The following is a 221032-nucleotide window of genomic DNA, read 5'->3' on the forward strand; positions in this document are numbered from 1 at the left end:
TCGCCGATTTTCACTGCTAAAATATGATTGCAGCCATCGAATGATGTTAGAGCCGAAGTCTCTACATGTATATTCTGAAGGATGACAAAAAACAAATGTCCTTGCGCGCCGCGCGACTTGTGTGCTTTTCGATAGAGAACAAAGGGCTAAACTGTCATTCCATTTGCTTACGTAGGTTTCGCAATCCGTGTTCCGATACTTCAATTCCTAGTAAGAAAGAACGAAACTATTTGTTTACTTGATTTTAGATGGTTTCCGAACCTTTTTCTACTGGAAATAGCAAATGAGACGCTAAAATTACCCGCAGATTTGTCTTAGTCGCGAAAATCAGTTAATTTCACGAAAAATGTGCAAGGGCGTAACTTCATAATTCACTCAGGAAGCATAAAAGTTAAAAAAATCGAAAAAGGGCGAAACTCTTTTTATTCAGTGGATATAGCAGGAAAGTGGAATAATTTGCATGCATTTCAAAGATAATCCAACAGTTCATCGACTAATCAATAATTGATCTGAAAATATACGATAATTTCTAAATGGGATTTTAAACCGAAGTCGAAACATTCATCGATGTTATTCTCCATTTGCTGTCAATGTTAGATTCACCTTTCTTTGAAAAACAACTGAAATATTGTGCACAAAAAGCTGGAAAATCCGGGAGCGGTACATTTGCAAGCTGACCAAAGTGTTGAAGATGCCGAAACATCAGTTTTTTTGAGTGTTCAAAACCTAGAAGGAAATTCGGTGTGGAAAGGAATTAGTAGACCTACGTAAAAAAGAATCAGGGATCAACTAATTAGTAAGATGTTCAGGTGCATTGAAGCAAAGACACAATATTAACAAGATATCCAGCTCTCACATTTACCGAACAAATCATTGGCAACATCCTTTTTTTGCGAGCATGTCGCCCTCAGGTGAGTCCGTATCGAATCTCGTACATAGAAGTAAGGGAGAGAAATGTCAAATTCGTGCGCGCCAAAATAGCAGCACTGTGCCTCCATACAATTGACATGATAGGTTGAATGTGATGCCGTGCGATGGCGTTGCTGAACTGAAGATTAAGATCGCTCCAAGCTGACAGGGTCTGATTGAAGTCAACCAAGGTCCTTCGATCCGAGATGTAGATGGAAGGTACAACGCCAACTTTTAAACAATGGGTCGTATCTCAAGTAACATTTTTAATATTAATAAATACTTGTAGCTGTCTTCAATGCTGAGCTGAGCTGAAGTAGATCGCCCGTAGTTGCACTTCGTGATTGATCGAATGAGTGGAAATGTACAATGAACCAAAAAAAAATGAAACTTGGGAGAAGCAAATCATTTTCACTGTACATACCCACTCATTCCTAACTTTTTATTAAATGATCAATAACGACGCTGGCTACGACCAAAGGCTGTGCTACTGAGGGAAAGGAAGGAATGTTAGTCCGATACTCGTTGTTTCTAGAGACCGCGGGTACCACTGTATCTCCACGAGCATCACGGGATAGGAGATTTGTTAGTAGGGAGGGAAAAAGATCCGGATATGTTTTGGTAAACAATGTGATCTCAACAAAACCTGATTCTTGATACTCAGGAGAAAAATAATTAGTAAAAAAAATCTTTAAGGAACGATCTCACCAGTATCCCTTTTCTCCTGCTCGCGCTACTGTAAGCAACGGCCACTGAAAGAATAGAATAAAAACACTCGCGAATGGGTCCGCTGCAGACCAACCCTAGACCTTCAGTCTGAATGATACGGTCGACTTGTGAACTTTCACATATTCCATAGAAATCCGACAACATCAACAATGACAAGCAGACGGCGCTTCGATCGGTTAACAGGTTAACATCGTTGAATTTTGGGGCGGCAAATTCACAGTACCCGTCGTTTGAGCATCTTTTGTTTCGCGGAGCAATATTATTCAATAAATAGAACTCTCACTACTAAACACATACTTGTCACACCTGCATTATCACTCAAAATAACTATTTCAACCAAATTTTTACCTATACGTATCAAACAACACATTGAACTTATACTTTTTTGAGAGCAGCACCAGGACACCGCATCGCACTCCCAGTGATGCCAACTCTCCTCCACTTGTAGCTGTCTTTAATGCTACATAAAAAATCTTGCATTAAAACTTTAAACTCGACGAAAGTTTACTGACTGTCGAAATTGACACCAGCGGAGAAACTCAGAGACGCATATTGTCAGGAAATCATGCTTATTTTGGACTTCACAGGACGCTTCGATCGAGCAAAGATAGCCGTCGCCCAAAGTTTCAGCAAAACTGATTAGACCGGATATTCTCTACGGGCACGAATCCTGGACAATGCTTGTGCACGATCAACGTACACTGGGTGTTTTCGAGCGGAAAGTGTTGCGAACCATCAATGTCGGAGTACGGATGGATGACGAATGAGTTGCTGGGAGGACAAACCCTCATCTAAACGGCCAAGGTCGAGCGTTTACGGTAGGCTTTGGTATGGTATGATATTCCACGCAAGTTACGGAAATAAGTGTTTTCGGATATGAACAAGAAAATACACAAAATTATTCATTTATTTGTTTTGAACTAATTACATATGGTATTTATTAGACTATGATGTTTGTATGTATTTAGTACGAAAGTTAGATATCTGGAGCATATCTCAGAAAAAAGTCTTGTAGAACTGAACTAATAACGCAAAGCAGTAATCCTATTGAAGAAATTAATGTCATTTTCACCTGAAAAAGAAACTAACCAAGTTTTTAACCTAGATTATTTGAAACCATTTCTAGGTTAGAACCGATGGTTTGGAAATTGGCTCGGGCATGAACTTGATCTTTATATTAGGAAACTCAGTTTTGCAACAACAAAAAATCAAAGTAACCAATCCGAGCTCGTTTCTGGGTCCTCTCAAGCGAATACGTCATTGGTAGTATATTTGAATATTGCACCAGAAAAATTACGTAGCGATAAGGGTTTAAACTAAATATTGATGCATCGGAAAACTAAAGTGAAACCGCTTATATGCTAACGATAGCCCATTATCAAGAAGTGCACAGCTTATAAACTTTGGGATTTGAAAACATCAACTTTCTTCGGCTATACGCGATCTAGAGTTTGGAAACGCCTTACAAGCTGCGCTACATATTTACAGTACTTCTACGTGTTGATAAACGAGGCAAGATGTGCCACGATAAATTTCACCCCACGCTCGCAGTTTATTACAATATGGAGTAAATTTGTAACGCTTGATTTTTTTTTCTAAGGAACAGCCTGTCAATATCTACGCGGACAAACGCTCAGAAGTACACGTTTCCTTAAGCCTATTTAATTCGAATATTGCGCTTCCAGCAAAGCGAACAGAGGACCTTTTGCAGGTGCGATAGGAGCCGGTCTTCGAGTGTCGATTCATCTCGAGTGAGAGCCCGAGAAGGCTTTGGCTACGAAAAATCCAACGATGGTCACTGCTGCTATACCTAGGCCGGCCTTCCACCAGAGAAGCGGATCGCTGGAGATGAGTCCGAATTGCTTTAAGTGACTGAAAGTATACGGAAAGCTTGTGAGAGTCCAGAAATTGTTTGATATACACTCAGACAAAATGAGTAGTGAAAATCACAACGCAAATCTGATGATGCATCAAAAATCACCATTTCGAAAAACTAATATTAAAAATATACTTCTATTATAATGTTTATAATTTTGCAATATACATCTCATCTATCAATATTATAGTTTTCTTACGAGCAGCTTATGAATCGCACATTATATGAGAGAAGTTATGTTTGTCATAGAAATTTCGCACAATGTTCCATAAAAATTCGTATAAATTTCATAACGCTTTTTATTGTAATTCCAATTTCCGTGATTTCATAGGACGGTCTTATGATTCGCATACGATAGTCTTGTGGCGGAAAACCAAACGATATCATTATGAAATTTCATATATTTTTTGCCTGAGTATAGATAATTTTATCTCAATAAACAAATTCTCAGAAGATTCATTTTCCTCAGAATGAATCATTTCTCTGGAAAGTACTTTGACGAAGTCTAACCTTATAGTGTTCTAGTATGTTCCAATGCATTCCTAGAGCATTCTAGCATAAATCAGATAAACATAGATTTCCCATTGTACGGAAATACTAACAGCGCTTCTAGTGAGAAACGGCTGTACTTTTTTCTATCAGCTACTGTGGTTGTTTTTAATGCGCAGGCAACTTTGTACATGCATTTTAGGAGCATTTTTAGTTTAATGCTGAGATTCGTATTCCAATGGAATAGAATGTCAAATAAGTTTTAGGAATCGATTATCGGTTCTTAGAAGCGTCGAATTGTTGAAATTTTTCTATGCTAATCAAGTTTGAGTGCATTTTGCATTTCTGTTATTGAATATTATCGAATACTGGTTCAGTGCAAACGGCGCACAAACAAAATTGTTGAACTAGTTATCTCACTAGTATCTCGTGAACACGGTGCCAACTAAATCGATACTCTCTTTAAATACTTTATCATTACACGTTTACAGTAAAACAGGCGGGACTGAAGAGAGTAAAATAATCGCTCGGCCGTCGAGCTGCACAACGTGTGAATTAAATCTGTACTGACAATAACAATTAAGGCCATCGTCCAGGTACCATGCGCGGGTGGTTTTAGGAAATTTTCGATAGAAATTTTGAAAAATTTGCCAAAACCAAAAACATACAGATCTTTGAAAAGCTTTTATCTATCTGCAGGGCAAAAATGGCTGAAAAATTCGGAGGATTTTCCGAGTCTTACCAAAAATATCTCTGAAAATGAGTGTTTTTGTGATCTTTCACAATTATCTAGAAAAATAATGCGATGATATATATATATATATATATATATATATATATATATATATATATATATATATATATATATATATATATATATATATATATATATATATATATATATTTTTTTTTTTTTTTCAAATAAACCTTCTGATGGCTACAAAGATTACATTTGGACACATTTTTGGAAAACAGAATATCAACGAATTTCAAAAATTTCAACAAAATCGGTTATATGAAATTAGTTGATTTTCCATGAAAAGCGTGAAAAGGTTCTCCAAAAATGTGTCGGAATGTGATCCTTGTAGCCAGCATCAGGTTTATTTGAAAAATAAAGATTTCATACCATCGAATTATTTTTTCAAATAATTGTGAAAAATCACAAAAAAAAACTAATTTTTTCAGAGATATTTTTGATAAGACTAGGGAAATCCTCCGAATTTTGCAGCCCTACAGATAAATAATAGCTTTTCAAAATTTCCATCGAAAATTTCCTAAAACCACCCGCGCGCAAGGTACTTGGACGATGGCCTTGACTGAATGAAAAGGTTCTTTTTAAATACTGCGTTGTAAACTATACGTTTACACCTAATAAGGCGGTAAAAATGGTAGTAAAACAGTATGAGAACAACGAATAATTATTTAGGAGCGATTTCAAATTCATAGCAGAACCGAATTGCTAAATTTCTTCCATGTTCACCAAATTCGTGTGCATTTTTCTTGAATGCGAAGTTTCTCATGCTGAGCTATGTTGTTATTTTCGAGAAAACTCGAGATATTCGCGATCAAAACTTATCATTAATGTCGTTTTTCACTAAAAAAACACTGGTGGCGTGGATTGCTCTGGTTTTGTACTTTCGAGCAGAAATGCAACATTCTGACGGTGTTTCATTGCCATTTTTGCTCGAAAGTGCAAAACCAGAGCAATCCACGTCACCAGTGTTTTTTAATGAAAAACGGCATAAGACTAATAGCGTTTTCGTTTTTGAACCTACACAAGGGCGACTCTGACTCCGAGTAAATCGAGCACGTGGTACGCGCCCTAAACAACTCATAAAAAAAAGAAACAAACTCGCATGGATGTCGTTTTCAGAGCGAAACTACGCGATTGGACCCCAGGTTGCTAAAACCAACATCTCAAAATTTGTTTGGGCGACTCTGAGTCAGCTCTCGGGCTGCTCTGATTAATGAACGAAAACGTATTACGCAAGAAAAAAATTAATTCATAGTGAAATGTATGTTTAAAAAATAAAAACGTTGATCACTAGAACTAGAAGTGAATTTTTTTTTATTTTTTTTTATATCATTTATTTTACCCCGTCTTCAACCATTTTTGTCGTTCCCCGGGGATAATCTAGAAGTGAAATGAAAATATCAGAGAGCATAAATTTTGATCCATAGAATCCATGGTCGTACATTCAAATTTGTCCTGAAATAAATCAGTGTCCACCACAAGTTCGGATAAAAGGGACTGATTTGATTTAAGCAGCTTTTGAAGTTCATGAGTAAATTTCTGAGCAGTCAGTTTTTCAAGTAATTATCAACACATGAAAGTTCGCTCGACGCAACCGAACAAACTTTTAAGCTACTTCCCCAGCTTCTATAAAGCAAGAAAGTTCACGCGGAACTTGCTCTGTAATTCAAACTGTCAACATTTACCACGAGTTTCCAAAAGCAGTGAGAACTTGTACTTTCAGGTTCTCAAAAGTTCCGCGTGTACTTTTAAGTACAAGCAGCAAGAAAGTGGACGTTTTATGTAATTGTGGAACTGTTTGCTTGGGGTTCCGCTATTTAGCGTTCAATGTTTAAATTTAATTTCTAAAAAAAAATAACTCTATGTCACAATTAGTCACAAAATTAGAAACCCCCCCTAAAAATTACTTAACCATTTTAATCACTACCTCCTCCTACTTCAGTAACTTTTTTAATTTTGTTGGTGTAATGGTGCCTTCTACATCATTGGGAACACTAAACATTTTGTATAGCATAATAAAACAGTCAATAAAATTAAAATTTTCGATTTAAATTTGTTAGAATCCATGTTAGAATTCATTTCTGAAAACATTTCTCGATGAGAAATTGTTTCGTTTTGTTCTGTCGTGAAGTACAATTTGTTTTAATCTTCGTTCGTTACCGAAACAACATGTCGTTACAATGCTCCAGCTTCAGATGCCGTTGATACTATAGTTTATATATATTTGGTTTTCTAAGGTATTCTGACGTCAATGTTGTTGGTTCATCAGCTACTGCAATTGAAAGCCTGTTTCAATTCACCTGTTGTTACATGTAAAATACTGTGAAATTCTTTGGAGAATTTATATTTACATTAAAGACTCTTAAATTGAAATTCATGTATTGAACCGAACTGAAAATTAATGAGAATTAGCTACAATTTAAGAACATGTTGGGTATCGAAAACCAAAGTAGTTAATGGTACATTGGTTAGTCGTCAGCAAAACAAGAACAGGGCATAATTTCAGATCTTACTCGAATGGAAATTTTCTAGCCAATCGCACTCACAAACTCACGAGTCGCTTTGAAGTTTTTCTTAAGGAACAACAATTTTGCCTAGAACAGTATGAAGAAAGTTATTGTATAGAAAAGGAAGCTTGGAAATCTTTTCCTCAGTTTTCTCAATGGCCTATACCTTCTTATGTGACATTCGGCTAGAACACAAGGATTTCGCCTAATACGCTTGTCACAAACAATTATCAGCTGACCACATACATACTGTTATGACTACATGTCATTGGTTAACTGCTGCTGTAGCTGTTGCACTTTGCATTAGACTACCTAGAGAAAACGAACCTACTACTAGAGATATGTACACATGGAAATAAAGAACACGTATCATAAAGTGCTAAGTGTTTTATTGTTAAAGGCATAACAATTTGGCGACGAGGATGGCCAAATAACAGAAAAATAGTTCAGAAAGTATGATTCTGCCGAAAAACAGTGTAAAACCCACGAAAAGAATTCTTAAATGAAGAAAAATTTAATTTTCACTTCGATGAACGCCGACTATAAAAGCTAGGAAGCAGAGCTGCCAGTGTTCAAATGTAGTGTCGAACAGAATGAGGTGGTAAACCCATTGGAATCGAACTAAACACAGAAAAAAGCAGTTGCGAACAAAACAATCATTGTAGAAGTGCGCGAAACAGACGATTCTGTCTGGAGAGTTTAAGTGAAATCATTGAAAAGTGAAAATGGAGGTGAATTCGATGAAACCGTTTGACATCAGTGACATCTCGTCGATTGGCAACCGGTGGACCAAATGGAAGCGATCATTGGAACTGTTCATGGAAGTAAACAATGTCGTTTTGCCAACGCGGAAGAAGGTATTCTTGCTTCACTATGCTGGTTCGGATGTTCAGGACATCTTTTACAGCCTTCCTGGACATGATGCTGATTTACCGCTAGGTGTAAATGCATACAATCATGCGGTTCGTTTATTGGATGCCTACTTTGCACCGCTAACATCCATTCCATATGAGCGCCATTTGTTCCGCCAAATTCGTCAGCAAGAAAATGAAACGTTCGATAAATTTGTCTCTCGCTTACGTGAACAAGGTGGCATATGTGACTATGGAGCGTGTTTGGAGCTGCGCATAACTGAACAGATTTTTGACAATTGTTTTCTTAGAAGTCTCCGTGAATCTATTTTAAAGAAGAAGTTGCTAACACTTAATGAGATTATCGATGAAGCACGATTGTTGGAAACCCTAAACAAAAATCGTGAGACCGTCCAACAAACTCAAATTGACGTTAATCGAGTGAAGGAAGGAGAAAATAGCGGATCATGCTTTCGATGTGGCATGTCCGGGCATTTTGCAAGCAATCCGAAATGTCCTGCCAAGAACAAAATATGTGAGAGGTGTAAAATCGTCGGACATTTCAAAAAGATGTGTCGTACTAAAGAAGCGAAATACAAGAAGAAGGAAAAATTCAAGAAAAAAATTAGGCAGTTGGACGAAACCGATTCTGAAGACGACGAAGACCAAACTGAAGTTGAAGGTGGTCAATCATCGGATGAAAGCGAATGCACACATCAAGCAAATCAAGTGCAAACAATACGGAAACACATCTTTGCAATCCATTCAGACAAAAGTGTGAAGATCAATTGTGCCGTAGGTGGGGTAAAGCTTTCGTGGATTGTGGACTCAGGTGCTGGAGTGAATGTAATCAACGAGGCAAGCTGGAAATTTAAAAAAAAACACCAGTGCAAGGTTAGCTATGAGTCAACGGACGTACGGAAGAAACTTGTTGCGTACGGTGATCACAAATTGAAAGTGAAAGGCGTTTTCAAGGCAGATTTCTCGACAAAGTTTAAAACAATCCATGATGAAATATACGTAATCCAAGGAGCTGGTAGCAACCTGCTGGGCAGAAAAACGGCCATGGAACTCGGAATTTTGGAAATAAAATCAGATCTGGCAGAAATAAAATCGAAACCTGTGAGGCCACTCGGAAAATTTAAAGATTTGGAGGTAAAGTTAAACATCAACAAAAAAATACAGCCAGTTCATCAATCCTGTCGGCGTACCCCGATCCCATTACAGGGATTGGTGGAAAATGAATTAAAGAACTTGATGGACCAAGATGTCATCGAATTAGCTCCATCGAAGGTGTCATGGGTTTCTCCGCTCGTAGTTAGACCTAAAAACGGCGGAAAGGAAGTACGTATTTGTGTAGATATGAGATCGGCAAACAAAGCAATCATTCCTGATTGTCACCCCCTACCTACTTTTGACGGAATAATGCCTTACCTGAATGGATGTCGGGTATTCTCGAAGCTTGATCTTCGGAAGGCATTTCACCAAATCGAACTGTCACCGGAATCCCGGGAAATAACAACATTTGTGACTCATTCAGCTTTTTATCGTTACAAAAGACTGATGTTCGGGATGAATTGTGCCTCCGAAATATTTCAACGCGAAATGGAGCGCATTCTCAAAGGTTTGAAAGGAGTACGAAACTTTATTGACGATGTGCTGATTTACGGAAGAACGGTACAAGAACATGATCGTCATCTTGCAGCAGTTCGTCGTAGATTCGCGGAACACGGAATTGAGTTGAACGAGGAAAAGTGTCAGATTAGAAAGAAGAGTGTTACATTCATGGGTCACGAGCTATCCCCCGAAGGTATCTTACCGATGGAAGACAAACTCGGCGCTATTCGAAGGTTCCGGAAACCGGACAATATATCGGAAATGCGTTCATTTCTGGGACTCGTTACATATGTAGGAAAATTCATTCCCAACCTATCAGCCATAACTGCGCCACTACGACAAATGATCAAGAAAGGAACAAAGTACGAATGGTCGACGGATAAAACAAGGGCATTCGAAAAAGTGAAGGCAGCTATATCGGACCCCCAACATCTGGGGTATTACAACCCAAATAATTCAACATTAGTGATCACAGATGCAAGCAGTGTAGCAGTAGGTGCAGTATTGGTGCAGCTGGAGAAAGGTATTCCCCGAGCAATTTCCTATGCCAGCAAGAGTTTGAGTCCAACAGAGAAACGTTACTTTCCTCTCGAACGGGAGGCTCTAGCAATCGTTTGGGCTTTGGAGAAATTCGAAGTTTACCTCAGAGGATTGAAGTTTACCCTCGTTACGGATCATCAACCGCTAGAAACATTATTCGGAGAGAAGTCAGTCCCGAGTGCCAGAATCGAACGATGGGTCCTCAAACTGCAATCTTTCAGGTTCTCAATAGTCTACGTACCAGGGAAACTAAACATTGCTGACCCCTTGTCGAGACTGTGCCGTGATATTCCCAGCAAAAGTTTCGACAAAGGCGTGGATGAAATGCTGTGCTCAATTGTGGAATCTGGACGTCCTGCAGCTATAACGATGACGGACATAATCCAAGCTTCGGAGATAGACAATGAAATTTTACATGTCAAGAGAGCACTGTATTCCGAAAGATGGACACAAGAATTGCAGAAATACAAAGCTTTCAAAAACGAACTGAGCTGCATACGTGATGTTCTGTTGCGAGTAAATAAAATCGTTGTTCCAGTAAAACTAAGAAGCAGAGTTCTGGAATTGGGACATACTGGACATCCAGGATGTGGAAAAATGAAGCGAAGAATTCGTGCATCCCTCTGGTGGCCGGGCGTAGATTCGGAAGTTGAAAAATTCTGTAAATCATGTTTGGAGTGTCAGGCCGTAGGCAGAAATCCTGTTCCAGAACCACTTCACATACGAAATTTGCCATCCAAACCGTGGAGTTATCTGTGTGCAGATATAGTGGGACCTTTGCCCTGTGGTAAATCTATTCTCGTGGTGATAGACTACTACAGTCGCTATCAAGTAGTTGAGGTCGTCACGAAAGTAACATCATCAGAACTCATCAAGCGGTTTCGCAGAATCTTTACTGAATTGGGACGACCGGATGTCTTGGCCACGGATAACGCAACTTATTTTAGCAGCACCGAATTCAAGGATTGTTTCGTAGATATGGGTGTCAAACTAACAAAGACCACACCCTATTGGCCGAGAGCAAACGGAGAGGTGGAGAGGCGAAATAGATCTCTGTTAAAAATCTTACGGATCAGTAACATGAAACATACCAACTGGATGGACGATCTACAAGATTATCTATACATGTATTCTGCTACACCACACTCAATCACAGGAGTTTCGCCAGCCGAGTTGATGTTTGGGAGACGGTTCAAGGATGTTTTTCCACATTTCGATGAAGACAAACTACTCGACGATGAAATTCGTGATCGCGATAAACTTGCAAAGCAGTATAGTAAGGATTATTACGATGATAGAAATTCAGCTAAGGAATTGAACGTGGAGGTGGGTAGCAGTGTCCTGATGAAGAATATGATACGGGAAAACAAACTGACTCCACTTTTTGATCCCACACCGGCGGAGGTAATCGACGTCCAGGGTAATGCTGCCACGATCCGAACACCTGAAGGGCAAGAATATCGTAGAAATTGTGCACATCTGAAACTAATACCAATGGAATTGAACGCGGAAAATTCAAAGAATCAAGCAGAGAACCACGATCAACTTCAGAAGGAGAGAGTAGCAGAAGGAGACAGCCTTCCTACGATGTCTACACGTTCCAGAAGAACGACGAAGAAACCGAAGCGGTATGACGATTACTCATTGGATTAGTATCAGATTATGGAAGTTGAAGGAATGAAATGTTTTGTTTTATGAGTAAAGAGGAATTGTTATGACTACATGTCATTGGTTAACTGCTGCTGTAGCTGTTGCACTTTGCATTAGACTACCTAGAGAAAACGAACCTACTACTAGAGATATGTACACATGGAAATAAAGAACACGTATCATAAAGTGCTAAGTGTTTTATTGTTAAAGGCATAACACATACTATTACCAAAAACTTGTACACAAAAGCATAGCGAAAAATTGAAAAAAACCCTCAATCCTACCGCTTTTCCTCCGGTCCAAGTAACTTCAGTACTTCTTAGAGAGCCATCAACAGCAATGAAACTAACGTAGAACAAGTTACGCCAGTTCAAGCTAATAACAAACAGCAATAACGATGTTCCCGCTAACAACAGCGACGGGGTGCAATCAGTGAATCATTACTTTCCCTTCATTCGCTGGATAACATCTCTTCAAAAAAGAAGATAATGCAATCCAGCTTTAAAAAATAATCTCATTATATAACGGTCACGTTATATTTAGGATCAAATAAATAAAAAAAACGGGCATTTCTAGTCATTCCGAAGTTTCGGAAATCTTAGACAGATTTGAATCAATTCAATAGCAGTAATTATGCTACCCCACATACTTCCTTTCATTTTAATATAAGTTTGTTAAAATCAGTCCGGTCATCTGCGGGAAATCAATATGAGTTCTTTACTACACACTTGGCAAATTTCGCAGAATCCGATAATTTTGTACCGAACATTCAACAGCTGAACGCTCGGTAATAAGTTCGGTAATTGAATTGATTACCGATCGTGCGGTAATTGCTGAACTGTCAAACAACTACCGTAAACTGTAAACCAAATGGATCTAACTGATTGTTCGGTAATTTTTTGTTTTGTTTTATTTTCCTTTGGTTAAAATTCTTTTATTTTCGGATTTTAGAAAACTACACATATTCACAAAAACGAATGAAGAAATTTCCAACCTGCTATGGTTTTATTCCACGAAAAAAGGATCAAATGTTCCGGCTGACCGGAATTATGAGCACCTTCCAAAACACTGCACAATCCGTCGAGTCCACCAGAAATTACCCTTGAACGATTTGTGTAGGCAGCAAGTGGACAAGTGACACAAAATTATTTTCTGCCTATAAGGAAACAAAAAGTTTTTAGTGGTTCTAATGTTTTAAAAACTTTAGCACCTGTACCTCAATCCAGTCGATGAACTCTACAAGATTGTTTTCGTTTGATTAATAAAAAGACACTTACTGAAAATTTGATCAACTGTTTGACAGTTAGTCTTCACGACAATCAGTATTTACAGAAGTTCGGTTATTGGAAGATTATTTTACCATAAGGACCAGGCGCGTACACAGGGGGGGGGTTTAGGGGTTCAAACCCTCCCCCCTCCCCCCGAAACAAAAAATTATAACCCATGGGAAACAGGATTTTTTCCGGATACTGGTAACAAACTTAAAGCATGACATAATTTATGTATGACACCTAGTAAATGTTTTCTGCCAGAAGATTTCATCTTCCAAACGTTACTCAGGGGGATGACATATCTGGAAAGGAGTTCTGGACTGTGGTTTCATAAGAAATCATCTAAAACCTGTAAGAAAACCATGCTGGAGCTAGGGCGTTATTTTAAAACTATAACATTAGATGGGTATGTAATGAACTTCTAAGCAGCCATCCATCAAATGATATTCTTGTGTTCGTTCGAAGCGTTATAACAAAAATCACACTACATATAGGTACATTACACCTTAGAAATATGTTTACAAAGCAAAAGCCAACTAAATAGCCCATCTAATGTATAAGCATGCCTCTAACCTGATTAGTAGAAGCTTTTTATCCCTTAAAAATAATTATAAGTGCTACTAACGAATTGATTAATAAAACCACCAAAAACCTCAAAGATCTTTTGTTAGTAGGAGACAGCAATATATACTAATACAGTATGGATGATGTGTCACACTATGCACGGTTGTTAAATACAATCTTGTTACAGTACAAAAAAAACTTACGTTTGCTCCCATAGTTGTACCAATCTATGTTTATAGAAAAGAATCCACGCGGCTTGAAAACGACTAGGGTAAAGAAAAAAAGTGCGCTTAGACAATTGACGCTACTGTAGACTAAACACTAAATACAGGTTTTTACTACTGGACCGTTAGAAATCTAACGATCGTTGAATCTACAGTACAAACAAATTTGAAAAAAAAAACTGTCAAATCGTGTCAAACCACGAAGGAAGCATCTTTCGCTCTAGGAAGGTATAGATTAATTTTATTCCGTGTATATTTTTTGTTTATTGCCTGGGTGAGTGAGTATGAAAGTTCGTAGTGGAAAATTACACAAGTACCCTGAATGTGTATGGAAAAATCCTGAGCATTACATTTGGTAGTAAAGGTGTATTTTGTGTGTGGGATAACTATCATTATGATCATCGAACTGTCCAAGTCACTTTTAGTGTTTTGTTCAGTAATCTTGGACCAGATCGACGACAATCTAGAACCAGAGCGACGACATATCCGTAATGTTGGCAACAACTCAAAACATTTATTCCGAGATGTTGGTAGTTGCGTTAGCTTTACATTGCATTCGATAGGTCGTTTGTTGGTTTGGAACGATATTGTCCAAATGTGGAACGTTGCTGCTCAAAGCCGTCGTCATTCTAGTTTTAGGCCCTTCAGCGTGATGTGGACAGCCTACTAAAAGTACCAATCATCGAGTGGTGGATAAATTTGCACGGATTACACTTTTCTTCTTCCTTAAGGATCAAGCGTAAACCAAGTTAACTTGTGTTGGTAATTTGTGTATTGCATACATTTTATTTGGTACGTATGCCATAGATCTATGTGCTCATATATGCAGTGCACCGAGTTTATCAAAGTGGATTGCACGAGAGTTTCAAACAATCTTTTTTAGCAATAATTTATTCTCAAATGAATGTTAAGCTTGACTTTTTGGATGAAATATCAGTTTTGATCAATTTTCCACCAACGTTTGATGGAAAATTGCTTACATTTTATGAATGTAGATATTAATTCCCTAATAAAAAAGTTAGCAACACTGCTTCAATGCATTTGCATTAGATTGCACTACACATAATAAACAAAACTTAATATTTTCTGTTACAAAAGCAGTTTTCCGGAAAAATAAATAGTTTTACGACAACATTCCATATCCATTGCCTTTCGTGTGTTAAATTAAAGGTTTCTTCATTACGGGTTTACTTATAGAAGGTACGTAAATCTTTATATTGCAATAATTTCTGCAAGAGGAAATCCATATAGGAATGTGTTTGTTGCTAATCAAATGTGTCAGTGGAAGTAAGCTGAAACTGAAATTATTTTTCTCGAGCAATTTTAAGGAAAACGGAAGTGTTTTAGACTAAGATTTTCGCTTTTCTGGAATTGCAATTTAAAACAGTATGAACCGATTGGTTTATTTTTCAACCATATGGAAGATTTATTGAGTAAAATCAGGAAAAGAAGCGCCGGAATTTGTTTTTACGCACACATTGTTGGCATTACTCGTAGGCTTGCAAAGAGTCTTGCTCCTTAAACCATTGTTTCGTGTTGAAACTGCGCTTTGAAGTCACAATCGCTGTTGCTAAAGAGCGTGTTTCGGAGGATCCGGAATTGTCGAATCGCCTGCGCGCATCTCAATTAAACCTCTGCCCGGCAAGCAAAGGAAAATTTTTGCGAAAAGACATTGCTCTACATCGTTCACATATAGCGTCGAATACTCGCTTAGTTGGCATTAGATAAGTTGATCGAAGATCCGCTTTTGTCGTGAATACGACTTACTTTACTATGGGGTGCCTTTTCAAAATTAGCCATATGGAAGAATGGGCAGAACTTAATCGTGAATATCTCGACTTGTATTAATGGTAGCAACATAATTCTTTCACCATTTCATCAAAAATATGATCAGGAATTTAGAATAATATTTTGAACAGTGTGAGATAACCACAAACAACTCAAAAATTAAGTTTTCTCAAAATTTCAAAATAATGCGGAAAACTCTTTACTTTCGCTTGGGTTTTTCGCGCAAGGACGACGATTTTGAGGTAGTCAGGCACATATCTTCAACTGAATGCGTATAAAAGGGGAACCGTGGTGAAAATCGATCATTTCTTTTCGTGCGTTCGATGGGAGCAGACGTCGTGGGAGTTAAACCTTCAACCAGCAGCGACGGAGAGGGCGCCTTTTGCGTGGTTAAAACCTCAAACGCTCAGGTAGCAACTTTCATTCGCTTGCTGGCCTTCAAGGCGAGCAGACTGCCATCGCGAGAGTTAAACCATCAACCAGCAGCGACGGAGAGAGCGCCTTTTGCGTGGTTAAAACCTCAAACGCTCAGGTAGCAACTTACATTCGCTTGCTGGCCTTCAAGGCGAGCAGACTGCCATCGCGAGAGTTAAACCATCAACCAGCAGCGACGGAGAGAGCGCCTTTTGCGTGGTTAAAACCTCAAACGCTCAGGTAGCAACTTTCATTCGCTTGCTGGCCTTCAAGGCGAGCAGACTGCCATCGCGAGAGTTAAACCATCAACCAGCAGCGACGGAGAGAGCGCCTTTTGCGTGGTTAAAACCTCAAACGCTCAGGTAGCAACTTTCATTCGCTTGCTGGCCTTCAAGGCGAGCAGACTGCCATCGCGAGAGTTAAACCATCAACCAGCAGCGACGGAGAGAGCGCCTTTTGCGTGGTTAAAACCTCAAACGCTCAGGTAGCAACTTTCATTCGCTTGCTGGCCTTCAAGGCGAGCAGACTGCCATCACGAGAGTTAAACCATCAACCAGCAGCGACGGAGAGAGCGCCTTTTGCGTGGTTAAAACCTCAAACGCTCAGGTAGCAACTTTCATTCGCTTGCTGGCCTTCAAGGCGAGCAGACTGCCATCGCGAGAGTTAAACCATCAACCAGCAGCGACGGAGAGAGCGCCTTTTGCGTGGTTAAAACCTCAAACGCTCAGGTAGCAACTTTCATTCGCTTGCTGGCCTTCAAGGCGAGCAGACTGCCATCACGAGAGTTAAACCATCAACCAGCAGCGACGGAGAGAGCGCCTTTTGCGTGGTTAAAACCTCAAACGCTCAGGTAGCAACTTTCATTCGCTTGCTGGCCTTCAAGGCGAGCAGACTGCCATCGCGAGAGTTAAACCATCAACCAGCAGCGACGGAGAGAGCGCCTTTTGCGTGGTTAAAAGCACAAACGCTCAGGTAGCAACTTTCATTCGCTTGCTGGCCTTCAAGGCGAGCAGACTGCCATCGCGAGAGTTAAACCATCAACCAGCAGCGACGGAGAGAGCGCCTTTTGCGTGGTTAAAACCTCAAACGCTCAGGTAGCAACTTTCATTCGCTTGCTGGCCTTCAAGGCGAGCAGACTGCCATCACGAGAGTTAAACCATCAACCAGCAGCGACGGAGAGAGCGCCTTTTGCGTGGTTAAAACCTTAAACGCTCAGGTAGCAACTTTCATTCGCTTGCTGGCCTTCAAGGCGAGCAGACTGCCATCACGAGAGTTAAACCATCAACCAGCAGCGACGGAGAGAGCGCCTTTTGCGTGGTTAAAACCTCAAACGCTCAGGTAGCAACTTTCATTCGCTTGCTGGCCTTCAAGGCGAGCAGACTGCCATCGCGAGAGTTAAACCATCAACCAGCAGCGACGGAGAGAGCGCCTTTTGCGTGGTTAAAACCTCAAACGCTCAGGTAGCAACTTTCATTCGCTTGCTGGCCTTCAAGGCGAGCAGACTGCCATCGCGAGAGTTAAACCATCAACCAGCAGCGACGGAGAGAGCGCCTTTTGCGTGGTTAAAAGCACAAACGCTCAGGTAGCAACTTTCATTCGCTTGCTGGCCTTCAAGGCGAGCAGACTGCCATCGCGAGAGTTAAACCATCAACCAGCAGCGACGGAGAGAGCGCCTTCTGCGTGGTTAAAACCTCAAACGCTCAGGTAGCAACCTTCATTCGCTTGCTGGCCTTCAAGGCGAGCAGACTGCCATCACGAGAGTTAAACCATCAGCGACGGAGAGAGCACCTGCCATCATTTGGTTTTCGGTAATCATAACGAGAAGTTCAATTTTCAGATTGTAGTTCCGCAATATAGGTTTAGAATTCAGAGCCTGCGTGCTGAAACTGGATTCTGGAACTGTATTCCGGAACTAATTTGAGTTTCGAAATTGCATTTCTAGAATTGAAACTGGATTCTGAGTCTGTTATTGATTCTAAATTTAGTTCTTGAACTCAGGATCCAGTTATTTATTCCAGACTTCTTCTATTCGGTTCTTTTTAGAACCATAATGATACTCCTAAAGAATTATGCGGAAATTTACTTTACTGTACTCTATAAAACCCATTCTGGTAGTCATGGCGAAAAATCGTCTTCATGTTTTAGAGCTTAGTTCTGGAATATGGGTTTAGAATTCAGAGTCTGCGTGCTGAACTAACTAAAATCGTCACCATTTTTTATTATAAAGAACTATACTGCTTATTTCATAGTATTTAAGTGCGTTTCAGAATGTTTAATGTAACTAATCTGTAATTTAGTCTAGGCGCATCGTTTAAATTTCTAGTAATGGAAGAGGGGAAAGTTGCACAATTCAAACAATCGATGAACTACCAATTCGAATTCGGAAGCATAAATAAATCGTGTCATATTCGTATTCACGACATCCAGTTATGTCTCTGACATTACACACCCGTACTTTTTTACCGCAAAGTTGTATTTACCGACGAAGCGTATTTTGGGCTCAATAGGTTTGTAAACAAACAAAATTGCCGTTTTTTTTTTAGCGAGAGCAATCCTGAAATTATATTCAGATAGTAGTTGTCTTGAATGGATTTGTAGCTTTTTAACAAAGGGACGGTCTCAACGGTCGCAAAAATAGAGTTTTGATGTCGATTATGTCGTTTTGGGTTTGTAGATTTTACTTAAAGAAACTATCAAAATGCTGCCGGGTTTCATTTCTGACATTCAGAAGGATCAAACTGTAGAATTCTCTACGACATTAAACACTGTTCGGAACATTTTTCTCGAACACGATGCGGCAAAATAATAGCTAACGTTCGTTTGGTATAAATTTCGCATAGCGAAAAGTGCGCAAACCTTCGATTTGCAAAGAAGCAATCTTATTAGCTCTTTAGATACCATATAGAGCCATTAAAACGGCTGATTTTGTATAAGTTTCTCAATTGTTGTCCACTTTTCGTTTCATTTTTCTCCAATGCAAACGACTGTCAGCAAGATTATGCAATCACTTTTGTTTGAAGCGGGTTTGAGTCGGGTTCGGGTTAAAAATTGCAAATTTTATTTATTTTAAAAAATGAAATGAAAGGTTTATGTCGACAAGAAAACATTTGTGGCTCTTTTAAAACATATATATTTCGTAAATTGTAGTTTTTGACTTTACTGAGCCATTTTTATTATTTATCCGTATCTGTTCCGGAGAAGAAACGAGATCAAAAAACGCTAGAAAATATATCGAAATAGTAGTCTTCAATAAGACTAAAAGTTGATATGCCTCTAGCCTCGAGTGTTGGGAATTGAAAATCTTCGACAGTGGCTTGTTTATTTATTTATTGTAAAATGTGGTCTAATATTACGTAATGATTAATTCTAATATTACGTAAGGGGGACGGGTATAGCGTGATGGGTAAGTCGATGCCTATCACGCAGCCCACCTGGGTTCGATCCCCAACCCCGCACATAGGGTCAGAAAGCTTTTCTGGCCCGAAGAGGTGAATGACCTTAAGGTTAAAACCTCTATAATTGATACAAAAAAAAAAATATTACGTAAGAAATTGGCCCTTGTTTTATGCCGTGAAAGATTGAAGTCGAACTCGGACGACACTCAATTGAATGAACGTTGTAAGCCGATAATCGCACCGTTGATCCCGTAGTTAGTGCGGCGTAAAGGAAGTCGAAGAAATGCGTTGTTGCGAAGAGCTCGAGGACGAACATTTATGTTGACTTCACGGAGCAAAGTGGGGCAGTCGATCCTATCGTTCAAAACATCTGCTATCATTAAAGCACGCGTTAGCTCCCGTCTTACTTGCAGTGTTTCTAGGCCAATTAGCAATCCGCGACTTTCATAGCTCGGTAGTTGATGAAGATTGGTCCAAGGTAAACGGCGAAGAGCGAATCGAACGATTCTACGTTGAATCGACACTGTACCGTTGAATAACTGTACCACTTGTATCCACTTGTACTTGCAGAATTCCGTGTCCGAACCCGGCGAAAGACCATAGTAAGGTTAAAACCGGGTATAAATAAACTTTAAATTAATAATAATAAATTCCGTGTCCGAGACGCGAGCAAACAACCGAAACACAAGAGCTGCGCTACGAGCGAGGACGAAGCATACGACTAGCTTGAGTTTGTCTTTGAGAAGACCATGATTTGGCAAGCGATTCGCAGTTGTGGCCTGAAAACGAAATCATTCATCTTCGACGAGGACATGCCAAGTTTACATCGCGAATGTTAAAAAAAGTGTGTTGACATTTATCTGCAAGCAGATTTTGTTCCCAAGCTGACGAATCCTCCAAATTACCCGCAATTTCTACCAATCCAAAATACGATTTCAAAGCAGTGATTTCGAAGAATCGGTGAGGCAGTCAAGGGCATCCACCAATTGCGGGCCAAAGTGGAAGAAATAAGCGTGAAGAAATAATAGGTAGGTAGATCTTTGCTCGATCGAAAGTGCTATTGGAGGTTCTCTACTTTTTGGACACATCACAGATTATTCCTTGTCTTGTAAGGTGAACCATTCACCACATTACACTTCGTCTTTGACTCATTCGTGCGTAGCAGTTTATGTCGGACTGCTAGTGCATTCTGACGGCTCAATATAAACCGCTAGGCAGACGAAAAGTTAATGCTGCTTGCAAAACTTTTTCATTCTATTACACCGAAGTGTAATGTCTAAACTGACGTCTCAGCCGAAACAAGTTTCGGCTTGCTAACCGTACAGATTGTGTTAGTTTGAAGCAGGGGTGCAAATAAGCAAATTTGTTGATTCACAGTAAATAAAAATAGTCAGTATCTTTTCATATCACATATTTATTGTAGATATTATGATGAATTTTGATACGAATGATTTTTGATAAGATAAATTTTGGCTTTACTTAGAACTTGAAAATGTCTTCATCGTTATCAGTATCACTGTCTGATTCGGAATGAACATTTCAACAAAGTTAGGTTCGTTTTAACTTCATTGTGTTTAATAAACAGAGTTTGAAGCTCAAATGGCTGTCACTTACGGTTCCGGAAATATAATGGTATAAGTGACGTAAACGTCAAAACTGATTACCGTTCAATTTTCTCGGATATGGATTATCCGATATCAATAATTTTAGGCTCGCTAGGTGAGTTTATTTCGTCGGTCGCATCAAAATTGCATGCTTCGTGATGTATTTGAATTTTATCCAGTAATACAGTCGTGGTGGAGTAATATCATCAATACAAACAGCTGATAATATGGATATACGTACTGTGATGAATAATAAGTATAATGATAAGAAAAACATGTCCAATCACAAAGCGTGCTACATAGCTGATTAATATTACCCTATTTAGCTTGAATATCATACACATAAGTAACATTGAACTGCATCAATATTAACGAAGACTCAATACGGACGGCAATTGTAGCAATGAAAGCCTCAAATTCTCCAGGCCCTGGCGGAATACCGGCAGTTATTCTTAAAAAGTGCTCGCGTGGAGTAATCGCTACCCTCTGCAAATTATTTCGAATGTCTCTCGCTACAGAAGTTTTACCCAATTTATGGAAAGCTTCCTTTATGTTCCCAGTCCACAAGAAAGGCGATAAAAAGGATAAAAACAACTAACGCGGTATCACTTCCCTTAGCGCTATACCAAAGCTGATTGATGCAATGTTAAACGGTTTACAAACGGACGTTATCTATACAGATCTTTCCTCCGCTTTCGATATAATCAACCACGACATCACGGCTGCTAAATTGGACAGACTTGAATTCAGTTCGAACATTCTTCGTTGGTTGCAGTCGTAACTTAGGAATCGTCGTTTAGCAGTTAAAATTGACGATCATACTTCCGGAGAGTTCCTCGCACCATTCGGAATACCACACACACTTTGAAAATTTCGCAGTATTCGGTAATTTTTTACCGAATTTTCAACAGCTGAACGTTCGGTAATCAGTTCGGTAATTGAATTGATTACCGATCGTTCGGTAATTGCTGAACTGTCAAACAACTACCGTACACTGTAAACCAAATGGATCTAACAGATTGTTCGGTAATTTTTGTTTGTTTGTTTTCCTTTGGTTAAAATTCTGGATTTTCAAATTTCAAAAAACAACACATATTCACAAAAACGAATGGAGAAAATGGTTTTATTCGACGAGAAATTTTAAAAGTGTCAGATGTTCCGACTGACCGGAATTATGAGCGCCTTCCAACACACAGCACAATCCATCGAGTTCAACAAAAATTACCCTTGAACGATTTGTGTTGGCAGCAAGTGGACAAGTGATTCAAAATTATTTTCTGCCTATAAGTAAACAAAAAGCTGTTAGTGGCTCTAATGTCTTAAAAACTTTTATCACCTGTACCTCAATCCATTCGATGAACCCTTGAACATTTTTTTCGTTTGGTTAATGAAAAGACACTCACTGAATATTTTAATAACTGTTTGACAGTTAATTTCATGACAATCAGTTTTCACAGAAGTTCGGTTATTGGAAGATAACTTTACCAAACGGACAGTATGATTTTTACCGTATTTGGCGACTATTCAGGTTTACCGTATCAATTGTATATCTAATACAGAATTCTGTAATGAAAATTTACGTTAAACTGATCGTTCGGTGAACATTTGCATAATTGTTGTAAAATAAAACCCATGTACCGAAATATCGGTTATTTCTATAGATTACCGAAAGATCTCGTCAAAAATATTACCGAACAAAGGAATTAAATCTTAGTGTGCAGGGAAGTCATCTCGGACCGTTAATATTTTTACTGTTCAATGATGTCAATTTTGCCTTGGAAGGTCCTCGTTATCGTTTGCTGATGATGTCAAGATCTATCACATCATCCGCAACTTAGAAGACGCAGCCTTTCTCCAGCGGCAATTGTCAATTATCGCAGATTGGTGTAAAATTAACCGTATGATTGAAAATCCAGACAAGTGCTCGGCCATTACGTTTACGAGGAGAAAATGCCATTGCATGTAGAATACTTTCTGGATGGATCCTTGATTGGAAGATCGACGCTAAGGATCTTGGCGTCCATCTCGATGAACAACTTACATTCAAGCATCACATCAGTTACATTGTAGCTAAAGCTTCCCGTAGCATAGGATTCTTAACGAGAATTACTAAGCACTTTACAGACATATACTGTCTAAAATCGCTTTACTGCTCGCTTGTTCGCTGAACTCTCGAATATTGCTCGGCAGTTTGGAACCCATGCTAACTGAACGGTGCTCATAGAATTGAGGGAATACAGCGGAGATTTGTTCGCTTCGCTCTTCGCCTATTGCCGTGGACCAATCCTCATCAACTGCCTAGTTATGAAAGTCGCGGGTTATTAATCGGTCTCGACACATTACAAGTGCGACGAGAATTACCACGCGCTTTGATAATAGCAGATATATTCAACGGTAGGATCGACTGTTTTGCTCAACGAAGTTAATATTAATGTGCGACCCAGAGCTCTCCGCAACAGTGCTTTTCTTCGACTTCCTATACGACGTACCAACTATGGCACAAACGGTTCTATTATTGGTTTACAGAGATCGTTCAACCGTGTTTCATCTGGGTATGATTTTAATGTGTCACGAAGCAGAATACGTACAAATTTTCTGAATATTATTAGGAATTATCATTAGGACCAAACTGTGTCTGTTGATTGTAAATAAATAAATAAACAGGAGTGCAGGATTTTGCTACGCTAAGCAAACCCACCATTCAAACGCTACGCCGAATGTTGCGCTTCTGTTACTGATATAAATCAAATTCATGTCAAATAGCGTTCTATTGGTTTTAAATTTAATAGTACATAAACATCATCATCAGCATCAACCAGCTGGAAGTAAAAGAAAGTCTTTTGTCGTTATAATCACTAAAGTAAAGTAAAGTAAAGTTCAAGAATTCAAGGATATTTTACATAAGCGGGTACCGCTTTCTAATTAGATGCAAAAATTTGAAAAAATGATGCTTAAACTGTTCGAAGATTCTTAGCAAAACGTTCTATCAAATGAGCCTAAAAATCAAACTCGCCATATTTTTTTATACATTCCCGATTCTGTTTATATATTCCACATAGAAGGTAATTTGAAATGTATGTTTGGGATCAGCTTGGAGGTTTATAACCTTTTTGTGTTCATTTATATCAGGTTGCAAAAGTCTGTATATCCGAAAAAAATCTGCAGTTGCCAAGTATGTCTTTATTTCTGTATAAAGTATGATACGCTAAACTGACTTGGCGAATTTCAAAAGTCTGTAAATTTTGACGAAAGTCGGCGAAAAACTAGATTTTCAAAAGTCTGCACAACAAAAAATGTCTGTCTGATTTACAGACATATCTGCAGATCTGGCATCTCTGATTTATAAGCCAGTTTTATTTTTTTTGTTGAGTTTTTCTTGATCCGGAGAGATGAATAACCAGGTCTCATAATTCTGGAATTGCAGAATCGGATCTGAATGAAATTCAATTATTAATATTATTTTTTTAAATCTAAGTTCGTGAAAATCGATCCTTATCCGTTACATTTTGCAGTTATAGACCGCTATAATTTTAGATTTTTACATCGTGATTCAAATGCGGCCTAATACACATATTCAAGTTAACATGAATTGACCTTAATGGCACAATAATTTCCAAAGCTTTTCATCAAAACATCTTTATGTGTGATACTGTTTGAAACATAGTAGATTTCAAAAAGTGATTGAGCGTTATATGAACGGCTGATAAGTGCAACTTATCGTTGAAACCCCCCCAATAATTCTTTTGAATACGAAACCCGAATTAATTTTGTGTGTACCAGAACCGGACTTAAACTTTCCAGAGCAGAAAACATTTAAAGCCTTTTTTAGTGCAAGAACCGGGCAAAAAACTTTAAATGGGATAACCGGATAAAATCTTAGTCGGTACTTTCAGAGCAAATGTGTTGATTTTTGTATGGAAACTTTCTACGTGTTTCCCTCGGCTGAGGGATTCATTCAACATATTGAATGTTATGTACCTAATACCTAACAGATTCAAAGTCGTTTGCTGTATTAATTAAACGTATGCACAACGAGTTCGATAATATATGTCTATTAAAATATTTTTCGGAATCAAAATTCATTAAAGTGTAAAAAAAATACTCCAATTTCTACTATATTTAATACTAGATCATATTTGAACGGTTTTTATGTATGACCACGCAAACAATTTTAAATGAATTTTAAAGTGGTGTTGAGCAAGATCGCACCAGGATTTTCATGAATTAGACAAAAAACTTTAGAATGATTTAATAGCTACAGATACTTTTTCCCGCTTTTGAAAACCTAATTTTCAACAATTGTGCGATACGTCAAAGAAAAAAATTAAACAAGTCTCAGAAAACACAACTGCCAAAAAATGTAGGGTTTAATAGTCTTTCAAAATTGTACAAATGTTATACTGTGGGGACTTATCGGAGAGTTAATTAACACAGGTTGCGACGCCTTTTCTATGGTCTGCTTACTTTCAGCGCGTATACATAAGGTCTGCTGCTACTCTGTGTAATCCACAATTTAAAAAATAATCGCAATTCTAGTTTTGTTTTTTTTTTAATTCACGGTATTCGGTTTTTTGATTCACAATCGGAACTCTGGATTCACATTTTCGTGCGCAAAATGGGCTTACTTTCACCTCTGGTTTGAAGGGAGGGGAAAATATTTTTTTATCCTCAAATTTACGCTAGGTGCACATACCCGACGAAACGTACAGCCAAATCAAAATGGGTATGTGCACTTAGCATCATAATCAAATAAAAATTTCTGGGTAAAACTGTTTTTCTCCTTCAAATCACCGAGTCATGTTGCCAGAATGTCGGATAACAACCCGGTTAAAATGACCCTGGACAATGATCCGACTGGTATAAGATGAAAAGGCATGCAGGATCGATCAAGTTGATCTGAGAGCTCTTCACTGCTACCGAGGCTTGGAGCGAATAGATATGAATCGGATTGAATGGAGACGCCTCCAATATTTCAGTAGAGAGCCGCGTGCCCTACGACGCAAGGGGATAGACCATGTAATATTTTGTAGTTTGATCGATCAGTCAAATAAATGGGAAATATTATTCTCTAGAACCACCAACAACTTAGACTTTGTTGATTACATATTTAACGGCAGCACAACTGGTAAATGTTACGTATCAGCAAACGTTCTAAATTCTATCATACCCACTATCACCCAGGTCAATTCCAATACCAGGCCAGGAGAGCGTGACACACGTGCAAACAAATACTAACAAATAAACTCCTACTAATAAAAAATCTAATGTCGAAACCAAACATTTTTTGCTGATTCCTTTCATTACTTACGGGAATGCCGCCATCGTTGCCAATTTTGTATAGATATCTCTTTTGTTGTGCTTCACACTGAAGTACTGTGGTGAGAGTAGCTTATATTTGTAACAGAAGTCCGGTGCCTGCAACAGATACTCCTGTCTAATTTCCTCTGTGTCAGCCTTGGCGCCCACGACCAATACGGGAATTTTGCTCTCGGCAAAGTATTTGATGTATATCCGAGCGATGTACTCAAAAGATTTAGGATCGCTTATGTCGTAAACCAAACAGGCCACATCGCAGTTGACTTCGCTGGGTTGCAACGGATCCAGTACCTGCCGGACATCTATGTCCCGAAGAACCAGATACTTTTCCTGGCCGTACACCTGAACAGTGTTAATAGCGAACTGGTTAGAGCCGCGTATCTCTTTATCCGTAAGTTTCTGGGGAAAAAATAAAATGAATCTATTATGTATTACTCTAGAAACAAATGAAGACCTACTCTCATATCATCAGCTAAGAATGCTCGACAGAAGGCGGTTTTGCCTGATCCCTTAGGGCCAATCACGTGGCACATATAGACTGATCGACTGTTTTGTTTCTTCGCAAGATCAATCCTTCGTTCCCTCGTGATATGTATTGCAGCCAATTGCGATTCATTTTCGTGCACGTTGAATCCTAAGTACGCCAAATACTCGAGCGTCCTGTTCAGATCAACCAAGGTCATCAAAGTCCAGCGACACATCCACCCATGCAGTGTTGGCCATCCATTCTCATTGGTTGGAACCGTTCGCTTGATATCTGTCGAAAAAGGAGGACAAGGGCAAGCACTGAAAACTATTCGGAACTCTTCCGGTGACAAAGCACCATCGCCATCACGGTCGCTTCTCTCGAAAAGCGATATCAGAAACTGCTGTCCCCGATGGGATAGTTCTGTACTGCTTCCGGGAGGAATTTTTACTGTCGGATTCAGATAATCTCGGCTTATTTCAAGGCTTTCATTGTAACCAAAACGTCGCAACACCGCCCACGTAGTCTCGTTTCTCCCCCGTTGGATGAATAAGCAGTGCAGAAAAAGGAAGCCCTTGAGCGTGACAGAATCGTTTCGAATGCCATCAGGTGTGTTTTTCATTAATACGGCTTTAACTTCATCCAGCACTTGCGGCTGAAGCGGAGCGTTGAAACAACGGCGCTGGAAGTGATTCAACTCGTAGTCATTGAGTAAACCGTCGCCGTCTATGTCGCATACTTTGAATATCCGTATCAATGCTTTTTTGCATGGTTCAGTAAGCTGGAATGAAGTCTTTATCAAAATAAACACATTACAAAGACCACGATGACTTACGTCTTGATCTTCCATAATATAGAGGGGTGCTGTTGGATGTAGAACTGCCTTCTGTGCATAGTAAAACATTTCCGATATATTATGAAGCGTTTTAGCTGAGCACTCGACACAGCTTTCCACCTCAGGAAAATCTTCCATAATAGATAACACATGCTAAAAATTAACAAGAGGAAAATTTGTTCAATTTCATATTGCCAATAACAGCCTTCACTTACATCAATGGTCGAGTAGTCGATCAGGTCGATTTTGTTTCCCACAAGTACAACAGGTTTCCGCTGATCTCCGGAGAACTCCCGAATCACAGGTAACCAATGCGAGGTGATGCGATCCAGCGATTCATCGCATTCTACTGAGTAGACTATGCAAACAACGTGCGCCTTTTGTATTTCTTCCGAGAGCACTTCATCAGATTGCTCGGTAGCTGATTTGAATTCCCAAAATTAAAAAAACGAAAATCGTATTTATAAAAAAATTTAATCTTCCAGTCCCAGGTTGTAAATAGAACCACAAACTTACCACAATAGTCTACGATGTTGGTCGGAACCTGTTCCGGTGTGACATCCGCCGGGATGGTAATTTCTTCCGCTTTGGTTGGAACATCTTCCGGAAATTCTTCACTGACAAGTGATAGAATCAGCGATGTTTTGCCGACACCTTGATCGCCAACCAGCAGTATACGGACGTGTCGTCTGTGCGACGAAGACCACGCCACCATGTCGGTACTCTGAGTCTCTACGTTGTCTTTAAAAAATTTGTACTTACATTTATAGCCGAAACGACAGAATACATGAAATGTGCGAGTTATTTCTGCGATAAGATAATGAGTGAGAATGGAAAAAAACTTACACAATCGATAGTCGATCTTTTCTTACCACTAGCAAAGGTTTAGACATAAGACCTTTCTTCGATTAAAAACAATCAACTAGACTGACTCCCACGATCTTGTTTAGCGTCTATCCGTTGGGGGTCAATATTTGGTATCAGTGGTCTCACAGTAAAAAATCTACATACAATACTTTTTACCGTTTTCTTCTTGTATCTACATAGCGGATTTGTGATTTTCCATTGAGAAATGAATTTTCGTGACAGTGTTTGCCCTTTATGACCGGATCGAAATACTTCTTGATTATAACACTATTTATATTACGGAATATATTTGCAGAGTACGCACGAGCTCAACAATGCCGAAAGTGCCGGGACATAAGTTTAACTCCCCCACCGAGATTACTTGTTACTAATCCGTTTCTGCGCTTTCTCACTCTAGACTCTAGTTTGTTATGCTCGAGGTAACTGACTGGACACGACTCGAAGTTATGAAACCTTCTTCGCTGTCTTCATTCTGAAAACGCAATGAATGAAAAAAGGGAGGACAAGGAAGAAAGCAAAGAAATATTTGACATTTTTCCCTGGTATATCCCATGCAGCAAAAAAACACTCTACACGAAACAGAATTCATAATATAGATTTTAAAATTAAAATCGTACACACTGAAAATACTTTCACTGTAGAAAAATTATTTTTGTAAGTTTAGCCTGTTACGTCGTTTTCGATTGATGCCAATCCTAATCCAATTTCCACCCTTGTTACTGTTGAACCGTTTGTTTGAAGCCAGTTTCGAACCTTCGTCCGTCGCCATTGAACTAAAATTTGGGTTAGTCGCGAACCTTATTTTTGAAAGTACCTATAACCTATAACGGATGACTTCTCATCCGTAATGTTGGCAACAATTCAAAACATTTAATCCGAAATGTTGGCAGTGTCGTTATCATTGTAATTGATAGGTCGTTTGCTCGTTTGGAACTGAAAGCTGTCATTCCAAACGATCGGCTGTCGTCTCTCTGGTTAAATGCACTCTATAGTCCAATCCACGTGCGAATGTGTTGGTGTGGCTATTCTCAGCAGTTGAAAGGTTAATGCTAGTGTGAGTATGTCGAAATAACCCAGTGAATTTTGTCGAGCCGCATCGTGTCAATTATTGAAGACATATATGCAATAAAAAACACTGTAATGCCAAGAGAACAGTTGAGAACGACATAAAATCGTTCATGAAACTCTATATCACGTAATGGAACTGTCTTCTACTTGGTTCATTAGTTCATAGCTTACGAAATTCTGTATGCATTTTTCGCAGTGTATGATTATGAGTCAAAAATGTTTTACCTCAGTGTAAAATTGAACCCACAACAAACTTTGACTTCGGTTCGCACACATTCTAATTTCGTATATGAATAGATCTGCGCACTCTGCATTGGTGTGAGTAACTGAGACGTCAAATTGCTCAATTATATGCTCGGTCAGATCGGCATAATGCGGATAGCCTTTTATCAAAGACATCATATTAACAAAATATCCAGTACTCGCATTTCCCGAACAAAACATTGGCAACATCCTTTTTTGCAAGCATGGCGCCCGCATCGAATCTCATATACATATAAGTAGGGAAAAGAAATGTCAAATTCGTGCGCGCCAAAATAGCAGCACTGCGCACCCATACAATTGACATGATATGTTGAATGTGACGCCGTGTGATGGCGTTGCTGAACTGAAGATTGATGTCGCTCCAAGCTGACAGGGGCTTCTATCCTTGTACCGTGTTTGTTCACACCAGCGTTCACACCATATCTGCGTAAATCTCCGTACACTGAAATAAAAATCTTTTTTATATTCATTAGATTCGTCATATGAATCGTATGCATCGTATAACTCATTGAAGCCATATGGAAATTTATATTTTTTATTAAGAATGTACATGATGTCTAAATTAGTGTAACAATAATGAATTGATAAGCATATCACATACAATTTATATGAAAACTCGATAGAACTTATCCCATTTCATCATGTATGTGGTGAGTCCTCGATATTCATCAGCTGCTTCAGGCAGTTCACCTGGGATTTCTGCATCATAAAGCAATTTATAATCGCAGACACGTTAGCTCTTTCAACTCCTATTAAGGATATATTTACGAATCATGAAATAATAAGGTATGTTGCATTTTTTTTCATTACTGACTAGTAAAATGATTTATTTTTATTTAATAGCTTTGGCATCACACTTCTTTACCGTTAATATCAGAAAGTGCTTCCAGGGATTCACCAGTAGTAAAGCTCGAATCCTGAAAGAACAGCGCGATAACAGAAAATCACCGATAGACGTAAGTGTAAAAACGAAATTATTTTGAAATGATAAAAATAAATAACAAAGTTTTTATAATAATGCAACTATCTTTTATTGCAGCTTTTAATTCCTCTTAATATAATAAGCCCATTGTTTTTAACAATATTGCATATTCGCATCACTTGTTTAATGCAATAGTAATCATTTGATCTATATATTACTGGTATATGGAACTATAATGGCATGCATTAAAGGCTATTTATAAATGTTATACAACAAGCCGTATGTTTTACATGAATCTATCTATATAAATTCTGATTGAATACAATATGCACTTCATAAATTGTCCCAATATATGTTGTGTGATTATCTAATAGTTGTTATAGGGGGTGCTAATACATTTTATTGAGTCTGGAAATTCCATTTGCTATATGAAATTCTTATGAAAATAACTTCAAGAAAAGTATTATGTTTTATATGATTATCTTATATGTTTGACATGATATTGATACACCATGTAATTTTCATTGGAATTTCCAATAGTGCAAATATATTAGAATATCATATAATGTGAAAATGAGAATTTAGCTCAGTGTAGATTTACATAAAAGTACACACGACAGACGTATGTGAAGTAAAATTACAATTTGATGTTGTTTTCATATAAACATATTTCAACATATAGTTTATGGAAATCACTCTAATGCTAGTTCCATTGCTTCTACAGTCAGCTAAAATGCGTTGTTTTTACTGATTGTGACATGTTTTCTAATTGAATATGTATTTCAAATATGAATATTTACTTAACACAATTTCTACATATGTTCAAATCATCTTTCTCAAGTGGAAATTTATATGAAAAGTATTTATATGAAAACCACTTGATTTGAAAAGTCGTGATTCAATTTATATCTATATGTAAAATAAAGAGACATTCATTCAAAATTCATATAGAATCTGGCGTCATAAACATTTCTTATCATTTTGAAGTGGATGTCAAATTAATGTACCATGAATTATCTAGAAAATCGAAGGAAACAATTAATTTTTCTGGGGAGCGTCTAACACTTTCGAAAAATCAGATTTTTTCTTTGTAATTGGCCATAATAAAACAATTCAAGAATGTTTTGTCAAATTTTCAAGTCAATCGAAGCAAAACTCTTGGACATGTGAACCGATCTTTTGCCTCTTCGCAGTACGAGATAAGGCTATAACTTCCATAGTTTTTTTCTGGGCCAAAATGCACCCTCATAAAGCTTCTTTTTTAACCCTTTCACGACCATAAGATGTCCAGGACGAAATATGTCAGTACAACACAATATTTTAGTTATTTTTGGTGGGAAGTAAGAGAATCACCCCTATTCTGTATTTCGATCGAATCGGATTTTGTCGAACGAATGTAAAAATTTGCATTCTCTTATTCGATCGAGTGATGGTTTTGTGTGTAAAACTCAAATCGATCGAACTACAGAATGCCAAATTTTGAATTCGATCGAAACAATCCGATTCGAACGAAATACAAAATCGGGGTGAATATCATCAGAAGAACATAGCAGGGTGCATAAGTTTTCTTTAATTTCATGGAGAATATTTTCCCTATGATCCTCAGAAATAAATAAACGTCGAGTTGGGCTTATTATATCGTAAATTAAATTAAAATTTAATGATTTATTGCCTTTCATTATCAGAATAGTAAAATAATTAGTTAGTTATGGTATTCTACAAAACGATTTCGTGTACTTGTTTAGCACAAGTGGACGTTGCACATAACACATTTATTATGTGTTCTATTTTCTATACGTCGTGGAAGAAATACTTTCCAGATGTAGGTTTGAAACGATATCATTGACGATTATTCAGTTGAATTGCAGTTTTCAATAGGGCGTATAAGCAAGTGACAGTTTCTCTTTAATCACTCTCTCTTTCGATTATTGTGATGCGATTGAAAAGATTTTCTTTGATTCTATTCTGTTTGAAAGTCGAAAGTTTCGGGTATCATTTCATGCAAAGAGTTGAATGATAAACGTGAAAACCGCTTGGTAATTAATAGAAGAGTAAGTAAACAAAGAGAAACTGTCATTTGCTTATACGCCCTTTTGAAAAATTAACCGAGATTTGTCAATCCCGCATGTACATACAAAAAACGAATCTTAAGACGAGGTAAATGAGATTGAAATATGGGTATGTTTGGAAGTGAAAAAGCAATGTTATTGGCAATAACATTTTTTAAAATTAGTATATTTGGAGGGGAGTGACTTATTGCCTTTTATATGTACTTTTTATTGAAAAAATAAAATCAAGACGCTAAAAATGTAGAACCGATTCAAAACGGTTCTGCCAAGCTTGTATGGCAAGAATCCGACAGAAACAGAACCGTTTATAACAGCTAGACGAAATTCTGTGCCGGAAACGGTTGTTGCATTGTTGCCAGACTTTTGCCGAAATACTGGCAGAATTCCGGCAAAAAGGCTGGCAGACATAGCCAGCCGCCTGGGGGGAAATCTGCCCGCCGCGTACAAGTGGGCTTCCGCTAGGTCTAGGTTCAGGTTCATATCTAAGTGCAGGATCAGAAATTCAGGACTTTTATTCTGATTCTGGATTATGGAACTGATTTTAAGACCTTGGTTCTGGATCTGCATTCTGGGCCCGGGTTTAGGAACTGAATTCTAAGCTAGGATTGTAGAACTGAACTCTGGACTTTGGTATTGAATTATTTACCAGCATTCTGGAATTGACTTCTAGATCTAGATTCTGGATCTGAATTTTGGAACTGAACTTTGAACGTGGATTCTAGAACTTCCACTCCAAAATCAAAGTTTTGAATTCAATTCCACAATGCTGTTCATTTAGTTTCAAATATTAATTCCATAATTCAGTTTCAGAATACGGGTTCAGATTTCAGTTACAACATTAACATCAATATATCAGCTCCAAAATTCAGTTTCATCATCAATGTCCAGAATTAAGTCCAGTTCCAGAATTAATGTTTATAATACAAAACCTGAATCGTAGAAATAAATTCTGGACCTGGATTCCGAAAATTAATTTGGAACCTGGGGTTCTGGGTTTGGATTCCTGGCGCTGGGTTCGTCATTAGCTGGAGCAGGCGTATCTCTTTGTACAAGGGTGGCAGATGATGGTTTCATTGATGAAGGCGTTTCATAGTGGTTAAGCTCTGTCTCATAAGTACTACGTCGTTTGAGGCTGGTGTAACAAGAAGATCCATTGTCTTTGGATGTTTGTTTCCACTTTTGTTAATTAGATTTGCTAATTTCGAACTTGTTCTATTGTTAAAAACTTAATATTGTTCCTTGTTTCTGTCGTTTCGGCCGTGAGTGTATTATTGATTTTCTCGGACGAGGTATGAAGGTGAACTGTAGTTACATTCATTTGCTCGAGTTAATTTCATTGGTATTTTTTGTCAAGTAACAACTAACAAAATATAAAATTCAAAGACGGATAGAAATTCTAGATAGAATCAGTTATAAATTTAGATAGGCAAAGCTAGACTAGGCAGGCTCAAGATCTAGTTCTTATATTATCTGTGCAGTTCAGCAGTACTGTTTACAAACAAGCTTAAACAAAAATCGAAGAACACATTTCATACAATCATCTTTACACTTTGCAACTAGTCACTTTTATTCAACAAATCTCAAAAACGTAAATGCTCTCATCCAATTTGTCAACAGACAAACAAAAAAAACTCTGTTTACAAACAGTACTGCTGAACTGTCAAAATGTGTTCATACGATTGAGGTTAGCTGTGACGGTAAAAAACCTAATTACGCGATCTGGTTTGTTTGGATTTCAGGACCAAGAAATAAATGGTAAAAATAGAAGCAATGTGATGATATTCAATGAAAAAAACCAAATATTTATAATTATGATTATGATGGTAAGGGTGGCACACTTGCCCCTCTGGCAGTATTGCTCCACCTTACCCTATTGTGTCTGTTGGTAGACAACTCTCGGTTGATTTTTCAAAAGGCCGTAAGAGCAAGTGACAGTTTCTTTTTGTTTACTTCCTCTTTCGATTATTGTGATGTGATTAAAAAGATTTTCTTGGATTTCACAGTTCTGTTTGAAAGTCGAAAGTTTCGGGTATCATTTTATACAAAGAGATGAGTGATAAACGTGGAAACTTCTTGGCAATTGTTAGAAGAGAAAGTAAACAAAGAGAAACCACAGACTAACAGACAGGACACTCAAATTTGATTCTTCAATCATTTTAACGGTCATTTCGAATATTCCATTATTTGGGACAGTACTCACATGTGTCATGATGGCGCCACGTTACCCTATCAAAAACATCATGTCTGTCATCTAGACTGTCTTTATTTTTTTCATTTACCAACAGAGTTGCCATTCATACAGAATTACCTGTAATGTATTGATTTGTATACGTCCATGCGAATTTCATGCAGGATACAGATTTAATACATATTGCCAAAGATAAACTGAAGATTACAATGTTCCATACGTTTCATTGAAAAATGTTGGGTCAGTAATCGTGAACCAGTTGGTTCAGTAATAATGTAATTTTATTGACCCTCCGTTAACAAGCGTCGACTAGTTCCGACAAAATGCCATGGAAACAATACAAGTTAGAAAGGAAGCACACATATGTTTACATTCAGCATATAATGATTTCTTGCCAAAACTGATGCTTCATGGGATGAGGCTATAACAAACTAAATAAATTCTAGACAATGGTTCTAAGTAGTTTTCACTTTCTTATTCTAAGAATCACTGATATAAAGCGAAATTTCTCAATATCGTTCATACTGTAACTTGATATTTTTCCAAACATAAACAATCATTGTCATAGTTACGACGCATCTAGTGATCAGACACTTGTTGTTTTGCTTCAAAATACTCAAATTGACAGTGAACCGAGCTCATCGAGGGGTCCTATTCAAATGATACCTAAGAAATCGCAGACTACTCTATCTTGAGTTTATCTTTGATATTGCCTAACATACATAATTGCGCCTACTTCTCATCCTCCAACTCAATAAAAAATCGAACCCGTTTTGTTACAATATTTACTTGTTTCTGGTCTGCCGCCACTTAATTTCGGGTGAAAACTACCAACACAATAAAAAATAGTCTAGATGAACAAATTTGAGTCGAATAAATGGTTACCCTCCAACATCAAGAAAAAGTTAAATATATTATCAACGTAATCCAATAAATCATTGTGACGATTCATTTTCAAATATTTTGATGAAATCAGGCATTCCTGCAAGCAGCTGATCGGTGTTGACAAACGAGGGGAAACCAACTAGTAAAAAAACTTTTACATAACACAAGGGGTGTACAGATAGTAAATAGTTCGCGCAGTACAATATAGGTGGAACTAGTGCATCACGAAAAATAATTTTTATTAGAATTTACTCATACTGTCATGTCTGTTAGTCTGTGGAGAAACTGTCACTTGCTTATACGGCCTTCTGAAAAATCAACCGAGAACTATCAGTGTTTTGTACACGTTGAATTTAATGCGACTAAGGCTGTGAACCATTTCGTGGGTAATTTTAACTTTTGGTTGAAATCTAACACTCGAGTGGTTATTTTATTGTTGTCAAAAATAACTCTGCTCGAAAGCATGGTTATTTTTGACAGATAGATGTTTATTTTTCGACACTGAAAAAAATCTTGCAAAGAAAATTCTAATATCAATTCTTTAGTCGAAATTATTTCCAGTGCAAAATGAACCCAAATAACTTTCCATCCGTCAAACTTTGAAATGGGCCGCAGTTTCAGTTAAATTTAACTACTCGACACAAAATAACCACTTAAGTGTTAGATTTTAACCAAAAGTTAAAATTAACCGCGAAATGGTTCACAGCCTAAGTATTTGATAAATGCAGAAATAATGCTAAGCAATAATAAAAATGTCCAATCGCAATTTATTATTTACATATATATGCTTCATAACTTTCATTTTTGTGTCTATTTGAACTCCCAAATATTACGCTGGTTGGCTCAATTTAATCGTTCGTTTAATTTTTATTTCCGAATCCTTTGTTTCTTAATAAATTGTTAAAGCTTCTAACTCGGCGTTTTTACACTGAATAATCTCGTTCATATTTCCACCTCCCAATATAAAGCACAACCGACGGCAAACAGTTTCAGCTACCGAGACAATTTCTCATATCATTTATGTACAAAATGAACAACAGTGGACCAAAAACACTTCCTTGAGACAGACAAAACCATTTATTCGAACACTTGAGAAAGAATTGCCAATTTTAGTCATTTATCTATTTGACAGATCGCTCTCAATTCACTGCAACACAATTCTTCGTAATCCGATACTTTTTGCATTTTCGCTCTGTCAATTGTCAACAAAAATGCTATTTCAAAAACAAACAAAAATGCAGCGGTGCATTGTCTGGTTACCAATTATAAAGAATTATTAGCTCGTTGTGTTGCAAATGAAAACGCCTCCAGTTATAAAATCGAAGATCCAAATTTGTCGAACTGGGCTATTGAGGACAGGGACATGGATGTGATAAATAACATTGAAACCAGTCGTCCACAGTTGTGACGATTTGTGAGTCAATTAAAACTCTTAAGCCACGCAATATTTCCCCGGTTCAGTGTATTTTATTTTCTTATTTTTCTTCTTTCGCGATTGTGTTCTTCTGAAAATTTTTCTCACCTCATTTTTTTTGTTGTTGTCAATTTTCATAAATAAATTCACATCATACACTATTTTCGCCTTTTTGGTTGCTTTCTTTTCAATTTGCATATTAAATTCGCGCGCTTTGCAGTTGCTGATAAGCTGACTTCTCCATTGTTTTCATAGTTAAATGACTATTTGTATGTAACTGACCGCTACCTTTCTCTTTCGTACCTTTGCCCGTTGTGTTACACTTCGGTGCCACGATCACGCAACCAGGTATGCATTGCATTAATGTACTCTATCCGGAAGTAGGATATTTGCGCTCTGAAGTTGCTTTATATACCGATTAAAAAAAGCCTACTAGTCAGCGTTTTGTCGAGTCTTATTTTCTGTTAAAAATGGCTGCACTGCTATTTTCATGCAGATGATGACTTGGATTAGACATTATTAGTAATTACACGAGAATAAGTTTTGCTTCTGATCCGACTGAGACGATTGACTATGATGATTGATTAGAGGTTCATTGTTTTTTTTTCGTTATATGAATTCCCTAAGGTTTGTCAATTTTGTGAATGGCTATTGTATACGAATTCCTAAAGAAATAGAATTCTAAGCACAACAAACAAACCTCAAGCGCAGTTTTAATTTCATAATCCTTACTTGTTTACAAAAAAACAATAAAGATCATTTCCTTTTCCTGTTGTCTATTTACTCTCTTCAATGGCATGATTAAGTGTACGTATGTCAGTGGTTTATTCCATTTAATTGTTGGTTTTTATGTAATTACATAGCAATTCATTTGATATTTTTGTCGCATTTCAATAATGAACAAAACAGAAATTATGCTTACTTGGTAGAAGTACTTTCAAGACAATTGTATCCTGCGGTTTTATTACTCAGTAGCCTCGTACGATTCGATCGTCTCACTAGGACACAGCTCGCCTTCCGGAACAATGGAAGTTCTTAAGTTTATAGACCGATGCGTCGGATGCATCGAAAACACGACATTACTGTCTCCGTGATCCAGCGTTGGCTCAGGACACAGGTCGGTGGCATCTTCGTCTGCTGTAGCAGCTTCTAATGCTTCGAGTTCCTCGTCGTGTTGTTCGCGAGCTTCTTCTGCGTCGTCCAAGCTGGCAAACAGGGCCGCATCTAAGCTATTTACACTGATACCGGATGTTTCCATAATGACCGGCATCGTGACTAGTAGCGAATCCGTATCCGCTACTTTCCAGCCACGTTCCAAACCTGTGAAGAAAAAAATGGTCAATTAATATCCCATTGCATCAACGTACGCAAGTCACTGGTCCATCGCGACACCTTACTGCTTTTTTTTAAAGTAAAATTCAGACAAAATTCTTCTAGCATCGCCGTATGTTGAAAGTTTTGCATGCAACAAATTTCTCAGGGGTTTTGTGAACATGATAGAGAATCAACAGAGACACACAAAAACGTCAAAACCATAAATACACTTAACAAAGGTGAACCAGAACCAAATTGAGTAGTAAAAAAAAGAGACGAAATTTAAAAAATATAAATATAAACGTGTATATTTCTTCTGCATGTCTTTCTTTTCGTCTATCGCTATTTTGTCGTATTTTCTGTATTTCATTATATTGAAAACAAGCTTTTTACAACTTTTCTCTGGCCTGATATGCATAGTGATCGCCAATATGTAGACAGTTTTACTTATTCTCACACTATTATTGGTCGTAGTTAATCTCTGGGTATCGCTTCATGTAGCTCTCTAATATTTAATTTTCGTGTCGATAACATTCATAGCTACTCGATCGATGTATGGGGCGCACCACCAAGCGACAGCAATGTGTTAGGATCATTTCACTCGGGATTTTGCAGATGGTCAACATATTATAGTATGCGTTACCATCCGGCCGGTGCTGATAGTATGTTCTCAATCACTGGTTTTATGTGCGCTGCGCTGCTGTGTCGATCTAGACAGTATAAACATTATGGTTTCGCTGGCAGTACTACTAGCTATTGCAGATGGCTGAGCCGGAGTCAATTAGAACACAACTGGAAAAAATCGTACAGGAACAGGAACCGATAAAAAAAGATACACAGAATAGACAAAAGAAAAACATGGGCGCAACGGACGACAACGAAAATTACAAAAAAAAAATTGGTGACAAAACACACGACAACTATTCGAGTGACAGGTTTTCTAGTAGTAGAAGGAAGGATTACTAACTGGCCGAATTTACAGGAACATGATGGTGAAGATGATTGCTGTGGGACGCTACCGTATCCGAGCCAGACATGCCACTGCCATCGGAGGCCACTAGCCGCTCGCCGGCTTGGGCGGCTGCCGATTGCATTTTTGCCGCTGCACCCAGCAGCTGCTGCTGTTTATTCCGAAGAGTGTCCTCGATCATTGTTGCTAGCTTTTCACGATCCGTCTATAGCAAAAATAAATAAAAAAAAGCAGAAAAACAAATTATTCAAATGTTTCATCCAAATTAACTGGTTCGTCGTACTTCATGAATAAATCCTAAATGTACTAGTTCATGCGAAAGCGCGACGGCAGAATCATCCGGTGAAATAGGACATGTTAACTGTCGGTTCATCTTATCTTCCATCCTTAATAGTATTGTCATCTGCAAAGAAAAGTGAAAATTATTTAATGTTTTTTTTTTCCAAATAATTGATGAAATGTATGTTAGTTATTGCGAGTCCTTATATACGAGATGGAAAATGATCCATGTTCAATGCCTCTAATAAAGACTGTACCCGAAAATAGAGTTACAGAGGTAGTTTGGCCAAATTTGGGATATATTTTATTTTGGCCTACTTTGTAAAAATATCCACCAAATGTTGTAATATCTTCGAAAAACCCTTCCGCAATAGGTAATTTAATGTGATTAGCCACAGAGAAAAATAATTACAAAAAATTCATTTTAAGTCGGATATTATTGAAGTCCTCGAAGTAAACACATATTTGCTATGGTTTTGCAAAGTTGGTTTATTAAAATTCCACTCCTAGGATAAATGCCGCACCTTGAACCTAACCTGTGCAACACTTGAGCCATCTTTCTTTCACATTTTCATACACTCTATCTTGAATTCTTGTTTTTGTAGACCTTCCTTGTTTTCCGGGACACATTCATCAGAACTTTTCTATCGGGTGAAGTTAAAGTGAGTTTGACGGATTTGCCTCCTTCGGTACAAAAATAATATCGTTGGCCAGGTTCGCTTAATGGAACGATGTCAAATCCGACCCAAACGGAGTATTCCCATCGTGGGACCGCAGAAATGGTGCCGTAGGGATACAAAATTCTTTCTGTCTCGCGAAATACTTCAATTTTCACTGCATGAGCACGATACGATTTGCTCACTAGTTGAAAGTTTCACTGCAAGTCCGAACCCATTTCGATAACAAACATTGCACTCTAGACTAGTTTTTCCCAAAGTTTCGTCAATTTTCTCCATGCAATAAAAAGTCTTGCACAAAAGAAAGTGTTGCATTTTGTCGAGTACAATCTTAATCAGAGCAAAATCAGAACTGGTATGGAAACTTCGTTGGATTGACGAAAATATGACGAAAAAATCAAAGCTGCTCATCAATCCGACAATATTTTCTCTTTAGAGAGAAACTGTTAAATCAAGTTATCAAGCCGAATGGATTGATGGTGTTGACAATACTTTGGATTGACAATAATATTGTCACGTGTAAGGACCGCTTATGACAAGACGAAACCAAACTAACGTCTTCAGGGAGCATCAGCGGAATTTCAATTCTCATTTTTTCATCGATGTATTGAAAATCTGTGACGCTTGGCTGTAAAGAGTGGCTAAAATATGGCTCTTTGGAAACCAAAACTACTATAAATTCGAGCACCAACAGGTAAAAGTCATTGTGAAATCTTTTTCTGTCATTTTCCATTCTCAAAGCTTCGGTTGAATATCGACACTGCACACTATAGGATTTTCACTGAAAACCACAAATTACTGAAAGGGTAAATGAAAGAAAGTACACAATTTTGAAACTAGAGCATGCTTCATTTAGAATTGGAAACAAACTTTTGCTCATATTGTGGCGCACTTGGTGGACGGATTTGGAAGTTCTTGGCGCCCACGTGTCGGGAATTTTGTCAGCTTCACGTATGATTTTTGACATTCCGCAAATCGACTGTACTTTGTAAACAATCAACATGGAAGCCGAAAGAAGGGAAAAAATTGTGCACAGTTATTTTAAAAATCCATTGTGGTCTGCATCTAGGCTAGCTAAAAAGGTGAAATTGCCCAGAAATACCGTATGGCGCGTTATCAAACGATATAAGGAAACATTGACGACGATTCGGAAACCTCAAGCCATTCGTCGGAGATGAACTGTCGACCGGAAACTGCGTGATAAGATTTTGAAGACGATTAAGAGGAACCCTAATCTGTCGGACCGTGATTTGGCCAGAAAATTCGGTGCTGCCCATAGTACCGGAGAACTCAACTCCGGGAAGGAATCAAGTCGTATCGAGCTAGCAAACAGCGAAATCGGACCATAAAACAGAATAGTGTGATCAAAATTCGTGCTTCGAAACTATATGACCAGGTGCTGACCAAGTTCAACTGGTGTCTTCTGCAGCTGTTTGGCAAAAAAAACGAAAGTTTTCGTTACAAATAAGACAATGACATCGGAACTATACCAAAAAGAGTGTCTCCAAAAACGAATTTTGCCGTTCATTCGATCCCACGACCATCCCGTAATGTTTTGGCCAGATTTGGCAAGCTGTCATTACAGCAAAGTCGTTCAAGAATGGTATGCAGAGAAAGGGGTCCAGTTTGTTCCGAAAAACCTTAACCCACCCAACTGCCCCCAGTCCCGTCCTATTGAGAAATACTGGGCAATCATGAAGAGGAGATTCAAGGCAAAGGGAAAGGTTGTAAAAGACATCAATCAGATGACGACCTGGTGAAATGAGATAGCTAAAACGATGGACGAAGAAGGTGTGCGCCGCCTAATGAGCCGTGTTACAGGAAAAATTCGAGAATAACGAGAATGACGAATAATTTTATCCGTATTTTTTCTTAAAAGTTTGAAGAAAACGCTACATTTGTATAAAAAAGATCTTGAATTCAATAATAAATAACTGAAATACAGGCAATTGTCTTTGTTCCAATTCTATTTGAAGCAAGCTTTACTGTCCCGCCTATGTCATTGACTGCACATGGATTTCGTTCTCATAGTTTGCAAGCGAAGCTGAGAGTGACAGAAATTTCTTGTCATTTTCGACTATTTTGAGTCAATGAAAATGACTTATATGAGCTCTAAACAGAATGATGAGAGCTGTTTGTTTGGAATGACAGCTTTGTTCTAAACGAACAAACGACCTGTCAAATAAAATATGAAGCTAACGGAACTGCCAACAATTCGGAAGAAATGTTTTGAATTGTTGGTACTCTAATTTATATTACTGCCATCCGATTTGATTACCAGTGATCATTGAATTTGCACCAGTCGTACAGATGATTAGACAATTGTTTTCATCTTCAAAGCATCATAAAACATTCTCACTCAAATGACTTTTTAATAGGAACTGAATTTCTTAACATTTTCCATACCTTTGAACATTTTTATAAATATAAATAATAGAATAGCTCAAACATCGAAAAATTTTCCGAAGCGCAGAGGGCCTAGTTTCATATATACAAATATTCCAATTATTGACTTATCTAATAATTTCCGAAAATTCGTATTAATTACATAATGGCACACGGGTCGTTTGGCTTAACGCAGTGAGATACAAATATATTAGTTGAGTATTTCTTTCGGCATCTGTGCCGCCGATGTGCCAATTGATCTGTTGAGGGTTTCAAAAAATATTAAGCCGATAATTATGAATTTTCCAAATTATTTTTTGTATTTTATGCTAATCGATTTGATGCACTATACAAACAGCTAATATACACAACGATAACAACGGCATGAAACTGGTTATTTGGCATACCACAGCGAGGACAAGGGCACTTTGGCACCTTATGCCAAACGGCTATTCTATCAAACGACTTTATATTACACTAAGGTCTCTTTTTACACGGTGGTTACGTACCGTGATAAAAAAATCCGTGTAAAAGAAAACCGTGTTAATTGCGGAAACCGTGCAAAAAAACCGCGTGGAAAATTTAACGTAAAAATTTCAAAAACCGTATATTTGATTATTTGTTTGTTTTGTTTTGGATAAAATGTAACTTTTGATAATTTGAAGGGGAAAAAATGCTTATTTTTTAATTCCCAAATTTATACAAGGTGCACATAACTGTGAAAATTTAACTGTTGTTTCACAATAAAAACGGAAATCTAAATAAACAGCCAGAGGTTACGAGAAGGGTCCAGTCATACTTGATAAAACACATTGGATGATAAATTTAAATTAGAACACTTAGAAAACGCGTTGTACGACAAGAAAATTAATCCAAATGGCTCATGTCTTCTGTATAATGTCAGAAAAACGATAATACTTTCAAATTAGAACGTTCGACTAAAGAAGTGCTATTAATACCACCAATACACTTTCACTACAAATCAAGCTTGAGAATCAGTTCTTTTCAATTCCGAAGGTGCGATGTGTAGTAAACACTAACGATCTTAACAGTCATTTTCAACTAAACTGAGTGGGAACACATGGGTATTGGATGAAGATCTGTGCACGCAGAGACAGAATTAAAGGGGATGAATATAAATCAAATTAGAAAAGGTATTACTAAGTGTAACGCTCGTATATTTTTTTACGAAAAACAGTACATTTGGCGTAAAAATCAAGGAAATACAGTACATCGACTTTCAAAATACAGTACATTTTACAGTACACTTTTTTCTAAAAATAGTGAATACAAAACAAAAGCAAATAAATTTGATCAGCGTCTTACGAGGAAAACAGATTGAAAAAATGACATGCGAATACAACTATGTAATGAAAACCGCGAAAAAGCCATCACAGAGATGGGACTCGAACCCGTAGCAAGCCAAATACGGGTAAATCGTTTTACCTATTGAACTATCCTGCATGTGAGACACACATAAAAACAGCCTAAATGAACATAAGAACCGAGCATGTTCAGCTGTGCTCGGCCCCTACGGCGTTCATTTCTCAATAACAATCCCTCCGCTAGGTGTTTCAGCCCTCAATTAGTCCGTTTTTTAGTATGTTTCACATGCAGGATAGCTTAATTGGCAAAAGGATTTAGGAGGATAGGAACTATTTTCGGGTTCGAATACCGTCTCTACGGTTGCTTTTTCGCGGTTTTCATTACACAGTTGTATTCGCATATCATGTGAAACTTATTCAATACGGCTCTACGTCTTAACAAGACTAAACAAATCGTTCAAAGCAAGTTCATAAACTCAATTATTTTTATTTCCTTTTTGGGGCATTTTAAAATTCTTCAAAAACTAAAAAATGTGCGAAAGTAATAACAACATTTTTTGAGAAGCGGATGTTTTTGATAATGATTTTGATTTAAAGTATATTTTCATTTTGGTTGAGACATTTTTCTTTATCTTTAATCATCAAAGTTTCGCTTGATTGTTGTGACGCGCTCTGAACAATTATGAATGAAAAAAAATGTGTGTATTGTTGTTGTGTTCTCATTTACATTCGCTACGTGTTGATCGAAATTCGATGCGTTGAAGATTCAAAATTCTGTATTAAACTTTAGTGTGCAAAATACAGTACAAATTAAAATACAGTAGATTTGAGGGTAGAAAACAGTACACAGTATTTGAGTCGAAAATACAGTGCAATACTGTAAAATACAGTACGGATACGAGCGTTAATTATGTGTCATGCTGAAGCAACTTATTTCGTCGGCGTAAATCATAATACCACTAGAGCTATATCATTCAAATGGGTATGAAATACTGTACTGCTCGATATGATGAAGAGTTGAAGTAAATTTGACTAGTTCTTCAACGCTCCGAAATTCTCGATGATATCAATGACGATGCTGACATCATACACCACAACTGAGCGGAAAAGACGTTGTCGTGTAATTTACGACAGGGGTTCAAGATCTGAAGACTAATTCATCATTTTATGGAACGACAGTCAATACTCCCGTGAATTGTTGAATGAATGATTTTAGTTAACTTTCAAACTTTAAATTAACTCTCATAATCGTTTTCTTACAGACAACCTGTTCCTTTTTTTTTTAAATTTTTCCAAAAAAAAACAAATGACAGTTCTTTTTAAACTCTCATGAGAAACCGTGTTAATTGCGAAAAACGTGTAAATAAAAACCGTGTTAATTCCGGAATCCGTGTAAAAAAAGCCGTGTATAAAAAAACCGTGTAAAAAGAGACCTTAGTGTATACCAATTGACCATATGCCTAATGATCAAATACCAAATGACCTTCGGCGAAATGGGGCATAACCGTTTTAAAAATTAGTTAACTCATTTTTTGGGGCATAACATGTTTTAAAAATTAGTTACCTCATGGTATTTGTATTTGTATCTCACAGAGTTAATGCATATACAACAAACCACAGATTGTTAAATTCCGTTCACTTTTAATTTAATTTTATTTGTGTTTTTAGTTTGAAGGTTTTGGCCAATATTTCCGGTACTTCTGGAACCGAAAAAACCGGTTCATTTTTCCATCAACTAGCAAAACCTATAAATGGGAAGTTTTCTGCGAGTTTCGAAGAGTTCTTGTACGTCACCTTATAGTTTCACTTATCTTCGTATAATATCGGAAGCGGAAGTCGGATCTGGATAAAATTGAACAGCCATCCATGGGACTATAAGACCTTTAGTTTAAATTTAAATTAATGAAAATCGGTTAATCATATCTGAGAAAACAAAGGGAGTTTGAAGTGTTCAATCACTATTTTCGTTTCAGTTTTCGTGTGTTTTGGATCATCATTTTAAATATCGGTTTAAAATTTCGTATACTAATTACACTATGATGCAGGAACTAAAAATCAATTCTGAACAATATTTCACAGCCACCTATGGAACTAAACTCAAATCTTTTTTATATGAGGTAATATCTACCGCATAAAAAATCGCTTTAAATCGCATAAACCTGAAAATTCGTACAAAAAACGCTAGCTGAGAAAGTTCGCTTAAAAAACTCGTGTTGTCTCTAAACAAAAAATTTTCCTTTTGAAAGTATCGACTTTGGGACTGAGTTTTCCGAAATCCATAAATGCAATGAAGTCAATGGGTAAATTTTGAGAATTTCAAAATCAAAATTTTTTTGAAGCCATAATTTTTAGAAATGCATGAAAGTCGAGATCTGCTGTTGTCTTGAGAAAGTCCCAGGGAGTCGGCTTGAATTTTGTTTTGAATAACACTAGATCTCGACGTTTCGTGCATTCCTAAGATGGAAGAAGAAAAAAAATTAAATTTTCTTAAAAGATACTATTTCCGGTACCTCTAGAACCGGAAATCGGACACTGGTATAGACGAAGTTAGATTAACTGATCAACAACCAACAAGAACAGTTAATTTGAAGAATTAATTAATCAGTTTTCAGAATCTTTTTTCACATTTTTAATTACACTGTTGAATTTAAAAATTTTACTCTAATCACCCTGTAAGTCGAACCTGGATAAATTTCAGGAATATTCTATGGAATCCTAAAACTTTTTACTACAATTGAATCTTAGTTCATGAAAATCTCTTCAGTCATTTCGTCCTCCGTACCAATGAGAAATGTCGTTTGCATGGACCGTGTTGCGAATTGAATTTACAATGGGACTAATATTTCGAAATTTCCTCTCATTTGGGTACATTTGGCGGCATAAACATTTGAAATTTTAACTTTTGATTGTTTCTTTCAATCAGCAAGATGCAAAATTTGTCATTGATATTGGTAAAACTCAGTTTCGAAAAATACGTGCGAAACTACAGGCGCTTAAGTTTAACAAATTCTCACACAAAGCATGTTTTAGAAAAAAACGACACTAGGGAACAACTGAGAAGTTGAAACTAGTTTCGTTCGGGACGTCAGTTTTGATATTACACTAAGTTGTAATATCAAAGAAGTGTTTTGCAAATAGCATTAACTTTACGTCTGCCTAACGGTTTATGTTGAACCGTCAGGTCGGAGGTAGCAGTTCAACATAAACTGCTACGCACTGATGAGTCTAAGACGAAACGTAAAATCAAATGAACTGAGAATGTTTTCAATGATTGAGCGCAGAGGGCTTTTGACACACGTTGTTTTGCAAATCAAATAAAATAACAATTGTTCCACTATATTCCTGAATACTTGTGGTAAATCTTGTATGTAATATGTCCGAGGTACATACCCGGATTCACATTCCTGTTCGGTATTATTGATCAGTTGACATTGGCATGCAGATTATAAGTCGGAGTTGAAATACGATTAGAGCAAAATCACTCTAAATTCTTGATCTATTCTGAAATAATCTCACCTGATCTAGCACAATCCATCCCTGGAACCCACTAATACCATACACTCCCTTTCAAATTTTCTAAACTCGATAGTCCCGTGCAATCCCTCATAGACGTTTCAGCACCCGCTGAATCTTATTTGAGTTCAGGAAAACTTTAGAGAGATTTCCCCCTAGGCCTTCAATCAAGTATCTTTATACTTTATTTAATTGAGAATTTATATGTTTTCTCTGATATTCAAGCCCAAAAAGTCTTTGCTTCAGCAACTTCAATTCATTGAGTTGATATGAGTTGGACATTACAAGCATTGTAAACATCAGTTTCCTGAAAAAGTGAATAGAGAACTTCTATTCAACTTGTCGTTTTAACACAAAACCCAATAAATTTACGTTCCTATGGATGCACATGAAAGAAGCGTAGCATTTCACTTAAATTTTTAATTAAATCAGATAAAATGAATCATATCCCTAGCTTCACCGTTAATTTAGCGTGTTCATAGATGCAATGTTCTGTCATATCCCAAGTAATTACGGCTCGTTTGAATTTACGTCAAGTTTAAATTTTATTTTTTTGTAAAAGTATAATTGACGATACGACCTCCCACTCGAATATAAAAACTGTTTCATGAATTTAACTAATCCTCAGTAACTAGAAATGTCAAAACGAAATCTTTTTAAAATAAAATGAAACGGGGTACTCAAACAGATAAACCATTGTTTTACGAAAAATCAGTAACACAGTTGAAGGATTCGAAAGAAATATAAATAGAACAAATTTAACAAGCACAAAATATCCTTGGAAATATCTTTATCTACGGTTTAGTTTAAGAGTTTGCTAACCAATGTGGACATGATCTTTCTCTAATATTAGACTTTTGATGCATGAATGAACAAAGCTGATTACCTGATTTGCATGAAAAATCAGCATTTGCTGCCGCATTGGAACAAGTCGAGTATAAGTCTCTAGGACTTAAACGATGAAAGGCCACTTGTTCCATAAAGATTAATTAGGAGTTACGGTAACTGTTATTTCTTAAAACAACAATATTTCTTACAGCGTTGCCAGTTTCGAACACTTTTCATATAGTTTCATTTTGACATTACAACTTACTTAAGCGGAGCTCAATTTGCGCAAAGAGGAAAGAACTTCATTGAACACTTAAAAAAACCTTAAACAAACGAAAAATTTTTCAGATTTTCTGTGCAATTTTACTTTAAAGTATTCTTTCCAGTTTCAAAATCATCTATGAGGAGCGGAATCAGGAATCAGAACAAATTGGCTCAAATGGCACGTTCCCCTTGATATTTGGAGATTTGTGCTTATTTTACTCTCAAGTATTCTTTCCAGTTTCAAAATCATCTATGAGGAGCGGAACAGTAATCGTATATATTTATTTTAAACCAATTAAGGTTTCGCAAAAAAAAAACAAAATTCGAAGCAAACTTAATTGTGATAAATTAAAATTACGAAAGGTTATTAGTGATTTTAGTTCTTTCAAAAAGGTCTAGTTTTTGGAAGAATGATCAACAAAAAAAAAACGCGAAGCATTCGTTCCGCAGAGCTTGAAAATTGTTATCTTGCTGATTTGTTGTCCTCCTATGTGGTGTTACCCCTCAAAGGTCAACAGAAACTATTTAGAAAACAATCATTGCATTGTTGAAAACATTAGAGCAGTTGGTTTACATCTACTTACAATATAAAACGAAAGTACTATTGATAGAGGGCGATGTGTCTCCGGATCTTGACTCTCTGTCGATTTATTAATTTGTTCGTTACGACGTAGATCACCATGAACTTATGTCGTTTTCGCTTGAGAAAACTGAAAATGACCCAGAGTAGTTTCATCAAACAAACACTTTTCACGAAACTGTATTGGGTTCGCACTTAGCAACGTGGGTTTAAGCAAACCTGATATAAAACCAGATTCGAAACTCACTCTATTTTCAGTTCAACATCGTTGAAACTAGGTTCGAAACTAACTTCAAACAAACAGTTTGACAGCAGTTAGAGTGGAAACTAGGTTAGGTTTGGCATTGAACGAAAAAGACATTATATTACCTTTCATCGCACTGGAAGACTGATGAATGAAATGGCCGAAAGAAAAATTTCATTCATCAGGCTTTTTCTGTTTTGGTTTCCTGTTCCTGTGATCGAATTTTAGTTTCGTGCAGAAATCAGACTTATTCCAATTAGCATGCATGTGAGAACAACACCATCTAAATCATCAAGTCAAATGAAACTATGCCTACATAAAACGTTGGTCAATCAGTCTGACAGATAGATGGAGTCATTAATATAAAAAACCCTTCTAGCGTTCTATAGAGACATTCTTTCGACGTCATTTGTCAATACTTTAGGACATTTGGTTAATTAGAGTGTTACTTACTGAGCTTTCAGTGATGCTACTTTTGGAAAATTTGGAACAATGGAGAAAAAAGCATTTCGTGTGTTGATAAAACAGTTTTCAATGAAAAAAGGACTCAGCAAGAAAATAAATAATTTCATTGGTGATTAAACGTGACCGTGCAATACATCGATGATGCACCACGCTCTGGTCGTCCAAATAAGACTGTTGTTCCGGAAATCGTCATAAAAGGTCATTCCATCGTTATGGAATATCGAAAAGAGAAGTTGCTTCAAAAAGTTAACATCGTAAAGATATAAAAAGGAAGTGAATTTACCATTTTGCATGTGTACATGAAAATTGTTTTTGCAAAGTAAGTGCCGCGTTTTCTCACAGTTGATAAAAAACAACTTGCCGTTATTATGGCAAATTTCCATGATTTGAAAATCGAATTGCTATCGCATCCACTATATTTGACAGTTTTTGCCCCTAGCGACTGTTTTCTGTTTTCATTAAAAAAAAAAACGCTTGCTGGAAATAGATTTGCATCGAATGATGGCATCGCTGCATTAGTGTTTTCAATAATCGTGGCATAAAAATGGTGTGGAAATATTGGAACGCCGCAGGAGCAGAGATAATACATTGATGAATCAAAATGAAAATCGGCGAATGTTGTTTTCTTTGTCAGACCGGGATCTTTATGACCGACGTGTTACGTATTGTGGTGCTCTTCTTACCTGAACATACCAATGTTCAATGTTCTGTTTTCAATTATAAAACACATTAATTGCAAACCAACCGTTATAGTTATTTTATTTGGAATATTTTCCATAGCTTTCTAAATATTGTTGTATGTATTTGTAGATGCATTGCCAGACGAATTGATTACATTTGGTGTTGAGTCATTTTTGCAATTTTCCGAAAGTATCGAAACACTGCTCAGAAAGTGTTTGGCCCATCGATGCAAAGAGATAGTAATCGGATGGGGCCAGGTCTGATGAGTAAGCCGCATGTCCAATCACTTCCTACTGGAAACTTCGGGTCAATTTTTCGCAATTTTTCGACAAAAATCGTTCAATTGTTATTGGTAGCGAACGCTGTTAACAGTTTCACCATGCTTCAGAAGCTCGAAGTAGATCCCACTGGTTTGCTCCCATAACACTTACAGCATGATCTTCCGACGATATCGATGCTTCACCTGGAGCGTTCAGGGTTTAAAATAAATGCAGGAAAGACTTTTTTTGTACAGTTAATATCACTTCCGGTTCTCAATTTGTCTCCGGTCAGTTTATGCTGCACTTTCCACACTCCTGAACCATTTCTATGGCTTCTAGGCGTTTGGAAATTACTTGCTATTGAACTCCAAGGACCAAGCTGTCGTTGCGTTTGCGTGTCGTCTTCACCCAATAATGCTTGCTGGAAACCATGAAATAATCTCCCTTTGTCGGAGCGTTGTTAAGTTAAGTTGCGATCACTCAAATTCAAAAACTAGAACAATATGTCCAAATTTGAGTATGGATTTGAGTAAAATTTGCTCAGGCCATGAGTTCTCTAGCATTTATTCATACAATAGAGTAAGCGGTGAGTGTTCAAACATTTGAGTGAAATAAATACTTCTAGCAGTTCAGTGCGTTTTCTTTACCGGAATATTCTTATCGAATTTAAGGATGCAAGGATATGTCGTTTTACATTGACATTTCTAGATCTGGTTTTTGAACCCATCAATCATAGATGTTTTCATAGAAATTTTGTGGTTTCAATTATGCTAAGTGAGAAGTACAACATAAGGATATCAGCATCGTTCAATTTCGACTCCAAACCAGTCAAAAGGAAACGGTTTGAATCACTTTTCTGGGCTTTCCATTTACAAGAAAGAAGAATGAATAATATTGAAAATAATATTTTTTCCATATTTTGAGTAAAAATACTCAAATTTTGAAAGCTTCGTCTCTTAACTCAAAAATGAGTAGATAGATGGTAATTCAAGAGTAGAGTACGTGCACTTTTTATGAATTTGAGTAGTGTGTCACTCAATTTTAAGTTATGTTGAGTGAATCGCCTTCTTTAAATTTTTGAAACGCCGTTTCACATGTTCGAATTTTTACAGCACTGTAGAACAAAAAAATAACAATGCTCACAATTTGATTCATAGGCTTATCTTTGTCGCGTGGTGAAAACTGATTGAAAGATTTAATTTTGACATATTATTTCTTTAACTTATATCAAATCATTTTAAATCACCAACAAAGGTCAATAGATTTCACGCGGAACTTGATTGTTTATTATGTTCACTTTATTATTTACCGAGAAAACTGGTTAATTTGTTTTTGTGTTGATTTGGCAGCCGGCTACCGAGAAAAATTGTTATCAAACAAACAAGTATCTATGTTATCTTTGTTATTAACATTGTAATATCAACGGATCTTCGCAATAGTTGGATTTTATCATTTAATTTATAAGCGTAAAAGACAAGCAATAACATGGAAGAAAATATATCAAATTAAACTTTTCTCAGAATCTATCCGGAAAATGATAAGTTGGATGAAGTTTAATGAAGAGATAATTTAGTTACATAGAGTAATCAGATGTGAAACGTTGAAAAATTCTGATAACTGAAGAGAAAAAAACACTCCTACAATTGGCGCCTTTTACGACATGGAATCAGGAACCAAGTAGATCTATTCTTGGTTTATTTTTTTCCGCCGGATTCCACACGGCATCTAGGCTGGTACTGTTCGGAGAAAGATAATAGGTTCTATCAATCTCCTAGTGGACCCCAGCCCCTCGTACATTACGATGCGAAACTTTTCTCTTGAAAAACTATGCAGCAAATTCGTAGCCTAAAGGAAATTGGCCATGGAAAAAAATATTCTTCAGCTGACATTATTAGAAACCTTTTCAGGTCTGGGTTCAAAGATACGACCACTGTGATTGCTTGTGAGACCAGTTGTTTATCCTCTGTATAACATGGCCAGAAATTCATTGATTCATTCATTGATTGATTAAACTTTCGGAACGTGATGAATACTAACATTAGCAATACTTACAAATAATTCACAATTTTCTTCTCGCGGCTTAACACTACATATCATATTCACAACTCTCCTAGTTTCAATATCTAACGGCTCTGGTGTGGCGGATTTCACCGATTCAGCAGTCTCGGGCGATATTGCTCGTGGTCGGGAAGCGGGTGGTTTTTGTGCCGAGAAGGCAGTCAGTGGATAAATGCCATATCTACGAGAGAGACAAGGTGAGGAAATTATCTGAGGGATTTTCGGCACATGTTACTTACTTCACATCCTCTACGAACTTCTCCAGCTTTTCCGTTCCAGGGACATCGCCCAGGTGGAACTCGATCGCCCGCACCTCTGCGTACACGATGTCCGATTTGTTCAGCTTCTGTAACATTTCGTCGTAGTTTGCTGGTGTTAGATTCCGATGATGGCCAGAAAAGGTACGCACGCGGCACGCGTAGAGTAGAACGTTGAAGCACCAGCCGCGGTCAACGACAGATTGTGTGTGAGCCATTCGTTGGCAGGTACGGATCACAGTAATCGATCAATCGTATGAAGATAATAATTTTCATCCGTTTAATAACAAAGAATGATGGAGGTGCCGTGTGTGAGAAAAGAGTCAAGTTGAGATTAATATTGATGAAGCAAGCAAATAAGTGCATTAATTTCTGTTTTATTGTACTTCCTAGTTTGGTCCGGTACAGGCAGCGAACTAAAATTGCAAAAACTGGACTAAAATTGTTTCCTATGCTATTCGATTCTTCGGTTGAAACTGAATTGTGGCTTGCGAGTAGTATAAGGAAATTGTCAGCTAATATAGTTGATAGTTTTCAATACTAGAACGCTCAACAAAGCCAGCGCGTCTATAATTTTTTCTACTCTTTGTTGTTTGTTTCATTAGTTTCCCAATGTCTAAAACGTCATTCAGCTGTTAAAAAAACAGATCCCCTTGCCGTCGCACAACTAAAGTAATTTGTCGGACTGCCTGATCCGTATCGGAACGTAGTAGTAGTGTTCTATTTGGGATTTTTCAACAACTTACATGAGGTGTTCACCAGACAGTGGGCGGCGAGCAGCTTCAGTGGATGCACCTCGAACAGTAGCGTGTGAAATAGTAATTCCCTAGCGGTAGGCCTTTTGGCAGGGTCTTGACTGAGGCACTTGATGATGAAGTCTTTCTGCTGGGCATCTTCAAGACTCTCGACAGTGCGTTTGATTTGCTCTTCTGTGACTAGCGTACCCGAATCTCCGTTCCCTTGGATTTCCAGTGCCGCCATCTCCAGCGCGCAAATGCCAAACGAGTAGATATCGATGGCGGTCGTCGATGCGGCTGCTACAGAGGGACAACAAATGAAGGAAAGTACAATATAAACGGCTGTCCGGTCGGTGCCCTTCGGGGAACCAGTTACTTACATCCATACTCTGGTGCTAAAAAATGCATATTTTTCATATTTTCCCTACACGTTTTTACATGATGATGAATGGCATCTGGAGCTACACTACCAATTTTAACTAGACCATTATGTTGAATAAATATTGTATCACAGGTTAAGTTGCCGTGAATTACTGGCGGCGAACAGGAATGCAAATAACTGCAGTAGGAGTGAAAAAGTAGCAAAGCGAGAGAAAAGAACATTATAAAGGCGGACATTGTGATTGCGGTGTGATTTTCCAGGCTAATGACTTACCTAAGTGCTGATAAAATTTGAGTACACCACCGCTTCCATGCTTGCAGTGGCAGTTTCTTAACGTTTTTCTTGGTACGTTTGAGAAACTGTTTCAGGGAACCAGAGGACATATATTCCGTTATAAATATTACCTGAAAGATCGATGAAAGTCAGCATGATGGAGTTGAAAGAAAAAAAAAAACCTCGTCCATTACGTTGACGAACTTACCCTAGGCTTATCGTTATGCGTATCCGTCCAATAACGATGAAATTTGACTATATTTGGATGCTCTAACTGAGTTAGGTTTTCGAATACTAGTTGTATTTTTTCTTCTTGAGATTTGAAATTTTTCCTCTCGGAAAACTGTACTTCGTTCCAGACCACTTCGACACCTTCCTCGGTGTCCATCGCCAGATGTGCACAGTCGATGCCAGGGACATCGCGTTGTTCGACCTGTGGAAATATGAGAGAGAAGAAAAAAAGTTGAGTAAAGTTGAAACATTGTTAAATTAAAATATTTATTGGTAGCCCTCATGAGCTTCAATGAAATCGTTGTAACATTCAAAATATTACATTTTCCAGCTTCCATCACAGCTAACGAGAAACAGCCCGATGGAAAAAATAGACGGGTCAATCAACGACAAAATGAAAATTTGCCAAAAATTTGTCACCCAGAGAAAGGACTCGATTCTACAACCTACTTACTGTAGAAATGCTCTACCAACTAAGCTGCTCGGGTGGATGTGTGAACACATTCCGTTTGTACGCGACGGTTTAAGCTCATACTTTATGGTTGCCTTCTGGGAGAACTCATTTCACAACTCAGTTTATGTCGAAACACTGCTAATGCCATCTCGCAATTCAATATAAAATACTAAGCAGACGTAAAGTTATTGCTATTAATAAGACACCAATGTCTTTTCTGACGCGCTGAAAGAACGAAACAAATTGACAACTTTCAGGTCGTGTATAAATAAATCGGCTATCCATGAGGTATCTAAACTTCTAAATTACTACAATGACTACAACTAGTATCTGTAGGGTCGTAGCACTAGACATGTTCTTCACACTGTACACAAATCGATGATGAGGTCTATTAATGCAGGAGGAATTGGGCATCGGAATATAGTAATAGTCTCGTCCTCATGCGCACCTCGGCACAACCGGATAATTCAAGAAATTAGCTGTATGCCTATCCGCATTCAATAATTTTTCAAATTTACAATTTATTTGATAAAGCCAGGTCGGATTGTACAGATTGTGTCAAAAGGAGAAGGAATTATTCAGTTCAGCTCTGAGATTTGTTGTTCTCTGTTACGTTTGGCTCTGTGAGAACTTGTATGCACACCTTCAGGAGAGGCTTCAGTGGCTTATGCTTATGGCAGTTGAAAACCAATTGCTGTCTCAGTTGCAACGTGGAAGCGGTTTTATTGATGAAGGTATTGACAGATTTGATCGACGTGCAGACAAACAATTTCGTCACGAGACGCCACTGGTAATAGCAGTGATGTGTGTAGAATGGTTATATATACTTTTTTGTTGAAAAAAGAATTTGGAATAAATACAATAAATTTTCTCGCTTTTTCCAGGATATAGGAGTCCTGTTGGATTCTGAACTTAGTTTCAAGGATCACGTCAAATGCATTTTCTCTAAGGCTTCCAAGACACTTGGTTCCATTTTTCGTGTCACAAAGAACATGTTGTCACAAAGCTTATATTGCCTAAAAGCACTGTAACATATTGCGCACTGGTTCGTTCTATTTTGGAATACGCTTCTGACGTCTGGGTTTGCTATTATCTAATTTTTTTCGCTCCACTCTTCTTAGTCTACGATCTCGACCTGTTATCCGTTCGCCGAGATCTCTTCCAGGGCAATTTTCGTGGCAGATTTGTTATAATCTCGAATTGATTGTCATGAATTTTTACACAAACTGAATCTAGATATCTATTCTCGAAATCTTCGAACTCTTCAATTCCCGAGAAATCAATCCGCTCGCACTAGTTACGGCTATAATGAATCTTTTTCCGGTGTGTGTCGTCTATTCAATCAATGTACTCGTAAATTTGGTTTTTTCCTATCTCGCAACATGACAAAAAGTTAGTTTTTGAACTCAATTTCAAACAGTTTAGCTCAAGAAATAGTTTTAGTACTTATTATAAGTACTTAAAAACATCAATCTACATGTTTCAGTTCGCTCGTACATCTCATCCAAGTCAGTCGATAAAACAAAACCGCTTACGTTCGGGACAGAAGATACCAAGTACAGTATTGTGTAGTGAACAATAGAACGACCTCGAAAATGAGTGAACCAAACGAACAAAAGCTACCGCCGACACGAAAGAATACAATTGTTATTAACTTCAGGCAGTGCAAAATTCGACCTTCGATACGAGAACTTGAAGGTTTGTTTAAGGAGCAAATGCATCGTGACATTAAACGTGTGCATTTACTTCAATGCAATAAGACCAATAATGTTGTTTACATCCAGTTTTATAAAGAGTTGGATGCAATTCAATTTGCAAAAGACAATAACAATGTGCACTATGTGGATCACGAGAACATTAAGTACAACATTCCAGTATATGGAAGATAGTGCTATAGAAGTGCGTGTGCATGATCTTCCCTCAAGCGTCATCGATACGGAGAGATTCTCTCTATGGACAAATTTTTTCCCCGGTATTTTAAAGAAGAATTTTTTCCCCGTTATTTTAAATGGTGTACGTTTATTACGCATACACTTGAAGAAGCCTATATCTTCTTATGTGATTTTCGGTCAAGATACAAGAATTCCGTGCAAATCACTTGTTACCTATGACAATCAGATGGCCACATGCCAATATTGCCAAAAAGCTGTTCACCACGGTAAGCCATGTGATAAACTGGACAAGGAAACAACTACCTCAAAGGACAACGGTGCTCCCTTCACACCAACCCCAACCAACCCCAGTACACCTATAGCAGCCATCAACAACAATGAAGCATCCCCTTCAACGAAACCATCAGTATCCCCTATAAAACAAAGTACACCAGCTGCAGTTAACAACTTACCCTCCAACCAATGTTTGATTTAATGCTTTCTTAGAAAGTCTGCTCCCATTAGACGAAATTAACTCGATCTTTATGATGTCACTAATCATTTTGCTTTCGTAATTTTGAAGCCAATTACAAAGATCTTTTGCTGCTGCTGCTGTACATGAGACTTCTTTATCATTTCATAATGACAATTGGAGTTTTAATTTATTAATTGATCCTTTTAAGGCGTAGGTTTGACTCCCACTGCTTCATGAGTTCAACTAATAGCTAAATTTGAAGAGAAATGATGTAACAAACTCGAAATAGTTTATGAAAATATCAACAGAATGTAACAGAAAATAACAGTTTATTTTATAATTAAAAGCAGCTAAGTAAGGGATAATTTCAATCAAAAACACTTTTTTTGTAACTTTTTATGGAGAAACAGCTTAAGCAAATTTATTCAAACTTTTTTTTTAATTATAGTGCATCATTTAAAGAATATTTAGTTAAATTTCCATATATTTATATCCGAAAAAAATGTTCTTAAATTTCTTTTCCCCGAACGAATTCTTTGCATCAGTTTGTTCAACTTTTTTCTTTGATTTGCCTTTATAGAAGTAAGACTTAATATTGTTCCGCAAACATAGTCTAGCTGATCAAATTACACGTTTTTAGATTGGTACTTTTCGTCATTTTGTTGCGGTTCTTACCGGTGATTTTCTGTAGAGCCATCAGGCCATAAATTGTCACCCAAACTGCATGAGTTTGTTACTGATTGTGAAAATAATGATGATCATAGAACGGTTGAAAGTGTTCAAAAGCACCAACACCAGTACTGGTTTGTAGTGTTTAATAAGGAAGAAGTCAACGGACCAAGGCAGTGCTAATAAAACATACATATATCAACCGAAAACAACCGACGTCGGTTGAGGAATGCCGATTACAACAGACCGGGAGAGGAATTCGCAAATTTTTAATTAGGTGTCATATTTTGATACGCAGACATTTGTTCATTAGCATGTTCTGAGCTGGCACCACGAGAATCTTGTCATCTTTACGTAGATGGGAGCTGATTTGATATAACGCATCGATGAGTTGTTAGAGTTTTGCACTGAGCATACCGTATTTTTGCTTTGCTTGTCCATCTAGTGGTGAACATATGAGTGTGATAATAGCTTAACGAGTATATGAAAAAAACTTTACTATTCATGAGTTTGGATGTAGATTTTGCTGACCAGAAAGGATTGGATTAATTAAAATCAATCCGAAATAAGCGTCTGACAGAAATTGATTTATTTCCACTTAGTTTATTTAAATTTTACGGGTCCTCTACGCTGTCTTCAAATAATAACCGAGGTAATACGTTTCACTTTTTGGCTACAGGAAATAAACCTGCTTTCATCCACCTAACGGTGTAATGATGTCCTTTTTATATTACTGCGAGATTGAGCCAAACTTACAGGATTTTTCACGTTTTTGCATAGGCCTTCTAAATGGGGCTACCACGCATCAAGTCGTTTTGCATAATGATTATTTGGCATAATGGTCATTTGGCACGTCAGATCAACATGCAGCCTAATAGAATTTGTTCTAATTTACTGCCATTTTTAAAGGTCTAATGCGGCTACGTCAAACGACATTTTACATAAGATTAAAATATTACGAGTCTAATTATTATTATGACAAAAGGCATTATGCCAAATAACCATTTTGCCAAACGGGCCGCTCTCTTCTAATGGTTTTAAACTTTTAAAATATTACGAGTCTAATTATTATTATGACAAAAGGCATTATGCCAAATAACTATTATGCCAAATAACCATTTTGCCAAACGGGCCGCTCCCTTCTAATGGTTTTAAACTTTTAACACACTGCACTCTGCAATTCCGGAACCGGAAATTTGATAGAATATACCATCAGCACAGCATAACAGAATGCTGCCAACAATTATCTGATCATGATATTTGAATCCCATTAAGTTATAGCAAATTGTTTACAATCGCTTAAAGCCAGGCTCCTCCAGGTGTGTATGTATGTGTGTATGTGTCAAATAATCTCACTAGGTTTTCTCGGAGATGGCTTATGGTCCCATACGGAATTAATAACACCGTCACTTAAACCGGCGAAACAAAAAAGTTTTAAAAAAATTTTAAACTGGTGTCAAAACTACACAAATCGATAGTGATTATCAGTAGGCAACTAAACGAACCGATTTCGGCTATCCTGATTCCCGGTATCCGGTTTCGGAAGCACCGGAAATAGTGGTCATACCTTATGATCAAAAAAGAACCGGAATTTTATTAAAAAACGTAAAATTTCAATTTTTTATAAATTTCTTTATTATCGCCTTCAAAGTACTCTCCTCCTGCGGCAATACATGCATGCCAACGCTTGATCCAATTTTCCATACAAGTTTTATAGGCCGCCGAAGGTATGGCCTTTAGTTCACGCAGCGAATTCTCTTTTATGGTCTCTATGGTATCAAAACGCGTTCCCCGCAATGGCAATTTGAGTCTGGGGAAGAGGAAAAAGTCACACGGGGCCATATCTGGAGAGTACGGTGCTTGGTATTGGTCACTATCTGCGTTGGAAATCATCTCTTTGGCCACATCAACACGACGCTGTTTTTGAATGAAATTCAGCTTTTTTGGCACCAGCCGAGAAGCGACGCGTTTCAAACTCAAAAAATCAGTTAAAATGTGTTCGGTTGATCCATAAGAGATGCCCAACAACACAGCAATCTTTCTAATCGGTACAGAACGATTTTGCAACACGATTTGCTTCGCCGATTCAATGTTTTCTTCAGTAACAGATGTTGTTGGGCGGCCAGGGATCTCATCATGATCCAAGCTTGTACGACCACCTTTGAAGCGTTTATACCACTCGTATGCCTGTGTTTTTCCTAGACACGATTCACCAAAGGACTTTTCTAACATTTTTAACGTTTCGGAACACTTAAATCCATTTGCAACACAAAATTTGATGCACGCACGTTGTTCTAAATTTTTATCCATTATAAAAATTGCCACACGAAAATTTTTCAACTTCTTTGTATAGACGCCAAACAAAAACTAATCGTACGATATGCGTCAAAATTTGACAGAATGTATATAAAAGTGTTACCAACGTTGAGAGAATAAAAGTTTACCGATTGGACAAGCGTGGGAATTTTAAAATGAAAATTCCGGTTCTTTTTTTATCATAAGGTATATACCAAAATGGATCTCACTCACTTTTCTCAGTGATGGTTTGACCGATTTCCACAACCTCAGATTCAAATGAAAGGTCTCACGGTCCCATACGGAATTCCTGAATTTCATCCGGATCCGACTTCCGGTGTGTTCAATATTGTACACCGTCACTTAAACCGGCGAAACAAGAAACGTAAAAAATATTGTGAAGTATGTATGTATGTGTGAAGCCACCATCAGTTCAAGGCATTACCAGTGTATGCGGGTAGACATAAAAAAACCTATTTTAATCCACCTAGTGGTGTAATGATGCCTTTCTCATATTACTCATTACATCATAAATATAACCGTGAAATTCGCAAAACAACTGTTTATTGAATAGAAGTAGGAAAATTTGTTCGGACCTAATCACACAAACTTTATTAATCCTGTTTACCCTGTAGTTCCGGCATCTCCAAGAAAAGTGAGTGAGATCCTTTTTGCAGTTTTTAATCACTATTTCCGAAACCGGATTCAGATGAACGGAATAGTCGCTGGGGGTAAGATCTGGAGAATACGGAGGATGGTGGACCAATCTGTGCGCAACTAACTCAATTTCATCGTTACTTTTATGCCTTGCTGCGTCTTTTTTCATAGCTTGATGAAAACTAGAACTCGTCTGACACGATCAGCTGTTATTCAAACACTAGTGGATAGATTGTCATGAAATTTAGTATTGGGCCATTTAGAGGGTTGTTCTCGAAAAAATATTCACAGTTTGAAACAATTCACGTCTTTTCTGTGAGAGGCCCGGAACTTTTCATTCCATGTAAAACAAGAACTAGTCCTGCGGTTTACATAAAATTAGGTATCGATCGAAGAATATTTTTGATATAATCTCAAGGCAGTATTTAATCAACAACTCAAGGTTTCACAGAATACAGACATTCTTAGAATAAACTTTTACAGACAACCGGCGTGCAAATCAGATATAAATTTAGGGCGCGTGCGATTTTGCACATAATTATCGCACACACAAGCAATTGTTTGTTGATCCTAAGGGATGGTATTTCAAAAGGACAGTTCGTATACACATTGCAAAATCTGACTGGAACGTCTGTCTCTGCTCTGTGGCGAAAAGCGTGAGCAACCCTGTGTAACAAACAGTGCTCTTCTCAATTGAATAGGTTCAGATAGAATCACCTGTCGCATATCACATAAAAATAGCCATTAATGCCAAAATGAAACGAAGTCTGGCGCGACAGACACTGGGTGGTCGTTTATTGGAGCTCGATTTCGGACGACAAATTACAAAAAAAGACGAGATTTATTGCATTTTATTGCCAGAACAGAAACGTGAAACGGACGAGAACATGATGTAGAACGAGAAGCTACTGAGGATGGTTATATTCCAATCAAATTTCAGGAGTCTAATGCTATTGAGATGAGAAAGAAAATAATAAAAGAAAAAACAGGATTATGTTTGATTAACCGTTGCTGTCAAAATGGTTTTTTTGGGGTATTCAGAGCTTCTGGGTGTGAGTAAAAATAGAAGATCCCATTGGCCCTGAGGAAGGACATCAATCACTGTACAGCTTTATCAATGAAGCAGAACAAATGTAACGAAATAAGCGCTTTGGTATCAATGAAATAACGGAAAAGCTATTAAAATTACAGTCAAAAAATTATATAAAACATTTATTTTAATTTTATTTTTTTTTGTTACATATTAAGTAGAATTTAATGTTATTACGGACCACAGCCCCAATGTTCAATTTGAACAAGTGAGTGGTGTGAGATGAGCTTGTTTTTGTCAAATTCTGAGATTTCCGAAAGACTTAATCATTTGGTCACAACATCCGCCTTCTGTTTTTCGCGTGGCGGACACTGTTAGATAATATTGTTATACATATAGAAGCTTCTTGAAACTAGGCCAAGTTGAAAGTGTCTGCTGCTCACGAATGCCATCCCTTCCCGCCTTGCCGGTAGAAGATTATCCACATCAATCATTGGCGCCAGGAATGGTCGGTCAGCTACAAAAATGTCCGCGATGAAAGCAATGTTTGTGGGGAACGTTGATGTCCCACTCTATCTCGATCGGTCGGGAAGTTGAGCGTTCCGTAAAATTTCACGACGATGGCAATTAAGCGAAAGTATGGTACAACAGACCGCAGAAATGCTGGCGCAAAACCAACCATTGGTGGTCCGCGGGTGTCCTTGGAATGTGACCAGAACGGTTTCATCATCACGGCCCGACACATCTAGGCATAACATAACATGACAAATTTCGTATCAGTATCAGTAAACAATTGAACCCGTCACCTCGAAAGTCAAGGAAATTATCGTTCATTCTGCGACATAAACGGTATCCGTGAAAAACACAAACGTCTAAAAATATGTTCCCTCACTCTGTTCGCCGTCATGAAACGGATGGTTCTAGTGAAAGCTATTACGCAGACGATGTTATCACGATACCGAGAGTTTGAACCGAAACGTTCAACGATGAGATGACCAAAGAGGTGTCACATCTGGCCTGGCTGAGCTTTTGTTGTTGTACTTGCGGTTTTCGGAAATATCGATATGTGAAACATAATTCTAGTTAATAGTACTATCACAACGCTATATGACATTGTTGATATTATCAGCTTACAGAAAACAATATCTCTACTTGAAAAGTTCCATTTCTATGCTGAATTATTGCATTCGTGTAAAACTGTCATTTGTATCAGTAAAAGTTTCTCTAAGACTTGAACGCAAAAGCCGTTTCTAAACTAGTTCACGCCCACTATTAGTTCTGATAGAAACGTAATATCATTGTCCTGGCATAGCTCTACTTATATCATCGTTGTTGAAGAACTGCAGTACTTCGCTTTTTTTAAAACAGGATCCAATGGACAGCCAGATTTTTTGTTAGGAACAGCCAATACTCCATGCTCTTTAACCAATGAGACCGTGTATTTATTCACATTAATTGTTGCATCGTCATTGGAACAGACCACGAGTTGGGTAAAATTGAGAGTATCCGTATTTTATCATCTCTTGAGCAATCTGGTGCGATAAATTTCGTCGTTAATTTATCACTGTCTGGAATTCGTCAGATTCATTTGATGGTGGATGATCCAAAAGTTGTTTTCTGATGCCTTCAACGATTTTGGAATACTTTTCTTGACGATAGTTTTCAGATCTGATGCTTCTAACTGCTATGGAAGATACATTAATTCCACAGATACCTTTATTAAATACCTCAACATTTTGATTCCTCAAATCATCCGCTAGATCACTGTGTTGGGGGGATGCTAAGACAAGTGAAGCTGCTGGTGGTATTTCTTCTAAATCATATCTCGATGTAGCTAGCGATATTTCTTCGAAATTACTTCCCGATGTTGCTGGCGAGGCTGTCGTATAATCTGGCATCTCGTTATCGCTGGAAGCTAGTTGCTGTGAAATTTCAACAGACACAGGACGATATGAATATAATCGACATGAGTCGCAAATATGCATTGCAGTATTCACAGTAATTGCGCACTGTTTGATAGCAAAGTGTTCAATCATACTATCTGTTACTTTACGACGCGTAGACGAACAAGGTTTTCCATTATCACGAAAAGGTCTTCAACAATTATATTTTCCCATAATTAAATCATACTCATTGAATACTAGAGGGTTTTTTTTCAATATGGTCACTCCGTTGTTGAACCTGTGATTTTTATAAACCAGTGATTTTCTTGTCAATTTTGTTTTGAAAATATCTCGAAAACAACTGCTCGCATCGTCTTGATGTCAAAGAATAATTTATTCAAAATTTCATGAGGATTACAAAAATAATAAATTTGGCGATGGAGAACCCAGATAATTTAAAAGAGGGCGTATTCTCATGAAGTATCCATTTTCTCGATTTAGTTCCTCATATATCTCGAAAATGATTGCATTCAGAAAGTAGCTTCCTATGAGTTTTTTCATTGACGTGGCTTGGAGAATAATATTGCATTGCTCAGATAAATTTATTCCAATAAAAACATCGTTTTTCGAAAATCGTTAGAGTTTTTCCTCTGGAAACTTAATGTATCATCTTTCAAACTTTCTAAAACATTCATTATTTTTCTTGTAACTGGACGTTTTTTGTAATATAAAATATACGTACGGTAAAATAACTAAATTTTGAAATTTTGTTTTTTCAGTGTTAGTTTTTTTAGAAAGTTCAATTGATTACCTACAACTTTTTCTTAGACATATTTTTTGTAGAAGCTATAGATTTATATTTACAATTGTTTGAAAAAAATGTCGGTTTTTATCGCCTTTTCATAAATTAGTCTTGAATGAAAAAAATCTCTAGACCAGTGAAAAATAACTTTCTTTGCGTTTCGCCTTCGGCTCGTCAGTGCTTAAAGCAGTTCAAGAAGAACTGCCATCTCCGCCTAGCAGTCCAACTTAAACCGCTAAGCAGTCGCAAAGCTTACACAACTTTTGTAACACTTTTGGATATTAAAAAGATGAGCTTTTTTGCACAAAACAAAAAAACCCCTAAATGTTCAAATCTCTGCGGCGACCAGTAGCCAGTCGTCATTCGTTTACGCCCGAGACGTCAGAAAGGATATTGCACTTCTGTGTAATATCCAAAAGTGTTACATAAGTTGTGTAAGCTTTGCGTCTGTTTAGCGGTTTAAGTTGGACTGCTAGGCGGAGATGGCAGTTCTTCTTGAACTGCTTTAAGCACTGACGAGCCAAAGGCGAAACGCAAAGAAAGTTGAAACAAAATATGTGTTTTTTTGCAAAAAACAAAAAAACCCTAAATGTTCACTGAAAAATACTTTATTTGCTATAACGAATGAAAAGTTTCATGCAAATCGAAGGGGGACATGCCAACAGTCAGCCGATTCCGCATGGAATCGCTCAATAGCCCTACTTGAACAAGACAAAACCGGTAAGGACACCAACATCTTTCATTTCCACTAAAATACAATTGGTTGCGAGAGTTACAATCCAACTGAAACCGAGTTATGTGCAATTTAAAATAAAGGGCTAGGAAGAATAAAACGCACTTCTGAGACACAACGCATCCTTTGTTTTTATCAAAAGTTAATAGAATTGCTGAACTGGAAGTTTAAAAATGCAAAATATAAGAGTTGTTACACCGTTTTTTTTAATTTATTTTTTTATATTTTTTTATTTGGTTCAAATTCTGTATAAGTCAGTAATAGCCGTTCAACCGAGAAGGTTGTGTATAGAAGCGTACAGTTTAATAACGCTGGTTGGTTTACACGCGTTAAATACGACAACGGTTGAACTACAGGTAGAGACCTGTTGGCAGCAGCCGTTAAAACGTATAGTCGTGCTGCATAAGAGAGCCCTAGTGCTGGGCCAAGCTGGTGAAGGAAACAACAAAGGGCGTTTCCCAAACTCTACCCAGGCCGCAATATACAGCCACAAGTGCTGAGCAGGAGAGTGCAAAGGCACATCGAAGAGGAAGAGTGCAAAGGCACATAGAAGCAGGAGAGTGCAAAGGCACACCGGTGCGAAGGCACTTCGGTGCAGAAGCATATCGGTGCGGAGCACTAGGAAGAAGGAGACAAGACAACTCGGTCTTTCCACTGCCATACAACACGCAGGTATACACCGGTGACCTGCGCTGGTTACAGCTGGCGAAGACGAAAGCAAATCGGAATTCGAGTGGTGCTGGATGTCAGGTAGCAGTAGCATCACATCCAACAATCAGCATCCAACAAGAACATCTAGAGCAACGAGGATCTACACGGCAGTGCAACGGAGATAGACAACAATTTCAAGGTAGAAGTTTTTTCTTTTCCTTTTGATTGAGTACTGTGTAGTGTTGGTTTCATTTTTTATTTTAAAGTTTGATTAAAAATTTTAATGTGATGGATGAATCCATGGACGTAAATCCTAGCATGAACCCTATACCCCCACGAACGAAAAAATATCAGGAGAGCTCTTCTGGGCCTTGGATAGTCTTTTTTAGACGTATATCAAAGCCATTAAACATTTACCAAATTTCTAAAGGTTTGACATCACGATTCTCTTCAATCAAAGAGATCATAAAAGTAAATAACGATAAAATTCGTGTTGTGGTAAATAATTTGAAACACGCGAATGATATTGTCTCTTCGGAACATTTCAATAAAGAGTATAAAGTTTACATACCCTCCAAAGATGTCGAAATTGACGGTGTTGTTACCGAAGCGAGTCTTTCGGTAGATGATTTACTCAAGCATGGTGTTGGTCGTTTCAAGAACTCTATGCTTGAGGGTGTGAAAATACTGGAGTGCAAACAACTGTACTCAGTAGTTTATGAAGAGGGAAAAAAAGTTTATCGCCCATCAGACTCGTTTCGAGTGACATTTGCCGGATCTGCGTTGCCGTCCCATGTCTATGTCGATAAAATTCGCCTCCCTGTTCGGCTTTTTGTTCCAAATGTAATGAATTGTACGAACTGCAAAAAATTCGGCCACACAGCTACTTACTGTAGTAATAAATCAAAATGTATTAAGTGTGAAGGGCCTCATAAAGATAATGATTGCAACAAGGAAATTGAAAAATGTATTTATTGTGGGAATAGTCCTCATGATGATATTTCAGTATGCACTGCATTTAAAGTGCACAAAGACAAAATTAAGCTTTCTTTAAAAGCACGGTCTAAGCGCACATATGCAGAAATGCTTAAAACGGTCATTGATGTCCCCCCTTTGGAAACCGAAAACGGGTTTTCAAATCTAGAGGAACCAGAGGACTCTGACTCTGACGAAAATAGTGAAGGTAGTTCGTTTATCACTACCCAAGGGTCAGTTAAGAGAAAGAAGTCTTCCTCCAAATTACCAAAAAAGACACCTAAAATTTCATCTTCAAAAAAAGATCCCCGTGTTAAACAAAAAAAGTCAAAACCAAAGACTGTGCCTCCTGGTTTGTCAAATTCACAAACCAATCCAGGATCTAGTACAGAAAAAGATAATAATCCAGTGGGCTCCATTTCACAGCCACCAACAGGATTACTGAAGTTTTCGGAAATTGTTGAATGGATTTTCTCAGCATTCAATATATCTGAACCCTTAAAGACTCTCATAATGGCATTCCTTCCAATAGCTAGAACCTTTTTGAAGCAGTTATCAGCTCAATGGCCAATTGTCTCAGGTTTTGTATCTTTTGATGGATAATTTATCACCCGTCGCAAATGATACAATCACTGTCCTGCAGTGGAATTGTCGAAGCATCATGCCAAAACTTGATTCATTTAAAATATTATTGCATAGTCAAAAATGTGATGTATTTGCTTTATGCGAAACATGGCTTACTTCAAACATAGCTTTAAATTTTAATGATTTTAACATTATACGTCTCGATAGAGACTCTCCGTATGGTGGAGTGCTTTTGGGAATTAAGAAATGCTATTCCTTTTATAGATTAAACATCCCTTCAACTTCTAGTATAGAAGTTGTTGCTTGCCAAATAAACATTAAAGGCAAAGATATTTGCATAGCTTCGGTTTATATTCCTCCAAAAGCACAAGTTGGACAGCAACAGCTTAATGAAATGGTTGAAGCCCTTCCTGCACCACGATTGATTCTGGGGGATTTAAATTCGCACGGTATTATGTGGGGTTCCGTTTACAATGATAGCAGATCATCTTTAATACAAAACATTTGTGACAATTTTAGCATGACGGTATTAAATATGGGTAGCATGACACGGATCCCAAGACCTCCGGCACGCCCAAGTGCATTAGATCTATCTCTTTGCTCAACATCAATTCGACTGGATTGCACCTGGAAAATACTGCCTGATTTACACGGTAGCGATCATTTACCAATCATCATCTCAATTAGCAGTAGCAATTGCATTGCTACTTCCGCTAGTATTCCATATGATTTGACAAAAAATATCGACTGGATTAAATACCAAAGTAGTATCTCTAGTATTTTGAATTCAATGGAAGAGCTCCCTCCACTTGAAGAATATGACTTCCTCATTTGTTCGATTCTGGAGGCAGCAGAACAATCCCAAACTAAACGCTTTCCTGGGCCAACGACTAACAGAAGGCCTCCCAACCCCTGGTGGGACAAAGAGTGCTCAGAGGCTAAACTCGCAAAACAAAATGCTTGCAAGACGTTTCTAAAACGGGGAGGAGGAACTCCTCAGAATTTTGAAAAACTGCTGGTTTTAGAAACCAAGTACAAGAGCATACTTCGAGCCAAAAAATGTAGCTATTGGAGACATTTTGTCGAAGGTTTGTCAAGAGAAACCTCAATGAGCACTCTTTGGAATACGGCCAGACGAATGAGGAATCGTAACGTGGGCAATGAGAGTGATGAATACTCGAACCGATGGATATTTGACTTTGCTAGGAAAGTTTGCCCAGATTCTGTTCCTACGCAGAGCATTATACGGGAATCTCCTCCAAATAATGGTTTTATTAATAACCCATTTTCAATGATGGAATTTTCTATAGCACTCTTGTCTTGTAACAATAACGCTCCAGGGTTGGACAGAATTAAATTCAACTTGGTGAAGAATCTGCCCAACCTCGCAAAAAGACGTTTGTTGGAATTGTTCAACAAGTTTCTTGAGCAAAATATTGTTCCACCTGACTGGAGACAAGTGAAAGTTATCGCCATTCAAAAACCGGGGAAACCAGCTTCCAATCACAACTCATATAGACCCATTGCGATGTTGTCCTGCATCAGAAAATTGTTCGAAAAAATTATTCTACGACGTCTCGACACTTGGGTCGAGACGAACGGTTTGTTGTCAGATACTCAGTTTGGCTTCCGTAGAAATAAAGGGACGAATGATTGCCTTGCATTACTTTCGTCTGACATCCAAATTGCCTTCGCTCAAAAGCAACAAATGGCATCTGTATTTTTAGACATTAAAGGAGCATTTGATTCAGTTTCCATTGATGTTCTTTCAGACAAGCTTCACCAAAATGGACTCCCAGCGGTTATAAATAATTATTTGCACAACCTTTTGTCAGAGAAACACATGCATTTTTCACATGGCGATTTGGCAACACTCAGAAATAGTTACATGGGTCTCCCGCAAGGCTCATGCCTCAGTCCGCTCCTCTATAATTTTTACGTAAATGACATTGACAGCTGTCTAGTAACCCCATGTACACTAAGACAATTGGCAGATGATGGCGTGGTTTCAGTTACTGGACCCAAAGCTATTGATCTGCATAAACCATTGCAAGATACCTTAGATAACTTGTCCGATTGGGCTGTTCATCTTGGTATCGAATTCTCTGCGGAGAAAACAGAGTTAGTCGTCTTTTCAAGAAAGCATGATCCCGCGCAGCTTCAGCTTCATATGATGGGAAGAATGATCCAACTTTTAAATACCTCGGGGTGTGGTTCGATTCCAAATGCACGTGGGGAGGACACATTAGGTTTCTGATAACAAAATGCCAACAAAGAGTAAATTTTCTTCGAACAATAACAGGATCTTGGTGGGGTGCTCATCCGGAAGATCTAATAAAATTGTATCAGACAACGATACTTTCAGTGATGGAATATGGATGCGTTTGCTTTCGTTCCGCTGCAAACTCTCATATTATCAAACTGGAGCGAATTCAGTATCGTTGTTTGCGAATTGCTTTAGGGTGCATGCATTCGACACATACAATGAGTCTTGAAGTTCTGGCGGGAGTTCTTCCATTAAAAGATCGATTTTGGGAGCTTTCATCACGCCTGCTAATAAGATGTGAGGTGCTGAATCCCATGGTAATTAATAATTTCGAACGACTAGTCGAGCTTCGATCTCAAACAAAATTCATGACAGTATATTTTAACCATATGTCACAGGAAATCAACCCTTCAAGATATATTCCTATCCGTGTCAGCCTCCTAAATGTCCCTGACTCAACTTTATTTTTCGATACATCCATGCAGCGCGAAGTGCGTGGAATCCCGGATCATCTACGTTCGACGGAAATCCCAAAAATATTTTCAAGTAAGTTCAGGCATATTGACTCTGAGAAAATGTTTTACACGGACGGATCGCGAATTGAAGAAGCGACAGGGTTTGGTATGTTCAACAATAATGTTTCGGCCTCATTTAGGCTTCAAGAACCTGCATCTGTTTATATAGCAGAGCTAGCAGCAGTTCATTATAGTTTGAGTGTAATCGTCACATTAATTCCAAACCATTATTTCCTCTTCACAGATAGTCTGAGTGCAATTGAAGCCATTCGCTCAAACATGACTGGCAAGACTGAACCGTTTTTCCTGGGCAAAATAAAACAGTGCCTGAACGACATATTGAACAATAATTATCTAATCACTATAGTCTGGGTCCCGGCTCATTGCTCCATTCCTGGCAATGAAAGAGCCGATATTTTAGCCAAACGTGGTGCTATTGAGGGTGAAATTTATGAGAGACCAATTGCTTTCAACGAATTCTATAGCTCGTCTCGCCAAAGAACACTTGCCAGCTGGCAAGCTTCTTGGGATAAAGATGATCTGGGTCGGTGGATGCACTCAATTATTCCGAAAATATCGACAAAGGCATGGTTCAGGGGACTGGATGTGAGTAGAGATTTCATTCGTGTGATGTCCAGACTCATGTCCAATCACTACACGTTAGATGCACATCTCCTTCGAATTGGGCTCTCCGAGACTAATCATTGTGCTTGTGGCGAAGGTTATCGAGATATTGATCATGTCGTTTGGACATGCGTGGAGTATCGTGATGTCAGATCTCAACTAATAAATTCTTTGCGTACCCAAGGTAGACTATCCAATATCCCAGTTCGAGACATTCTTGCTTGTCGTGACCTTTCATACATGAAACTTATTTATCATTTCATAAAGAAAACTGGAGTTTCAATTTAATAAAGGCCCCTTTCAAGACTTAGTTCTGATCCCAGCTGCGTCCATGAGTTCAACCAATAGCTAAATTAGAATAAAAATAATGTAATGATACAAACAAACTCGAAACAGTTTATGAAATTATTAACAAAATGTCTGAAAATAACAGCTTATTTTATAATTTATAGAAGTTAATCGTTTGGTTCAAATAATATTTCCGAGTAGATTTCATAATTAATGACGAGTTACCTAAGATGATATTTAAGTAATAAGAGAATATGTTTTAATAAATGCAAAACGTTGTGACTATGTTAGAATTAAATTAGGATAAGAATATTATGTAAAAGTGATGCTACGGCGAAGAAAAACTTATGTAAACTGCCTTAAGAAATAAACGTATTTATGAAAAAAAAAAATTCTGTATAAGCATTATCCATAACCAAAAACGAAAATTTCCATCATCAGAAAATTATTTTGACTCTAGTCGTACTTTTGAAAAGGACTAAAGTAAAAATTACTCGGAAATTTTCAAGAAATTATATCTCAGAAATGGTTGATTCAATTGATTTGATGTCTTCAGCAATGTTGTAAGTAATTGGAACTATGTGAAAAAAGTATACGCTTTAAGAAGTGGTTTCCAGTTTTTTACCATATGCAAAACAATAAATTTTCTCAAAAAAGGTTTTTTTTTGTTTCGATTATAGAGGTTTTAACCTTAAGGTCATTCATCTCTTCGGGCCAGAAAAACTTTCTGATCCTATGTGCGGGGTTGGGAATCGAATCCAGACGGGCTGCGTGAAAGGCATCGACTTACACCCGTCCCCGAAAAAAAGGTATTTTATTTTATATTTTATATGCCTTTTTTGTTATTTCTTATATTTATATTTGTTTATTTATTATTAAAGACATTTTTTTCAAAAAATATTTTTATGCATCGATACTTCGACAAGCGATGAAATTTATTGCACTGTAGTCCAAAATGGAGAAATAATGAACAAAAATTTAAAGTTTCTCAAAAAAAAGACGATTTGTGAAAAATTGTTTAACTTTTTTAAAATTTATTAAATTGTTGTACAACGACGGTGAACGAGCTATAGGTTAAAACCGGGGTTAAATGAATGGAACATATGTACATTTTCTCAATTTAACCCACTGTGTAAAAAAAAGTTATGAGCTACAACATACTACTCATTAATCCATTAAAAAAATATTCATATCACAGACTCAATACAGGCGTCAACCAAAATTGAAAATTGCATCTAGTTTAACATGATTCGAAACGCATTAAAAATATTTTTTTAAGGAGGTGGAGATTTTAAAGAAATTTTAAATTAAATCGTTGTTCTCTGAAACGATAGCATTTAGCAAAATTTTTATTGCCAATTTTACGTACTTTCATAAAATTAAGCCCAAAAATTAAAAAGAAAATATTTGGAAAATTTTAAACAATATCGTTTTCTGAAAAACTATACCTTTTCATCCATTATTTCTTCATTATGAGCTACAGTGCAATAAACTTCATCGGTTGACAGCTACAATGTGTAAAAAATATTTTTTGAAAAAAAATGTCTAAATATTATTTAACAAAAAACAAAAAAGGCAACCATTTTTACAGCGTTTGACGAATTAACGAACAAACAAATAAACAAAAAAACGTGCAACAACCAAACAAACAAATAAACAAATTAATAAATTAATAAATTAATAAATTAACAAATAAGCAAATAAACAAATAAACAAATGAACAAATAAACAAATAAACAAATAAACAAATAAACAAATAAACAAATAAACAAATAAACAAATAAACAAATATACAAATAAACAAATAAACAAATAAACAAATAAACAAATAAGCAAATAAGCAAATAAGCAAATAAACAAATAAACAAATATACAAATAAACAAATAAACAAATAAACAAAGAAACAAAGAAACAAAGAAACAAAGAAACAAATAAACAAATAAACAAATAAACAAATAAACAAATAAACAAATAAACAAATAAACAAATAAACAAATAAACAAATAAACAAATAAACAAATAAACAAATAAACAAATAAACAAATAAACAAATAAACAAATAAACAAATAAACAAATAAACAAATAAACAAATAAACAAATAAACAAATAAACAAATAAACAAATAAACAAATAAACAAATAAACAAATAAACAAATAAACAAATGAACAAATAAACAAATAAACAAATAAACAAATAAACAAATAAACAAATAAACAAATAAACAAATAAACAAATAAACAAATAAACAAATAAACAAATAAACAAATAAACAAATAAACAAATAAACAAATAAACAAATAAACAAATAAACAAATAAACAAATAAACAAATAAACAAATAAACAAATAAACAAATAAACAAATAAACAAATAAACAAATAAACAAATAAACAAATAAACAAATAAACAAATAAACAAATAAACAAATAAACAAATAAACAAATAAACAAATAAACAAATAAACAAATAAACAAATAAACACACACGCGCATAAACACACATACTCATAGACATTTTTCGATCTCATTGAACTGAGTTGAATGTTTTATAACACACTAGAGTTTTCTAGACTCCGATCAAAAGTAGGTTTTTTTTTTCAGAAATTCTATATCCTTTTTAAAAGGCAAGAAGTATGAAATATTCTATGCTAAACGTAAAACTAATTCAATTTGGTATTGTTAGTTGATGGCCAAACGAATCAACTTCAACCAAACCGGTCCCGGGCTTCCTGTTCCAAAAGTATTGAAAAAAGTAAACAAAAAACTAAAAATGTAATGATCTGTTTTGTTCCTAAGAGGTTGTTGATTTTCACAAGCTTAGATTCAAATGAAAGGTCTTGAAGTCCCATACAAAGTTGCTGAGTTTGATCAGGATCCGACTTCCGGTTCCGGAGTTAGCAGATTATGAGTGTTGTTAATTTTCAAACGTCATTTAAAGTGACGATGCAAAACAACCTGAAATTAAAACAGATTAAAACTGTCCCAATATATAGGTTATGTTAGTTGCCGGTCAAACGAATCAACTTTGACAAAAACTCGAAAATGAAACTCACTTCAATTTTCCAAAGATGGCGGTTCAGATTTTCACTAACTTCGATTTAAATCGATTGATCTAGAAAAAGAAGGATCGACCCAGCAGAAAAAATCAGTAATGATTTCATTTTTACATCAATTAATTAATGATTTATATTTAACCTTTTTGCATCATTTTCAATATTCAACTGGGTTTCTAGCAAATATTTCAAACCACAGCAATAGCCGGATTACTGTCAGTCGGTTTACTTTGTTGCACATTCGAGTACAAACATAGTAAAATGTCAATCCCTCGTGGATATCAATCTCAATATACGAGAAGGACGTGCTACTTTCCACGGCATCAACGAAAGTTAACTAGCAGATGTTTGTTTACGATACCGCGTGACGGCTTGTTTGTTTATTCTTACCGTCAGTATTTTCCGCCCGACCAATCATACACACACACACGCATAACTGATGATGTTATGCATATTTGGTTCTTCTTGCTGCGGCGCACAGCACAAACTGAGATAGCTTAATTGAGTTATTCGAACGTGATCCGAAATGACGAACATATTCTAAAGTTTAAAAAATTGGGTTTGATCTGCGAAAATAAGCTAGGCGGCATATAATATGAAGCAATTGAATGCGTTAAAGAACAAAATAAATCATTTTGTTGCATATTCTAGGATAATACCGTCGGAGAGAAGCGAAAGATATGAAAAGTATCCGTTGGACAGATGTTCCAGATAGAATCGGGCATACACTTAGAATGGAAAAGCTAACTATTCTGGCTTGTATAAATAATATATCTTTGTTTTACGGTATTGTTTGGAGTACGCAAATTTGAAAAATTTAACCCTCTCAAGTAGAAAGCAAAAAAATAGACCAAGTTTTCATACCGTTCATCATATAAAAATCGATTCGCGACGAAGTCTAATTTCGTCAAAGGTTAAAGTCAAGCATCGTTATAAGTTCTCTATGTATTATTTCCGTCTTTATTGATTTTTTATTGGATTGCTGGTAATATTTTTTGTTATAAATGCATATCAACTCATATAACACTGTTTGTTCAAGAATCAACACCTGAGTCTCCGCAATACGCACTGTCTACCACTGCGAAAATGTCATGGCCCTATATCTCAGGAATAACTTTTTCTTATTTTTACTTTACCCTGAATTAGTTTCTAATAAAGAATAATAATTACATTAAAATTGGAGATTATGCAACCAATAGTTTTTTTGTCCACGCTCGAAATAAGGAACAAAAAACACCGTTTACATGAGAAGCACCCCTTAAAAGCGCTGGGTTTGTTTGGAATTGGTAATGGGAAGTTTTCCGGTGTCCTTAGGTGTAGGTGTTCTTTTGTCTGATTGGTTTTCGGCATGTGGCCAGTTGAATCTCGAGTGTAATCAACGATAACCGAGTGAGAAGGAATTGACCTCTCCAAACGCATATGTAATACAAAAATCCCATTCCGCGGGCCTAGGAAAAAATTACTCCAAACTTTTGGCTCGATGGAAAGAAATTCGCCATACTTTTTCATGTGTTTTTCGGGGGAAGGTTATACACACTCATACCCATCAATCGCATTGCCCTTAACATATTTCACATTGTTATACTCAACGCAGTGGACTTTTTTAATTTTCTGCCGCCAATTCGGCTATCACTGCTTCGTGTTCTTTCTGAAACCGTATGTATATTGCATTATTCGATTTGTTCAACTGCAGCTCCTTAACTATGGTCGTGCCGAGGCGTATATTTTCCTTTAATGCAGTTTCGAACTCACTGAAGGTTGGATACTGCTCTTTTTCACACAGTAAAAACATTTGAAAATTCAATGTAATGGAATTTCCAAACAGACTTAAATAGTGGATGCAGAAATCTTTATTGGACATTACTTTCCATTGAATTTATCATAAATTTCCGAAAATTTATTCACATATTATTATTCAGTTTGTTCCAATGAATTTACAATCCAGCGTAAACTTTAAAATAGATAAAATACTTTTTTTTCTGTTGATCAACTGTATTTTTCGTCACGATGATTAATTTTGAAATTGCACGTAAAATTTTTTCATATATGATGGATGGATTGCCAATGCAACTTTGTAATGCACAAGTTTGTAGTATGGAATTGAAAAAAAATTCATTTCACAATAGTTTACTATTTGTAATAAATGTTGAACATTTATTTAAGTTTCACTAGTTTAACTTTGTTGTTTTCAATCAACATTTCTTCGGAAGCCTAAGCCTTAAGGCTCGTACTCTCGATTGGCCGATCGGGGTGATAGTCAATTTATACTTTTTACAATATTAACAAATTGAACCTAATCGCACCGCACCAAGATCGATTATTTACGATTCTTCGAGGTTTCTGATTAAACACCGACTCGAATGCAGCAACCGTCAGGAAATCTACTCTATTTAATTTAGTCTTTAGTTAGAAATCTAGGATTGGATTTGATTGTTTGCGATGAAAAAGTGTACGGAATTAAATTGCATCACAAGAAAATATTCGACAAAATTCATCCATTCAAACGATCATCTGCAAACTTTCAGGGATTGAAATCAAAGATATTATTTTACTTTTTCCATGTTCGGTTTACAGTGAGGTATCTTTTTACGCGGGGGATACGTACCGCGTTAAAAAAAACTGTATAAAAACCACGTAACTTCGGAAATCCGCGAAAAAAAAACCGCAAAACTAAAGACATTTTTTTGGATGCCAAATATTTTAGAAATGCATGAAACTTCCAGATCTGGTGTGACCTAAAAACATTCTGGTGTGACCCAAAAGTAACCTAAAAAATTTTTTTTTGAAAAAATCGACTTTGGGAGTTAAAGAATTTGAGACCGCGTAACTTCGCAAATCCGCGTAGAAAAAAACCGCAAAATTTAAAAAAAATTGATGTCAAATGTCTTAGAAATGCATCAAATGTCCAGATCTTTTATACGAAAAAAAATTCGAAATATTGGAGTTAGGGACATAAAAATTTTTTTAGATTTTTTCGATTCCAAATGTCTTCGAAATGCATTTAAAATAGAGATCTGGTGTATCTAAACAAAAATTTTTTTTTTCAAAATCGACCAGATCTCGACGTTTCATGCATTTCTAAGACAAAACAAGAAAACCGCGTAACTTCGGAAATTCGTGTAATTTTGGAGATCCGCGTAAAAAGACTTCTGTCTACTCAACGTATTCTTGTACAACGTTTGGATCAACATTTTTTTTGCGTTGAAATCTATTATTTCTTCTTATTTTCCTTCGCTTTTACTTCCTTAGGATGTTTTCGAGGCGCCTTCGTTCCGGCGTGCTGGTGGGATTGAAGTCCTATGGCACGAAGTTGACCTCATTAATCTTGCACCACTCCAAATCATCTTTCGAGTAGCGGTACGAGGTTTGATCCGGCCAGAAAAGCGTTTATTGTGCGACCTTAGAAGTGAAAATATGAGCTTTGGAGGTCTTCCTTTATGTATACATGTCTGTTAATTGTACCGGTTGTCACAAATGGAGTGCTCCGCTTTCCACATTAGCAAATTGCTTTCTAAATCATGTATTTTTGGGACACTTTGAAATCTGCTTTCGAGCGTCTTCTGGGACATTGAACTTATGATGAGCAGTGAAAAACAGGAGCCTGTAAGCTGCCGGAAGTCTTCCTTCTTCTTGTGTCTCTTTATTCGTAATAACACAATGCGGTTCTTTTAACATCTAGGTTTAGAGTTTCCGTACACGTCATTTTTCCACCGTATTCTAATGTTCATTGCGATTCGGTACATTTTGAACTTTGTACGTGTTCACGTTTTTTGCGTCTTGCACGAAAGTTTTACTCCACTGCAGTTTTATCGACACACCTCTTACATAACTGATTGGATTCCTCTTGAAAACTTGAACTACCCGTTTGTGATCATTTTTATTAGGCGGAGATCCATGTTTGTCACTTTTTATCCTTCCGAACAACAGTTAAATGGTAGATTTAAAACACTAGATACCGTACATTAGACAGCTTCTTACCGATGGCACGATGAGTGAGATTCGAATCAAGTTTAACTAGTCACTACGGACGTCTGCGATGGGCTGGGCATGTCATAAGTTCAAACACAGTTGGTATAAATGTCCATCTGAAACATCCTTTGTTTGAAAGCGAAGCTCATAATTATCAGGAAGAGGGGCAAATTTGATATCTCATAAATTTTTTCCTACACTGTTAAGACCTAATTTTTTGACCGGGAATTAGTTGCAAAATGTATCTTTGGAGAGTTACAAATCACGTGGGCCATGTGATCCAAAAATCGCGCACCTAGTAGTTTGTTTGCATGATAAATGACAAACCTTTTAGACTAAAGCTTGCTTCAGATAGAATTGGAACAAAGACAATTGCCTGTATATCAGTTAATTATTATTGAATTCAAGACCTTTTTTTTATATAAATGTAGCGTTTTCTTCATACTGTTAAAAAAAAAATACGGATACAATTATTCGTCACTCTCGTTATTCTCGAATTTTTCCTGTAACACGGCTCATTAGGCGGCGCACACCTTCTTCGTCCATCGTGTTAGCTATCTTATTCCACCAGGTCGTCATCTGATTGATGTCTTTGACAACCTTTCCCTTTGCCTTGAGTCTCCTCTTTATGATTGCCCAGTATTTCTCAATAGGGCGGAACTGGGGGCAGCTGGGCGGGTTAAGGTTTTTCGGAACAAACTGGACCCCTTTCTCTGCATATTATTCTTGAACGAATTTGCTGTAATGACAGCTTGCCAAATCTGTCCAAAACATTACGGGATGGCCGTGGGATCGAATGAACGGCAAAATTCGTTTTTGGAGACAATCTTTTTGGTATAGTTCAGATGTCATTGTCTTATTTGTAACGAAAATTTTCGTTGTTTGCCACTGCTGCAAATGCCCTGCCAAATCATAAATGGTCTTGCAAATTTGTCGGCAAAAACAAATTTATATTTGGCTGGAACATTCCCCCGAGCCGTTGCCAAGTAAGATTTTTGACCTGGAATTTGCCCGAAATCAACCTTTTTGACCGCACTATTCCGAATTTTGAACACACTATTCTGTTTTATGATCCGATTTGGCTATTTGCTAGCTCGATACGACTTGATTCCTTCCCGGAGTCGAGTTCTCCTCGCGGTACAATGGGCAGCACCGAATTTTCTGGCCAAATCACGGTCCGACAGATTAGGATTCCTCTTAATCGTCTTCAAAATCATACCACACAGTCTCCGGTCGATAGTTCCACTCCGACGATTGGCTTGAGGCTTCCGAATCGTCGTCAATGTTTCCTTATACCGTTTGATAACGCGCCATACGCGTGCAATTTCAGCTGTTTAGATAGCCTAGATGCAGACCACAATGGATTTTTCAAATAACTGTGCACAATTTTTTTCCCTTCTCTCGGCTTCCATGTTGATTGTTTACAAAGTACAGTCGATTTGCGGAATGTCAAAAATCATACGTGAAGCTGACAAAATTCCCGACACGTGGGCGCCAAGAACTTCCAAATCCGTCCACCAGGAGCGCCACAATATGAGCAAAAGTTTGTTCCAATTCTAAATGAAGCAAGCTTTATTAGCCATTTTTCATTGTCATCTTCGTTAAGTTTCAAGCTCATCATCATATTGAAGCTCTCAATATGCTTATGCAATTTATAACACTATAACTGCGTACATTTTTTAATTTGAAAATTACAATTCCAGTTTAATTTCTGTGTTATGTTTTTAATGTACTACATATTCCTCTAGATGGTTGCCAAAAAAAAAGAGTAGACCTAGTACTGGCGTCCCAGCTAAATACATTTCTTACAAAGAACTTATCATTTCTATCATGGTCTCGCTTCTACGTACTAGAGATGGTTGGGTAAGAAATTTCTAAAACCCGAAACCAACCCGTATCTGATCGAAAATTAAAAAAAAATCGCTTGTATCCGACCCGAAACTGAGAATAAGTTTCTTCCAAACTCGATCCGTACCAGACAAAATAAATAAATCTTTACAAGTATCTGACCCGAAAATCATTTTTTTTTGGTACCCGAACCATACCCAAGTATGCCAGATTCACTTTCTGGATCGGGTATTGGGTTCGAATTCCCGACTGTCACATTTTTTTTTCAAACATTTTTTTTTCAATTCTGACCCGACCCTTACCCATTGGGTTCAGGTTCGGGTCGGGCTTTGGCTACACCACACTTGTCCAGAGTAGTGCGGAAGGGATAAAAAAAAGTTAAGTTCAAATTATAATTGATTACAACATGCGCCAATTAAAAAAAATTTCGTGTTGTGTTTATTTTGAACTATTTTTTTGGGAAGTAACCTGTTTGACCTATACGTAACTCCAGAACCGGTATTCCGATCCGGATAAAATTCAATGAGATCGATTCATGGAAATCGATCCAAACAAGTCTAAGGAAAATTAAATGGACATGTTTGTCACATACTGGTATATTTCGGTTGATCTTGACGAAATCAATCGAACTGTATCAGACATTCGTCTTTCACAGTGATTGCACCGCCTTCTAATACGAGTAAGGTTAGAAATAAATAAACTAATAAAACAGGTTATAAATAAAAAGACACGTTAATGCTCTGATGTATTTGAGTTTCTGTTTGCTGCCAAAATTCATAAATAAATTGACCTGATCGAGACTGTCGCTTTTGTAGTTCGCCCAAGTAGGAGACGGCTGAATGACTACTAATTTGTGTAATTTGTGGCCCCGCGCAGTTTACGCTTTCGATCTGAACACCTATATTACGACTTGCTGGTTGTCGGTTCCTTCCATCTGATTGGTATAGAAGATTCCTTTTGGGAGCTCTGCTGTCTGTGTCTAATAAAATTCACATTCAAAAGTTAGAACCTGTTTTAAATTCACTAGTTTCAATTAGTTTGAACTTTGCTCTGCGCCTGATGGCGTCTAGTTTGTTTGTGACTGCTTTTGGGAGACAGATTACGAATACTGCAGACCACAGACAATCAAACATATTTTTTCTCAATCAGTCACTAATCGCAGCTGTGTTGCTGGGAGATATCCTATCATTCGGTAGGAAACCGAAAGCGAATGCAATGAGTGTGAAAGATATTCGTCGAAAGAACGACTTGATGAATGATAAATAATATGGATACTTGATAATGGCGATAAATAATACAGAAAGAAGAAGAGTTAAGTTCACTTAGGATGTGGGTTGAGGCTACTTTCATTATTGCACGTTGTGAATAAGGATTCTTATTGGACAGAGACACCAAAGAATGTCGTGTCTGTAAAATTATCGTGTCTACTCGACACCCGTAAGGTGACAGACTAGTTTGTGAGGCATTTATAAATGAAAAAATCCTCACTATTTATAATGGCGGCCAAGCGAAACACATCACTCGAGTGTCTCCGCTGTCCGACTATAAAACAAAGCACAGTTTGTTTTGAATCTGTACTGTTATTGCGACGTGACTGCTCTGTTCGGTAAGTGAAAAGCACTGACGGAGGTCGGATTGTTTGTTTGGGAAATTCAGTATAATCGGATGAGATTTGTAGCACGAATTAAGTGGATTGAACGCTTATCTAGTAGGGAATGGTTCTATCATGTTTTACTACATAAATATAATATTTCGATAAAGTTTTGATAACCAATCACGCGGATTTCTAATCCAAAAAAATGGATGATTGTACTGAAATTATTAACTAAAACAAACTATATATTAGCAATTCTAAATGCTTCAGAAAGATATCTAACCTAAATCTATAGGAACAAATTGAATTTTTGATGAGTTTTCTTTGTCTATTTAGAGTAGAGTAGAGGAAAAAATACGATACCTATAGGAGCAGTACAAAGTACACATCATTGTTTTTTCTTTTCGGGAAATATTTATAAATATTTTAGAATGCAGGTTGTGACTACACGTAGTTCGGTGGATTCATGTTCATTTCAGCACCTTTTTCGAATAGTGGCATGAAGCTAAATCCAACGAAAACTAACACCCAACCGCGAAAAATGAAACTAAAAAGGTTAAAATCATAATATCGATCTGACTTCCGAAATCTATCTTATTAACATTAATAATTACATTTAGGGAGTGTTTTGTGACAAGCTACTCTGAATCAAATATTCTATCGTTCAAGGAGTTACAAAACAAATCATCTACCAGGTTCGCAAGTTTTTGTCTTTTTCATATAGAAAGGTCATACAATCATCGTGAAAACCGACCCGGAGGACCGAGTGTTATATACCATTCGACTGAGTTGGTAGAGTACGAAAACTTTCTGTGTGAGTATGTGTGTATGTATGTAATTTATTTGCACTACCTTTTCTCGGAGATGGCTGGACCGATTTTTACAAACTTAGATCTTGTGGGCCCACAGAAAATTCCCGAATATTGATTGGATCCGACTTCCGGTTCCGGAATTATTGGGTAAAATGTGCAACAAAACATGAAAATTAGTGCACCAACTTTGCTCGGAGATGGCTGAGCCGATTTTCACAAACTTAGATTAAACTAAAGGGTCTTACGGTCCCATAAAAAAATCTTGAATTTTGTTTTGATCTGACTTTTGGTTCCGGAATTATGGGGTAAAATTTGCAACAAAAAATGAAAATTTGTGTACTAACCTATCTCGAAGATGACAGAACCGATTTTCACAAACTTAGATTCTAATGAAAGGTCTTATGACCCCATAGAAAATTAATCAATTCCATTTTGATCCGATTTCCGGTTCCGGAATTACGGGATGATTAGTTTTAATCGTTTCAATTTAAAATTAAAGTCTTATGGTCGTATACGAAATTTCTCATCTGGATCCGACACTCGGTTCTGGTATTAAATGATAAAGAGTGTTGAACATTTCAAGCAGTTATAAAGACCAGTGATGCGAAACACGAAAAAATGGGGTTGCTTCGGGTTCAAATCAGTACGAATCGATAGGCATTATCAGTTGACGACCGAACGTATCCATTCCGGAAATAGTGGTCATAAACGCTAAAATGAAACGAACTCACTTTTCTCAGCGATGGCTTATGGTCTTATGATTCCATACATAACAACTGAATTTCACTCGGATCTGGCTTCCGGTTGCGGAATTACAAAACTTCAAACCGTCTTATAAAGCGCACCGGTACGTAAATGCGGTGGTACGGAGGAAGAGAACACAACACCGCCTCTACGAATGAAGCACGTTGTGTGCGGTGTTCGATTTTGTACTAACGGTAAAGAAAACGAAAACCAACACCGAAGCTCAATTTAAAAATACAAGCGAGTCGGTACCGAGCACACATGAGTTCGAGTTTTCAACCGTTTTGAAGAAAACAGAATCGCAACACAGGCACGAATGTCTGTTACCGGTGTGTGTTTTTTGTTGAACACGGTGCAGAGGTAGAGACAGGATAATGAAAGATAAAAATGTCCAACCTTCATATAGTTGACGACACAACAAAGTACATTTTCGAACCTGATTGTAGAACTACTCGAACCTGCAAGCCTGGTTATTTAATGGTCCTATAAACTTACTGAAACCTCGACAGTCTCCCGATTCCGGTTCCGGAAACAGTTACTCAAAATGTCCAATATGAAACTTGGAAATTTTAATGAGAAAGGCACCAGTATACCACTATGTGGATTAACACAGGTTTATTTTAAAAAAATCGAGTATTCAAGAACGATGGTGAAATATTTTGTATTCAAAGTACTGGCTCTCGCTTCCAACATATTTTGTCCATCTCCTTGGTAATTGGTGGTTTCTCTTCTTTCATAACAGTCTCATGAAAATATATTTCATACCTTCATTGAATAATTTTGGACACTAATTTTGACACCAATTGATTCAGATTGATTCGAGTAGTTCACAAAAGAATGCTTCAGTGATTAAGTCACATAGTCGGCATCATTTTTCCTAAAAAAAGCGCTTGACATTAGCGCTGCCTATACGTATGAGAAGAGTGATGCTAATCTAGAATACCCTTCTTAGTCCACTTAGTTGAATTTTCATAGATCTTAAAAAATCACTAAATTTCCTAAACGGGAAAAGAATTTTTGAAGCCAAAAGACTTAGAATTGCATGAAACGTCAAGATTTAATGTCATCTCGAAAAAACTTTTCTTTTTAAAATCGACTTTCTGGGTTATTATTATTATTATTATTATTATTATCATTATTATTATTATTATTATTATTATTATTAGCACGCCTTGTTCGTTTTGTGTTTTCTTCTTCTTTCGGTGTTGTACATATTGTCACTCTATATGGCGATTTGAAAACTTTGACACTCATCGCCCTGCAACTGCGGAACCGGAAGTCGGATCCGGATGAAATTTCACAGTAGGTTTAAAAACAGTATGAACTTTAATTCAAATCAAGATTTGTCAAAATCGGTTCAAGCATCGCAGAGAAATCGAAGTGAATTTAGTTTAAGGAGTTTTTCTTCTCCACTTTCGGTGCTCTCGGAACAGGAAAAGAGGGGACCAGTAGTGCCGAATTAAGTTTTCATGCCCACAAACTAACAAACTCTGCAAACTAGAAAAATTTATCAGGCAGTTTTAAGGGATTTGTACCTGTTTTTAACCATCGTTCGTGAAAAAATACTTATAAAATTGGTAATTTCCCACTTATCACGCTTTAGTTCCGAAACCGGAGGTCGGATCCTGATAAAATGTTCCACAAATTTTTAGGATATTATAAGACCTTTCATTTGAATCTTAGTTTGCAAAAATCGGTTGAGTTGTTCCAGAGATAATTGAGTGTAAACTTTTTCTCAAATTTTCACATATTACCATATAACTCCGGAACCGGAAGTCACATTCAAATGAAATTCAATAGCAAGCTATGGGACCATAATACCTTTTATTTGAATCTTAGTTTGTGAAAATCGGTTCAGCCATCTCTGAAAAAAGTGAGTGCATATTTTTTTCACTTTTTTGGTACATATCATCCTATATCTCCGGAACCGGAAGTCGGATCGGAATGAAATTCAATAGCAGGCTATGGGACTATGAGACCTTTGATTTGAATCTTTGTTTGTGAAAATCGGTTCAGCCATCTCTGAGAAAAGTGAGTGCATATTTTTGTTACATACACACACACGGACACATACACACACAGACATTTGCTCAGTTCGTCGAGCTGAGTCGAATGGTATATAACACTATGGGTCTCCGAGGCTCCGTTCGAAAGTCGATTTTCACAGTGATTGCATAGCCTTTCTACATGAGAAAGGCAAAAACATCTTACGTGAAAATCCATTAAAATTACAATATTCATAAAGTAGACGAATCTACCCAACAGCATTTACGGTATGTTGAGTAAATAAAAGAAAAATACTAGATATAATCAATCCTCTCACTTTAGTTAGGTTACGTGTCACACTCCAAACTATTACAAGAAAATGTAATGATTTTTTTATCGGCAGCCGACTGCCCCAATAAACTTGTTCGAAGATATTTATTCGAAAGCGAGATTCAAAATAGTTTTTCATCGCGCTATACGCGAATTTGTTCTATAATTATTTGGTTTAAAGTTAAGAACAATACACCTATCTTTCGTAAAGACACAAGTGTAAGAAATAAGTAACGAATGATGTGGCAGATCTCTTGACAGCCAACTGTCTGGAGTTTTACATATTTCGGAAGGTTGTTTCGAGCACTGTACTTTCTGTAGAGATCGTATTGTTTGCCAAGGCATATCTCAGATCTTCTGCCATTCCTACTAATACAACTCCTATCTTGTGAAACTCGTGAAAATGTCATCTACAACTAAACTAAACTCACGTTCAAAACTGTTTAATACACTTATATCCACTTCTATTTCTATTGAATAAATTTACATTACAATATGATAACTTCCATAAAGCACATGAACTCTGTGCCTGATGTTGCAACTATCTGATCTTATCTTGGTTTCACTGAACTATAGTTTATGTCTTATTTTCTACTTTTACAAGAAAGCTGGTGTTAAAGTTTGATTACGGTACTACCCGGTCACCCAAGGATCAGCACTTGAATCAAGAAACCTCGATAAATACAAAAGACCGCGAGCAACGTAAAAACTTTACTTATATACTATTTGTACTGACTAAGGAATAGCGAATTATGTTTTTGGAAGATCTTTTGTTATGATTTCGACCTGGTCTTGATCTATGATAAAATAAGGGGTGTTACACATGATCCCTAGAAACAACGAATATCGCCCGAACATTCCTTCCCTTCCTCAGTACCACAGCCTCTGGTCGTGACCGGTGTCGTTATTAATCATTTAATGAAAAGTTTGGATTTATTTGCACAGTGAACATGATTTTCTTCTCCCAAGCCCCACTTTCTTGGTTCATTCGGTCAATGCAACTACGGGCTGTCTACTTCAGCTCAGATTCATCTATCGTTTCTTCTGACACGAATATCACCGCCTTGATAAAGTATCGTTAATAGATGATATGTTATTAATGAATAAAAATAACATTCGTTCGTGCAGTTTGTGTGGAACCCATTTACCAACCTTTTGAGTTTTTCCTTTTTTTGAGTTTTTTGAGTTTCGTCAACTACAGTTATTTTCAGTCGATTTTCGCTTGTTTTGAATCGTTGAAACCAGCGTTCACAAGTTTTGACAGTTGGAGAAAGATCGCTATCAAACTCTACAAGAATTCGCTGTCTGTACGATCTAAATATTAAGCAAGAAAAACATCACAAGTCGCGAATGCTCTTTATTTGGCTCGGAATTCGACATATTTAACACGAATTTAAAGTATGTTTATAGCTCGAAACCAAGTAAACAAATATGACGGTTTGAAGAGGGGGTTAGTAGAGCACAAAGAAGAAAACGCTTCAAGTTCGAAACATAGTTAAACCGATTCTAAGCGCTATCTTTTGACAACGAAACGACATTTCAAACTTGCGCATCCGGTACATGCGAAAGGTCGGGGCTTTACCAAAGATGTGTGTGATCAAGCGTTGTCATGAAGGAAAACGACACATTTGCTATTCCTTTGTTGATTAATGGTTTGATTGTTTCATAGGTGCTAGGACTTTGATGTTATTTGTTTCGGTTCATCTATCTACCTCGACGATCGTTTTCGCTTTCCGTTACTGTAAACATTCCAACTTCCATTGTCAGTTATAAAATATGATTTTAAATAAGCATGTTTTGTAGCCTTTCAACAACAAATCGCAATTAATTGATGAAGGGTTTTCTGTCTACGAGAGAAGGAAGTTTACTCTATTTTCGACATAATTTACGAAACAATACGATATTTTCTTATTTAATTAGCTGAAAAGTGGTCGGGGTAAACAACGCATGAACTAATTTAAATGCACGTATAAATCTCAATATTATGTCATTTTCACTGTGTCGGTGTCTTTACCTCTAGTAAATAAGTATAGGCTTCTATGAGAACAATGAGCACCGACGAGATGAGGAAGCGAGCATGGAGATGAAACTGAGTGACTTATGATGTTGTTTATTCAGTCGGTTACCAGTTGAATGAATAGTTTTACCGGCGGTTTCTGATATTTTCCTTCTATTTTGCTGCTCTACATAGGTATTGTTGCATTCCTAACGCGCCGTCAGTTGGATGTTTATTGAGTTATTTATTTATCATAGTGCGTTAGCAGCTGCTGTTCGGTAGCAAGCAAACATTGTTACTGCGGTATAGGCCATGAACTTTTTACATATAGATTGATCGCCATTGTTAACAGGAGCAAACTTGCAGAGTTGTAATGAACTATTGCGAGGGCTTTGTTTCTAAATCGCTATGCCGTAGAACAAAGCTTATCTTTAGAAAAACTTTACTACCCGGGATCACAAACTAACCGTTCAATGATTAAGTTAGGATGATAGGAATGTAAACAGGATGTAGATCCAAAGTTCTTTTTGACACTTTGTTTGATCTTTTCAAGATCTGTAAGGGGTATAGCAAAGTTGATATCCCGGCTACTAGAGCTGTTCGCGCTTTGTATTGCAAAAATGTCTTTGTTTGTGTTTATATTCATATAATTTTCTATTATACAACTTTTTACTAATTTGAAATAATTAGTAGGCAAAGGGAAATATTAAATTATAGTTTGACATAATGATATAATAATAAAACTATAACTGTATGATTAGTCAAAGTTCGAACAAAAAAGGAAACAGTTCAAGTAAGACATTGTATTATGAAAATCTATTCCACGAACTGTCAATTCCGTTTCAAACTAGTTTGAAGTGCAAAAAGCCGCTTAGCAACGCGCAAATATTTTCCTACGGTCGGAACCCATCATGTGACAATAGCAATGCTTGCGACAATGTCATAACTAACAAGCTGTCCAAATTTAGCTACACTGTCGGAGTGCATATTTTGCTCGCGATAAAACTCGGAGAGCGAGCTTCTCTTCTCGTCCATAGCATTTAACGTGGAGAACCTGTCAACCGAATCGATGCAGTGTGAAGAGTAGTTATCTCGTTTGTTTGCTTCCGAAGCACTGCTATTTGAGGTTAGTAACTGCAGAGACCGGCTACCCGGGGCTTACGTTACCACCGAGCCACGATAATTGTGGGCTTACCGGTAGTCAAGGTGCACTGCATTGTTAATGAATATACGCTCGACTGTGTGTATTCAGAGTAATATGATAGAGAAAGTATGAATTATATATCAAGATTCATAAAAGCGTTTTGATTGAATTTCCAATTTCCCTCATTTGTACGCGATCTTCACATTAGCCAGATTACAGTTCTTCTACTGACCGTGTACCATCTGTTGCGAGGCACGATTTGAATATGTCGGAAAAAATAAATTGCGCCTGAAGCTGTCACCCGAAAAGACAAACACTCATTTTATCACTTGCTTCCACTTCCCGGAGCAGCCGTTCCAGATTAGCTCGATGAATCGCAGTCAATAAATTGTCTATTAAATTAAACGCTTCATCATCGGCCGTCGTCGCTGGAACAAGTGATGCCACTTAATCATCGCACGGCCGTGTCACACCCACTCCAAAAACGGATGGGGCCGCCGCCCTGGCACTGTGAAAATACAAACCGAAAGCAGCTGTTGTTTACCCGAGCCGGTATCACAACTCTTGAATTAGTAATTACTGGACATCACACATATTCGTGTCACTACAAATCGGTCGACAATTTTTTTCCTTGGTGTAGCGGACATCGTAGGAAACAAACAAAAAGATGTTCTAGAGATTTTTTTTCGGGAGTAAGAGTTCATTTGTAAAATTATTAGTTAAATTGCATTTGCCGTTTCTTTAAATACTAAATATATCGACGAATTCTGGGTGAAGAAGTATAATTGAAGCATTTTTTAGAAAACTGAAATTCAAAACTAAGATACTACTAAATACTTATATCTTTTCCAGGACAGATCACATGCCTTCATCATTCACCCCGTGATCTTGTGTGCCATGAAGATAATGCATATCATGAGTCCAGTCGCTTATGTTCACGTCATGGCCTCGGCGAACTTTGTGAGCAAGAGTGCTGATTTCGAAATATCAATATTGTGTAATACCGTCAAGATTCTATCCTGACAACAGCCATCATAAAAACCGATTTCTGCAATTGATTTGACCTTTTATCAGCGCCATTGCGTCTTCGGGAATTTAAATGGCTCTTGCGTATAATTGGTCCACCGGTCTTGTTTGCTGATAAGTGTTACGTCGGCAGAGGAATCGTTTGATGATACGTGGTAAGCATCTGGTCGGTGAATGTATGTCTTTAAACTTTTCAGACTCGTACTTCAAGATAACAGATTGATTGAAGCACAGCGCAGGAAAGCATTAGAGAGCTATTTATTATTAGCTCAAAACTGACTTTGAGCTGAAATTGAAAAGTAAATGTTACAGGTTTTCATTGCTGGAGTAGGCACTATACAATACTGAAAAAAATCTGTAAGCAATGGTGTGGTCATAGCTTAGCACTGAGGATTGAACGGCTTTTAAGTAAAAAACCTGTTTTAATCCACCTAGTGATGTAATGATGCCTTTCTCATATCAAACATACTGTCATATATAGTACTGTGGCATTCTTCAAAATAATTTTCTTGAAAGAATAACTGAAATCGGTTTGTTTGACCGTCTACTGATAAAAACTATCAATTGGAGAAGATTTGAGGTCGATTTAGAATGTTTTTTACGGTTTTGCGTCCTTTTCAGGTATGGTATAAAATTTGTAACACATTTTACCCTATATTACCGGATCCGGAAATCGGATCCGGATGAAATTCAGATATTCCGTATGGGACCGCAGGACCTTTCATTTGAACCTAAGCTTGTGAAAATCGGTTGCGCCATCTATGAGAAAAGTTAGAAAACATATTTTCATTTTTTTTGTACATTTTACCCCATAACTCCGGAAAAGGAAGTCAGATCTAAATGCAATTCAGGAATTTAGTATGAGACCTAAAGAGCTCTCATTTGAATCTAAGTTTGTGAAAATCGGTTCAGCCGAGAAGCGATGAGAAGATACCTTTTTTCATCAGGTCCGTATGTGTTTTTGCATGAATATTCTTCGGTGGTTTTAGTTTTCTTGAAATTATTTTATTTCCGTCGTTCTAAAAGACAGTTTGAAATTACAATCCCCTGTAATTTCGGAGCTGAAAGTCGGATCGAAAAGAGAAATTGAATGAAACAATAAAATTATTCCTTTAGCATTTTTTTTAGCATTAGAGACCGCCCGTGTGTTGCTACTCCGTTATTGATCTGGACCAATTAAGATTGCAAAATGATTTTTTGAAGTAACATGTTTGGGAATAACACATTGTTTCACACTGTGTAAACTGTATTGAACCATGCATGCTGATCAATACCGACGCCGGCCACGTCCGAATGCAGATCTACTTGGGAGGGAAAGGATTGTTAGTTCGATGCATGTTGCTACTAGGAACCGAGAAATCCTCTGCATTCCCACATGCATCACAGGAGAGGATACTTTGTTAGTAAATGTTTTAATAATGTTATCATGTGTTTATTGCTCTGGGTAGCCGGCTACCAAGAATGTTTTAAAGTATTATGGTTTTATGTGTTACTTTGTGCTGGCAGTATAATGCACGAAACAGTCAATCTCCGAAATTGACAAAACTCCGGACAGCCGACTGTCGAGTATGCAGTCACTCGTTTATGCATCTACCTTTCGCGTTTTTTTAGTCATGCAAAAAAAAAACACATGCGGATTGATAAAAAAAAGTTATCATCTCACTGCTAGGTGGATTAAGCACGTTTTTATAAATGAAACTACGTGATACAAAATAAACGAGCGAATAGGATTTAGACAAAAAAGTTGATTGCATTGAAATATTCTAAACAGTTATTATAAAATCATTTTAAATCACCAAACAAAGGTCAACAGATTTCACACGCGTCTTGATTCTTTATTATTTCCGCTTTATTATTTTAATTACTTATTAAAATTATTAATTGGTTATATTAGTTGATCTGGGCAGCCGGCTACCGAGAAAAATATTAATTTACTGATTGAAATATTAATATCAAGTGTTTTTTTACTATGTATTCAATATACCGATATATGTTATCTCTGTTATTAACTTTGTAATATAAATGGATTTGCGCAATGGTTGATTTTTATCATTAATTTCATAATCCTGAAAGACAATAAATAACATGGAAGAAGAAATCATTCCTAATAAAACTTTTTCCGAAGCTAGACGGAAATTGATAGGTTGAATAAAGAGATGATTTAGTAAAATAGAGTAATCAGAAGTAAAACATTGAAAATATCTGATAACTGAAAGGAAAAAGAAACTCCTGCAATTGTCGCCTTTTACGACATGGAAGCAGGAACCCAGTGGATCTATTCTTGGTTCATTTTTTCCGCCGGATTCCACACGGCATCTAGGCTGGTACAGTCCGGAGAGAGCTAATAGGTACTATCAATCTCCTAGTGGACCCCAGCCCCTAATGAAACAATAAAATTATTTCTTTGAATCTAAACATGTGACAATCGTTAGAACATTCCATGAGATGTCGAAGTGAGTTTCACTTTAGAGTTTATTTACGGTATTCAGGAACCAGCATAACCCAGAACGGTTTATGACGAATAAATTGGAATAGTTTTGAACCTCGTCAAATAGTGAGATAACTAAGTCCTCATGCCTCCCCGAGTGTTTATGATCCTTTATGCCCATCCTGGAGTGCAATGTTTATCATAGTATAATGCAACATATAATTCCGTTGTTTATTATATTATATATTATACATTGAATTGAATTATATTACATTATATTTTATATAATAAAAATAATAATAATTATTATTTTTATTATTCTTATTATTATTATTATTATTATTAAAAGAGAAATATAATCTTTTCTGCAGTACTGCGACGAAAGCATAACTTACACTGCGACATTATTATACTGCATTGCATTATATCAAATTAAATTATTTTATATTATATTGTAGTATATTATATTATATAATAACCATTTAATTATATTCGACATTTATGAAAATCAGTGACTTTGAGAAATCGTAGTGCGTTCCAAATAAAACTTTTGGGTACCTTCCGGGATCGAAAACCGAATACCGGTAAAACTGAAATATGTTTATTTAGTCATCGACCATCAAAATCTGCAACCCCGATAAACTCGATTAATTTATGTGAAATAGACATTTTTACACAAATCACCCTGTATCTCCTGAACCGGAAGTCAGATCTTATTAAAAAACAAGAAGTTTTTATCGGATCTTAAGACCTATCATTTGAATCTTACACAGAAAAAAAGTATGAATTGCACAGTTAATATAATTCTACAAACGATACAATTCATATCAACTTAACTTTTTAAATGACGCAATATTCCACTCGCACAACATTTTACAGGCTCCGAATGCCATTTGCACTCGGTTACCAAGTGCCGCTGTATGGATTTCTGTGGTTTAGTCGATTAACTGACGTGCTTTGTGATCTGATGGTTCTTGGTTCAAGACGCGCTGTTGTTATATGTAGATCTTTTGTTTTTTATTTTATTTGATTTCAAACCATGTAGTTTTCAAATTCCACAATTTTACATGCTCTTGATTATAAATTTCTGTGAAATACGACGCTCCATTTATGTGCATCTTATAAGATGTAGAATCACAAGATTTTTACGAACTGTGTAGATGAAGGGAAACCGGTTCAGCCATCTACGAGAAAAATGAGTGTCATTATTTTAATTTCTCTACACATATCACCCTATAGTCCCGGAACCAAAAGTCGGATCGAAATGAAATCGAGGAACCTTGGAACATAGGACTGCTCATATGAATTTAATAGACAGAGAGGAAACGTCACTTTCACAAAAATGCCAATGCCTCCGTTAAAAATGGACGGTTTTCAACAAACTATGGCTTGTTTGATAGGTATTACAACGATATATCAAAATTCTAGAATCAATGGAATCATCTGGACAGATATTGTCAAAAAACTGCATGTTTTGACATAAATCCGACGTGGTCTGGTTGGCCAAATCGAACGTGTGAAGCGTTTTCGAGCATTTCCGTGAGCGGTATACTATCGATCAGCAGGATCATAGCAAGCGTTGTTGCGGAACTAAGAATCGGAAACAGCATTTGAGGGTGTTGAGAAAGATTAGGGAAAACTCTGACCTGTCAGATTACGATATCGCCCAAAAAATTCGATGGCAGCTAGAGCTCTGTCCGAAGGATTCGTCTGCGGGAAGGGTTTTCGGTAAGTAAGCAGCCAAATAGGACACTGAAACAGCATCTGGCGGTCAAAAAACGTCACCACGAATGATGCACTCTCATGGACGACAAAACGAACGTGAAAATGGATTATGGGCAACTTCTCGGACAAAAGTATTACCAATCAATTGTTCGAGGCGATGTCCCTAGCAAATTCAAATTCATTTTGCCGACAAAATCGCAAGAAAATTTATGATCTGACAAGATGTTTGAAGCTGTGGACAAAACACCCTGGTTTCTGTTACAAATGGCTAAATATACAAGCAGGAGTACCAGAAAAAGTATGAAGGACAGCGGGGCTGGTTGGCTGAGGGTATTTCATGAACAGCAGTGCGCAGTGGCGATATCTGTAGTTTTTTTTGGTGGGCTATTAGGACGACCATGAGGATTTTATGACATAGCCACAAATATTTCAGAAATAAAGTTTTTTTTTTCATTCATTGATGTGATATTACAGGAGGAAACTGATGATGGGTGTTTGGATTTCTCGTACCCGTACGTACGACGACGGTTTTGAGGTTTCATTTCTGTGTTACCTACTGGGTAAGTATAGAAGGTTAACACTTGATATGTTTCGTTCATTGTAGACTAAAAAGGAAGTAAAACAAGTGCATCTTAATCACCTCATTCCGGTTGGTTCAGGTCCAAAGCTTAGTTCCTGAATATAGTTACTGATCCAGGTTCAGAATAAAGTTACAAAATCCAATTCCAGAATCAAGCATTCAGTTTCAGATTTCAGTTTCAAATGGGGGAGCAATATTCTGCTGTTTCTGAGTTGAACATTCGAGGGAAATGACATTATGGAGCATCGAAGTGACTCAATTTATCGGTTCTATTCAGAGTCTGCACCATTTTCCGCAAAACAATGCTACGATATTTCCTTCCTTTGGTATTAGCAAATCAGCATTTCGATCGGTATTCGCAGTGTAAGTTTCGCTTCGAACAAAAGTAATTACATCAGCATTCTGCTTCTGGTCGTTTGCATTCAAGTAAAATACACCGAAAAGTGAACAACAGCGGAGAAAATTCTTCAAATCAACCCCTCTAAGTTTACAAAAGAGCTATAAGAATTGTTCAAATATTGAAATATGCAAATTGGAAGTGAAAATGTTCTGTTTAGGAAACTGCGTACTTCGCACCAAACGAGTGCAAATAAATCCAACATTCAGCTGCTTTGTGTTCGAGAAAAATGCATTGTGTGTATTGATTTGAATGCGTTTTAGTCACTTCATGACATGCAAGTGGTGTCAGATATTTTATTGTTCATTATATTTGCATTAAGTTAGAGAAAATTATTCACGTCAATCCTATTAGATCTCTGACATTATCCGACCGACATTTTTTTTCTTTACGTTTCGTCTTACACTCGTTAGTGCACAACAGTTTATGTTAAATTGTAATACCACCTAGCAAATCAACATAAAACACTGAGCAGACGAAAAGTTAAGGGTATTTGTAAAACACTTTTTGTTTTGCACCGTTCAATGTATGAAAGAATCCGTTGTTTTCGGTTTATGCTGGTCGATTCAGACTCCAAGCACAATCATGGGTTAGCCGCTAAATGACCAAAGTTTTGTCGTGCGACGCCAAGTTCACATACTACGGTTATCAAAATGGTTCTAAAAAGTTTCTAATGGAAGAACGTTGATTTGAAAAATGGCTGCCCAGAATGCATTCTGTTGTACTATGACGTATGTGAAGGTCTTAGAACAGTATCCCGGGTAAAAGTTCAGATGCAGCCAGAAATTGGCAGCTGCGGTAAACAAAACGCAAATTTTCATTACGCATGAGCAGATGCGTATACAGGGGGGTGTTTTAGGGGTTCAAACTCCTTCCGAAACTTACGAAATTATCATTCTTCTCTTTAAACATTTAAGTCAATTATAAATCAAATAATTTTCAATAAACGACTTTCTAACAAAAAATTTTTCAAGTAATAACATAAACATTTTTATTTGTATGGAGATTGATCAACATGTTCTGAAACACTTTCCCCGAAAAAAAATCGGAGCACTTCGAGGGAGAAAACCAGAAAACAAACACTCTATCAGGTCTAGACAAAGTTTGACCGCTGGGAGTGCAATAAAAAGCTTTGTTTTGACTGCTCAGCTGTTTTATTTGATCTACACAATCCCGAGGTAGAGTCGATTTCTTACATTCCGCTATTAAGTGAATCCAGCTTTAAAAACTTATTAAACTAGCGATAACTCAAAGCTATTGCTTGCTAGTGATGCATTATCAATTTATGCTTGAAATGAATACTATCGCAGCTTTGAGTATAGTAGCCTACCATTTCCGGGAATCCTTGAAAGTTAGTCATTTTCTTATCAGATGAAAGTATTCAAGTTCCACTGGCATACTACAGCTTACCGACTTGCATTGTTTATATGTGAGATCAAGCTATCCTATTCTGAATTCCACGGGTCGGAATGACATTATTAAGCGAAAATGAAGGAAAGTTTAATACCATTGTCGTTTACTCTATTTTTAGTTCAATGTTATTAAACAAAATATTTTGTTTTTGATTATCAACGTTTGGCACGGAACACAATCAGTACATTACCTTCGTAAAAAGCGAAACTGGCGCTCGTTCACGAATCTGAAACTCTGTCCACGGATCGGATGATTTGCAAGATCAGTACAAACAAAACGGCACTGTTTGTCTAGCGCCGCCCAGATGCGGGCAAAAGTGTTTATTGTTATTCGAGATATTGCATATGTGTGTGTGCATATATGGCCGTTGTAGTAGATGCTTAGTGGATCGTTGGCGCGAAAGCCAACCCCGGCAGCACCGATTTTTACTACGCGTAATATAAATTCCTAAAAATGCGTCGACTAGGGACGGTGGAGTAATATTTCCTCTTTCGTTTAATATGAAGCTTGTTATTTACTGATAGTATGTTCAATTTGTTAACAATTACTCTCGATTTGTTTGCTAGATTCGCTCACTGTTTTAGAATTACCAAGAGCAACGTTTTTACCTTCACGTCCTCCCCTGGCGGCACTAGTGGCGACGGCGTAAGGTTGTTTTTGTTTAAGCGGTGAGGAATTTGTGTAATCTAACACTATCTGTGTCTAGATAGAGTCTTGCTCTGCTGACTGTAGTACTTTGTTCCAACCTAGCTTTTCCGCTGCATGTGGAAAGGCAAGTAAATCATCCCCGCCGGGAGAGCGATTGAATGGGACAAGCGATGTAAATAAGAATTATTACGCATCGGTGAACCGTTTGTGGTTTGGACTGTACTAAGACCAATCGATTAAGTTGGTTGTTTTGGGTTGGGTTATTCGATATTTTCATATTAAGCCCTGTAACTGATGTGAGTAAGAATGGGATAGTTTATTGTTGTGCATCAATTCGAGTTTTTCAATTTTTTTGAGATAAAAACGTCACTTACTTGATATTTGTATATGTGTTACTTGAACTATAATGATAATGTATTAGAGAGTTATAACATCCTTACCTGTAAAGAAAAGAATGAATTAGTTGGAAGGGAATAGAAAGTAATATATCATTATACTTGGCATAATTAGAAGTTACGATTTATTTTTCTATTTTTTAACGACTAAATATAAAAGTCAATATACGAGGTCTGTTCAAAAAGTACCCGGAATTCTCATTTTTCTAAAAAAATATTTATTTTTTCGTCTACATCTATATGGTCCCCTTCGAAGTAATCCCCCCTAGATATAATACACTTATGCCAGCGTTTTTTCCAGTCTTTGAAACATCCCTGATAGTAATAACTAATAACTTTTTGTAATGCTCTGTAGCACTCTCAGCGATTCTGCCTTTATCTCTTCAATCGATGAAAAACGATGTCCTTTCATGGGTCTCTTCAACTTTGGGAACAGGAAAAAATCACACGGAGCGATATCTGATGAATAAGGAGGTTGGGGCATGATTAAAGTCTTGTTTTTAGCCAAAAAATCACGAATAAGCAACGATGAATGAGGTGAATTTTGCTGCCACTCGTTTCATGCCCAAAACATTTGAAAAAATATGATGGCATGAGCCAACTGATATGCCAACTTCATCAGCAACTTCTCTAATAGTGATTCGGCGATCATCCATAATCATTTTTTCCACTTTGCCCACATTTTCATCGATTATTGACGTGCTGGGTCGACCGGAGCGTTCGTCGTCTTCAACGTCTTCGCGGCCATCTTGGAAACGCTTATACCACTCGAAAACACTTGTTTTTTTCATAGCAGACTCACCGTAGGCTCTCTGTAACATTTCGCACACTTGGTTACACTTTATTTCATTTTTCACGCAAAATTTAATACAAATTCTTTGACTCTTCAATTGTTTAAACTAACAAAAATCGCCGAGCTCAAGAAACACGTCTACACCAGCCGCTACAAGACAGAATGTAAACAATGAATACAGCTGAAAATTTCACCATACATTAGGGACATATGTACCAAAACAATAAAAAAAACGTGCTTAATCCACCTAGCAGTGAGATGATACCTTTTTTTTTATCAATCCGCATGTGTTTTTTGCATGAATATTCTTCGGTGTTTCAGTTTTCATGACATTATTCTAATATCCGTCGTTTTAAGTGGCAATTTGAGATTTTAATCACACATTACTCTATCTAGAAGTGGGACAATCTGTTAAACATTCCATGATATGTCGAAGTAAGTTCCACTTTAGAGTTTACGGTAATTTAAGGTACTTCCAGAGCCGGTATTCAGGAACCAGCATAACCCAAACCGATTCGTATGGCCATATGACGAATAAATTGCAATAGTTTTGAGTCCAGCTTTCAAGCTTTTCGGGATTGTCATCTTCTATATCGGTTTGAATTTTAAAAATTCATCCTCCTGTAATTCCAGAATCGGAAGACAGCATTGGATAAAATTAATTAATTTTGTGTGGGACTATAAGTTTATTTTAATTTGAATTTTTGATTCTGAAATTCGATTTGGCTTTTTTTTAGAAAACGATTGAGCTTTGAGAAACGATTCGATACTGGAGCCGGAATTCGAAAATCGGTGTAGCCGAGGCCAGACAAATTCACCTGAGTAGTTTACATTTATTTCAAAATGTTTAAAAATCAGTGTAGACATCTTTGAGAAATCGTAGTACGAGTTAAATTGTTGGGTGCCTTCCGAATTGAAAGCTGAATACCACTAAAACTGAAAAACGTTTTTTTGGTTGTCGACTATTCTAATCAGCAAATCTTAGATGATTCTTAGATTTCATTTGAATCTTAGATCGGTTCAGCGATCTACGAGGAAAATGAGTTACACAATTTTAATTTCGTTTCACATATCATCCTGTAGTTCCGGAACCAAAAGTCGGATCCAAACATAATTCAGGAACCTTGTTTAGGAGCATACGAATTTTTATATGAATCTGAGATTGTAGAAAACGGTTGAGTCATCTTCGAAAAAAAAGATAAAAAATTGAATGAAATTATTTGTCACATACGCATTTGCTGATCTCGACGAACTGATTCGAATGGTATATGGGTGTTATGTTCTTCCAGCATTGATTGATGTAAGCAGTTTAAATCCATATAATTATGAAAATGTTCTGAATTCGGAAGCACTGCCATCTTTTCAATATGTCATATTCGAACGATTATGTTGCCAAAAACGAACCGTGCTAAAATCGGTCCGAGGCAAATTGTCATGAAAAAGGATACTGTACACAGTCTTTTTGGTACTTAGAAACAATTGTATGTAACAGAATAAAAAATCGTGTTTTCCGTTGCTCCCAAGCATTGCTTTGTCAAAACTCCCACTGCTGGAATAGGGGGAAAAGTCGTTTACACAAAAATTTCGTTTAAAATGGACGGATTTTAATAATCTATGGCTTGTTGAATAGGTATTATCGTGCGGAATCTAAGTCTGAAAACATATTCTGTTTTCAAGGTCAATTGTGACAGATACTGTCAAAAAACTGAAAATTTTGACATAAAACTTCGAATAACTCAAAAAGTAAACATCCGATCTCAAAACCATTCAATAGCGTTTTGGGTGACGGGGAGACCTTTCATTTGCGACTAGTTTGATCAAAATCGGTCCAGCCATCTCTGAGATCTCGACCTCTTAGTTGACAACACACATACAGACACACACACACATACACACACACACACACACACACACACAGACATTTGCTCAGTTCGTCGAGCTGAATCGATTGGTATATGTCATTCGGCCCTCCGGGCCTCGGAAAAATTTTCGAAAGTTTGAGCGAATTCTATACCTATTTTTTATATATATAAAAAAAGGTAAAAATTTTGATCACCGGACTCTCCAGACGCGCGCAATTGAAAAATTCCGGGAACTTTTTGAACAGACCTCGTATTTTTAAAGTGAGCGCAAGCGAACCAGAAAAAAACTATTTCAATCCACCTAGTGGTGTAATGATGCCTTCTCATAGATCTCAAATACTCATAAATATTACTAAGGGATCATTAAAAAAACTTTTCTTTGAATCTTGACCAAGAGCAAAAAAGTTTGTTTTGACATAAACCAGTTTAACCTTTTCAATTTTAAACAATTTTGATATAAGTTTATAGGGATTTCTTTCATTTTCGCTCTAAGTGACGATAGCTCCGGAACCGGAGGTCGGATCCGAACAAAAGTAAACAGTAGTCTATGAGACCATGAATCCTTTCATTTGAGTCTAAGCTTGTGAAAATCTACTCAACCATCTCTGAGAAAATGAAGAGAGTTCCGTTTTTGAGTTTTTGATTACTATTTCCGGAACCGGTATAGCTGAACCTATGAATTGAAACAATTGCAATCCAAATTTGAAAGAATTTTTCTGAGTTTAGAAGAATTTTTACGAGTTGCAATTTCATACACTCTTCACCTTGTATTTTCGAAGCCGCAGACCGAATCTAAATGAAATGCTACACCAAATTATGGGAACATAATACTTTCCATTTGAATCTAAGTTTGTGAAAATCGGTCCAGTCGTTTTTAAGAAATTGGCTCAATTTTCCGTGTCATGTATAAAACATAAACTTGAAAATGAGATTTTTTTTATCAGTCTATAATGCCGGAACCGGAAGTCGTATCCCGATAAAATTATATAGGGTTATCTGGGATTGTAAGACCTTTCATTTGAACCTAAGCTTGTGAAAATCGAATGCAAAATTTTGTTACATACACACATATTCTTTGGGATTTTGAGTTTTTATTTGAGCGTTTTCCCGGGAGCTACAATGTTTGGCATAACACCGTTTGGTATAAAGCCGTTCGACATAATTATTATTTGGCCTAAAAGTTATTTGGCATAATGAACATTTGGCATAACAGATCACTTGTTGTTTAATAGAATTGGTTCTAATTTACTGCGATTTTGAAAGGTAATTTGGCTACATCTCATCGTTTTCAATGATCTGCTGTCCGACCTCGCTGCCGTTTAACTGGGGGATAGCCCATAGCTTTGGGTAATCCAGACAAACGCCCGCAACTGGATAGAGGTGACGAACACCAACTATGACGAATAGAATATTGTGCTAAAAACTAAGTGAGTTGCTTATATAAAATGAAAGGGTACTATTTACTACAGAATTTTAAAAATAAAAAATAATGCCATTTCACCTAATATCGAAATATTTGGACCTAGACCGAATATAAAATTCACACATTTCGTTCGAGTTTTCCTTGCAAAACATCACTCGATCGAAACACAAACGAAATTTCACATTAGATTAAAATATTGCGAGTCCATTTATCATTATGACAAATAGCATTATGCCAAATGACCATTATGCCAGATTACTATTATGCCAAATAACCATTATACCAAACGGCGTTATGCCAAGCGGTATTATGCCATATGACATTATGCCAAACGGGCCGCCCAGTTTTCACGTCTCTCCTTTCCGTTCAATATCTTGACATCCTTGCTCACTCTTGAGTACTATCATTCGATTTTCTGTTTTTACCAAATGGTCTCTGGTTAGCTGAATGTTGCACTTAAAAATGCTCTGAGAATATGCATAATCCTCAACTACACAGTACGAAAGAATCTGTAGAGTTTTATCAAATCAGCTATAACGAAAGTCATCCATCATAAATAACAGAATTTAACGCAATTTAAAATTTACATGAATTGAATTTCAATGAAAAAATGCTATGGATGCGCCTGGGACCTGAACCAAGAAGCATTTATGGTTCAAGGTTAGCAAATTTCTTAGTTTCAAATGAAAAATCTTACGAAATTTCATCCGGATCCGACTTCTGGTTCCGGAATTATAAGAATTTTGCTTCGTAGTACAACTGGTTCTCTCAAAGTTAGATTCAAATAGAAGGTCGTATGGTTGAACAGACTGCAATGAAAGGGTAGAGTCTAACACATTTGAAAAATCATTTATTTTTTTCTTTGTATTTTCTTATAGTAAAATATTTCAAGAATATGCTGTGAAATTTTCGAGCCTTTTGGAACAAAACTTAGCAAGTTATGGGCCTTTATCTTTGCTTTTTTCATATTGTGAAGAAGTAAGAGCTCGGCACACAGGCCCAAGATTTCTGCTTCGATTGACTTAAAAACTTGACAAAACATTCTTTAAATGTTTCAGTACACGAATTATAAAAGAAAAAATATGACTTTTTAAAAATGTTACTTAACAGAAACGTTGGGGTCTGGAGAACTTCTCCTCTAATTATGCTGCTTTGGTTTGTTCACTTCTGATTAGTCTGCGCTGAGATACAGAGGACATCGCAAATCATGATTTTCAAGAAGTGACCTCGAAAATATTTTTTCACCGACTTATTCCACGAAAAAATTACAAAATGTTGTTCGAATGATGCTTTTTATCAAGCAAAACATTCGAACTAACTTTTTTGAACGTTAATTCTGAAAAAAAAAATTGCAAAAATAATGATTTTTTTCATCATTTATATCCTACCTTCTTAAGCTGACGATTCAAAATACGTGAAAATATTAAAAGATATATGAAGTGAGCATTTTTTGTTAAAATGAAACATTCATTTTGAATGAGAGAAAATAAAAAATGAACATCCATTGCTTTCTACCACGCTAATAGAAATGTTCGTTTTTCGACTTCTTCGTAGCAATCCTAGCAAATGGTAGTCGTTAGGGGTCAAGTCTGGTGAATACGGCGGGTGGGGTTCAAGTCCTCTTTAGATGATACTTTTTCGCAAAGTTTAATTTATTCCTTGCTAAATGCATTTTCATCTTTTTTTCTCCCTATGTTACTCGTTAGAAGTGATATGTATGAAACTACATGGATCATTTTCGAGCATTCGGAAGGTTTGTTGATTTTATGAATTTAAGTATGTAAGTTATTGTCATATTGCGTAAAGATCAGTTATTCTAGTATGTACTTGCAACGAAACGATAACTAGTTTTTAACTTATTTTTAACTGATTTCATTAGGCACTAGTCAAAACTACGCTTCTTGGATCACACAAGACGTTATATGTAAGTACCAATCACTCAAACACAGTAACAGTAAATTTTTGTAAAACTAAAATAAGGTTCGTTCACACCAAATGTTCAATATCGACACATTTGTGTCTTAAGAATCACTTCATACTGGTGTACCTGGTAAGTCTTGTTAGTTCGTGGTCAAAAAATTTTACTTTGCTATTCCGAGATCGGAAATAGTAACCAAAAATTCTAAAACGAAACTTGCATTATTATCTTATATTACCACTAGGTTGAACTGATTTAGTAAGTATCTTAAGCACTTCGAATCATTGTATGATGCAATTTGTAAACATTGGACTAAAAAATAACAAATTGGAGAAAATATGTATCTGTGGATAAACTTTTAATGTCAGAATAAGGAGTCGTGTACGCATGTATTTGTGATTTGTGAAGCGGTTTGGAATTCATCATGCCAGTGTTAAATCCATCATTAATAAGTTTGGGGAACACTATTATTTGGATGAGTTATCAGGAAGAGACAAAAAACCCGGATCTCCCAACCCGAAACTGGACCAGAAAGTGGTATCTCTAATCATGAAGAACAAATCATTGTCAATACGTGATTTGACCAAAAAATCAGGAGTGAGTGTCGGAACGATCCAGCGTATCAAGAGGCGAAATCACCTGCAGACCTACAAGAAGCAGAATCGTCTTTGATGGACGATGTGACTTATGTAAAGGAGGACTCAAAAACCCTTTCCAGGTCCACAATACTTTACTGTCGTCGTTGGGGAGGATGTGAGCGATGCGGACAGGTCGATTCAAGTGAAGGTATTGGTATGGCAAGCAATATGTTCCTGTGGTTTGAAGTCAACCATTTTTACACTACCGGAACTATAAATGCAGAAATCTATCGATCTGAGTGTCTCCAGAAGAGATTACTGCCTTTAAATAAGAAGCATAGTACATCTCCACTGTTTTGGCCGGATTTAGCGTCGGCTCACTATGCCAAAGCCACTCTCAATTGGCTTGCGGAAAAGGGTTTAAATCTCGTTGAGAAGCATATCAATCCACCAAATTGCCCTCAGCTTCGACCCATCGAGCGTTACTGGGTATTCGTGAAGAGGGTCTTCAAAAAGACTCGTAAGGCAGCAGGGAACAAGCAGAAGATAAAAAAAATTTGAGCTCAAGCGTCCAAAAAATGTGATGCATCACTTGTCCGGAACTTGATGAAGAGCGTTCGATCAAAAGTTCGAAAATTCGTGAAGGAATAACCTAAAATTCATCCGGTTTTCATTATGCTCAAGTTTAATCTCGTACAATAAAAGATCAATTTTTAGTTTGAATAAAATATCGGTTTTTATCATAATTTGAAAGAAAAAATTGTGGACAGCTTATTTTCGATACACTCCTTAGGGCAATATACTCATGTTGCTGCTCACTGCTCAGCAAAATATATTATCTTGGTACAACTAATTCAATCATCAAGCACTTCAAACACCCGATCTAGTATAACCGAAATAATGAAATCCCGTACCAAAATTTACCCCTGGATATAACTGGATTAGATTCAATTCGTTGGAACCAATCTTTTGCGGCAATTTAATACACCGCACCGTACCATAAAAAACCAGCGACTAGCCGACTTCCACGCGCTGGCACCTGAGTCTCGCAGTTCGGTTCGGTGTCGCTGCCAACTTCGCAATACGGCGAAGATAAAGCGGACGTGTCATCGTCGGAGCAGCAGCAGCCGCAGCAGCTTAGCGAACACACATCAAGTGAATAATATTAATTAAATTGACCTTAAATTTGCCGGTTCCTCGAACATTCTACTCTCCTCATCCCCGTACGTCGTACCGAGCAGTGCAGAAAGATCTAGCTTAGTCGAGCAGCAACTGCAAATGGACCAATTATAGTGCAAGTGCAATACATCTGTTGCACGATTTCGCACCTCAGGATGCGCACGCAGGTTGGTAAGAAAAGCTAGCTAGTTTTGTTAGTAGGAATCTGTTGCAACTGACACGCGTGTGTTCGGTCGAAGCCAGCGTCTAATAGAGGTAGATAAATAATATCAGTGCGAACACCTGATTAGCGTTCGGCTATTAATAGTCTGCCATTATTTACTGTTTGTTAACTTGGGATAAACTGTTCTATCCGGTGCATCTGAACCGTGTGTACCATAATGTCAGCGCTTTTATGTTATAACTAAACTATAAATACCTCCTCCTGTTTTCCGTTATCGTATCATTCTGCCTGGGCGCCACCACCAGGCGTGCGAATAATTCGCTGCGGCTTTTGCAAAGATTAGAGGTCACTGATAAACCCACTGACACCCACTCGCCTTTGGCGGGACTCGGTCGAAATCCTAGTTTATCACTTGAGGCCATCAGCGCCTGTCTGGCTTTGCCGAGGATTACGGGACTTGGAATTACCAGCTCACAACATCAACCGAAATAAATCGAACACGAATCATTGAAGTATGTGGCCGCTGGTTTAGTGGACAACTAAAGTCGATGAAATTCGGTCCACGCAAAATCGATTTCAGTAATTTAATTCGTTTAAGGGGGCCAACTAGTGTTACGGCCGTTTTAAGCCTATTTCAGGAATTTGTTTTTTTTTTGAAAACCCGTTAAAACAAAATAATTGTTTAATTCCGTGTCTTTTTTCAATATCTATTGAATAATCTTAGGAAATTGTTTGAAGTCATTACACAGAGTATTTTCGAAGCTACACTAATCAGCAGAAACGTATAAAAATGAGGTGCTCTACTACTGAAAAAATTCCGGCTTTTGTGTATATCTGAAACCAAAACATCATTCCATTCGTCGTACTTGAGACTATGTTCAACACTAAAATAAAAAAAAATTGAAAAAAAAAATTTTTTTTGGAAAGCTTCAAAGAAAAAATATCAATTTTTTCTCTTTTTTGGGGTGTACGTACAAAAACTACCGAAGCAATATGAATTCGTTTAGCTCAATTTGGTTGTTGCAACTGGACTAAAGATGCTGTAGATATGAATGCTGTAGCTTATGAAAATCGTATTATGAAAAAAAAAATTAGTCTGATTTAATAGACGTTCACCCTTTTATTTGAGTCTAAGTTTGTGAAAATCGACTCAGTCGTTTTGTGAGAAAATAAAGAGAGTGCCCTAGCACAAAATTTGGCTAACCCCTAAATGACCATACCTGCATCGGCCAGAAATAGTCGAAAACACGTTTTCGTTCGGCACGTCAGAAAAGACATTACACTTCGTTGCAAAACAAAAAGTGTTCTGTAAGTAGCAGAAACTTTACGTCTGCTTAGCGGTTCAAATTGAACTGCCGAGTTTAGCACTAAGCAGTTCAATTTGAACTGCTCTGCACTGATGAGTCAAAGACGAAACGTAAAAATAATAAAGAGAGTACCGTTTTTCGTTTTTCGACCACTATTTCTGGTACTTCCGGAATTTAGAGCTGGGAGCCGGTATAGCTGAAATCGGTTCTTTTGGCCAGGAACTAGTAAAACCTTTAAATTAAAACTGTTTTGAACCATATTTAAAAGAAATTTTACGTTTTGTACCTTTTTTTATAAATATAGAAAAGATATAGAATTCGCTCAAACTTTGGAAAAAATTTCCGAGGCCCGGATGGCCGAGTGCCATATAACAATCGATTCAGCTCGACGAACTGAGCAAATGTCCGTGTGTGTATGTGTGTGTGTGATTTTGATCAAATTAGTGGCAAATGAAAGGTTTCCCCGTCACCCTTAACGCTATTGAATGGTTTTGAGAACGGATGTTTACTTTTTGAGTTATACGAAGTTTTATGACCAATTTTCAGTCTTTTCACAATATCTGTCACTATTAACCTTGAAAACAGAATATGTTTATAGACTTAGATTTCGAACGGTGATAGCTATCTAACAAGCCATAGCAAATAAGCAAATTTGTGTATGAAAAATAATTTCATTAATTTTCCTCGGAGATTTTATGTTAATTATGATTATGAATTCTTCAAGATGGCTACACTGATTTTCAAAATTTTCGAATCTAATGAAATGGTTAACAATCCATTAGGCAAATTTAACTGACATCGGCTACACCGATTTCCGGATTCCGTTTCCGAAAGTATCGGGAATAGAGGAGCTGAAAGAAGGCCAAAACAAAAAGAAATTGGTAATTTTGAAATTACAGAGTGATGAATTTTTAAAATTCAAACCGTCATAGAAGATGACGATACCAAAAAATCTTCAAAGTTGGGCCCAAAACTTTTTCAATGTATACGTATACTAATTCATGGACATACGAACTAATTTTGTTTATGCTGATCTCTGAATACCGTTCCTGGAAGTACCATGAAAAATGACAAAAACTCTAAAGAGGAACTCACTTCTATATCTCATGGAATGCTTCATCGATTGTCACACGTTTAGATTGAAAGGAATAATTTTAAGGCTTCATACAATTTCTATCTTCTATTCGTCTTGCAGTTCTCAAATTTTAATTATAATAAATTTAAAACGTCGGTCCACCTAGTGGTTTAATGATGCTTTCTCATATTACTTATATTTTCAAAAATATCACTAAAAGATTCTGTGAAGAATTTTTTTTTTCAATCTTGAATAAAATAGAAACTTTCTTTGGGTATGAACTAACATAACCTTTTCAATTTGTAAACAGTTATGTCAAGTTAATAAAAGTTAAACACACTTTACCCTATAGTTCTGGAACCGGAAATCGGACCCGGATGAAATTAAACAGCAACCTATGAGACTGTAGGAACTTTAATTTGAGCCTGTTTGTGGAAATCGATCAAATCATCTCTGAGAAAATTGAGTGAGTCTCGTTTTAAACTTTTTGACCACCATTGTCGGTTCTTCTGAAACCGGGAACTTGGAACCAGTATAGCCCAAATCGGTTACTTTAGTAAATAGCTAATATAGCCTACAAATTGAATCAGTTTTAAGCCAAATCTAGAAGAATTATACCCTTTTCTTCATCGTCGCTCTAAATGACGGTGTGAAATTCTACAGCAACCTATGGGACTACGAGATTTTTTATTTTCTGAGTGACATTATTTGACACATACTCATACACATACACGCACAGACACATACATTGCACAGTGGTTCAAAAGCCCAATTTCACGCTCTTAATTGATAACTCATTAAAAACGTGGTTTTCGATGTACAGTATCTTCAGTTACAATGAACCTTATCATTGCAAATGTCAAGTACAAGGATATTTGAAAAGAACATATCTCGCCTGCAGACGAGTTATTCAACCACGGTATGAAAGCTCTTTTGAAGTAGTTTAATATGTAAGTTGTCTCATCTGCACCTTTCTGCGCCTTTTTATGATAGACAAGTTGGAATTTTATAAAAAAAAAAATGTGAAAAATAGCTCTATTTCATTAAACTGAAATGATATCAGCATAGTATGTTTGAGAAAGTTGTGTAGTTTTTAATGATAAAAAACTTTGTTAAACATGAAAAACTCATATAAATTGAAAATATATTTTTTCTTACAAAAACTGGCTTTAAGAAACCCTTTTCAGAAAATACATTATATCATGAATTACACTCAAGTTACGGGAATAGTACCTTCTGCAAATTTGTTTGAAATAAATTTCTGCACAATTTTGCCGAAAAAACTTAGCCTCTATGTTGGCCCGGAGCTAAAATAATATTTTGATCTCACTTTTAGGGGGATTAATCACATAAATAAAATTTGTCAAAAGATGGCATCTGTCATTCTGAGCAACTTTGCTGAAGATACTGTAAATAGAAAACCACGTTTTTAATGAGTTATCAATTTGGTCTTTTGAACCACTGCTCATTGCTCAGCTCGATGAACTGTGTCGAATGATATTGAACACTTAGCCATCTGGACCAATTTTCACTAGTATATTTCTAGTAATTGCATAAACTTTCTATGTGAGAAAGGTAATAAATGTACTTTTATAAAGAAGCATCGTTATCATGATCTTGTAATAACACTAACAAGTAGGTACAAATTGAATAAAAGATTTACAAATTTTCATATTTTTCACCTGAAAAGTATAGATTTATATGTGGAAACGCTGCACGCTATACGAAATTGAACAAAGCACGCTGCGAACGGAGCAAAGCTGCACGTACCGTCGCGTACTAGTTTTGCATCGTCATTTTGAATGACAATTTGAATGTTTTGACACTCATCGCCCTACAATCCGGAAGTCGGATCTGGATGAAATTGCACAGTATATTTAAAGACAATACGAGCTTTAATTTGAATTATGATTCGTAGAAATCGGCTTAACCGTTACTGAGAAATCGAAGTGAGTTCCGTTTTTGGAGATTTTCTTCAGTATTATCGGTCTTTTCGGAAGCGGAAACCGGGGACTCGTGGTCCCAAACTAGTTTTATATATTCTCAAACTAACAAGGTCTGCCAACTAGATGCTTTTAGCAGTGAGTTTCATAAAAATGTGCACCTCGTTTCGTCATCGCTTGTGATAAAATACTCATAAAATTGAAAATGTTCACTAATCGCACTGTAATACCGGAACCGAAAGTCGGATCTGGATCAACTTTTCTGGGACTTTAAAAAAAATTTAGGACCTTTTATTTACTTCTTAGTTTGTGAAAATCGGTTAAGAAATTTCCGAGAAAATTGAGTGCGCATTTAAAAATAAAATGCTCATATTTCCTTGTAATTCCGGAACCAGAAGTCGGATCCAAATGAAACTCAGTAATTTTGTATGGGACCTTAAGACCTTTCATTCGAATCTAAGAGTGTGAAAATCGGTTCAGCCGCTATGTGATTTATTCCGTGTCATGCAGAAAATGATTTTTTTACTTATCAGCCTGTAATTTCGGAACTGGAGGTCGTATCCGGATGAAATTTGGTAGGGTTATATGGGGTTGTAAGACCTGAACGTAAGCTTGTGAAAATGGGACGGGGGGTCTCTTTTTCGGTCTCCTTTTCAGTGTTTTCCACAATTGACAGCGTTGTTGACAGATATCCAAGCTTGCAATTAGACACATGAAAACTGATATTCCGAAATCTGCTGTTGGACCAACTCTGTAAAACGCTAGAAGTGAAGTGACTCAATTCAGAGCAGAATCGGTTTTCTAAGCATCGTGAAATTGTCGAATCAACATTCATCCATAACGTTGTGACACCTGATCGATTTGTGTCAGTGGCTGCGACACGAGGAATAGTCAACAAAAAACTTTTAGAAGAAAACATCGAAAATTAATTCCAACAACCTTGAAATGTTATTTTTGGCAAACTTTTCCCATTAGCGGAAGGCATTTGCAAAACTAACAAACCATCTAAATCCTCGTTCATCCAGTGCAGCACAATAGCCTTCCTTTAGCCTTGCCGTTTGTGGACTTTTTGTGTGATCGCATGTGTTTGTCCCGAAACGGCATATGAATAGAACACCCTCGTCGTCGCTCACTCACAACGGCAGAACTATCCGTTTCACCCACCTACCGGTTGGCCTTGTCACTGGTCTCGTCATTTGTTTATCTTTCTTTCAGACCGACAACAGAGGCAATCGTGTGCCTGTGCCTTAAGCGACAGTAACACAATCCTTTCTCCCGCGAGTTCTGGCCTCGGCACCCACCACCGACCACCATGTCTTTCATGCAGACAAGTCAACAAACTTCCAGCAAGCCCCGTTCGTTCCGTCGCTATGCCGATTATGGAGTTCACCTGTTTGTTTTGCTCGAGCTTTGCTAGTCACCGGATTTGAATGTAAATCAGAGATGGCAAAGCTAGACGAAATTGAATTCCGTTGCTAGCCGCTGTAGAACAATGCAAGATGGTACATATTGAAGGATGAACTTGGAAATCGAGTTGAAATGGGAGTGAAACATCGGTTGACATTTGGAATCCTTCTCCTCTTGAATACTACACCACAGATTGGTGCGCGAAGTCACGTACACATACTGACTGTACAGGAGAATAAAGAAAAACAAAAACCTATTAGCGAAATATAAGATGATGCTCGAGTGAACACCGCAATCATCGACTTTTCTCGTTTATATTATCATCGTTTTGCTCTTTTTCAGCATGGAAAAGCGAAACCAAGTCGTTTATAAAGAAAGCGACTGCAGTGAAGATGAAACGATGAAAAATGCATTTTATGATGTATGAAGACCGAGGGTCTGCTGTTTTACAATATAGTTTAACGTTCAGGTTCACTTGAATGCATTCACCGGTTGCAGCTTTTGTGTTGAGCCGCAATCGATGATGGTGTGCATCTGATCTCAGCGGATAATGTCTGTGTTTCTTTTTTCGATATTCGCGAAAAGTGCCAATAAGTTGTAATATTACTAGTTACGAATGGTTCGATGTGGTTCAATGCACAGGGCGGTTGTGGTCTTGCAAACCAGTTGTCGTATGTTTGAGCACCGATCTGCTTTTGTATGCTAAGAATCGGTTGCGAAGCTTGTTGAAAGAAGGTCGAATTTCACTAAAGGATTTCAGAAAAGGAAAAACTACTTACTTCGTTCATACACAGCGGAAGAATCTTAGGTTAGTCAAACCGGAGCTTTGGCAGTGAGAGACAAACCAAATAATACCTTACAAACAATCAGTAATCTGTTGATACAAATAATGAGGAGGTTTTATGCCTGCTGGAGAAAGAGATTGCCAAATTCCATCTCCACCGGGCTTTTCCCTGTTCCCAAATAAATAAATAAATAATTTTTCATGACCTGGAAGAATACTAAACGTCAATGGAGTCGTAGTACTAGCCATGCAATAATTCTGTACGTGAAGAAACGACGGTGAAGACTGTTTCAAACAGAATTTCAAATTCTGCGGCGGAGTATTGTCCCAACGTATCCCTAGTAATAACTATACTTGCCCAATTCTTTTCTTTTCTTTTACTATACTATGCATTTAAAGATGAGTTAATAGAATGAAAATCAGTTCGGGAAGCTTTTGTGTGTATAATGTATAGTGTACAAATGTTACGATTATCGAACAAGGTTACTTTGCCCATTTGAACACTGGAAAGCAGAACCCCGTATCTGTACGCGTATGAACGTAGTATAACTTTAAATAACGACTTACAAGACGATTTTTTAATTTTTAGTTGGTTTGACGTAAAGCCGCCATAACTAAGTTCAGTTTGGCAATGACTGAGTGGAAACATAAATTGGAGAAGCCAAATGAATGAAAAACTTACCAGAAAAGATGATTTGTTTGGAAAAAGATACACTCAGAGACAAGACTCGAACCTTCCCCTCTTGCGATTCACGAGGGATATCACAGTAAAGTGCAGTGTCAAAAAAGGTTACTACCCCGGTGACCAATAAGCACATACTAGTGCCGCATTATGACAGCAAATAACCGCTAATTGGCATTTCAATCGCATTTGAGACTGAATTAAGACCGACTTTGGCAAAATGCACGGCTATTCATAGATAATGCTTATGTATGGCTAGTGTGCATTCTGAATGCTGAATTCTGATTGATTTACAGCATATGAGCTTTCAGATTGCAGATATAAAGCTATAAGCATTTTTGGTGCTCATAAAAGGCTATTGTTAGTGCTTACTGGTTACCTGGGTAATACACAACAATTTTTTTAATATATTTATGACAGCTTTCCCAATCAGTACACTGAACCAAACAACCCCAAATATATGGAATATTTCTCGATATACACTGCACGAAAAAATAAGCTGTAAATACGGTTTAGAATTGCAATCTGATACTAACTCGGAAGAGAACACATTATTTTATAAAAATCCCTATTTATATAAATGTGTGTGAAATGTGCACGCTGAATACATTAATTTTAATGCTAGTTCCAAAATTTTACCAACCTTCCGAATTAAGTATTAAAATTTCTCAATTTGAAAAATAAATCCATTTGTATTCATGTTTGCTGTGATAATGATTACGGTTCCAGTGATATAAAAACACAATATCAGGTTGTTTAATAAATAAATAAATGCTTCAAAACAAAATAATTTAATATATAAATAAAGCGTAATTTGCAATTCGCCTCAACGAAAGCTATCAAATGAAGTAAAAGTAATAAATATAACTTGTTATTATGTTTACTGTATTGCACTTATCATACAATTTATTAAATTAATTTATTAATTATTTTAACTAAATTTAAAATTTTGACTAAAAGTTCAAACTATTCACAAAACAGTTCACAGCTAGGGGCAGATCACTTAGTATATGAACTTTGATTTCATAGACAATTTATGCAAATGACAATTTTCTTTTAAATTCTAACTTTCCCTGAGAGAGAAGATAATGTGCAGTTAATTTAAATTCAATGTAATGAACGCAATGAAAAAAATATCGCAAGTAACTTGTGATACATCGTTCATTTCAATTTTGTTGATATATTTTATATATCAGAAGTGATCCGCCAAGCATCGTCCTCACAGCCTATAGGTTTCGTCTTTTCAGCACTATTCATAACATTCATTAGCAAAGTTGAATACTTCTTTGTAACTCTTGAAAGTGAAGACGATAGGTATAAAAAACCTAATTCTGCATTATTTATAAGCGATATTTACATTCGTCAGAAAAAAACACTCACTTAACTATAAAAAAGTTCACACCTCTATGTGGGCATCATGCTCAATTATTTTTGACATTTCACTTCTGGGTGCACGCTAAACGCAAACTGTTAAACATCACTGAACTAATAGCCTTTTTCGTCACGAGATGGTGTTACTGTGATGTCTTTTTCGATTTGTATTGGATTCGTTAAAGTGATCCATATTGATATATTATTATTATATATGTTTACCCTTTCCTACGAGGACAGACCATCAATACAACCTTCATAGGGTCTGTCGCTGACGGTATCCAACCAGCGACTGGCACCAGTAGAGAAGGTGACAAGCGATTATAAATATACTCTCCTATTCAGTGCTTGAGCGGAAAATAAAACGACAGTTTGATGTCTGGGCTGTTTACGGTACGTATTTGACCTCTTGTACCTTACACCGCGTAACAGTAGTTTTTTTTTTGAAGCCGCGATTCGTTTCATGGATTTTTTTAACGCGGTTTTATTAGGCGGTTTCTTTTAACACGGATTTCCGAAGTTACGCGGTTTTTTTGTTTTGTCTTAGAAATGCATGAATCTTTGAGATCTGGTGTTATCCCGAAATTTTTTTGATTTAAAAAAAAATGTTCAGATTACACCAGATCAGGACGTTTCATGCATTTCTAAGACATTCGATACTAAAAATTTTGTTTTCGATTTTGGAAGTCTCTAAATTTTGGAAGTCTCAAAATTTTGGAAGTCTCAAAATTTCCCAAGTCCCAAAGACATTTCACATCAAATAAAATTTTTTTATGGCATTTTACTGTTTTTTTCTACGCGGAAAACGATTTTTTTTAAGATTACACCAGATCTGGACGTTTCATGCATTTCTAAGATATTTGACATCAAATATTTGTTTTCTGTAGTTTTGAGGTTTTTTTTTCACACGGTTTTCCGAAGTTACTCGTTTTTTTACGCGAATTTTCGAAGTTACGCTGTTTTTTTAAAGCGAATTTCCGAAGTTACGCAGTACATATCTCACGCGTAAAAAAAGACCTCAGTGTAGTACGTGTTGTTTTGTTTCTCTAAAAGCAGTAGAATAATGGTTTTAAGGTAATATAATAATCATATTGTCGTTGTCTCAAGCTTGTGTGTGAATTTCCATTGATATTATGTAATTTTCAAAATAGATTGTAAATATTTTTTCTGCACACAAACGTGGTCGTCCGCCAAGAAGTATTATGGTTCCAAAGGGGTCCGCGATATAAAAAGGTGGGAATCAGGACGGATATCGCATAGTGACTAAATTAGATCAAACAGAGCTGGAAGTTCGTGGCTTCTGATTAATTTTTAATATCGAGAACAGAAAAAAGTGGGTGGATGCTAAATCTTGCGAATATGGTGGATGCGGTTGCAATTCGAATTTCAATTTATGGAATTTAAACATCGTAACGATCGTCAAATCGGTAACCACTTTGAAAATATTTTTTTCATATTCAAATTCTCGAGCAACCATGTCATGTCATGAAATTTGGATAGATAACATCTGATAAATGTCTACTAAAGGTTAGGGAATTTCTAGTTAGTGACGCCATCTGTCCGTCAGGCCGGGGACTTCGTGACCGACGTGTAACAAAGAAGCATTACTAATCGGAATGCTAATTCAATTTTCACCTTTTTTTAAATCCAAAGGAATGGAATGGATGGAAGACTTCTAGTAGACTTTTAAAATTCAATTTTAAACTTCATTCTGATTGAACGAATATAATTGCAATCGGTTGAAACTTTCTAAGGTGTATACGATAAAAACGACACACACATACCTCCCTAAAATTTAACCGATAATCGGGTTTTCTTGAATTTTTTAGGGAATGAAAAACTACTAATAAGTTATGATTTCCAAAATTTGTTTCGTACAATTTCGACTCTCGTTCTGAAAACCTGAAACTTTCTTTTCACTCCGATTTCCTAGATTTCGAATAAAAATAATCTCACGTACTAGTTTATCAAATGTGTGAATTTTGCAAGCTTTCAATGCTTCATGCTTGTACGAGTGCAACGATAACAACAAATTTAAGGGTTTTGTAGCGGAGAAGACCGATGACATTAAAAATGCAACATTCAAATTCATTCATAAATTAATTTATAACGATGTTTTATTGAAATTAAGAACTAGCATAAACTTAAAAGTTTATTTGTCAAGCTCGTTACAAAAATACAAATTATATAGAGATTTGAGTGAATATCCACAAACCGAAAACCGCCATATTGGATTTTAAGTGTTAGTAAACTTTAAATTATTAATATCCACTCGTCAAGCGCCCACCAAAAGTATCCATAATTCCTTCACCAATTCATGAGAAATGGTTGAATATTATTCACTTACAATCATTATAAACTTATTCAGTTCGCTCGGACATCTCATCCAAGTCAGTCGATATAACAAAACCGCTTACGTTCGGGACAGAAGATACCAAGTACAGTATTGTGTAGTGAACAATAGACCGACCTCGACATGAGTGAACCAAACGAACAAAAGCCGACACGAAAAAATACAATTGTTGTTGACCTTCGATACGAGAACTTGAAGGTTTGCTTAAGGAGCAAATGCATATTGACATTAAAAGTGTGCATTTACTTCAATGCAATAAGACAAATAATGTTGTTTACACCCAGTTTAATAAAGAGTTGGATGCAATTCAATTCGCTAAAGACAATAACAATGTGCACTATGTGGAGCACGAGAACATTGAGTACAACATTCCAGTATATATGGAAGATAGTGCTATAGAAGTGCGTGTGCATGATCTTCCCTCAAGCGTCCCAATACGGAGAGATTCTCTCTATGGAAATTGAAAAGTGGAAGAATTCCTTCCCCGTTATTCTAAATGGCGTACGTTTATTACGCATACACTTGAAGAAGCCTATACCTTCTTATGTGATTTTCGGTCAAGATACAAGAATTCCGTGCAAATCACTTGTTACCTATGACAATTAGATGGCCACATGTCAATATTGCCAAAAAGCTGTTCACTACGGTAAGCCATGTGATAAACTGCACAAGGAGACAACTACACCAAAGGACAACGGTGCTTCCTTCACACCAACCCCAACCAACCCCAGTACACCTGTAACAGACACCAACAACAATGAAGCATCCCCTTCAACGAAACCATCAGTATGCCCTATAGAACAAAGTACACCAGCTGCAGTTAACAACTTACCCTCCAACCAACCAGCAACTGCAACCAATGTACAACAAGGCGCATCTACAGCAACTCTCAACAAACCCAAGACTACGATCAGCAAGGAAAACGAAAATAAAACGGAAATCACACACAACACCGACGATGAAGCAATGGATGATGAGATAAGCCGCGGACGAAGTGACCCCCGATCCTCGTTGGATGGAAATGGAAACTCATCTCCCCCTAGAAAAAGGGTGACAACGAGATCCAATAGAAAAAAATTAAGTAACAAAAATGTAAGCTAATCGGCCACGTAAAGCTTTTACGCAAAAAGGCCAGAATAAAAATTTTATTATAAAAAAAATTATAAACTTATTCTACTCCAACTACTCCTTTTTGGAAACCTGTAAATACTGGTTGAAACTAAGTAGTACAAGCGGAACAAATTATTGCAAAACTATAAATTCTGGATAATTCAAAGTTTTTTTTGTTGATATAGCGAACTCATCAAATCTGGTTTGATTCAGCCAATATGTTCTTGAAACAACCGAAAAACAACCATTATAAATTGAATGATTAAATTGATCGTCTTGAACAGCACGCACAAATGAGTCTTTCTGTATTACAATACAAAGATAGTGCATGTTTTACTAGTGAACAAAACGTCTCGTAGTGGGCACTGTACTCAATCACTGAAAATATTCCGTGTTTCTATGTGTCGATTTTTTTGTTTTTGAATTTTGAAAAGGTGCTCCATAGTAAAGTGAGACGTATTTACGCAAAAAAATGGACACAGGTTCATGACGACAAGTGGCTTAGTATTATTGTTTATCTGATGGACGAAAAACTGTACGACGATTAGTACTCTAACTGACGAATTTTCTCTCTCTACGCCATTGTCACGGAAAAGCTATCAAAGAATGACACAGACGCTGGTGGTAGTTTTCTAGAAACTACACTTCTTCTTTTACTAACTAAGCCCACTGCTGACAAATGAACTTCAATTATTTTCCAGGTAAGTGAGTGTATAGTTATGAACAATAAATTCCTAGAATTCTTTTGTATGCTTATCACTTTCATCTGATTCACCTGCTTTCATATGAGGTCATGTTTCACAGAGAAACGTAATTGGAAATATAAAATATAAATCTATGTGGTACCTGTGGTACCCATCGATGGCATTCGGCGTAAAGAATGTGTTAAATAAGTGATTTACAAAGAATGAGATTTCTACTTTACGCTGTGACATAGTTAAGCTGTCTGGAATGTGAGCAATGAAAATGCAAGATGTTGGACGGGCAAGTTGTTACTAAAAATGTGGGTATGTACATATCCATCGTGGATGAGTGATCTGCACATTGGCACTCGAAACAGTGGATGTAACGTTGCTGATTTATTTTGACACCGTCCTTTTAGTAGCTAGTGGTTAAACAATCTATACAAAACCGTCACCTGTAGCAGTCTACTGTCTTGGACGATCGTGACACTAGTCGGTGAGTAACCGCTGAACAACGCTGACTAAAACCACGAATCCATTACTCGATCATCACGAAGTGATGCAATATTGTTTCCAAATTGTCGAGGGGGGAGCAAATGTTGTTTCGACAAATTGACAAGTGATTAATTGATCTTCCCCCTCACTGCGTAATGGAAACCATATTTCCCATGTGGCTTCCCAATATGCGGTGACATCAACAGACCGCCGAGCGAATATGAGGCAAGGTGTGAATGCATTTCTAGATTATTTTAAGCATAACGCGTTCTGTCAGTCTCGCATTGCCGGTCGATTGACACACCAGAGCGTAAACGTTGCGTACAGTCAAACTGTCAGTCGAGTGTACGGAAAACTGAAAAGGTCTCCGCGTCAGAGCTCAGCAGTTTGTCATCTGTGCGATTTTATTTTTGCCATCGTTCGCAGACTGTGTGAGACATAAGGTTCTGGTGCTGTTAGCATGACTCGACATGACATAAGAGACAAAGGAACGGTATTTTTAAAGGATGAAATTTTTCGTTTACCATGTGCAATTGAAAAAAAAAACATGTAATTGAGAGAAATTATGTTTGTTCGTTTTAAACCAAAGCAGAAAATGAGCCACCGTAGTGCTAATGATGTGAGTTCATCTGTTTCAAATAAATATTGAAATCCTATAAATTAATACTTGTTATGTTTTATTGCTTAAAAATGATACCGTAGGCTGAGGTATTCTTGTTCAACTTGGAGAAAACGAAATGAAAATTAGATGATGTATTTAAAGGACTTTCATAATGATCCGAATGATGATCATGAGCAAACTAGAGCGGAAAAATTTGAACTATACTAAAGCAATTGATAAAATGAAAATAAATCTGTACTGCAAAAAAATAAGAAATTTACAAGTGACGCACAACCACATATGACACAACTCATTCGGACGTAATTCGTCAAACGACTGAACTTTGCAAGAACGACCTAAATTTGTGTCCCGCCTTTGAAACAGGTGTGTAGACTTACATGTTCCAGCACTTGAAAATATGTCGAAAAGCGTTAAACATGTTAAACATTTCGACGCTCGAAAATGTCGGTCTTTTTCTAGCTGTGTAGACGTGAACACAATGGCTTAGAAAATCAATGAACTTTTGTGTCTAGATGAAATAAAAAACAATATAGGGTTTTAGTTATGAATGGCATGTATGGTGCTAAGCGCATGTGTAAAATTCTTGAACGACCAAATTTTAGATAGAGTTGATGAAAAAATAGTTTTTGAATATCTTCATTAGGACAACGATGACCAGTTTGTAGTTGGTAAATACACTTTAGTTTTTTATTAGGCGGGGGAGCCATAAATAAAAAAAAAGCAGGTTCGATTTTTTTTGCTGACCCGAAGAAACGAATGACCAACATTGTTGAAACCTATATAATCTAAGCAAGAAGAAATCGGTTTTTATACACCTAGAGGTGAAAATATGCCTTTCGCAGCATCATTTCACGCGAAAGCGTAAAAATCACCCATGGAAAGCAAATTTTTACACTTATCACCCTACAATACCAGAGCCAGAAGTTTGATTCGTTAGAAGTTAAAGAATTTATCATGAGTTCATGAGACCTGTCATTTGAAGTTTGTGAAATTCAGTCTTACCAACTTTTAGAAAATTTAATTCATATTTTTCCCAATTTTTTCACGTCACCCTGTAATTCCGAAATGATACCTTCCATGGGAATCTAAGTTTGTGAATGAATATTTTTGTCACATACACAAACAGACATTTTGTGATCTCGACGAAATGAGTCGAATGGTATATGACACTTTGCCCTTCGGATCTCAGTTGTAAAGTCGGTTTTCACTGTGAGGACATAGCCTTCGCATATAAGAAAGGCAAAACTTCATGAACAAATTTTAACTTTTAACGTGAATTACTATGAGCCGGCTTCTCGAAAATTTACCCTCTGGGAGAGTGAACAGATTTTGACCGTGAATATATATTGAATTAATGTTACAACATATTATTTGCTGCATGCCATTTTGAAGTAAATCAAAATAAAACTACTCTGAAATGTTTGGAATCAACGAGCATCGAAAAGCAAAACTCATAACGTGTGTATGTGTGTGCCTAATGAGAGACATCAGTATTGCTTTAATTCGCACTGTGTGCAATTCTGCGGTTGGTAAATTTTATTGCCTTGCGTTTATCAGAAACTAGAAAACTGGCTACCAGTTGGAAGATTTGGTTGGTAGCAGTGCAGTAAAACTTCATTCAATTCAATTGAAACTGAATGTGGAACACATTGACGATCACCCTACTGCAGTAAATTTCACACTCTGACACACACAACGATCGGTGACGTACCGATACCATTCAGTTTTTCAATCGTTTCTCTTCCAATCGAAGCTCAATTTTACCACCGTCAGTAACAAAATATCTCCTTTAATAGTGTGAGAGCGGTCTCCAAATGAGGTTCATGTAAACATTCGAATGGATTTAAGATAAAAGATGAAAGACAAATTAGATAGCTGAAATATCATTTACAGAATATACATAAACTAATAGTTTCTGCTTCAGTTTTCATTTTTAATAATTTACTCCATTTATAATTCTATTCATTTGAACTTGCTCACTACCAAGAGCGAAGACAATAAAGCTGCTAGACTACTTGGCACTTGAAACAGAGTAAGCAAAACTTCAAATAACTAGGTACGATTATTCAACTGACGATGAATTCTGGGAGCTTCACTTGAAAATGGCAGCGAAAGTCAAATGAATAAGTGGGAATACGCTGACGGTCAGTGGCGATAAATTTCATTTCTATCTTATATTATTCGATTGAAAATGACATTTTACCTAAAAAGATTCTGAAGATTTAGTGCTTATTGATCTATTGCGTTTTTATTGATTGAAATACTAGTCTCAGTGCTGTCTTAATTCATATCGTGCTCAGTTCTGCGTCCGGACTATTGCTCTTTTCTTTCTTTTTGGCTCCGCTTTGTTTAATTGTGTGTTAAAATACGTTTCCGTGAAAGAATAGGTGCACCGTTACAATGCTAGAAGCGAAAGCTTGCTCAATTCACACAATCGATCTACTAATGCGAATGATTTGCGATATTCAGACGGGTGAAGGAAATGTGTCAGTTTCAATCGTGACTGATTTCTTCGATGTTTCGAATACTAAAATAACTCGATAGTCCCACGACAAAAGGGCCTATCTGCAGATGAGAGCCTCTCTTTGTTTACTTTCTCTTTTGATTATTCAAAGCCATTATTGCAAATTCTCTAATGTTTCCAATATAAATCGAAAGCTAGTAGTTTTACCTTGAAAGTTTTGCGAAGAGTAAAGTGTCAAATATAAGTCAGTTCGGTAAATCGTGAAAGAAAAAGTAGACAAAGAGGAATTGTCATTTGCAGTTAGGCCCTTTTGTCGTTGGCGGTCGAGATAAGCACCTGCGTCGTTAATTTCGTCGAAAAGTAGACTGGTATATTTTAAACTCGTTTCATAATTTTGGAACAGGCTGTTGACGGATCCAGTTCAATTTCGTTTCTCATTCGATACTGTTTAACCGGCAGGAACTATGGCCAAGAAAACTATTACCGATAGTGTGCAATGAAGAGACGGGTGGGTAATGTCAAAGTTATAACTGGAGGACGTGAATACGAATAAAACAAACATGCTTCTTTCACACCGTCGAATATAAATAATCGTTCATATTAGTTGATTGATTGTGTGAATTGTACAACTTTTACTGTTTCGCTTTTAGGATTTCAACAGAGAATCTATATTGAAGTATGAATTCGGAACATGGGACTAGCCCCGAACTCAGTTGCAAATTTGAAACTGAACTCATTTTCACAATTCAGGATTCAAATTTATTATTCTAGCATTGAATACTGAACTTGAATTCCGAAACTGGTTTGAAGTACTGAATCCAGTTCCAAAATCTTGTTCTAGAACCCATATTCCTGAACTAAACTCCAGCATGTTCAATCTGAATCTGAGTAATGAACTCAGAAACTGGAATCAGAAGTTAAATCCAGGCTCTGAAGTCAGTTTCAAAAGTCTGGCTCAGATCTAAGATTTAGTTCCAAAATCCATATCTAGAATTCATATCATTTCGCTTTTGCTTCGGAATTTTGAATATTTGTTCCAGAATAAGAATTCTGGATACGAATTCTGAACTTAAATTAAGGCACTAAATTCAATTAGAAATCTAGTCGAGAAGCCAGTTCCAAAAATCTAGCTCCCGATTCTAGAATTAGAATTCAGTTTCGGAGTCTAAGTTCTAACTTTTGAACCCGTATTCTGGAACTAAATTCTGAAACTTAATTCCAAAACTACATTCTAAAACGAAAATTAAGTTCCAAATTCAGAAGGAATTTGGTTCCAAAATTCAGTTTCAAAATCTAATCCAAATGAGGCTTTACAAGCAAATGATATCGTAACTTGGCTGCTGCTGATTAAAAGTAACTGCCCTGTTAACCAATAAGCACATACTAGTGCCGCATTATGACAGCAAATAACCGCTAATTGGCATTTCAATCGCATTTGAGACTGAATTAAGGCCGACTTTGGCAAAATATACGGCTATTCATAGATAATGCTTATTTATGGCTAGTGTGCATTCTGAATGCTGAATTCTGATTGATTTACAACAGATGAGCTTTCAGATTGCAGATATAGAGCTATAGGCATTTTTGGTGCTCAAAAACAAAAGGCGATTTCAATGCCATTATTAGTGCTTACTGATTACCTGGGTACTCGCTTCGCCTGAGACTACCTCAAAACCGTCGTCCCAGTGCGAAAAAGGCAAGAAAGCTTTATGAGTTTTCCTCATTGTTTCCAAAAGTTTTAGAAAACTTTTTGTTTTAGTTATTTATGGTTATCCCGCACTGTTGAAAATTTAATCACAAATTCTTGATGATATTTCCGATAGCTTGAAGAAAGAATTATGTTGTTGGGTTAAGTACAACAAGAGATATTCACGATTAAGTTCTACCCATTCTTGTATGGGGTAAATCTTGAAAAAGCGCCCCCTAGTAAAGTAACAAAATGGCTAAACCGATTTTCAAAAACTTGAATTCGACTGAAAGGTCGTAGGACCTCATAAAAAATTGCTCAATTTCATCTTGATCCAACTTCCGGTTCCGGAATTACAGGGTGATAAGTTTAAAAATTTCAATTTTATTTAAGTTTTTATTTATAATGGATAATTCATAGAGCAGCAATTCCCTTAAAACTGGATTTGAAACTACTATTATTTGCAAATCTTGCTATCAGGTGACCAATTAATCTCGATTTAGCTATATCGTTTCTAGAAGTACCGGAAATAATGGTCAACAACTTCGAAATGTAACTCACCTCCATTATTCAAAGACGAGTAAGCCGATTTTCACAAACTTAGATTCAAAGAGAAGGTCTTCGTACTATAAAAATGTTCCAAATACAGCGCGAAAAAAAAACGAGAAAAAAATCCCTAAATTGACCTAAAAACTAATTCAATTTATGATTCATGTTCGTTGCCTACTATTAGAACTCACTAAGGCTATACCGGATCTCAAATTCGTGTTCGGGAAGTACCGGAGGTAGAGGCTGAGAACTGTTTTTCACAAATTCAGGTTTGAATGAAAGGTCTTATGGTGCCATATAATGCTGCTGAATTTCATTCGTATCTGACTTACGGTTCCTGGATTACAGATTGATGAGTGCCCAACATTTTAAACTTTTGCTTATGGCGTAGATGCAGAAAACGTTCTAAAGAATTCTACATTAGGCTCAAAACTAGTTCAATTTGTAAGTTGGCCGCCAATCGAACCGATTTCGACTATACCGTTCACCGGATTCCGGTTGTGTGAGAACCGGAAATAGTGGTCATCTGCACCAATTAGGAATTCATTTCGATATCTTGGATACGAGTTCATCGATTTCTTCATACTTCGATTCTAATTATGGTATTATGGTCCCATACAAAACTCCAGAATTTTACTGGGATCCGATTTCCGGTTCCAGAATTACACGACGATAAGTGTTTGAAATTTTAAACCTTCGTTTAAAACACGGTTCTCGGTTCTCGAATTCCGGTTCTTCGGTTCTCGAATTCCGGTTCCGGAAATAGTGGAACTCACTTTGTTTTTTCAAACATGGCTTAACCGATTTGAGAACTGTTTAATTTTGCATTTTGTACAAGTTGATGCACAAAGTTTTTGTTTTCTGTCACGAATCTAGGATGAATATTTTTAAGAATTCCACAGTAATATTTATGATAGTATGAGATAATATGAGAATGGCATCATTACGTTACTAGTTGGATTGAAAAAAGATTTTATTCGTTGTGCAATCGGCCACGTAATGCTCACGCAAATGAGCCGGAATATTTTTGTTTTACTAAACAATGTGTGACGCTTAAAAAGCACAATCAAGTGATAGAACAGATGTTTTGAAATAACTTTAGGCCTCAATAAACGATTAGACAACCGTTGCCAAACTGAAACACCGTTTAACAATCTGGCAACCTGGCTTAGTGAGAAGCACAACGATCGAGATTAGTCGAGAACGATTTTTTTAAGCAATTCTCTGGTCGGGGGATTTGGTGAAGCGTACCTGGTTGGGAAACAGTACCGATTTCGTACAGCATTCTGTAAAACGTTCGAGAAAATTGAATGTTCTGGGGATTGGCCCAGGAGAGATTTGAATCCGATTACAGAAATTTGGTGTTTTTATTTTGTTAAGGATAATTGATACATTACTATACTGTATATTATTTACGAGATACTTGAGCTTACTTTTTTGTGAAATAGATTGTTAACGGTTTCGTTGTTCATAAAAATCGTTTTACCATTCAAACGATGGAACATAATTAACATGCGAACTAGATTTGATGAATAGAATATTAGCACACCAAAGCAACACCAATTCACAGTATCATCGCTTTCACTTCTTAGTACAACTATTCATCTCGAAAGAATTTTGTTTACTTAGCTCGTACTGAAGTGAGAAACTAACATTGCTTTGTAATTCAAAAGAACGTTGAGGTTACGGGGCTGGGTATGTGCAGTATCCGACTATGCTATGCGAACATTCCAGCCAGTCATAAATCAAAAAACTGTAATGTAATCTCGAATGAATAGTCCTGTCCGGACCAGGCTCTTCCCGATTGGCTGCTGTCTTCAGTTATGCTGGCTGCGCATTATTACCCGACAGTGGAGCGAAATACGTTGTGACAAGTTTTAATTTTATTGCTCTCGTTATGCCAAGCCAGTTGGTATTGCCATTATCACTGCCGGCCGTTATTCACGGATCATTGCATGACTGACTCATCGGCGTTGACAGCGACGAGGCAGACAGCAGACGCTCTCCATTTTTCTCTCCTGTTAGACACGAAACTGCACTGGGTAGCATGCTACTTTCTATTTAGGACAGCTGACCTCTTCGACACCGATAGACATAATGGATGGTAATAGTTCGTAACGGGATAAAACGGGCCGAGAACTTTGGCAAGGGAAGCGAAAAAAGTAAGGTGGCAAAAGTGATGTAATTTAGTTTTAGTTATTGACGGTTTTGCGATTTATGCGACAGTTTCTCTAGGTCCAGGAATATGAAATAACAACTCAACAGTAACTTTCTGTTGAAAGCAATCTACGATAATAATATTAAACATAGTGTATCGAACAGTTGATTGGTTGGAGATTCGATGGAGATGTCAAAATAATTAAGGATTGATATAACTAACGTCAGCACTATATTCGGTGTTGAACAGTCGTTCGCACCGCACGCGAATAGCTCTTGGCTCCTGGAATTTTTTCTGGCTACCTAGAGTTTCATTGATTCAAGGCTTCAGTCATTTTTCAAGGCTACCTGAATCACTAACAGTCTTTTTAAAGACTAACAAATAGGAGGCCTTTCTCAAGGCTATACAAAGAGTTATATTCTAATATAATCAGTCTTTTTCAAGACTAAGAAATTTATCAGCCTTTTTTGAGGCTAGCCATCCAAAGAATTATTCTTCGAACTAATCAGTCTATATTAAAACTACCACAAAATCAGTCTTTATCGAGACTTAACCAAACGAGGCAACAAGCCTAAGGTTAAAAATAATACAATACGGAAGAAATCCCAATCCGCTATTCCAAATTTTTCTAACAACATTGACGATCGTATAGAATCTGAATGTAAAAATAAAAGACAACGGACGGATTCGGCTTCCGTTGATCCTATGCCGTCTAATATTTACGATATTCTTCCTGAATCCAGAGATGTCTATCTCCTCTGTGTGACGAAGAGCAAGTATAATTTCTTCCCTCGCACTGACAACAGCAACGATAGCTCTTCTTTTTCACACATATACACTACTGTTATATAAAGCGTGCACGCATCATGAGAGCGCGTGTTTATTTTCTTTCAACTCTAGCACTGGATCACACCAAATTGCTAGAGCAGAGCTCTATAATTCTCTGAGAAGGATGAAGATATTTTCACCGAAGTGTACATGCGGTGAGCACTCGGTTCGCATAAGAGAAGCGTCGTTAAAATTTAATTTTTCCTTGCTCCGAAAAGGATTGCCAAAGCAAGGCCAGCACTACCTTCTATAAATTTAGAAAATAAATCACAGAAGTGTTCGCTCACTAGCACGCATCCGTGGGCAATTAGGTGAATTTATGTGAGAGCTCGTGAGAGCGATTCATGCGAAGAGAATGTGTTTCATTCGCACGAGCTTCTTTAACCACAAGCACACACTCAAATTCTGTCTATTCGACACTGAGAAGAAGTGCGCTTTCCTTTTTGTGTGATGTTCGTCGGTGGCCACCCCAGTGTTGAAATGAAACTTACTCGATGGTGTATCACTCTAGTGAAATGCCATTACTGCCTGAATCTGATTGTAGCGACATAGAAGAAAATTCGTTCCGGGAAGAAACAACGATCTATGCCACCAGTGACGGTGATAATTTCCGACTTCAAAGCATTCCGTACTGAGCTTTCTACTTTTCTTCCTGAAGTAAAAGTCTCATTTCAAATCGGACGAAGAGGAGAATGTCGAGTCTTGGTTGATGGATTGGAAGATTATGAACGTCTTGTCCGATATTTGTCCGAGAGTCATAAATTTTATTCATATGATACAAAAACAGACAGACCCTTCATGGCTGTCTTGAAAGGCTTATCAAATGATCAAAGTACTGATGAAATTAAAAATGAACTAAAAGAATTGCTTGGTTTTGCCCCTTTCCAAGTAAAACCTATGAAAAAAGCGAATGGTACTTCTAAACCACGCTCTGGAATTTTTCATGAACTTTTCCTTATACACTTCAATCGAAGTGATGTAAACAATCTGAAAACTTTAGAAAAAGTACGTTTCATTTCCCACATTAAAATTCATTGGGAACATTATAAACGGCATAATCATATTGCAAACTTAACGCAATGTCGTCGTTGCCAAGGCTATGGTACCAAAAACTGTCATATGGACATACGGTGTTTGAATTGTGGTAAATCGCATTCGTCCAATGAATGAAACCACTGATAAATTTTCATGTTCTAATTGTGATGGAAATCATAAATCCAATTATTTGAAATGTCCTGTCAGGGAAAAAAATTAAGCGCTCGTTCACGTAGATAACAAGTCAAATCAACGACGTTCATTTTACAGAACATACCTGAAAATAAAAAAAAACGATACAAATGCCACGCCTAAGTCTTCTAAGACACTTATTTCTTCGAATGTAAAACAAAAAACCGGTACGCCTTCCAATTCGTCTTCTAACGAAAACAATTTAATGACAAGTAGATCGTCCACGTCAGCATCTTCTTTTAGTGACAGTTACGCTAGCGTACCAGGTAGACATCTACATACCAGTATTCCTTCAATGCCATTCGCTTCTTTAAACGAAGTCGATTTAGGCGATATAATGGAAAATAAAATGATCTACCAACAAGATCAGCTTTTTCAAATGATCATCCGAATGAATTCGTCTTCATCATTTTTTGAAACATTTCAAATCGGATGGCAATTTGCAAACAATATTATAATGAATTTAAAATTTAACAGTGATGTTAAATAATTATTTGAATATTTTAAATTGGAATGCTCGATCTTTGAAATCGAGTGAAGATGAATTTTATAATTTTCTCAAAGTTCACAAAATTCATATTGCCATTGTGACAGAAACTTTTCTTAAACCAAATGTCAAATTGAAAAGTAATCCACATTATATTCATCGATTTGACAGGTTTACTGGAATGGGTGGTGGAGTTACCATTTTGTCCAACGGCAAATTAAACATCGAATTTTACCTTATTTCAATACTAAAGTTATTGAAATCTTGGGAATCGAAGTTGAAACCATTCATGGAATTTATTTCATCGCTGGAGCATATTTGCCATTCCAGTGCACCGACGAACAATTAAATTTCTTTAAAGGCGATTTGCAAAAACTCACAAGATATCGACCGAAATTTTCCATAATAGGGGACTTAAATGCTAAGCATGTCCAGTGGAATTGTAGGCAAAATAACAGTAATGGTAAAATACTTCATAATCAACTCTCAGCTGGTTACTTCACAGTTCTTCATCCCAGTAATCCTACTTGTTTCTATTCCGTGAAAACCCCGTCTACAATTGATCTGGTTCTAACGGATCAAAGTCACATTTGTAGTGAACCGATTACACATGCTGACTTTGACTCAGATCATCTTCCTGTAACATTCAGACTTTCCATCGAAGCTATAATTAATCCAATTAGTTCTATATTCAACTATCATAGAGCTAATTGGTTGGATTACAGATCTCACATTGAAAATCATGTGGATCATGAAACTAGTTTAGAAAATTCTGCGGACATCGACACAGCAATTGATAATTTGAATCATTACATTATCGAAGCTAGAAATCTTTCAGTTCCCAAAGCTCAAACTAAATTAAATTCTCCTATCATTGATGACAATCTTCAACTGCTCATTCGGTTGAAGAATGTTCTTCGACGACAATATCAACGTTCTCGTGATCCTCCTATGAAAACTATAAAGTTAAGGATTTACAAAAAGAAATCAAACATAGATTTACTCTTTTGCGAAATGAAAATTTTGCTAAATAAGTTGAACAAATTAAATCTTATCCTAAACCTTTCTGGAAACTTTCTAAGGTTCTTAAGAAACCTCAGAAACCAATTCCTGCTCTCAAGAAAGGAAATCAAATACTTCTTACAAATGGCGAAAAAGCTGAAAAACTTGCTCAACAGTTCAAGAGTGTACATAATTTAAATTTGAACGTTGTGAGTCCTATTGAAAATGAAGTCTCACTGAAATATGATCATATTTCAACTCAAGTATTGTTACAAGATGACATTAATGAGACGAATTTTGTTATAAACAGCAATTATAAGCTCTGTCTAAAGAACAAATTTGTGATTCATAAACAAATTTTCAGACCAACCATGCTTTATGTCGTACCAATTTGGTCCAGTTTTTGTTCCACCAGGAAGAAAACACTTCAAAGGATTCAGAAGAAAAATTCTGGAAATAATTTTAAAGCGTCCTCCTTAGTTTAGTACAAATGAGTTACACAGTCTCATAAATATAGATCCATTAGTTGTAATGTCACATAATATTATAAGCACATTCAAAAATCGAAGCTATCTTCAATTGAACCGATTCGCTCTCTGTATTAGTTAGTAAGTAAGCATATAAGTTCCTTTTCCCCATCACACAATACAAGTAGGTTTACAATTTTTCCTACACAAAAATCACAGAATTACGAAAGCTAATGCTGTCTTCATGGTAAGAACCAAATCATGTATATAATAAGGCTTAAAAGTCACCACTTGTGACTGAACACCCAATTTAAAATTTTATAATTCAATTTTAACTCATCTGTACTGTCACATTTATATTGGTTGAAAAAGGGCCTTTTAATACCAAGGTGCCCTGATCGAACACTCTCTCAAAAGCGTATCGTTATTAAACTTACCTCTTCTTTTCGTTTCAGCCATCTTCCGCACGGACTTTCCTCTAGAATTTCACTTTCATCCTCTGAATCCTCGCCGCTCTCTCTAGGGGACTTGTTGTGCTCGGTATCGTTATTACTGGAACGGCTACCCGGCATGGCAGAATTGCGGCTACTGGGTGAAAATTAGTCGGTCGGACCTCGACCGAGCGTCGAGGATATTTTAATTAGTATCTGTAAAGAAAGCACAAACAGAGCAGAAATGGCACCGGTTAGATAAACGGAAGTCTGTTGCTGGTAAATAAGAAGGTACGACAATTAGCCTGTACTTGAGTGGCATAATCTCGGATGCTACGTGACCTGTGTTAAGATATTGACCCTATCGGGCAATGGGTCAGTCGGGTATTTCAACTCTCGGAACGCATTTTAAAGCAGTATTTCTGCATTAACTGAAAAGTAGCGAAAACGAGCCTCAAGTTCAGCCTTTCTTTCACATAATTTGAAGCTATTATCGTTTCGGTTCGATAGTCGTTACCGAGATTGTTTCTTGGAAAAATGTACACTGATTATAGAGCGGTACGCATTGAGTGTACGGCACATGCAGGAAATTATTATTAGACGATGATCGAAATTCTCTCCGATAAGACAGTTTGCGTAATGTTCATATTCATACAACAAACATTTGCCCTGGGCACAGCGATTGAATTAGTACATAGCAAGAATTACTCATTTGTGGAAATTGAAATTATAGTTTAAACCAATTGAATGATAAACATGAGCTGCTGATTCTGTTGGAAACTGCGTGAGGTTTTGTTCGTTATATTCGAGATCTTGCCAAAAACAATGAAATCACTTGAAGTTCAAATAAAATGTATTCAATTTGTTGTGTTTCCAATGATGGGACACGAATGGAAATTCAATTATTTCTCCGAGATACATTTCGATGTGTAATTCGACACACTTTGAAAAACAAAAAAAAAGTGGAATCGATGAGTCATCGGATAGTTTCCCAGACCGAAGCAGCATCAATATTTTCCGAAATGTGTCCGTATGTGTGTCTTCGTCATCGTCAGGTTCTTGTTCAGTCGTATTAATTTGAATTTTATACTGCATTCCACGGCTTGAGCTGACGAACTAAAATTACCGCATTTCGTTAAACCTAAATGTGACTCATATCGGAACGAATTGAATTTAGCTTGAGTTTCTGTCATTAATCGATCTAATTTATGAACTGACCATAACAAACTTCGAACAGAATAAAGGCGAGAGGATAAACGTTTTTTTTTAAATTCGGACCACTTATCAATCCCGAAAATAGAAATTTATTACTTTATTACCAGTCGGAGTTCCGGAGAGTGCACAACCCGAAAAGCCCATGTCTACTGTTTAATGTTACTTTGGAATTTGTGATATGGTAAATAATTTTGCAGGATTAGTTGATAGATAAAGGCTGAGAGAAATATGATATGAACAGGTAAGGCAGAGCACATGGCTTGCTGGTGTTGGAAAACGAAACTTATTAAATGGTTCGGTATGGTAACATACATGAAAAATAAACATGGTTTGATTCAATGTCAACTAAAATCAGAGATCTTTGCGGCACAAAAACGTTTACACAACTTGTGCTAGCAAGTTTCAACATATTTTCGGTCTATTTCGTTTGTAAATTTTGAGCATTTGCACTGCATTCAAATTCTGCGTGGAAAGCTCGAAACAACAAAGAATCCTATCTGAAAAGCACTTCACTTCACTTTTGCCAGATTAGCAGCTTTATTCACTTTTTTCGAATGTTTGACAGAGCACTAAACGAAATCGGTTTTGTTTCCCAATCAGACACGCACCACTTGAACCCACACAAAAAAATTACTTCATCGGTCTTCGCAACCCTTATGCAAATTTCCCCAGCTCATGCAATTTTCATATGGGTTGCGCAGCAGACTTCGAACTTTTAGAACGGGATTGTAGTTTGACGTCGCCAGGTCGTGTGAAGCTGACATGAATTCCTTAAAGCTCTCTAGACGTCGCTCTTGGTTTACCACATTCAGGAAAGTTAACAACATGTTTCATAACTTTCCACTCATCCGTCACGAATCTCTTCGGCGTTTTATTAATGTTAGCTATCCCAGAGTCCCAGCTAGTTTTGATCTTTTTGCATGATCACATAAAAGCCTCGGAGCTTCGCTTACTCCGAACTCTTTGGCATTTCGAGCTCGAGGAATCAGGGAACAATCGCTTTGTTGCACTTAGAAATAGGACGCAAAAACTATGAAGTTGATACGTGATTGCAATAAATAACATAACTTACGAATCCAGAATGATTCAGGTCAGTAAAGTTCTTCGGACAGTTGAATCGTGTTTGAAATCAAAAACTGCTAAAAACTTTTCCAAAGAGGGATCACATTTTGGATCATTTTGTAGATAATTGTTATCTTATTCCTGGTAATGAAAAATATTACAGAACACTTAAAAGTACAGTACCATGCTTTTGACTGATAATGTTGGTAAAATTCTCGATGAATTTCAAAAGCTGAAGATGAAAGTCATAGTCAATGAAAGTCATAGTTTATCGAGAACAGCTGGAACAATTTTCGCATACTAAAATTTAAATGGAATGTCCCATAGTATGATATTAAATTTTATCCAGATTCGATTTCCGGTTCCGGATTGACGGGGTACAATTTACAAAAGAATGAAAACAGTGCGCGTTTTATCCGACACTGCTAAGTCAATCTTTACAAGCTTTGATTAATATTCAATGTCCTGTGGTCACATAGCCTTTTATGAAATTTTCCTCGGATCCGACATCTGATTCCGAAAATATAAGTGTGAAAAAATTCAAACCGTTGTTTAAGGTGATCACAAACTCTAAAAAACTGTGCTAAAAACTTATTCAACATACCGATTTTATCAGTTGAAGGCCAAACAAATCGAATTGGGGCCCCGGTTGCCGGGTATTTTTAGACTTTTACAAACTTGGGGTTAAACAAATGGCCTAATAACCTAAAAGGGTCAAACAAACCTTCTACGAAATGTTATCCAGATCCGACGTCCGGTTCCAGAATTATAAGGTGAAGTGTGTACAAAATTTCAAACCCCTTTTAAATGACTATGCAAAATTAATACAAAATTGTTTTCATCTTGTAAGCTGATGACCAAAACCGCAAAAAGTTGTCAAAAAAACTGAAATTAAACAGGCATCAATTTATCATATTAGCAGTTATGAGTAAAGCATCATTACATAACTCGGTGGATTCATACAGATTTTTCCATTTAATGATAGAATTATACTTTACCGAATATACGATAAAGTTATTCGTTAGCCTTTTTGTGCTACCATATGGTGCCAAGTGACGAGTCAGGGTTCTCCATCCCGAGTTGATCTTCTGTTTCAATAGATCTCGCAACCGATAACTGAATGGAACTAAAGCATGGCTAATGCCGTTCTATTACTGACACTGAAATCCTTCCAGATCATGTCTCGAACATACGACATCAGCTTTGCGAACCCAGCACCTTATATTCTGAACGGTTGACCTGAGGGTTTTACTAAACTACGCACTATCATTTTTGAATTTGAAAGTTTATATTTAACGAATATGCTTAGCAACAGATTAGTCAGCGGCATTTTTTCTCTGAATATAAAATAAGCATCTTTGGATACTCAGACGGTTGAAGTGGAATAACATCTTTTACAACCGAGTTCATCTAAATGGAAAACCCATCATAATTGGAATTTTGATTTGCTTATCTGATTTAAGAAACAGTTTGAAAATATATGCAGTATTCAATCTTTACTGAACTGAATTCATCATAATTAATTATCTTGGACATTGATGAAAATTAGCCCTTTCCCAGCAGAGATAAACTTTGTCGATTTATTTAATCACAGATCACAGACCCGTAACTAAATAAATTGTTTATTTTTATCCGAAAAGTCTACGTCATTAATACCAAAACCACCTTCCCGACCGAACAAATGTTTCTGAATTAGGCCACGAACCACATTGAAAACTAATAGCCTCCGACCGAAGATACGATGTGTGTGTGGTCATCGTTTATCAGAATGAACGAGACTGAATTGACCTTGGCTAACAATTTCCGGTGATTAATGACTGAAGTTCATTACCACAACGGGTCGGTTTCTCGCAATCTATATAGAGAAATATGTTTATATATATGCCCGAATTTTGGGAGTTGCGATAAGTTCTCTGTTGTTTCTCTCTGTCTCGCTTGTGATTTTGTCAGAACGATAGAATCACCGATGCTCTTGCCAGACGATAAAAGTGACAAATGGCATGAAAGATCCCATCAATTTTGTGTACCCTTTCAAAGAAGTATAAAGTTACAAGAGGTTTTTAATTGATTCAGTTGCGTTTCAATTTTTAAATGCTTTAAAGACTAACACATCGATTTTCGTCATTATTCCTAAATAAGGTCAATAAATTTTTTTAAAAAGAACAAACATTCAAATGCAAAAAAAAACCATCATTCGGTACTAATGCCTAAATTTTCCACTTAACATTCCAGTTGAATCTGGTATCAATAGAAAATTTTGTTTGATGTTGTATTGTAGATGATTCCACTGCTTATTTTGTACTGCGCTTTATGTGGTCGGATTTGGTGGTGTTTTGAAATCAGATTTTTAGGGATGTTCTTTGTTTTCAGTGGAAAGTTTTAATAATGTTACATTAAGATTTTAACAATAATGATAGAGTGAATAGTATAAAAGTTTCAATTCCAATTGCGTTATGAATCACTGTAAAAGCCGACTTTTCAACCGAGCCCCAGAGGGCCGACCATTCCAATACCATTCGATTCAGCTTGACGATCTGAGCAATTTTCTCAGAAATGGCTGAACCGATTTTCACAAACTTAGATTCGAATAAAAGGTCTTTCGGTGCCAAAACAAAGTTCCTAAATTTTTAATTTCCAGATTTCCTACTTCCAGAATTACAGGGTGGCTCAACAGATTTTTACAATCTTGGATTCAACTAAGAGATCTTCAGTTACCATACGAATACCCCGATTTTTATTCAGATTCAACTTCCGGTTCCGGAGATAGGGTGCTAAGAATTAGATATCCATTTCAGAAGGGCTTTCTTCGTGAGTCACCATGTACTGGGTAGCGAATTCTATAAATTGGGTAACCAGTTTCTCAAGGTTGAAGATCAAGATAGTTAGGGGCAAATCAACTCATGAGATTTTCACAAAATGAAACTCAAATTAACATATCTGATAGCCCTATAACAATATCAAAGTCCGACTTCCGGTTCTAGCATTACATAGTGATAAGTTTTCAAAATTTCAAACTGTCATAGAGAATAGTGAAATATCTCCCAAGTTGTGCTCGAAACTGTTCCATTTTGTAGATCTTGTTAGTTTATGGTCATATGAATCGATTTTCACTAGCTTAAATTCAAATGTAGTGTTTAAATGTGGTAGTATTATGCAAAAGAAACTCTCAAAACTGGGTTATAATTTTTTTTTAATTTGTAGTATTTTGATTAATCTTGCTGTAATATATAGGAGATAATGAATAATATGAGAAATTACATTACAGGTGGATTGAAGCAGATTTTTTTTTTCTAAGCGTCCATGTAAAATGAATTGAATTTCCTAAAACTGTTTAGTAAATTATTCTGGTTTGCAGATCTTGTTAAAACCGTTCCTTCCATAAGTACCTAAATTAGCTCCCACTTTTCATTTCCCAGATGGCTATATAAAGAGTGTCCCAGGAGGTATGAACGCAAACAAAAACCGCTGCCATTTTACAATGGTTCAGAATCTGTCAATTTTTATGGCTGCGTCCTGTTGTTTACGCTCTTCTCTAACCACTTGTGCAGTTGTTTATTCGTTTTCATTAGTTTGTTTCGAAATGCGTGGACTTTCATCAGAACAACGTCGAAAAATTTTGTACAAATGGTGCACAGAACGCGGACTGCCACTGAGAAAGATAGCAAAAATGGAAGGGGTAAGTGAAAAAGCCGTGCGAAATGCAATCAGGAAGTTCGGTGAGGATAACACCTTTGAGGATAAACCGAAAATGGGTCGAAAAAAAGGTCCTGCTAATCCTCAGTTGGATAAACGTATACTGAAGGCGTTCGGGCAAAAGAAGGAGGTTTCAGTTCGGGATGTGACAAAAAAAGTGGGCACTTCAAAGTCAAATGTTCTTCGTGTTAAAGAACGTTTGAATCTTCGAATCTATAAGAAGTAGAAACAACCAAAACGTAGTCCGAAACAAGAAGCATCCATCAGGCCGAGAGTTCGAAAGCTGTACAATACGATTTTGAACTGCATAATCATAGACGACGAAACCTACGTGAAACTCGATTACAAATCCTTGCCGGGACCACAATATTATACGGTGCGAGAAGGGCAAGTGTTAAACCAGTCCGAGACATCGATTGAAGTCGAAAAATTTGGTAAGAAAGCTATGGTCTGGCAAGCAATTTGTAGCTGCGGTAAGATTTCGAAACCCTTCATCAATGAACAGCGAAATATACATCAAGGAATGTTTACAAAAACGACTTCTACCCATGATTCGAAGCCACAAGGATCCTGTTGTCTTCTGGCCAGTTCTTGCTTCTTGCCACTACTCGAAATGGTAGAATGGTATACTACCAAAAATGTCACTTTCGTCCCAAAAGACATGAATCCACCAAATTGCCCACAACTTCGACCAATTGAGGAATTTTGGGCATTAACGAAGGCACATCTTAGGAAACATGTCTCGGCAACCGAAACCATTCAACAGTTCGAAAAAGATTGGACAAAAGTGTCAAAACTTATCGCCAAGAAGTCTGTACGGAATTTAATGAGGAACGTTCGCAAGAAGGTGCGCCAGCTAGTCTGCAAGGGCTAAGTAGCAAATGTTGAGAATAATATTCTGTTGTTGTAGTCTAATATTATCAGTATATCGAATAAAATTTGAATATCTAACACTTTTGAATTATTTACAGCAAAATCAAAGTGCGTCCATACTTTCTGGGACAGTCTTTAGTTTTATACGAATCCGACTTTCGATTCCAGTATTATAGATTGATGAGTTTTGAAATGTCGAAACCAGAGAGGCCAGATCTGCAGATTTGTATATAAATTTGCAGTGCCGACTTTCACAGACTTTTGAAAATTGAGTTTTTCGCAGACTTTCGGCAAAATTTACAGAATTTTGAAATTGCTGCGACCTTTTTTGTTCTCGCCAAATTAGTTTAGCGTATCATACTTTATAGATCAATGGCTGCCAACAAGACATACTTGCTGACTGCAGATTTTTTTCGGATATACAGACTTTTCCAATCCTGTCTGAATATATTTTAAATTTGTACCTGGCATCTCTGGTCGAAACAGTCATTGAAAGTGACGCTGCAAAGAAGGTTAAAACTAATGATTCTTTTCCTATTTTGGTTCATTGATTCAAATTCCATTTTAGACATTTTGACCGCTGTGTCCGGTATATCCGAAACTAGAATCCAAAATGGGCATAACCAAACTAAGTTTCTATGACCATCATGCAAGTGCTATAGTCAGAACAGTATAAAATTTGTTAACAACCAAGGAATCTAAGTTTGTGAAAATCGGTACAACTATTTCGGAGAAATCGGAGTGCGTTACACGTTAGGGAGCTTTTGGCCGCTATTTTCAAAGCCAAAGCCGGTTCGTTTGTCAATTAACAATCAAATTACAAATTAAAACAGTTCTTAGCACAGCCTCGAGAGTTGTTTACGTTCACTTTAAAATCGTCACTTTAAATGGCGGTTTGAAATTTTTAACAATCCGCACCTTAGAAAACTGCCACTGAAAGTAAGATCAAGTACAAAATTTATTGGATTACAAGACCAATCATTTGAATCTAAGTTTATGAAAATCGGCAAGACCATTTCTGATAAACCCGAGTGAGTTCCGTTTCAGATTTTTTTTTTAATATGTCCGGTAACTCCAAAACGAAGACCTTTTATCCGAATAAGAGTTTGTAAACATTGATTCAGCCATTTCCGTGAAAAGTGAGTGAGCAAAAATGTAACTTACACAGTTATTTTCTGATCTCGGCGGAATAGTATATGACATCTGGCCTCAAGTCCCCGGTTCAGAAGTTGTTTTCTAAAAAAATGTAACTCACTTTTCTCAAAGATGACTGAACCGTTTTTCACAAACTTAAATTCAAATGAAAGGTCTTATGGTCCCATAGCTTGCTATTGAATTTTATTTTTATCCGACTTCTGGTTCCGAACTTACAGGGCAATATGTGCAAATCAATGAGAAAATGCACACTCAATTTTCTCGGAAATTTCTCAACCGATTTTTATAAACTAAGATGCAAAAATGAACTCCAGTTGATCCAGATCCGACTTTCGGTTCCGGTATTATAGCACGATTATAGCAAAATTTTCAATTTCATGAGTATTCAAAAGTGATGGCGAAACGAGGTGCAAATTTTTATAAAACTTACTGGTTAATTCATCCAATTGGCAGACTTTGTTAGTTAGTGGATATACCTTATGATAACAAAAGAACCGGAATTTTCATTTTAAAATTCTCGCGCTTGTCCAATCGGTTTTTGAATTTCATTCAAAAACAGTGTCGTGCTGATGTGGCCAAAGAGATGATTTCCAACACAGATAGTGACCCCACATTCATCGAATGAATCATAATTGGTGATGAGGTGTGGATCTATGAATATAACGTCGAAACCGCACAACAATCGACCGAATGTCGCATCGAAGGCGAGCCGTTGTTATAAATTTTCATCCATTATAAAAATCGCCACACGAAAATTTTTCAACTTCTTTGAACAGACGCCAAACAAAAACTAATCGTACGATATGCGTCAAAATTTGACAGAATGTGTATAAAAGTGTTGCCAACGTTGAGAGAATAAAAGTTTACCGATTGGATTGGACTTCTGAACGCACCGGCAATAGTAAAGAAAAGCTCCAAAAACGGAACTTTCTTAGCAACGGGTAAACCTATTTTCACCAATCATGATTCAAATTAAAGCTCTCAGTTTCTCAAAAGATGCTGTGCAATTTCATCCGTGCTCTTTATTCTAGGGCGATTAGTATCAAAACGTTCACACTTTCATTCAAATGATGCAAAACCGGTACGCATCGGTACGTACTGGTACGGAAGAAGAAAACACCACCGCCCTGCACACAGCGTGCTTTGTTCAATTTTGAATAGCGTGCAAAATTGCCACGTTTAGATATATAATCAAGTTAAAAACATAACTGCACAGAAAAAATATGAATTTTACAGGTGACATAATTCTACAAACGATACAATTTATAGCTACTTAACATGTCAAATGACGCAGTATTCAATTCCTACAGAATTTTACAGGATCCAAGGGTTATTTGCAATTGCCGCTGTATGGATTTATATGTATCAATTATTCATCATGCAGATATATGCTTCTGTGACTGGTCTGCTTTGTGATCTAATGTTTCTCGGTTCAAGTCGCGCTGTTGCTAAAGGTCTTTTGGTTTTCATTTCGTTCGATTTCAAACCATGTAATTTTCAAATCACACAATTTCATGTGCAGAGTTGTTACGAAAAATTTCAAAATCAAAACGCGCGAAATCCGCACGAATTCAAAAACTAAAACGCGCTAAATCCGCGAGAAATTGAAAACTGAAACACGCGATGTTCGAGTGAAGCGTTAGACAACTATTTTTATGCAGGTGATAATTTCCGCAGAGCTTGAAAATTCACTTAAATATAATTAAAAAATCTGCATAAGTTTGTCATATGAACGCAATAAATAAGTCATACAACACGTCACTTCGAGAAACCCCATGAAAATGATTGCATTTTTATTCTACATCTTTTTCGATGTTCTTAGTTAATTAATAAAAAATAAAAATGCTTACAATTGTGATATTGAAAGAAGTTAAACAGATTTCAGCGAAGACAATTTTTTTTTGCTTCAACATCTTGCTCGGCAAGCATTTCCTTCTTGGTAAGAAGAATTTTAAGGTACAGGGTCCGGCACTCGAAGTGTAACCAATTAAAAAGGCCATAAAATCAGTTTCGAAAATTATTTTTACTTAATTCAAAGTACTAAATGTGTAAAAATAATACAAAATTCAGAATCAATTCACTTTTGCTCGATATGACCACCTTTTGCCTTGACTATGGCCTTGAGACGGTCGAAAAACGAATCGCAAGCTGCCCGAATGTGACTTGCTGGTGTATTTTGGCCCACTCGCGGACAATATCTTTTTTCAGCGCCTCGAGACTGGTGTATCTTTTAGTTCGGACTTTGCTCTCCAAAATGGCCCAAAGAGAATAATCCATTGGATTTGCATCTGGTGAATTCGAGAGCCATTGTGTGGACGTGATGAAGTTCGGAACGTTGTTTTTCAGCCATTCTTGGTTCACTCGAGCTTTGTGAGACGGTGCCGAGTCCTGCTGAAACGTCCATGGTCTGCCACCGAAATGTTTGTCTGCCCACGGCTTCAAAGCAACCTCCAGAATACTTTCCCGATAATATGTCGCATTTACCTTGACGCCAGGCTCGAAGGTCTGAAGTTGGTTACACTTCGAGTGCCGGACCCTGTAGATTACATCCGGATGACATGATTTACTCTTTTTAATTTCAATTTCAGATTTTACTCTAAATGTCTTGCTTTTCCTCCTTATCTTTTGCTCTTTTATTTGGATCAGGGAAAAGTCCACTAGAGGTAGTTTCTGTCAAACTTGTTCTCCAGCAGGCATTAAACCTCCTCATCTTTTGCATCAACAGATTACAATCCTACAAATAATTCGTTTTCCTTAAATCTAGTGCTTCTATAGCAACTAAATCAAATGAGACAATAACATGAGGAACGATTTCTTGATAACATTACGTGATAAATGAAAGTCGAAAGAATTGAAACATTTGTTAAATATGCGTCACATGCTACCAATCGGCTCGTTATATCCATAATTAGTTCTAACATAGGGAATTCGAAGAAAAAAATAGAATTTTTAGTAACGCGAATAATGAATCCTAATAGCTTAGAGGTTTAGAACATAGTAAGCTCTATGTGCTCTTTAAAATTTAACTTGGATTCCAGAAAAACACCCAGGTCCTTAACAAACGATGCGCGTTAGAGAACAGTTTGTGAAATATTATAGTCGGACTTGAATACAGAATTTTTGCTACTAAAAGAGATGACGGAGCATTTAGTAGCATTTAAAACCATTTTGAAATATGAAAGTCATCGGCAAACGATAGTTTCATACACTTGATCGAAAAGTTTAGATCGTTGAGATACAATAAAATTAATAACTGTCCAAGGTGACTTCCTTGAGGAACTCCAAAGGTAACAGCAAAGGGTGAGGTTGTACAGGCTACTATTTCCACTATCATTTTTTTTACCAATTGGATATGATCGAAGCGAATTCAAAAATGATCCGTTTAATCCCAGTCTTAAGTAGATTGACTTGGAGATCGTTATGTGATGATTGATTTTGTCGAACGCAGCAGCGAAATCGATGTATATAGAATCTACTTGTAGTCGTGGTTGTAAAGAAGGTATGATGAAGGAAGTGTAGGTTACTGGATTTGGGGAAGAAAGCATCAATTCCACGGATTGGAATACTATACCCTTGTTCACATAGGATTTCTTCCATATTTCAGGAAAATTGCAGAACGCAAAGAACAATTGAAAATGTTGGATAGTGGAACCAACAAACTATTAGAACAATTTCTTATCACCACGGATGGAATCCCAGAACTTCTTCGTTTCTTTTCTTGTCAGACTTCGCTTCGTAAGCCTGTCGTGCAAATTTTGCTTTAAGAATGCGATTTTTATCATACTCAAAATTTGTGACCATATTATTGAAGAATAGCATTTCATTTATTAAGTTCTTTGCATTATTGAGTGTGTTTTCACTGAGACGATATCTTCCATCAGACATCAATATCCTTGAGTGCGAAAATCTTTCGATTTCTGCATAGGAATGGGAAAACGCAATCACATATATCGAAAAGTTTTTGTAATTCCTGGTAACAGCTCTGTTGAAATAGCAACTTGTATCACTCGAGATCGAAGAGCATAAAATCTAAATTTTGTCCACTGAACATTTTCTAGAACCGCCTTCTAGTAAATTTTGGTTTTATCAAGGTGAAAGTTATTCAATCACCAATTCGGCCAGCTCGACCAATTGCTGAAACGTTCGCCCATCTTTAAATTTTTTAGGGTTTCATATAACTCACAAGCTTCAAAAATCCGCGAAATTCGCGCGACCGTAACAACCCTGCATATGTTCACATAAATTTGTGTGAAATAAGACGCTCCATTTTTGTACATCTTATAAGATGCAAAATCGCAAGACTTTTTCGATCTGTGTGTTTACAAATTGAAAAGTTTTTGATTTTATTCAAGCTTGAAGAAAAAAATTTGACAGAATCTTTTAGTGATGTTTCTGAAAATATAATCAAAATGAGAAAGGCATCATCACCCCACTAGTGTGATTAAATCAATTTTTCATTACATGGTCGAATGTTCACAATGTTGGAAGGAAAATCTTTACTCCATTGGTATTCGCGTAAGTGATTCGGCTTACGGCTACGACCAACCCATTTTTCCCGTTTTTAATAACAGTAATATGAAAGCTTATTTTTTAAACCAATTTTGATCTACTGAAAGTCTACCCGCCTCCTCTGGTAATGCCATGAGCTGATGTGGAGTCACCATCTGTTCAAGGCATTACATACTGTTTCGAGTTCCTCTTTAATGAATGGAACAAAACAGATACAAAATTTGAACTGTTTTGAGATTAAGGAGAATATTTCTGGCAAAAAAAAATTTTTAACTGTCCGATATCTAACGTTAGCAAACGAACGCGTAATCAAATCAATTTGATAAGTAGTCTCACTTGAGAATTTATTAAGGCTAAAAATAAACCTAATGCAGTAGTAGAATGTTTTTATTTGAAACAGAACCTACAATGATCTGGTTCTCTCACTGCCAGCAGCGAATTTTTGGAGAGTTAGAAAGCAATTTAGCAGGCATTCGTGAAAAGTAATTTTAACTGTCCATTAGCAGATGCTCTTGAAGTGACTATGCTGTCATAACAATTTCATACACAGGAACGATGTCATCTTTCAATATGCTGTAAACGCAGAATCGACATTTCGAAATCAATTTTCCTGTTCAAGTACTAGCTACGGTGTAACTCGCATACGAAATGCAATCATGTAGTTTTCTTTCTTTTTTGTCCCCAGAAAAGTCGCATTATTTACGACTGTTGATTTTGCACGATGACACACAAAAATCAAACCTCTATCGACCGCTGGAGGCGAGCACGTCGCAGGCAAATTTTATCTGAATTCTATTACTTGGAAAAACATACATTCGCCTCGTCCGGTTCGTTGGTTGAATGGAGTAAATTTGCGCAACCCGGTGAGCACGTTTCTAGCGGCGGTGAAGGCCATCTGGTCAAGGCTGCTTCCATCTCCGTTGGTTGACACGGACGTGAAATTTGCTTGCGGTACATTTTGCACGGTGCATGCGGTGATTATCCTGCCTTCTCACTATCAGGCAGCCGGTGGATACACAAATTAATCTATTTGCTGATGTGAGGGGTCGGGGTGTTTGGTGCTTTTTTTGGCTGTGTGTGTGTTTGTACCGTTCGGTCCAAGATTGATTAAGATAAACAGCGCGGTTAAGCGAGTTGAAGGTTCTGGCAGACTTTGCAAAAAAAAAAAAACAACCAGAGGAGTAAGATTTTGGCTAAACAGGAAGTGACACCAACAAGGTCTCACAGTACACTTGATTGTATAGCTGGTTGCACTATCTAGATTGTGCACGTACGTACGTAAACCATTGCCGACCGGAATGACGCAGAGAGGAGCTGTTTTGCAATTTGACGAATAGTCACAAGATGCGGCCTTCGATCTAATTTGTGGATATTTTGTCAAGAAATGGGAAAAATATGTGAATATTACAAAGTTGAATTTTGTGTTTTAGAACGTCATTTGTATACCTTTTTAACGGTCTTCATGGTAGGGAGACCAATGGGCCTATTTTATAATCACCATAAATAAACGGATGCGCATGGTCGCAAACAACGAAGACAACGAAATTTCCAAAAAAATGTATCTCAAAAACAAAAAATAACGCATCGCTCATTTTTGAATATGTAATGTAAAAATGTTTAAGTTCAAACAAGGATATAAATTGGCATAGTGCCCATTGATCTACCTACAATGAAAACTGTTGAAAGGGTATACCAATGACGTTTTAAAGCACAAAACTTCAACTTTGTAATATTCACATATTTTTCCCAAAAACTGCAGACATTTCTTAACAAAATATCCACAAATTAGCAGAATCGGTCGAGTGGTTCAAAAGTTATAAATCAATCAGCAACATCTTTTAATAGAAAATCGAAAAAAACACGGAAACTACGCACTCTAGAAATGTTCAAAAAATTATAATTCAAAAACAAAAAACCTTACAAAGATAATTTTTGGAAATGTTATGTAAAATTGTTTCAACTTTCAGAAAAAAATATAAAATGACATAATGTCCATTGGTCGCAAATCATGAAAACCGTTAAAAAGTTATACAATTGATTTTTTATACACAATACTTCAACTTTAAAATATTTGCATATTTTTTTCTAAAAACTATGAACATTTATGGACAACATATCTAAAAATTATCAGAATCGGTCGAGTGGTTCAAGAATTACAAATTAATTAACATCTTTTAAAAGAAAATAGAAAAAACACGGAAACTACGAAAACTTGAAATTTTCAAAAAATTATAATTAGAAAACAAAAAAATAAACACACATAACTAATTTTTGGAAATGTTATGTAAAATTGTTTCAGCTTTTAGAAAAAAAATGACATAATGTCCATTGGTCGCAAACTATGAAAACCGTTTACAAGTTATGACTTTTTCAAACACAAAACTTAACTTTACAATATTCGCATATTTTTCCTAAAAAATATAGGCACTTTTTGACAACATATCCAAAAATTAGCAGGATCGGCCGAGTGGTTGAGAGGTTATGATTTTTAAAAAACTGTATTTTTTGAAGAAAATCTAAAATAATCGATTTTTTTATCCGCCCTAACCAGAAAATGGTCACCCTAATGACAAAATAAAAAACCTGTTTTAATCCACCTAGTGGTGTAATGGAGCCTTTCTCATATCAATCATACTATCATATATAATACTGTGGTATTCTTCAAAATAATTTTCGTCGATTCTTAAAAATATAACCCAAATCGATTTGTTTGGCCGTCTGCTGATAAAAACTATCAATTGGAGAAGATTTAAGGTCGATTTAGAAAACTTTTTACGATTTTTCGCCCTTTTCAGTGATGGTATAAAATTTACCCTCCACACTTTACCCTATATTTTCGGATCCGGAAGTCTGATCCGAATTAAATTCAGGAATTACGTATGGGACCATATGACCTTTCATTTGAACCTAAGTTGGTAAAATCGGTCGCGCCATCTATGAGAAAAGTTAGAACACATATTTGCATTTTTTTGCACATTTTTCCTCATAACTCCGGAGCCGAGAAGTCGGATCCAAATAATAGTCAGGAATTTTGTATGGGACCACAAAACCTTTCATTTGAATCTAAGTTTGTGAAAATCCGTTCAGCCATCTCCAAAAAAAAGTTGGTGCACTTATTTTCACCATATTTTGCACTATTTGTACCACTCCGAAGCGTCTTTCGAGTAATAGCACGGGGCTAAATCCAACCAGCAAAGCGTTTGACTTTAGAAGAGGAATTGAATCCTTTTGGAGACATTATTTATACGTACCCATTGATCGTATCGTATCGTATTGTCACAAATAGAGTACTCCACTGTTCACATGCTCAAATTGATTGCCAAATCATGTATTTTTTTTAAAGGAAACTTTGACATCTTTGGCTTTCTAATGTATCCTGGAACATCCAACTTATGATGGGCAGTGAAAACATGAGTCAGGGAAGACTGTTTTCGCGTACGTCTCGTAATCTGGGTGTAGAGCTTCCGTGCACGTGATCTTTTCACCGTATTCGGTGCCTTGGAAACTTTGTACGTGTGTAGTCTTTCACGTTTTTTCGCGTCTTGCACAACAATTTTACATTAATTATGGTTTCGGCTTTAGCGGTCTGTTAAATAAGACACATAAGATGACGTTAGGTTTTTCAAAGTGACGTTAGGTAGTGCATAGTGGTAAAACAGGCTAATGTTTAAAACAAACGTTATTAGTGCAACAAAAGTGACGAAAGAAGTTTTGTTATTATATAAACAACCGTTCGTGGGCATACGATTTTTAGACGAGAAACGATAAGATATTTCCCTTCAAAAAGACCATAACCAGTGGTCGAAACGTCGGGCAGTATATAACAGCCGTTCTTATTTAGCAGACCGCTAAAGCCGAAACCATAATAAATGCAAAATATTTGTACGGTCGACTAATCATCTTACAAAAATTTTATTCAAATCCAGTTTTTTCACCACATTTTCTACAGAACTGTTCGGATTCTTCTTGAAAGCTGGAACTACCTGCTTGTGATCCTTTTTTCTACACGGAAATTCATTTGGGGTACTTTTTTCCTTCCGATCAACAGTTAAACGTTCGTTATAACAATTCAAAACACGATATACCGTAGATTGTCCAAGTTCAGTTCAGAGAGGTAATCCATGTCAGTTTCAACACGATACACGGATCCAAGCTCAAATAACGTTCTACAAGTTGCGCAACCTCTGCTTGGTGCAATCGATATGAACAAACGCCTAAGCTGGGCGGATAAGCATAAGGATCGTGCTTGGTTGAAAACGATTTTGTTGGTATGAAGCAGCTTGTTGGGATTGGGTTCGAGTGAAGCATGCCTGGATTGGAAACAGTGCCGATGTGGTTATACATCCGCTAGAAGTAAATGTTTAAGGATGTGAATTTTATCATAACTGACTGGGCTATGCTGGAGCGCAGAAAAGCCTATTCATAATTTGAAAAAGCTATCTAACCTCTTCCGAATCCACCCAGTGGTGTGATAAACACTGTCCCAGAAAGTATGGACGCAACCAAAAACCGCTGCCATTTTGGAATGGTTCAGAATCTGTCAATTTTTATGGCTGCGTCCTGTTGTTTACACTCTTCTCTAACCACTTGTGCAGTTGTTTATTCGTTTTCATTAGTTTGTTTCGAAATGCGTGGACTTACAGCCGAACAACGTCGAAAAATTTGTGTACAAATGTTACAGAACGCGGACTGTCAGTGAAAAAGATAGCAAAAAGCAAGTGAAAAAGATAGTGAAAAAGCCGTGCGAAATACAATCAGGAAGTTCGGGAGGATAACACCTTTGAGGATAAACCAAAAACGGGTCGAAAAAAAGGTCCTGCTAATCCTCAGTTGGGTAAACGTATACTGAAGGCGTTCGGGCAAAAGAAGGAGGTTTCAGTTCGGGATGTGGCCAAAAAAGTGGGCACTTCGAAGTCAAATGTTCTTCGTGCTACAGAACGTTTGAATCTTCGAAGCTATAAGAAGCAGAAACAACCAAACCTAGTCCGAAACAAGAAGCATCGATCAAACCGAGGGTTCGAAAGCTGTACAATACGATTCTTGCTGGAAATTTGAGCTGCATAATCATGGACGACGAAACCTACGTGAAACTCCGAAACATCGATTGAAGTCGAAAAATTTGGTAAAAAAGCTATGGTCTGGCAAGCAATTTGTAGCTGCGGTAAGATTTCGAAACCCTTCATCAATGAACAGCGAAATATACATCAAGAAATGTTTACAAAAACGACTTCTACCCATGATTCGAAGCCACAAGGATCCTGTTGTCTTCTGACCAGATCTTGCTTCTTGCCACTACTCGAAATCAACGGTAGAATGGTATACTACCAAAACTGTCACTTTCGTCCCAAAAGACATGAATCCACCAAATTGCCCACAACATCGACCAATTGAGGAATTTTGGGCATTAACGAAGGCACATCTTAGGAATCATGTCTCGGTAGCCGAAACCATTCAACAGTTCGAAAAAGATTGGAAAAAAAGTGTCAAAACTTGTCGCCAAGAAGTCTGTACGAAATTTAATGAGGAACGTTCGCAAGAAGGTGCGCCAGCTAGTCTACAATGGCTAAGTAGCAAATGTTGAGAATAATATTCTGTTGTTGTAGTCTAATATTATCAGTATATCGAATAAAATTTGAATATCTAACACTTGTGAATTATTTACAGCGAAATCAAAGTGCGTCCTTACTTTCTGGGACAGTCTTTAATGACTTTTTCTTGTTGTTCGAACAATCTCATTGAAACATACTTGTTTCGTTCGAATAATTTCTAACATGAATTAGCCGTTATTTTTAACGAAAAATCAGTTCAGTTAGTTCAGAAAAGCGTGACTCAACGCTCATGTCGAATATTCGCCAACACTCTCGAAACCAAAAGTATCAGAAACAATATATTTGAACTTGGTCATTGATTACTTTCAGAAAAAAGTGCGGAAAGAAAAACACGATTTGTTGGTTACGTCAACTTCACCATTATATATCCGGAAGTTACAGTCAATTGATCGAGCCTAAGGTTATCAAAATTGGTTTAGCCATCTCGGACAAAATTGAGCGGAAAGAAGATAAAACCGTTTTGTCGGTCACGGCACTTTTTCCAACATATCTCCGAAACCAGAAGTTACAGCCACTTGATTCACAACCTAAAAAGTAGCTTCCAAGCAAGCCTAAGCTTTTTAAAATGGGTTCAGCCATCTAAGAGAAAATTGTGCGGAGAAAAATCTTTAAAAAAAATTGCACACACAGCCATTTTTCGATCTCATCGAACTGAGTCGAATATATAACACTAGGGGTCTCCAGAGCTCCGATCAAAAGTCGGTTTCTTCAGCAATTCTATTAAAGTTCTATAGAGAAAGGCAAAACGGAAAAATTTGGCGTACTGTAATGAGAAGAATTATTCAAATACTTTCAATAATTTCGAAATACTCGTGCCTCTTTTCTTGTGGAACAAATGATGATGGATGATGATCCCAGCTCATGTCGCTACAAAGGTGTTGTTTGTAAACGTTTGAGTTTATCGTTGACAGTTTTGTAGTGGTGATGGCAAATGATAATAATCCTACTTCTGATCTTTTTCCTACTCCAACCAGATTACACCATAATATAAATTTGATCTTTGCCATTGTTCGACAAATACTCTTTTATAGTACAGTGTTGAAATGTAGGTTAAATATTGTTATCTTTGACCGGTCGGTTGATCATTGCACCATCTATAACCCAGCAGCGAATTGAACTTGTCTAGTGAGACTTCCCTACTCCATTGCTAAATCCCCGGAAGCGGGTGTAAGGACAACCGGAGCCGTATCAGCACCGGTCTTCTACTGGTGTTTAACGTACAGCTTATGTTTCTAATGGATCTATCGCGTCAACGCCTCCGGGACGAGCGTGGGATTAGTATGAGAGAAACATTAACTCGTCATCTCTGCACATACGAGAAAGTACACACATTTGGTGGGCGTACCGTACCGCTTAACGTTGGGTAGAGAAAGTTATTTTCATACCTGCATAAGTGACAGCTGGTGACTTTGGAATAGTTAAACTTATGTCACACGCCGCAGGTATCGATTATGGAGGCCCATTCAGATGCTGGGTAAACGAAATAATTGAACACGTCTGGGGGTTGTAGACAGGAACTGTGTTCATAATTAATCTTCTGAGGAAAATGATGCAATACATTGCTTTATTGGTATTCATTATAATAATGGCTGATACTGTTGTTCGATCAAGTACCGGTAAATGTTTGATGAAATGACATTTTCCGAACCAATGTTTAGACTTATAATGACATTCTTCAGCACGGAAATTTTAATTCATTTTCTTGTGTCGTGTTTTTTTACTTATTTTCACATGATTAATGATAGGTATATTAGGAAATGAAAAATTAATGTTAGTCAAATATGCTATGAAAAAATGGACTATTTAGAAATTTTCTGCCGGTTCGTGTTGAAACCAATTAATTTTAAGCGAACAGCACATATTTAGCAATGAAAATAGCAAACTCCACTAATTACGCAATCATCACTCCTACTGAACGAAAGGTAACCAAAGACGGGCTGCACTATTTGGCGTTCTACTTTGGCATCAATTTGAAACTCAGCCATCAGATTAGCAAATCCAACAAAAACCCCTATAAATCTGCTGACGTTTACCGTGCACATTAGGTCGCATAACGTCTATGCAGAGCCTTCGTCGCATGTTCAAAACTAAATGGATCCCGTTGATTTATTTGTTTAGTCTGGAGCTGGTGGTGGTGTCCGGCCTCGTGTTGCATCACAGTTGAATTGCAATCGTGCCTTGTAGAGTATTGTTCTGTGCCGGAATCGGAATATCATTTTCACTGCAACGGGACACAAACAGCTTTCCCCATGACCCTGACAACAGCTGATGTGGTGTGGTGCGGAGGAACGCCACGGAGGAAGATAACAAACTATCTTCGTAACAGCACGGTTGCGTCGTTTCTCTGCTGGGAGACGTGATCCGTAAACAATCGGCGGAAGCATCCCAATCGAACTCGGTAGGCTTGGCAAAGATCCAGTGCAGCGATTGAAATTTGGCGGGGACTTCAATTTTTATTTATGTAACATCAGCAAACCAATAATATTGGGTAATTACGTGCTGTGAAAAATCTTTCGATGAATCTGCACAAGGCACACGAACATTTAAAATAGTTCGTATTACACGAACTATTTATCTAATCAATGGCAATGTGGTTTGAATTTAAAATTGTAAATAAATTAATTTAATTAATAGACTGAAATACAGAGATTTGTGGTCACATCAACTGCTATTGAATTTTATCCGGCTCCGACTTCAGGTTCCACAATAACAAATAAATTGTCGAAAACGGTCATTTAACTATTCCAATTGGTAGGTTTTATTAGCTGTTGGCCAAACAAACTTGCCCCGGACTTCGGTTATGGAACTAGCAGAACTAGCTTTAGAAAATTTCAAAATGGAATGCACATCGATTTTTCAGAGATTACTTTCTCGATTTTTACAACATATTATTAAACGTAAAATGGAATTTCAACTGGTAAAACCGAGAATAAATTAATTCACACAACTATCACAAAAAACTACAAGGATCAGCTCCATAGGGTTGTTCGAGCCATTGATGTGGAACAAGGCGATCAAAATTTCTTATGATCGACCTTTTTAATCAATCGTCACACTTTTGAATCCGTAATTGCAGAAGAGTCTGCTTAGATTGATCTTCATTAGGAACCAACACTGAACACGTGAACTCAGAATATAGACTCGCAATTACATCAATACCACAAATGTATGCAATTATATTTTTGTATATACTTGCGATACGGATTTCGATATTTAATGTCGTTTTCGCTTGATGCCAAACACAGCCCAGTTTCCACCCTAACTGTTTACAAACCGTTTGTTTGAAGCTGGTTTCGAACCTATTTTCAACATTGTTGAACTGAAAATCGAGTCAGTTTCGAACCCAGTTTTTTGTCGTGAATACGACTTACTTTACTATGGGGCGCCTTTTCAAAATTAGCCATATGGAAGAATGGGCAGAACTTAATCGTGAATATCTCGACTTGTATTAAAGGCAGCAACATAATTCTTTCACTATTTCATCAAAAATATGATCAGGATTTTAGGAAAATATTTTAAACAGTGTGAGATAACCACAAACAACTCAAGAATTAAGTTTTCTCAAACTATGAAAACAACGCGGAAAACTCTTTACTTTGGCTTGGGTTTTTCGCGCAAGGACGACGATTTTGAGGTAGTCAGGCACATATCTTCAACTGAACGTTATAAAAGGGGAACCTTGGTCGAAAATCGATCATTTCTTCTTGTGCGTTGGATGAAAGTAGACATCGGGGCGAGAAGACGCATTCAAACGGCGGCATCGGAGAGCGCACCTTCTGCGTGGTTGAAAACCTCAAACGCTCAGGTCGTAGTTCTCATTAGCCTTCCGGTCGTCAAGGCGAGAAGCAGCGATGTCAGATCTATGGAAATCTCCGTAGATCTACGGATTCGAACATTTTCTACGGATCTACGGATCTTTAGTTTAGTGAAAATCCAAAATAATTTGACTTGCTTCGTGCACTTTTCGCTGTGCGAAAATCGTTCGAGATAAATGTTCCGAACTGTGCTAAATATCGTACACGGAAAGAAATCCGTTACTGCTGTTATGATTAGAAAATCATGAAACCAATCATTTTACCTTATCGTGAAATCATGAGCAATAACGCTACGCTTTTCATTTAACAAACATCAATTACATATTTGATGTGATAGTTGCTGCTAGAATAATATTCCGAGAGCTATCGTTTAATTCGATTGTGAATTTGGAACACCATCTAACGAAAATCAGAAAAATATTTTGTTCAACCACTTTGATTAACTTGTTTCATAGATATAACAACACAAGCTGATGTATTGATGCACCTAAATATTATGAATAAGACGATTTTTTTGCAAGAATTCGACAGAGTTTTTTTAATAGGCTTGTTTCACTCGTGTTTTCTCATGCGGTTCGTTTAAGTGTTTAAATTCTGAAACATAAAATCAAAACTGAAGTAATGAACGCACGTAAACACGTTATGTCTTGCGTCGTCGTTTTTCAAAAATAGAAAATAGAATATTTTATTTTAAAAGAATTTCGTCGTGCTTTTCACTGAATTTATATTGCAAAAATGACCATCGTTGCAAAAATTACACATAACGCCTGAATTTATGTTACCATCGTAGCAGAAACACGCCTGAAGTTATACCCAACAACTTCGAGTGCGTTACGTTTAAATTTCATCGAAATCAGTCCGAATGGATCATGATCCGAGAAAATTTTAATCATGGTGTATTATCATAACATGAAAATATATTATTTTCCCCAAATCATGACTCGTTATGCTCATTTCTAGAATCGGAATTTTGCCCGTGTAGAGAATTCCACAATTTTGTCCTTCTAAAAGGCAGAAATGAATCCTGTACTGCATCTTGATAGTTTATTTCAATGAAATATGCAAATCCGAAATGAGATAATCGACGTCAAAAATCGTTGAAAATTTTAGTTTCGCAATTCACACAATCGATCAACTATCAATTCGAGTTCGAAAGTGTAAAGAAATCGTGTCAGTTTTACTCGTATTCAAGACATCCAGTTATGTCTCTGACATTACACACCCGTACTTTTTCTCAATGGCTTACATAATGTTAAATCATATTCCGACGGGCCAGTTGACATGAGATTTTGACAAGTTTAAATAAAAACAAATGTGTCGTGATGAGAGTAACAGTACTTTTTTCGACTTTATCAAGTAAACAAAAAAATACTGAAATTATAAGTGTAACACTGAAAATAAAAAAAAACGTGCTTAATCCACCTAGCAGTGAGATGATACCTTTTTTTTATCAATCCGCATGTGTTTTTTTTATATTAGGTTTGCTCGGATCCCCGTTGGTAAGTGCCAAACCAACAAAGTTTTGTTAGAAGTGTTCGTTTGATGAAACTACCCTGGATCAGTATCAGTTTTCTCAAGCGAAAATGACATAAGCTTCTCTTCGCCAAGCTTGTGTTCAAGTTTTGTATGCAAGCAGTTGTTTATATACCGTTAAGTTTCTCGACCATTCTGCGATTTCGGTTGAAACGTAAAACTTTTTCTCATTATCAATCGAGTTCATCTTATATAAATTAGAAATTAATCTTAAGCACTCAAAATTTACCCTGGGTAGTTGTCAATTTCTCAGGCGAAACGACATAACATGGAATTTCATCCGAGCTTGCATGACACAAGATCAGAGCATACCAATTAAAGCTTAAAATTGTTTTATGGCACTTTTTGTCTTGCTGTCTAGCAACAACCTACCTCTGGCATGCTACGCGTAGGACTGAAACGTTAGCTATAATTTCGCTTCTATTTATAGATTCGCGTGCTTCCAACAGCTTCGCTTTTGCATCTATGCAATCGACCAATCAGAGCGGTTCCTTCTCTTTGATAACACATTGATCAATAAGTCCCGAGACTAAAGCAGAGATGGCGCTCGTAGTAAACCAGTAACCACGTCTTTCTAGAGTACTAACCTTTGCTTGAAACGGGTCAAAATTTTAAGTCGATCCGACCAGAAACATCTGAGTTATCGAGGTTGGAGTAAAGTCGTTTTGTAGTTTGTTTAAAAAATGGAAAGAACCGAGTTTCATGTTTTGATAAAACATTGTTTTTAATGGGTAAAAACACCGTGCAAGCGAAACAATGGATTGAAAAATGTTATCCGGACTCTTGTCCATCAAAAGCAACGATTTGTCGGTGGTTCGCCGAGTTTAAACGTAGTCGTACCGACACAAATGACGCGGAACGCTCGGGTAGACCTGTGGAAGCAGTTACACCGGAAAATGTGAGTGAAGTGACAAAAATTATAATAAAAGATCGTAAAGTGAAGCTCCGTGAGATTGCTGAGATGACACAGATATCATATGGAAGTGTATTTACTATCCTTCATGAAAAATTGAGCATGAAAAAGGTTTTTTCCAAGTGGGTGCCGCGATTGCTTTCGATGGAACAAAAACAGCAACGAGTCGATGATTCAGAAAGCAGTTTATCGCTATTTACTCGCAACAAAAAAGATTTCTTGCGTCGTTACGTGACCATGGACGAAACATGGATACATCACTACACTCCAGAGTCGAAGCGGCAGTCATCTGAGTGGCGCACAGCTGGCGAAAGCCGTCCGAGGCGTCCGAAAACGCCGCAGTCAGCTGGCAAAGTCATGGCGTCAGTTTTTTTGGGATACGCATGGCGTGATTTTCATTGACTACCTCGAAAAAGGTAAATCGATCAACAGTGATTATTATATTGACTTACTGGTGCGTTTGAAGGAGGAAATCGCAAAAAAACGACCGCACATGCAGAGAAAAAAATCCTTTTTCATCAAGACAATGCACCCTGCCACAAGTCGATGAAAACAATGGCGAAATTGAACGAATTGGGCTTTGATCTGCTTCCCCACCCCCCATACTCGCCAGATTTAGCCCCCAGTGACTACTGGCTCTTTGCTGATCTTAAAAAAATGCTCCAGGGAAAAAGATTTGGCTCAAATGAGGAGGTCATCGCTGAAACTGAAGCTTATTTTGAAGCGAAAGATAAATTTTTTTATAAACATGGTGTTGAAGAATTGGAAAAACGTTGTAACCTTTGTATCACCCTAAAAGGTGATTATGTTGATGAATAAAAAAAATTTTGCAAAAAAAAATGTTGTTTCCATTGTTAGTCTCGGGACTTATTGATCAGTGTGTTATATCGCTTACTTCTTCAAAACCGTCGTCTATGGCAGGGGAATCCAATATGCCGAAGATTTTTAGCAGACAAAATAGGGCACTGCCCGCTACTAATAAAAATTTCAATCATATATAATTGAAAATACGTGGCTTGATACATTCAAATCGAAACTTACAAATATTTCCAATCAAATGATGAAATAATATTAATAATTGATACAACATAGACTGAGCTGTAAGTGTTTGACGCCTGACCACATTTCTACGTGTGTTTTTTTCTTGAGTTTCTGATTTGCACCCCTGTATAGAAAAAAAAGATGTGTTCCACACCAAAATTGTTGCCTGTTAAACTATTCCAAATAATTGTTGAGCGAACATAAAGTGAATCCGAGTGACAAGTGTTCCAAAAAGTGAACTACAACTCCACAATGCAATTATCATGCAAGCAAACTACTAAGTGTCCGACTTAGTGATGAAGCAGTTCAAGTGGATTTCTTCTGTTAATGAGTTGAAGAAGATGAATTGCTCAATAGTTTAAATCCATAATCATAGAACCAATATAGTAAAATCTGTAAGATTTGATCAGTCGATAGAATTTTGCCTAAAGATCAAAACGAAATATTTGATCAGCCATTGACATTGGGCCGCATGAATAAAACGTAGCATGCTTGAATTTCGGTAGTAAATGCTACGTGTGGATCACGTTCCTGTCAAAACATGCTAAAAACTGTAGTATTTACTACAAGTTTTCGGTAGGTAGCTCTAGAGGTTGCTACTCGTGTGTTTGCTGATAAAGTGAAGTACAGAAATTAAAAAAGTGGCATTTTTACTGATGTAAGTACGTTTCTTGCTTTGTGCATGCTTATGCCAGCTTTTCCGGCTCTGTGTCGATACTGTATGCAGTAAATGCTTAAAATCGGAAGTAGCATTAACTACATGTTCGAACTTGTTTTTTATTCATACCAGACCGCGTTATACTCTGTGGACTTTGTTTTCGAGAAGATACTACAAACAACAGACTTTACTACATTTTATTCATACGGCCCATTGTCTGTCATACTTGGTAGATTAGGATAATAGAGACAAGACAGCATTCTAGCTCTCACAAAATTGTTCAAATGCCCAGGAAGTAAATCAACGAAAATTTTCATATTTCTGCTTACTAGTGATATTCGGTAAAAAATTGTATGATCGATGTAGGATATTACACTGGGGTCTCTTTTCACGCGGTTTTTTTTAATGCGGTTTCTATTTACGCGGATTTCCGAAGTTACGCGTTTTTTTTTGTGTGGATTTCCGAAGCTACGCGTTTTTTTTACGCGGATTTCCGGTGCTACGCGGTTTGTTTTCGGCATCAAAAAAATTCTCGATTTTGGAAGTGTCAAAAAATCTTACGCGGATTTTTTTACACTGATTTCCAAAGTTACGCGGTTTTTTTTCGGCATCAAACAAAAATGTTCGATTTTGGAAGTCTCAAATTTTTTCTGTACCAAAGTCGATTTTCACGAAAATTTTTTTTTGAGATTACACCAGATCTGGACGTTTTATGCATTTCTAAGATATTTGGCATCAAACAATTTTTTTTCTTTAGTTTGGAGGTTATTTTACGCGGATTTTCGAAGTTACGCGGTCTTTTTTACGCGAATTTCCGAAGTTACGCGTTTTTTTCACGCATATTTCCGAAGTTACGCGGTTTTTTTTCGCGGTTTTTTACGCGATACGTATCCTCCGCGTAAAAAGAGACCTCCGTGTATGTTCTTAAACATTTTGGAAAATTTATGTCAAATGTGTAGGTCAGCATAGGTTTGTTTTATTTTTCGAATTTCATGATTCATATTCGCAATATTATTATCCTTATCTGATTGTATTTTGAATTTAGCACGTGGGCTGAAAAGTCCCGGGCCTAACACATAGATGGCGCTGGTTTTATTGTAGTCACCTTTTCCAGTTAATACTAACCTCTAAAAGACAGCTGTTAAAATTTCATGATATTCTTTTCATTAGTTTGTGAGTTATTGTTCTAAGAATGACGCTACTTTTGTTATTTTCGTGTTTTAATTTTACACTGCTTCTTGGTGGGAAAAATATCGTTCAAGCGAAGTTATGAAGAATGGAAAAGTCTTATGGAGAGTCCGCTTCATCAGAAACAACAATAAGACGTTGGTTTGCTGACTTCAAACGTGGGAGCGGGTCATTTCGCTGAATGCCATTTCGCCGAATAGGCCATTTCACCGAAAGTAGTTTCGCCGAAAGGGTCATTTCGCCGAAAGGGTCATGTCTCCTGTATAACTGATGTGGCGCAGCCACATAACCGAAGCCAAGAGGCGACGCCAGCTGAGTCGGCCGCCGACCGCGCGGGAGAGTAACAATCAAAAAAGTGTTTTTTTGTTTTTAACAAAAATTCTATTTTTTGGAAAATACTCTGCATTTTGCATTTTTTAAGTTTTTCTACTTTATGAAAGAACAGTACAGTACAAAATGAAATTTGGTTGAATACTACCGCTAATAATAGTGGATTTTTATTATGTTAAAGTATCTTATTAAACTATGTAAAATGAAAAATGACGAAAAAAATAAGTGCATAAAGTGGTTTTCGTGGTTTAAATTTGGGAATGTTAGACTGATGTAAGACTTTACTCGGGTTACGTCAATGCGGTTACGTCTCTGATATTATCCACCCGTCTTGTTGTTTGTTTGTTTTTTAACCTCAGTGGTTGAAAAAATCATCGACATTACCAACAATTGGAATGATGATTCACTCCCAAACTGCTTCGATTTTCCCATGCATTTCGCAGCACCAACTTACGATAATTTGGTTTTCTTCTCATGCAAGTATAGAACATTTGTCTCAAAGCGCAAGGCGTAAGAATTTCGGAGAAAGCAATAACAGTGACCACGTTCTTGTCAACTGTATCATGTACCATATACAGAGAATTCCATTTATCATGCACACAAATTACTAGGTGTTGAGGTGTTTCAATTAGAACAAGATGTTTCAAGTTGTAGTTTATCTTCTATCTTCTATTTAGACCAAAAACGGTGGTGGGGAATAACTACTCGGTACATTTACTTGATTTATTCGACATTATGACCTTTTTAAATCGTATATCACTCATTCATTGAGTTAAACACATAAGTGAAAATTCAAAGAAGTCTAGCGACAGCAAGACTAAACATATGAAACCTAACTTCTCTAGTGAATGCAATTATTTTCAATTCAATTTCTCACAAAAAAAAAAGCATTCACAGTAAGCGACCTGAATTGGACTGCCATTTACAACAACTTTGTGCTGCGCAATTCTTGAGCCATAACACTCATTAACAGCTTAAACAGAGAATCACCACCGACTGTCATTCCCATTGATATTGGTACGTGTCGTATTATTTTGGCAGTGGCAACCGTTCGGCACTGGAGCGGAAAGTTGCGAGTCGCAAAGGAAGTCACACCATTATTAGTTCTGTGGTTTTGCACCGAATGAATGCGTGCATTGTGTACTTCTTGTAAATACATATTCCAGCTATGGTGGTAATTGATTGTGCCATGAAATCGTGCCGGGTTGCATACAAATCGACCGTACTACCACCTACCTACAGACTACAGTACGAACACGATGATTGCCTCCGAATGCACAATGTAAGAAAGATTGTGGAAGTTTACTGAATCATCCACCGGCCGATCTGAACCGCAACGCGGGAGTGCAAGAAGTGCCGGTGATGAGTCACCCGGCACCCATAAAGACCTGCGTTCTCCAGGCGGTGGAATCGAGCTTTGTTTCGAAAAGCTAGCTAGCTTCGTGTTATCGATGATTGTAAATTACGTAGCGATTAAGGAAACACACATCGATTCGCCGAAATCTGGGTTAATTGCACAAAAATGATTACCACATCAGCCAGTGTTAGCTGTTATCTTTTTTTTTTTTTTTTTTTTTAAATAATTATTTATTGGAATATGAGTTAAAATTAAATTATTAAGATTCAAATTGGGTGTTCAGCCACAAGTGGTGACTTTTCAGCCCTATTATATATATGATTTGGTTATTACCATGAGGACATTATTTGCTTCCGCAATTCCGAGATTTTTGTGTAGGGAAAATTCTAAACCTACTTGTATTGTGTAATGGGGAAAAGGAACTTATATACTAACTTACTAACTAATACAGAGAGCGAATCGATTCAATTGAAGATTGCATCGATTTTTGTCGGAATTTGCTTATAATATTATGTGACATTACATCTAATGGTTCTATATTTGTGAGTCTGTGTAACTCATTTGTACTAAACCAGGGAGGACGCTTCAAAATCATTTTCAGAATTTTATTCTGAATCCTTTGAAGCGTTTTCTTCCTGGTGGAACAACAGCTTGACCAAATTGGTACCGCATAAAGCATGGCTGGTCTGAAAATTTGTTTATAAATTAACAATTTGTTTTTTAGACAGAGCTTAGAATTTCTGTTTATAAGAGGATATAAACATTTAATATATTTATTACACTTTGCCTGGATTCCTTCAATGTGATCCTCGAAAGTGAGTTTTTTGTCATACGTTAAACCTAAGTATTTAGCTTGATCAGACCATGTCAATTCCAAGCCATTCAATTTTAGAATGTGATTATTGTTTGGTTTGAGAAATAAAGCTCTTGGCTTATGAGGAAAGATAATTAATTGCGTTTTTGCTGCATTTGGTTTAATTTTCCATTTTGACAGATAATCACTGAAAATATTTAAACTTCTTTGTAGGCGACTGCAGATCACTCTTAGATTCCTACCTGTGGCTAACAGACTTGTGTCGTCACAGAATAGCGATTTCTGACAACCAACGGGTAGATTTGGAAGATCAGAAGTGAAAATATTATACAAGATTGGAGCTACACTCGAACCCTGCGGAACACCGGCTCGTACGGGTAGCAATTCAGATTTACAATTCTGATAGCTAACCTGAAGAGTACGATCAGTTAAATAATTTTGAATCATTTTGATCAAATAAATAGGAAACTGGAAATCAGACATTTTTGCTATTAAACCTTTGTGCCAAACACTGTCGAATGCTTTTTCTATGTCTAGAAGAGCAACTCCAGTGGATAACCCAGAAGATTTATTTGATTTTATCATGTTCGTTACTCTGACAAGTTGATGAGTAGTTGAATGTTCATGACGAAATCCAAACTGCTCTGGTAAAAAAATTGAATTCTCATTTATATGAGTCATCATTCTCAACAAGATAATTTTTTCAAAAAGTTTACTGATAGAAGAAAGTAAGCTAATTGGTCGATAACTTGATGTTTCTGCTGGGTTTTTATCAGGTTTCAGGATAGGAATTACTTTAGCGTTTTTCCATCTTTTTGGGAAGTAAGCTAATGAAAAACACTTATTGAAAATTTTAACCAGGAGTCTCAAGGCAACATCGGGAAGATTTTTAATAAGAATAATAAAAATTCCATCATTACCAGTAGCCTTCATGTTTTTGAGTTTCCTAATAATTGATTTAATTTCATCAAAATTCGTCTCAATAATGTCATCGTGTGATAACACTTGGGTTGAAATATGATCATATTTCAGTGAGACTTCATTTTCAATAGGACTCATAACGTTCAAATTGAAATTGTGGACACTCTCGAACTGCTGAGCAAGTTTTTGAGCTTTTTCGCCATTTGTAAGAAGTATTTGATTTCCTTCCTTGAGAGCAGGAATTGGTTTCTGAGGTTTCTTAAGAACCTTAGAAAGTTTCCAGAAAGGTTTAGAATATGGTTTAATTTGTTCAACTTCTTTAGCGAAATTTTCATTTCGCAAAAGAGTAAATCTATGTTTAATTTCTTTTTGTAAATCCTTAACTGTGTTTTTCATAGCAGGATCACGAGAACGTTGATATTGTCGGCGACGAACATTCTTCAACCGAATGAGCAGTTGAAGATTGTCATCGATGATAGGAAAATTTAATTTAGTTTGAGCTTTGGGAACTGAAAGATTTCTAGCTTCGATAATATAATGATTCAAATTATCAATTGCTGTGTCGATGTCCGCAGAATTTTCTAAAACAGTTTCATGATCCACATGATTTTCAATGTGAGATCTGTAATCCAACCAATTAGCTCTATGATAGTTGAAAATAGAACTAATTGGATTAATTATAGCTTCGTTGGAAAGTCTGAATGTTACTGGAAGATGATCTGAGTCAAAGTCTGCATGTGTAATCGGTTCACTACAAATGTGACTTTGATCTGTTAGAACCAGATCAATTGTAGACGGGTTTTTCACTGAAGAGAAACAAGTCGGATTACTGGGATGAAGAATTGTGAAGTAACCAGCTGAGAGTTGATTATGAAGTATTTTACCATTACTGTTATTTTGCCTACAATTCCACTGGACATGCTTAGCATTTAAGTCCCCTATTACGAAAAATTTCGATCGATATCTTGTAAGTTTTTGCAAATCGCCTTTAAAGAAATTTAATTGTTCGCCGGTGCATTGGAATGGCAAATATGCTCCAGCGATGAAATAAATTCCATGAATGGTTTCAACTTCGATTCCCAAGCTTTCAATAACTTTAGTATTGAAAGAAGGTAAAATTCGATGTTTAATTTGCCGTTGGACAAAAATGGCAACTCCACCACCCATTCCAGTAAACCTGTCAAATCGATGAACCACATAATGTGGATTACTTTTCAATTTGACATTTGGTTTAAGAAAAGTTTCTGTCACAATGGCAATATGGATTTTGTGAACTTCGAGAAAATTATAAAATTCATCTTCACTCGATTTCAAAGATCGAGCATTCCAATTTAAAATATTCAAATATTTATTTAACATCACTGTTAAATTTTAAATTCATTATAATATTATTTGCAAATTGCCATCCGATTTGAAATGCTTCAAAAAGTGATGAAGTCGAATTCATTTGGATGATCATTTGAAAAAGTTGATCTTGTAGGTAGATCATTTTATTTTCAGTTATATCGCCTAAATCGACTTCATTTAAAGAAGCGAATGGCATTGAAGGAATATTGGTAGGTAGACTGCCATTAGAAGAAGGTGATTTGGCCGGTCTACCTATTAATAAATTGTTTTCGTTAGAATTATTTACATTAGAAGAAATAGGTGGTAGTTTTCTACCTAATATACCAGCATAACTGACATTAGAAGAAGATGATGACGAGGTCGATCTACCTGTCAATAAATTGTTTTCGTTAAAAGACGAGTTGGCAGGCGTACCTGTTTTTTGTTTTAAATTCGAAGAAATAGGTGCCTTAGAAAAATTAGGCGTGGCATTTGTAACGGCCTTTTGATTTTTAGGTATGTTCTGTAAATTTAAGGTCGTTGATTTGACTTGTTGTCTAAGCGAACGAGCGTTTAAAATTTTTTCCCTGACAGGACATTTCAAATAATTGGATTTATGATTTCCATTGCAATTTGAACATGAAAATTTATCAGTGGTTTCATTCACTGGACAAACGTCTTTCGAATGCGATTTACCACAATTCAAACACCGTATATCCATATGACAATTTTTGGTTCCATGACCGAAGCCTTGGCAACGACGACATTGCGTTAAGTTTGCAATACGATTATGCCGTTTATAATGTTCCCAATTAATTTTAATGTGGGAAATGAAACGTACTTTTTCTAAAGTTTTCAAATTGTTTACATCACTTCGATTGAAGTGTATTAGGTAAAGTTCATGCGAAATTCCAGAGCGTGGTTTAGAAGTACCATTCGCTCTTTTTTTCATAAGTATTACTTGGGAAGGGGCAAAACCAAGCAATTCTTTTAGTTCATTTTGAATTTCATCAATACTTTGATCATTTGATAATCCTTTCAAGACAGCCTTGAAGGGTCTGTCTGATTTTATATCATATGAATAAAATTTATGGAGTTTCTCGGTCAAATATCGAATAAGACGTTCGTAATCTTCCAATCCATCCACCAAGACTCGACATTCTCCTCTTCGTCCGATTTGAAATGAGACTTTTACTTCCGGGAGAAAAGTAGAAAGCTCAGTACGGAATGCTTTGAAGTCGGAAATCATCACCGTCACTGGTGGCATAGATTGTTGTTTCTTCCCAGAACGACAAGCGTCCATTTTGGGAATTTTTGAAGAATTTTCTTCTATGTCGCTACAATCGGATTCAGGAAGAATCTCGTAAATATTGTTAGACGGCATAGGATCAGCGGAAGGGAAATCCGTCCGTTGTCTTTTATTTTTACATTCAGATTCTATAATATCGTGAATGTTATTAGAAAAATGTTGAATAACTGATTGTGATTTATTCCGTATTGAATTATTTTTAGCCTTAGGCTTGTTGCCTTTCCGGTTGGACGCAGGCATTTTTGAAATAAATGAAATTTTAAATTAAATTAACTAGGCTAAATTAGTCTTCGATTAGACTCCTAGCTAGCCTTAAAAAAGGCTGATTAATTTCTTAGTCACTCTAATATCACTCTTTGTATCACTTAGTCACTCTAATATCACTCTTTGTATCACTTAGTCACTTAGTTAGTGATTCAGGTAGTCTTGAAAAAGACTGAAGCCTTGAATCAATGAAACTCTAGGTAGCCAGAAAAAAATTCCAGGAGCCAAGAGCTATACGCGTGCGGTGCGAACGACTGTTCAACACCGACTGTTGCTGTTATCTTTTTGTCTTGCTCATTCTATTTTGAAAAATGAGCACCATCTAGTTTAGACGCATAATTAAACTGGATTGCCTCTATCGTTTCGACTGTTCTCATACTATGGTTTAAAATGTCAGTACAAGTAAGGAAAAGAAAGATACCTGTTACAATAATCTATTAATTAAATACCAATAGAAATGTCAAACCCTTTTTCGAACATTGATCCACTGAATAGAATTGTCGCTCGATTAACGAAATACAAAACTTCATTGCCTTCTCGTATATTCCGATTCCGACCGATTCTCGGTCTAGTCGAAAAGGGAAGGGTCCATAGATTACATCTCACCACGCTGGCACACGCAAGTGGCCCACAGTCGGGCAGTCGAATGGGGAGGCGAAGGATCGGAACCGCACATGAATGTAGTGAGTGCGGTGGGTGGCGCTCGGTCGGAATCACACTCCATTCACCCAGTCGACAAAGTCAGCGTCGTCGTCGTCGTTGTCGCGTCGTCCGCCAGTTCAACCTCTTCACACTGACGAGACTCCAACCAATGGTCATCCTCTTGCATTGGTTGTTCGTTCGTTCGTTCGGCCCGTTCAGGAAAACCCCGACCACTAACCTACCCCAGCAATCCTGCTGCTGCTGGTTGTCTATCGTACAAACCCTAATCTATACAGTTTCTCTTGGTTGTGTGTCGAATTTCTTTAATTTTTACCTCGCACAAAAAAAAAATTGCTGGTCCGTTGTGAGCCAACATTATATTCCGCGATTTTTTTTTAGCTTTTTGGCAAATCATCTAGTTTTGTGCGAATTTTCTTCTTTCGCCTTTCTACTCGATGGCTCGAGGTTTTGCCATTCTTCCGAGTTGTTGCTGCTTTCGCATGTGCGAATCTCACGTCATCTTCTTTCGGTCGTATTCGTTTTTGCTTCGCTTCGTAGATACATTTTTCTCTGCCGATCCATGATCTTTCTTTTTCTCATTTTATTTTCGTTGCTGTGGTGGTGCCGGTGTACAATCGGACCTTAGAATCTCTGCTGATGCGATGCAAATAAAAAAAAAAACGGCGAACATTCTCTCACGCATCGGTACACCGGAAAAAACGGGAGGATGTAGTTGTGTTCTGTTTATGAGCCGGTCCGTTCTTTTGGGTGAAACTGGATTCGGGCACGTTTAGTGAAATGTGTTTTTTTTTGTTTTAATGTACTGTAATTGAGTCAATTTTTTATTCAACATTGCTATTTGAATTATGAATCAATTCGAAATACTATTAGGCATTATTTTCCATTCGACAATTCGACCGGATATTGTATAATAAACGTTTTCTGATGTCAAAATACAACTTCAAATGTCAATGAAACATTCTATCTGAGTAGCGTTAGTTTCCTAAAAAGCATCAACTAAATTTTGAGGACATCAGATCAAATAATCAGAACAATGAAAAGACATAGGACATAGGATTCGCATGTCATAATGCCCCGTAAATCTGAAGGGGGTGTCGCGTCAGCGATCTGAGTCACCGTAAGAACTTCTAGAAAATCCTAATCATTCATGAGTTTTGATGAACATGAACTTGGCGAGGCCGATGATAACGCAAATAGGTGAATAATTTGTTGCTCATTTTTTTTCTATCTGTTTGAGTACTTCCTTAAGTTCATATGAAGTTAACGAAGTACCTCTCCTGAATAAGCTTAAAAACAAATCGAAGCCCAATGATAATTTGTTGCTTATTAGTTGCTAATTGATTATGGTAGTTTTGAATATGTTACTCGATTTTTTTATGTGGAACACATCTATATTTTCTACTAGCTGACCCGTCAAAATTCGTCTCGCCCAAAAATTATTTGTTCGCATTTATGTGTTCGGAGAGCAGAATTGTCAAACGACTAAGTAGTTAACGTTTCTCTCCAATACTGTTCTGATTACTTAACCTACAATTAACGGAATTCGACACACATTCGCATAAACCCAAAAAAAAAGAAACATCACCCAAAATTACTGTGAAAATGTGTACAGCTTTTAGGCATCGATAATGTTTGCTCAGAACTTGTTCTGTACGTTCAAGTTGTCAAAATAGTGCCACACGTACATCAGAGCTCTAATAAAGTGGATATTTTAGGTACGAAGAAACTTTTGGTAACTTGGAGAGACGACGCTTAAATTTTAAGTTGATATTGATCTTACAAATTTGATCATTCTTCTTAGCAGAAATGGCTTTTATCGCGTAAAAGAACGCTCTTTAGTAACTCTTCACACGATGCAATCAGTGTCATCAAAGGAAGACGGATATCATCTCAGCAACAAAAAACCGGCATGGCTCATTTGACATAGAATGGTCACCCGTGCGAAAGCGAATTTCTCTCGATGAATAATTGTGATAAAATCATTTTACTGCCGCTTATTCTGACTATGTGCATATAGCCTTTGTAAGAGTTGTGTCTGTCTGTGAATGCTTCACACCATGAGAATCATCAAGTCGAATCATCGATTAGATTTTCTGCGATGATTGTCAAATTGCGATTTTCTCTTGGTAAATTCCTTGCAAAACTGTATCTATTTTGGTGAGGGCCGTGCATAACTCAAAGTATGAGGTGGAGCGAAAAAATGTAGAAATATTCTCTCACGGTTCATGCATTGAGAGGCAGCGAGTTATATCTAATTGGCACTTAACAGTTCGGCTGAAAAGTTCGTATCGTTTAATAGAAACACACATTTTTTTGCCAAAATTCGTTTTTATTATTCAACATATTTGCCATCAGAGGCGATACAACGATTATAGCGATCTTCCAACTTTTCGATACCATTTTTGTAGTACGATTTGTCCTTTGCCTCAAAATAGACCTCAGTTTCAGCGATTACCTCTCCATTGCTTCTAAATTTTTCACCAGCGAGCATTCTCTTGAGGTCTGAGAACAGGAAAAAGTCACTGGGGGGCAAATCTGGAGAATACGGTGGATGAGGGAGCATATCGAAGCCCAATTCGTTCAATTTCAGCATGGTTTTCATCGACTTGTGACACGGTGCATTGTCTTGATGAAACAAAACTTTTTTCTTCTTCAAATGAGGCCGTTTTTTTTAAATTTCGTCCTTCAAACGCTCTAATAACGCTATATAATAGTCACTGTTGATGGTTTTTCCCTTTTCAAGGTAGTCGATGAAAATTATACCATGCGAATCCCAAAATACAGACGCCATAACCTTACCGGCCGATTGTTGAGTCTTTCCACACTTTGGGTTCGGTTCATCGCGTGCAGTCCACTCAGCTGACTGTCGATTGGACTCCGGAGTGAAGTGATGGAGCCATGTTTCGTCCATTGTTATATATCGACGAAAAAAATCGATTTTATTTCGATATAACAGCTCCAAACACTGCTCCGAATCATCAATTCGTTGTTGTTTTTGATCGATTGTGAGCTCACGCGGCACCCATTTTGCACAAAGCTTTCTCATATCCAAATATTCGTGAATAATATGTCCAACACGTTCCTTTGATATCTTTAGGGTGTCAGCTATCTCGATCAACTTCACTTTACGGTCATTGAAAATCATTTTGTGGATTTTTTTCACGTTTTCATCGGTAACAGCCTCTTTTGGACGTCCACTGCGTTCATCGTCTTCGGTGCTCATATGACCAGTACGAAATTTTGCAAACCACTTACGAATTGTTGCTTCGCCCGGTGCAGAGTCTGGATAACACTCATCAATCCATTTTTTGGTATCGGCGGCACTTTTTTTCATCAAAAAGTAGTGTTTCATCAACACACGAAATTCCTTTTTTTCCATTTTTTTTCACAATAACAAAAGTAGTTTCACTCAAAATGCAATATATCACAAACTAATAATCAGACAGCTGTCAAATTTATACACGTATCTTTTGAAGGTTGGTACTCACTGAAAATGGTATGGATTTAATTCTAGTGGCCCTCTCATAGAAACGATACGAACTTTTCAGCCGATCTGTTATTATGTGCGCTTTGTGTAATCTAAATCATTCGAAAGCAAAATGCAATGAAAATCGCTTAGTTTGACCTTAGCGCTTCTACAGCACAAACTTTTCATTGATTCACAATGATCAATATTATTCATCTGACTCCATTACACACAATCCATCAACTGGTGAACGATATCAGTACTTTTTCTTCTGCCTACAGCGGTTTTTCTAGAACAGTCATAGGCATTCCGCCAGTCATTTATGTCGTTTTCGCTTGATACCAAACCTAACCCAGTTTTTACCCTAACTGCTGTCAAACCGTTTGTTTGAAGTCAGTTTCGAACCTAGTTTCAACGTTGTTGCACTGAAAATCGAATCAGTTTCGAACCTGGTTTTTATATCAGGTTTGCTCAAACCCCCGTTGCTAAGTACGAACCCAACACAGTTTCGTGAAAAGTGTTTGTTTGATGAAACTACCCTGGGTCAGTTTCAGTTTTAGTAGCGAGTAGTGTCCTATTTTGTCTACTAAAAATCTCCAGCATATCGGATTTCCCTGCCATAGACGACGGTTTTGAAGGAGTAAGCGATATATCAAAGCGAAACCCTCGCTTTGATTGGTCAATCGATGCAAAAGCGAAGCTGTTGGAAGCACGCGAATCTATAAATAGAAGCGATATTATAGCTAAAGTTTCAGTCCTACGCGTAGCATGCTAGAAGTAAGTAAGGTGCTGCTAGACAGCAAGACAAAAAGTGCCATAATATGCTTTGAAGCTTTAATTGGTATGCTCTGATCTTGTGTCATGCAAGCTCGGATGAAATTCCATGTTATGTTGTTTCGCCTGAGAAATTGACAACTACCCAGGGTAAATTATGAGTGCTTAAGATTAATTTCTAATTTATATAAGATGAACTCGACTGATAATGAGAAAAAGTTTATCGCTTCAACCGAAATCGCAGAATGGTCGAGAAACTTAACGCTATAAAAATAACTGCTGGCATACATAAGTTTGGCGAAGAGAAGTTTAAATATCAAAATCTTATCGCAAGTATGCACAAAGACATAATTGCATACATTTAGGATATTGGTGTAATTTCGTCGGCTATAAAACAAACAATGTTCGGTGTTGGTTCCTAATCAAGATCAATCTAGGCAGACTCTCGTGCAATTGCGGATTCAAAAGTGTAACGATTGATTGAACTGTTTGATTGTAGATCATTTGAAATTTTGGTTGCCTTGTTCCACATCAATGGCTCGAACAAAGCCTCGTATGTATGTAACAAAAATGTGCACTCGATTTTCTCGGAGATGGCTGGACCGATTTTCACAAACCTAGATTCAAATGGAAGGTCTTATGGTCCCATAGAGTGCTATTGAATTTTACCCGGATCGAACTTCCAGTTCGGAAGGGGATAAAATATGCAAAATATGAATAAAAAGTGCACTCGATTTTCTCAGAGACTCATCCAATTTTTACAAACGTACTAATCAAATGAAATATAAAATGAAAGGTCTTACAACCTCATACAATCCTATCAAATTTCATCCGGATACGACTTCCGGTTCCGGAGCTACAGAGTGATAGGTATAAAAATTTCATTTAGGGGTTAGCCAAATTTTGTGCTAGGGCACATAACCGTTTTTATTATTTTTACGTTTCGTCTTTCGTCATCAGTGTAGCACTAAGCAGTTCAATTTGAACTGCTCTGCACTGATGAGTCAAAGACGAAACGTAAAAATAATAAAAAAAATCATTTTCAGGGACGTGTTTTGCCCATGTCATATAGAAAGGTTATGAAAAATCGACTAGTAAAAATTGATCCGGAGGGCCAATTGTCATGTTCGACTCAGCTCATCGAGCTGAGCGATATCTGTGTGTGTATGTATGCGTCAATTTATGTGTCAAATAATCTTACTAGGTTTTCTCGGAGTTGGCTAAACCCATTTTGACAAACTTACATTCAAATGAAAGGTCTCACGGTGCCATACGGAATTCCTGAATTTCATCCGGATCCGACTTCAGGTTCCGGAGTTATATGGTAAAATGTGTTAAATATTGTACACCTTCACTTAGACCGGCGAAACAAATACGGACGGTTCTCTGTTGAATGGTCGTGCTGGTGCTGGTGTCTACTGTCGTGAAATGAGGCTGAAGCAGTCTCATTCACTTGGTAGATACTGTACTGTGTTCCAAGCAGAAATCTACGCGATACTGTAGATACTGTACTGTGTTCCAAGCAGAAATCTGTGTGGAGTACAATCGGCACTTCAGCAGAGGATCTGTGGTAAACGAATTTTTTTTTGTTCCGACAGTAAGGCAGCCTTAGAAGCACTCAGTTCGAATGACTCACGGTCGAATCTAGTGATCGCATGTCGAACTCAAATTGAAGACCTTAGCATTTCAAATGCTGTTTACTTCTTATGGGTACCCGGCCATTCTGGTATTACTGGAAATGAATAAGCTAATGAGTTGGCTAGAGCAGGTGCAACGAATGATTTCGATGGTCCTGAACCAGCTTTACCACTTTCAACTAGTTGGATAAAGCACAAGATTCGTTCTTGGGCTGCATCCAAACATGCCAGCTACTGGCGCAGCTTGCAAACTTGCGCTCAGACAAAAGCATTTCTACCAGATTTAAATCTGAAAATGTCAAAGTGTCTACTGCATTTCTCCAAGCATCATTGCAGTATTCTGGTCAGAGCTCTGACTGGACATTGCAAACTCAATTATCACATGGCTACTATTCAACGTGCTGAGTATTATTCGTGTGATTTGTGTGAATGCGATTATGGTACTTCATATCATCTGATATGTAACTGTCCCGCATTGACGCAGCTACGTATCCGGGTTTTTGGTTCTCCATACATGGTTGAGTCTGTGTATGCGGAGATAAAATTAAAGGATATTCTCTTGTTTCTCACCCAATGTGGTAAGGAGCTGTAATCAGAAGGGTTCATCGTTCTTTCTGGAGTGAATGAATCCTTTCTGTATTCACCTTAAATAGGGTTTAGCAGATTGTTTGGCATCCTTTAGGGGTTACCGAATTTACTTCTGCTCGTACATACTGCGAATCGTTCTGCATTCTTCCGGGAACTACAAATTGCTTGCCAGACCATAGCTTTCTTACCAAATTTTTCGACTTCAATCGATGTCTCGGACTGGTTTAATACTTGCCCTTCTCGCACCGTATAATATTGTAGTCCCGGCAAGGATGTGTAATAGAGTTTCACGTAGGTTTCGTCGTCCATGATTATGCAGTTCAAATTTCAAGCAAGAATCGTATTGTACAGCTTTCGAACCCTCGGTCTGATCGATGCTTCTTGTTTCGGACTAAGTTTTGGTTGTTTCTGCTTCTTATAGGTTGAAAGATTCAAACGTTCTTTAGCACGAAGAACACTTGACTTCGAAGTGCCCACTTTTTTGGCCACATCCCGAACTGAAACCTCCTTTTTTTGCTCGTACGCCTTCAGTATACGTTTATCCAACTGAGGATTGGCAGGACCTTTTTTTCGACCCGTTTTCGGTTTATCCTCAAAACTGTTATCCTCACCGAACTTCCTGATTGCAATTCGCAGGGCTTTTTCATTTACTACTTCCATTTTTGCTATATTTCTCAGTGACAGTCCGCGTTCTGTGCACCATTTGTACACAATTTTTCGACGTTGTTCTGCTGAAAGTCCACGCATTTCGAAACAAACTAATGAAAACGAATAAACAACTGCACAAGTGGTTAGAGAAGAGTGTAACAAACTGGACGCAGCCATAAAAATTGACAGATTCTGAACCATTGCGAAATGGCAGCGGTTTTTGGTTGCGTCTATACTTTCTGGGACAGTCTTTAAGAAGCAAACAAAAGGTCTTGAAATTCTTTAAAATGTCCCCGAAAAGCTCATCCAGATCAGACTACTGGTTCTGGTATTATAGTGTGATTAGTGAAAATTTTCAATTTGATGAGTATTTTTTCACAAACGATGGCGAAACGAGATGCACATTTTCATAAAACTTTCTGCTAAATTCATCTAGTTGGCAGATCTTGTTAGTTAGTGAATATAAAAAACTACTTTGGGACTACTAGTCGCCGGTTTGCGCTTCCGAAAGCACCGATAAAGGTGAAGAAAAGCTACAAAAACGGAATTCACTTCGATTTCTCAGCAACGGATAAGCCGATTTTCACGTATTAAAGCTCTTATTGTCTTTAAATATACTGTGCAATTTCATCCAGATCCGACCTCCGGATTATAGGGCGATGAGTGTCAAAACGATCAAATCGTCATTCAAAATGACGATGCAAAACTAGTACGCAACGGTACGTGCGGCGTTGCTCAGTTCGCAGCGTGCTTTGTTCAATTTCGTATAGCGTGTAGGGTAGCCACATTAAAATTTATATTTTTGAAAATTTTTAATTCTTTCGTCCAATTCCTACCTACTTGTTAGTGTTATTACAAGATCATGATAACGATGCTTTTCTATAAAAGTACACTTATTGCCTTTCTCATATAGAAAGTTAATGCAATCTCTTGAAAAATGGACTAGGGGGACGGGTATAGCGTGATGGGATAGTCGATGCCTTTCACGCAGCCCACCTGGGTTCGATTCCCAACCCCGCACATAGGGTCAGAAAGTTTTTCTGGTCCGAAGAGGCGAATGACCTAAGATGTTAAAGCCTCTATAATTGAAACAAAAAAAAATTTACTAGTGGAAATTGGCACAGAGGGCTCTATATCATTCGACACAGGTCATCGAGCCGAGCAGTGTATGTGTGTGAGTATGTGTCAACTAATGCCACTATGAGTCAAATAAAAAATCTCATAGTCCCATAGGGTGCTATTGAATTTCACACCGTCATTTAGAGCGACGATGCAAAAAATGGGAAATTCAATTTTGGCTTCAATCTGACTCAATCTGTTAGCTATATTAGTTACTTACTAAACGAACCGACTTCTGCTATACTTGTTAAAAGTTCCCGGTTCCAGAAGTACCGGAAATAGTGTTCAAAAAGTTTAAAATAAGACTCACTCAATTTTCTCAGAAATGATTTGATCGATTTTCACAAACAGGCTCAAATAAAAATTCCTATAGTCTCATAGGTTGCTGTTTAATTTCATCCGCATCCGACTTCCGGTTCCAGAACTATAGGGTAAGGTGTGTTTAATCATTTAGTGCGACGATGCAAAATAGAGAAAAACTCTTATTACCTTGACATAACTGTTTACAAATTGAAAAGGTTATGTTAGTTTATACCCAAAGAAAATTTTTTATTTTATTCAACATTGAAAAAAAAAATTCTTCACAGAATCTTCTAGTGATATTCTTGAAAATTTAAGTAATATGAGAAAGGCATCATTACACCACTAGGTGGATTGAAAAAGGTTTTTTTTGGTAATTCTAAATAATGAATGTTTTTTTTTTGGTTATTCTACAGTAATATGATAGTATGAATAATACGAAAAAAGCATCATACAGGGTGGCAAGTGAATTGCCGATTTCAATTTCCCGGTTTTTTCCCGGTTTTTTTAGATAAAAATTCCCGGTTTTTGAAATATGCTCAAATCGCTCCTGTTTAGTTTTTTTTTTAATATTTTTTAATTCAAACTTTAAACAGATATCCCATGTCCAAAAATGATTATTGTAATAGGCCCTCTAATTGAGGTTTCTCATACTTTCCAGGCATTTCGATGTATAAATAGATAATATTCATTATAACATGTGCATATAAGGAAAGCATAAAGCCTTTTACAAGTCATTCAGGGGTTTTGGTTACACGTAACCGATTTCTTCCGAGTGCACATGACTGTTTTTATTATTTTTTTTGGTATACATATGATTGAAAATAAATCAATAAGGAACAACAATCCCAAAAACGGACGCTTGCCACTCAGAAAAAATAACAACAATCTATGCTTGCAACTTCAAATCATTTTGTAATCTAACTCAATATCTTCATTGCCAGGGCTTCGGCCATGGTACAATAAATTGTTATATGGACATATACTCTTTAAATTATGTCGCTTGCAAGCACATCTGTTCAATGAACGATACCCTCAGATGAATGATCATGCTGTGATTGTGATGAAAACCATAAAATCAATTATCAACAAAGTCCTGTCAGATCAAAAATTTTAAATTTTCATGTAATAGAATTGAATTTGAAATCATTAGATGTATTGGATGTGTGTATTAGAAGATTTCGCAAAACCGTTCGGCTGCCACGACTTGCTCTTTTGAAACACCATTTTTTTCTAATGTATCTGTTAGTCAATAAACAATGTTTACGATTTCAATGCGTTGATGGGCAAATAAATCGAATGATAGCAGTTAAAATGCACAATTTATCGATCTGTTCTTTTCCTAATAGGACTCTAGATGCTCGTAAGTAATCAGAAAGTACGAGTTCTTCATGATAAACTATCTGCTGGTTTTAAACCAGTTTTACTTCCAATTGCCCAACTAATTTATCTATATGAAAATTTTTTCTGCAATTGATCTAATTCTAGCAGATCAATTCACCTTTATCTAAATCAATATCAACGTTCTTGTGATCCTACTATGGAATAGTTGAGGACCTTTAAAAGAAAATTAAACATAGATTCACTGAACAAATCAATCCATTTTCTAAATCTTTCTAAGATTCTATACTAGTCCTCAGAAACCAGTTTCAACTCTCAAAAAGGAACTCAAAAACTTCCTGTAAACGGTGAATAAGATCAAAGTCAACAACTCTTCCAATCTTGCGAGTCCTTTTGACATCTCACAGAAATATAAGCATAACACAAGTATTGCTTAAAGATGACATTACTGAGACAAATTATGATGAAACTTAAAAACATGAAGGCTCCTAAAAATGTTCAATAATTTTATTAAAAATTTTCCCTATGTTACCCTGAGATTTTGCCATAAATTTTGCAAGTTATTCAAAATTTAATAAAAATGCAACAGAAGTATCCAAATTATCCTTATTTTTCAAAATGAGCTTTCATTATGCTGTTATTGATAACAACTAAAAAAACTCTGATGCTTCCTGTTTGATTTAAAACTGCCTGCAAGCCTCTAAAAATCGTTGGACGAGACATGGGGTGTTGGCCAAATTTCCAATGGACAATAAGTTATTTCAACACTTGTACTGAACATTTCGCTCAAACGCAAACTTGGGTATTGTCTCCTACTTTTCAATTGTTGAAAAAAATCATTATGCTAACAACTGTTACTCATAGGTGAACTAGTAATAGTTTTCCCGGTTTTTCACTAAAATTCCCGACTTTTTCCCGGTGAAATCAAATTCCTGACTTTTTCCCGGTTTTCCCGATTTTCTCGGTCACTAGCCACCCTGATCATAGCACCATGGTTTTTTCGAGCAAAGGTTGTAAATGTCACTCCTAGCTTGCTTGCAACATCTCGGACGGAGAGGTTGGGCTTTCGCTTGACCCAGTTGGTCTATATTATCAACATTTTGCAATCTATTGACACCCTATATAGTTTTCCTGTCTGTAAACAAACCTTGGTGACAGTTGATTTTGCAACAATGTTATAAAAAGTAAGATCACACTTAACACACACATAGCAAATTATGTGAATCATCTGTTTCAAATGGAAAACAAGATTTCCCAATTCGGAAAAAATAATAATTGATCAACTGAAACACAGTTGGCAAGCAAAAAATCGACTCACTCAGAAAAAAACAATGCGCATCTCCAACGCATCGTAGAGTTTCCGATAAACAGACCCATAGTTGGTTATGTACACTTCAAACTAAGTGAGAATAATATTGTATAATCAGTACTTAGCCACGTCTCTAGCATCAAATAAAGTTGATCAGATGCAGAATCCTTCTAACCCAAATAAAACTCATGTCGGGTGATGGATGCATCCAATGCAGTAACCCCAAGTGACGTGACAATGAAGAGTAGAATGCAATGATGAATAACAAAGCGAAATTGGCTATAGTACTATTTGCTTGTTGGGACAGCGAAGCTTAAAACCTGACCTATATAGCTCCATTTAAACATCGACTATGTAGTCTTTCGTTAAAACAAGAAATGACTGCCCCGTGTCCTCGCATAATTCAGCTACGACCGAACTCTCTACACGTCGTCATGTTCTTGACATCGGAAGAGCGTTTTGCGGTTGGTGAGGGCAAAAAAATTAGATAATCTAAATAAAATTCGTTGTTGCAGTTAAAATTGCATAGTTATACATTTTAAGTACTATTCAGTTGGACAGACATATGGAGCGCTATTGTTAAAGATATCGTTGTTGTTTCACTAAACGTACCCCATTCATAGGCCTGTTCGGAATCGTGAATTACTTGACGGGACAGTCGATGGGGAGCCGCACGTCTACACTTGTATTTGTGTATTTGCAATGCACTCTTGCGCACAGCCATATGCCATATGTATCTGTTTGTTGATGTTAATTTCCTCGGTATTTTCCGTCTGCTTTTGAGAGCCTGCCCATGTTGATGATTATGTAGTTTATGTCCAATGAATCGTCTGGCTGTCTATTGTCTACTCTTAGGAGTACTTTGAGGAATGCATTGTGCATACTGGTAAAGAAATATTGTGAAGAATATTGTAGAGACAAATTGCAATACTCACCCTAATTGAGCTCCCGATCTCAAGCACCACTCTTCCATTGAGAGTTCGATTGTATTCCGGTTGAAGTAATCCACCAATACACCAGGTGATAAGAACTATAAATCTACCGAGAACCACACAATTACACACACTCGGACTCCACACCACCGACGGCAATAATGACTGACGAGCGGCGCAGGCGAGAGACGATCGGCACACTGCCTCTTCCGAGGTTGCTCGTGTTCTAGCCACAGTGCACAGAACACACCTTTGCCGTCCAGGATTACCGTTTTCCTTCGACCAAGCGAACAAAAATTCACTTAAGAACTAGGCACCCACTTCGACGGGGGAGAACATCTACTGCACCGCGGTGGAACTTTTGTTCACTTATCCGAATGCAATCTGACGAGATTTGGAAGGAACGAACCGACACCTTTCACCACTAACCAGTAACCGTATGGCCTTTCTTCATACTACTTCTTCACACTATTTTGGGGTTTGTTTATTACTTGTCGTTACACAAACACCTGCACCATTTAACGAAAGGACTAGCTATTTATTGTTGGTATTATAAAACTGCCATCGACGACGACGACGACGACGACGAAGACGGCGACCATTCGAATTCTTTCGTTGCTTTGGTTGCCTCTCCGTTTTTTTCCTACACTCGCTGGATTCACTTTTCCTTCGATCTCTCTTTTAAGCAGTCGATGATTTGATTAAAACGTACGGAAATTAATTCACTAACATCGAAGAAAGAGAAGAAACGAATGGTAGAAACATACAGAAACACACACACACAGGAATCCAAGGTTAAATCGGCGCTTCTGTGTTCGCTGCTGCTCCTGCTAACGCCGGTCTGCTCTCGCGTGTCTCTGTGATGTGCCGCTGGATGTGTCCGTGCAGGTACCGTCTAGAGGGAGGAAAAGAGAGCGAACCAGCTCACGCGAAGCTGATTTTTGTTTCGTTCCTACGCCATCACTGGCTATAGGCGTGCGAGAGTTGCAAAAAGGAAGATTCTTTGGTTAGGTTCTTTCTCCACCCCGCATCGCATCCACTCGCGACGGCACTCGGTGCTGGAATATATAGCCATGGAGCGGTAGGGATGCGGGGTGGTTGAAACAGAGAGCTGGACTGTGGGCTGTGATGAGCTTTATCGACTTTTGATAATCAATTTACTACTATAAATGTGGCGGTGCCCCCAGCAGCTTGTTTTTGTTTTCGATAATAAGTATCATTCTAATACATTTCATTTGAAGACATAATGTAGTCATTTTATTTGGACGTTGAATATCGCATGAAAAATATATGAGCATATAGCATATGAAAGCAATTATAATTTGGAATTTATGATTTTTAGACTTCAGAAACATGGGGTCTTACAATGTTATGAAGCGAAATTAATTTGTAGTGTGTTTATATTGCGGCCGGTTTTTTGTTTTCTATGCGAAATATACTTTCGAAAAAAATACTTTAAAAACTTTGGTTGCCCTGAAAAGAGCCGTTAAGTTTGTAGGTGCTGATCAAGATAATTCAGCATTCGATTAACGGCGAACGGCGCGTAGAATAAGTCCACAGAAAAGGCCCACTTGTTGATGAGCACAGTAAGCATTACCGAGCCACACAGAGTGCAAGTTTCAACAGTAATTCCGATTATGTGAAGATGCTCTGTTTAAATAGTAGCGTTTATGCTATTTGAAATGCAAATTTTGCCTACTCAAATCGATGCGTAAAGATACTACCCAGCAGTAAGTGTAATGATATCGAAAATGTTTTATTTTTCGAATTTTGAATGTAGAAAACAGAGACGTTGTCCTACGTCGAAACTCAACCTAAGGTTAACTGCGGTTTACTCAGTTTGTTTAGCTATTTACACATAACGGATACTAATAAAAAAACTGTTCTTTGTTTTATCGTTTCTCGTAAAAAAAATCACTGTTGAAAACGAGTTTTCAATCGGGGCCCGGAAATTCAATTGTTATATACCATTCGACTCAGTTCGACGGGATAACAAAATGTCTGTGATAAAAATAGGTCCTCAATTTGATAAAAATAGGCACCCATTTTTAACCGAATGTCACATTTTTAGTTCAAATGAAAGGTCATATAGTTTCACAGGCTGCTATTAAATTTCATTCGGACCCAACTTTCGGTTCCGGAATCACTGAGTTGTAAGTGGTAAAAAAATTCGATATCATGAGCGTTTTCTAGCTAGTGATGTAGGTTTACAGATCTTGTTGGTTGTAACCGGATATCGGTACTACCGGTTCCCGGATCCGGCAGCACCGGAAGTATTGATGACAAACTCCATATCATAACTCACTTCGATTTCCTAGTGATTGTTGAAGCTTTCTTTGAAATCTAAGTTTGATCTTTTGGTCTGATAGACGGTTGTGCCATTTTATTTAGATTCGACTTCCGTTTTCGGAATTACAGTGTGATAAAAGTCAGAAATTAGAAACCGTCGTTTATAGTGACGATTCAAAACACGTAACAAATCTTCGAAACTGTACCCAAAATTACTCTAAAGTATTATTATTTGATAGTCATATTAACATATTATTATATTAAACGTATTGGAATGAATCTTCGTCGAAACCCTAAACGTTTCTGGTCCTTCGTTAACTCAAAAAGGAGAGAGGCTGGCCTCCCGCACTCTATGTACTTAACCGATGTAACGGCCCGCAACGAAAAGGAAAAGTGCGATTTATTTGCCCATCATTTTAAATAAACATTCAACGAAAGTTCTGCTACACTGATGCAAATAGACGAAGCAGTTACAGATGTGCCTCATGATATTTTTAATTTCAATATTCCGCTTGTAACCGAAGAAATGGTTAGAGTCGCATTGAACAAATTGAAGTTGTCGTTCGCTGCTGGACCCGACGGTATTCCCTCATCTGTGCTGAAGCGTTGTGGAGGCGCTCTCAGTTATCCACTAGCAAGACTGTTTAACCTTTCAACTGTACAATGTGAGTTTCCTTCTCGATGGAAGTTCTCCTATCTGTTTCCTGTTCACAAAAAAAATGATAAACGCAATGTCTCCAATTATCGAGGAATAACGTCTTTGTGTGCTTGCTCAAAGCTGTTCGAAATTATTGTGAACGATTCCCTCTTTGCCAGCTGTAGGAACTACATAGACAACGATCAGCATGGGTTTTATCCGAAACGTTCGTTGTCATCTAATCTCATGTTGTTCACTTCGATATGTGTGCAGAGTATGGAAGGCGGATGGCAAATCGACGCAGCGTATATGGATCTCGAAGCAGCATTTGACCGAGTGGATCATGGAATTCTTCTATCAAAATTGCAACGACTGGGAATCTCATCGATGAGCGTGGAATGGTTCAGATCATACCTAACAAACCGTTATGTCAGTGTAAAAATTGGCTCCTCGATTTCAGAAGTTTTCTCAAACCTGTCCGGAGTTCCGCAAGGCAGTAATCTTGGTCCGCTGCTGTTTTCGATTTTCATGAACGATTTTCTGCTACTGTTACCACCGGAATGCAGACTCTCCTATGCCGATGACACAAAAATCTTTAAAGTTGTCAAATGTCTCCTGTATTGCATTGAGTTACAGGGAATGATACAAACGTACGTTGAATGGTGCTCAAAAAACTATTTATGTTTAAGTATCTGTAAAATGTAAAAGAAATGCTGTATCATCTCCTTCCATCGTAAAACTGATCCTGTCATATTCGATTATTTCATTGGGGGAAGATCCATGACACGAGTGGAGAATATAAAGGATCTTGGTGTCATTCTGGATAAAAAAATGACTTTTAGACTTCATTATGACGAAATTTTAGCCAAAGCCAATCGTCAACTCGGTTTCATCATGAAGATTGCCTCAGAGTTTCGGGATCCGTTGTGTTTGAGATCTTTGTATTGCTCACTTGTACGCTCTATACTTCAGTCAAACGCTGTGGTATGGTGTCCTTACCATGCTCTCTGGAATACTAGGATTGAAGCTGTTCAACGAAAATTTGTGCGATACGCTCTGCGCCTGCTACCGTGGCGTGACCCATTGAATTTACCGCCCTATACCGATCGATGTCGTCTATTGAATCTTGAGCCATTGGAAACACGACGAATCATTGCTCAAGCTACATTTGCTGCTAAACTTCTTTTGGGGGATATTGACAGCCCACCTTTGCTAATGCGGTTAAATCTCTACGCACCGGAAAGATCACTTCGTCAACGCAACTTTCTGCTCCTGGAATCAAGGAATACGGTTTATGGACAGCACGAACCTTTTCGCTCTGTCTGTACAAGATTCAACGAGATTTTCCAGTATTTCGATTTTAATATGTCGTCCCGTGTGTTTCATCAACGTCTACTTGACTTTTTCCATATTGTGTATCGTGAAAATTAATTTTAGTGTACTTAGTTAATTAATTTTTATTCATTAAGACAACCTATGTCAGATGAATCATAAGAAACAAATAAACAAATAAACCGATCTCGTCTATAACAGTCTCGATTTCCGGTACCGGAAAGTGGCCGAATACACATAAATCGAAATCAATTTGATTTCTTGAGGATGTCAAACCCAGGAAGGCGATCTGAACCTATGAATCGAACAATGAGGATGTTTACAAAACTAAACGAAGGCGGCTCTCAATTTGGTCATTGGTTCGCGTGCCGTGTGGGATGTGGGAACCGTCTTGTTAAAACCGCTTGTCAGGCCATTTCCATTTTGGGCAACACATATCGTCAATCATCACACGGTAGCGCTCGTTATGCACAGTAACGTTACGCCCATCGCTGCCTTTGAAGAAGTACAGCCCGATGATGCCACGGGCCCATAATCCACACCAAACAGTGACTTTTTTCGGAATGCATCGGTAGCTCTTGCAATGCTTCTGGCTGATCTTCACTCCAGATGCGGCAATTTTACGTATTGGCGTATCAAAATTTTACGATCAACACTCTTTTAACCGAGCATGAATTTTGATAGTAAAATTCACTAATTTGCAAGCGTTGTTCGTTCGTAAGTCGATTGATGATTAAATTATAGACTGAACTGAACCTTGAGACAGATTGAATGATGCTGTCACGGTCCCAGGGCTTGTCTGTATCCTTACTCAACGGAGAAGGATGCACACTAATGGTGCCATGGGTAATGTCTGACAAGAAGGGGCAACAATACACATAATGGGAACAATAAATGGATATGTTCCTCTTTCTGAGTGTGCCAAACTTGTCAGGCATTGTCCATGCTACAACATATATTGCACTTTGATCTAGGGTAGAGAAGCGATCTTCTTATCAAGTTTGATCTCTTTTGCAGTATGCAGTTGGTTTTATGATGACGAAATCATATACTCTTGGTTACCTTTTGGAACCGCAAATGGCGTGGATAACAGCGTCCGAAACTTCCACACATTGTTGTTTAGTTGTATGTTGAAAGTAGCTTTCTCTTAGATTACATTGTAGTATGCTTGGTGCTTTATCAGACATTCGTTACTTTTACTTAGATCCATACTAATACTCCACTCACTCATCACTCATCTTTCATCACTTATATTTTACTATGCAAATGCAAAACATATATTTATTTCCTCTTCCAACAAGATTGTAGATTAAGTACACCATCAAGCCATATTTAGTAAGTAAAATTTGTATCAAATTTTATATTTAGGATCAATGCACAATTCCGGTCCAACGCCAGTGTTCAGTTGGTCAATATAGACTAGTTCTTCAGGCGTGGAATTGATATTGTATATCCTGGATCCATGAATGGGCCCGGTTCAGAATTAGCGCTATTCAGCTACCCGACCGGTAAACCCACAAAAAAAGTATAATGCCGTTTGGCATAATGGTTATTTGGCGTACTGATCATATGGTATAACAGATCAACATGCTGCTTAATAGAATTTGTTCTAATTTTTTGCTACTTTGAAAGGTCTAATGCCGGGCATCGGCCGTCTCGACCTGAGTCATCTATGACGAACATAATGTTGTGTTAGCATTAAATAAGAAACTTATATAAAATGATAGTGTGCTATTTACTACTCTTTATGACTAGAAGATTCAAAGTAAGACGATAAGTAAATTGAACAATGTATCCAAACAATCTATTGTTAGTACACGTAAAATAGACCGAAGTACCGCAGGCATGCTGCAGTACTTCGGACCTTACAAGCAGGTAACAAAGTTTATGCGAAGGTCTACCAAAGTAACTCAAAATGGAAATGGGCTCCTGGGGTTATCATTGAATCTATCGGCGAAGTAAACTTTAACGTTCTTTTGAATGATTGGCATGGGAGAAGGAAACTCATCAGATCACATGCAAATCAAATTAAGCATCGCTATAGTGAGCAAGAAGACGAATCTCAAAAAAAATTTTCGTCGATGAGTTTGGATTGCAAGTTACCCCGATTCCAATGCCTCAAGAACCTGAAGAAAATCCTGAATCCAAAGACGAACCAAATCCCGATGATTCAGTTCAGCCTGATTTAGGAGCTTCTGGTTCCAATCTGAACGAAACGAAATAGCCGATTGTTCAGTCGTATAGTAATCAGGAACCAAATACAAGCCGACCAAAACGTATGATCTAGATGCCATCAAGACTTGAACCTTTTCTGGTATTCTGGAAATAACGAAGGAGGAATGCTGGCCACTAACATATCAAGTGACGACATTTGCTGTTTGTTGAGACAACCCTTGGACTTACCATAGCTAACCCTAGCAACAAAGTAGAAACAGGATACACTAAGGTATTTTTTAAGCGGTTTTTTATGCGACTTTTTTATGTGAATTTTCAGAATTATGCGGTTTTTTTTATGCGAAGTTTCAGAGTAATGCGGTTTTTTGTCGTGAATACGACTTAATTTACTATGGGGTGCCTTTTCAAAATTAGCCATATGGAAGAATGGGCAGAACTTAATCGTGAATATCTCGACTTGTATTAATGGTAGCAACATAATTCATTCACCATTTCATCAAATATATGATCAGGAATTTAGGATAATATTTTGAACAGTGTGAGATAACCACAAACAAATAAAATATTAAGTTTTCTCAAACTTTGAAAACAACGTGGAAAACTCTTTACTTTTGCTTGGCTTTTTCGCGCAAGGACGACGATTTTGAGGTAGTCAGGCACATATCTTCAACTGACTGCGTATAAAAGGGGAACCGTCTTCGAAATTCGATCATTTCTTCTTGTGCGTTGGATGCAAGCAGATGTCGTGGGACCAGCAGCTTCGGAGAGTGCACCTTCTGCGTGGTTAAAAACCTCAAACGCTTAGGTCGCAACTTTTATTTAGACTTCAGTCGTCAGGTGGAGCAGTCGGCAATGAAAGCAGACCATTGAACTTCATTTGAACTTCAATCGTCGGGAGCAGCGGTCGTCAATAATGAGAGCAGACCTTTTGCGTGGTGCCAAACCTGAAACGCTTAGGTCGTGCTCTCATTTGGACTTCAATCGTCAGGTGGAGCAGTCGTCGATGAAAGCAGACCTTTTGCGTGGTGCCAAACCTCAAACGCTCAGGTCGTAGTTCTCATTTGCTTCCGGTCGTCAAGGGGAGAAGACGCATTAAACCAGTTTCGCATCATTTGGCACTGCGTGCGGATGTGTCGGTTTGTACACAAAGCTAGTTTCAATTCGAGCAAGAACGATTGCATCAGCTACTGGTGCTTTGCATTGGAGAGGAAGAAAACAAGAAACGAAAAGTGTACAACATTATATAAAATCAGCCGTTCTAATGGCTCTAAATGTTATCCATAGAACTATTAAGATTACTTCTTTGAAATTCGAAGGTAGAAATAATCAGTTTAGTGAAAATCCAAAATAATTTGATTTGGTTCGTGCACTTTTCGCTGTGCGAAAATCGTTCGAGATAAATGTTCCGAACTGTGCTAAATATCGTAGAGAACTCCACAATTTGGTCCTTCTAAAAGTCAGAAAAGAATCCTGTACAGCATCTTAATAGTTTCTTTCAGTGAAATATGCAAATCCGAAATGAAATAATCGACGTCAAAACTCGTTGAAAAGTTTAGTAGTGAAAAGGGGGAAAGTTTCGCAATTCACACAATCGATCAACTATCAATTCGAATTCGAAAGTGTAAAGAAATCGTGTCAGTTTTATTCGTATTCACGACATCCAGTTATGTCTCTGACATTACACACCCGTACTTTTTTATACGAATTTTCAGAGTTACGCGGTTTTTTTATGCGGTACGTAAACTCGCATAAAAAAAGGCTTCAGTGTATAGAATTTTCACTTTGTACTTTGAATTGGATGAATAAAAACCCTTTTTTTGAAATACGAAGATTGCTTCAATTATAATGAAGTACCACAACACTATATGCGAAAACAGATACCCAATTGAAAGAAAAGCTATGTTTGGGTTTGAACCCTTAAACCGCCACCAAGAAACCCCCCCCCCCCCTTCCATGTATACGCGTCTGATTCTAGGAGATGCTTTTTAAGAAAATATCTGTTCTTATGTTATTCCTGTATTATTTTTCATTTTGGGGAAACAGTTTCTAGATATTTGCTTCTTCTGGGAGATGGTATTCTGGCATTTGTTGTATGTCTTTCTACTAATTAGTACCTTTGTGAATTGGTTTTCTGGAGAACGGTACATTCTGGGGATAACGCTTCGTTGCTTTATTTTCTGTGAAATGGTTTTCGGGAGAAAGTCGTACAACCCCAACGAATATTCATCGAAGTGTTCTTCTTGAAGACGTTCGAACATTTTCACCCCACTTTTATGCCATGATTTCTCCTTCGCCTAAAAAACGCTTCGATCCAAATCTCTTTTCAGCTAACTTTTTTAAATCTCTTTTCAGCTAACTTTTTTAAATCTCTTTTCAGCTAACTTTTTTAAATCTTATAACAGAAAATAGTTTACGAAAGCTAAATCTGGCGAGTATGGTGGATACGGTAGCCATTGAAATTTCAATCAGTGCATCAGCTGAGAGAAAACGTGCACACATTTGCAAACATTTTTCGCATTTTCAAGCGCAAGTTAATACACTTGCTTTTGATATCGTTGCGATGCCAGACTGAAATGAACCGAATGTCATAAAATTTTGACAGATGACATCTGAACGCTACGGAAATTTCCGTAGATCTACGGATTCGAAGATTTTCTTCGGACCTACGGATCCGTAGACAATATCTGCGGAATTTTTTCTATGGAAATTTGAATTTAACAACGGAGAAGTACGAATTTATCAACGGAGAAGTACGGAAGTTTACCAGATTTAACTGACGAGCAAAAAAAAAAACACATTCCACCGCCAGAGAAAAATGCCAATCTATACGGAAATGACATGACTACTATCTGGCATCGCTGCGCTCATATCGTGCTTCCATTTGGACTTCAATCATCGGGAAGAGCAGTCGCCACTAGTAATGAGAGCGGACTTTTTGCGTGGTACAAAACCTCAAACGCTCAGGTCGTGCTCTCATTTGGACTTAGGTCGTCAGAAGGGAGCAGTCGGCAATGAAAACAAATCTTCTGCGTGGTATAAAGCCTCACACGTTCAAATCACAGAGCTGGTTTCCCTTCATAGAAGATCTATCGCATCATCCTGCTGCTGGTCGTTTGCATTGGAGCAAAATTCAACGAAAAATGGGCAATGTGGAACATTATGTAAAATCGGCATTTCTTATGGCTCCAAATGTTATCTAAAGAACTATAAAGATTGCTTCTCTGCATATCGGATATTAAAACCATCAGTGTAGTGCAAATCTAGAATAATTTGATAGGCTTTGTGCAATTTTTGCAGTGCAAAATCTGCAACAGTGTTTAATTTCGTAGAATTACACAATTTGGCCCTTCTGAATGCCAGAAATTTATCTCGTACAGCATTTTGACAGTCTCTTTCACTGAAATATTCAAATTCGAAATGAAATAATCGACATCGAAATTCTGTATATTGCTGTTTAAAACCATAATTGTAATTGTACCCAAAGAATTATGCGAAATTTTCCTTCACTATACCGTATGCGGCCCTTTTTTCAACCAGTTGTAGTTTGTAGTAGAACTTTCTGCTGATATGCTATATAAAATGCATAGCACCGACTCAGAATAGATTCGTACTCAACTCGTCACTCTTCATCACGAACGCCTTCATAAAAGGCTCTTTTTAGAGTCACCATTATTTTATCATCGGCCACCATTATTTCATCAGTGGCTTAAATCATATCTCGTAGGTCGAATTTTATCAGTGAAGCTAGGAAATGTTGAGTCACACAACTTCATTAACGAGTCAGGTGTTCCTCAAGGAAGTAATCTTGGACCATTGCTGTTTTCATTATTTTTTAATGACATTCCTTCTGTCATTCCACCAGGATGCAGACTTATGCCGACGATTTGAAACTGTTTCTTGTTGTGCAATCGACAGCTGATGGCATGGAACTTCAGCAGCACTTTAACAATTTTTGTGAATGGTGCAATCTCAACCTCTTAACTATAAGTGTGTCCAAATGCTTTTTTTTATATCATTTATTTTACCCCGGCTTTAACCATTTTGGTCGTTCACCGGGTAGCCAAATGCTCTGTGATTTCTTTCACACGTAAGAAAAGTCCGACTACACTACTTCTGGGGAAACGCTTGAAAGAGTAACTGTTTTCAAAGATCTGGGTGTGCTTCTTGATTCTCAGCACTCCTTCAGACATCATTACTCGCATATAATTGCTCATGCAAATACAGGGTGATTTTTTAAGAGCTTGAGAACTTTTTTAAACAATAAAACGCATAAAATTTGCAAAATCTCATCGGTTCTTTATTTTAAACGTTAGATTGGTACATGACATTTACTTTTTGAAGATAATTTCATTTAAATGTTGACCGCGGCTGCGTCTTAGGTGGTCCATTCGGAAAATCCGCTTTTTTATCGACAAATTTTGTTCAGCGATGAGGCTCATTTCTGGTTGAATGGCTACGTAAATAAGCAAAATTGCCGCATTTGGAGTGAAGAGCAACCAGAAGCCGTTCAAGAACTGCCCATGCATCCCGAAAAATGCACTGTTTGGTGTGGTTTGTACGCTGGTGGAATCATTGGACCGTATTTTTTCAAAGATGCTGTTGGACGCAACGTTACAGTGAATGGCGATCGCTATCGTTCGATGCTAACAAACTTTTTGTTGCCAAAAATGGAAGAACTGAACTTGGTTGACATGTGGTTTCAACAAGATGGCGCTACATGCCACACAGCTCGCGATTCTATGGCCATTTTGAGGGAAAACTTCGGAGAACAATTCATCTCAAGAAATGGACCGGTAAGTTGGCCACCAAGATCATGCGATTTGACGCCTTTAGACTATTTTTTGTGGGGCTACGTCAAGTCTAAAGTCTACAGAAATAAGCCAGTAACTATTCCAGCTTTGGAAGACAACATTTCCGAAGAAATTCGGGCTATTCCGGCCGAAATGCTCGAAAAAGTTGCCCAAAATTGGACTTTCCGAATGGACCACCTAAGACGCAGCCGCGGTCAACATTTAAATGAAATTATCTTCAAAAAGTAAATGTCATGTACCAATCTAACGTTTAAAATAAAGAACCGATGAGATTTTGCAAATTTTATGCGTTTTATTGTTTAAAAAAGTTCTCAAGCTCTTAAAAAATCACCCTGTAGAAACCTAGGTTTCATTATGAGGATCGCCAAAGAGCTCACTGATCCATACTGCTTGCGAGCGTTATATTACGCATTAGTACGGTTTACCCTTGAAGCCTCAGTGCATATTTGGTGTCCTTACGCCAGTGCACAGTGGTTCAAAAGTGCAATTTCACACTCTTAATTGATAACTCATAGAAATGTGGTTTTTGAGGTACAGTATCTTCAGCAAAGTTGCTTAGAATGATAGACGCCAGCTTTTGGCAAATTTTATTTATGTGATTAATCCCCCTAAAAGTGAGATAAAAAACTTATTTTTGCTCAGGGCCAACATAGGGGCTAAGTTACTTCGGCAAAGTTGTGCAGAACGTTATTTCAAACAAATTTTCTGAAGGTACTATTCCCGTAATTCATGATATAATGTATTTTCTGAAAAGGGTGTCCTAAAACCAGTTTTTGCACGAAAACACACATATTTTCAATTCATATGAGATTTTCATGTTCCACAAAGTTTTTCATCATTAAAAACTACACAACTTTCTCAAACATACTATGCTGCTATCATTTCAGTTTAATGAAACAGAACCATTTTTCATGATTTTTTTTAACAAAATTCCAGCTTGTCTATCATCAAAAGGCGCAGAAAGGTGCAGATAAGACAACTTACATATTAAACTACTTCAAAAGAGCTTTCATAGCGTGGTTGAATTACTCGTCTGCGATTATCTGCAGGCGAGATATGTTCTTTGCAAATATCATTGTCCTTGACATTTGCAATGATAAGGTTCATTGTATATCAGATCAGACTTCAGTATATCTTCATTACAATGGTACTTGTCACAAAATATGATTTTTTTCTGCAGAAGTCTATAAATTGAATAGTTTAACAACTGTTTTGTCACGACTTTGAAAAAGAAGCAATCATCAAATCGAACTAAGTTATGTTATCTTCTGGTAGAGCAAAGTATGATAAAAACTCATTTTTTAGTTATTTGAATTCATTTTCTGATAGCTGACAATGTTCTTATCCAGCTAAAAGACTCTTATCATCATTTGACAGATTCTTCTTGGACTGTTTTGGCCATTCACGAATATTTGTAACCAAAGGATCCGGTAAAAACTAATAACCAATTTATGGGATCTCGTAAGTAAGTGATTTGAATTGCTCGCTTGTATAATACTCCCAACACCTGTATAAAAGAAACTTCTTAATCATTATCATCTGTACAATATAGCAAGCGTTTAACGATCTCCGCGTTAATTGATAAATAGAGGATATTTACCGACAGAGCTTTTCTATAGAAAAACTTACCAAAAAATGACATAACGTTTTGAAGAATAGGCTTAAGAGACTCAGATAGATTATAAGTAGAACTAAATTATTTTTTAGCACTGGACAATGTTTGTGCCTTTATTCGTTAGGCTAATATTTGTGAAATGTAGTTATGTAAACAATTATGTAAAATGTTAAAAAGATGATAGGTTTTTACGCGCATTTGATAAATTTTAAATGGGCTTTTCCCACTCCACCAAAAACTCCATTAAGATCAATACAGGTCAGATGGAAAGTAATAGATAAATAAATAAATAAATAAATCATAAAGAACTATACTGGTTATTTCGTAATACTTAATTGTATGTCAGAATATTTCATGTAGCTAATCTGTACTTTAGTTTAGATGTATCGTTTCAAATTCTAGTTGTGAAAAGGGGGAAGCTTGCACAATTCACACAATCGATCAACTAATTGATATTCGGAAGTATAAAAAAGAAATATTGTTCGTATTTACGACATCCAGTTATGTCTCTGACATTACACACCCGTACTTTTTTCAATAGGGATTACTCTATTGTCTGAAAGTTGTTTTGACAGTGTAAAGTGACGTCTGTACTCAGTATTGCATATAATCCATACGGCGTTCAAGAATTACCGATAAATGCACTGTTCTTATTTCTTTAAAAATGAAGAACGCATTGCCGTGAATGGAAATCGATACAGAACCATGACTAATGAGTTTTTGTTGCCAAATCTTCAAGATATGGTGTTTTCAACAGGATAGTGCCACTTGTCATACTGCAGCCGAAACAATCGCATTTTTTGAAAGAACATTTTAAAGACAACATTAGATAACGAGAAATGAACCGGTGAATTGACCTTCGCGTTCGTGTGATTTGATGCCACTCAGTTATTTTTTGTGGGGATACGATAACTGAAGTAGAGATAGCAAGACGAAACTAAAGAAAAACTGATTCAAAAATAAAAATACTAAATGAAAAAAAAAAGATATCTTCGATTTTCCGAATAAAAATCAGAATTCAGCTCCCCTCTGCCCACAGTGCGGTGGTCCATTGATTTAACAAAAAAGTAAAATTAAGTACCGTCCGAAGAGAAGGAACCATGCCAGGAATGTGATTTGCTCGTAAAGGAACCTAACCACAACACGGCAGCAGTCCGATCCTGCCCGAATGCCCTGCGCCGGCTAGAAAAATATCAATTTGGTTCGAAATCTGCAACTGCGTCACAGATTTCTCTTCGTCATCAACCCATCAGTCGTAAATTTCTTCGAAACCTCTGCATGCATCATCACGGGCGGCCGAAGCGCAGTCCTGCATTATTTGCAAACATTGACTCCTCTTCGGCAGAATTGATGGATCGCCCATCGTTCGCACCATACGCAGGCAGGCAGGCGGCTGTTTCTGCTATTCTTGGCATTGATGATTCGTACGGATGCCCTTTTCCCAGTAGTAGTCGAGAATGACAAACTGCTGCGTGCGTGCCATCGAACGCTTCAGCAAACAAACAGAGGTGAAGGTGGGTTTCGGGAAATCTATTGCAGAAATGCTGCGACATACATTGTTTGCAAATGAAAAACTACATTAGCAGCCCATACACCCATCCAGTGCAACATTTGTCAAGTTGAGCGGGCATTAGTATCCGCCTGAAGTGGTAGGCTATTTAGTATGCCTGTCAGTGCAATCCCCCGACCGAGTTGGTACACATTGTTCATCCGCAAGCGACGTCTACGACACGACAGTCGACAGCAAAAGAACAGGAATAGTGGCATTCCGCACTTCGTCCCACCAGAATCCGTCGCTCGCGTTTGTTGTCTTATTCGCAGTTCGTTCTTTTCGTCTGCATCATCCCACCGCGAGAAATATGCGGAGAGTGGAACTGGGCAAAGCGATTCGGTTCATCGTTCATCAGTGCGGGAGCGAGACTGACCGAGTGGGATAGAGAAAGAACATTTGGAAGTGATGGCAGATTGGCATCTTTTGACGTCGGACACTTTTAAATGGGTGCCGTTGGAAGATTTGTCTCGGGAGACAATCAACGTTTTATGAGGGAAAATTTTGAAACGGTGGAAACTTGTGCAGGGCCAAAGCTTTATCATGAGAGAGTGTACCTTCGATTTGAAAAGAAGTAATCTTAATAGTTCTTTAGATAACATTTAGAGCCATTAGAACGGCTGATTTTATATAATGTTGTCCACTTTTCGTTGTTTGTTTTCTTTCTCTCCAACGCAAAGTACCAGCAGCTGATGCAATCGTTCTTGCTTGAATTGAAACTAACTTTGCGAGCAAACCGACACATCCGCTCGCAGTGCCAAATGATGCGAAACTGGTTTAATGTGTCTTCTCGCCTTGACGACCGGAAGGCAAATGAGAACTACGACCTGAGCGTTTGAGGCTTTTAATCAACTTCTGCGATGGCAGTCTTCTCGCCTTGATGGCCAGCAAGCGAATGAGAGTTGCGACCTGAGCGTTTGAGGTTTTAACCACGCAGAAGCTGCACTCTCCGTCGCTGCTGGTTGATGATTCCACTCCCACGACGTATGCTTCCATCGAACGCACGAAAAGAAATGATCGATTTTCGACCACGGTTCTCCTTATATACGAATTCAGTCGTCGTCCTTGCGCGAAAAACCCAAGCGAAAGTAAAGAGTTTTCCGCATTGTTTTCAAATTTTGAGAAAAGTTAATTTTTAAATTGTTTGTGGTTATCTCACATTGCTCAAAATATTATCCTAAATTGCTGATCATATTTTTTATGAAATGGTGAAAAAATTATGTTGCTACCATTAATACAAGTCGAGATATTCATGATTAAGTTCTGCCCATTCTTCCGTACGGCTAATTTTGAAAAGGCACCCCATAGTAAAGTAAGTCGTATTCACGACAAAAAATGCAGCTGAAGCTCATCGAATGCTCTCAGAAATTTACGGTGACGCTGCTCTGAGTAAAAGAACGTGTCGGGAGTGGTTTCAACGTTTTAAAAATGGTGATTTCGATGTCGAAGACAAACATGGTGTCAAAGATGAACAACTATAAGCATTGCTTGATGAAGATTCATGCCAAACTTAAGAAGAGCTTGCCGAATCGTTGAGAGTGAGTCAGCAAGCCATTTCAAAACGTCTCAAGGACCTGGGCATGATTCAGAAAGAAGGAAACTGGGTGCCGTACGAGTTGAAACCGTGGGACATCGAGCGCCGTCTGTTTGTATGTGAGCAACTGCTTCAAAGACAAGGGATTTTTACATCGAATCGTAACCGGTGGTTCGATACGATAATCCTAAACGCAGAAAATCATGGGGAAAGCCCGGGCATGCTACTTCGTCGAAGGCAAAACCGAATATTCACGGCGCTAAGGTGTTGATTTGTATTTGGTGGGATCAGCTACAAGAGCGACATGACAAAGTCATCCTCCAACACGACAATGCTCGGCCTCACGTCGCAAAAGTGGTCAAAAAGTACCTGGAAACGCGGAAATGGGAAGTCGTGCCCCATCCGCCGTATTCCCCATATGTCGCCCCTTCTGACTTCCACCTATTCCGTTCGATGGCACACGGCCTGGCAGATCAACATGTTCAATCCTTCGAAGAGTTGGAAAAATGGAATGCTTCATGGATAGCGTCAAAAGAGGACTTCTTTTTTCGAGCCGGGATCCGAAGATTGCCGGAAAGATGGGAGAAAGTTGTCGCTAGCGACGGTCAATACTTTGAATAATACATCTGTAAGCAATTTTTCGCAATAAAGCTTTTAATTTTGGAAAAAAACGGCGAAAGCAAAGTTGTACACCTGATAAAATTTACTGACTAAATCAACATAAAAAGATTTTCGCCATTTTCGATTTGTTTACTTTTATGCTATAGTTATATTGGTAAAAAATGAATTAAAGTTGTTCTGCAATCTATTTTCGGCTGTAGGTTTTGTGTGTGTCATTTCTCGAAAGGACAATGTATGGAACATTTGTAGAACTAATTTGATACTATTATTTTGCTAAAGAGAGTATGTTGTTACGTTAAGGCGTTTAAGAGTTATGCAATGTTTTTGAGTGTTTTAAAGGTATTTTTAAAACTAATTTAAAAATTTAAAAAAATTACACCCTTCCATTTTTCTCTTTAATTTTTACTTATATTATGACCTTGCAGGAACCGCATAGGATACATTTTTATCGATCTGGCATCTAATGAATGTTGATATTTGAAGCATGACTAGTTTTTGATGAAAAAACAATCATAACTTTTTACTGGTAGCTCATATGAAAAAGCTTGGTTAAGCAAAATTGTGCGCAATGACTAGTTCAACAACTCTTCTAAAGACAACTTTTTTTGATGATTTTTCGCCGAATTGATAATTTATTTTGTATGTACAGCTGAACAATGTAAGCGCGTTCTTTCGATGTGCACTGTTCCATGGTACAATTGCCTTGGAATAACGCTTCCAGCGCGGTATGTCATTAGTCGTTCTGACAATTCTGTCAAAAGTAATTAGGTCGCCCAATGCTTCCACTTTAAGTGACCCACCCTGTACGATTTGAGACAAGTCCGCTGATCTCCCGGTAATTTTCGGAGGTTGAACGGAGCATGCCAAAATAAAATATCAGTTACGAGTCTACCGACTTAGAATAGCACTGAAATTTATGGCCATTGACTGTCAGTATATCCCTTCTCATTCATTTGACTTTTGCTGTCATACTCAAATGGAGCTCCTAGGATTCGTCGTCAATTGAACGATCGTACCTAGCCATTTGAAGTCAGTCAAGTGCCAAGAAGTCTATCTGTTTCATTGTCTTCGTTGTTGGTAGTGAGCATGTTTTGATGAATAGGCATGAGCATCAACACGATAACCAAAATTCTCTCCGGCCAGAATTATAAATAGAGGGTGGCGGTTCTCGTTTGAATTTTCGATTATCACCAGCAAGTTTAAATCGATAATTTCCGTTTGATTGAAACGTAATGAGATGTGTTCCAAAGTATTAAAATGAAAGCAGAAGGAGAAAATAATTAATTTATGCTTATTTTGTAGTTGATATATTAGTTACCACAACTTATCTTTCATCCATTATCTTGAACCAATTCTAATGTTTACATGAACCTCGTTTGAAGGCCGCTCTCTCAAACAATTGAAAGAGATACTGGATGCTGCCCGTTCGGTACGTCAGCGAAGTTTGTGTGTAAGGAATGTGAAGTTTACGGCAGTAGAGTGATCGTCAGTGTGTGCCACATTCGGTTTCAATTGAATTGAATGAAGTTTTACTGCACGGGTACTGAGATATTTACGACGTTGGTAGTTTCATAAGTGTGCTATGTGGTTTTCAAATCTTCGGTTGCGGAAGAAGCACATTAGTGTTATTCAAGTCAGGTATGTTTCCTTATCCTTATATTACATTTTGGTGGGGAAAGGGTTCCAATCAGCTTTTTACAGCCCTGTCCAAAATGTATTGCCCTCCCCGTTATTTTGTATCAGGCCGAATTAGCGCATGCGCGCCATATAAACGCCTCTTTCAATATGAGGAAATTACATTGTTACCCAGCAGTTTCTATTACTTCTTCATGTTGGTTTTCTTACCTTTGTTCATAGTTTGTATTCTGTTTTACCTTAATTCCAGTGTTCTATTCAGCTGTGATTCGTGTCTTTTGTTGTCATTTTTCACTCCGTACTTTTGCTGGCATGTTATGCTGCTTCCTTAAATGTAAAAGTTAGTTGTATGCAATGGTGTTTATATTCTTACCAATATTCCTTTCTAATTCTTTCAGCATTTTCGTATTTCTTGTTCCTCATCCAGTCATCCGTTTCCAAAAAAAAAAAAAAAAAAAAAATAAAAAAAAATAAAAAAAAAATAAATAAATAAATAAAAATTAGTGTTTCATTTATCTTTGTAGAGCAGCTCATCATGGTTTGACGGATAAGAACTGAGGACATGCGTTTTTATTTAAATGATAATAACACTTGGGTTTAATAGTATTGCTACAGCATGTTCACATTTCGTTATCTTCGGTTGATTCTTGACAGTATATTACCATCCGCTCAGGCACTTTTGAACATCTGGTACACTGACTCGCAATCGAAATGTGTCACAACCAATTTGATACAACACACCCGAGGGAACGGTATAATGTATGTTGTACACACAAAAACACATACATACACACAGGCACATACGCATACACACATGCATACATACCTACATGTATTCCACAAGCAAGCATCACAACATTGAGTTACTATTTCTATTCTAATAGATTCTAACTAAAATTTGTGTGCCAATAGTCATCTCATTAGTAGAGTCACCATGTTATTTTACCGATTACTCGACTTTCAATAAATTTATTGAGATAAAATCGAATACAAAATCTTTGCCTCGTCTGTAAGAAGCAATGGAACATTAAAGTAGTTCAGAAATGATTCAATACTGCTGTTTTAACGAACAAAAAAAAATGCTCCAGATTTCATGTTATTCTTGAAATTAATCTATCAAACAGAGATAACAGATCTCACTCTAACTAATGGTTTTCGTACATGAAATGACTAATGGATTTGAGATGAATGGGGGTACCGTTACCCAATTTCTATCTCTTCTATTGGTCGATCGTTAGTCCTGAGCTGAAACGGTGGCCTTTATTACCGTTCTTGCATGCACTCACTCTTACATTTCATTCACACATCATCTCACCCATCAGGTCCCAAACGATACATCCTCACAATATAAACTGGATGAACATCGTTTGACAGCTATCAGTGGTTTGCTCATTGGTTCGGTCATTATTATTTTATTATATTCTACAATATTCTATTTCATTCCACAGTATTCCATGGTACACAAACCACCAATAAACGTCAAAGATAGATTCGATTTACCGTTCATTTATTGTCATCGTGTGAAACCCAATTGGGATACGTTTACTCTACTTAATTTTCACTTCACACTGGTAATAAGGGCCGGTAGTATGAAAATAAAACATAAAAAAAGAGCTCAGTTAAGCCCTACCGGCCTCTCCAACCCCGGATGTTGGAGCGTAATGCAATCAACATCTTATTCAAGTCGTTCCATATATTATTCATTTAATTCAATTATGAAACTAAAAACTGTAACGCATATCTTTATCAAATTGTAACGCTAATTGATTGTATGTGATGATGTTTGCAATACCGTCAAGCCCACCAACCAAAGGGAGGGTCATTAGTGTTATTCAAGTCAGGTATGTGAATCAAAAGAAAGAAAATAAATCCAGTCCAGATCTATTTGTTGTAGAGAAACTCCCTAGAATAACAGCAACCGAGGTAATGAAATAAAAATCTACTTGTTTCGATTTGTATGGAACTTTTGCTGCCCACGTCCCAAGTGAGGCACATTTTTTGTTTGCAAATTTGACTCGACTATTTTTTGAAAAAAAAAGGCGGTTGAGTAATGTCACAGACATAACTGGAGGACGTGAATACGAATAAAAATGATAATCGTTCGTATTAGTTGATTGTGTGAATTATGCAACTTTTACTACTTCGCTTCCAGAATTGTAACAGTGCATTCACGCTAAAGATTGACTTATTGGCGACAAATATTTTCTACCACACAATTAAGTAACGCGGAATAAATGATAGTAAAACAAATACTAACATTCGAAATTTTGATGTCGATTATTTCTTTCCGGATTTGCATATTTCAGTAAAAAAAATAAATATTCTGCACGGGATTTTCTGGTATTCAGAAGGGCCAAATTGTGGAATTTGCTACGATATTAAACATTGATCGGAGCATGTTTTTCGAACGCGAAGCAGCCAAATAATGGCTTTATTCGCACTCGTTTCGTTTGGTGCAAACTTTGTATTGGGAAAATTGCACAAAGCTAATTAAATAATTCTAGATTTGCACTGAACTGATGATTTTGATTTTTACAAAGAAGCAATCTTCATAGTTCTTTAGATAACATTTGGAACAATTTGAAGGGTTGCTTTTGCATAATGTTCCCCATCGTAGTCCACTTTTTATTGTATTTTGCTCCAATGCAAACGACCAGCAGCAGGCTGACGCAATCTTTGAACTGGGCCTTAGTTCATGAACTAAACATGTCCAAAATTCAATTGCAATTTAGTTCTAGAACTGAATTCTTAATTTGAATTCCGAAACTGAAATCAGCTCCGAAATTCAGTTCCAGCATATAGGCTCTGAATTCTGGAACTAAATTTTCAAACAGAATTTTGAAACAGAATATTAAACATGAAATTAAGTTCGGAATTCAGGTGGACCAGATTCAACACCTAATTCAGTTTTAGAATTCACTAACAGAATTTAAACTAAAATTTAGATTCCGAATCCAGTTATAACAGTTGAATGCGATTTGCGTCCAAATGAGAGCACGATCTGAGCGTTTGACATTCTTGTACAGGGTAAATTTTGAACATGTGGCCCGTAATAAAGTAAGTAACATTATCGACAAAAACTCTTTTTAACACACTTTTTTTCAACAATAATAAGTGTAATTTTTTCATGGAAAAAACATTGAGAAATGAGTCTATTGACAAATAGAGTAAAAAACCCATCTGAACAGATACACTGTCATGCCGTTCTCCTATGGGCGTAAAACCACTATTTCTTGCAAACAATAATCAACATTGTTTAAGAATTGCAATGCACTTTGAAATCTAATTAAAATGATGTATCCCAAACTTGTTATCATCAAATTGTTGTACTCGTAGATCGCTAGTTCTTTCCGCGAAGCGACCAACTGAACTAGGGTAACGTTATCCCCATTCATCTTAGCTCCAGTAGTCATATCATACACGAAAATCTCTCAATCTGTTCGATTGACTTCAAGGGTAGGATGAAAAAAGGTGAATTCGCTTCTAGTTTTTGCATCGCTATAACAGTAGTAATGCACAATTTTCGAATAATTTCTTTTCCGGTAGATATTGCATCCGATTCTATAAAAAATTGTTAATTAGAAGTCAAATAATATGGCGATTTTAAAAATGAGATGACTATTGGTACAACAGCCCTACTATAAATGTGAATCACAACTCTAGTTGAACAGAACATCCGCACATGTCCAACTTAGTACGATCGCTGCGTAGTTCCATTTTTTTCTCCCATCATTCCCCAAGAGAACACTCACAACAAGCAATTACTCTTTTTTAATGGCGCTGTATGTTTTGTTCTTTTTAACAGTGTATTTGCCATTCATTATTTTCCATCAATAGTTTTGTGTTTTCAGGAAACCCTGATATCACGGAATTGCCCTTAACACGAATCGGCTCCGAAATCTGTTAGAGCATATCACATCAATTTCTAAATAAAAAAAAAACAAATAGTCCGAAACACATTTCCGTTTGTTGTAATCTGGCTACACTGGTCCGAAGGGAGTATGCTGCCTATTTTTTTTATGTTGCCATTTGTTCGTCTTGTTCCGTTCGTTCTTCTCCTGCTTACCATCACAGTAGACAACGTCGGTGCGTCTCACCCAAGAGGCTCGGTGCTCTCGTGTCTACCATCCGGGTCCCGTTTCCTTGCGGAATCCGGTGGAAAATTTTCACTATACAAACAAAGCTACTGCAGCAGACCCCCGATGTCGATCATCACAATCATTTTCGACACCTTTAAAACACACTTCCCACGAAGGTCGTTTAGAAAATCGGAAATAAAGGTGAAATTTTTCAATTTTTCGACGGCTGTTTCGCTCTCTTTTCCTCCTATGCATCGACTGGCCCGTAGTGCAGTCAAAACCACCCGTTTTCGAGGATTTTCATCATTTCCACATTACTTTTCGAACCGCTCGTTCTCTTTCTGGCGCACGCTATTGCACTGCACGAATGGACAAACACCAACCAGCACACACATCTTCCTGCATCTGTTTTCCACCGAATTAGAGCATCTCTTTTTTCGAATTCAATCGCCACGCGAATAAAACTATTCAACAGCGGACATTACGATGGCGATAGAAAAAGGCGATAAGTAGAAGTCATCCGGAAATATCCACTAACCCAGCTCACGAACCGATGATGAAAAACTCAGACACTGTAACACTTTTTACTCCTTATTTTGCACTGATACACGGCGACTGATGGAAACGGCTGCGACACGGTTTAAAATGGAACTGAACTGACTTCACTTCGACTGACTGACGGACGGCAACGACTACCGATTCGTAAATTGGAGTGAAACGATCGCAACCTTTTCCGTCCTTTGCTCTCTGCTGGTTAACAAACAAACGCGAAGGCGTGTTTCGAACAATTGGAACTGTCATACGGAAGCCTGATTTTGACAGAGACGGTAGCGTTAGTTGTCATGCTGACATTTGTGGAGGGCGTTACGCAGTAGCGTTAGAAGAATATAACGTGTACTTTATTTTCAACAGGGACGTTACTGTTATCATGAAAAACGTACAAAACCACAAACATCAGACGACTACATCTTTGATTGTGGCATGCGTTCCAGAAAATATTTCGCTATAATTGCTGACAGAAACAATATGTAAATTGTGGTTTATAAAAGTTGATGGCGATCTCATCGACAGAAATAACCTTTGTTATATAGTAGAAAAAATATGAAACCAGCTATGTTTATTTCTAAACATCGTTATTACAAATACAAATAATAATACCCCTAGGTCCCATACAAACGGATCGCTATTATTTGGTATGCCAAATTAACAAGTTGATTTAGCCCACTATTATGTTTTGTTGTGACAATTCAAAATTGCTGAAAAATAAATTATTTGGCCACTCTTGGAAGAAGTATGCTAGTTGTTACGGTAGAAAACAATTATGATTATGATATTCTCGAGTTTTTTTTTGATTAGTTTATACACTTTCAGTGCAATAATTCTGTCGATATACGGCCTGGATTGCACAAATGTAGATCGCTTCGTCCGAATTGAAAGTAAGGTGTTATTATGGAACTGAAACCATTTAGTTAGAACTATTTAGCTTACCTTACTGAAGAAAATCTCATTTAGAAACAACCGTTTTTCTGCTGATAATGAAAATATTATCAGGAATCAGGAATCAGAACAAATTGGCTCAAATGGCACGTTCCCCTTGATATTTGGAGATTTGTGCCTTGCCATCAATTTGTTTTTAGCATCATTTTCCCGATATATAAGAGGGAAGGATTGAAAGGAAATGGTAAGGGTTGGACTAGGAGGATGGGAAAAATTGACGACACAAAAACACATAAAAGCAGAAGTAAATTCTGCACCCCTAAGGGATGCTGAACAATCTGCTGAGGATCACATTTAGTGGAAGCAGAAGGAAATTATGAACCTCTACGAGGTCCCGAACAGTCTGCTGTTAATAAAACCTCCAACCCCCGAGAGGATTTAGAGATCTTACAAAAGCGACACCATTCTGCACTCCCGGAAGAATGCAGAACGACTCGCAGTATGTACGAGCAGAAGTAAATGCGGTACCCCCCAGAGGATGCCAAACAATCTGCCAAACCCTATTTAAGGTGAATACAGAAGGGATTCATTCACTCCAGGAAGAACGATGAACCCTTCTGACTATAGCTCCTTACCACATTGGGTGAGAAACGAGAGAATATCCTTCAATTTTAGCTCCGCATACACAGACTCAACCATGTATGGAGAACCAAAAACCCGGATACGTAGCTGCGTCAATGCGGGACAGTTACATATCAGATGATATGAAGTACCATAATCGCATTCACACAAATCACACGAATAATACTCAGCACGTTGAATAGTAGCCATGTGATAATTGAGTTTGCAATGTCCAGTCAGAGCTCTGATCAGAATACTTCAATGATACTTGGAGAAATGCAGTAGACACTTTGACATTTTCAGATTTAAATCTGGTAGAAATGCTTTTGTCTGAGCGCAAGTTTGCAAGCTGCGCCAGTAGCTGGCATGTTTGGATGCAGCCCAAGAACGTATCTTGTGCTTTATCCAACTAGTTGAAAGTGGTAAAGCTGGTTCAGGACCAACGAAATCATTCGTTGCACCAGCTCTAGCCAACTCATCAGCCCATTCATTTCCAGTAATACCAGAATGGCCGGGTACCCATATGAAGTAAACAGCATTTGAAATGCTGAGGTCTTCAATTTGAGTTCGACATGCGATCACTAGATTCGACCGTGAGTCATTCGAACTGAGTGCTTTTAAGGCTGCCTGACTGTCGGAACAAAAATAAATACGTTTACCACAGATCCTCTGCTGAAGTGCCGATTGCTTGGAACACAGTACAGTATCTACCAAGTGAATGAGACTGCTCCAGCCTATTTCACGACAGTAGATACCAGCACCAGCACGACCATTCAACAGAGAACCGTCCGTAAAACAAACTATGTGTTCATCAAGTTGTCGTTCCAGACAACCAGACAACCACTGCTAACGAAGAGGATAGCTCACATTGAATGTTTTAAAAGGAAAACTGCATGTGAGAGTTAGGTCACTAGGAGCGAGTAAATACTCATCCCACGGAACCATTTGAGACCACAAGCGAGTGTGACTGGTAGCATATTCTAATGGGTTACTGTTCCAAAGCCCTGTAACCCTAAGACGGTATGCACAAGATAATGCTTCTTGTTCTAGGAACACATGTAGTGGTTTAATGCACAGTAGCGCCTCTAGAGCAGCAGTAGGAGTTGTCGTGAATGCTCCTGTCATCGCCATTAGGACCATCCTTTGGAGATGATTTAGCTTTGACTGAACTGTCGCGACTTCTCCTTTCTGCCACCATACAAGACATCCATATGCTAAAATTGGTCTAACGATAGTTGTGTAGATCCAATGAATATATCTGGGTTTGAGTCCCCATGATTTTCCAAAAGCTCGTCTGCATTGGCCGAATACCCTGCAAGCTCTTTTAATCCTGAAATCAATGTGAGCAGACCAATTCAGTTTTGAGTCAAGAATAACCCCGACGTATTAAACTTGATCGACCACAGTGACCCCTGAACCAAAGAACTGCAACGGACGAGCTCCTGTAATTATCCTACGATGAGTGAAAAGCACCATTGATGTTTTGCCCGGATTTACAGATAATCCAAACCTGACAACACCATTGTTCAACAGATCGCAGGGCTTGCTGCATTAAATCAAAGAGAGTGTTAATGCTTATACCGGTCATCAATATATGATAATCGTCGGCAAAACCATAAGTCGGAAATCCAAGGTTATTAAGTTTCCTTAACAAACTATCAGCGACTAGGTTCCATAAAAGTGGGGATAGTACACCACCTTGAGGACACCCACAGACACTCAGCTTTCTAATCTCTGGCCTGCCGAAGCGATGATCAAAGAAGTTGATTGCTAAGCATTGCGTGTATCCAGTAAGGGAAAAACCCAAGATATTCCGTTCACGACTGCAATGTTTAACCTCCTGCAGCCATTCAGCCATCGGCACGGAAATACACCTTGACTTAGGAGTTCCTATTTTTGTGGCCTTTTACGACATGGAATAGGAAACCAGTGGATCAATTTTTGGTAAAAAATAATTCCGCCGGATGCCACACGGCTTACCTGTTTGGTGGACTTATACCACCGGTACAGGTGGACCGTAGCGTTATTCTTAGCAGTTGGGAAACCGCTACCGACACTACACGGCTATCTATGCTGCTCAGAGAGGGAAGTTAACATTGATGGTCAACTTCCATGGATGGCCGAGCAGCCGCTAGTTTTATAAAGAATTCATAAATTACACTGTCACTCTGACAATGTATAACGTATAACGCAAAACATGTCCACGAAAATTCATCAGAGCATTCCGTATTATAATTTGTATTTGGTTATTATATATTCAAACGCAGTAAGATCAAGATTGCTTAATGTAAAAAAAAGTTTAAGAGAAACGATTAGTCTCTCATCAAATAAAAATTGTTGCAGGTGTATTGGAACAAGTAAAGGGTGATTTTTTAAAAGGTAAAGATTTAGATTTTCAAAAAAAAAAACAACACGAAAAACTTAAGAAAATTGATGTAATCCTTATTGGAATTGATAGAACGATCAATATAATTCAATGATTGAAGATGATTCCATGCACATGTTGGCCGCGGCTCAGCATTAAATGGCCCATGTGCAAAATCCAATGTTGGAACACTCTCTCCAACATATTGGCCGGTTTTGAATAAAAAAGTTGATCTCCCTCTAACTCTAACTAAGCCAGCGTCCATTCATGATTAAATTAAAACAGTGTTTCCGAAAAGATACCAACAAAAAATCACCTTTTATATAATTGAATTAAACTAGAATATGAGTATTTCCAGCTCGAATGTGGTTGCTTGAAACATATATCAATTTCATTGAAGCCAAACATTTAAAAAAATTTATTATTGGGTTTGGGTTTGTGGTTGAGGTTGAAACACAGAGATTATTTAAACTATAATTTCAAAACTCTCCATACACGTAGAAAAATTAAGGTACAATTTGCAATCTTGGGAAAACGACAGTTGTTGCAGAACGTAAAAGCAGCTTTCTTCGTTGTGGTTGAGTGGAAATTCAAAAGAGAAATATCAGTTTGTTTGGAATTATTTCTAAACAAACTGATGTTACTTTTTTGAAGATTTGAAGTAGAATTTAGTTTTCTAATGCATATTCTAAGCCTATGGTGGTGAGCTCAATTTGTTTGCGTCATTTGTCTCTTGGTCCACTAACATAATGTGCATAATTCTATTGATCTAGCACATATCTGTTTTTCACTGAGGCATGTTCAGGAGTGTTCCAGTTCTAGAAGCATAGCCAAGTAACCACGACGCATTATAACTTTACATGAATTCAGCTTGAAAAGTTCGTGTAAAATTTGATTAAATGCAACGGAGTCACACATGTTTTACAATGCTATTATAAAGCTGAAAAGGGCGATTATTGGACTCTTATAGGATTATTACTCTTATAGTTATTATTAAAGTTTCGTTGCTCCAAAATATAGCATTGAATGTCGATATATAGCACGGCGGAAGGTTGTTGTAAAACAATGCTCAGTTACGTTTTGAATGCAAATTAAATGCACATTGCTTTAAAGTATGTAGGATTCGTGTAATTATACATTAACAATGTAAAAATAGAGTGGTAAACGTGCAGTGATATAATGCATATGGTTACTTGGGTAGTTTCAAAAATACAAAAAAATTGAAACAGCAGCGTATACCACTTTTAAATTTGACAGTAGAACTGTTTGAATAAATAAAACTAAAACGGCTTGCTGGGGATATGTTTGTTCCAGTTTCAATTCTATTATAGATCTCCCATATAAAACTTCTAACTGCTGAATTTGTTCTAAACATACTGTTTTAATGTTTTGTTTAGTGTGTGTAAGACCAACTAGCAATCTGTCTAGGAGGAGTGAGAATTTTATAACCTGAGTAGGAGGATCCTTCGGTTGGTTGTCTTACATATTTTTAGTTGGAATAGTTGAATTGGCCAGATATGACATAGGAGATCAGGACAAGGCAAGGTAAAAAATTGTCTTGGAACTGTTTGGATGAGAGTAATTACAGAGCATAAAGTTTCATTGTGAAACAAACCGAGGATCACAAAACTAGAGCAATAGTTGTTCGTAAGGATTGGATTCATTCGCAAATAATCAAATTCAAATAAAATTACCTTATTTTATCATTTTAATAACACCATTCCCAAAGTAACCACGACGCATTATAACTTCACATTATTTCAGCTTTAAAAATTCGCGTAAAATTTGAATAAATGCAGCGGAGTTACACATGTTTTTACAATGCTATTATAAATCTGAATCTCCAAAATATAGCATTGGATGTCGATTTACAGCACGGCGGAAGGTTGTTGAAAAATAATGTTCAGTTACATTTTGAATGCAAATTTAATGCACATTACTTTAAAGTCTGTAGGGTTAGTGTAATTATACATTAACAATGTAAAAATAGAGTTGTAAATGTGCAGTGATATAATGTATATGTTTATTTGGGTAGCTCAGGGTTGAGTGGCCTTCAACTAAAAACACTCCATATTTATCTCTCAGTATCTGTATTAGTATCAGTATCACTTCTTCCTAGTATCTTCCTAGTATATATGCAATTTCAATTGATTTCTGATTAATCACGGGAAACTCACGGGCGGTCAACTAAGCTGAACTATGTCATTGCATGGTTGGTGCTATGAACTTACTGACACTAACAATCCTTCCAGATCAGAATTCGAACATACGGCAACTGGCTTGTACCCGCTTGTGAGGAATTCTGACCTAAGACAAGACCTGACAACTGGCAATGTAGCCATATATACAGATTTTTTAATAACTTTATGCTAGGAAAAATTATTTTTTTTATTTAAATTTTTAGACTCGGTTTTTGATTTGAAATAAACATGAAAAATGTTGTGGTGAATGCATTTTTTTTAAATATATAATTACGTGACACCCTAGACACCAGATCAGCACATTATTCCACGCATCAAACATCGAAGACAGCAAACTCAATCCATGCCAGAACATTATAGCCGGGTCAGCATAATATTCCATCAAAATCACCTCGGACCCAGAGACAGGTGTTCAGTATCTTTGTTAAAACGACCGTGGCCTCACGGAGAGCTAGATTAAGTAAAGTTCATGTGAATAAACCTTTTTTAAAACTCCAGCTACGGGACTTAGTTCAAAACTATATATTAATGCTTAAAACCAATTAATTGAGCTTTGATGACAAAATACGAAATATTTCATGTTGAACGCAAAATTAAATCCATTGTTGACGTATTACCGGATCTTTTGGAAACCGGAAAAAGTCAAGTTTGGATAGAAATGCTTAGTGTGACCACAGTACGCAGTTCATTCTTCTCGTAAAACTAAACACACTTTCGATTTTAGACTAATTCAACAAATCTTTTTTGGTTACACCTTAATTCACTAAAAAGAAAAACGGCATGATGTTGATTTTAATCACACAGTGCTGCCACTATAAACATTTATTACAAATGAGATTGAAAAAAAGTGAAACATTCTCAGAAAATGTTCATTTTCATTGCTGAGCTAAAATTAAACATTTTAATAAACTTGTTTTCTGATTTTCCTTATACTTGGCATCATTGCTCGCGTACCCTGCAAAAGTTTTTTCTTTTCACAATGTGCGGGTAGCAACATCAAAATCAACCAATCAGAAACTGGTCCATTTTGGAACAAAAGCAGCCCCCCAGCAGTGATGCCACTTTTCTCTAAGGTCTAATCCGTAGATTTTACTTCAAGTCTACTTATGCTCGTATATGCTCCATTGAGACGAACTCTTTCCGTGCGGAACTCTTTTGACTGGCAAAGCATCCTTCCCAATAGAGACAAAACAACTCACTAAATGCGTCTAAATCTTTAGAGCAAATTCAGCAGCTAGAAGTTCTATATGGAAGATCTATAATAGAACAGAAACTGGAACAAACATATCCCCAGCAAGCCGTTCTAGTTTCATTTATTCGACCAGTTCTTCTGTCAAATTTAGAACTAGTCTACGATGCCGTTCTATTTTTTGTATATTTGAAACACGAGTAAAACACTGCTGGGGCTGCCAGTTTTTCTTGTTATAAAATCCAGATTTAAATTTTGTAGCTGACATAAATTATGCATCTAGAACTAAAACACTCCTGAACATGCCCTTAGAATGGAAATTAGTAAATACCAAATACAAAAAAAAAATAAATCAAAAGGTACTTAAAATTAACAATTTGGAATTCTAAGCGATAAAGACAGACTTTCAAAAATGAGTATTCGGTGACGATAGATGTTTGATAATTTGACATGAGGAAAACAATATCTCTCTAAAAACGATGTGACAATATTCAATTATTTTTCTTAGATATCTAGAGAAATAATAACAAATGAGTAGTAAATATTTTTTTAAAGAAATTGTGTTAAATCCGTAGATTTTGAGTGGTCTATCCGTAGATCCGTAGAAAAGACAGGAATCCGTAGATCTACGGATAAATCCGTAGGGTTGGCATCGCTGCCCCCCAGTTGTCAGGTCTTGTCTTAGATTCTGACAACCGTCAGAAGGCTGGCTGAATTTCGGCTGCTGTCAAAATTGTCTAGGCGAAATTGCGTCATTATCTCGCCGTACGTGTCTTGTTTATTTCTCTCTTCCTTCTTTTATCTCTTTTTTAATTCGATTTCATTTAATATTCGTCCATCCCGCATGTACATACAAAAAACGAATCTTGAGATGAGGTAAATGAGATTGATATATGGGTATGTTTGGTAGTGAAAAAGCAAAGTTATAACCGCTAGGCGAAGTTCTCTGCCGGAAACTGTTGTTGCTTTGTTGCCAGACTTTTGCCGGAATTCTGGCAGAATTCCTTCCCTTCCTTGTCACAATATTTTTATAAAACATGCTCACTTAGATTTGTTTCTCGAATCTCGACAAAGCTTTGCCGAGATTTGAACAGCCAAGTGCTCGGCAAACTTCAAAACAACTGAAATTCTCGGCAATGTTTATCTGACAAGTAATTTGCATTTACCGAGGTTTTCGGTATCTGGAACACTATAATTTACCGAGGTCTTCGTCGCTTTTGGAAAGAAATTACCGAAATTATCGGTGTTCATGCATGCGAGTTATTGCTGAAATTTTAAGCAATCAATTAAAATGAACTTTAAAATATACAATAAACATTTTAGTTAAAACTCATTACCATAGATTTATTAATTTCAACATTATGTTGGTGATTGTACTGATAGGCTCGGGTACGTAAAAAACATATATATGAAGATAATACTCTAAAGCATTTACACTGTAGAATAGATACACTCATGTCAAAATTTGATTTCCCGCAGAAAATCTGATTCTGTCTACAACGAAAGTAATGACTCAATAAAACATTGAATATTATGGGAAATATATCTTACCGGAATCCAATTAGTAATTTCATGCAGTAGATTAGCGTTACGAGTGTCTTTATCCCGTGTGCGTTAGGGTTTTCTGGAAGATTTCTTGTTACGAATAATCGCCAAACATTGGACAAATTTGTTTTTGATATCACGAAACATTTCACTACATCCGGATTCAATTCTCAATTTGAACTGATTCCACATATGAGCAAATGTACTGATTTACATTACTCAGTTTTGCTTTGAAGAAAAATGATTACTTTGGTGAATCACCGAATCTCGGTTTTCCAAGATCTGTTAACCGAGATTCCTGTAAGTTGATATCATTTAAGTACGATTCAGACGGTCCGGCTTCTTCCGTCACCGTCACCGGAGCGTCAACGTCCGTCACCGTCATTCTGATTCACACGATCCGATTTCCTATCCGTGTCCGTCATGTCATTTTCTTACACGCAGAATTTGAAGAACTTAGTTTCGCACAATTTTATTCCACTAATACAAAATCTGGGAGGTTTTGAAGCCAATCGATCTGTTGTTTTCCTACCTGTTAATCGAATAAATAACTTTCAAAATTAACTAGAAAGAGGAAAAATCAAAACAATCAGCTCCACTCAACAACGTAACGTACTTTGCAAATCTACTGATAATTTTAATTACTTATATGTGGTATATTTTGTTTAAGAGTTGAAACTTGACACCGAATACATATCACGCTTCGAAAAAGTTACTCAGAGTTTGAGTACTAGTTACTCATTTTCAAATGATACATGGCAACGTCAAAAATTGAGTAGTTATCATCAATGATATTGAGTAACTTCTACTCTAAATTTGAATTTAACGCAAGAACTCGTTTTTTTGTTACTATTCGCAAGATCAGTCTAAAAGTTGTAATAACCATTTGTAGCAACAGGTTGTATATTTTGTTAGTGAGATCGCGTATTTCGAGGGTGAGTCGCTCAACACAAACGGTGTTGTGTCTGCAAAAACCGGAATGATAAACTACGTGTTGTGCTTTAGAATGGAACCGAATATGCTAAAATGTCATTTATGAGGAATAAGTATATGATTGGTGTCTGAGCATAACTGACATGTATGTTAATTTGCGATTGACACACTACTCCAAGCGACCACCACTTGATATAGTATTGAGTTCAATTACTTAATATTTTAATATACACTCAACTTAATATTTTAATATACACTCAGAAGACGAGCAATTTTTTTTGCAAATTTGGTATATGTGAAATAAAACTTCACTCAAAATTTGAGTGATAGTTACTCTATTTTTGGTATATGTACAAATAAAGTATTACTCAGTAAATGAATAGATTTTACCCAAATATCGTTTCCAGTGGACGAACTCTAATTTGAGTAACTTCTGAGTTACTCTAAATTAGAGTTGTTCCACTTTTTCTGGATATGAGTGAGATCTTACTTATTTTTGAGTAACTATTTTTAAGCGTGTGAGCGTGTTTGATTGCCAATATTAGAATGAAAATTTTATCGGGCAGCTGTTTAATGATGAACGCTAAAATACATTTATATCATAATTTGAAACCAATTCGAACTGATGTTCAAGGAAGTCATGGCGTCATGAAACTTTATTGTCAGACTGAAAACCTGACAATGTATGACCTGACTTGACGTTGCGTATTGGACGTTTGAATTCCATGTTTGAATTCCAAGTCATCATTTTCAAACGAAAAAAGTATATGGATTTACAATTCAATTGTGGTTGATAGCAAAAACAATTAAATTTCGTCGTTGAATGTTCTTGTCAGTGCGCAAGGACTTACGATATAAAGGAATGCTCCTTGCATCTGCCATTCTATAACAATAATCTAATGGAATAACATCTTTAAACATCATTTTATTTCCGAAATTTCCTTTCATTAGTGAATACAGATAAATACAGATTTTTAATACAAAGCAATACAGATTTCCTATGAAAATATCTGGAATCTCTGCTATACACTAAAGTATGAAAAGTGCAATCGGCGATTTTTACCATGGGTGAAATTATTCATCAAAGAAGTTCCATTAAATTTTGTTTGCGGAAAAAAAATTCTGGTACCGAAAAGTTCAGAATGTTGCAAAAGGCCTCCGGTGATAATTGTATGTTACGTGCAAGTGTTTTTGACTGGTACAAGTTGCTCAAAGACGGTCAAAAACCATGCCAAAGCAGGTCAAAAATCAAAGTAATTTTTTTTTTTATTCAATAGTAACATGTTTGAAGGCACACTGCTTAAGCTCTTAGATGCCAAGGGCATTTTCTTATTTTAAATTAAAACTAACTTAAAACTAGGGTATTATCATTAGGGTAGTGGCGAATTCCGGTCGCAATGGTCGATTCTGCAAATTCAGTCTGCAGCTGGCGATCGGCAATGGTCGGTGGATTAAATATGGCATTAGTTTCTTCTAGATGACGATTATACGTTTCAATGGGTCCGCGGGAATCAAAGTAATGTTGACAGTTTATTTGATTATCGAGGTGTGGTGCACTCCGAATTCCTTCCAACCGGCCAAACTGTCAACAAGAAATACTATTTGAGTGTTGTGCGTCATTTGCACGAAGCTATTCGTAAAAAGAGGCCGGGATTTTGGGCCGACAGCTCTTGGTTTTTGCACCACGATAATTCACCTTCGCATACTACATTGATTCTTCGTGTTTTTTTCGCCCAAAATTCAACCAATATCGTTCCGCAACCACCCTATTCGTCTGATTTAGCTCCATGTGACTTCTGGTTATTCAGCAAATTCAAACGACTGCTCCAGGGAAGTCGTTTTGAGCCAATTGAAGACATCAGACGTGATACGCGCATTGTAGGCTATTCCGAAAATTGACTGTTTCGAGGATTGAAACGTGGGCACAAGTGTTTTGGGGCCGGGGTAACTACTTTGAGGGGGACGAAATAGATTTGAAAGAATAAATAAAGAATTTTGAAATTATGAACAAAGTCTTACTATTTTGCCCACAGTAGTATACCGAAATCAGCAAGTTCGTTTGCCGAGATAACGAAATTTGGCTAGGTACTTGTCGATTTGGCAAAGCACCATGTCACCATTTCTCGTGAAGCTGGAAACTATAGAAGAAAAAAGATATGTGGTGTTGAGGAGCACTAGAAACTAATCTGATGTTTTCTTTTGGGGTATGCCTTTTATTTTTGTATTCTGAATTAAAATCAGCACCAATAAAACACCACCTTTTACTCATCATTGGCTATTGTGATAAAGAAAATTTTTTTTCGTCAATTTATGATGTTTGATTCAATCCATTTTCCGAGTTACCAGCAAATCTCCTGCTGAAAAGTTTGGCAACAATTGACAGGTAATCAATTTAGGATTACCGAGATTCTTAGTAATTATACATTTTGCCAAGCAAAATGTCAGCAACGATTTTCGAAACTTTGATTTTTTCCCAACACTATTTCACTAATGTTTTGGCTCTTGAATCTCTTGACCCATTCTGAGAAACCATAACTCCATTCATCTTAGCTCTACTTTCCATCTCATATAACACATGGATCAATAAGTCCCGAGACTAACAATGGAAACAACATTTTTTTGCAAAATTTTTTTTTATTCTTCAACATAATCACCTTTTAGGGTGATACAATGGTTCCAACGTTTTTCCAATTTTTCAATACCATGTTTATAAAAAAAATTTAACTTTCGCTTCAAAATAAGCTTCAGTTTCAGCGATGACCTCCTCATTTGAGCCAAATCTTTTTCCCTGGAGCATTTTTTTAAGATCAGCAAAGAGCCAGTAGTCACTGGGGGCTAAATCTGGCGAGTATGGGGGGTGGGGAAGCAGATCAAAGCCCAATTCGTTCAATTTCGCTATTGTTCTCATCGACTTGTGGCAGGGTTCATTGTCTTGATGAAAAAGGATTTTTTTTTCTCTGCATGTGCGGTCGTTTTTTTGCGATTCACTCCTTCAAACGCACCAGTAAGTCAATATAATAATCACTGTTGATCGATTTACCTTTTTCGAGGTAGTCAATGAAAATCACGCCATGCGTATCCCAAAAAAACTGACGCCATGACTTTGACAACTGACTGCTGCGTTTTCGGACGCTTCGGACGGCTTTCGCCAGCTGTGCGCCACTCAGATGACTGCCGCTTCGACTCTGGAGTGTAGTGATGTATCCATGTTTCGTCCATGGTCACGTAACGACGCAAGAAATCTTTTTTGTTGCGAGTAAATAGCGATAAACTGCTTTCTGAATCATCAACTCGTTGCTGTTTTTGTTCCATCGAAGCAATCGCGGCACCCACTTGGAAAAAACCTTTTTCATGATCAATTTTTCATGAAGGATAGTCAGTTCGTGTATAACATCCATCGCGCACGGTCGTGTTTTTCTTTCGCTCTGTGCTCTTTCGTTGAATGTCGCTCGGGTTGCGCCATCCGGACTGCTATGTGTGCTGGGTTTCTGCCACCCGGATTCATGAAAGTGCAAGTGTTAGTGTGTTCTGACTGTGGAGTTTTCGCATGCAGAAAACGACAGGAACCAGGTTTAGAGCCCTCATCGCATAAGATCATATTTTCTGCTTTCTCAGTGTTAATTGTGTTTCGCTCGGGCTGTACCGGTCGGTCTTTTCGTATTCCGTTTCCGCCTCCCGAATTCGCATGGTTTTATATGCTAAAGAAGTCATTTTATTGATGATGCAGTGATGTGAAAATTTGAAAATGCCCTGAAATCAAAAGTGCGGAATCCCAAATTTTATTTCGTAATATGATATCATTTCATTATTGCAACACGCAAGTCGCTATCGTGTATTTCACCACCAAAATAGAAATAGTTAACACGAGTACCTGAACATTTTAAAAAGTGATGTGCCATCTTGCGACAAGTAGCAGAAGTTGCTGTAGAGAACAGATTTTTCATTTTAGTGTGCTCTCCACGACAAATGGCTGAAACTACGTTCGGTCGCAAGGTTTTATTTTTCATGTATGATTTATCAATCGGACGATGTATTTGTAGTGATTCGTGTGGAGCACTCGTCGCGTAAGATCGCTCAAATTCATTTGCTGCGTTTTACTCGGACGATCATTATAGTGATGGCTATCATCGAAATCGCGAATGTTCAACGTTTTTGCTACTGGCGCGTCATCTTGGCCGCATGATTTAGTGTCTACCGCACGTAATTTAGGTGGTAAAGCGATCGACCAAGACACATTACTGAAAATACGTTAAATACAGGATTCAGGATACTGGTGAGATCGTTCCTTAAACATTTTTTCATATTCTGTTCAATTGACAATAGCAAGAGGTAGCATATTTCACAATTGTCAGTTTTCGCACTTGAGTTGTCTAGCGGAGGGAGATGAAGGATGATAACGTAAACCCTGCTATAGTATAGTATATTGTATTATATTATATTATATTGTATTATGTTATACTATATGTATTGTATTATATTATGTTATGTTGTATTATATTATACTATATGTATTGTATTATAGTATATAATATAGTATTATATTTTATTATATTATAATGAGTTATATTATTTGATTTTAATTATATAATACTGCTGCTGTTATAACATCGCGGAGGTACGGAATGTAGGCATCTTTGTTCGTCCAACCACTATAGTCAACATATTGATAAGAGATAGCTTATGTCACTATAATTGTCAGTTTTAGCGCATGAGTTGACTAGCGGAGGGAGATGAAGGATGATAACGGAAACCCTTCTATAGTATGGTATATTATATTATATTATATTATATTATACTATGTTATATTATATTATGTTATATTATATTATATTGTATTATATTGTATTATGTTATACTATATGTATTGTATTATATTATATAATATTGTATTATATTATATTATATTATAATGAGTTATATTATTTGATTTTACTTATATAATAATGTTGCTGTCATTACTTCGAGGAGATACGGAATGTAGGCATCTTTTCTTCGGACAAACACTATAGTCAACATATCGATAAGAGATAGCAGATTTTACTATAATTGTCAGTTTTCGAACATGAGTGGATAGCGGAACGGAGATGATGGATGATGACGGAACCCTTCTATAGGATAATATATTGTAGTATATATGTTATATTATGTGATATTATATTGCTCTATGTTATATTTTATTATGTTATATTGTATGACGATTTGTTGTATTGTATTATATTAAATGATATTATATTATGTCTTATTATTTTACTATATTGTACTTCGTCACAAATATTATATTATTTTATTACAATGGTGAGAGGCAGGGAGTGCATCAGGGTATCTTACAAGTGAATGACTGGATGATGGAGTGGATTGCCAACCTGAGTCACATGGGAGAAACTTCGTGTTTCTCCCTGAAGGTCTGAAATGAGTAAGACGCGCCCTTCTAACAAACAAACCATCAGGCGGGTTTAAGCTGGTACAGCGAAAATCTTTATTATATGGCTGGATGTTATTGCTGGAAGGCGCCGGGTCCAAATAACCCATTTTGGCCTTCTTAACAGTAATAATATGAAAGCTATCTGATAATTAAATTCGGATCTACTGTAAGTCTACCCGCATACATTGGTAATGCCTTGAACTGATGGTGGCTTCACATATACATACATACATACATACATACATACATCAATTTTTCATGAAGGATAGTAAATACACTTCTATATGATATCTGTGTCATCTCAGCAATCTCACGGAGCTTCACTTTACGATATTTCATTATAATTTTTGTCATTTCACTCACATTTTCCGGTGTAACGGCTTCCACAGGTCTACCCGAGCGTTCCGCGTCATTTGTGTCGGTACGACCACGTTTAAACTCGGCGAACCACCGACAAATCGTTGCTTTTGATGGACAAGAGTCCGGATAACATTTTTAAATCCATTGTTTCGCTTGCACGGTGTTTTTACCCATCAAAAAACAATGTTTTATCAAAACACGAAACTTGGTTTTTTCCATTTTTTAAACAAACTACAAAACGACTTTACTCCAACCTCAATAACTCAGCTGTTTCTGGTCGGATCGACTTAAAATTTTGACCCGTTTCAAGCAAAGGTTAGTACTCTAGAAAGACGTGGTTACTGGTTTACTACGAGCGCCATCTCTGCTTTAGTCTCGGGACTTATTGATCCATGTGTTACTAACATCATAAGTTAAAGCAGGCAAGTACCCAGGATTTCGTTTCGGGAGGGGCCCAAAGATAAAAAATAATGTTACTGAAGATTGCTGATGTTCCTAATTCTCGGTGTGCCTTTTACGGATGTTTTAACAGACACTTCCTCTGGAACTGTTATTGTATTACATTGCTTTAGGTTTACTGTCTTGTTATTTCTGTAACACATGTCTGAGGCCTTGTAAAAAAATTTTGATTTCGGGAGGGGCCAGGGCCCTTCGGCTCCCCCCATCTGGGTACGTGACTGAGTTAAAGTAAGATATACTGTCTCTGTTCAATCCATTGGATCCGAGAAAAGGATGAAAATAGATGCATTCGATTCGAGTATTCGCAATGCTATAACAGTAGTATTGCACAAATGTCTAGATATTTTTCCTGTGGTATTGTTTATTAGTGCCGAATCACAATTCGCTGATTGAAAGTCGAGTAATACCCAAAATAACACACTAATTGAAAATTGATGATCTTCTTGTAGCAAGGAAATAATGGCTAATTAAGGTGGTTTTGCAATATAAGTACAATTACACACTTTTTTACGACGTTGTTACTAGACAATAACATAATATTACCTAACGGTTGCCGTTTACAAAAATCTTCAACTTTTCATTTCTCTACACCGGATTGAAAATTTTATGATTTTCAGTATAAGATTGAATTTCTATAACTGTGTCCTGTGCACATCAAAATGGTATGAACCAGACCCTGTCAGCTTAGAGCGAAATCAATCTTCAGTTCAGCAACGCCATCGCACGGCATCACATCCAACATATCATGTCAATTGTACGGGTGCGCAGTGCTGCTATTTTGGCGAGCACGAATGTGACATTTCTCTCCCCTACTTCTATGTACGAGATTCGATGCGGACTCGCCTGAGGGCGCCATGTTCGCAAAAAAATGATGTTGCCAATGATTTGTTCGGGAAATGTGAGAGCTGGATATCTTGTTAGTATGATATCTTTGTATGAACATAGCTTAACATATTGTTGACAACAACGCCACCAAAACAAAATACGTTAGTTTCAGAAACCAACTTCCATGGCAGGAAGGTGAGAAAAAGTAGTAGTAATAATTTTGAAATCGATTTTCTTCTACTCCGAGTTTGTTATCCTTACTGATATCTATAAGTACTATTGAATAAACAAAAAAACCGCTGCAAATCACTACAGCCGATATAAAAATTTTCGGAAGAATCTTCCTTTTCTTGGTTACATTTTTCATTGGCAGGTGTCGCTACCGTTAATTCAGCTTTGCGACAATGTGCCAATCTGATAACATAAATCTGATAACACCGACAATGTTATTCAGATGGCACTTCAATCGGTTGACGTCGTTTAATTTTGGGCGGTAAATTCGCAGTTTACGTCGCTTGGGCGTTTTTTAGTTTCATGAATCAGCAATATTCAATAAATAACACTTTTCACGTATCAACACACACTTGTCATAGCAGCACTATCACTCAAATAACTCAATCAATCACTTCACTATACGTTGTTTGATACACAATGTAATTAGACTTTTTTAAAGGCAACAATTAGGCACCGCATCGTACTCCCAGCGATGCCAACTCTCCTTTTTTAATTGTTTCGAAAAGATATAATTCACAAAGGTCGAATTGCAAATAAGAGCCACTCTTGATTTACTTACTCTTTCGTTCATTACGGAGTTTCAGAAAAAAAAATTAAAAATATTTCAAATGCTGATCGTAAGATGATGTTTTGCCTTTCTCATATAGAAAAGTTATGCTGTGAAAACCGACTTTTGAACCGAGTGTCATATACCATTCGAATCAGTTCGTCGAGTACGCAAAATTTCTGTGTGTATATGTATGTAACGTTTTTTTGCATTAACTTTTCTCGGAGATGGGTATACCGATTTTCACAAACTTATATTCAAATAAATGGTCTCATAGTCCTTCACAAATCTTCCGAATTTCATTTGTATCCGACTTCCGGTTCCGGAATTATAAGATGATTAGTGTAAAAATTCTTATTTAAAATTACTTACTCGCTTTTCTCAGAGATGGCGTGACCGATTTCAACAAACTTCGAATGAAACGAATGGTCTTATGGTTGCATACGAAACTTCTGAATTTCCTTTGTATCCGACTTCCTGTTCCGGGATTATAGGGTTGAGTTTGTAAAAACTTTTATACCATCACTTAGAGGGGCGAAACAAAAAACGAAAAAAATCTAAACTAACCCCAAAACTATTTCAATCGATAGTCAGTATCAGCGGACGGCAAACAAACTGATTTAGACTATTCTGGTTCCCAGTTTCCGATTCCGGAGGCACAGGAAATAGTGGTCATATTTCCTCAAATGAGTTTTCTCAGTGATGGTTTGACCAATTTTTATAAACTGAGGTGTTAATTGAAGGTCATGTGGTCTTGTACGGAATTCCTAAATTTCATCCGGATCCGACATCTGGTTCCGGAATTATAGGGTAAAGTGTGTTAAAAATTTTATACCATGACGCGGGCGAAACAGAAAACGTGAAAAAAATCTACAGGATTCATTCCTGCCTTTCAGAAGGACCAAATTGTAGAACTTACTACGATATTAAGCACTGTTTGGAACATTTTTCTAGGACGATTTGTTGTACAGCAGCTGATGATTTGTTCTCTTCCTCAGAACGTGTTCTGATTGGCTGGTGTTGACATGGGTCAAATGAGAGGGGGTTTTCAATAGTGTGCTATTGAAATACTTCAATGCTGTTGATATACACGTTTAAGTTGAAAAATTTCGATTCTATTGGTAGTTAGATTATATAAATCCTTTCTCAGATCACTGAACTATGAGCTTTCAAACTACGAAAAAGGCAAACGCGCCTTATGAATTATCCTCTTTGATACTCGTTTATACCAAACATTTCAGAAAAGTTTAATTTTGAATTATTTGAGATTATGTCACACAACTGAAAATTTTATCATAAAAAATTGTGATCATATTTCCGATGGCATGTAGCAAAAATTATGTTGATTCGTTAGTTACAACAAGAGATATTCACGATCAAAAACTTACCACTCTCTCAGAGGGTAAATTTTGAAAAGGCGCCCCATAGTAAAGTAAGTCGTATTTACGACAAAAAGCTACACAGAAAGAAAAGATGAAACTTACACGACATGTAAACCGATAGTACTATGAAATAGACATCAGTTGAAACGAAAATCTGATTTAAAACCATTATTGATGTAAAATTACATTAAAATTCATTTAGTTTTTCATTGAACAAGACTGTATATTTACAAACCGCTTCGTTTTGTAATGTAAATTTCTATTTAATTGCCTGCTCCAAATATGTGCATGAAAATAAATGTAAAATCACAAAATATTTTTATCTGTGTACTCCAATCGGTAGTTATTATCAGCAAAAAACTATTTTGAAGAATATCATAGTATTATATTGTAACCGTTTGTACTTTTGCACCGATCTGGCTCAAAATAATTGTCGCTCTTGTACATATTAATTATTAATAATAATAATTTACATTGAAGTAATATTTTGCATTAGGATAATGAGGAAAATAATCCTCGCGCTTGTATATATTTGGTAGAAAACCATAGAGGATTGATGTCTTGGATAAGTCTCGTAATGGTTTGGATCTTGACTATTGGTGATGAATCACGGCGGCTGATATCGCTGATGAATAATCTCAAATGAACAGCTCGAAGGCACGCTAAAGTGAGTAAATAACCGCCATGCCAGATTTTCGCGATTACCTGCAAAGTCCGCCGCAGTAAAGCGTCGGTTGAAGGTTTCTTGCGTAAGAAATCCGATAGACTCGCTCATTTCATTTACGAAGCGGCAGGCGTCCAAATGTTCTGGAAGTGTAGTGTAACTCTTAGTAAAAGATAAAGTAATTTTTATAGAAACTTAAAAGGTAACAGTGAGAGAGAATACAGTGAAGAGGTTAAGTGAGATATTAATAAGTTTTTTTTTTAAATTTTGCATTAACTCAGTTCCTTGAGACCGGAATCGGTCTGCATAGCGACTAATCGTGAGTGTATTCGAATTCCAGTGAACAAAGCGCTCGTCCAACGGGCTCGTCGCCGCCATGCGAAAAGAGAAAGGCATCATTACACCACTAGGTGGATTTAAACAGGTTTTTTAATTAGATGTAATGCGAAAAGTTAATATTTTTTTCATAAAAGATATTTTTATTCAGGCCTATTTGCGTACAAGCTTTACGTGGCCGATTGAGTTGAGTTTTTAGCTAACAATTTTTTGTATTAGATCTCGTTGTCACCCTTTTTCTAGGGGGAGAGGAGCTTCCATTAACCTCCTGCGAGGATTAAGGGGCAGTTTGTTCGTGGTTCGTCTCGTCATCCATTGCCGTGGTATTGTTGTTGATTTCGTTGCTAGTTGCTGTAGATGCGCCTTGTTGTACATTATTTGCAGTTGCTGGTTGGTTGGATGGTAAGCTGTTAACTGCAGCTGGTGTACTTTGTTTTATAGGAGTTACGTTGGATGGTTTCGTTGAAGGGGATACTTCACTGTTGTTGGTGACTGTCACAGGAGTACTGGGGTTGCTTGGGGTTGGTGTGAAAGAAGCACCGTTGTCCTTTGGTGTGGTAATCTCCTTGTCCAGTTTATCACATGGCTTACCGTAATGAACAGCTTTTTGGCAATATTGACATGTGGTTATCTGATTGTCATAGGTAACAAGTGATTTGCACGGGATTCTTGTATCCTGACCGAAAGTTACATAAGAAGGTATAGGCCTTTTCGAGCGCATGCGTAACGAACGTACGTCATTTAGAATAGCGGGAATATAAGGA

The 221032-nt window shown here is 37.0% G+C and overlaps 2 protein-coding genes across 8 annotated transcripts; both read right to left on the reverse strand.

Annotated features, from left to right (window-relative positions):
* Nucleotides 1-2549: 2549 nt before the first annotated feature.
* Nucleotides 2550-29157, reverse strand: LOC131427267 (mitochondrial Rho GTPase). 3 transcript variants are annotated; one of them, XM_058590290.1, is made up of 9 exons: nt 28811-29157; nt 28672-28752; nt 28316-28606; nt 28015-28220; nt 27800-27952; nt 26957-27745; nt 26491-26897; nt 13961-14023; nt 2551-3510 (listed from the first exon to the last, which is right to left on the reverse strand). In XM_058590290.1, exons 3-9 carry the CDS (start codon nt 28512-28514, stop codon nt 3381-3383), a joined length of 1947 nt encoding a protein of 648 aa, XP_058446273.1. In that variant the 5' UTR covers nt 28515-28606; nt 28672-28752; nt 28811-29157; the 3' UTR covers nt 2551-3380. The 3 variants fall into 3 exon arrangements, with proteins under 3 accessions (XP_058446274.1, XP_058446273.1, XP_058446272.1); XM_058590289.1 differs by having other exon boundaries at nt 28672-29157; XM_058590291.1 differs by lacking the exon at nt 13961-14023 and having other exon boundaries at nt 2550-3510; nt 28672-29157.
* Nucleotides 29158-38056: 8899 nt separating this feature from the next.
* LOC131427278 (nuclear receptor-binding protein homolog) lies at nt 38057-200442 on the reverse strand. 5 transcript variants are annotated; one of them, XM_058590315.1, is made up of 12 exons: nt 200287-200442; nt 177475-178196; nt 131116-131325; nt 55177-55401; nt 54969-55099; nt 54694-54872; nt 54323-54613; nt 53559-53688; nt 53314-53500; nt 40044-40163; nt 39758-39965; nt 38057-38796 (listed from the first exon to the last, which is right to left on the reverse strand). In XM_058590315.1, the coding sequence occupies exons 3-12, from the start codon at nt 131248-131250 to the stop codon at nt 38441-38443; spliced, it is 1962 nt and encodes a 653-aa protein (XP_058446298.1). In that variant the 5' UTR covers nt 131251-131325; nt 177475-178196; nt 200287-200442; the 3' UTR covers nt 38057-38440. The 5 variants fall into 5 exon arrangements, with proteins under 5 accessions (XP_058446298.1, XP_058446300.1, XP_058446299.1 ...); XM_058590317.1 differs by having other exon boundaries at nt 177475-177980; nt 200287-200437; XM_058590316.1 differs by having other exon boundaries at nt 200300-200434.
* Between the last annotated feature and the right edge of the window lie 20590 nt (nt 200443-221032).

The sequence above is a fragment of the Malaya genurostris genome, chromosome 2 (assembly GCF_030247185.1).
Source record: "Malaya genurostris strain Urasoe2022 chromosome 2, Malgen_1.1, whole genome shotgun sequence".
Taxonomy (NCBI): Eukaryota; Metazoa; Arthropoda; class Insecta; order Diptera; family Culicidae; genus Malaya; species Malaya genurostris.

What these genes read in the sequence shown, in the direction of transcription:
- LOC131427267 (XM_058590290.1), bottom strand. Translation starts at nt 28,514, where the DNA reads ATGGTGGCGTGGTCTTCGTCGCACAGACGACACGTCCGTATACTGCTG. An exon ending in ATATTATGGAAGATCAAGAC is followed by an intron (nt 27,746 to 27,799) that starts GTAAGTCATCGT and finishes ACTTCATTCCAG; the next exon opens with CTTACTGAACCATGCAAAAA. An exon ending in GTACAACTATGGGAGCAAAC is followed by an intron (nt 3,511 to 13,960) that starts GTAAGTTTTTTT and finishes GTATACTTTCAG; the next exon opens with TCACTTAAAGCAATTCGGAC.
- LOC131427278 (XM_058590315.1), bottom strand. Translation starts at nt 131,250, where the DNA reads ATGCCGGGTAGCCGTTCCAGTAATAACGATACCGAGCACAACAAGTCC. An exon ending in CGCATAACGATAAGCCTAGG is followed by an intron (nt 55,100 to 55,176) that starts GTAAGTTCGTCA and finishes TCGATCTTTCAG; the next exon opens with GTAATATTTATAACGGAATA. An exon ending in CTGTCTGGTGAACACCTCAT is followed by an intron (nt 53,689 to 54,322) that starts GTAAGTTGTTGA and finishes ATCTAACACCAG; the next exon opens with CAAACTACGACGAAATGTTA.